The sequence below is a fragment of the Uloborus diversus genome, chromosome 4, assembly GCF_026930045.1.
Source record: "Uloborus diversus isolate 005 chromosome 4, Udiv.v.3.1, whole genome shotgun sequence".
Taxonomy (NCBI): domain Eukaryota; kingdom Metazoa; phylum Arthropoda; class Arachnida; order Araneae; family Uloboridae; genus Uloborus; species Uloborus diversus.
In genome coordinates, this window is record NC_072734.1 from 63,654,991 (window position 1) to 63,943,348 (window position 288,358).

Below are 288,358 nucleotides of genomic sequence, written 5' to 3' on the forward strand. Positions count from 1 at the left end.
CTTCAACTTGTATTCTCCTTAAGCAATCTTTTGGAGATAGATACAGTAGTCTCCGTTTAATGTAATTGCTTTTGGACTCAATGATTTTGTAACAAAAACCAACTGATAATGAATGAACGAAATAAACGAATGACGAAACTAAATAAGTTTATCAATTTAAATTAAACCACACCCACCGAGTTTCAAAGTAAAATGAAAAATACTCACAGAGCAATTTTTGACTGTTTAATTTTTAGAAGTTCATTTTTCATTTATCAATTGCAAGTTATCGGAGCGATGTTGTACTCTGTGTTTCAATGGATCCCTCTCAACATTAAGCCATTCGTCATCTGACTCGTCTGTTCCACCATGCGTCTGTATTAAAATTATAATCGGTTGAACTTCCAATCATGTTAATGTGGAAGTTGCATGTTCGTTACATTTGCCATTTGATAAAAAGTCCTTTTTTAGATATATTTTTAAATTTCTTTTTAAATAGCGATCCAAGCCCTTTTGTCTTATTATACCGAAAAGCAATTAAATTGTAATATTTTAACTGTTAAATAAAAGTTATCTGTTTTCATTTTCTCAGTTTTTATGGAATTATGCGTCGCCCGGTTTTGCACGGTCTACTTCGAAAATAAAAGTTATGTCAAGTGACGCATGTTCAACAATCAGGCTTTAAAAATAAATAAATAAATAAATAAATAAATAAATGTGGCAGATTGCAGAAAAATAACGAAACAGTAAACATAAAAAATCCTCCGATTACAGGAAGAGCTTTATGGAATTATGATAAGCTTTTTTAAAAAAAGTATAAAAATAAAGTAAGTGATATTGCAACGTTCTTTTTAAAATGTTAAGTTTTGGAAAAATGTATTTTTTTTTTCGTTTTAAGCTTGGAAGCGAAAAATTTCCTCCCTCTTTTAAAATATTTCTAGCGCTTCTACTGCTTTACGTGAGGAACAAAATTTCGTTTCATATTTTTGTCTTTTTTTAAAAAAACTCAAAATGCATATTTTTTACAATTTGCTTTCCTCCCTTTTGTTTCTCCTAAACATGTAATAAAACCAAATGGAAATAACATGAATAATAAGCGATGAAAATATTATTCCAATTAAATACTCCAAACAATTTCGAAAAGAATAAGCTATACCGAACGGACAGAACATGATTCGTACAGCAAAAAACTGCTTTGCAAATACTTCCCATTAAAAGTTATTTTGAAATGATTTTATCATCTTGATAAAATTTATTCAAACATATCTCTTCGCAAGCGGCATGTGTAACCATGGCAACGCAGAGAACGAGAAAAGAACTCGAACCGAATAGAAGTTTCAGGAGTTATTCAAAGAACTTTCTCTCGTTGGCTATTTATCCCTCAAATTCGATGAATCGCTAAAATACTTTGAGTCATACGATAATTGCTGAAATTTTCCCAATTCTCATTGAACATCATTTTTGAAGTCGGTGAAAAAAGATAATAAAATGATGTGAAACCATATGATTGTATTTTTCAGAACAAACACTCAAAATCAAGAATGAAACATTTATAATACCTTCGTACAAATACCTACTGTTGTTTTCAATGCGATGTATGATGTATGATGCAATTAGTGTTGTCGGTCTGCGGAGTCGGAACAAAAATGCTCAACTCCGGCTCCAAGAGTTTCTGAGCCTTCGACTCCGACTCCTTTACCCCAAATCAGTCTGACTCCGACTTCACAAGCACTGACTGAGTGGCGGTCCTTGAGGGAAAATGACTGATTCCGACTCCGGAGCAGGCCCGTCATTTGAGCGATCAGGGGTGCAATTCAAAGATAAAAATGTGCATTTTACCTGTAATTTGGTGCTTCGTTCCTATAAAATGTATCGATCTATAAAATCTATGGAGATATTGGTAAGTACCCTTGTCCCCCTCCCCGGAAAACTTTGAAATGACGGGTAGTATGGATGGTGTTTAAAGATGAAAAGTATTTTTTATTTTTTAGAGCTATACCCAACTGCAGTTTTGAAGTCGGTTCTGTTTTTTGAGCAATTACGATTGCTTATTGTTCTCACTTGACTGTTTTAATGTCCTTTGATTTCCTTTTCCCGCCAGCACCCTCTGCAGCATCACCGTCGACCGGCTCCTCACGATGCTGCTCCTCTAGCGAAAACCGTCTACAGGTTGCATCCATATGCTACACACACGCGCATACATACACAACTTCACACACACACACGCTCACACAAATACATACACCTACACACACATACACAAACACATACACATCACACACTCAAACACATACATACACACACGCATACATACAGACACCTACACACACATACACATACCCCTCTACACACAAACACACATACCCCCCCCCCACACACACACACACTCGTGATTGCGAAAAACATAATTTGGATTCAAGAGGTCAAAATTCAAATTAATTTTTTTTTTCAAAAATATTTTTATTTTCTTGATTCCCCCCCCCGGATATTAGAAACTTTTTTTTAAATGTATCAATTATTCACGTCACTCAAAAATAAATAAATAAATCTTCTTTATCTTTATCTTTACTAATAATAAAGCTGAAAGTCTCTCTGTCCGGAGGATGTCTGGATGTCTGGATATCTGTAGGATGTCTGTGACGCGCATAGCGCCTAAACCGTTCGGCCGATTTTCAAGAAATTTGGCACAAAGTTAGTATGTAGCATGGGGGTGTGCACCTCGAAGCGATGTTTCGAAAATTCGATGTGGTTCTTTTTTTATTCCAATTTTAAGAAAAAAACTATCATAAATAACGAAATTATCATAACGTGGAACCGTAACATGGGCACAAGCCAATTGGCGAGATACAAAATTATCATAACGTGGAACTGTAACTTCGGTACAAGCCAATTGGCGAGAAAATTCACCATACATTACTTGTAAATATACAAGCGAACCAAAAGACCTTTAATTTTTCTATTACGGGCGAAGCCGTGCGGGTGCCACTAGTTACTAATAATAAAGCAGAAAGTCTCTCCATCCGGAGGATGTCTGGATGTCTGTGACGCGCATAGCGCCTAAACCGTTCGGCCGATTTTCATGAAATTTGGCACAAAGTTAGTATGTAGCATGGGGGTGTGCACCTCGAAGCGATTTTTCGAAAATTCGATGTGGTTCTTTTTTTATTCCAATTTTAAGAAAAAAACTATCATAAATTACGAAATTATCATAACGTGGAACCGTAACATGGGCACAAGCCAATTGGCGAGATACGAAATTATCAGAACGTGGAACTGTAACGTCGGTACAAGCCAATTGGCGAGAAAATTCACCATACATTATTTGTAAATATACAAGCGAACCAAAAGACCTTTAATTTTTCTATTATGGGCGAAGCCGTCGGGTGCCACAAGTAAATACATAAAGCAAAATAAATAAATTAATCGTTCGTCGAGAAAAAACCAGCAAACTAAAAAAACCCTTAAAATTGCGAAAAAAAATAAATTTTAATTTTTTTTTTAAATTTTAAAATTTTTAAATGTTAGATCATACTGATGAAGTTTTATGAATAACTAAAAAGAAATTCTTTGTGGGTACACCAAAACTATGCAAGAGCAAGTGGGATAACCTACTATGCGCTGAGTCAAAAACTCTGAAATCATGCAACAATCAATCAATCAGTGAATCAGTTTTAATTGTTATTTGGAGCTAAACCTCAGTTGATGTTGCAGATAAATCTGTTTCATCTCCAAATAGGCATTCCTGATTGAGAAACAAATTCCAGAAATTATATTTGAAGAGTATTTTAGATGCTTGGGCTTGATTGCTTTTTCTCAGTAATCACGATATGGAGAATTTGTTTCCTTTCTCGATAAGAATAGAGAAAATGGATAATAGCCAAATGTGGCAACCGAAAACTGAACGCCAAAACTGAACTTGCTCATACCGCTGCTGTGAGCCTATCAGTGAATTTCTTTTATTTGCGTCATGCAAGAATCTTTCTCGAACGTTGCGATTGGCTCAAAATAGAGTCCGTGTTCGTACATCTGAAACCCCGTACTCACTTCTCTTAGCTCAGAAATTTCTAAATTTTGGTTATATGAACTTTAGACACCGAGTTGTAAATACGCATTAATCGCTCGGTCAGATCATATGAAAGCTACTATATTTTTGTAAGTACAATTAAGTTTTGCATCAAAATTATAATTAATAATAAATTAAATTGTTGTCATTTTAAAAATTTGCATTTCTTTTCAGCATTCTTGCTAATGAATTTATTATGTAATTTTTAGAGAGGTGTACACAAAATGGCGCGTACTGATTTCGTGGCAGACATATTGCTAATGAAGCGCTAGTGTACATGTAGAGCAGCTCTCTCTTCTCTGTTATTGATGAGAATTGGTGTCAAATGTTTTTTTTTTTAAACTTAAACATAATTATTTTTGTTTATTTATGTGATATCCAGTTTTTCTTGCAATGTTGATCTGTGACTTAGATTTAATATTCGTGATGTGGTACGTAGTTTTAGGTGTCTCGAAGGTATCACTAGCTGACTTAGTAGGTGTCAACCAGTAGGTGTAAAAGTAAACCAGCGTCATCTCTCATAATGTAAACATCATTACTTTCACTCTGCATATTAATGAATTAATGGCTGGGTGTCGATTCTAATTTATGGAGGGCCGATTAAATTCTTTTTTTTCTAAATTCAATCAGTTCTGAAATTAAATGATCGATATTAAATGGCGATATTAAATTAATCTTCTGGCTGGGTAATAGTTATTGCCCTTCCACATAAATTGATTTATCAATGATAAAAGATAATGTAATAAATAACAATTACATTTTATAAGATTTGATTTTTAATTTTTTAAGTGGAAATACAGCATTGTAAACGACAAGTTTCAAGAATGTTGTGGTACATGATTTGTATGCCTAGGAAAAGAATTGTGTTTTGATTACTTGTTTTTATTTGAAAATTGTATGCGAGCCGACCTCCTATGAAAAACATACTTGTTATTTTATTGTCTGGTGTCTAGTAGAGTCATTACTGTACAAATTCCTAATAACATTGTTCAGGTAGTTGCCATCGTAGCAGGTCAAGGGGATAATTCCCCTCTGGCTTTATGGAATCAATATTTACACTTCAGTGGCTAGGTTTTGTTGTCAATAAATTTTGCTTGAGTTTGCCCCTTTTATCTACTCCCCCCCCAAAGGAAAATTCGTGAGCCTTGAAAGAAAAAAAAATGTTGGGAATTTTTTTTAGAATTTTAAAATATGCAGATAAACCTTAGTGTAAATGTTTTTCAATAAGTTAAAGCTTATATCATTTTAGCAAATAATTGTCATTATTTAAAGCTTTAAATGACGTGAATTAATCAAACATGTTTAAAAAATATTTTAGGATTCTGCTACCAATGTAACTTGTGATTTATTATTTTTTGTTTGCAGGTTCATTCACTAGTCATTGTCATCCTTCATCACTCATCATGTCTCAGCAGTTCTGCCTCAAATGGAACAACCACACCACAAACATGTTGCAGGTCTTCGAGAGCCTGCTGAGCACGGAAGCCTTGGTGGACGTGACTCTCGCGTGTGACGGCCTGAGCCTCAAGGCCCACAAAATGGTGCTTTCCGCTTGCAGTCCCTTCTTCCAGAGTTTATTTTTAGAGAATCCCTGCAAGCACCCCATTGTGATAATGAAAGATATGCGCTACACGGACCTCAAAGCCATCATAGACTTCATGTACAGGGGCGAGGTGAACGTCTCGCATGACCAGCTGTCAGCGCTCCTCAAGACGGCAGAGACGTTAAAAGTGAAGGGGCTGGCGGAGGTGACGGGGGAAAGCCGACACGCGGCCGGCATCGTCCAGCAGGAGATCGTCAACAACAACACCCCCCAGGCGCCCCCCACAACCGCCGTGCCTCCCACGCTGCCCCCCTCCGCCGTAAGGACAGACACGCCGCCCTTGCAGGGTAAAAGAAAGCGGGGCCGCCCCCGGAAGCGGTCGCTCTCCGACTCCGCCCGCTCAGATGACGAGGGCGGCACCGGCCCCAAGATCAAGGAGTCCCACTCCCCGGAGATCGAAGAGCTCTCGGGGGACGCGTCCATGGAGGGCTCCAGTGATATTCGTTCGGGCAGCACTCCTTCCAACTCGCAATCTCAGGTGCAAGCCGCCGCTCACTCATCGAACTCTGTACATAATTTCAACTCCAAATCCCATCTGCAGGACCACGACGAAGATCAGATATCGTGCGACGACGATAATGACTTTGAAGTTGAGCCATCCAAGTTGATGGAACAAACTTTAACCACAGACAATGTAAGTGTCTGAAAGTAATTTCAGTATCGATTCACCGAGTGCATTATCGTTACTACTCATAACGAATTTCAAACCAATCTCGGTGATAATTATCGCTTCAAAATAATGTGACATTGTATGATTCGTTATTTATAATTTCAGTGATATAGCTTCTCTTAACCTTGTCATAAGATTTCTCATCAATTTTATGTATATTAATGTTCCTATACCTTTTATTATGCCGTGCTTGCTATGTTAACAGCTCCAATCCTCTTCTCGTTCATGTATATAAGTCAGAAGTACACTTTTTGTTAGTGTTAACTAAGTAATGTTGACACCATCAATTTCTATCATTTTTAACTGTAATGTAAATATTACAGGAAAAACAATTTTAATTCATAATATGCATAACTAGCGAGTTACTTTTAATTTCATCTGCATGCTTGTTATGGTAATTTTGAGGCATTACTTATCAACAAATGCATACCTACCAACCTTTACTGTAGTTTCCCTCTTTTCTGGGTTTCAAGATATTGTATTTTTTAAATCCGCTTTTTAAAGTAATTAAAATTGAAAATACACATTTTAAAAAATCTTAAGCTTTAGTTAGACCCCGATTGTAGATGAACGCTATTAGCAGAAATTTTGATATTTTTAAACTAATTTTTATAACCTTTTTTTGGCAAGTGACAATATTGAAAAAGGAGCAAATGCTTTTGTCATTGTGGTACTCCTTGTTTTTAGCTCGACATTTTAGCTGTTGGCCATGATATAAGATGTAAAATGTTTTTTTTACATGAAATATTTAAGGAGTAATTAGTTGGCAGACATTTTTATCTAGGCCTGGCTCCAATAATCAAGCCTCTTATTGGTTTGCTTAGTATTCGTTGGTATTGGTAGCTTAAATGTAACTCTGAAATTAATTTACTCTTAAAAAGCATTATATAGAACTTTGCTGTTAAAATTTTTAAAACAATGTTTCATGCTTCATTTAATAGCCCAGTGAATGAAGTATTTATTTTGTTATAGAAACAAACTGAACTTGTTGATTTTGATAAACTTATTAATATAAAGTTAATGCTTAATTCTTAGTTAAATTAAAATTTTTTACATAAGTTAACTGTAGTTCATGTGCTCGTTTTCATTAGTTTCCAATGAATTAGAAGTGAAACAAACTGCTATTTGTATGCCATAACTAACAATATTTTTATTACTTTGCTATTATCTGCAATATTTATATTTCTTATTTAAATTATTGTTGGCACTATTTATTGCAATGGCAACAAAAGGAAATTAGATAGAATAGTGAAAATGGTTTGATACTATGTGAATGTTTTTCTCATCTGTAAACGAAAAATATTAATCTGTTGTATAAACTGACGCATATTTATTTCAAGTGAAAAAGTTAAATCTTAATATCAATGTTCAACCTATTTTTTTTTCAACCTGAAATTTACTGATTTTGATATTAAATTGCTTAAGATCTGATGCGTAGCTGACATTTGCTGAGTAAAAAAAGTTCAATGCCATTAAATTGATTGTATGATTCCAATTTTTTTAGGTTCCTTCAAATAGTCAAAACAGTACAGGGCACATAACACTTCCATCTGTCAGTGGCTTAGAAATATCCAGGCGGTCTATGAGTAGTACGGATAGTGGTAGCCAAGCATTAGTTCCTGTTTCTTCAATACCATCAGACTCATTAGGTTCCAATCTTCAAGGACCAGACAGTCCGCAAGGTAATTATATGCAATTGAGTGCTTTAATTAATACTGAAGTGTAGTGTATGGTTTTATCATTAATGAACAAAGTAAATTGTTAGTATCTGATTTAAGAATACATGATATTTTTTCATAGGCTTGCACTTTTTTTTTTGCATTGAACCTGTTATTGCCACCCCTAAATAAATATGTTGGTGTAATTTTTCTGATTTTGAACTTTAAATACTGACTAATACTTGATATATTTCTGTAGAGTGACTTCTGATCCAAAGTTTAACTATTCAACTGTTTTAAGTACATTTGTTTTGAACAAAATGAAGAATACAACGTATTAGAAGAGAACAAAATTATATTCTCATTCATTCCTTGTAAAAAAGTGAGTTGTAATTTGAGAATTATCATGAGATTTTATCTTGCAAAACAATGAAATTTTAACATTTTTGTTGATTAATTTTTCAAGTATGGTCATAAGTAGTAAGGCAAGTCCAATATAAAGTAAGAATCATGCAATTGTGGTAAATTAAGAAAGTGAACATAATTTAAAATTATGATAAGACATTCTCAATCAGTATTAAAAGGGTAAATCTCAAGCCTCAATGTTGAACTTCGTAAGTAATTGCAAGTGTAGAAAGCTGTTCTCCAAAGTTTTCTAATTTAATATAATGATGAGGAAAGTTAATTGTGCATCTTATATTAATTCTTAAGATTCCACTTTAATGTTGTTCCTGCAGTAAGGTGTTTCATTCATTAAGAGAATGTTACTTTTTTCAGACATCAAGCCCCAAATTCTTTCATTCGACGATCCTCCCATTTCTCCCGTTGCGGGTCCCTCCCACAGTTCCGAAAGGTCTATGATGATGTACATGGACCAAGGAGTTGCCTCTCTGCCTGGGCCAAGCAATTATCAGGACAGTAGTGCACTCGTGCCACACGATTCACAACCTCAAGGTAACCCTTTCTATCCAACCCAGGACCCTTTTTCACTTCTCTCTTGTGTTGTGTATTTACATTGTGTGGAGAGATCACCGATTCAGATGAAAATGAAATTTGTTACAGCCTCAAATCTGCAGGCTGATAGTTTTGTTTTGGCATTTCTAAGATAGATTTTTTCATTGAATTGCTGGTCTCTTCACAATAGTTCAATAATATGATAAAGTAGGTTGCTTAATTTTCCCGACTCATTTTAGAGCCAAATGGGCAGCCTACTTTATGTGTTAATTTAGTTGTACTCTTAGATGTAGTTAGCTTTAAGTTAGGTTTAATTTAGCTTTTAAGTCTAGTTTGTAAGTTAGTCATGTAAGTTAAGTTAATGTTTTTTTTTTACTTAAAGGTAGCATTAAGTTAAAGCATTAAGTACCAATTTTGTATTGGTATATTAAATTTTGTTTAATTGTCATGTTATTGGGACCATTTAAACTGTTGCAGTGTTCATTATAAAAATGTTAAGTCGTTTAAACTGTCCGGCAATGAATTGTGCCATTATGACAGTATTATGTAAGTGATTTAACTTGCGTACAAATCAAATTGTCTGTTTGGCGTGTGCCTTACTTGTGGACATTAATAAATGGGCTCCATCGAAAACGATCCACCTGCCAGAAGTTGAAGCATCCAGCAAGTCAACTAACTCCAAGATGGGGAAAAGTTCCAGGACGAAGGACCAGAACCTGTGGCATCCAGCTGTTCTTGGATTCCCAAGTAAAACAAGTTTTTAAATTTTATGGTAAGTTAAAATATTTTTATTTTTAACTATGGTATGGTAAATTATTGAGTGCATTAATGTTTGTCGGGCCTTGGTAAGTATTATGAAGGCCCTTTTCTTCGAATTCGTCGACTTGACCGTACCTTGGCAGGAGTTTGAAAGAAAGAAAATTGTGGAGCTGTCTCTTCTGTGATAATATTGTAAAACTGAAGTATATTGTAATTTGTCAAAAGATGTAGCAATTTGTTGAAATATTTGTAAAAATAAATGTATCTGAATAGTATTATTGGTTGCAAGTCTTATTTAAAGATCAAACATTTTAATTTGATTTAAGTTCAACAACTAAAACTTGTCTGCATGCAAGCAAATTTTTTTGAACATAATGCTCAAGTTGCTAACTTTTCTGGCTTTTTTAACATGTCATAAATTAAGTGCCAAATTTAGAGTCTTAACTCTTGGTACCAGTTCAAAATTGCTTAAGTCAGCTGAATCTCAGTATTTTAAGATGTTAAGCGCTTGAGTTCCTGACATTTTTCTTGGTGAGAATTGACCACTGGATTTAGCATCACATAGTTATGGTCTAGTTTTTTGAGTTTATTTTCAGGTGAAGTTGGAGAAAGGTGTGAAGCTTTATTTTTTTAGGTAAGTTAAATTTGTATCTTTGAGTAATAAGATAGTTATAGTTTGAAATGAATTTGTATTTTACTTCATGTATGGCACCACAAAACTTAAGTGAAACTTGTTTGTAATGAAGAGCTCATAGTGTTGATATAAAGCATCCTTTTTATTCATTAGGTTGGAAATCATGAATAATGAAGCTTGTTCTGGTTAGTATATTTTAATGATTTGCAAAATGGTGTACAGCCTTTCTTTAGTTGAAGGGGGTTTTGTCTCGCCATGCGCGATCATGCAATGCAACAGTTTGAATGGTGACCTCCTTGTCCGTTAAAACTTAACGAAAAAAGGAAATACCAGAATATTGCTGTATTCTGATCGTTCTTAAGTGTGTGGTGTCATTAGTGAATGGTAGAACGCCAGAGTGTCTATTAATTGATAATTGAATTTTAGGCCCATTATGCAGGTTTAGTAAATCCTGAAGAGTAAAAGTAGAATTGCTGAATTTTTCCTTAGGTTTTTAACTTATGCTATTTGTTCCATTGTCAGTTAATAGGCACTTTGAATGTAGGATTAGTATGTGGTTTAGCTGCAAGTTCTCATTTTTTGTCATTTCTTCAGGTCGAAAAATGTTGTGGTGGAATCAGCGCATGAAAATGCAAAAATATCAAGGATCAGCTTTTCACCAGGCGAAATTCAAGCCGCCCCACTTTTCCCACAGCCTTTTTAAGGGTAGCCCGAAGCAGGCCATATGCCCCTTCTGCTTTAAAGTTTTCTACGACAAAAGTACCATGAACAGACACGTGTCCAAGAGGGTGTGTCTGGGCTTGCAGTTTCAGACTGGTGATGTTTGTGAAGATGTTCCTGCTTCTAATATAACTATATTGCCTGTTGCCAGAGATGCAGATGTTGTACCGGAAGACTTTCATGACTCAAGTGAAAACATTAAACTAGAAGAAGTCCTATCTAAGTCTTCAAAGGTACCCTGTCCATATTGTAAGAAACCCATGAAGGGTGAAAGAGGTGTGCGGAAACACTTGGATTTTTATGGCTGTCCTATGGCCCTAAATGCTAAAGGAGTCGACAATGACATTGACTGATGAACTTAAACATTATGGGATGTATTTGTTATGGGTACACAATTTTAAAACTTGTTATTGATTTTTGAGGCCAGTTTTAATGCTGCAATTTAATTTGTAAGATGGAGCTACTGACAATGTGTTTTTATAGTCCCAGTAACAAGGCAACAATTAAGTTTTAGTAGTACTGCACTGCTTTTGATTATTTAAAATTATCTAGTCTTGAATGTTTTAAAGAAATTATGTGTTATCATTTTAGTTTTATGTTTAGTATAGAAATAATATATTGAATTATTTGAGTTTTTATTATGCTCCTATTTTCTTTGGAGCAAGTCATAATTTTAAAGATTAGGTTCTAATGGTGGCTATAATTTTAGTGGTAGGTAGCTCCATCAGATTTATGTACATAGTTGTATGACAAGTGAATAAAATGATTTAAATCGGACAAAACTACTCAATTTAATGGAGTTCTTTAATTGAAGAAATAAAGATGCAGCCTGCTGTGAATTTCAAAGGTAGGAAATAGGTATGGAGCTACATGACTGTATTATGATGTTATAAATGGAAATTCCTTTAGTACAGCAGAGTGCCAATAGTCCAAAACAAGTAGTTAAACAAACAAAAGCAAAGATAGATGAATAAGCAACTTAAAGGTTTTAACTGACTACCAAACTGTGACTGAAATTTTTTAGTTGGGTAACTTTTTTAGGAGCAGATGTGCTAAAAAAAATTTGATTGGCCTTAAAGCTGCCATGTTGCAAAATCCTCTTTTGTAAAGCTATCTTGCTTTGATGCAGAAGTGAGTTTTCAGTCTTGACGGATATCAGCTCAAAATTAAATTAACTGTTGGAGAAATTTGGAAAGTTACATGATTTTTTTTTGTTACTAATTTGCATTGTGATAATATTAAAGCTAAATCGCCTGTCAATTTCTTTAGAAAATAACAATGTAAGTGCCGTAGTCGAATCTTTTCCTTTCATTTGAAAATTTTAATTGGGATGCTCTCCTTTTCTTTGAATTGCATCATTTACCCCTGTTTAGAAGTCGTATTTTTTAGTACTCTGCACTATAATTAAAAGGAATAATTAAAAAGCCTAACAGATTTTGAGTACAATTTCTTAAACAGAAAAGTCAAGTTGGATATGAATGCATAAGTTACCCTGTATATTGCTGTGCGAAGCAAAAAATATTTCCCATTCACAAAGACCATGAAACAATATGTTGTGAAGAACCATCTCGTGACAATATAAAGAATAAATACCTTTGTGCTGAAAAATTAAAATGTCAGTAATCCATAACGTTGGATTACTGACATTTTAACATCTCGTGACAGTTAATTTTCATTAAAAGTTTAGATAAGACTTTTGCAACTCCTTAAAAATTAAAAGATTACTTTTTTCACCAGCTTTATGCCAGAGATACCAAATAGTTATGAAAAAAAAAAAAAAATTTTAGTCCCGCCATACTATTTGTATTTCGGGAAAAATTATTAAAATTAACAGCTCTGCAGTTTGTTCCCATAAAATGATAGTGAAATCTTGCACTGCTGTTGATAAATCTCATCATTCAAGGGGGGGAAAAAATTCTATCCGAAATGCAATAAAGTTGTTCAGTGAACGACCTCAAGAACTGCTGTCTGCTAACAACTTTATTGCATTTCGGAATTATCGCTCTTTAACAAGCATAGTTTAATAATTTGTCCTAGAATATAAATAGCTTCGTCAAATTTACAGTTAAAAAAGACTTCCTTTTAAAAGGCACGTGAAATGTTCAATGACTTTTTGTCGAAGGATTACAAAAAACTTCGAAAAGCGTGAAACTATCGGAGCAAAAAATAACAGCACAGTATTAAGAAATATTAAATATGGCAGGTTTAAAAGAGAAGAACGTAAAGAAACTTTTCCGTACAAAAAAAAAAGTCATACGGCTATTAATTTAGCACTTAGGACAAACTTTGAATGGTGTTTTAATCACTCGCCTAATGAGGCAGTGAGACGCTGAAGGATGGAAGTGGATATTTTCAAGTTTTGATTTGAGTATAACTCGTTTGAAGCTACGGTCCTAGGTAGGCTTTTATGGGAACATGTTTTCGAAATCGTGCTGTATGCCCTCTTGCCTTACAACGGGATATTCACCTCTCTGTACTGGTTAGCTTAAATATAGTATTTGCTTTTGGCACTAAGATCCCTGTGCTTCTCACTGCCTCATGTTTTTAATTCATTTTTTTTTTCTTTGAAAAACCTTAAATTTGTCATAGGAAAATAAATTAGACGAACTCTCATAATGAAACTTTATTTAACGAGAACCCAGATTTTACGAAGAAATCAGAAATGGTTGATGCAATGTTAAGTTTACGAAAGCATAACTCGCTTTTAACGAGCAAACCCTGCTTAAAGCGAGCATAATTTTTAACTCTTTACTATAGACTTCATCTCAACTTAACCTTTTTAGTAACCTTTTTCAGCATTCCAAAGTCAAGCAAAATTTTTCTTAGTCATAAACCCAGAGAACAAGCGATGACTGCACTTTTTTTTTTATTTTTTAATTTGTGGAGTGTGAAGAAGTATTTTAAAATTTATAATTGTGTATTCCTTAGAAACAATGAAACGACATTTAGACAGTTGAAAATCATCCAACTTCTAAACTCTAAGAGAGATTAAAAAGAAGAAAAACACAATTAAGATGAATATTTTTATTCACGAAGAATTCGACAGTACTTTAATGAACGATTATTTTCATGGTTTCTGCATCAGGATATGAGCTAGTTAAAACAATTTTTTTGAGCGTAAATTCCTACTTTGATCAGCAAAGAATTTTTTATTTTGGCTATTTTTATGTAATCAAGTCGGTTATTTTTTTAAGTTACAGGACGGTGACCTACCTACCCGTAATAATTCTTTAAAAATATTAGGAATTTTGGGAAAAGCTTTGTTCAGCGATGAACTTTGAATCGATGACTCGTCTGCAAGTCAGCGTTAAGCAAGTCAAAGCAGGTATCCTAAATAAGCCTTAAAAATTATTTTTAACCCGTTTTTGGTAATTTATAATCGATTTTATCTTTTCCGAGACGGGAAGTAATCCCGCCGGGACGTCTGGCAACTCTAAAATAACATGAAAATTAGGTAAAATTAAGTACAGTCGGACCTACATATATCGAAATAGCGAATTGCCGGGAAAAAATTCGTTTTTTTTTTGAAACGATCTTATTTTATCATAAAAAGATGTCTTAAAACATTAAAATTAAAGCTAATTTTCGTGTATGAAACCCTATTTCTAATTTATACGAGCATCGGATTAAATGGAGGTTAAAAAAAAATTTACAGAAATTACAGTTTTGGCCTTCCTACATCTTCATTCTTCGGTAATCAACTTGATCCGCAACATCAGGTTTTTTTTTCTTTTGACAATGCAAATGAGAGAAAAGTAAACAAGAAAGACGATTAACCTATATTTCAAGGGTAATCCGAACAGTAAGAAACCCCACCCACAAACAACAAAATAAAGAAAAGAAAGAAAAAAGAAAATTAATTTGAATTCTGAAATTTTAAATTCAAATTATGTTTTTCGCAATCACGAACTGAGACAGGACCCTACTCATTGGAGTTATTGTTTCTAGAAACGGCTCCTGTCCCCCCCCCCCCAAGTCTGCTTCTCCTCCTGGGCTGTTACTTGTGCATAGTTGTGTGTTTGCGTAGACTTGTGTGTATGCACGTAGGCGTGTGAGTGGATGTGTGTGAACGTGCGTGTGTGTAGGACATGGACGCCTCCGACCAGGAGAAGCGGATAGCTCAAAAGCGGAGCAGCCGCAAGCAGAGGACGGTGGGCGATGGTGCTGCAAAGGCTTCTGGTCCAAGTTGAAAAAGGCACGGACACCAAAAACGGTCAAATGAGAACAATAAGCAATCGTGATTGCTCAATAATCAATCTACTTGAATGATTTTTACTGAAGCTAAAATAAGACTAGGAATGATAATCAACAGACAAAAGGGATAACTTGAAACTGATTTTACACTGTTACTTGTAACCTGCCCCAGATTCCTTATGAGTTTCGTAACAACCAACATAGTTTTGTCCCCTAACCTTCATCTTTCTTGAGATAAACAGTTTACAGTGGGAAAAAAAATCCACAAATGTCTCGAAATAAATTTCGATATGTAGAAACAATTTTTCTATAATGAACATAGAAGTTTGCTGTGATTTCAATATATAGAAAATTTTGATATGTGAAAGTTCGGTATATGGAGGTTCGACTGTATAAATGAGGCAGTGAGAAGCAAAGGGATGTTAGTGGACGTTTTCAAGTTATGGGTAAAAGTATGTAAAGATCCGGTTTTAGGTAGACTCTAAACTGAAAAATTGATCTCAATGATGTCTTATGTCTTGCCCAAAAACAGAAGATAGGTTCATCTGCCATCTGTACTTAGTATCTCCAGAATTATTGATTTTGGTGCTTTGTGTTTATTACTGCCTCAAATCACATTCTAATTACCTCGGATTCAAACAAATTGTATCTGATGCTGAAAAATCGGGGGTTTCTAGGGATATTAAATTTTAATAATTGGTGCAACTATATATTCGTCCGCATTGTAGAAGATGTACGCAAAAATGTTAATTAAAGTTAGAATGAATAAGTAATTCAAGAGAATCCACTGAGAAATTCTAAAGGGATGTTAGTGATAAGGCGGCTCGTGCACAAAAAAAGTGGGGATGTGACTCTTGAATTTTTTTTTTTTTTTGGCTGGTGTAAAATTTGGTTACGTTACTGGCTTTTGGTATGACTGATCAGTTAACTTCTAAAAAGAATTTGGGAAAACTGCGTCAAAAATTGGGACGGATGACTACCGCAGACGTTGCGCTTCTATTTTAAAGTTCCATTCTTGTGAGATACGATGAGAAAAGTTCATTAATTTGGAAAATTTTGGTTTTTATGTTCGTGAAATAAATCAATCCACCCTATCAAAAATATTTTTTTCAATCGATCATTAATTTTAAACTCTGAAAAGTGAGGGGGCAGTTGTGCCCCCCCCCCTGAACGAGCGGCTTATGGTCATGAGTATAATAACACGTTTAAAGTTCGGGTCTAGGTACTGTCTGATATTTTAATGCGAAACCTTACACGAATTTGCGCTTGCTTCAGGTCAGATTTTATCAAAACAGGGGTGATAGCAAGAAGGAAGTAACGAGCAAGCAGAAACTGAATGCATTGGGAAGAAAAAGTTATGGCAAATCAGTGGGTAGGGGGGGGGGCTATAAAGCTGCAGCCGCCCTCCGATCAGAGCTAAACTTTTCTTTTTATTCAAGAAGTAGCACTTGCAGGAAAAAAACTAAAATTTTTGTGATCCGGACCGAAGAGTAAAAAACTGTTGAGGGACGCAAAATTACCAAGTAAAAATAAGAAAAATATCGCAACCCAGTTTCTGAAAGGGGAAAAAAAAAACATGGAAAATTGTCTTTGAAAGTCATAACAACCCAATGATGTTCAAACATTATTCAAAACACTTCTTCATTAAAAAAAAAAACAAGGCAAGGGTGTTTGATCCGAAAATTTGAGCCGACAACACATTCTGAAACCGAAAAGTTATTAATAAAAACTAATAAAAAAAACCCCCTTTAAAATGCTTTTCCCTATGATTTTTGTATGCATATTAGAAGAGTTTTTAACGGGGGAAGTGGGGGGCATACACCCCCCCCCCCCAGAAATTAGAACTTCCTTGCTTTTCGTTTTTTTTTTCTTTTCCGTACATTGATGAATAAGATATTTCAAATGTCAAAATTTAATAACTTGATCTGTACTGAGAAAAGCAAATATTTTTTCTTTTTTTAAATTCAACAAGCATAACGGCCTTTTTATTTCCACAATAGTTGTTTTTATGTTTCTAAAGTATTGCTTTGATTCTGGAGGGGTAAGAAAAAGACGCTTTCTACTGCAAAATCCCCATTCCTACTTTCATTTAGCACTTTTCTTATACTTGGCGTGATTGTCACGGAGTAATCCGAGGCTTGATTTTGCCTTTATCTCAACATCTAGATCACTTAGAGACTTTGGGATTTCACTAAATGATTTGCTCAATCCTAAGGTACAACTTAACGCTGAAAAATTAAATTTCTGAAATAAAATTATTACTTCGGTTAGGATGCAAAACAGCAAATTTCATGTAATTTCCCCATTAAATGTTTAAACATAAAACCCATTGTTCGAAATTTTGTTGCCTTGCAACAGTAATGTTAATAGCAATCCTAATGAAAATTTTGAATCAAGGCTTCTCTCAAGCAAGCATGAAATGTATTCAATATCATTACTTTCTTAGGATTTTTACCCTCATCCAGAGCCGTGTCCAAGGGGAGGGTTTTAGGGGTTAAACCCCTCCCATTGGAGAAAAAATAAAAAAATAAATGAAGAATTGTGCATATTTGACTTAAAATTAGCTTCAATGTTCAAATTTGTGAACAGAACTTTTTTTTAAAAAGCATTCTCTTTGAAGTTGCCTGGTAACTTACGACACTGTCTTCTCTTAATCAACTAAAATCATATTTTGGAAAAACAGAGATGGAGGAACAGTTGAATGGGCTGTCAATACTTTGTTTAATATAGCTTCTCATAAGGGGTTTTGATCTGGGGCGTTTCACAAAAAGCGATAACTGTTGCCGCTCTGTAGATGCATAGTAATTGCGTTTGTTGATGTAATTTACATCTGCATCAAAACTCCTCCTATTTAGTTTGCTAAGCATTATCTTACAATATTAAAACCTGAAAACATATGTTATAAAAGAGTTTGTGAAATTTTCTCAGTACTTGTTGCAATAATGCACTGTAAACAGATAATAGGTTTGAATCTAAACAAGCAGTAAAATGGGTAAATACTGAGGTTTTCTTGCCCAACCAGAAATTTCCTTCTGGGAGGTGGGGTTCATAACAATCCTTACATGTACAATACCAGTGTTGCCAGATGGTCAAATCCAGATTTCCCCAATTCCCTTCCAACTTTTCCCCAAAATGTGATGTTTTCTCTCAAATTTCCCCAAATTCAAAAATTATTTTTCCATTAATATTTTCAAAAAATGAATTGACTTTCTCTGATATTTTTGTCTCTTGAAATTCCCCCCCCCCAAATAACCAAATTTTCTTATAAAATTCCCCAATTTTTTTTCCTTCCCATTTTTGCTCTTTTTTTTTTGTCTTCTTTATCTTTATCTTTTTTTATCTTTACTAATAATAAAGCTGAAAGCAGTGGCGTACCAAGACAGATGGGGGCCTGGGGCGCTACTCGAAATGGGGGCCTACCTGGTATTAAAACTGAAGTTTCTCAAACTATGTGTACGTACCATATATTACAGTAATTATTTTAAGTGGTACTTTTTTATACATATTTCAGTAGTGTTGGTTTGATTTCGGACACTATTGTAAATACCACAGTAAAACACATGGTTTTAAGTAAAATTAAGTAAATACTATATTTTTAATAAAATTGCGCTTTGTCAGAAAATATCAAACAGAAAAAAGCCCTAAAATTATATTGTATCTTAAAAATTTATTGCATCTGAACATCCAAGTACAGTGAACAGAAACGTTTAGGCATTCCAGATTTAATTAATTTTAGGATGAAAATTGGCTTTTACAGAAAAAAAAAACCCCTTTACTATTCCTTTGAGTAAGACACACCAGGGAACTATTTACCTGATAACATCACCTAATCTCAGAGAAAAATATTTTTAAAACATGCTTACCTAAATAAGGATGAAATTCACACGTTCAGTCTAAATAAAACTTTTCTGCTAGGTCTCACTCACAAAAAAAAAAAAAAAAAAACGCTCTTTATGTTCTTCAGACAAAAAAAACTCTGGTGTGACCCTATACTTGCCTGGCGCGTTTGATTGAAGTGTTGAAGTGGAGAAAACGCTCCGCGCGGCTTTGCTGGTAGAATTAAAAATATTTAATGTTCGACAGAAATTAAGACAAAAAATTTTTGCGTATGAAAGCACTTAACAAAATAAAAGCAAATGATTTTTATAGGTTTAGTTAATTTAAAAATTTGGGGCCCCCATTAAATTCGTGGCCCAAGCGCTCATGTGCCTTTGTACACTAGGACGGGTCACTATGAAAAAAAAGTCATATTTAACAAAATTTACGATATATACTCGCATATATAGGTAACTGATTAATATTTCTAATCATGATGTATATGACAGATCTACTGGAAAAAATAAGATACAATTTCGGGGCTTATGTCAAAGCGGGGCCTGTGGGACATAATTTGCCCTCTCTTTGTTTAGGCAAGAGTCACTGAGAAAATATTCATTATACATAAAAAGTCAACTTTTTATTTATCTAAACCATGACATAAGGCACGTCTGGCGAAAAAGAAAACAAATTAAAATTTTGGGGCCTATGTCAAAGCGGGGCCTGGGCATCATAAACCCTCCATTGATCCCGAAGAGGTATTGATTGTATCCCTGAACAAATATTTGGTCTTTAAAAAAATTATGATTTATTAAGTCAACTTGTTTAAGCATTCAAACCAAGATATGCGACAATATTGGTGAAAACCAAAAATTGAAATTTGGGGGCCTGTGTCAAAGCGGGGCCTGGGGCGGACCGCCCCCTCCGCCCCCCCTTCGGTACGCCACTGGCTGAAAGTCTGTCTGTCCGGATCTCTCTCTCTGTCAAGATCTCTGTGGCGCGCATAGCACCTAGACCGTTCCACCGATTTTCATGAAATTTGGCAAAGAATTAAGTTTGTAGCATGGGGGTATGCAACTTTAAGCAATTTTTCGAAAATTCGATTTTGTTCTTATTCTATTCCAATTTTAAGAACATTTTCCCGAGCAAAATTATCATAAGATGGACGACTAAATTACCAAGTTATCATAATGTGGAACCGTAACGTGGGCAAGTGAATTGGCGAGAAATTCATCATGCATTATTTGTAAATATACAGGGGAACCAAAATACCTTTTATTTTTCTACTACGGGCAAAGCCGTACGAGTGCCACTAGTCATAAATACAAGTGCCTGACCGAAAGATAAGAAATAACCAAATACTTTTTTTTCTACTCGCATTTACTACTCTGCTTCTGTATGTACATTTAAACTATGATTTTTGTGTATATGTATCCAAGAACACTTCATTACACTTATTTTTGCCTGTTTCATGTATCAACTAGTTACTCATGCTGAACTATTAATGCGAATTCCATAAAGTTGAGCAAAGCTAAACTAACGCTGTTTGATACAATATAACTACCAGATGTCAAGACGCGAATTTAAATACGAAAAAAAAAAATTTCCCAGGTTTTCCCCAAGAAAAAAAAATTTCCCCAAAAAATTCCCCTCAAAACCCATTTCCCCAAAATTTCCCCAGAGAGCACAAGATTTCCCCAAAATGGGGAAATTTTCCCCAATCTGGCAACATTGTACAATACAACCTCATTTATCCGGACTAGATAGGACCAAAGGCAATCCTAATAAACGAAAATCCTAATAATAATCAATAATATTCTTAAATATGCAGACTTATCTTTTATTGCACCAAAAAACAATGCTTTCTAACAAAACTATATCATACCATTTTTTCTCAATTACTTCATCAGTTATAATTCAGCTGCAAAGAGTATATCATATTGTTTGCTAAATTAGTACTATACTTTATTGTACGTCCTTTGCAGGAGTAGTATGCTTAATTGAAATGAAACCGAGTATTTGGCGCATTTAAACTTCTGTTCTTGAAATCATAATTTTAAATTATTATTTATGTAAATATATTTTTTCTACAAATTTGATCCGGATAAACAGGCGCTGGCTAAACGGGGTTCTACTGTGTGTAAAATACATTAATAGAATAGGTAGTATATTACTTAAAACCTGATCTTCTGTGAATTTGAACCATCCCCCCTCCCCTCCAAACTGCTAAGCCCCTCATTGTGACCTTAAACAGTGAAGAATTATTTGCACACTGAAGTATGTTTTCCTGACAATGCAACTAAGAATGAAAATAATTAACGCCAAAAGCAGGCCCGTCATTTGGGAGATCAGGGGGGTCAATTGCTACCCCTCTCCCTGGATTTTACAAACACAGGGATGTGCCATCCTAAACTCACTTTTAGAGCAATCTTGGGAGCAGGAAAATGGTGAGTTTGGAGAAGTAAAACGGTGAATTTGGAGCAGCCTGGAGCAATAAAATTGCAAATTTGGAGCAGCTTGCAGCAGCGAAAAGTTAAATTTTGCATCAATTTGTAGCAATTATGTATATTTCACGCACAGAAACATGTGTGACATGATAAAATGACTAGTATGTTGTGGCCATCACGAAACTTTCTTCTATATTTTTCTTTTTTTTCTGATCCCTCCCCATGCTTGACGAGGAAGCAATATTCCCAACAAAAACAAAATTACACATGCAAAAACTGGACGACCATGCCAATGTCTGAATTATTGCAAGAGCAAAGCAAAGAGCGAAAATTGAAAGTTATTTTAAAAGCCTTGCTTGAATTAATTACAAATATTTTATTTGTTAACAAACGCAAGATGGCAACAGTTAAAAATTTTAAATCATTGAGATAATATTTCCTATCATTTCCATACAATTAAAATCACGAGAAATACGCAGACGACAATCTATTACGATTTATCTTTCTTATTGTTGCATTAATAAAAATATTTTTATTCGCAAAAAAAAAAAAAAAAAAAAATCAACACCTCTTGGAGCGATCGGCGTCAAAATAGAACCAAAGCCTGTTTACATATGGATTCACATATATTCCAAATTTCAACCAGAACGTAGCATTACTTCTTGAGATAGGGCACTCAAAATGGAAAAAAAGAACGGGTGATTGCGCTACCCCCCTTTTAGCTGTTGACACAAAAATAAAATCAGTTCTTATACCCACTAAGGGCTACTTGCCGATAAATTTTTCTTTCATTCCGTTCATTATTTCTTGAGATACAGCAGTCACAATTGACGACAAAAAACGTTCTACAGCTCAATCCCCGTTTGAGTTATTGACACCAAAATTGAATCAGCACCTGTTCCTGTTAATACCAACATATGGACCAAATTTTGTTTGATTCCGCCAGTAACTTCCTGAGGAATAGCAAGCACGCGTAACTCGAAAAACGTCCCATTGCTCCACCCCCCTTGGAGGAATTCGCGCCAAAAACTAATGGGCACAAGTTCACATAGGGGCACATATGTGTACTAAATTTCGTTCGATTTCATGCGGTAGTTTTTGTTGTAGAGCGGCCACAAAAAACTGGTCACACACAGACGTGACACACATACATACACACACACACACACACATACATACATACACACACACACACAGACAGACAGACATTTTCCAAAAATGGTCGAAATGGACTCAGCACACCTCAAAACGTTCGAATCCGTCAAAATTCGAAATTCGAAAATTTGCACGAATCCAATACTTTCTTCTATATATTAGATATAGAAGAAAGTAATAAAAAAGGAGATTAAGGATGCAAAAAACCGTAACTCCAACACTCCAACTACTAATTGAAGCTCTCTCAATTACATTTATTTATTTGTTTATTTTTATTTTATTTTATATTTATTTATTTATTTATTTATTTTCTTTTTTGTCTAATATTTTTTACAAAAAACAAGCCATGTCCTGCTCTACTTTTTTCTCTTACACTGATTTAAATTTAGTTCACATATTTACTTTGCTTAATACATCACTGCTTTTATTCACATTTAAGTTTTGGTGTTTGGTATCTATTTTTAAATTTTGTTTGCTTTTATGTAGTTCATACATATATGTAAAAGACACAAGATATTTATACCATGGGCGGATTTATGGGGGGGCAGAGGGGGGCAATGCCCCCCAACTTTGGGAGGACTTTATGTAGTAACAACACATCTTCCAAATATTAAAAAAAAAATTATTATTTTTTTTTCTTTTTTGAATAGTTGAGAAAGGCATGGGTGGATTTAGAGGGGGGCATAGGGGCATTGCCCCCCCAGTTTTGGGAGGACTTTATATAGTAACAACACATCTTCCAAAATCTTAAAACAAAAAAATCATAACTTTTTCTTTTTTGAATACAAAATGTTTAATGAAAATGAAGAGAAAAGCGAATGTCCTTTTCTGTTGAGAGAAAAGAAAAAAAGGGGAGGGGGGGGAACGAACATTAAATAAAAATAGTACAGCTGTCACTGGGGTGTTGAAAATGTGTCAAAATTCACTATTTTGGACTGAAAAACCTTTTAGGCAAGTATATGAATGAACATATAGGCTAAACGAGCTATACATTAAGCTGCAACACTTATAATAATTGATGATTATTTTAACAAATTAGAACCTAAAGCAAAGGGGGAAAAACTCCCCCCCCCCCATTAGCGCTAACAGAACGATCTACTCGTTATTATTTGTGTCCACATTTCAAGTATATTTATGCATAATATTTATGTTCTTAGTAGATTAATTGGCCTTTTGAGAAATTCTAAAAAACAAAAAACATAGTTTTTTTTCCTTCTCTTAAAAAGAGAGAGAGAGAGAGAAAATAAACACTACCGCAAACTGAATAAATTTCAGTTATCTGAGTGATCTGATTAAGTGAATCTTTTTACTTAGAGGGAGAGTATAATTTTACTGAGTACAATTTTACTTACTTTATAAATATTGTTTAAAAAGTAAGGTAAGTCATAATCATCTAAGTCTAATTGAGTCAGATCTTGTCATTATTGAAATCCAAATACTTGAGTCATCAAAAGTTTTCGAAAAATTTACTGAAATTTTATAAAAGTCTATAAAAACCTAACAAAGATTGGTAAAATCGTAAAAATCCTTTAACCGTAAAAACTGACGAATTTTCGTAAAAATTACAAACAAATCAAGCAAAAATTTGCAGGTAAGAGTGAATTACAAACAGGGCCGAATTTGCCTATAAGGTAAACAAGCTATTGCTTAGGGCCCCTGCTTTGAAGTGGGTCTCTAACTCCCCCCCCCCAAAAAAATCATGATTCGTTCCTTAAAAAATGGAAATTGTTTGAAGAAACTAATTTCATTTTCAAGTGCTTGAAAACCTTGAATATTTGAAAAAGTGTGGCTACAAACCTTAAATTTTAAAATTTCGAGCAAATGGTAGAGGGGGAGGAACGCCAAAATATGTCAAATTCAGCTCCTTGCCACATCCTGCATCAAAAATGTAAAAATCATGGTTCTCACGTTTGTAACATATTATTTGAAATAAATTTTTGTGACTCACATGTTTCATACCTTGCTATTTATTCAATCCCAAATGCAAAATTTTGGAAATTCTTTTGGTGTTGCTTGCTTTTATCTTTCTTCTGCATATTGTCAATCTGTTTAGCCCAAAAATAAAATTACACTCTACTTCTATTCCTCTTTGTTTTCTGTCCCACTTGCAACTGAATAGAAGTTGTTGTAATGAGAAATCTATAGTTTTTTTTTTCTTTTAAATTTAAAATAGCTATTTCTCTCAAAGTTAGAACAGGACTAAAACTTTACACTCAAGTATTAAAATAGCAGAGACTGGAAAGTAGAAATGAAGTGCGTTAAATAATTTTATTTATTCTAGAGTCCTTGAAAATAATTAGATAAGTCTTTGAAAATCCTAAGCAAAGTGGGCTCCAATTACTTCTACTGCATATTATTAATCTGTTTAGTCAGGAAAAAAAATATACACTACCTCTATTCCTTTTCGTTTTCTGCACTACTTATATTTAAAAAAAAGTTGCTGTAATGAGAAATCTATAGTTTATTTTTTCTTTCACACTTAAAATGACTGTTTCTTACAAAATTTGAACCATACTGTATAATCTGGTTATCAATTTCTATGTCTACACAATTAACCTTTATAAGGCTTGAAAATGCAGAATTTTATATCCATTTTACAAAATTTTCTCCGGGGGAGAAATCCCCGGCCCTCTAAAATTGGAGCCCTGCATCACTCTCTTGATACCAGCTCCCTCTCTTTAGGTCAATTCAAAAAGGACTGCATGAAAACACGCATTAATGAAAACGACACACAAAAAAGTAAAGCATGGACTTATGCATCACAGGAAACAGACAAAAACATGAGAGTGGGGGGGGGGGGGCAATAAAATTGTTGCTAAAAAAAAAAAATCCTGCCCCCCCAGGAACTCAGTCCTAAATCCGCCTATGATTTATACATAAAACTCAAAAACATATTCAAAAAGGCTAAAAAAAGCAAAAAAGAATAGTTAAAATTTAAAAACTTTACCTCAACAAATTACAAGTGAGTTTTAAAGAGCTATTTATTAATCTTTTTTTTTTTTTTTTTTGGTACCTGTAAGTTATTTACTAACATTTGACCTTATACACATAGTCATATATGTTACATGCTGAGCTACTTGATTAACAAATCCGAAGATCAAGCAAAGGAAACCATTAAAACCTTTAATTTTTAACAATTTGATATTTAATCACAAAATTAATAATGAAATTCCAATGAAAAAAAATGCTTTTGAGAAATGATGTCATAAGAAAAGGAATTTTAAAATACATGTGAAAAAATAAAAATAAAAATTTTGAGGCAGGCTCAGAATATGGAAAGTAATGCTTGAGTCTCAGAAACTTTAAATGTCTGCATTTTCATCGCCAGAGCATTAGAATTCCCCGATTTTTGCTATCTTATGTGTCTCCAACCAAAATTAGTGATAAATTTTCTGTCCTAAAATCTTAAGAAACCCAAGATTAACTAGTATGTTGTGGCCATCACGAAACTTTCTTCTATATTTTTCCTTTTTCTGATCCCTCCCCATGCTTGACGAGGAAGCAATATTCCTAACAAAAACAAAATGACACATGCAAAAACTTGACGACCATCCCAATGTCTGAATTATTGTAAAAGCAAAGCAAAGAGCGAAAATTGAAAGTTACTTTAAAAGCCTTACTTGAATTAATTACAAATATTTTATTTATTAAAAAACATAAGATGGCAACAGTTAAAAATTTTAATTCATTGAGATAATATTTCCGATCATTTCCATACAATTAAAATCACGAGAAATACGCATACGACAATCTATTACGATTTATCTTTCTTATTGTTGCATTAATAAAACTATTTTTATTCGCCAAAAAAGAAAAAAAAAAAAAATCAACACCTCTTGGAGCGATTGGAGTCAAAATTGAACCAAAGCCTGTTTACGTATGGATTCACATATATTCCAAATTTCAAACAGAACGTAGCATTACTTCTTGAGATAGGGCACTCACAATGGAAAAAAAGAACGGGCGATTGCACTACCCCCTTTTTAGCTGTTGACACCAAAATAAAATCAGCTCTTATACCCACTAAGGGCTACTTGTCAAAAAATTTTTGTTTGATTCCGTTCGTTATTTCTTGAGATACAGCAGTCACAATTCACGACAAAAAAACATTCTATAACTCAACCCCCGTTTGAGCTATTGACACCAAAATTGAATCAGCACCTGCTCCAGTTAGGGGCAACATATGGACCAAATTTTGTTTGATTCCGCCAGTTACTTCCTGAGGAATAGCAATCACGCATAACTCAAAAAAGTCCCATTGCTCCACCCCCCTTGGAGGAATTCGCGCCAAAAACCAATGGGCACAAGTTCACATAGGGTCACATATGTGTACCAAATTTCGTTCAATTTCATGCGATAGTTTTTTCTGTAGAGCGGCCACAAAAAACTGGTCACACACAGACGTGACACACACACACACACATACATACACACACACAGACAGACAGACATTTTCCAAAAATAGTCGAAATGAACACAGCACACCTCAAAACATTCGAATCTGTCAAAATTTGAAATTCGAAAGTTTGCACGAATCCAATTCTTTCTTCTATATATTAGATATAGAAGAAAGTAAAAACTGGTGAACAATATTAATTTTTACACATGGCATTTGCTTAGATCAATTCGGATGCAACTAGATTTGACATTTTTGAGTGGGCGTGGCAAGAAACACAGACAAGTCCTCTTCTTCTGAAAACAAAAGATAAGAATGGTTGAAAATAATGGTCAATGCAAAATTTTTGAACTCAAAGGAAACGATCACATAATAAATTAAAACGATTGAATTTTTCAAAAGATTTTGAAATACGCAAAAAATCGGGGCTATATAAAAAAATCGTAAAAACGAGCTCCAAATGCCTAAACTTGAGTGATAATCTGAAAAAACTGCCAAATATGCTGAAAGAACTGCAACATTAAATGCAAAATCGCACTTTTGGCGTAAGTTTGTCCGATTTTGAAGCAGAAAAGTTCATTTAGCAGTCTTTTGGAGCAGTTTGTCACAACTGGCACATCACTGCAAACATGATGAATTTAAGCATTTTTGTACATATTTTGTTGTTTTTTCAGATAAAATGTATCGATCAAACGCTTTGCCCCTCCCCTTCAAAACAAAATATTTTGATGTGACAGGCCTGCAAAAACCCCTCCCTTTATGAAATCCCAGACACGGGCCTGCCCTCATCTATGCCCATAATCGATAACGATGACGGGCTAAGGAAAGATACATATTAAGATCTTTATCGCAAGTAACTTGTATGCTGTGAAACATAAAATAGTTGGGGAATCCTTTAATATTTAAATGGTTTTAATTAAATTAGCAATCAAATAAATCCTAGAGAGGAACAAAGATTATTTTTTAGTGCTAACTGCTTAAAGTTTTAGACACGTATATAGTTTTTCCCCTTTTAGTACGTAGTATTTATATTAAAATAAGGCGAGATTTTGTGATGGTGACATTATTCTATTTCTGAAATACATTTACACTAAAAAGAATAAAATAACAGATTTTTAAAAAAAAAATATTTAGCACTTTTCATAATGCACTCAAAAGGACAAAATAACCTTTCTGGGTCAGAAAGGACAATTTAAGTATTCCTGTAGTTTTCAAAAATTCCAAGAAAATGGCACCACAAATGAAGAAAAGTGTTGCTCAATTTCAAACCAAACTTTCCCATTTAAAAAAATATTCATGTTTCAACACTCAAATTTATAGTTGAAAGCTAGATAATAAGAAATTCTCTACATGACTTAAGCCGCACTTTTCTTCGTTTGTGGTGTCATTTTCTTGGAATAATTGAAAACTACAGGAATACTGAAACTGTCCTTTCTGACCCAGAAAAGTTATTTTATTCTTTTTGAGTGCATTATGAAAAGTGCTTAGTGTTTTTTTTTTAAATTCTGTTATTGATACTTATGGCTTAGACAGGTTTGAAGTGAAAGGTATTAGTTCTTGCATGATTTTGACTAATTACAGAAACTTGAAAATCTTGCAGGTGAATCATGAATTGTGGATCGTTTACAGAAGTTGGGGTTGGGGGGGGGGATTACACACTTCAGGTTTTTGGAAAAACGGGCAGCTAAAAGGAAATCTTTTGCAGCGTTAAAGGTGTTAAATAAGGAGTGAAAATTATAAACATTTTTTTTGTAAAATTTGAAAACATACAAATTTAAAATATTCTTATGTAAATTATTAAAATAAACCAATTGCTTGAAGTTTCAATCTTTTTAAGCAAAAAAAAAAAAAAAAAAAAAGGTATTCAGTGCATTGTACAAACCCATGGCAAGCTTTAGTTTAAAAAGAAAAACAAAAATGTAAATATAAATGATAAATAAATGGGATAGCTTCTGAGGAATTGCTTTTAAATTTTGATTTCTGATTTTTCTCTTTTTTTTTTGAAACAAATCATAAAAACCTTCCATCTAAATGGTGAAAAATATAAGAGCAACAACAGAACAAACAGAACAAAAGTTGAAGTAGAGAGGCAGAGATAGAGAGCAAGATTTAAACTATTGTAATGAAAAGTCACACTAGTAGTTTTTAAATGGTTAAAGGTAAAAAATGTGTGAAAGTTTAGAAGACATGACTTCTCTTCATGAGGCACGATTTTTCAAACAAAATAACCTGAAAAAAGTGACATACAGTGGCTCCCAAAAGTGTTCGTACACTTTGAAATTTTTTAGTAAAACCAAAATAACTCAAAACTGAATTCGAATATAAAGTCCAATATTTTTTCGCATCATTCCTATGCCATTCTAAATATAACCGATTGGTTTTTTTTTCAAAATATTGACGGATCTTCTTTTTGAAATAGGTCAGGAAACGAAGAGACAGAGAAATAACACGCCACAAAAGTCATCGTACACTTAAACATTTTCGAATAAATTCATGATTAAAATTATCATATGCCGCTTTATTAATATTTTTGCATTTTGTTGACCCTTATAAGTCATTTGGCTTTAATTTTTATTTTATTTATTCCATAATATATTGCTTATTATTACTGTAAAATGGCTGGTATTCGTAAAAAACAGCAAACGCCATTCAAAATTTGAATTTTTTTCCCACAGTAGTGGTAAATTGGTTTGAAATATCTCTAAATTAGTTAATTTATTTGTTTGTATAGTAAAGTGCTTGATAAAATGCTTTAAAGAAAGGAATCGGACCGAAGACAAGGTAAGAAAAGGTCAACCGGCAAAGTTGACAAAACGTGATCGTAGATTTAAAGTTAAAATATTCATGAAAAATACACATTTCAGTACTGTAAAAGTTTCTGCAGAGTTAAATAAAACATTTTACATTTAATTTTCACCTAAAATTGTTCGCTAAGTTATTTAGCTGGATTAAATGGGACCTTTTCCCGCAGAAATTTTCTTGGTCGTGCGAAAAACAGAAAGCTTACACTTTTCGTCCCAAAATCAATGATAAATAAGCTAAAAACAGTTTAGAATCATGTCTTACTTACAGATAAAAATTAATTTAACATTTTTGGTTAAATTGTTGTATAACTGTAAGTAGAAGAAAAAATTAGGAACTTAATCTTAAGAACTTAGTTGCATCAGTTAATCAGGACGGTGAAGGTGTTTTAATGTGAGGGTGCATATCAGCATCAGGACTTGGTAGTTTGTAATTTTTTGATGAAATAATGAATAATGCTGTTCCTTTAAATTATTCTAATTGGGAAATTATTCTAATTGGAGTGAGGTCTTAAGCGGGGTTCCTCAAGGATCAGTGTTAGGGCCTGTTTTGTTCATTGTCTTTATGAATGATATTCACAAAAATATTTCTGGGAACATGAATTGTTTTGCTGATGATGTCAAAGTTATGGGGACTGTAGAAAATGAAGAACAAGCAAATCAGCTGCAAGAGGATCTACATCATATTACGGAGTGGGCTGATAAATGGGGTATGGCTGTTAATGTTGGGAAATGTCAAGTGCTACATTTAGGGCATGGAAATAAGTGTACAAGTTATTATTTGCAAGGTTCAGTCATTAGTCAGGCAGACAAAGTTACTGATCTGGGGGTCCTAATAAGTCAGGATTTAAAGTTTAGCCAACAGTGCAGCATTGCTAGCAACAAAGCCAATAAGATGCTTGGGTTTATCAATAGATCTATTTCAAATAAATCTAAAGAAGTTCTTCTGCCCTTATATAGAAGTTTGGTAAGACCCTATTTGGAGTATGCTGTTCAGTTTTGGTCTCCTTATCTTAAGAAAGACATTAATGTATTGGAAAGGGTTCAAAGGCGGGCTACAAGGCTAATAAGTGGACTTTCCCACTTAGATTATGATTCCAGGCTTAGAAGGCTAAAAATGTACAGTCTTAGCAAAGAAGAGACCGAGGGGACATGATTCAGCTGTTTAAATTTATTAAAACGAAAGATGTTACGGGGCTAAAGTTTAGCACTGAAAACAGGACAAGGGGTCATTGTTTTAAGCTATTTAAATCTCAGGCTAACATGGATATTAGGAAAAATTATTATTTTAGCAGGGTAGTGGAACCTTGGAACAGCTTACCGGAAGAGGTGGTAATGAGCAAAGGAGTAGACAGTTTTAAGAGGGCCATTGATCTTCACTGGGGATTGTAAATTGACTAGGACCAGTCTAGCTGGGCCCAGAGCCTGTTGCTGGTCGTCACTTTTGTATTTGTATTTAAATATTTTAAAAACCAACTTCGAACTCTTAGCCAAAAATTTGGTTATTGGAAACAACTTTGTTTTTTTATCAAGATAACGATAAGAAACACACGGTTTTCAACGTTTGCGTCTAGTGCCTCGAAAATTGTCCTAAAATTTAGAAAATACCCCCTCAATCTCCAGATTGTAACTTAATGTAACGTATTTAGAGATATCTGGAGGCTAGATTACGAAAATAGGGCTTTAAAACGAAAATAGAGCTAGAAATAGTAATACTCGAAGTGTGATATAACACTTGCTCAGAAATTATGCTGAAAAAAGAAAGAAAAAGAATGAAATCTATTCCCAGATGTTTAACAGGTGTTATGAATACTGTATGATATTCTACTAAATAATAACTTAATCAAAAGTTAGATAAGTCAATAATATAGAGACATTTTATGAAGTGTACAAAGACTTTTGTGAGATAAAATTTCCGGCACATTTCGGTTTTTGATTTTTAAAAAATTAAGTTTTAATAATTTTTAAAAACTTTTCATGCAGTTTTGTTAAAAATCGATCGTAGATCTTATAATTAAATACCTATTTCGAAATAATAATTCTAACCAATGATTTGGGGCCTATTTCGTTGAAAGTCGTAGGTGTACGAGGACTTTTGGGAGCCATTGTAGGTATCAATCACACATACAAGACAAAAAAAAATCAAAATAATGAATTTTTTTACTGGGGCTGCAGACGTTTGTATTCAAGCAAATAAAAAATGCAAGGGCGAAAAATTAATATTTCAATGTAGGAAATCTTGGACAAACATTTTCCACAATATTTTTAAAAAAAATAAGTATGTAGAGAAGAAGTCAAAGGAAGAGGAGGGAGGGTTTCATTGGACCTAATCTGTTCATTTTACACCCCCAAGGGATTCTTAAAAGTGTGCTTTTGAGACATAGGTTTCGAAAAAAATCCATTGGAAATTCCAAGCCTTCTATTAAATAATCTAAAATTGAGCTTTTGAACTTCAATTTCGGAAAGTTGTCAGGGAGAGTGACGAACGTCATCAAACGTGCAAACCTGTTCACCCTCAGCTTCAATGAGATGACATTTGCCTCCGCAGCTCGGTTTTTCCCTATTCCAGACTATAATGAGGACAGACCTGCAGTCTATGAACTGGATGTGATAACAGGGTTCGTACGCTCCTTCAAAACTTCTCCAATACTCCTTCACTTAGGAAATTTTTTTGAAGGGCCCTTCAAACTCCTTCATTTTGGTTTTAACTCCTTCAAAACTCCTTCTTTTTTAGTTCAAGACTGCATAATCTTCCTCTATTACAGTAACTTATAATACTTTGATTGACAACTAACTTTGTCACAAGGGCGATTTTAATGTAGTAATTTCGTACATTTTTTTTTATTTTTATATAGATGTCATTTACCAATTGATCATAGTTAAGTCATAAAAGTTGAAGGTGAAAATAGTATTAGATGATGACGATGTTTCATAAGTGAAGTAAAACATGCTTAAATGGTGCTTGGCTATTTTTTCAAGTTTTATGATTATTGTTTTTCAATACACCACACTCTCAGCAGCAGAAGTCAGGTTGTTTAATTATTATTTAAATCTTTAAAACTACATAAGCAGATGTACCATATTAAGTGATTGTGTCAAAAAAATAATTGTTTAGTAAATAGCAATTATGATATTGTAAAAAGGGTCTTCCACAAGTGATGTCATGCCTTGAGGAGGAGACAGGTTCATTAAATTGTGACAAGGGGAAGAGAGAGGGTGACAAAATGTGACATCACACAGTTATTATTTGTAGAAAGTATAATGTGTGTGTGTGTGACAAGAGGAGGAGTTAGGTGAAGTGTGACACTCAGTGATAAAGGGGGAAGGGGGTCAAATATGCTGAAAAAAGTGTGACATCTATAATGAGACAGCCCATTAGTACTCCTTCAAAATCACATTTTACTCCTTCAAAACTCCTTCATTTTATTTCTGAAATTGAGTATGAACCCTGGATAACTAGGCTGTCGCTAAGTTGCATATAGTTTTGCCTTAGACCTGACCTTGGCTAGGTAACTTACTGCTTAGTACCCAAGCTTTACCTTCAATTTACGAGTTGAACTGCACCATGTCTGCGGACTCTTGCTGATGAGATAAATTTACTTTTTCTACGACTTTGTTGGCACTCTCAGCTTCAATGAGAGGGCATCTACGTCCAGTTCGGTTATTTCCTATTCCAGACTGATGAATCCATAATAAAGATGAAACTGCAGTCCCTGGCTGGCATTACCTGGCTGTCGGTATTTTGCACCATCGAAGAGGGTCTAAAAATGCATTCTTTAAACTTCAGTTTAAGTTTGAAATTTTTCTGGGGAAAGATTCCTCTATCTCACCCTTTCACATAACATCTTCAAAGATATCGTACAATTGCCCAGTTATGATTTCAATTTTGAAAACTCTCCTGAACCTTCCCTTTCCCATCATTAAAGATCATCTTTTGTTTTGAGGACTTTTATTCAGAGGAATTCTTCGGGAGAGTCAATTAACTCTTCTTATCCTAACAACATCAAAGTTCGTCTGCGTTTTTGGAGCTTATTTTCCAAAGAATTTAGGTGGAGATTTCTCCAATCTCATCTGTTCTCCTAACTAAGCAAAGATAGCCTTCAAATATGTGTTTAGGATGAAATATTTCCCAGTTATATTACTGTTTCCTGACCTACCTGTGTAGCCAGTAGTGGACCTAGGTTTTGCGGGGCCCTAATTAAATAACATTAATGATTGTATTAATTACATGGATGTCCATTGCACCATTGCAAGAGTGATGTCCCCCTCCCCTCTGAACAAGATTCCTAGAAAAAATAGAAAAAGATCCCTAGAAACAGACCTTCAAAGATTTCAATGACTCAGCCACGCCTATCGCCTGGTGGACACCTCTGTTAATCTTTACTAATAATAAAGCTGAAAGTCTGTCTGTCAGGATCTCTGTGACTCGCATAACGCCTAGACCGTTCAGCCGATTTTCATGAAATTTGGCACAAAGTTAGTTTGTAGCATAGGGGTGTGCTCCTTAAAGCGATTTTTCGAAAACTCGATGTGGTTCTTTTTCTATTCCAATTTTAAAAACCAAATTATCATAAGATGGATGAGTAAATTACGAAATTATCATAACATGGAACTGTAACATAGGCACAGGCCAACTGGCGAGAAAATTCACCATATATTATTTGTAAATATGCAGGCGAACCAAAAGGCATTTTAATTTTCTATTACGGGCAAAGCCGTGCGGGTACCACTAGTTATAAACAAAAGAAGTGTATTTTAATATAATTTAATCCTAATTATACCTAATTTAAATTAATGAAACACTTTTTTCTCGATACTATCCCCACATATACATTTAGGATTGATTTTGGAGAGGGGAGTGTCAGGAGAGTAATTCAAGGACCACCTTAAATAAAGTATAGAATATCCTCAGTTTGAGGGGCCTGGTGGTTTCTTTCCTGGGAAATATTTTTAAAAATAGATATAAAATTCCGCCTTATAAAGGATAATTTTAACTGCAAAACTGCTTTAAACTTGTAAAAAAAACTCTTGTTTTAAGTTTTTTTTAAAAAAATGCTGTGGATTTCTTTTTTTAACAGTATTTTTTCGAATACAAGTAGTGTGGAAAACAAAAAAGGTACAGCAATATTTTTTTACTCATGTTCAACAGACAAATAGTATGCAGTAGAAGTAAGATAAAAGCATGCAATAACATAAGAACTTCCAAAATACTGAATTTTGAATCAAATAACTAACAAGATATAAAACATATTAAACACAAAAAAGTATTGCAAGCAATACATTATAAACATGCCGGATATAATAAGGAGCTGAATTCGGCACAGTTTAGTCTTCCCCCCTTCCCTCTTATTTGCTAGAAGTTTTCAAATTCAAGTTTTTTTTAGTACATTTTCCTAAATGTTCAAGACTTTCAAGTACTTGAAAATGAAATGTATTTGTTTTTCTTCAGGTGTTTAATTTTTTTAAGAACAAATCATATAATACTAGGGGGCTATCACTCCCTGCTTGCTAAAGCTTGCCAATCCTCAGAACAGCTCACACAGTTCCTTCGGATTGCTTTACAATCCGAGCTTGCTCACCGCTCGCTTGCCGATACGCTTGCTCACCGGTCACCAAAATATTAGTCTAGCTTTATTTGTATTAAAAAAGTGTATTTTTTTTTTTCATATGAATCTCATAGCACTTATGATTTTCATACATTTAAAGTGGACAATTACTTTGACATGCAACTCGTGCATTAGATTATTATAAAGCATAAGTTTGCAATTCCAGTATCTTTTGAGAGAAGTATGCAAGGGAACATAACTAACATTTGTACTAAAATAAAAAAATTTTGAAAAAAAAAATCGAACCAACTTGAAAATTGCTCTAAAAAGGGAAAAATAATTTTTCTTTTAACCCATCAATAACACTGTTAAACATAATTTTTGAAGTTATCGCAAAAACAAAAAGTAAAATCCAGTGTAACCATGCTTCATTTATATATATTTTTTTTCAGAAAATCATCGAAAGTTAGAAACGAAACATTACATCCATTACATCGTTACTCAAATATGCTGTTATCAACGCATAAAGTATATGTGGTAGTGAAGAAACTGGGCCTGGTATAATTTATAGTTGTAGTTGGGGGGGGGGGGGGGGGGTAGTTATGGCTGTGAATGATGTTATCTACTGTTTTTGTGCCAACTTCAAAAATTATGTTTAAAAGTATTATTGAGGATGTTTAAAGAAAAATTATTTTTCACTTTTTAGAGCAACTTGAACTTGGTTCTATTTTTTTTTTCAAAATTTTTTTTACTTAATTCTTTTTAGTGTAAATATTTCAGAAAGAGTAAAAAGTTACCATCACGAAACTTCACCTTATTTTTTTCACAAAAATGCTCCTTACTTAAAAAAAAAAATTGAATTTTGTCATCTTGAATTCAAATTATGTTTTTCGCAATCACGAGTGTGTGTGTATATGTAAGCGTGTGTGTTTGTGTGTCGTGGGTATGTGTGTGTGTAGGCATGTGTGTTTGTGTCTGTGTGCAGGCATGAGTGTGTGGGTAGTTATGTGTATGTGTTTGTGTATGTGTGTAGGTGCGTGTATGTATGCGTGTAAGTGTAGGATATTGACGAAACCTGGAGACGGTTTTTGCTAGAGGTGCAGCATCATGAGGACCCGGTCGACAGGATGCTGTGGAGGATGGCGGTGGGAAAAATGATAGGACATCAAAAACAGTCAAATGAAAGCAATAAGCAATCGTGATTGCTCAAAAAAAAAAACTATAAGCACGCCTTAAACTTTAAGCAATTGGCACTAAAAATTTATCTTTGTTCCTCTCTGGAATTCATTTTTGTGTGAATTTAATAATGACTATTTGAATATTAAGTTTTCCCTAACTAATTAACTTTTCACTGCATGTAAGTTGCTTGTGAGGCAATCCTGTATCTCCTTACTTAGCCCAGATCATCTGCTACACTGTAAAAAAAATTCGGAAACGTTTCTGAGTATATCGTGCAGCTGCGGTTCATGAAATTTTCAAAAACGTTTCTGAGTATTTCGGAATTTTCTTTCTGTAATGTCCGGAAACGTGTCTGAGTATTTCGGAATCCTCTTTCTGTAATGTCCAGAAACGTGTCTGAGTATTTCGGAATCCTCTTTCTATAATTTCCAGAAATGTTTCTGAGTATTTTGGAATCCTCTTTCTGTAATTTTCAGAAACGTTTCTGAGTATTTCGGAATCCTCTTTCCGTAATTTCCAGAAATGTTTCTGAGTATTCTGTGCAGCTGTGGTTCATGAAAGTTTCGAAAACGTTTCCGAGTATTTCGGAATTCTCCAAACAATTTTCAAAAACGTTTCTGATAATTTCAAAATTCTTTTTCCGTTTTTTTTTCTAAAAAATAATTTTTTACTATAGTATTGCATGCCATATCAGTTTCAATTCTTTCATATCTAAGAGCAATGAAACAAGCAATTTTAGAATCATTCGTGGATTTTTTTTTTCTGAATTTCTAATGACAAATAGCATTGTTAACAGCATAACATATGCACAGTTATAAATTTTTGAAAATTTATGAAATAATATAGTAGTTTCATTCATAATCACAAAATCGTCGGGGGAGGGAAGGGGAGTACTTTCTCAAAAGTGGGATTGTTTGTTAAACAATATTAAACTTCAGTTTTTCTCTCAATATTTTCAAGACAAAATTATCAACATATTGTATTTTTAATGCAGAACTTAAAAACATATCTTGTATCAAACTTGATAGCTTTTATTTTCGGATAAAATTTGACAGAACTTACCTACACTTTGCGTTCCGAAATGCGTTCACATCAAGTCAATTTCTTTGACTAACAAAGTGTACCGAAAAGTACCAACAGAGAAATTGAATTTAAATATGACACCAAAGTCCCCCTGCTGGAACCATTTGGGTTTATTCTTCTGTTCTTGCCCTTTTCCAGTTCATCACAAATATAGATACTTAATCAAAATAGGTTACTGATTTTATTTTTAGAGTGTGCGCAAAATGCATTATATATTTTATTTATTAAAACATTGAACTCTAGTACATGATTATTCCATTTCATATATACGAGAGTCCCCCCCCCCACACCATAAGAGTGATGGTGCACCCATAAAATGATATAAAGCGCCCCCCCCCTTGAAAAAAGCAACCCCTTGAAAATGTCAATGGCACAGTCTGCGTGGTGAACGCCCCTCGTCTTCTCCCCATATGTGCATTGCATATTAATGACATAGTATTTAAAAAATGATCACTTTTAAAACGATGACATGAAATAATATTACTTTTTATTTCGGCATGTAAATGCAGCTGTTCCATTTTTGCCTCTGACTCATTCCTCCTGACTGTCCTACGTTAAACTAGTATATCCACGAAGGAAATGTTATTTTCGGAACAACTAATGTCAAGGAATTTTTTTATTGTTAACCACATTTAACAAAATGAATAAGCAGATGAATTAATTGCATAACTATGTTCTTACTAATAGATAACATGGTCATTTTCTAATGGTATAAATATTTTTAAATGAATGAATAAATTATAATAAAAAAAGATAAATTATACCGGCACATTTTTTGTGAAGCATATTACAATACTAGAAAATATTTGCATTACCATATTTCTAATGAATTAAACAATTGATTTTTTTTCTTTTTGAACCAAAATGTATGTACATCCAAGTATTTCGAAATAACTTTTCTGTGATTGCTTCTCAAATATAAATCTTACTTCTTTTGCGTAATTAATCAGTTTCAGTTGGTTACAACAAATAGTACACCGCGCACATAGGCATGTAGGATAACTTTAAATTAATTCGATAAACCCAAAAACAGTTACAATTGGAGCCTCATCAAATGCAAATCAACAAAAATATAAATGTATATAACAACATGTTTTAAAATATTCATTAATACTTACAAGTGAACATGAGCAGAAGAAAATCTAAGTACCTCCATTACAACTGAATAAGTAATCCAAAGGGTTTCGTTTCATTAAGTATAAACACGGGTGTTGAAACTATTCACGCTTGAACACACAATATATATCTAATTATGGTCGCATTGGAAATTGTAAAGAAGCCAATGGTTATTAACTAACTTAATAGCTGCGTACATCGTCTAAAAAATCAAGGGCAGTCCAAAATGCAAAGGCGTAAAATTAGTTTCGACACATTTTACTACTCTCTAGACATGAAATAACAAGCAATCCAATGCTAAACAGTTGCTGACTGCAGCAACCATAGATAAGAAAAAAAGAAGTTCTCGTTATTTCCGACTCATTGGCGCCTGTGTTGGAAGGATGAAATTGGTTTCGAAGTGTTGCATCATCACTTCCGCTTCTAGATATCTTGAAATAACAAAAAGCTTTCTGAATATTGAGGTGTTCGCTATTGGATGAAGGATTCCTACTATTTCGGAAACGTTTCCGATATATCTAGAAACGTTTCCGAAATTTGTTACAGTGTATTGGCATGATGATAACGATAAATATACTATTATATATATATATATATATATATATATATAGTTGAGGCAAACTGTGTTAGCTAGCACTGTGAAGGCTAAGCATATCCTAATCACTGTATTACTTCACTTCCAGGTTAGGTTTACCCCTCACTATAGAGCAATGACACTGAGGAAACTTGATGCTTGCTTCAGAGAAGCCTTCATTGAAAATTATCCCCACAATTACTATTTATAATATTGTTGTATGCACCAAATTTTTGAAACAAAGGGCTTTATATTTAATCATTTAATAGGGAAATTGCAAGAAATTTACTGATTTTTGACCATAACTTTTTTCTAAAGATCAAATATGGTCACTAGGTGAGGCACTGTAAGTGACAAAAAAAAACATACATACCGGATGAACTGATAACTGCCTCTTTTTTGAAGTCAGTTAATTACAAACATAATATAATCTTTGTTTCCTTTTCTTTACTGAATGCAAAAGAGATTGCAGTGAAAAAAACCCAACAATGTTTACACACTGTAAAGACTAAGCAGTTTAAAAACATTTCATGTTCACTCCTATGTTCAGTGTCAAAATATGTGTGTGTATATGTTTTAAAATGTAACAGTTGCAAAGAGCAAGCAACTTCTGGCATGCTCTGAAAGCAGTGATTTAGTAAAATAATATTAGAATGAGTGTTCTAAGAGTCAAAGAACCAAACCCAGTGGCACGACAGCTTATGAGTGCCAAGGCCTACCGTACCCATCTCACTCCTTCTGATCAAGGGCTCGGGGGTGCTAGGCAGATGTTCCGGTTAAGAGGTCATCCTAACGTTGAACCCTTAGGATTTAGTTCCCAAGCATGCTTCGTACTCATTTTATCAACTAACAGAAGGGATGAATGGCTGAATCAATCATGCCCCACCTGGAGATTGAACCGGAGCCTTAACCGTGGAAGCGCTACCACTGAGCCACTGGGCTTCTGAGCACTTGAATATAATTTATGAGTCTTTAGATGAAAGATCCAAACGCAGATCAATCAGAAATGCTGCCGATAGACTAAGGTGCATAAATGCACACCGTGTACTTCAAATCGAAAGAATTCCGCAAGTGTTTCCGAACATGTTTATGGATTAATCATGCACTTTACTGGAGAAAAAGAGTTGACCTAAGACTGATAATTATGAAACTGAAAAAAAATGTTATTGTAGCGAAAAAAAATAGTGATAATTATATAACACTAATATTTATGTCATACATTGGATACCACACTTATTTCATCTGATAGTAGTGTGCCTTATAAACTCAAATGTAAACAATTTCCTGTTAGATTAGCCTTCCTAATGACTATAAATAAAGCAAAGGGTCAAAATGATTTTGTGAAAACATATTAGCAGTAATATCAGGTTTCAGGATTCAATTTGTTGCTTAACTTTGTCACTGTAGTTCAGTTCTTATCATCAATGCATTGCAAAATTAAGTGACATGTTTTGCAATGAGATTGTCCAGTAATTTCATTTAGTCTATGTGGAATAACATAATACACTGAAGCACCGTTTATACGGATTTTTTATACGTTTTTAAATTGGTCTCTGGAGAGTCTAATATACATTAACTTATACCAATTATACATTTTTTCATTTTTATGCTTTTTTCATACAGTCCCTTCAAATACGTATAAACGGTGCTTCACTGTACATACAAAAATGTGGTTGGAAAAAAAAATTCAATATTTACAGGTTGCAGTTAGTAAAGCTTGACCATGAAAAGAAGGCTACTGACCTTGAAGCGAAACATCATTTGTAATAGGTAGAATCTGCCAGAAAGCACCGAATAGTAAGAGGCATGGTCTCCCTAATTCTATCTATTCCAGAATAATAACTAACAACCTATTACAAATGATGTTTTTGCATCAAGGTCATCCGCCTTTTTTTCGTGGTCAAGCTATAGTTGGACTGGTTTTTACTTCCTTTTACAAAAAAGGAAGTATTGTATTCGCGAAAAAATTTTCACTCAAAAATCGCCCTTAATTTCCATTTTGCTCACCCCCAAATGAATGTTGAGTTTTTTTTTCGATTCGACCACATGCGGAAAAGTGCCTAAGAATGTATAGACACGCGAAATATCCATTTTGACCATCACCGAGGTAATTACAACGACTTTTCTCGTGACGTCTGTATGTATGTGCGTATGTGTGTATGTGCGTATGTGCGTATGTGCGTATGTGCGTATGTATCTCGCATAACTCAAAAATGGTATGCCCTAGAAAGTTGAAATTTGGTACATAGACTCGTAGTGGGGTCTAGTTGTGCACCTCCCCTTTTGGTTGCTTTCGGATGTTCCTAAGGGGGTCTTTTGCACCTTTTTGGGGGGAAATCATTGTTAATTTCGATGTAAACTCAAGTGGCGTTATAATTTGTCGGACACTTGGCGATATATCGCCAGTCTTTTGGTCGCCAAGTTTTGTCGCCAACTTGGCGACAAATTTGGCGGAGTTTTTTTTTTTTTTTTGGTTTCAATTTGGCCATTGTTGGTGATATTTAGAGAATAAATATTGAATCACATTAAAATAGCGAATAATGGGGAAATGACATTAAATTGGAGTAAAAGGAAGTCATGTGATGCACACATCAGCTCGTTTGGTAAAGGAGTCAAAGTCGAAGGTTTAAAATTTCAAGAGACAGAGTCGGTAATTTTCCAGGGGCGGATGGGGCCGGCAGGCAGCTGGGTATTTGCCCGGTAGGCCGCCTCTGTTTGGGCCGCATTGAATTTTACAACAGAATATCAGAAAAAAAATTTCCTCCTTTTTTTTTTCTTCCTTTAAAAAGAAAAATATGTAAATATCTTTGGCAATATTATAATATTCCTGCACATTTCTCATCAACTTACAAGAAAATCGCTGCAAGAAAATTAATAGCTGCAAAATGAAAAAAATAAAAAAAACCTCTACAGACTCATATTGTAATAAGATATTTTTCTGTATGTCGGTAAATTCATTGGCCCATAAGATAATTTTGTAGCATAACTGTCCAGGAGCTTCTAAGGCCCTAACAGCTGCCGGTCGTTCGTAGGGAACAAGAAACATGTCAAGGTCGTCGCCTGGGAAGGCTGCCAATTTTAATTTAGTGATGAAAAAAAAAAGAAAAAGAAATAAAACGTTCTCCGTAGGAAAAAGGTGGAGTATTAAAAAACAACTCGTTTAGATCCAGTGACAAAAAGTTTTTCATTTTGGAAGAAAATGCGACGTTTGTTTGTATATCGAGCAATTAAACTTTTAAACATTAGTTAGGAACGTCTACGATTCTTTATCATAATTTACCTTACTGAAGGCCGCCTAAATGTATATTACGAACATTTGTTTTTAACGAAAAAGAGTATTCAGTACATAGTAAAAACCAGTGGTTGGAAAAACTACTTTTCTTTTGTAGCGAACTACAATTACAACTACTTTATTCCAAATGTAGTTAACTACAACTACAACTACTTTATTCCAAATGTAGTTAACTACAACTTCAACTACTTTTTTCAAAATGTAGCAGCTACATACTACTTTTAAAAAGTATAGTCACTACTTCGCTACTTTTAAAAAAATAAATAAATAAAAAGCATACACATACAAACCGATTGGGAATTGAACGAAACAAATCGAGAAGGGGTTTAGATTAATAAATTGGCTTATTTGAACAGATGGAATGTTACTAAGGATTATTTATTCTTTCTTTCCTTTACTGAGCCAATTTGTCAATCCCCAACATTTTTTTTTTAATGACAACCAGTAAAAACTGGATGTTATTTAAATACTCTAATTTTATAATAATTTGAGTAATATATTAACCCATAACAGGGGAGGTGAGATCTCATAGACCGCCGCTTTTCAGTCCGATTGAATAGTTTTTCCCAATAGCTTTTCGTTTTGTGACCTTGAACATCCCCTTGCTTATCAGTATCTTTTGGCATGTGCATCTGGTTTAAATTTCATCTCATTCTTTAGGAGCGGTCTGTGAGACCTCACCTTCCTTTCAGTGTTACAACTTTCGGCAGTAGTAGACACGGCTTTTAACGTTTGCACCGCTAATATGGATTTATTTATATGATCCACGTTATGCGGAAGAGATGTAAACTGTTTGAAATAAGGTTGCTATTTGTTTAAAATGTTCTTAAAAGGTACGCAATGAATGTTAAAGGGACAATGAGAGCTTAATTATTTCTGGAAATACGACGCAACATACTAATAGTTTAGGTGATGTCAAAATTTTTCAGTAAGGTGATATAATCAATTTTCCGGTGTTAAAATGTTCTTTGTGTGTTTAATTACTAAAATGAAATCATTAATAAATAACAGATTCATTTTTATTGCGAGTACTACGTTATTTACTGCAGCATGTGATTTTTCTAGAAAAAACGTAAGACTCTAGCAAAATGTCCCCGGAAAAGGTGTATTTCGATTAAAAATTCAAAAATATTTTTTTCCCTTGCTAATAAAAGCTCAAAGAACATGTAAGGCAAATTACAGGAATGTATCTTATACACACAGTTTTATAGAAAATTTTAAATAGAGCAGTCTCTGAGACCTCACGTCTTCTGTTACGTCCTACTTTTTCACCTCCCCTGTTACGGGTTAAACTACTTGCACATGCATTGACAGTTAGATTTGTTCATTAAAGTTATTCGTGTGATTAGATTTTGTGTTTATGCCTTCCAAGCAAGTTATCCCTAAAAAAGTACTACCCTCCCTTTGAAATGAGTAAAAATTTTACATTTGACCTTGAATTAAAGCCTTGTGCCATTATTTTAATTATCAAATTACAGCTATATACTGCCATGTGCAGGTAAACAGCAGTATCTGCAGAAATGAGTTTTCGAGATATTTCAAGAAACGGGTTTTGGATTCAGTACTAACAATAGGGAAATGTTGGAATTAGACGTCTTTCTCGCGCCTTTTTTTCAGTGAAAACCAAATAAGCGAGCTTGTATAATAAAGAATGTACAATAGAAGACAAAAATGTAAAACAATGAAAAATGAAAAATTTGCAGTTACCACCCTTTACCTGCACACGGCAGTATACTTAGCATATGAGACTATTATTTTAAGTACTTCTAACACCAAAATGTAAAACTAACTCATGAATGTAATTCAAATAGATCTGGGCCAAAATTTAAAGGTGAAAAGTCTTTTTTTTTTTTGACTACAAAAACAACTTTTAATGACATCTAATGAAATCAAAGGTCAAGATTAGAGGAAAAATAAAAGTGGTTTCAAACATTTTTCATGTGCAGCTTTTAGGGATATGAGCTTCAAAAACATTAAAAATGGTCAAGCACAGCCAACTCATGAATCTGTATGGATTGACCCAAAATGGAATTTAGGCTGAAATTTGAGAACAAAGACTAAGAAGCAAAATTAAAAAGATATTTTCAAAAACTAAGCAAGGTTTGTGTTTTGAGTTCAGCCATGATAAGTCTTTATCTGATGGATATAAATAAACGATTTAATGAATTAAATAAGCTGTTTTTGTCTATGTGCGCCTCAGGCCCGGATTAAGCGGGCGTGCAACGCGTGTCCCGCACATGGGCGCCAGGCTAAAGGGACGCCAAATTCAGAATTATCGTTCTAAATTTCTTTGCAGTTTTTTTCCTGAAGTTAAGCAACAAGCATTTAAGTATACATCAAGCAATTTAGAGGGGAACAAGCAATTAAATGTGTTATAATTTTTTCGCTGAAAAATTTAGGATCTTCCCATGAGAGAAAAAATTTATCAAAAAGCCTACAGTTGTCAGTTATAATGATAAAAACATGGGAGCAGTACAAAATTATAGACCAATATCTTGGAGATTACTTTGTTGTTCAAAAAGGAGGAAAGAATTATTGCAAGAAATTTTATTTTCATTTATTGGATCAAACTGTTTAAAACTCCTTTCTTTACAAAAAACAAAGGGGTAGAAAATCCTATTTGATGTTTCGATTATCTTTAGCAGATGAACTTATTGAACAGTATTGGACATCAGATCCCATTCCAAAAAGAGGCCGAAGAAGCTCGGAGGATAATCTTAATCGTTTGGTCGGGAGACACTTTCTTAGACAGATACCTTCCACTGATAGGAAAAGACAGCCATGTAGAGAATGTAAAGTTTGTTGTTCCAGAAGAGATGCAAACAATAAGAGATGTAGGAAGGAAACTCGGTACTACTGTCCAGATTGTGAAGTTGGTCTCTGCATCACATGCTTTGAAATTTATCATACAAGAAAAAAATACTAATGTTTAATAAAATTATGTGTAAGTATAACACAATTCTCTGTTTTAGTGTTTAAAACACATACTTTTAAATTTTCTTTGTAGACTGGAAAACCAACATTCAGTCTCAATAACCCTGAATCCTGAATGTTTGCCTCTCCTAAAAGATTAATTTTTTTAAAATTCAAGCAAAACAGAACTCCATTACTAGTCAAAAAAGAATACATATTTTGAAAAATAGGTTATTTTATGACCGTTTATAATAACATCCTTAAGGGGTTAATGGTATTTCAAAAAAAAAAGGGGGGGGGGGTTGGATGTCCGATGTGCTTTTTTGGCCAGTCTCAAAAATGAATGATCAAAAACCTGATTTTAGATCATGTTCAGCAAGGTTAGTGGGGACGGAGTTCAATGACATATCCCCTGGCACTTTTTTGAAATTGAAGTTTCAAAAATGCAATTTTAAACAATTTTCGATTGTGCAAGAGGGGGGAGGGGGTACTCCCCTAGAAATTTTTCAAGATTGAAGTCTCAAAAGTGTGACTTTAGGTTACCTTAGTAGTAGGGATGGAGTTCAGGAACTCTCTCCAGGGAAAATTTTTCAATTCCAAAACCACAATTTTTAACAATCTTCAATGAGGTGGGAGTTGGGAGGGGGAGGTCATCTAATTTAAAAAACTACAAATTGAAGTCCTAAAATCGGAATTGCAAGACTATCTTTGATGATCTTAGGGATGCAATCCGGTTTGGGACTATCCCCCAGAGTATTTTTGGAAAAGAATTGCGAAATACACTACGTCACTGTAAGCAAGGTTCATTGATTTAAGTCAGCCTGATATAAATCATGATGAAAGTTAAATGTTATTTGAATCATGTATTTGATTTAAAACTAATCTACTTATACCTTAAAAAATAGCTGCTGGCATGAAATGAAAATAACTAAAAAGTTTTTATTCATCTGTTGTTTGAAATACATTATGTTTATAACTGAGGCAGTGAGAAGCAAAGGGATGCAAATGGCAAAATTAAAAATTTGGAGATAACCAGTACAAATGGTAGTGAACCTCTCCTCTGTTTTGGGACAAGAAACAGTACTAGTGGTCCTGGTAAGTTCTGTTATACAGGATGACTTAAAAAAGGTTTCAGTGAAAGCCTACCTAGGACTGCATCTTTAAACGCGTTTTACTCAAAACTTGAAAATGTACACTTACCTACATCTCTTTGCTTCTCACTATTTCAAATGTAAAATAATTAATGTCTTCAAATTTTTGAAGATTAAAAAAATAAATAAATAGCAAAAACATAATTTAAATTAAAAATCCAATTTTTTGGATTAAAAAAGAAAAAAAAAATCAAACTCTGGTTGTTAGTCATATTTGATGACATTAGGATATGGTTTAGACTTAAGAGACTCTGCTCCGGAAGTTTTCCAATATTGAACTTCTGAAAACACTTTTTTAGGCTACCTGAAAGAATGCAATTAGGTTTAAGGACTCCTTCTCTCCCCCTGTTTGGAAACTTTCTTTTTGTTTGTTTATTTTAAATAAAAACGTGTGAAACCCTCTGGTAGCTTTGTTTTCCGAAAACACGTTTGACTGCTTTGTGGACTAAATATCTGACTGCTTGATATTGGAAATTTTTAGTTTCCTCCCTGATATATAAATTTTTGTTTGAAATCCATATTTTCCAGCACCCCAGAAAAAAACTTTTTGCATTTTTATTGACATGGTATTTTGCAGGGACCCCTGCAGTCATTTTTTAAATTTTACTTTAGCAGTGTAATTGAGAGAGAGAGAGATTCAATCAATAACCAAGTGTGACAAAACTTAAAATACTTCCTGCTTTTTTGTAAATAACATTATTGATAATAAATTTTCTTTTTCTTTTGAACTTTATTCAACAAATAAATATTCAAAATACATAAAACAAGTGCAAATTAGCAATTTTTTTTTTTTAAATATTTTTTTAAAATCAGTCTTCACTCCTCCCCCTCCCTCTTCTTCTCTTCTTCAAAAAAAAAAAAAAAAACACAGTTCCTGTAATTAGCTGTATAATGTTTCATTAAAGAATAACTGCCATTAATTTTAAATTTATCAAAATTATAGAAACTCATCAATTGTGTATAGTTAACATTATTTTCAATAAAACAAAACATTTATTACAAGTATAAACTCATTTATTGAAGATTTATGCTACACAATTTGTAACATTATTTGCTTGCACAAATGCAGAATTATTAGTTTCCTTCAGTGGCGTAGCTAAACCCGACTTTCGGGGGGGTTACTTCTCATATATATATATACAGTCGAACCTCGTTATCACGACACCTTTGGGACTGTCAACAAAGTGTCGTCGTAGCCGGAGCGACGTCATAACCGGAATATTTAAAAATTCATAATTAAACATTAGTTAACATTAAAATTAGATTTAATGAAAAAAATAGTAGTATCTATATATACATTTTAAATTAGATTTAACTAATGTAAATTTGAATTATTGGTAGATATAACAAAAATATTTTTTTCTTAAAAAAATCTTCACTTATTATTATTATTTTTTGTGTAACTAAAAACTTTTCTAACTAAATAACTTTTCAATAGCATTTTTAACACTCCTCTTTTCCACGAAAGTATCAGCAAGAAAGAAACTAATTCAAGACTCTCCACCTGCTTTGAATTCCTTTCTATTGTCCCTCTTGTCAAAGTATGAAACCTGTACCTTTCAGAACTTATCTACTCGCCCCCCACCATTCTTGAGGTGTCATGCCTGGTCAAACCTCTTGCAGAGTCCGAAGTTCCTACAACAAACATTTCCTGATGTTTTCATTATTTTACAGAAAATTTAACAATTGCAAAGAAATATTTGATCCAGTCGGCGCTGTTCGAAGTGTCGCCGTAACCGGAGGTGCACCAAAAAGACTGTCGTAAAATCCGGAGCTACTTAACGTTAAAATTATGTGGCATAGGTTCGGGACTTTGAAAAAGTGACGTGACATCCGGAGTGTCGTGAAATCCGGGTGTCGCGATAACGAGGTTTGACTGTATATATATATATATATATATATATATATATATATATATATATATATATATATATATATATATATATATATATATATATATATGTATATATATATATATATATATATATATATATATATATATATAATCGCTTGGAATTTTTTTCCTTTTCTTCTTTTTTTTTGCTTTCTCTTCTCTCTTCTTTTTCTCTTTTTTTTTGAGACTAACTTTTCGGGGGGGGGGGGGGTTTGTCCCCAAACCCCCCCCCCCTTAGCTACGCCCCTGGTTTCCTTTGCACTCATATCTAGAGATCAAATGTAAGAATCGTAGGTACAACACTGGGCCATCTTTCATCAACTCCAATTATTTGCAATTAATGTTACAGACCTAAATTACAAAAGAAAGATAAGAGTATCAATGCATTATATCAAAAATATGTAACACACAGGGCCATGCACAGAGATTTTGGGGCCCACCGCCATAGGCGGATTTAAGACTTAGTTCCTGGGGGGGCAGGATTTCTTTTTTTTTTAGCAACATTTTTATTGCCCCCACTCCCATGTTTTTGTCTGTTTCTAGTGATGCATAAGTCCATGCTTTACTTTTTTGTGTGTCGTTTTCATTAATGTGTCTTTTCATGCTATCTTTTTTGAATTGACCTTAAGAGAGGGAGCTGGTATCAAGAGAGTGACGCAGGGCTCCCTTTTAAGTGGGAAATAGAATATCTCCAATTTTAGGGGGCTGGGGGTTTCTCCCCCGGAGGAAATTTTGTAAAATGGATAGAAAATTCTGCATTTTGAAGCCTTATAAAGGTTAATTGGATAGACATAAAAATCGATAACTAGATTTTACAGTTGTACAGTATTGTTCAAACTTTGTAAGAAACAGCCATTTTATGTTTGAAAGAAAAAATAAACTATAGATTTCTCCTTACAACAACCTTTTTTTAATTATAAGTAGTGCAGAAAACAAAAAAAACAAAAACAAAAAAGAATAGAGGTAGTGTATCATTTTTTTTCCTGGCTAAACAGATTAACAATTTGCAGTAGAAGTAATTGGAGCCCACTTCGCTTAGGATTTTCAAAGACTTATCTAATTATTTTCAAGGATTCTAGAATAAATAAAATTATTTAACGCACTTCATTTGTACTATCCCGTCTCTGATATTTTAGTACTTGATTGTAAATTTTTACAGTCTTGTTCTAATTTTGTGAGAAATATCTATTTTAAATTTAAGAGAAAAAAGAAAACATAGATTTCTCATAACAACAACTTTTTTTCAGTTGCAAGTGAGGCAGAAAACGAAAAGAAATAGAAGTAGTGTGTAATTTTTTCCGTGCTAAACAGGTAGACAATATGCAGAAGAAGTAAGGTAAAAGCAATCAATACAAAAGAATTTCCAAAATACTGCATAATAAATAGCAAGATATGAAACATGTGAGTCACAAAAATTTATTTCAAATAATATGTTACAAACGTTTTACATTTTTAAAAAAAGGATGTGGCAAGGAGCTGAATTTGACATATTTTGGCATTCCTCCCCCTCTACCATTTGTTAGAAATTTTAAAATTTAAGTTATGTAGCCACACGTTCAAGGTTTTCAAGCACTTAAAAATGAAATTAGGTTTTTTAATCAATTTCCATTTTTTAAGGAACAAATCATTAATTTTTTTTTTTGAGAGTTAGGGACCCACTTCAAAGCAGAGGCCCTAAGCAATGGCTTGTTTATCTTATAGGCAAATTCGGCCCTGTTTGTAATTCACTCTTACCTGTAAATTTTTGCTTGATTTTTTTTGTAATTTTTACGAAAATTCGTCAGTTTTTACGGTTAAAGGATTTTTACGATTTTACCAATCTTTGTTAGGTTTTTATAGACTTTTATAAAATTTTAGTAAATTTTTCCAAAACTTTTACTTTTGATGACTCAGGTTTTTAGATTTCAATAATGACAAAGACTGACTCATTTAGACTTCGATGATTATGACTTACCTTACTTTTTAAACAGTATTTATAAAGTAAGTAAAATTGTACTCTCCCTCTAAGTAAAAAGATTCTTTTAATCAGAACACTCAGATAACTGAAATTTATTCAGTTTGCGATAGTATTTATTTTCTCTGAGAAGGAAAAAAAAAACTATTTTTTAGAATTTCTCAAAAGGCCAATTAATTTACTAAGAACATAAATATTATGCACAAATATACTTGAAATGCGGACACAAATCATAACGAGTACATCGTTCTGTTAGCGCGAATGGGGGGGGGGGGTCCCCTTTGCTTTAGGTTCTAATTTGTTAAAATAATCGTCAATTATTGTAAGTTTTGCAGCTTAATGTATAGCTTGTTTAGCCTATATTTTCATTCATATACTTGCCCAAGTGATTTTCAGTTCAAAATAGTGAATTTAGACACATTTTCAGCACCCCAGTGACAGCTGTGCTATTTGTATTTAATGTTCGTTTTTTTTCTTCCCCCTTTTCTTTTCTCCTATCAGAAAAGGACATTCGCTGTTCTCTTCATTTTCATTGAACTGTTCAAAAAAGAAAAAGTCATGATTTTTTTGTATTAAAATTTTGGAAGATGTGTTGTTACTATATAAAGTCTTCCCAAAACTGGGGGGCATTGCCCCTATGCCCCCCTATAAATCTACCCATGCCCTCCCAACATAAACTGTTCAAAAAAGAAAAAATAATATATTTTTTTTTAATTTTTGGAAGATGTGTTGTTACTACATAAAGTCCTCCCAAAACGGAGGGGGGACATTGCCCCCCTCTGCCCCCCCATAAATCTGCCCGTGCCCACCGCAAAATGACTTTTCAGGGATCCCCTCCATATTGTGTACTTCTATATTCTGAGCCTAGTTTTGAAAATATCTGGCCCGGGTGTCCCTTCTCCCCGCTGTGCACACCCCAGGTAACACATGAGCTTTTTATTGAGTAAATTATCAGATGTGACGTCATAAACCAGGGTTCGTACGGGTCATGGAAATCCTGGAAAGTTATGGGGGAAAAAATAAGCAAATTTCAGACCTGGGAAAAGTCATGGAAAATTGAGATTTTCATTCAAAGTCATAGGGATTTGTTTAAAGTCATGGGAAAATGTCCTGGGCAAAGAGAAAGTAACAGTAGCTAAAAGAGCGTCAGAAATCTTGAGTGATTTAACAGTATCTCACATAAAAGCTATTAAAACTGGTAAATTGAGCAATCCCCAAAACAAATCTCCCATTATAATGACTGACCCTTTGCTTGAAATCTCACTAATAATACTAAACACCTGTTCATCTTGACCCTGGCTTAATTTGGGTGGCCTATAAATGTTCCCTAAATGTAGTTTTTTGTCCTTATTGCTCATCAACTCCAGCCAAATCATATCAATCTCATTAGGTTTATCATTAATTAGCAATGCATTGCAAGTTAAAGTGTCTCTGACATAAAATAAAACCCCACCACCTGTTTTACCTATTCTATCTTGTCTAAACAAATTAAACCCAGCAATAGATAATAAATCATCATCACTTTCGGTAACCCATGTCTCGGTAACTCCAATAATATCCAACCTCTCATCTATTATTATGCTTTTCAATTCTTCCATCTTGTTCCTAATATGATTCAACGTTCTCAAAATAATGTGTTTTTTAATGAAGAATAATAGTTTTTTATTTATTTCCTTAAAAATTATGTATTATACTCATTTATACAGATAACAAGCATTTAAAAGCTTCGAAGAGGGGAAGTGGGAGGATCAATATATAAAATTGTTTTCTTGAAAACCCAAGTAGTTTATTAAATCTAGATGCTTCAATTTGTTTATTGAAATCTAATCAATTACAGGAAGCAATTTTCTGACATAGTTGTTATTCATAGAAATTAAAAGGAATTAAAAAAAGTAGTATTTTAAGTAATAAGCAATATCTTTACATTAACCTTAGATGAAGGCAGTAAAAGAATTTTCAGAAGTAGATATATTCATTAACAATAAAACAATCAATACTCAGTGCTGTCATATGTAACAATTACTTCGTAAGTAGAGGCACTTTTATAAAATATTTTCTTCACAAATTTTAATTTAATTTTAAAAAGCTTGTCGCGATGTTTTAAAGTTTGGAAAAAGGATGAACATTCAAACTAGATAAAAACTTAGTTTTAAGCAGCAATCATCGTTACAGAATTCAAAAACTATTTATTTGTATTAAAAATGTAACACTCACCTGCAATTGACTGCGGATGAGAAGATAACAAAATATTTGTCATCGGCGATAGCGATTTTTGGCTGCTACTTCATCTGCCATTGCTGCAAGATAAACAAATAAACAGTCAAATCTTCATAATCATTCGAATCCAACCACCGGATGTGTCACATGGTTAAAAACGTTCAAAGCGCTTCAGTTGAAGCCAGAGTCACTGCTTTTGATCGAAGCATTCGATGGAAAAGGGGAAAACGTTCAAAAAATGTTTCAGTTGAATCTGCCCCCAAACATGGTAGGATAGGAACCATTATGAAATCCTTCATAGATAATGCAAAACTTGATACTTTCGATGGAAAACCACGTTTTGAAGTAATAAGGGGTAACAGAATCACAATTTCATATTAACATTTGTAATTGTGTTTCTCAGCCTTAAATATAATGTATAAATTAAAAAGTGTCCACAACTATGGGACACCCTACTTTCTATTTTTCTAAATTAATTCAACACATGAGGCAGTGAGAAGCTAAGGGATTTAAGTGGACATTTTAAAGTTTAGAGTTTCATACATTTAAAGATAAAGTCCTAGGTAAGCTTTCATTGAAAAGCTTTTATAAATCAGGCTATATAAAAGCACCTACCAGGGCTACTAGTACTATCTCTTGCACTACGACAGAGGAGAGCTTCACCTACCATTTGTACTGATTATCTCAAAATTTTTAATTCTGCCATATACATCCCTTTGCTTCTTTCACTGCATCACATGATGTTTTTTCTAATAAATTACCCTGACTCTTCACCTAAGAATCTCTTCATTAGTTTTTTTACTGTGAATTGCATGCAATCATCAATTACTTGTGCCCAGGGCCGGATTAAGGCATGTGCACATGGCGCACAGGCTCAGGGCACAAACGTTTGGGGACACCAATTCTGTAGGTAAAGCTTATGTTGGACTCGTTGCATATCACACTTTTGCTTTTTAAAAGTTACATAGATAATTTTAACATTTGGGGCAAAGCTTGAAAACATCTAATATTATAATAGATAATTATTGTATGCTACATTACTTATACTTTTATAATGTATTGTGTAATATACTGTAATAAAAGGTGCCACCAATTTAGCACGTGGCTGTGTTTACACAAAGTATCGAAATATCTTTATCATAGAATTAGCGGACAGAGAGGGGGGGGGGCACCAAATAAATTTCGTGCCCAGTGTCTTCAAAAATCATAGTCGGGCCCTGCTTGTGCCGATATTTTTGGGACAGGGTGTAGTTTCGTATATGCAAAAATATTTGCTTATTAGTGATTGAAACAATCTTCTAAATGTGCTCTGTGTTTTACTAAAATATTTTTAGAACTAAAAATTAACAAGATTAAATGTACAATTTAAATTATTTTTCCACTTTGTATTTCCTGATTTCAGAATTTTTCTTAAAATTGTTTTTCCAGCAGGGGCGGACTGGGAAGGAAAATCGGCCCTGGTAACTGTCAAATCAACCGGCACTTGGGGGGGGGGGGGGGGGGTACTACAGGGAATCTGAAAAAAAGTGCATTCTAATGCGAGTAAAAACCGTAAATACGCATTGCAATACTAATTTTGTAGTTTTGCGATTACAATTTACAAACTTTTATTAATTATATCATTATATGCCTAACATTAAATGCCAAAAGAAAATTAATTCATTTGATGTTACGTCCCTTTCAAATGATTAAACATGAGAGGGAAAACATATTTCCAGAAAAGCAATGTTTCTCTCCCTCCTTTTTTTTTCTTTTTGGAACCATTTTAAAGTTTACAACTAAATTTAAAACATGATTAAAAAGCATTTTGAACAAAATGAAGAAAAAAATGTTAAAGGTATAGGTATCAAAGATTTTAAAATTATCATTTTTTTTTCCTTTATTCTCATTTAATAGATCAAGTCCGCCTCTGTTAAGACTTCTTGACCATTTGACTTTCAATGCAAACCCCCTAAATGACCGGCAAGGTGCAATGATGTCCCATATTACTTACGCTCTGCGCACAACCCGGGAAAAGGTTCCTATATACATGGTATTATTACTTATGTATCCAAAATAAATTGATATAACATGAAAAAAAAAGTTGAATTAGCATGCTCTTTAAGTTTTAATTTGCAATGAACTCGTGGCAAAAGCAGAAGTTTACAATATATGTGCTCACGATGTATGAACCGTAACTCCTATCAATGTGCAACATTTTCAAAGAGAATTTTTGCATCACATATTTTACCGAAATAAATAATTTTTCGACAGAAGTTAAATAAAACAAACTGAAGATTAAACTTCTTTTTTAAATTTATGCTACAACACGCTCAAATTTGAATAACCCAGCAAATGACATGTTTTAAATAGTATTAAGAACATATATCAATAATTTCTGCTGATCTGTAAGGAATCTGTTGAACGTCGAACATAAAATGACTTCGACTTTTAATTAGATGCTTAAATAGATAGATTATTTTTTGTACGCCTTCAGCTCTATATCAGAATTCCTGCTTTTTATAATAATGAGAAAAAAGCTTTTTATATTCAGTATATCAGGACTACAAGCTACAAGGCGGCTTTTTCAGAACAGAAGAGTAAGATTATAATAAGCTTAGTTCAATAAAAAAAAAGTTAAACATTGTAATAATTTTACATGAATGTTCACGGAATGGTTTACAACAATTAAAGTTAGCATTTTATTCAGTTTTGAATGGGTTTTGTCGTCAGGAAGACAGTGATGCAATTTGAAATTATATACAACACTCCGCTAAAACAAAGAAGTTGTCAACGCAAAATACAACATGGCTTATTGCTCTATGTTTGGATGAGAGATATTACCTGTTAGTATTACTGAGACCATTACTTGAGAATTTTTCGAGATTTTACGCTTCAAGTTATCCTAGTAATAAAACATACCAGTTACCCATGTGACGTTCTTTCCCTGATATGTGCTGTGCTTGCTAATCTTTTTTTTCTTCAAATTTTGTGCTTCGCTAATATTGTTTAATCTATTATATTTTTTATTACAAATTGCTCAATTTGTTTCAACTATTAATAGTTTTGTTTGTTTTTTCCTGTATCTATTTGGTCTCCTTATCTTAAGAAAGACATTAATGTATTGGAAAGGGTTCAAAGGCGGGCTACAAGGCTAATAAGTGGACTTTCCCACTTAGATTATGATTCCAGGCTTAGAAGGCTAAAAATGTACAGTCTTGAGCAAAGAAGAGACCGAAGGGACATGATTCAGCTGTTTAAATTTATTAAAACGAAAGATGTTACGGGGCTAAAGTTTAGCACTGAAAACAGGACAAGGGGTCATTGTTTTAAGCTATTTAAATCTCAGGCTAACATGGATATTAGGAAAAATTATTATTTTAGCAGGGTAGTGGAACCTTGGAACAGCTTACCGGAAGAGGTGGTAATGAGCAAAGGAGTAGACAGTTTTAAGAGGGCCATTGATCTTCACTGGGGATTGTAAATTGACTAGGACCAGTCTAGCTGGGCCCAGAGCCTGTTGCTGGTCGTCACTTTTGTATTTGTATTTGTATTTATATTTTTTATTAGAATAAAATTAAATAAAACGCTAGATATGAGATGACAGAATTTGAAAGGGTGCTATTCGACAAGTAAAACTAATTTTTTATGCAGGGACACTCCGAAGTTAAATTTTTGGGAGAGGGAAAATTCTGAATTTGCCGAATGGCATTTCTAATACGTCTGCACCAATACGTAAATCTAATGAAAAGGGACATTCGGACATTTTAAAATTGCAATTTTGCAATTATGTGTCGAAATTTTCCGAATCCTCGGACAAAATTTGCAGAAAAATTATTTTTTCGGGAGATCACAGCGACCTTCGTGACCTCTCATCGTGGCGCCCTTGGTTTAATAACATTCTTTTTTTGCATTATTTTATTATAGTATGTATCTGGAAAATATTTAATAATGCGCTTAATATCAAAACTCTTGTTATTAAACTTTTTTTTACTTTAAAAATTGCTCTTCTTTCCAGGTTATTTGCATTTAATAAAAAAAATAGAAAATCGCCCGTCAAGGTATGACAGGTAAAAACTGCTTCTACATTTGAACAAAGCCATTGCCTGTTTTTGATATGTTTTGATATTTGAAAGTTTGACCTAAACTCCAGTGGATAAACCCTAAACTCCAGTAGATGGCGTTCATAGTTGACGGCTTTTTCGTTTCTTCATTCTCCTGAAATGAGTCTTACCAATAAAACAGTTAAGTGACTGGACCGAGTTCAACTTTGTCATGATAAAGCCTTTCCCTGCATGTTAAACATTACCAAAACACATTATCAAATTATCATGCCGTGGCACGAGTTTCAGTGTTGAAACACGCGCGTTACTCGATCATCAACTAGTATATATATGAGGACATACATCAAAAGTACCAAAACAAAAATCAAGTTTGAGAGCTGTAATAAAATAGAAAATATTTTCAATTCTAATGACTATTTCTAAAAGCTTGGTTCGCACTAAAACAAAATAAGTATATGGTCTCTTGATTGCAACACTCAAATTATTAAAGTTAATTTAAGCAGTCAATACAATTTAAATTTAAAAATTGAGAGGGGAAGAAATATAAGGGTAGTACAGTAAAACTTATTCATACAGAGCTGTATACCACCTATTTCTTCTAAATTTTTAATTTTAATGTTATTGACTGCTTTAGAATTAACATGAACATGAAGATATTAAAATAAACTTAATTTTTGAGTGTCGCAATCAAGAAGGCATATACTTGTTTTATTTATACATTTAGTGCGAACCAAGGTTTTAAAATTGTCTTTAGAATTGAAAAAAAATTAATTTATTTTAAGATTTTTTCGTTTTACAATTTAATTGAGGTGTGACATTTTGAAATTTAAAAATACTTACTTGTTACCTATCCTTCCTAGAAAAAAAAATATGTATCGACTTCTGTTTTAATATAAATGTACACATAAAGAGAGAAATTTTTTTTACTATTAATCTTTTTTTCAACATTGCTGATTTGTATGCTATGTTTTTGGCAACAAAATAAGAAAAAGAAGCAAAACGCTGGGAGAAAGTAAACTGAAAAACAGTCTTTAAAAATTAGCAGATTTTTAACACATTGATTGAGTTTGATGTTTTAAGCATATTTAAAATATTGTATAGGAGGCAATAATATTTTGAAATTAAGTCAAAAATTTCTCTTTTGATTTTTCTCACTTTATTTCTAAAAAACCCTAATATTTTCTAAAGAAAAATTCGGCAGTCTTCGGACCTACAAATTGAATCTGCTTTATTTTTCTTCAAGAATGAGAAAAATTAATATTCAACAAATTTGTAATACATCGTTAAACTTGTAAAAACAAATGCCTTACTTGTTCTGCTAATGTCTTTAGCATCCGTCTTCGGCTCTCCTTCTAAATACAGCTCTTAATGTTTTTTTATATCATATCTTAAAATTGATTTGAAACCGTAACATGATGAATTAAAAAATGTCCTGGAAATCAAATAAAAAAAGTCAAAACTAGCGGAACAAAGTTAGTGTTGTGTGTTGTGAGCTAAAGAAGATATTCTTTACAGAATGATTCACAACATTCAAAAAAGACTTCGCCAAATTTATCAACAGTTGATGAGGGCATGGCTCCAATTCCATTGGAACAGTGTAACGTTTCCCCTCTAGGCTGGTGGTGTACACAAGCTCTGAGAGGGAAAGACGTTGACAACTTTATGACGTTTAATTGTAGAAAAAGGATATTTTAGCATTTCCGCTGTTTTGTATTGGTGTGTACTTCCCACAGCTCTGAGAGAGGGAGATTCTTAGATAAGATACAAGTACGGGTCACTACAAAAAAGAAAAAAAAACATTGTAATAAAAGTAAGCTATCTCGTGCTTCAGATGAATGGGAGGGATGGGAATAAGGCGATTTTTATTGCTTTTATGATTCAAGTGAACGGCAAAGTTGAAAATGTAAGTTACGAGACGATAGAATCACTCCACCCCACTCCATTCTTGTTGTTTCTTATTTACCGTTTTCTTTCTTGTTAAGAGGAACTTCCCTTCGATTTAACACCATTACTGAAAGAGAAAGTTTTTAAGTGCTCGATTGTACAAATGACTATTCATGAAAAGCGGCAGTGAAACAGCCCTGAAGCGAAGCACTGGAGACCACACACAGATGTGAAAGGCTTTAAATATTGAATCGGAGATTTTTCTGATTTCCGACACTAAAAAGAGGTTCTAGTATTATTAAAATAGTAAGCTGCATTTACTTTATAAAAATAAAACAAGTATCAGTGGGAAATTCTTAACCAGCTCTTTGCCGTACAGGAAGGACCAGGAACAAGCCACCGTGAGCTTAGCCAAGCTCCAGAGGAAATTACATGAAAACGCCTCCCCCCCCCTACACAACCTTTACTCAAATAGCAGCAAAGAACGATAGGGGATCAAAACACTCTTTAAAAAATACATAAAACTCTCTCTCTCTCTCTCTATGCATACAAACACACACACACATATATGTATGAAGATGTGTTATAAGGAGACCCTAGCCACAGAACTTTTCCTTCACGAAACTTTCCCTTCGTGAAAATTAACTCTAAACCGGGGCCGCTTGATTCCGCAGGACCGACGAGAGGCCATGTCAGCCTAGTCGTAAACTAGGGACCCGGCCCTAGAAAGGGTCTGGATCAAAATTGGAGTAGTACAAGCAGGACTCGCTTAAGATACCAGGGGGCCCGAGGCCATATGCTTTTTCGGGGCCCCTGTGTAGTCAACCCTTTTAATTTTAGCCATTGGCGAAAACAGTTTTAGATATTGTTTTTAAAAACATCAGCCATTTGGGGGCCCCTAAAAACTGGGGGGCCCTTGGCCACGGCCTAGTTGGCTTATTCAGTAATCAGGCCCTGAGTTGTTCAAGTTTGATAAGTTTTCTGCGGGAAGGGGGCCCATCAGTGACAAAACTGACAAAAAGGCCGCCTTGGCCCTCGGCGGCCCTGTGTTTCCAACAAGGCTGACATGGCCTCTAGTCGATCCCCATGAAAAGTTTTTCGTTTTACCACAATGCTCTAAAACTTTTTCCCGAGCTATCGGTATCCCTCTGTGGGGCCTTGGCGCAAAAACTTCGCACTTGCAACCTGATCTTTTCGGTGGCCCTCGGAGGAACCGGCCCTTCTGGCATTTGCCCAAATGCCCACATAGCCAGTCCGCCCCTGTTTTCCAGTGAGTGTTCGAAGGAAAAAAAAATGAATGAAAAACTGCTCTGAATGAAACTTACTGGCAGATAACATAAACAGGAATCCTAAGAGGTTTTTTGCATATGCTAATTCGGGGAAAGTTCGAAATAGTCATATTGGGCCACTGGTTGATGAGCACGGAATTTTAATTCAGAACGATAGTGATATTGCTAATGTTCTTAATAACTTTTTTTCGAGTGTTTTTAACGATAACTGTATCTCAACAGTTGACACCAACAAGACACAAGCTATAGTACAGCTTGAGGACTTAGTATTTTCCAGGGATGACGTTTTACTTCATTTGAAAAAAATTAAAGAGACTAAGGCTCCGGGACCTGATAATATTTATCCAAAAATTTTAGTTGAATGTGCGGAGGAATTAGCAGATGTAATCGTAAATATTTTCAATGCTTCTTATAACTCGGGGACAGTGCCAGAGGACTGGAAGCTAGCTAACATTACACCGCTCTTCAAGAAAGGGTCTAAAGGGAGTGCGGGAAATTATAGACCTGTGAGTCTAACTTTGGTGGTTTGCAAAATTTTTGAAACATTGATAAAAATTAAGATAGTAAATTTTCTAGAGACTAATAATCTATTCACTAGTTTTCAGTACGGTTTCAGGAAAGGTAAATCTTGTGCAACTAATTTAATACATTTCTATGACAAAATTACCATGGCTTTGGACAATAAGAAGCCTGTAGATGTTGTTTACATTGATTTTCAAAAAGTTTTCGATAAGGTACCGCATGTTGCTCTACTTAGCAAATTAACTGACATTGGAATAGGAGGGAAAACTTTCATTTGGGTAAAAAACTGGCTGACCAGAAGGAAACAAAGGGTAGTTGTAAGGGGAAATTATTCTAATTGGAGTGAGGTTTTAAGTGGGGTTCCTCAAGGATCAGTGTTAGGGCCTGTTTTGTTCATTGTTTTTATGAACGATATTCACAAAAATATTTCTGGGAACATGAATTGTTTTGCTGATGATGTCAAAGTTATGGGGACTGTAGAAAATGAAGTACAAGCAAAACAGCTGCAAGAGGATCGAGATCATATTACGGAGTGGGCTGAAAAATGGGGTATGGCTGTTAATGTTGGGAAATGTCAAGTGCTACATTTAGGGCATGGAAATAAGCGTACAAGTTATTATTTGCAAGGTTCAGTCATTAGTCAGGCAGACAAAGTTACTGATCTGGGGGTCTTAATAAGTCAGGATTTAAAGTTTAGCCAACAATTCAGCATTGCTAGTTACAAGGCCAATAAGATGCTTGGGTTTATCAATAGATCTATTTCAAACAAATCTAAAGAAGTTCTTCTGCCCTTATATAGAAGTTTGGTAAGACCTCATTTGGAGTATGCTGTTCAGTTTTGGTCTCCTTATCTTAAGAAAGACATTAATGCATTGGAAAGGGTTCAAAGGCGAGCTACAAGGCTAATAAAGGGACTTTCTCATTTAGACTACGATACCAGGCTTAGAAGGCTAAAAATGTATAGTCTTGAGCAAAGAAGAGACCGAGGGGACATGATTCAGCTGTTTAAATTTATTAAAATGAAAGATGTTACGGGGCTGAAGTTTAGCACTGAAAACAGGACAAGGGGTCATTGTTTTAAGCTATTTAAATCTCAGGCTAACATGGATGTTAGGAAAAATTATTATTTTAGCAGGGTAGTGGAACCTTGGAACAGTTTACCGGAAGAGGTGGTAATGAGCAAGGGAGTAGATAGTTTTAAGAGAGCCATTGATCTTCACTGGGGATTGTAAATTGACTAGGACCAGTCTAGCTGGGCCCAGAGCCTGTTACTGGTCGTCACTTTTGTATTTGTATTTGTATTTGAATCACTTAATAATATTTTGAATAATTGCAAGATCTTTTAATTTATTTTTGTAGTTTTAGAAAAGTTTTATTCATTATACAGTAAAAATATGAATTAAACGAACAACTTTCAGTCAAAATGTGTCCCAAATTAGCTGTACATTTTGTTGCTGCTCATTATAAATTAATCTAGCATCTATTTCATTAAGTATGATCTGTTTTTTTTTTTTTTTTTGTTACAACAAAGTTTGTTCAATTTTTGAATTTTAGTCAGTATTTGTTCAGTATTGGTCAGTATTTTATAAATTTTGGTCAGTAAAGTCAGTATTTTTGACTCTTCAAACAGTTTCACCCCCTGGTGCATTTGAATTCAACTGGTTTAATTTGGAGATGGCTCTGTATGACATTCGATCAAAGAGATTGACTTTGAGACAGGCACAACACGTCTACCAAATCCCCAAAAGTACTCTGCATAGAAGACTTCAAGGAAAGTCTGTCTCTCGAGCCTACATGAAACGGAGAAAATACGATCAGATTTAGTGAGAAAATGTTGAATGCTGAACAGCTATCGCCAACTTGTTGATTTCCAAGTCAAACTATGAAGTACAGTTCAGCTGATTCTGTTTCCTTTTGTTCTTTCTGACACTTTTTTTAACTGAATTTGTTTAAAAATGTATCCTTTTATATTTTTGAAGTTGTTCTTACAATAATGTTTTGTAAAAAAAATCTTGCTTAAACAATCTTCTTATTTGCTGTAACATTTAAGGCCTATTTTGAATGCAAGTTATCAAGGCAAAGACCCTGTTTAGTATGCTAAAAAATGTTCTTGTGCACATAGACTTGCTTTTTCAGGATTTAAGACAATTGTTGTGATGGTGCTTCAAATATGAGGGGGAAGTTTGGTGGAATTCAAAAGTTGGTTTTAGATTTACAGCCACAAGCAATATAAGTCCACTGCATAACTCACCACAAAATAGAGTTGTAAAAATGTCCCTCAAGACAAGTGACATATGAACCAGAAAATTTCTTAACCTATTTTTTTTTTCACTTTGAAAATGCCATGACTCATGTATTACTGATTTGTGTAATTTGTACGCACCAGAAAATATGTAAAATAACATTATCAAGGAAAAAAAATCTAAAAATTTTCTGAGAGAGGTTGGCAGATCCTCTTCACCTAGAGAGATTCCATGCTCCTAGAGCTCTAGTGACATTTGGCTCCCCCCCCCAGTAGGTTTCAAAAGTCAGCGCCCCTGGTCACTAAGACTAAAAATACCTGTGATTTATACTGCATCTTTTTACATACCTAATGGAAAGTATTGCAATTTTTGCAGTAATCATTCTTTGTGCAATGAGTATTTATTATTTTTATGAAATGGAAATTTGTGATAATGTGAAGGAATGAGAGGAATAATATTGTTAACACACAACAAAAATTGTGTTATGAATGGTCACAGTATCGAGTTTTAATGTACAAATTGATTGTTTATAGTTAAAGGTTTCTTAATTAAAAATTAATGTTCAAATTTTGTTTACTTGTAAATATATCTGGTTAATTAAATTTTGATTCAACCAACATGATTGGAAATTTATAAATCGTATCTTTCTTAAATTGCGTGGTAGGTATTTATTTGTTGACTTGCGCAACAACAGTACTCACTAAAGTACTCACTTTTCATCCATGCAAGGAACATGATCAACAACTGCAGTAAATGTTTAGAGTTTTCGAATAATTTAACCTTCTATCAGATGAATGAATAAATTATCTTATGCACCAATGGTGATTTCACATTGGCCATGGCAACCACAAAATACATTATTGTTATTCCTACTGCCTTGGCTTTACACCACCACAACAGCAACAGGGTTCCTGTTTCCATTTTACCTCATAGCTTAATTATCAAATCATAATGAAAGTAATGTTTAATCATAGCCTGAATTACTACCAATCAGCAAACAATCGGGTGTGTTCATCAAATTATGTAAAATTTATGACATATGCAGAAAGGCATCACCAGGTTTCATTTACTGGCGCTTGCTGTGAAGTCAGCATTAGGAGTGAATCCAGGATTAAAATTGCTCAGTAATTTTGACTCAAAATACGTAATTATTACAAAACATTTTCAGTTATAGAAATACAACATAATTTATAGAAATTTTGTGTTGTGTTTTATAAATTACAGTTATTAACTTGTTTAGATTTTAATGCTTTCCAAGTTTTGTGCAATCATTGCATTTTTTATATTGTTTATGCATTATAATTTAAAAATTACTATGAGAATTGTGTACTTTTTTGCAATATTAAAAGGAGAATAAATGTTAATTTATGGTCTAAAATATCAAAAATTTTTATAGTTTTGTTGATTTTTTGATGCATTTAATTATAATTAGACCAGGATTGCCAACCTTGGAGAAACAATTTGAGGAGCATCTGTTTTGATTTTGAAGAGCATTTTGAAATTTTGCTGAGCAGCTTGGTCTTTTGTATAAAAAAAACAATTTAAAAAATTCAACTTCTTATCTAAAATTGTTTTTGAGCTTTGATAAGCATTTTAAGCACTAGCATAAGAATAATTATTTTGAAATAAATAACACTTTAACCACTTTTTAACCCTATAACTTTAAACACTATGTCATGCTTTGAGAAAAGGGTTAATTTTCACATTTACGTGCCTAATAAGCTAGCAAAATATAATAAAAATAAAATTAGTTTTATTAAAATCTTTGGTAAGCCTGGTCAGAATAAAAACCAAATGGGAAATACGGAGCAAAATAACTTCTTTGTGGAGCTGCGGAGTTTCGCTATCTTTGCGGAACAGTTGGCAAGCCTGTTAGACGTTTTTCAAAATTCACTATGTTCTTAATGAATGCTTACTTAGTTCTTAGACATGGTGTTCTTTCAAATAATTTCAGTTCAACACAAAAATTTCAAAAATGACTGTTGTCAGGCCTGTTGATTGAAGGTTAGTAAGGAACTATTGACTAAATTAAAAAAAAAAATGTGTGCATGGTCAACCTAATATTACTTGCAGTTTTAATGGATGTTCATTGCCAGGTTTATGCTGTATGTTGACCAAAACAAGCAAAAAGAAAAAGTATTGAATATGCAACCTCTGTTACCTTTTCTACATTTTTGATTTGAAACTTTTTCAAAAAACAAAATAGTATGCTCTCCATACTAAAAAGTTCTTTTTAATATCATCAAGCTACTTATTGAGCATTTCATTGTGTAATCACCATATATTATTTTTAGAAATGAGTATGTTGCTGCTCTTTATTATGATAGAAATTACTTACATGTGCCTTCCTATTTTCCTATCTTGCTTCAATTGTGTATGATATCGAAATGTTTCCCTAGTTTAATAGTTAGGTACTCAGCTACTTGAAAAAGGAAAATCATTCATTATAAATTTTAACTAGCATTACAAACGTTTTAATTTAATATCATTAAATTATTTTAACACATCAAAGATATGTGGAAATTTGTATGATGCATTATCAGTTTTTTGTAAAAAAATATGATGTGGCACAAAAGTCATTATCATAACATTGTTTATCAATATTAACTTATTTTATCGAAAAACACAGTTAAGAATTTATTAGCTTTTATTTTTCTTAAAAAAAATAAATAAATACTGAATATTATAAGTTCCAAACATTAATTTTATTTGAACATAATTTTAAACTGTTATTTCCAAAACCCCAATTCAGAAATAAATTTGGGAGACTCACATGAGTTTTTGCATCATATTAACATCAGTTGAAACACAACTTTAATGAGCTATTTTTTAAGGTTAATTGATGTTGTTTTGTCTCGACATTTTTATGTGTATTGAGAATTTCTGATACTTTTAAAAACTTGAAAAAGAAACATATCAAATTTATTTAAAATCAATCACCAGTTTTAGTTCCCATACAGTGCTCATACATGCTGTACTTGAGATGTCAGTCAAAAACAAGCAGCTATTTATAATTAACTTCTCAATATAATCCATTGATTAGGCCCGGCAACAGGATTCTCAGGCTCCTGTGCAATTAAGAAGTCCAAGCCCCTAAATAGTAGCCCGGCTCATAGAAATGCAAAAACTAGAAAAATTGGTCAATAAAAGTTATCAGTTAAATTAATCTTTTAAAAACAACAGAAAATTGTAAAAAACCAACAACATAAGAACATAAAAACAGCCCTGAAATGCAAGCTCGAAAAAAACATAGGCTTAGTATCAAGTTGTTTACTGTTCTGTCAGGTTGAAACCTGTAAAACGCATGGGAAGGGGTAGAGAGTCACTGCTCCGCGGCATGGAGGCAGAGCCCGTGAGAATATGAGCGATCAGCACCAGGCAGGTACCTCGGTTCTTGGAAATTTCTCACAGCCATGCCACCATCCTCAATGTTTACAATTGGTTAAGAATGTACTTAAACTAATTATTCTGTGCACATTAAGCACGTCACGGTGATAAAAAGAGCAGTTGAACTTAATCTGTCATTTTAATTTTTAACAACAATTCCCGACCTCCACTGCCCGAGAAACTTCTCTTCTACAAATGCTAGGCTATGTACTGGACATTTCAAGGACATAAAGATATTACCAACTAATATTGAATTCTATCCCATGTGCAAGCACTGTCCCCATTCATAACTAACCCCAGATGATGTTTTTAATTGCGAGGTCATTATTCGCTCCCTCCTCCAACTTGGAGCACCACCAATTGAAATCCTCTATAGCCACCACCAGGCTCCAGAATTAACAGATCTTGTCATCATGCCTTTTGAGGCATCTAAATCTTTCTCAGTCTGCACTTCATTAGACACACACGACAACAACAACAACAATTTTTAACAAGGAACGTGCATTTTAATCACTGGGATGTATATTATTTCGTCAGCCTCTGTGAATCCGGGCCCCTGTCAGTCCCATGTCCCTATGCATTCTCCTCCCCCTGCCCCCCTGTCACCGGCCCTGCCATTGATATAATACACTTTCCTCGGAAGTTATTGACGTGGCCGAGGTTGTTTTGGATACTTTTGGATCAGTTTGATTCCACCGCACTATTCCACTAGACAAGACAACAACAATACATATATATTGCTTTCATTTATTTTTGTATGATTTATTTTGCTACTAAAGCTTTTAATAAATTCCAATTCCATTTTGTTATCTAGACATGCTTTATGTTTTGCAGTTGAACTATACTTGATTTTCTAATTGAATCTTTTTATTTAAGAATAGACCAAGTACTAATATTTTTTGATCATAAACTTCATTGCTTCTAAGGTAATTTTTGACACAATTTTTTTCCACGTACGAAGTCCGCTACATGATGAATTTCTTGAGCACTGGAGAATCCTTCACTCCAATGTATACTGTGAGACACTCCAAAGCCTATGCAGGTTCATTAAGAACAAAAGACCAGGCCTGTTCAAGAAGAGTGGTCCTGCTCAGCGATGAAGAGCGTCCGCACGTCTCCAGGGGTCACTCAAGTGGCACTGGCGAAGTTCAAGTGGGAGCATCTTGACCATCCACTCTACAGCCCGGACATGTCTCCCTGCGATTTCCATGTGTTTGATCCTTTGAAAAAGCATTTAAAAGGGAAGCGCTTTGACTCGTATGATGAACTCAAGGGAACTGTGAAGGACTGAGTCTCGTCATGGCTATAGAAATTCTGAGAACAAGAAATCTTTCGGTTAGTTAAATCAGTGGGATTGCGGTGCTCAGGCCTATGCTGCGTACTTTAACAAAGGCTTCAGTTACTTAGACCCTCAGCACTGTTTGGTATCTTTTCATTTGAGCACCCCTTATAGTTCTGGAATATGAAAAGATTAAAATGTAAAGAAAAACTAGTATGTTGTGGCTATCACGAAACTTTCTTCTATATCTTTCTTATAATTCTGATCCCTCACCATGCTTGACAAGGAAGCAATATTCCCAATAAAAACAAAATTAAACAACCAAAACTTTACGACCATCCCAATTCCCCATTTATCTCAAAAGCAAAGCAGAGAATGAAAATTAAAAATTGTTTTAAAATCCTTGCTTAAAATAATTACAAATATTTATTTGTTGACAAACACAAGATGGCAACAGTTAAAATTTTTAATCATCGCGGTTTTCTGATTATTTTCCAACAGTTAAAATCATGTGAAATACGCAGACGACAGTCTATTACAATTTATCTTTCTTATTGTTGCATTTATAAAGCTATTTTTATTCACAAAAAAAAAAAAAAAATCAGCCCCCCCCCCCCCTTCCATGGAGCGATTGGTGCCAAAATTGATCCAACGCCTATTTACAAATGGATTCACATTTATTCCTAATTTCATCCAGAACGTAGTATTACTTCTTGAGATATGGCACTCACTATGAAAAAAGGAACGTTCGATTGCGTCACCTCCTTTTCAGCTATTGACACCAAAATAGAATCAGCTCTTATACCCTCTAGGGGCTACTTGTAGATAAATTTTTGTTTGATTCTGTTCATTATTTCTTGATACAGTAGTCACAATTGACGACCAAAAACGTTCTACAGCTCAACCCTCATTTGAGCTATTGACACCAAAATTGAATCAGCACCTGTACATGTTAAGGGCAACATATGGACCAAATTTTGTTTAATTCTGCCAGCTACTTGCTGGGGAATAGCAGGCACTTATAACTCAAAAAACGTCCCATTGCTCCAGCCCCCTTGGAGGAATTCGCGCAAAAAACCAATGGGCACAAGTTCACATAGCGGCACATATGTGTACCAAATTTTCGTTCAATTTCATGCAGTAGTTTTTGCTGTAGAGCGGCCACAAAAAACTGGTCACACACAGACGTGACACACACACACAGACAGACATTTTCCAAAAACGGTCGAAATGAACTCAGCACACCTCAAAACGTTCAAATCCGTCAGAATTCAAAATTCGAAAATTTGCACGAATCCATTACTTTCTTCTATATATTAGATATAGCAAAAAGTAAAAATGGATAGAGGTCAACCAGTCAAATTTCAGTTTATCTGGCAGAGGTTCAAAGATTTTCATGAATTGCAATATTTAAGATATCACTTATTATGTTCCAATTTCAGAAAAGTATAATTAGGTAAACTGGAGTTTGATCAAAAAGTCTTCTTTTTTTTTTTTTTTTTTTTTTTTTGCTCCAGTGTTTGCATTTTAAAAAATACTCAATCCACAATACCTTTTCATTTGAACACCTCTTATAGTTCTGGATATGAGAAGGTTAAAATGTAAAAAAAGAGGGGACAGAGATGGGACAGGGGTCAACCAATTAAATTCCAGTTTACCTGGAAGGGGTTCAAAGATTTGCATGAATCTCAATATTTATTATATCAGTTATTATTTTCCAATTTCAGAAAAGTCAGGAAACTCACAGAAAAGTATAGTTAGTTAAACTGGAGTTAGATCAAAAAGTCTTCCATTTTTACTTCCTTTTACAAAAAAGGAAGTATTGTATTCACAAAAAAATTTTCACTCAAAAATCAACCTTAATTTCCATTTTGCTCACCCGCGAATGAATGTTGAGCTTTGTTTTCGACTCGACCACATGTGGATAAGTGCCTAAGAATGTATAGACATGCAAAATAACCATTTTGATGATTTCCGAGGTAATTACAATGAGTTCTCTCGTGACGTCTGTATGTACGTATGTGCTTATGTACGTACATGCGTATGTGCATATGTATATCGCATAACTCAAGAACGGAATGTCCTAGAAAGTTGAAATTTGGGTGAATAATGAGTGGGTTGAAAAATTAGGTGCGTATAAAAGTGCGTAGACTCCTAGTGGGGTCTAGTTGTGCACATCCCCTTTTGGTTACATTCGGGTGTTACTAGGGGTCTTTTGCCCCTTTTTGGGAGGAAATCATTGTTGATTTCGATGTAAACTCAGGTGATGTTATAATTTGGCGGACCCTTGGCGATATATCGCCAGTCTTTTGGTCGCTAACTCGGCAACAAATTTGGCGATTTATTTATTTTTTAAAAAAACTGGTTTCAATTTGGCCACTGTTGGTGGTATTTAGAGAGTAAACTATTGAAACACATTAAAACTGCCAATAATGAGAAAAAGGAGAAATTGGAGTAAAAAGAAGTCATGTGATGCACACATCAGCTCGTTTTTTCATGTTTCAATATTTGCATTTTTAAATACGCAATTCATTCTCTTACACCTTTCATAAATTCATTCTTTGCATCTTATGTGCAAGACATTTACACTAGTTCATTTTGTGTCCATTTTCCTGTTATCTTTGTCATTTAGTTTCTGTTAAAGTAATTTATATTTTAAGTTTGTGGATGAAGTGATTATTTATTTGTTACAATAAGTGAGAACATGTAATATGTAGAAAATTATTTTGTTTTGAAAAAAATCAGCAAAAACATTTTGATTTTCCTTTCTAATAAGCTTTATATTTAAAGAATAAGATTAGCTTATGTTTTGTAACATTTGCTGGCCTCTTTTTTATTATCTTTTCTTGACATCTTGTTCACATGTTTTTATGATCAAATTAACATTGAGTTTGATATTTAAAGGTGTAAACATTTTTATTGGTTTTGGCTATACCGCCTTGTCTACTATTTTTTCTAAAAGTGATTGAGGCATTTAATATTCTTTCAATTTCAATAGTTGCATTGAAATGCTCTGCAGAGCTTGGATAAAGTTAGAGCTAATGACTGGGGCCTCAATAATGTATACATATCAGTGTTTAAAACTAGAATATAAAAGTTAGGCATCATTAGCACCAAGCATTTTTGTTTAATTTGGCAAAGTGTTCTGCTTCGGCGTAATTTAAAAACAAATTCAAGTAGATTAAGCAAAGTTTTCTTCAGAATAAATAAAGCTAGTAAAAAATGACGACTAAAGGAAAAAGTACCATCATCAAATTATTATTTAAAAAAAAAAAAATTAAAGCAATTCGGTTGACACTTTTTGAAAAATTAAAGAAAGGTCTTCATCGCAGACACTTGGACTGCTCATGATAACGAAATTTCATACTATCCTTTTGATTCCATTAATTTTAATTGGTTAGAATGAATATAAAGTATTATAACCTAATAAACTGATATTTTTGACTGCATTAAATGTTATGAAGGGTTATATTACTATATACCTGCCAATTCTACTGTTTCTTCCAGGAGATTCCTGAATTTTGTTCATTTCTCTTGATTGTGTATAAAAGTTAGGAAGATTTGGTTGTACTAGAAGGATAATAAAAATTCCTTTCTTTTTTAACTATCAATGAAAAATCCGTCGTAAACATCTACAAGATTTTTTAATGACCTTTTGGATTTGTTCCCAGTACATGTTGGCAGGTATGGCACATGTTTATTTATTGACAAATGTATATAATTTGGTTATAAGATCACCTTATTTAGGATGTCCTTTTTGCAAAGTCCTGAGGGATGACCTTTACATCGAAGTCTGACTATATATGTATATACTGATTTTATGTTAGGCTCCCTTCACACAAGGCAAATTAGTTGAATCAACTTTCTAACTTGCCGTTGTTAGGAAGTGTAACCAGGTACAAACCTGGTGTAACCAGGTGTTGAGTTTATCAATAGATATATTTCAAACAAATCTGAGAAGGTTCTTCTGTGTTTATATCTGAGTTTAGTAAGACCTCATTTGGAGTATGCTGTTCAGTTTTGGTCGCCTTATCCGAGGAAAGATATTTCTGTATTGGAAAGGGTTCAAAGAAGGGTAACTAGATTAGTAAGGGGACTTTCAGATTTAGATTATGATACCAGACTTAATTGGCTTAATATGTATAACCTGGAGCAAAGGAGGGTCAGAGGGGACAGGATTCAATTGTTTAAATTTATCAAAATGAAAGATATTAATGAATTAAATTTTTGCACAGAAAGCAGGAAAAGGGGTCATTGTTTTAAGCTATTCAAATCTTAGGCTAACCTGGAAATGAGGAAAATTATTTCTTTAGTAGGGTTGTGGGCACTTGGAAAAGCTTACCCGAAGAGACGGTAATGAGCAAGGGTGGATAGCTTTAAGAGGGCCATTGATCTTCATAGGGGACTAATAAACTGACTAGGACCAGCCTAACTGGGCCCACAGTCTGTTGCTGGTCGTCACACTTGTATTTGTATTTATTGTATCTGAAAAGTGAAGTCATTCTTCTCATGACAGTCAACTGTGCCGCTACCATTCTCATCAGGATCAGTGTAATCAACTTTTTATTTGATTATACTCATTGGTACATTGCCATGCGATTGCTCGACACATGAGTAAACTAATCGAGAATCAACTCGGTTCAGTTTTAACAGCATTGTGGAGTAGCTGCTCGAATAAATTCAGCATGCTAGAAGAAAAGTTGATTCAACTAAGTTGTCCTGTGTGAAAACGAAAAACGCCTATCTACTATTTGACAGGCAACGTTTCTGAAAAGTTGATTCTGCTAATCCACTCGTGTCTAAGGGGTGTTAATCTTTCATCCTGCATTGTAATATTCTATACAATATCATAAATGATTGAAATCTTTTGATGCTGTGAAATAATAATGGGAGTGTTTAAAGACTCCCATCGTTCAAATGATTAAAACTTACCCTAAAGGGCAGGATCACTTTGAACCATTATAATAATTCCTTTTAAACGGTTTTATAATTATTATTTCCTGATTTTAGATAACTATACAATAGTAAAGAAGCTTTCTTTTTTCCAGTTTCATATTAATAGATGCAATAAAACCATTCAAATATGAGTAGAAAGTTAAAAATTGAGAAATACTTGATCAAAGTTACCCTGAGTATGACTAAGTGATCCTTTTATTTGAAAGAAATCTTTAAAGTAGAGGGCTGTTCTAATTTTTTTACCTGAAATGTATCCATATATATTGGGGTCAGTCAATAAATAACGAGGGCAGAGGCTATAAAACAGATTTTATTCGACATTTTTCAAAAATACCGACCAAAATTATTTAAACATTTATCCCTCTGGGAAATTAGTTGCATAATTCCGTGCCCATAAAAGTCTTTTGACTGCTGCAGGAACCAATTATGCACGCACTACTTTACATCATCGTCCGAATGAAATCGTTGTCTCTGAAGTGCCTTCTTGAGTTTCTCAAAGATGTGGGATCATATGGTGATAGATTTGGACTATAAAGGGGGGGGGGGGGGGGTGGCTAAGACTTTTCACTTAAATTTCCCCAAACATTCTTTTTTTGCATTGGCTGTGTGTGGTTCCGGTAACCTTTCGCATAATGTCATTCTGTTGCATAATAGTGCTAGACCACAGACAGCCAATGCAAATTTAGAACTTTTGCAGAAATTTAAGTGAGAAGTCTTGAGCCACCTCCATTATAGTCCAGATCTATCCCAATATGATCCCACATCTTTGGAAAATTCAAGATGGCACTTCGGGGACGATGATTTCATTCGGACGATGAAGTAAAGTAGTGCGCTTGCGTAATTGGTTCCAGTAGCAGCCAAAGGACTTTTATGAGCACAGAATTATGCGACTAATTTCCCAGTGGGATAAATGTTTAAACAATTTAGGTCAGTATTTTTGAGGAATGTCGAATCAAGTCTGTTTTACAGCTTCTGCCTCGTTATTTATAGACTGACCCTCATAGAGCGAGTTCTTAAATTTTATGCTATAATTTTCTTGTTTTCATTTATTTGTATTCCTTGCATTTTTGTTTGTATGATTTTCAATGGAAAAGGTAGTAAATATACTATAATAATATTAGCTACGTTGGTTGTATTTTATGTAATGTATTTATTGTGTGCAATAATAAAATATAAACTCGAATAAATGCAGTTTAAACTCCCATATCTGAAGTAATGTTTATGATGAGGTTTTAAGTGATATAAAGTTAAGGTGTAAGCAATTTTATGTGATTTTGAAACCTTCGTTTTGAAGTATTGATAGTTGGACGTATAATTATTCAGTCTGTTTGATTTTACTTTGACATTATTATTTAACTGAAGTAAACATGTTTGTTTGCTCAAACTCATTATCTTTTCCTCAATGCATTTGTATAAATTTCTTCACCCCACTTTCAAACCTGAATGGGAGGTTGTATTCTATTTATCAAGATTAGCTTAAATAGCTGTTCTTTGGGGAACTGGTACGTAAAGCAAACCACTTTGCCAATTTTGTATAAATCTGGCATAAATTTGGGAGGTCTCTCTTTTGTTGTTGCAAAAAAATGTAATTAAAATGAAAGGTTTTGAGTAGTAAATACATTCCTCTTTCAAAAGTTTTCTTTCACTTTATTCAGCTTAGGAATGTTATTTGAAGATTCTATGTCTACTTTTTTAAACCAATACTCTGTTGTTACATGATTTGAGTATTATATTGTAAAATAATTTTACTTTATTAAAAGTCATAAATATGATCAAGATGCATAAAGTTGTTGAGGAGAGACTTGGCCAGATTATCAAAAGATTGGTTCTAATGATTACTACTTCTTTAGGATTGAAGTAACTAAATTGTAGAAAGCTTTTTCAATTAAATAGAAAGTTTAGAATAAGTGCATTTCATTTTTTAAATGGTGCCAAAACTGAAGAAGCACTCACAGTTTTTGGTAATGTCCTTAACTCAATATCAGCTTGTAACATTTGGACGTAAAAAGTTTCAAGCATATCAGATAAAATTTCTAAACTGAAAGCCATATCAAATGAGCCATTGAGAACAAAAGTGGTGATGTCAATAAATCAAGATTTTGAGTAAATAAATGGTTTAGTAGCTACTTTTCCCCTTAAAACACTACTACTGTTCCGTTTTAGGATGACTGTCTATCCGCAAATGATTGAACCTAGACTTATACCACTTCCACGTAAAGCAGGATGAAGTTGAAACCGATTTCTCATAGCGTAATTACAAATTATAAAAAAATTAATTTTCAGCACTTTTGCTCTCAATGGCTCAAGTAGTAAGAATTAAATGAAAGATTGCTGTGAGAAATTCAATACCCTTGTCCCCCCTCAAGTATTATTTATGCGCAAACCTAGCAATTTTTCAATTTACTTATTCATTTATTAATTTTTTTAGCATCTCTAAAAGTCACATACGGATACTTTCTGGGTAAGAGCTTGGTGAATGTGATGGTGTTTAAAGGCAGACATTTAAAAATGTATCTCTATTTGTAAAAAAGCCTTCGAACACCTTTGCACCAAGAAAAATAGTAAAATTCGACATGGTGTATATATGTGCAAATAAAAGCAATTTTTAAACTCTTTTTTTCTTAATTGCTTTTATTTGTACATGTATACACATTGTCATATTTTACTCATATCTCTATTTTATATATGCAGGTAGTTATCAAAATAATAGAAACACTTGGAAAAAAAAATTGGGAATCGCTATTCGACTGTAAATGTTCTATTTTTAAAGGTGCCCTTCTATCTTTAATCACTCACACTGGTGACTCTATATGGTGATTGAGTTCTGTGGTCACTTTTGCTGCTGTTCGCTTTTTAGACATTACAATCCACTTCAATATCCGTCGGTTTATTGCACTGAGCTTCCCTTTCCTCCCACTATTTTGCTTTGCCGAGCTTGTCTTACCGCGATGTGTGTATGCTGTCATGATTTTAGATACTGTATTTCTAGATGCGCCCAAAAGTTGAAATGTTTCAGTTACACTTGCTTCAGCTAGACGCACTCCATCAATTTGGCTTCTTTAAAAAATTGAGAGGTCCGACATTTCATATGCTTGAAAAAAATCCCAGAACTTCCGTTAAACCAGCAAATAGTACCAGAATATGTACATTGCTATTTATTAAAAAAAAAAAAAAAAAAAAAACAGATATCTAATTTTATTCTTTATTACTTACAAAGCTCATTCAAAAATGTCACTTTTATTCTCAGGTGTTTCCATTATTTTGATAACTACCTGTACATGATCTATTTCACTTTTTATACCATTTCAATTTTTGGCATTCCCTTTTGTTTTGTTCAATTAAGTAAATAATATTTGAGTAAAATGTTTCATTTATTTGCAAGTGAGTTTTTAATCCTTTTATTTTTGTTTATATTATTATTATTGTTATTATTTTGCAACACAGGACAAGAAAAAATAGTTTTTTCCTTGAGAACCTGTTATTTACATTAATGCAATTTTAGCTCTACATTTTTGTCCTGATATAAATTTTTAACATTTGTATTATTATATTAAATTTATTAATTGTTAATTTGAGCACCAAAAAATAGTTTATCTGGGTGCTGGCTGCTTAGGATGGCCTTAGAGGCCAACTTAAGCATTAAGATTTTACTAATTTTTTTTCTTTTTCATTTTTTAGATTAAAACATGGAGAATAAAACAAGTTAAAGAAATTAGTAAGAACTATAGGTTCAAGATCCACCACTAAACCGTCAAATACACATTATGAAGCTGTTTGTCCTGCTAAACTGTGTTGGTGTTTTAGAACAGTGAAAATTATTTATACATTTCTGACAAAGTCATCAACGCAACAAAAAAGTCTCAACAAATGCAAGATGCATCCAAGAATTATGTAGCAAAATCACTATAACTATAAAATGAAGTGCCAAAATATAGTGTAAATTATTTCTTTCAATTATTTAACTGCAGAACTGACATAGTTAATATTCTTTTGAATCTTTACTGGTTTTTTAAACATAATTTCCTACTATAGGAAAATAAATACCTCAGTAATAAATCAATATTTATCTATTTGGATCAATTCATGTAGCTTATTAACATGTACTGACATAGGAGGCTGGTCCACCAAAAACGTGGGGGATCAAACGAAGTATAGTGATTAGAGGACGTGGCCCCTAAAGTTTTTTTTTTTTCTTTGTAGAATTGGACTAGATTACTGGCTTTTAATATTACTGATTTAATAACTTCTAAAATTGTGGAATATGGTATCAAAAAATCAGGATGGATGGCCACCATAGATTTTCTCATTCATTTCAAATTCCGTTCCTATGAAATTAGATGAGGAAAGCTTCATTTATTTGGAATTTTTAGTTTTTACTTTTACAAAAATAAAGCAATCCACCCTATAAGAAATCATTTATTGATTTTTAAACTCTGGAAAGTGAAAGGACAGTTGCCCCCCCTCCTCCCCCCATACGAGCCACCTATGTGTACTGATGCATAATTCACAGATTTGAGGCATTTAGTATCAAAACCAGCTCAATCTGATTTTCTTTTCTTTCATAGTTTGATAGATTATGGTCAATGCTCTTCAGACTCAAAGACTAAAATTTTAATAATAAATTAAAATTTCTGGTAGCTTGGGGCAAAGAGATGTGCAGATTTAAAATCATTAATTTATTTACAAAGTTTATCATATTCCGTTGCAAAATGAAAACTGATTTACCCGAACAAAACTTATTTATATATAGTGTATAAAAAAGGTATTTTTGTTTAAAAGTAAATGTTTCATAAAATGGTATATTTAATTTTGTAATTTTTAGACAGAATGTTGTTTCTTTTCCCTTTTAGTTCACTGTTTTCCTTCATGCTACATTTTTCTTTTCCTTTTTTTTTCTTTCTTTTTCTTTCCTGAAAATTATTTTAAAAAATCATTCCCCCACAGGTCACCAGCATCATTCTCATCTAGAGAATTCATCAAAAACTTCAACCACTTGCAACATCTGCCATCGTTCTTTCTTCCATAGCAGCAATTTGAAAAGACACATATCCACCATGCACTTCTCAGCCCGCAAGAGCTACATCTGCCACATCTGCAGCAAGAGATTTAGCTGGAAGACAAACTTGACCACACATTTGCGAACTTTTCACAGTCAACTGCAAACGTTTGTGTGATTTGTATTCTTTAACTATTCAAAAGGAAGTAGTTATGGGAGTGCTAAATTTTAGTTTAAATGCTCCAAATTTTTTCTGGACTCTTTGGTTTAAGAATCAAATGAGTTAAGTGTATGAAAAATTTACATTAAAGTTAGTCAGGTTTGCCAAAGAAATTGTGATACCTAATTTCAGGTTAATTTTAGTCAATGGGTTTCAGCTATTAAATTTAGTAAATATCCTGAGTGGTTTAAAATCAAAACCCTTTTTATGTTTTACTCCCTGGACTTCAAATTTAATGCAGTGTTAAACTTTTTCCATGAACTTATAATAGTATGTATGCTATTTGGGCTTTTTCATTTGTTATATATATATATTTTTTTGAATGTCAATAAATGTATTTTGTTGGAAATGATGAAAAGCTTTTTAAATATCACTATAATGATTTTCTTATGACATTCGTCAGAAAACAGAAGCAAGTTTTACATATGGGGTTGGCTGGGTTAAAAGATACATATATGTTTACCAGCCAAGAAATTATCTGCTCTTTGATCAATAATATTTTGATAATTTCTAGTGAATATATATATATCAGTGGCGTACCTAGCATCGGTGACACCCGTGGCAGTAATTTGTGGTGACACTCTCCTCCCCAGGAAAATTTTCAAATTTGTATTCTTAAAAATGCATTTTGGCTTTATATTTTTCAAAAACTATCAATTTCACTTTGGGTGTCACCCCCCAGATGGGTGACACCCAGGGTGGAACGTCCCCCCTCCATGGCCCCAGTAGCGATGCCACTGACATAACAGTCGAATCTCAATAACGCGAAGCTTTTTACTTAAATCTGCCTTTATCTCTTAAGTTTTCCTCGGGTCCCAAACTCTTGAGGCTGTTGTGGAAACTTCCCATAACTTGAGCTATCAATAACTCAAATGTTTTAGCTGGTCCCTTGGGACTTCGAGTTATCGAGAGTTGACTGTATATATTTTCTCTTAAACTAACATTGAAAATATTTTGCCATTCTTACTTATTGCAATTGTTAAAACTTGTGACATTTTCTCCCCTCGTAATTTGATACAGTAAACATGGCACTCAGCTCATCAAACAATTATAAAACATATTTTTTTGTGAAATGCCTGTATGTACATATATATATATACCACCGTGAGTGATATAATTACACCACTAGTGATATAATTACTTTACTGAAGGTATTTTTTACTTAAAAAATTAAATAACGTTTTTAGTTTGAACTATTACAGGATAATTTATATTTAGTTAAATGAAAAACTTGATCAGAACCTTAGAATTTATGTTTTTTTAAATTACACTTAAAATCGGTGATTTATTAATGTTTTTATTGTACGTAATTATCAGTCATATGTTATTTCACATCAGTCCCTTGAAAGAGACGTATAAACAATGTGTTACTGTACAATAGTGTACTTATCAACATCAAAAACTTAATTTTGCTTGCAAACTAATAAATATTAACTTGATTCAAAAGGTTTTTTTTTGTTCTGACTTTGAACCCAAAATCATACTACTTATTCTTTTATTACTGAATGAACAAATGTGTTCATCAGTCAGTGTCACGAATAGTTTGTTCTTTTTTCAAAATTATGTCTTTTCTAATTTGCATATGGATGAATACATTTTATAAAATTAAAGTCACGAAAGTTCTGAAAAGTGGAAAAAATGTGCTTAAACCATTCTTGTTTTTGATATTGTTTCATTATCAAGTTGTGAAAAGTTATTCAGTTTCTCATTTCCATACTCTAGTTCCATCTAAAAACTGAAGCTATTACAGTTTACAAATTGTGCAAGTGGTGTGTAATGGCGCAATTTAGCAGGAGGGGGGGGGGGGGAGGATTTTCCATTTATTCATTGAACAAAATATATGAGAAAAATTATATTATTAATTAATAATCTTCCTAAAATGTATTATCGAACTGATTTATTCTGACTGCTGTTTAATATATATTTAAAAATTCAAAAGAAATCCTCTCTCTCTCTCTCTCTCTTTTTTTTTTGTAAACTATGTTATTTTAAGGTGCATAAAATATTACTGTGTTTGAGACATAATCCCCCCCCCCAAAAAAAAAAAACACAGTGCAATTTTCTAGGAACAACTAAACTTATTGATTAAATGGCATAGATGAGTCTGATAAGTCATTTTAAATTTTACCAACCAATTTTTTATAAGTTAACTGTGTTTTGTAATATGAGTCCATTAATTTGTTATGTGTGTTTTTTGTGTATTTTAATTTTTTTATGTGTATGAATCAATTAATTTTCTACCAAACTTCTGTCATTTTTTTTTGTGTATTTTTGTTAAAAACTGAAGGACATGATTCTATTTAGTTTCTGGAAATCTGCATGCATTTATTTCTAGATTATTAAAGAAAAATATTCGTTTGTGATGGTTGTCTTGATAAAATCTGTTTCTTAATTGTGCAGTATTGCTTTTTTTTTTCTCTTCTGTTAAGGGGGAAAAAAGTGAATAATGTATGCACTATTTCCATGGGGGGGGGGGGGGGGGTAGTTAAAAAAAAAAAAAAAAAACTTATGTGAAATGAATATTTTGTTCTTTTCTTTCAGTTACTATGAAAAAGAATATAATTTTCATAACATGAAAAAAGATTTTGGCTTGAAAACAAATAAGTTGTATGTTAAGGTTTTTATAACAAATCTTGTCTTGTGATAGTAAACTGAAATATTAAATTATTAATCCAAAAACTTGCCTTTTTTCCACCAGAGTATAAAAATGTTGCCATATATATTTTAAAGTGCAATTGTTTGAATTATTTTGTTCTTGCATATTTCGTTAGTAAATAGTAATGACCTCGTAATTATTCTTGTGTTTTGAATGATATAAAATCTCTTCATTACAGATTCTAATAAAAAAATGTAAATAAAGAAGTTCTTTTATATTTTTACAATATTTAGGGGGGGGGGGAGTAAAGTAGTACTCAAAATTTTAAGTTAGTAGTGCATCTGACACCTTATATTTTCGAAAGCAGTTAAAACAAAATGGAAATTTTACTTGCTGGTAATTGTTATTATTGTAAAATGTTTTACATTATTTTTACATTCAAGCTTTGAATAAATACTCTAGTCATAGTAATCATTGTTGCCAAGTGTTTAAGGTATGAATTATAAGAATAATGATACAATTAAGCTGCTTTTTTGGTAAGAAGCAATATTAGCTCTTTGGAAATGAAGGGAGGCATGGAGTAAGCATGATGCTGTTACCTGTTTTTTTATTTTCTGAATTTATTTACTTTTATCGTTCTTGGGAATGAAAAGAAAAAACCTGATTACATGGTTAAATATGTACAATATGCATGGTGTTTTGCCAATAATTGAAAATACAAATGTTTCTTATAACCATTGTGCTCTAACTATTCAATACTTATCCTTAATTTTAAATTAATCTCCAGTTATTTTGTTATTTTTGGTGATGCACACTTCTGATTGTTAAATTTGGTACACACAAGGTTAAATCCTGTTATATTTGAGGTTTGTTTTCTAATGTATATTTGTAAAATTTACAAAATAGACAAAAAATTTATGCTACTGATTTTCCTAGGCATTTACTTTTTGTCTGTCTTGGTTTTTGCAGAATTCAATCAAAACTTAAGAATTCATGCTTGATTATTCAAGAGAAAATCAACTCATCCATATGCAAGTGTTTCAACTCGTTTTTTTTTTTTTGGACAATTTGAAATACATTATTTTGAAAAGTTGTTTATGATAAAGCTTTTTTTATAAAAAAAAGTCTATAAACTTTCGGGTTTTGGAATTCCTTTTTTATTTACATAAAAAAATTTGTTTTGTGAGGGACTAAAACTTAAATATTTTATTTAAATGTTCATCATTTTTCCTTATTTATTTATTTTTTAAGTGGCATTTTTATATTTTGTTTAATGTTGTGTTGTCTTTTAGAACAGAGATTGCCAAAGCTTATGGTGAAATTTTCGGAGAAACCCTATCACGCTCAACACATTACCCTGCTGATTTTTAATTGATTTTTCGTGTTTCACCTACATTCTGCTTGAGTAGCACATTGCTCAGAAAGAAGTTCTAAAAATATTTTATTAGCAGTGTTATAAAAGTGTACTGAAAGGCAAAGACTATCAATACACTTTCTACTGTGTTTGCCATAGAATTGGTTTGTGACTGTGTTTGCCACACAACTATGACTTTCTACTGTGTTTGCCACACAAGTGCCAGTTAAGACGATCCTATCTGAAAGAGGGGGGAAAAGGATAAAATTTGATGTGCTTGTTTTGTTCATTCTGAAGTGTTTTTTCTTCTAATTCGGCAAGCTGGCATCCATGCAAACTAATAGATACATTGTTTCCACCTTTAACACTAGAATTATGGTGGCTTTTGTATACCTAGAAGTACTGTAGAGGTCATCTTGACCTTAAGAGAAGAAATCTGCATAGTTCCATACATAATGTCATATATTTGTAAAAATTGATTAAAAATAAAGATATTTATAATAAATGCAGTTCATTTAAAGGATGCAGAGATTTGAAATGTACAATGAAGTAGGTTTAAGAAGTTTAAAATATCCGTACATAACCAGCGCTGTTTTGGTTGGATTTCAGAAACTAGCGGCTAATACATCTTTTTGTGTACAAAAACATTTTGAATGCTTCAAATTCCTGCAATGATATGTTCTAAGAGGCTTTTTTGAATTTCTGCTCTATTTCATCATTAGTAAATGTGTTTGCATTCCTTTTTTGCTCAAAATGGACAAAATGATGTGAAAATACAGAGAAGCAGTGATAAAAAAAAAATTTGCTTTGGGTCAAAATGACCCCTTGTGTAATTCTAGCGCTAAACTTGTGTTCGCCTTTTGATCGCTTCATTAGTTAAACTGTAGTAGCATCATGCATTTTTTGGTGCAGTCAATAAATTAGATTCAAAATTTTCTAATTTTTGTCATGTGCTTTTTTCCGTCAATAGCTCATAATCTGATTTAAAAAGGATATAGTTGCTCGATGGCTTTGTAAGGTTGACGACCACTGTTTTGAAAAATGCTGTATCTGAATGATAATAAAGTGCATGACTGAATAAAGTCCACCTTTTACCATTTATGTTCAAGTGATGTTGAAGTATATATATATATATATATATATATATATATATATCTGTTTTTGGAACACCACTTAATATTTTGTATTCCTTGCAGATTCACCCAAGGGTTCAGTCGTAGGCATGGTACGTAGAATGAAGCCCTCAAAAACCTTCTCCTCCTTAAGTAAGTCCTTGATATCTTCTCCTGTGATTTCTGATGATGCTTCGGGAAATACATGCCATCTGTGCAAGAAGCCTTTTTCCACCGCCGGAAGCTTGAGACGTCACATGGAATTGCATTTTACCCAAAGGAAGAGCTTTCAGTGCCAAATCTGTGGCAGGAGGTTTTCTTGGAAAACAGATTTGCAAAATCATCACAGGTTGAAGCACGAGTTTAACAGGTTTGCCGATATGTAGCACATGACTTTTTTAATTGCTTGCGTGTTGCAGAGAAATATGGTTGTGATATGTTTCGCTAAGTCGCAAATATGGATGGCGACATGTTTGTAACTAATGTTATCTATACAATAAAGCAATTCATTTTTAAATGAAAGTTGGTTTTATTGCAATGGTAAGCAACCCCTCGTTATATTGCGCATGTCGAGAGTCAACAAAAAGATGCAATTTTTGTAGGAAATGCGATGTAGTTATAGTGATTAAAAATAATGGTTCATCTAACTTGCAAATAAATATGTGTGCACCCGCGAAACATTATCTTTTTTTGAAATGACTTAGTGAAAACAACAAAGGGAAATTAGTTTAGCAATTGCTTTTATGAGGACAAAAAATAAATTTAAAATGTTTCAATTAATGTTGCCACAATTACAAATCTGAAATTGAGACTTCTTTAAATTGCATTCCATTCAATTCAGTTGAATAAAAAATATCTTTGCTTTCTTTATTGACTAAAAAAGAAGAAAAAGACTTTTCTCCTGAAACACAATATTAAAAAAAAAATATTTTTCTGGTCCCAAATTAAAAGTTTAAAAGCATTTTTTTTTGCCCTTGATTTTTTGGGAGATGTGTAATGTATCTGATTGAGCTATGTAAGGAGGAGGAACTGTTAGTTTTTTTAGGCAGTTCTCGTAAGCATGAATGTATATGAACTAAAAGTTTTTATATTAGAAGCATAGTTGAAAGAAAGCTTTTGTATATGTTTCCTTCGACCTATGTTTCATTTTAAGTTTTTTCAACCTTTCCATTTAAATATTTTACATGTTCAACAAAGAGAAATTGTCAGCCTAAACCAGTTCTTCTATCTCATCCTTTTTTTAAACAAGGTTTTGTGTCTGTAGAATTTAAACCTCAACTAAAAAATCATGATAGTTTTGTATATTGCCTTCTATTGTTCCTATGGTTAATGTTACATTTTAAACTTGTGTTTCATAAAAAAAAAGTGAGTTCCTTTTTATGCATGTCTTTTTTTTCTTCTTTCTTTGCTTTGAACTGGAAGCAGACTGACTTAAACATATTTCACATTTAACCATCAAATTTTTAACTTCACTGTTCAAATCTCTTGTTAAGCACTCCTTTTACTAAGTTAAATGAAAACGTAATGCTCAGAGCAAATATGTAGTGATATTATACTATATTATGTGTGTTTTTATGGGTAAAACCTGTTGTACAGATTCTAAGAGTCATATTTTGAAAAATATGTAAGAAAGTTTTTTTTTTAAACCTCCATTAGTGTTATTTACTTACTATAACTGTCTTTTGCTATGATATAAATATTGGACTACACATTAATTATTCAGCAAGAGTGTAGTCAGGGGTGTTCACAGAAATTTTGGGGACTGTCACAAATGACTTTTACGGACCCCCCTCCATATTGTTTACCTAACATTCCTACATATATTTCACCCTATTTAAAATATTTCGAGCCGCCTTCAAGCTTGGGGGCGGGCCAACAGGTGTCCCTTCTCCCCCCCCCTGTGCACGCCCCTGAGTGTAGTGAATAATATGTGCAATTGATTTAAAAAAATCATTTGTGCTAATTTTTTTCTACATGAAAGTATGAATCAATTTTATTGAAGTCCATTTTGAAATTTAAAAGTTTCATTTATTTTTATTATACATATTTTTTTAATCTCTTACATATGTATAAGTGTAATCCTTTTGTAATCTACCATTGTTTTGAAATAATTTTATACTTATCTCATTCATTCTCTTCTATGTGGTCTTCACTCTCCAAATGGCAACAAAAGTTTACTTTTCTGTAAGATGCCACTTTGCAAAATGGTATCACTATCTGTAAAAAATCTACCAGCTTTCAATATACAATGCAAAATTTAAAATGGTTACTTAATTTTTTGAATTTTAAATCATTAGTATTTTTACACACTTAGAGTAACTTTATGATGCAGGAATAACTTACTTAATCTTGTGAGTTAATTACAGAAACATACTGTATTTTACCCTTTCTTACTGAGTGAAACCTTATTTATGTTACAGAAAGAAGAATTTTGTTCTTAGAAAATTTTTAAACGTTAATAAAATATTTTTATTCTTTTCTAAAATTAGTGAAAACTAGTAAAAAGCTGAAAAGTAAAAATACCAGAACACATTTATTACTTAATATTTTCAAAACTAATGTTGGGGAAAAGAAAAGCAGTTTTTAACTAGAAAATCAATCTAGGAATTTACCCTTCAAAAAATTTCAGCTTGGTGTGGAAAATTTGAAAGATTTTTTTTGCCATTAAAAGTAATGATGTCTGCTTGAGAGAAGGGTTTCTTGGATTTTTTTTCATATGCTCAGTTGTCTAATTTTTTAGGATATTTGGACATTGCCTCTTCCTTGCCAGAAGCCTTGTCAATGTCTGACCGTCCAGTGTGCCCCATTTGCCGCAAACCATTTTGTAGCAAGCAGAACCTTAAACGCCACATGGAGCTTCACATGTATAAAAGAAAGCAATATGCATGTCACCTCTGTTCCAAATCATTTTCCTGGAAGACAGACTTGTCTTCTCATATTAAGGGTTATCACTGCTGACATGATTACATCTCTTCGACTGTTTTTGGATGGCAAAAATTTCATTTATGTTGTATTTAGAGAATTTTTTTTTTCACGAATTGTTTAGTCATTTTGATTGCTTAAAATATTTTAGCTGCCTTTTTTAATCATCCAACATTATCCTTTATCAACAGATATTAAAACTTGCCTGTTACAAACTTCTGTTGAAGTGTACTTTGAATGCAGTTTAGTGTAACTGTTGCTAACTTTGTAAATGACTGATGCATTTCAATTTGTATTATGCAAAATGTTGAAAAAGTAAAAATTTTGAAATTTAGGGACCTGCAAAATGATAGAATGAGTAGCAAAGGGGTACAAATGACAACAGAAGGATTTTGAGTATAACAAGTAGAAGTTTAGATCATATAGAAACATTATTTTTAACTCACACTATAAACTATCTCTTTTGAGGCAACTATCAAATGATAGATCTTTCTTCTATTATTTGATAGTTGTCTCAAAATTTTCATTTTTGTTGCTTGCACCCCTTTGCTTGTAAAGGCCTCAAATTTCTAAAATGTCTTTTTTTTTGTTGTTGACAACTGTAAATTATTATTTTTGCTCACGAAAACGTGTACAAAACCATTTTTTAGTAGTAAATATTACTATTAACTATACTTATAATTTTGAAGTTGAAAGTTTTTGTTCTTTAAAACTGGTTCTAAGATTGCATAATTCATTTTATATTTCTTTTGGTTCCTTCAGTAAGTTTTTTGATGTGGTAAGAAGAGTTTATAAGTTTTACTCCACTGTTTTGAATAATGTATCTTACTTTCTTGAATGTATATAAAAAATCTTTTCAGCTTTCATATGTTTCCTTTATAGTTTGATTTTCAACGTATATGTGTTATTACTGGCAAAATATATACTGTAATTAAAATTTAACATTTGTCAATTAAAAGTTAAATTATTTCTGGTGTTTTTTTTTTGAGGACAAGTTAAAAAATATATGGGTCATTCTTCAGAAAACATAACTTTTGAACGCAAATATTTTTCAATTTTGAAACCTTTTGTTTTCATTTTTTTTATTCCTACATGAAAGTGTAACCTACTAGAAGTAACCATAAACAGTGGCCCAGCTAAGTTTCAATTATTTTACTCATAAATAAAGAAAATAAAAAAATGCCTTGTTCACAAAAATAAAAAAAAGAAAAAAAACTTTTAATGTTTAAAAATTGAGGTCAATTTAATATCAAAGTAGTAATTTTGTTAGTTGTGCAAACAATCAGCTATTTTAATGATCAGTGGGAATATAATATTAAGCTCTCTTAATTAAAGTACGGCTTAATTAGTAATTTCAATTTGAGGATATATTAGCAATTTATAATTTTGGTAGAATGCATATTATTGTTGTATTTCCCCTCCATCAGTTATTTTCACCTCAGAAGTAAAGACATTGATAAGGTCTGTCAAGGCGGTGAGATTCACGGAGGTGAGGATCTTTCTTTAATATACACCATTATAGATACGTTTTCATGGAAAATTATTTTTTCTCCGTTCCTACAATCTGCACATGTTAAGCATTTGAAAACATTTTCACTTCTTTTTTTACATTAATTTACATCTTTGAAATTCAAGTTCACGGAGGTGAGAAGGTAGAATAACCACACTAAATTTTTAAAGCAAAATCTATCTTCTTGTTTTCGACAAAAATTTCACAACTTCAACTATGGCTGAAAATAAACAAGGGGCTCCCTTGTATCATGGAAGATAAAATTTGATGTCATTACTGCCATGTGTTAATGAGGAATGGCATTTTGTGTTTAAGTAACGGAGGTGAGAATTTATTGTGTGACATGAATCCTTGTCCTTCTAAAATGAACTAAAACAATATTAAAAAATTAAATGTACTTAAACAATTTGTATTTGAGACATTTGTGAAAGGAATAATAAATAATTAAGTCTATACTTTTAATTAAACAAGTTATCAAGCAACAAAAACAGTCACACAAGGTGTGTGACATGCCATGGAGGTGAGAATTCACATGTGTGACAGAAAAGTTACACTTTTTGAAGAATGACCCAACTACAAAAATAAGACAGTAAGCAAATTCAAAACAAAATATGCAAACTTTTAAACTTTTAAATTCCTAAAACTTAAATTTATTACTATTTCATTATGTTGAAAAACTTATGACGTATAAACTAAAGTTTTCCTTTAGGGGAGAGCATGGAGGAATAGGAAAGCTGAATTTATGCTGAAATACAATGAAAAACTGTTTCTAGTTTGTCCAGTAGATGTAGCAAATTAGGCAACCATTCATTTATTAGAAGTTTGAGTCTGAAACTGCTACCTCTTCTGGACAAGCTAGATTTTTTTTTTTTTTTCACATTTTGTTTTGGCATAGATGCAGATGTTCCATTCCTTCTGCTCTCCCATTTCCCCCCTATATATTTTGTAATGAAATGTATGTTTCTACTGTGCAATGAGTATATGATTCCTTAATACAAATACAAATAGGACGACCAGCAACAGGCTCTGGGCCCAGCTAGGCTGGTCCTAGTCAATTAAATAGTCCCCAATGAAGATCAATGGCCCTTTTAAAGCCATCCACTCCCTTGCTCATTACCACCTCTTCCGGTAAGCTATTCCAAGTGCCTACGACCCTGCTAAAGTAGTAGTTTTTCCTGATTTCCAAGTTAGCCTGATATTTAAATAGCTTAAAACAATGACCCCTTGTCCTGCTTTCCCCGCAAAAATTTAATCCATTTACATCTTTCATTTTGATAAATTTAAATAACTGAATCATGTCCCCTCTGACTCTCCTTTGCTCCAGGCTATACATGTTAAGCCTATTAAGTCTGGTATCATAATCTAAATCTGAGAGTCCCCTTACTAATTTAGTTACCCTTCTTTGAACCGTTTCCAATACAAAAATATCTTTCTTCAGGGCGGCGACCAAAATATATAAGGCAATAATAGATAAGGCGACCAAAACTGAACAGAAGACTCCAAATGAGGTCTTACTAAACTCCTATATAAAGGCAGAAGAACTTTCTTAGATTTGTTTGAAATAGATATAATACAAAATATTCCAAAAAGTTACTGTATTAATTTAAGATAAGAATATTTTTCTTTATTCTAAATAATTCTAAATTTTATTTTCGGTCAGAAATAAAAATTAGTTTCTGAAACAATGGAATTCAGTGATAAAAAGGATTTTTATATCCTTCAGATGTTTGAAGTGAACAAACACATGATATCCTTAACTTGTACATGATTTACTCCTTACTACATATACAAAGGCAAAATTGTCTTATTAGAAGACTTATTTAGTTGTGCATTTTAAACTTCTACTGTCAATAGATCCCCCCACCCCCATGAATTTGTTAATAGTAAATTAAAATACTTTCCAAACCACTTGCTGAACACTTGTTATATTAGAAAGCTTAATCTCACTTATGAAATTGTTTTCAGAAGTTCAAAATAATTTAATTAATAATTGTATCTTTGAGCCAAACATTTTGAAATAAATGCTGCTGAAATTTGTGAAATTGTACATCACTTTCTTTATCTCAAACTATAATTATTTAACATTTTAAATCAAAGGGTAAATTAATTTCTTTACAAAAACGGGGGTAAAGGATTAGTTGTGCATTGTTCATGATGTGATAAAAGCAGATTCTTTCAATATATATAAGGTGCCCCATGTGGGGGAGAGGGGGCAGTTAAATTCAGACATAGCATTTTCGAAAATCATTATACAACATTCAGTGTATGACTTTAATTACATTGATTTTACGACAAGAAAGCATATTAAATTCATGATTTCTTCATTTCAATAAGAGACATTGGATTCTGCTTTTGATCAGTTTTATTTATTTTTTTTAAATGTCTACTGTGCTGGCCAAATTTTTAGACTAAAGAGTTTTTTTTTTGTACACTATTTGTACTAAAATACTATTTATTTTACTGTTAAAGTACAGTACATACTGTACACTGATTATTACATTACTTTAGCATAATTTAATGTTTGCAGGTGGCAGCACTGTCTGCTTTGTTTATGTTTATCTACTTACCAGGAACATAACCTCAATCAGCTTAAACAGTTCACTAGTTCTTTTTATTAGTGTGTTCTGTTATATTTAAAGTTATTTTTAGGTAATTAGTGAGTATGTGTATGTGAGGATATATAATAGTGAGTATAAACAATTTTTTACCTCCTTTTTTAAAAAGTTAAGAAATAGTGTAAACCTTGTGAAAAGTATGCCAAAAAGACTTAAAATGCTCATCAAGAACAAGGGAATGCATACTAAATACTAGATAATTATTTCACTGTTCGTTAATGTGTCTATAGTTATGTAATCAATAAAGAATTTTCTTTTAAAAGTCTTAGTCTAATAGTTTGGCCAGCACTGTAGTTTAATGGTTTGGGAAAATGTTAATTATCTTTCCTGTCTAAGTTTTATACTCTTGTAAAATTCTTTCTTCTCTTTATTTTTCCCCCATTAAAAATTTATTGTTCATTTTTTTTTTAAATTTCAGGAACTGTGTCTAAATTCATTGTTCCTAGAAACCACCAAAATGAACATGGGAAGCTCTCCTGCCACATATGTAACAAAGTCTTTTCCAGGAAGCACAATCTTCGACGTCATACTGAACTACATTTCTTAAAACGCAAAAGTTTTTCCTGTAGCTTATGTGGCTGTCTCTTCTCATGGAAAACAACATTAGATACTCATGTCAGATCTGTCCATAATGAACAAGTGGAATTTCCATAGTAATGTATTTTTCTTTTATTTGTGCAACTATACACTAAGAGAAATTAAATGAGACAAAATTTCGTAGAGTAATGTTAAACTTAATGTGCGATTTTCAAGTTGATATTTTTAAAAAATGTAGTTTTTGTTGGTTTTTCTGTCTGATAGCTTAAATGTTGCCTATAGTTTAAGCAGACTAAAAAAGTATTTAAAACTTTTTTTTCTCTACCAGAGAATGTTGAAATACTGTATCAAATTTCAATATAAATTAATCAATTTTTGCATTTGTATGAAAGTTTACTTTTTTTATTAATCATGCTTTATGTTATGTATAAGTTTGATTTTAGTTTAAGGAAGAAAACATTTGTGGCAATGTATTCATAATTAAATTTTTTACTTACTACATATGGAAGTTAGGTATAATCATGTGAAACTTATTTAAGCTGTTTGAGTACTTTGCTGTTTTAATGACTTTGGCACTTTGGAACCTAGCTTCTTAATTTAGTGATTGTTAGACACATCACATTATGCTGAGAAATATGATGTAGAAATTTATGAATGTCGATATTTGTTTTTGAATATAACATTAAGAATAAAGAGATGTAGTAAGAAGATCACCTTTTAAATTATTTTATTGATTATTAAAATTAGTTATATTTTATTGCATTTTTCTGTATTGTTCAATCAACTGCCATAAATATTTTTATTTTAACGGACGAAATATCTATACTGCCAAACTAAACCATTGCATGTAGAGTTAAGTAATGTAAAAAATTGGGAACATCAGAAAATCTTTCTTAAGATTTAAAAAAGAAGAATTCTGCTAATTTTTCTTTAAGACCAGAATTTAGTAACTTGTATGTATGAAACTGATTTTGATTTATTGTCACAATATAGTTGAATTATTATGCTAATTTAGTTTATTAATTTTTGCTGAGTCAATCTCTGTTAGTATATTTAACTTCTGAATTTGCTATTTCATGTGTTTTATTCCACTATTAAAAGGCTTTTAAAATTCTAATTTTGTCAAGCTTGTAATACATTTTCATAATTTTATGATTTGAGACTTTTTAAATCTCGGACTTGTTTTTTGTAAAGTTAGAAAACATTTTTCTTCTTTGATATTTATAAATTATATTATGTATATTCATTTATACTTTATTTGCAGCATGAAATTACTTTAGCTTATATTTTGATTTCAGGGAATTTGTTCCATTTTATGCTACACAGATGTCAAAACTGAATTTAAAGAACTATCCTGTCATTTGTTTTATGTGATAAAATATTAGCCAGAAAGCAAAATCTTCAGTTGTATTTTGAGTTACATATCAAGGAAGCTAAGCATTTGTCTCATAGCTCTTGTCTCTCTTTGCAGGCAATGTTAGACATACTTGCATCAGTTCTGTTCACAAAAAATACTGATCTAAGGTTCTATGGTATTGTATATTATTATTCACATGATCTTAAATTAGAAAAGTTGAGACATTAAAAAAAAATTTGTTTAAAGCTATTTACTCATACGCAATGTAGAAAATGTCTTATTATTTTTTATGCTTTTCAAAATTGTACCCATTTATAACAATTATGTCCATTCAAGTCCTAGAAGATTTTCATTGCTTATTATTTTTTTTCCTTGAACACATTGATACAGTATTATCGAGTACTGGATTTATTAAAAATCCTGTAACAGGCCTGACTGATAAAAACCCTGCTACAAGAAAATTTAAATTTCATTTATATTTGAAGATGTCAGGTTCAACTATTAAAAAAGTAGATTTAAAATTAACATTTTTCATAAAAAATTTAATTTTGGTAATTATTTTTGTTGTTTAAACTTAGTGAACCAAAAGATAATTTTTTTTTCCTCAAGTGAAATCCTCGTGTTTCTTTCAATGTTGTACGTCCATTGTCATTTTAGTTAAGAATACTTGTTTTAAAGTGGTCTTTTAGTCTGTCTATTATGTCGCTTTAGAACATAATAAAACAATCTCATCAACATAAAGAAAACTTTAAATTTAATTATGAAATCAAGAACTTTTTTTGCATTGAGACTGATTTTCTGACCTTAACTAATAAGTTTTGTTTTATTGTTATTAATGTTATTTATGCCAATGTCACTGAGAAATAGGAGTTGTAGTCTAAAATGTCCTGTTAAAACTTAAAATTAACTTAAAAAGCCCTATCTGTACATAAAAGTTGCTCAATTTTTTTTTTGTCTTAAAGACCAGAATAAATCTTGCTCTGAAATGAATCAGTAACAAATGTAAACAAAGCATCTCTTTTTCTATGTGTATCTTTTAGTTGCACTGCTATTTTTTTTTTCATGTATTTTCCAGTAATAAGTTCCGTTAAATATTATCAGTCATAATTCGTTCAATCATAGTACTTCATTCAGAATTTTTACTTTAGACAAAGTATAATTATATATAAAAAGTGTTTAAAATTTTAATATGTAACGTAGGTGCTGGAAAAGGACATTATAAATTAATTTATATATGAGATTACTTTTTGTTTATAAATCATATTATTTTGTTTTAAATGTGATCAAGTTTAAAATATCGTTCAAACATGCATTTTAATTTTCAAATTTTTTTGCCTTTGGCATGAGTCATCATAAATTACATGCTAAGAATCATTTTTCAAACTCCTTCCTACCACTGTAAAGTGAAATCACTTTAAATGAAAATGAAAAATTGGTATGGAGTTTGATTTTTTTTTTCCTTTCAGCTGTGACTCTGAAAAATTAGAATAATTATTTGGATCTCAAAACAGTATCAAGTAGCAAATTTTTTAAGGATAATTGTCCACTAATGTTTTTAAATAACAATAAATTGATTAATCAGTTCATATTAACACTAGATCAGAATTTCTCAATCTTTTTTAATCTGCAAACCAGTAAAAATGTTTAAAAAAATATCTCAGACCCATGAGGTTTTTTTTTTTGGAAACAAAGTAATAATAGTAATAAGTAAATAAATAAATTAAATAAAAATCATCAGGCATTAAAGAATTGTTACATAAGTAAATTGCAACTTGTTTTTACTACAATTTATTTATTGTAACATTTAACTTTATAAATGAGAAATTATTATAATTCTTACAGATGAGTAAATATAACCTATCAGAAAATACTCCGAAATACAGTAGACCGTCGTTTTACATGGGGGGAGGGGGGTCGTTTCTCGGAAATGTCGTGTAAATCAAAACTGCGTAAATCAAAAATTAATATTAGTTTTATAAGAAGGGTTAGGTTTCATAGATTAAAACAGGGGTGCCCACTTATTTCAATACAATTGCACAAGGTGCATAAAGAACACATGAATTATCTTATTGTTTGTAAAAAAGAGATGGTTATGATAGTCTTTTTGCAGTCATGAATTATTATTGTCTGTAGTTTTTTATGGGGCATTAACACATCCATGATTCCTTGCTTCACTTCTATGATGGGATCTTTCTTTACTAACAAAACAGGTAGATCATTTGCTATTGTCAAAGAAGGCTCAAGAAATCAATTTTCAGGAATTTTCAATGTGAAAACTTTTGTTTGTGTGTCATCGATTGCGATATCCTCGTTGGTTTTGTTCTCCTTTGTCACTGCTTTAACCTCTTCTTCCAGTGAGCTCTGAATTGTGTGAATTAAATAATTTTACTTCTGGAAAGACCTCTGGAACCAATTGCAAAAAATGTCTCCAGTGGCCCAAACTCAATTGTTAGCATACCAAAATGCAGTTTAATGCATGTGAACTGCAATCTCAGGAGTTTGGATCGAAAAAACAGAAAATTTTATCTGTTTGCAATGCCGTATCCGTGTAAAATCAAAACTCATCCACATTAAACAAAATAAAGGTGTCAACAAATAAATCTTAAGCCGCATATAATCAAATCTGTGTAAAAAAAAGAAACCCAGCGTAAAATGAGGGCCTATTGTGTATGAAAAGTAATCCCAAAATTGATGTTAAAATACTGTAAAAAAATTATTGCTATAATTTAAAAAAAATATTGTTAACATTGTTGTGTTAAAATTTATTATCATAAAAATTAATGTGAAAAAATTGTTATGATTGAAAATCTCTTAGGATCAATCATATTTTCTTGCGGACAGGCGCTGGTTTCCCAGACCAGCGGTTGAATACCCTGAGCTTGGGGCTTTTTTAATAATCAAAAGCTTGAATTTAAAGGTAGTATCTCAAGGTGGAATAATTAGAGAATTAAATACAGTGAAACACGTTTAACACAACAAGGCTTGACATGAAAAATCTGTTCGCCAAGTGATATAGTGGTCCAAACAGTATACTGTGCAATTTAATACAATTCTTTTAACGCGAAATTTTTTCAAAATGAAAAAGTTATTTCAAACGCTTTCCACTGTAACTAATTTTTCTAATGAAAATTTTATTGTATTGTGTTTCTCGTACATGCTTTTCATCAAATATTACATGGAATTCTTATCACTGCCACTAATGTCATTGATTGCTATTATTACACATATTTAAATCAAACGCCCTTTCATGTAATTCATTACTGATTTTTAGGCTAGATAGAAGCCAAAAGGGAATTGTGAAATGTGAACTAATTATGGAATATTTATATCTACATTTTCAAAGAGCTTAGTTAATAAGTATATATATAAATGATTTTGTGTAATTCTTAGTGTAAAAATACTTTTTTATGATTAATGAGATAGTTTTTATACATGACTAACTGCATATAATTGTTAATATGTTTGCTCTAGAAAAATTAGCAGTAATGTTATAATACTTTACCAAACTTTATTTGTGGGGAAAAAAGAAAAAAAATCCACCAAACTCAATAAATAACCTTTGTATTTCAGCTGCAAGTTGTTTAGTTCAGCAGGATCAATGATTTTAATCGCTGATTTAGATAAAAACCAAAACTTAAAAGATAAAATGTGATTTATAGTTACATATTTATGCAATTGTTATAGTTTCATTGTTGAAGAATTTAGTTACGAATTTTATATTAAAAATGATTTTGTACTATTCCCTTTAGTGTAAATGGTAGTTTGTTTGTATTTAAAAAAAATAGTTTCATGTAATAGAACTTTAGAAAGCTTAGTAATGAAGGGAATAACATATTAATATAATATTTATAGTCGTGCTTAACCTACGGCACAGAAGTTGGATGTGGCCCGCGAAATCGATCAATATGGTCCCATGGGCGTAGCCAGACGTGGAGGGACAGTTGCCCCTCCCTGTACTCTTCTCTAATTCCCAGGCCTTTTACAAAATGTCACCAAAGATAATTTTAAATTACTATTTTAGGACTTCAATTTCAAAAAATTTCCAAGGGAGAGCCACATAACCACTTTTTCTACTCTCATCTGGCAAAAAATAGCATAAAATGTGTTTTTAGTGAAAGAGGTAGACTAGAATTTCAAGCAATTTCCGAGGTCCTCAGTAGGGAGAGGGGAGGGGGATTGGCAGATAAAACCACTATCTTGTTATGCCTATGCTTGACCCTATATAATGGCTACCCTATATAATAGTCTTAGCTACGTTCATGTATAGCCCTCTGTTGTGTTCAATGCTATGAATTGAAAAATATATTATGGATCTTTCCGAAACAGCAGATAATCTTTATTAGGTATCATGAATGATTGTTGAAAATAGGTTTTGAAAAAACAGATGAAAACTTTGTATCGATAAAATATGCATATAGTAATTATAGCAGCAGTGCTTCACTTGTAGTTTTCTTTCCTTTTCTGTGTTTTCCCATTTCATCTATATGAAAGATTTAAATATATTTTAATGTTATATTCGCTCTGGCCCGTAAGATTAATCTTAGTATGAGGTACCGCCCTTGGGTAAAAAAAGGTTGGGCACCGTTGTATTACTGCATACTTAGATACATGGTTCTTAGTAAATAAAATATGTAAATAAATAAAATTAAATTAAAAAATCCTCCTGATTCCATTATTATGCTGTGTATTCCTTTAAGATGTGAGAGTTGAGAATTTTAAATAGAAAAAGCATTAAAAATTATTCTTAAAAAATCCTTTAGTATTTTTACTATACAAAGAAAAATTGTACTTCAGTTATTTTTTATTAAATAATTAAAACTAATAAAAATATGTATGTACATATGATAGAATCAAAAAATTAAAATGGTAAAATAGAAATGAACTTTAAGTAATGTATTAATGTTTGAAAAATCTGTATTAACTTCAAGTGTCATCAACTACAAGTTTGAAAAAATGATGGAAAGTTTGAACAAGATATATATAGGGAGAGTGTGAACTAATAGTAGGAATTAAAAAAATAAAAATTGATTTTAAAAGCAGTTGTGTTGCACTTTGAGGTACAGTGTAACCTCGATTTAATGATTGTCAAGGGACTGGAAAAAGTTATTGTTAAATCAAGCATAACGTTAAATCGAGGAGCATAGACATTCAATGCAGTTGAATCCAGACTAGAGAAATGTATTTTTAAATTGGGGAAATCATTAAAATGGGTATCATTCCAAAAAATTAATTGAAAAGAAGAGCCATGTTAATATTTGTTTGCCAGCCTGTGAATTTTAATTGAAAAGACTAACCACTAGAAAGCTCTAAACACATGAATGTTGGTTACTTTTTTACTTGTTAATGCAAAAGTTTTCTGTAGAATAATTTTTAAAATTTAATTTTATTTCAAATGAAAGGTTTACTTTTTTGAATGTACTATTTTTAAGTATGAGTGTACATTTTTTTGAAATGGTTTTGTTTTGAACTTATTGCTGAATTCGAAGTTCTCAAACATTACTTGATAACTAATATTATATGTCATGCATATTTAGCTTAGATACAGCCTTTTGATAGTTACTGGTATTAAAATTTGAAATTCTATAACTTTTTTGAGATTGAGAATGTTCTGACATTTTTCTCTGTTTTTATTTGTTCTGAAAAATGCTTGCTTGTTTTGCAAAACATTTAGGGTATTGTAACTCTTTTTTTTTTGATAATTTGTTACAAATGAATTATTGTTATTTTCATATAATATACTTTTCCATATCAGGCTTTAGTATAAGAACCAGCTCAAATTATGTATTTAAAAAAACAAACTCTTAGTAATTAAAATCACTGATGTGCTTCAGCTACTCTGACAAATTTGTTAAATAACTTTTAGTTGAAGTTAAAAAAAAAAAAAAAAAAGAGTTACATTTAACAAAATAACAAGTTTGTTTTCAGAATATGAATTATTTCACCTCCAATTATGTTTATGTTATGGTTATTTCCAAAGCATTTCATAAAACATATCAGTTTAATTTAGAATCTATTAAGTTGTATAGAATTATTTTGCAACAGTATTTTTTAAATTTGTATAAATAATTTAACTATTATGAAAACTTTCCTCAATTTAATTAGACTATGTTTTGTAATATCTTTTCTAAACATTCTTGATTATATCCTACTTCCTGAGAACTGGTTAGTTGACGTAAACAAAATGGGTTACTGTTTTATCAGCAACAATTGCTCATTTAAGGGGGTTTTCTTATGGTTCAATTTATCGATCCCCAATGAAGACCAAGAACTTGCTTAAAACTGCCCATTGAAAATTACAGCTGCTTCTGGTAAACTATTGGAAATGCCTACAACCCTATTGAAATGTTACTTTTTCCCAATTTCAAGATTAGCTTGATTTTTGAAAAGCTTAAAGCAATGAGCCCCGGTTTTGCAATTTTGTTCAGAAATTTTATTTCATAAACATCCTAGTGCACTATAGCCTATCAAAGCTCTTGCACCATAAAACCCAATACACTTCCCACTGCAGGGTCCTACCACTGTTTGTGGTTCAACCAGTTGGATGTGACCCTGTAGACAGCTCTGATTTTTTAATCGAGACCAGAAGCGGAGCAATCCCTGATCCAGCATCTCCAGACGTATCGTTTCACATGAAGGACTTGTGACCACGAGCATACTTAATGTCTTCCAGTCACGATTAATGAAGACAGTGGATCTTCGACCGGTTAGGATCGACCCTGGGATCCTCCGGTCACAAGTGCCTTACCAATTAGGCCACCACGGCCCCTCAAACCCAATGCAGCTAACCAACCATAAACCTCCTCCAATTTAATAAATTTTAATAACTAGACCATGTTCCTTCTTGCTCTCCTTTGCTCAATAATGTACATGCTAAACATTTTAAGTTTAGAATCATAATCTGAATTAGAAAGTTTATTCAATAAACTCTTAGCTCTCCTTTTAACCCTTTCCTATAAATTGATATTTTTCTTAAGATAAGGAAACCAAAACTAAACAGCATATTCCAAATGAGATCTTTCCAAACTTCTGTACAAAGATAAAAGAAGTTTTTTAGAATTTTGTGAAATAGTTCTGTCAATAAAACCCAACATTCTATTGTGCTTGTTACTTACTATACTGCACTGCTGACTGAACTTCAAGTACTGATTGATTAAGACAGCCAGATCTGCACGTAAGGTAGATCTCTAAATTGTAGCTTGCATGCTTATTTCCATGACCTAAATGAAGTGCTTGACATTTTCTGTCATTGAACAACATACCCCACTTCACTGCCTCCTAGAAATATGTTCTAAATCCTCTTGAAACTTTTACAAAACAAAGCTTCCATTGAACAAGGTTCAGTTGGCAAAGTTTTTTTTGTTCATTTAAATTTTTATTGTGCTTCTGATATGGCTACCACTGACATGATATTTACCAAAACAGAAAACTTAATTTTTATTTTTTTAGAGAATACCAATGGTTTCCTTAAATTATGATTTTTAATATGAGTTTAGAAAAAATTCGTAAAAAGGAGAAAGATCTCGTACCTCCAAAACCTTTTATTCAATGGGGCATTATTTCCAATCTTTTCAGCACCAAACAAACATTAGTATTGACAAGTGCCAGATTGTGTTTATTTCTGCTATCAGTTCTTGTGAAATAGGGTATAAAGGTTTTTGAAATTATAAGCCCTCATTTTCACTGATAACATCAGAACATGTGTACAGCCAACTCCCCAAAATCTGAAATTGTTGAAAGTTGGTATAAGATTTCAAATGTATTTCTAGTGGGTTTTTGAACTGAAATTAAAACTTATAAATTTACTCAATAATTCTGTTAACTTTCATTTTGAACAATTCATATTTAAGATTTAGTTTTTATGAATATTACAGTACGATTTAATAATGAAAAACAGCTTGCCTTAATGTATTATTTTCTTTGCTGTAACCTTAAAACTCTTAACCTTTTTTATGTGTACTTTTTGTTATACTTGTTTTTAAACTGGTTTTTGAGATTTCAAATTCTAAAAACTACTTCATGATCATATTTAAATGGATATGTCTAGAGCTAAGCATCCATACAGACTCTATAAACAAAAACAACCCACTTCATAAAGAAAAGTGAATCTAGATAATCTGTAACTACTAGCTTTGCTATGATTTTGCTTAGTAGTCTCCATTGGAAGTTTTCAGTCATTAAAACAATTTTCGCCAAAAAGTCGATGAGACATTGGTCATAATTGATTCTTGTACTTAGCTTAATGGTTCAGCCAAAAATTTGGTGAAGTATGAAAACTGAGAAAATTTTTTAGCAAATGAAGGTCTGTGCAACAGTGAATATACAGTGAAACTTCGATAACTCGACATGCAGATAACTCTACTACCCTGATAACTCCACATTTTTCTTTTTTTTTTTTTAATGGTTGGCTTAGTGCTAATTTAAATGGGTGAAAACCTCAGAATTTTATGCTGTGGTTTCTTGGTCAGTCAATATTTTCCTGGTAAGCTCTTTTTGAGAATTTCATCTTTTATCCAGGGGAGTCAGCCACCATACTCTGCCTAGGAAGGGGTAGGATAGATGTACTTAAGGGAGTCCTCTAGAGATTAAGAAGGCACATGTTTTACAAACAAGTTTGGGCAGGACTTGATATCTTTCAGACCTGACTAACAAGAAGCTTTTTTATCGCTTTTCAAAAAGTATAGATTTATTCTTCATGAAGTATTCAGATATTTTTGATTTTATTATGTACTTCTCAAAAAAAAAATAAATAAATAAATAAATAAATAAATAAAAGATAAAAAATAAAGAAAGAAAGAAAGGAAAAGAAAATTCATTTGCTGGAACTATTTTTCATAATGTGAATGTTAAACACTAGTAAGTAAGTGACACAAAAGCTCTTTAAAGATTAAAATTATGGAACCTCAGTAAGTTGATATCCGCTTAAGTCAACATGTTTTCATGCTCCCTTGGGGGATCCAGTTATTGAGGTTCCACTGTATTCATAAGGCACCACAAGCAGTTTATTCTACAATTATGATTGAAAAATATTCTATATCCATTGCTATATATGGCTAAATAGTGTTCAGACTTCATCTTTAATTACTTCTTAATAAAGCAGAAGAAGGTACAGTAAAATACCTTTATAATGCCGACCTATATAGTGCAATTTTCTATAAACTGCACAACTTTTCAGAAGTAAGCAATAGGTTTTGAAGTTTAAAAAATCCCTCTGTTTTGCTTTGCAAACATACAAATTGTTAGGCAAATTAAATTTTGGAACAGATTTTCATCTTTCCATCTTAATTTAAAGCTTTTAAATGAAAATTAGTATTCATAGTAAGCAGAAAATACCAGATGGCTCATGAAGATGCAGCTGTTATGCAAACCATGAAGCTAGCAGAAGTGCAGGATATTTCACTTTCTTTTATATTTATTTGTGAATGACTAATTGTAATGTTAGTACTTTAATACTCATTGCAGATAAAGCTTATTCTGAGGTGCTTTTTTCTAGATATATATTCTGAATAGTTTCAAAATTTATGAAATGATTTATATAACGTAAAAGCTCTGGTCCCAAGGTGTGCGTTATAACAGTCTTCTACTGCATATTAAATAACAGTTTGATGTCATTAATACAGGAAAATGACTACAAGAAAAATTTTGGGTAAAATTTGATTCAATACTATATCACGTAAAAAAAACTCCAAATCTCGCTATATTCCATGTTTTTTGATACTTACCCTGTATGCAACAAAAAGAAGAAAAAGTGTATATTGCTTTTAATGTCAATCGTTACAAATTTGGAGAAAATCAATCACTCTTACGTTTATTTGTAATTGCTTAGCAAAAAATTCAACCACAAACAGTAAGATCAAGTAAAGTGCCTGATTTAAAACGAAAAACATTGGCTTTTCTTGGTCAGCAATGTGGAAAATTTAAAAAAATATATTAATGCAAACATGCCTTATATTTTAAAAAGTTATTTTAAGTTCAAAAATTGAAGTATCTATTTTCTCATATCCAAATATAAATAGTGATTTCCCCCAAGCATAGTGATAGTTTGGCAACTTATTATGTAAAAGATGTCTGATAATTTCTAAAATGAAGACCTATGATCAGAAAACTAAAATCCTTAAATCCATAAGAACTTTGGCTTCAAGTTATTCAGATTTCAGGGAATTGACTGTACTCGCATTTTAATATTCATAGTATTCAGAGATTCAGATAATAGAATGGTTGAGTTATAATTTCATGTTGTTGCTTTTCTCTTTATAGATTTTTATCTGGGAAAAAGTAACCTGTATGTTCTGCCGGACATGATGAATCCACTGGAGAAGGACATGTCACGTCGTCCCATGTGCCCAGTGTGTCACAAGTTTTTCTATGACGTCACAACCTTGAGACGTCACATGGAAATTCATGACTCTCGACGCCAAAAATATGTTTGTGAGTTTTGTTCTAAGGCCTTCTGTTGGAAGAATCATCTACAGTCGCATGTTCGCAAAGTGCATGTGCCAAAAGTGCCGCAACAGATGTCTTCTGGCTCCAACAAAGTGCCCATCATGTCATCAGCCCAAGTGCAAATGTCAGACAATTCCATGTCACCTCAAGTGCCTAAAACATCTTAACCTCTGGATACCAGGTAACCCTGTGATGATTTATGGGTTGGGTTAAGATTTTGGTGGTGACATTAAGGGTAAGAGATTGCTTTGAATTCTTATGATTCTAATTGATGTATTTTGTGTAAGTTTTAGAACATTTGTTCAAAATATGTACAAGAAATTACTCTGAAATTTTTAAGGTACAAGAAAAAGTCAGCTCCCGCAAAATTCCCATCATTAGCCTATGCAAGACTTTCGAGTTCTTACGTTTTTCTTGTAGCATTAGTGCAATTTTGAAGATGGATTTTCCCAAAGTTTAGATGCTTTTAATCTTTTTTTTTTTGGAATTTAAAAAATATTCTCTTTAAGTAGTATCAGTTTGTTTTTAGGCTGGATGGTAATGTCGATTCTTTAGGTTAAGAGTAAGAACAACTCTTTAGGTGAAATATGTATGGAAGTCCCCGAAAATCTGATAATCAGGGAGGATATTTTATGTTGTTCTTTTGCTGTATTAATTCAACAGTCACTTGTATTGAATTGGAAGACGGACTGTTTTTGGAAAACATGAGGCTTCCAATGTTAAGGGCATCTTTTATCGTTTGAAAATATATCAGTCTGATATCGTCATCAGTGAAATGTGCACTGATTATTAATGGATAATATTTGGCTCATAGTGTGCACTTTTTCATAGCTTTCTTCTGATAAAAAAATTGAATGTATTATCAAGGTCAATGGCTCTAAGTTTAGTCAGCTGTGTGTCATATCAAGAAAAAAAAGCAATAAACTGTTGACCGTTTGGATTTATCAATGGATGTGTAAGAAACAGTTAATTTTTTAAGTAAGGTCATTACACAGGAGTTTAGTAAGAGATCATTTGGAGTTTGATGTTCTGTTCCCTCTTTCCCTTAAAGGGTTTCAAAATGGGCTACTAAGTTAGTAAGTGAACTTTCTTAATTTTTGATTCTATACTTAAAAGGCTTAATATGTGTACTCTCTTCCAAAGGAGAGAATTAGACGGAGTTTCAAATTCCGTAAGAAATTAAAAAGGCAATAATAGTAGTAAGAATTGCAGATATGTGTTTCATTGCAAAAGAAATGTGAGCTTGTGGATGAGAGACATCCTGAAAAGCAGCATTGCTTTTGAATTTTTTTTTTAAAACTTAAAGCAGCCAAACATTATAGTTTTGTGCCTCAGTCATCTCCTTTTTTTTAGATTTGAAGCTGATGGGGGCTAAATGTGTTTGTTCAGAAGACACAACTGGAAGTCATTATTTAAAGCAATTTAAGTCTCAAGCTAAGCTTGATGTTAAGAAGAATTACTGCTTCAGTAGGGTTGAATTAGATTTTTGAAAATAGTCACTACTCGCAAGTGGGCCAAATAAGTTTAAGGAAGCTCTATTTGGAAAGGGGAATTCATTCATCAGTTAAAATCAGCCTGGTTGGGGAAAAAGCTAGTTGCCGGTTGTATTTTTTTTATTGAGAATTTTTATTTCTGTAGAATTTTTAATGCATTTTGACACATAGATTTAGGTAAATTCCATTGTCAAGGCTCACTGTAAAAACTCAGTGCACTGTTCTTGGTGTTAATCTATCTTCAGAATTGTACAAAGTGATTGTACAGTGATACTCTTCCATTTAATTTTCTTTTTTGTGAGTTCAAACTTATACTTCCATAATTTGCAAAAGTTTTGAAACCATTAAATTTTTTAATTGATGTAAAAAGACTTGACAGTCACTTGGATATGTTCAAATTGTTTAAGAACTCAGCATCTCTATGCAGGAAACATTTTAAAATGTACATCATTTTTCCTATCTTTTGAAAACTCTTTCCAATCTGGACTTTTCTTCAAGAAATCTCCAGAGAGGGTGTATTAAATTTCTTGAATATGCACCAAGATCATAGCTACTATTTAGTACACTGAAATCCTCTTATTGGTCAAATTTTTATCGGGAAAAATGTTATTGTAAAGGTATATAATAACATAAAATAAAGATTTTGCATGATAACTATTAGTTGGATAGATTACTCACAAGTTAAGTAAGATTCTTTGCACTTTGTATTCATAATTTAAATATGATAGGGGAACTCAGTTTAAAATTATTTAAGATTATCTGGGAAGCATTTTTGTGCATTTTATGGTGACTTTTATGCAGTGCTGTTTTAACACACCTAAAAATTTTAATTTTCAGTGTTATTGCTATTACTTTGCATGATACCTTTTAAAATAAACTTGAAACAACTTTTAACATAGATTACTAACGGATTACATCTCTATTGGTCATCCTGCCAGTATGTGTCGGTAGTAAATTGAAATGTATTGTGAAAGTTAATCTTAAAGAATTATGATTATTTTTAGATACTGTACCATTTGTTTCGATGAAAGGTAAAGTGAGATTTCAACTACGTAAAAGGACTTTGAATCTTTAAACATTTGCAACATAATTACAAACATATAATAAGCGTTCAACTTTTTTAAAATGAGACTATTTGTTTCTGCAAATCAATAGGACTATAACAATTGGGTTTTATGTAGTGTATGTGAGTGTATAGTTAATGAGATGTCAATGTTATGCATGATTTATGAAAAATTAAGTTAATTCCCGCAGAATATGGATTGTCCTACAGTTTTCATTTTTTTATTTTTGTATTTATATAACATTTATGTTGGTTACAATAGTTCGAGAGGTGAGAATGGTGTAATTCTTTTCTAAAAAAAGATTTATTTGAGGAAAGCCAGATTGGTAAGAGCCTAATGATGATTTCTTTTTTCAATGTGATTTGTTAGGAGAATGTGTGGCATCAAAATTCAGATTTGTATTATTTATTTATTATTTTATACCAGAAAATGATTTTAATCAATGATTTGTGTGCAATTCATTTTTTACTGTATTAAACTGAAAATTTTTATTATTTTTGATATGAAAGATGACTAAAAGGAGAGGGGCACAATTTTAAGGATAAAATTAATGTACATTAAAAAATATTCAATCAAAATAATCAGTTATGAGTACCTTTTTTTTAATTAAAAATCTCATCAACTGTTTCTTTAAATTTTCTTTAGTTATTCATTTTTTATATTGAACAGTATGTAATTAGATGCACAAAACCTAATTCTGAACATTGAATAAATTTTAAAGACTCAAAGTGCATTTAAAATGGCTACATCTAGCAGTTGTCACTTAACAAACATATTATCCCAAAGCAAGAAACATTTTGAGACCATATGTTACTTTTTTATCGGCCGAGTAAATGATAAATGTTTCATTAGGAGTGTAAGAATTTTTGATCCTGTTTTTATGCATCATTTACTTTTTGAACTTGTCATTTTAATGAAAGAGAAAGGCTTACAATTTTTAAGCTATCTCGTAAAATCATTGAAATTTGTCGTGAATTTTGAATTTAATTCAGCTTTTGTGCACATACTTTTAAATTGAATGGTCAATTAAAAAACTGTGTGATACAAGTGGCTATGTATACAGCTACCATATTTGAGCTCTACTAATAAGTTAAATTAATTATTTGAATAAAACTATTTTATTATGTTACATAATCATACATGATAGGACTAAGTTGAGCGTGTTAATCAAGAAATGGTATTCATGCAACAATAATGTCATAATTTTGTAAACAACAAACTGCTTTGCCTTTTAAGAGGTCAACTTTTTATTTCTTTTCCACATTGCCATTTAAAAACACTCAGAAAATTAGACCACTCATTTTTACCTTCTCTTTTTACATTTTCAAATAATTATACTGATGTGCTTGATTTTTTTTTCAAAAGTGCAATTATATACTGATTAAAAAAAAAATAAATTTGCAGACAATAATCGATAATAGCTAATTGAGATTGTTAACATAAAATTAAAATAGTTTTGTGCATTTATAACCACAAAAATTAAACTTTTTTTTTTAAATATCTGTTACTGTATAAAATTACTTATTCATACCTAAAGTTTTATTAACTAAAAAGGCAAATAATCCTAATTAAGTATTGAATTTCAGAAGGTAGACAGCATTCATTTATCATTATCATTATTATTTTTTAAAAATTACATTATGATGATTGTGAACTGTTAGAAATTTCTGTCTTTTTGAGTATTTTTTGTTAACTAATACTGGAAACCAAATAAGTTTTAACTTTATTTTGCTTCAATCCTTAGCTCAGTTTTAAGTTAATTTAAATGTTACGAAAAAGTATTACCTTTTACATCAAAGTATGAAATGTTACTATAAAAATGAAGGCTTTAAAAAATAAAAAAAAAAATTTGTACCAGTTTGTTTGTTTTTGAATATGTTTTCATATTCAGGCATCAATTCTGTCCCACCTACTTAGCATTATTTTATATTCTTACAAATTTGCATTTGTGATGTTTTTCTTTTGTGTTTTTATTTATTTTTATGTACAGGACTAAAAAAATAAATAAATAAATAAAATAAATCAACTGTTTAAATGCAAAAAGAAGGACTTTTGATCTTTTCATAAGATACATGCTCTCACTTTACAAATGTTGCTTTGCTCCCACTTTATTTGAAGTTTATATTATTTTAAAGTTGTGATTTCCCCACTTTTTTTTTGCATTGAATTTTGTACAATAAAGCTCTCAATATTAAAATTAATTTTCTGTTTTCTATTGAATGTGTATCATTTCAAAGAATATCATGCATTATGCAAAGCCAGTGTTTGAAAAGGAATAAAGGGAAAAATATTTCTAATTGAATAAAAAATAAAGTGTCATGAAATTTTTTATCGTATTGAGTTTGAGCATTAATACATACCTTTATAGGTGGGTTTGTTTACAAATATACACACATGATTTAGATAGCATCACTAGGCTTTATGTCTATGTTATATTTGCTGGATATTTTGCTGTTATATTTCCATCAACAGCATATATTCTATGTATATCTTACAGTAAGAAAAAGAATCCTGTATTTAATACTGGTTCAAACTGATTAGGGCATTCAAATTATATATTGGTATATATATTATATGTAATACATAGACAGTAAACTCTCGATTGTCTACATGAATGTACTTTCTCTCTCCTGTCGTTGTCCTCTCTTAGTGTGAATGTTGTTGTGCTGTGAATGGGGGGTTGCCTACCCCATAAACAGGTCCTTATAGCATGTGTGTGCTGTGGGAGTCGGACTTAACACCAAATTACGGCATAGTTGAAAAAGTGAAGCAGCACACCCTAAAATTACCAGGCTGGCTGGCACAAGACAACAACATTAACACAGTGACTGCCGTTTATTTAAATCCAGTTTGTTTTATGCAGTTTTGATTAAATGAAGCAAAAACATGTAAATAGTTATATATGCATGGAATAGTATAATATGCATGGAATTCTACATCAATTTAAATGAACTTGGTTAATTTTTTTAGTTAAACAAGATATATCATTAAATGCACATTGTTCACTCAAAATATTCATTTAAAGAATTTTATTGTATAACAGTATAAAAAAGCAATTAAAAAAAACTTAAATTTTGACTTGTCTGCTTAAAAAAATGTATCTGCTGTTGTTTGTTAACAACAGGTAGTAATTAATTTTAGACATTCTTTTTTCAATGTCATAAAACTACCTGTGCTTCTGAGAATTAGCAACTCATTACTCCAATGTTAACGCTCCAAAGCCTAAAGCTCTGTCCAATCCACACCATATCTCTATGTCTCACTGATTTTGCTTAACTTTTTCTGAGAAAAACATACCTAAAAGTGTGCAACACCCTGCCTCCGCCTCTTTTCACTATTTAAAAAAAAACGAAACCAAAAAAAAAACTCATTTTCCTAAAAGGTGACAAAGAAAAAAAGACTGCACTAATGCACCAAGTGTAGGACTGGGCAATATACCGTAATGTATCGATATATGTTCATTACCGCGGTAACAATATTCAGATTTAAATCTGTCTGATATATCATCTGACCGGACTTAACTAAGAACTAATTAAATAATGACTTAAAAATGCATATTTTTATTCATTATTCTTTGTGCTTAATGAGTGGATCATACCTGCCAACTCTTCCAGATTTCCCAGAAGTTTTATGGATTTTCATGTCTTTTTCACTTGTTATGGGTACGAGCAAAATTTTCCAGTATTTTCGTGCTTTGCAGAACAAAAAAATTTTATCATGCCAGTTTTGTCGCTAAGAATGCGCCAATGCAGCACCGGGCCATGTCTAAAGCTAGGGTCGCCATGAGAGAATTCATTTGCTTCATTCAGATAGAATCCAACGAGACACGCTTCTTCCATTGGATGAATGTCATTTCGGAAGCTTAAGCAGTTTTTACTAGCGTACGTACTAAGGAAATGTACGTAAGTTTCTGTATTTCAAAAGTAAAGCCTTTCAGTCCGTTGTTTTTCGCACATTTGATTTCAAGGTAATACCGTGCATTGTTGAGAGTTGACGTTGAAGTGGTATCAAAACTAGCGGGTTTATATCTTTTTCGTTCAAGATCCGATATTTCTTTTGATATGATTTATCAAACACAGGTTGTGGAATTGGGGTAGCATATATTAGGATTTCCGGTACTCTGAGAAACATTGATTGTTGTAGAAAACCGAGAATAAACTTGCATTTCTGAACTTGTATGGTTTTTGCAAATTATGTAAAGGAAGAAAATTTGAATGTGCAAATGATTTAAATATGGGTTCCCCCCCTTAAAAGTTTGCATGGCACCTCCCCTCCTAAAAATGTTATTTCAAGTACCCTTTGTAAAATTTCAACAATTTGGTCTTTGCTTGCCACCCCCCCCCCAAAAAAAAACAAGAGTCCCTACTTAAGAGACTAAACTACTTTTAAAATAAGTTCCCTGATAGTTTCATTGGCATAGTCAACTTCAAGACCCCCCCCCCCACCAAACGAGTACCCTGCTCTAGGCATTATTATTTGCCTAAATTGCTGGAACATTTAGTTTATCAAGATGTTCAATGACTTATCTGTATTGCAGATCTTATAATGTATGTGATGTAGCTGGGGTGCCAATTTCCCTCCACAAGTGTGGTGGCTTCCCTCAATTTTATCACCCCACCCCCAAACAAAAGAAATACGCCACCATCTTTTTAATGGATTAAAATCCTTCTGCAAAAAATTTAATGACATTGTCTGCGTTATGACCTCCCTTCCCCCTTGCAAGGGCTGTTATTATTCTCATATGTTGCTATTGCTATTATTCGCATAAATCCCCCACCTCCCTCAAATTAATCGCGTTTCCCCCAAAATGCACAACCTTTTATTGAAGAGGGATTGAGTTTTTAACTTCTTTTAAAATAACTTCTCTGATAATTTCACCGACTGCGATGGCACTCCTCAATTTTACCAAGTCCCCTTTTCCCTCAAGAATTGAAACCCACTAATAAAAAGGCTTAAATTCTGCTAAAGTAATTTCTCCAAACGTTTCTGTGGTATAATCTGCCTCATGATCCCTCCCCCCCCCCCCCCGACACAAACACATCAGATTCCTTGCTGTAGCTATATTATTAGAATAAATTGCTAAAATATTTATTCACCAATATGGCATGTGGCTTTTCTCTGTTGCAGATACTTAAGTAATAGGTTTTGCATCTCCCACACCTCCCAAAAAATGTTGAATTTAATGACCTAAATATATCGAAAACATCGATATTTTGAGAGCGATATATTGCGGCGTTAAAATTCTGATATCACTCAGCCCTAACCAAGTGTTTGTGGCAAATGGTTAATGACATCACTTGATGTCAATGGTTAATCACTTGATTGATTAAAGAGTGTGATTCAAATATCCATTGGTTTTTCAACCTTAAAAGCTAGATTTCAGTCTGTTTTTGAGGATTTGATTTATTAAAGGGGCTAATTCAATTACCTGGCGTTCACTGTAGTAGGTAAATCATTGTAGGTAAGAAGGACTTTATTAACAGCATAGGTGATTTTTTAAAAAGAAAATATATGTTAATCTGTAGGCATGACTGGTAGGCATACCTTTGTAACCCTTTCAACAAAATATTTTATTTTTCTACATTTCAATTCCATATAGTATCGTCATTAAAAAAGAGCTTTAGAAACCACAGATAATTCAGAGTTTACTGTATGTGCATGTGATTAATTTTTTTTTACAATGAAATTAGTAAATAATAACATGAAACTCATGCACATAGAATTTTAGAATTAAAACTAAATCTTCTATGTAAAGTGAATTTTTAAAATTTTTTTAAAGCCAATTAAAACATTTTATGATGTTTGACTGTAATTGTCTTCCACTGTGATAAGAATCGGCTCTCAGTAATATTTATATTCTTGCTTGAATTAGTATCATCATTATGCATTCTGTATTGTGAAAATATTATGCAGCATTGGCTTACAAAGAGCATTCTGTATATCATTTTGCTGGAAGAGTAAGCTGTAAAAGGGAATAAAATGGGCAAATTTTAGCAATACAACATTTTTTTTAAACATTAGGGTTTTACTTTAAAAACTTTTTCTTTCTGCTTTGCATTTCAATTCAAAGAATTATTTTGTGTACAGTTTAAAGTTGTTTTAATGTAGGTTATGTTTAATAATTCCAAAGAACCTGAGGTTCTAGTGCAGTCTATTTGTTAATAATTTCTTTTTGGTAAATACATGTTTCATAATCAGTATATCTCCTATGAAAATGAAAGAATGAATATTATTTTGTGAGAAAATGCTTTTTATACACATAATAGATAAGAGTAGAACCACTTAAAATGGTTTTGTCAAACTTTCATCTTTCCTGTAACTTTATGCAATTTTACCATTTTTTGTGTTTATCTGTTGATTCTGAGAAATTCTATGGCTTTTATACATAATAAATTTCTATACATTTTTGTGTGATATTGTGTGTTATTGACAGTTTTGGTTATTTAAACTAAATCCAATTTGAAAGTATATTAATATAAATAAATGCATTTTTTGGAATAGATTTTAAAGTTTTTTTTTTCTTTTTTTAGCTTGAAAGCTTTGATTAGATTATAAGAAACAAAGTTTGTAACTTGTACTTTCCACTATAAATGGAGGAGCAGTAATAAAATTTATTTTAGTTAATGCTGTTATATGAAATGATGCTTGATGAATCTTTTATTGAAGCCAAAGTGTTTTTATAAACTTAATAAACAAAATTCATTTTAGTAATTTTTGTTCTACCAAAAATAAGTGTTGATGAATCAAGTACTGTCTGTCCATTATGAAAAAAACCTCTCACTAAAATGTCCGTCTATTGCTATAGAAACGAGGTGCATCTCATTTTTCCAAGGGAATTTTAATGTTGGAAAAGCAAGTACAACTGCACAAAGACAAGAAAACGAGTGGTAAAATAGCGCTACCCCCTCCTGCTAACCCTTGCAGAAAGTGAATGAAATCTGTTTCTATGGCATTAGAGGGGTTTAGGCTTTATGACGAGACCTTTTCTTGTGAAGGACAGACGGTTATTCATCAAATTTTGTCATCATCAGATTTTTAATTCGTAACAAATTCTAAATTGGCATTTAAAATATTATCCATGATCTCAGCAATGAAAACAAAATATATTTCCTTACCTGCTATTGCCTGATGAGAGCCAATTAGCTCGAAATTCAGTTTCTCAGTTTTCTTTTTGTAGAATGGAATGTTACTCCATGTATTTGAAGTGTTTTAGTTTTACTGAGGATAGTTATTGGCTATTTCCTTCATTAATCAAATCAATCCATAAATCTCGTACTCTATGTCAAAGTTAATTTAGATAATATATTTATCAAAAATTAAGAAAAAGGATTAACAGCATTTATATATATATATATATATATATATACACTTTTCATATTCCGAATTTTCAAAATAAATTTTTAAATTACTTTTGAAAAGTCAGCCAATGTTTCTTGTAATCCTCTGAAACATCAAAAACTCTACTATACTATCTTCCTATGATAATTCTCACCGAAAAATAAATACATAAAATAAAAAAAATGTTTTTTAACACAAATTTTATTTTGCTTAAAATAATTTTCAAGGATTTGGAAATTCAGGAAGCCTTATCTGGCAAAATGATTTCTCTAGAGAGAAAGAAGCACACCAAATCATGAAGTAACCTTTTTTACTGTGAGTTAGGCTGTGATTAATTTATCAACATTAAATGGCAAAGAAATGAGATTTAAAAAAATGACTTTTAAGAGGTCTGTTTAGCATGGCATAACTTGCAAAATCACCAATGTACAAATTTTTGTATATCACGACAAAATTATTAATAAAGATCTCAAATCCGGAAACTGAATTGCAATATGGTAGGAATATATTTTGAGCTTTTATAAACTAACAAATATTACAATATATAAGAGTATATATACAATTGACTCTCTGTTTAACGACTTTCAATGGACCACAAAAAAATTGTCCTTAAGTAGAAAGTGTCCTTAAAATAATGCTTTTAAAACTACAGTAGACCATTCGGGACTGAAAAGTCGTCTTTAAATAGAGGGAAACATTAAATAGAGCGTCGTTAAACAGAGAGCCAACTGTATATGTATGCAGTGGAGCACCATGTATTAAGGTTCTCTTGTATGTATTGTTTACACTTAACAGTTTGTTCTATCTTAGTTCTGATTTAACTCAAATTATTATTAGTAATTTATATCCTTTTGTGTCGCATAACTTCTAAGAAAAAATAAATATGTTTTTTCTGAAAAGTAAGAACATAAGGAGCACCATAAAAAGAACAAAACTAACAAAAAAATGCACAGCATGTATTTGCAAGTCGTGCTCTTTTACAATATTGTTGTTTCTTACTCTCAGATCTTGCTTGCATGATTTGCTTTATGGATTTTTAAATTTTATTGCCCCACTTCAAGAATATTTTTTTAATATTGGTATGTTGGAAGAAAATGCATTAATCACTCTGATGTTTAATTTACAATGCTTTTCTTAATATGTGAATCAAAGGACTCATCAAGCAATGATTAAGCATGTGCATAAAATGTTATTATTGCTATTATTATTTTTTGAAAAAAGAAATTTTTTTAATGTTAACATTAGAAATGTCAGATAATCGGCAAATTTTCTGTGGATCAGCAATTGAGAATCCGAGTGTCATTTCCAAAAACGAACAAAAGAAAAAAAAAGTTTAAAATGTAGAAATTAACTAAAAGCACAGTGGATACAGATAATTTGCTTTGTGAAATAATTGTAACAGATTTACTTCAATAATTTTATTTTTATGTCATTTTTATGAAAAAATATGGTTGTTTTGCAGTATATTTTGAAATGATTATGTAAGTCAAAGAATTGAAATCCGTAAAATTCTAAAATCCACCCAACTTCTTAGCCCCGAGCTATAATACCCAGGACTATAATATGGTACTACATCAGAAGATTTTCAAAATGCTTATCTGTAAAATGCAATTCTCTATAACCTGCACATCTTTTCAGAAGTAAACAATAAATTGTGCAGTTAAGAAACTCCTATAGTATAGTAACAGCATTCTGTAACACATGTAACTTTTAAATACCTTTTCATCTTTACTCTTTAGTTCAGAATTTTTGAAGGAAAAATAAGTTGAAAGCATACTAAACTGCCTTTTTAATATAGCTAAGCTAATCATGAAACAAGCAAAATTACAAGATTATGGGTATGTTAGAAAAGAGCAACCGGTTAACCTGACTCATCGGTGACTAACTGGGAGTATTCTAATTACTTAATGGTTAGCCCATCGTACATGGAAAGTATTCAACTGACATTCACCCCACTTACCACCGACCTCATCAAACGTCATGAATCAACCGCCCGAGTCAACTGGTTGCTCTATTTGAACCTAACCTATATAATTACTCTTGATTGTGTAGCATATTTATTTCGGACTGATAATGAATATTATTAAGCTGCATAGTTTGCTTTAATTCTGACTGCATTTTTAAGTTTTTTCGATTCACAAATAGTGACCATCGCTTATTTGAATCATGTTCGTTTCAAAGTTTTGATTCAATAAAGTGGTTGATTCAATAAAGCAGAAATGTGTAATTATACACATTTTGTCCTTTTAGTGAAACATGGAATAGTATCGTCAAAAGTATGCCATTCACTCAAAATATTCATTCTTTGATTATTTAAATAAATAGTAAAACAACATAGAAAAGCAATTAAAAATTTAAAATTTTAACTTATCTGCTTGGAAAAATGTGTCTGCTGCTGATTGTTAAAAATGAGCAATAGTTAATTTAGTTTTATTGTTTTTCCAATGTCGTAAAACTATCAATAATATTCCTCAGAATTCTCTTCTTGTTGCTTCAATGCTAAAGCTATTGGTGACAACACCTCGAGCACAGATGTCCCATCGGTACCACGTCTCTGTTCGTCTCACCGGTTTTGTTTGACTTTTTCGAAGAAACTGCCACCAAAAGTGTACAACACCTTCCCTCCCCCTCCTTTCACTATTTAGCCCCCCCCCCCAAAAAAAAATTCTGATTTAACTGAAATAAGTCAAAGAAAAAAAAAGACTACTTTGATGCTCCAAGTGTTTGTGGGAAATGATTAGTCACATACGCTTTATTCATTTGGGTGGCGTGTTTGATTCGAATATCCGTCCATTTTTACTTGCTTTTACAAAAAAGGAAGTATTGTATTCGCGAAAAAATTTTCACTCAAAAATCGGCCTTAATTTCCATTTTGCTCACCCCCGAATGAATGTTGAGTTTATTTTTCAACCCGACCACACGTGGATATATGCCTAGGAACGTACAGACACCCAAAACACCCATTTTGACGATCCCCGAGTTAATTACAATGAGTTTTCTCGTGACGTCTGTATGTACGTATGTATGTGCCTATGTGTGTATGTATGTCGCATATCTCAAGAACGGAATGTCCTAGAAAGTTGAAATTTGGTACTTAGACTCCTAGTGGGGTCTAGTTGTGCACCTCCTTTTTTGGTTGCATTCGGATGCTCCAAAGGGGATCTTTTGTTCCTTTTTGGGGGGAAATCATTGTTAATTTCAATGCAAACTGAAGTGGTGTTATAATTTGGCGGACACTTGGTGATACATCGCCAGTCTTTTGGTCACCAAGTTTTGTCACCAGCTTGGCGACAAATTTGGCAATTTTTTTTTTATATTATTATTTTTTTTTAAATCTGGTTTTAATTTGGCTACTGTTGGTGATATTTAGAGAATTGAATCACATAAAACTGCCAATAATGAGAAAATGACATTAAATTGGAGTAAAAGGAAGTCATGTGATGCACACATCAGCTTGTTTAATTTTAAAGCTGGCTTTCATACTGTTTTTAAGAATTTGATTCATTAAAGTGGCTGGTTCAACTAACCATTGATTCATTTAACCGGCGCTCACTATAAATTGATAGGTTCTTAATATCCTTTTATAGATTGCAAAATGATCTATATGTTACCAAAATCTATAAAATGCAAAATCATTGGCCGCGTTTTGTGACTTTTTTGATCTACTTCTTGTATATAAAATTTGCATTTCAACGATTATATTTTAGCATTTGTAAAACATAGTAATACTTAAAACAAAATAAAAAATATCATCATAGGCAAAATGTGCTACATCGGTCGTAGAATAATACTTAAATTTTAAGTGAAACAAAATCTTTTAAATCGTAAAAACCTTTTGTTTATTTGTCTCTCTCATTCTTATGTTATATGCAAATTAATCTTTGAAATATTTATAACTGGTGCTCTACTGTATATACGTACATTGAAACCAAGAAAGAAGGGACACTTTTGTAAAGCCACCACTTTTGCAATTTTTTGGAAACCTTTTAATAATGACCAGGACAATTTTTTGCATTGTAAATAACTATGTTCTATGTTTAACATCAAGTTAATAAGAATCTTAATGAAGTCCTAATTTTCCCCTGCAAAAAGTAACCTCAGTAAAATCCTCCACCTCCTATGATCTTTCTCTGGAACTTTTACAAAAGTATTGCTTGAAAAGTTGACTTTTAAGATTGTACAACATCTAACCATGTAAGTAAATTCTTTTTTAATTACTATTTTAAGTTGTAGTTTAAAGTTTTGCTGTTGGTTGAGTAGTTCTTTAAAATCTTCGTTCTTCTTTCTATTTTTTTTAAATCTTTCTTCTTTTTACTTCTTTTTATTCTGCTTAAAATGTTTTACTGTAATGCTTGAATAAATACTATTATGATGAATAACAGGAAATATCCAGCATTGTGTTGCACAAATAAAACAGATGATGATGGCTTCAAGTCATACCATTTGGGCACTAATAGAAACGTCAATATTTTGATGATAAAACATTTATGATCTTGTCTTGAGTGAGATTCAGACTTATTGGATTTTGTTTTAGCAGCTTTCTCAAAATGAAGAACATTTTCCCAACATGACCTTTTTCTTCTTAAAATATGAGTATATGCTGTAACTGTTGAAATGTTTTGGATAAAAACTTAAATATCACTTTAATCAATTTACTTTTAGTAGAAATTTTTCTTGGAAAAAAAAAACCCTTAAAGGTGAATGTATTTGCAGGATTGAAATGAAGCTCCTCATTTACTTGGGCTCATTGGATTAAAAGTTGTACAAATGAAGCTTCTAAGAATGAGCCTAACAGTCATAATTTAAGTCAAGTCAAGGAAAATCAAGTCTGAGCCACATGAAAAGTTAATGAAAAGTAAAGAAAGAAAAGTTTTGTCTTTAACCTTAAAAAAAAATGTGCAATATTATACTGCAGGGATGCTCAACTTGCAAAAAATAAATAAAATTGGAAACAGTACATAATAACCTTTTTATTCCCAACTTGGGGGCTCTGCTCCCTGCTTGCTAAGGCTCACCAACCCCCGAAGATTTCTTCGCAATCTTATTTTATTTACAAAGATTTAAATTGTCAATTGGAAACAAACAGATTAAAAACGCATTATGAGCTCCCTTTGGAACAAAAAGCACCCCTTCCCCGGCTTTTAAAATAATTTCTGCCAACTTGCAGAGCTATAAGGGCTAGGAGGCTCCTGTCTTGAGCATTGCAAAACTGCAGTTGTGTACGTTTGAAAAGTCACTTTCATATTCGTGGTCCCTAGCAATATATTTTGCTCTTAAGCTCGCAGCTTAAATTGAGTTGAGCCTAAGATTTTCCGTTAAAATCTAAACCCTTAAAATTTGTGAATAAGCAAGAAGAATCAAACGAATCTAAAAGGCGTAACTATGGCAATGCCAAATAAAACATCAATAATATTAATCAAGATAGATTATTCGAACTTGAATTTTAAAAGCTTGTAACTTTCTTTCCTTTGGAGATAGAAGTTTAGTTTTCGACCATAGATCGTATTAGGTCTGGAGTAAAAAAAGCTGCTTTTTCCAGTGGTGTCAAAAAGAAAACTGCAGAACAATTCCTTCGCTTTTTACTGATAGATTTAATGAAGAAAGTAGTGCCTAAATTTTATCTAAACCTAAAACAGTTTGAACTAAAAATGCGAATAACTCGGACTGTGTTTAAGTTAGAGCATTAAAACAAGTTGCGTAGAATGTGGAAAATTCTACCCTTTCCAACAATATATAATATTAATATATGCAAGCAATTTTTCACCCCTATAATAAGCAATAATATGCAATTTGCGCAAAATTTAAGCTTAAAAAAATAATTACAAAAAAACTAAAAATCTTGAATCTAAAAAGACAAAACCCCAAGTGCAAACCACCGGGGCTTGAAGTAATTTTGTACAAAATTTCAAGGCTGTAGGTGCTATGGGGTGTCCTGGACATAGGCCCGCCACAGACTTCCTTCCAGAATCTCTTTGAAACCTTACTTTTATTTACTATAAAGAAAAACATTTGTTGGACAATCCAAATATTTTACATACTGAAAATCATAGAACTTTTGAAGATTCTTGACAAAAACTTCGTGTAGAAATTCTCTAAAGTTAACATCTGGTTCATTATGAAATTCAACGATCTTTTGTTTAGTTGAAATTTATGTTGACTGCTGAACGATCAGTAAGGTCTCATAAAGTCAGCAGTATCTTATAAAGCAATATTGGAACATCCAGACTTGCAATAAAGCAATGTGATCCGAGTGACTTGTAGTACTATTAATTCTGAGTGAGTGACCTTGGTTTGGTCTGCAGTGTAGTCAATTCAATGTCATGTCCCCTTTTAGCAGAATTTTTTTCTGCAGTCTGCGACACAGATTAAAAATAAAAAAATAGCCTGCAAGTTAAAGCAACATTAGATTAACCATAAAATCTAAATTAACACAGAGAAAAACTTAAAAATGAGATGTTAATACAAGTACATGCTACCTGTTGATTATATCCCCCAAAATACAGTACCAGGCTTCATTAACTGGAATTTGTTTTATTTTTCTTTGGGTTTTTCCCTTCCCCCAAGTAAGACAAAGTCTGTAGACTTTCAAAACAATGTGCGACGCCCTTTGCTATGTTGAGCTGTTTCTGCTATCGAGGTCATACCTAATGAGAAAAGGTGATCACTATCCCTTTGAAGGCCTTTTGCAGGGGTTATGCTAATTATTACTCGGAAGGGTTGCAAGATATGACTGCCAGACAAAAAACTATGTCAGAAGCTACATTGGGAACTAACTGACTCTAGTTGGATCTATCTTTTTTTTTTTTTTTTGGGGGGGGGGGGGGGTCCCAACTTGTTACATATTATTTATAAAGGCTTTTGATGTTTGTGAAGCATGGACTTAAAGTTAAAATGCAATAAAAATATTGCTTATCAACTTTCTTTTTCTTTTGAAATTTTGTGTTTTCCTTTGCAGGAACTTCTAGAAGATCTCTTGTGACTTATTCGACTGAGATAAGTAGTGGGACATCACATACACATGGTGGTTCTAAAGGATTCCGGCCACAATGTTCTGTGTGTGGTAAACATTTTTTTGACTCGAGCACTTTGAAGAGACACATGGAAATCCATGTTTTTGGAGAGAAGAATTACTGCTGTAACATTTGTGGTACCGAATTCTCCTGGAAGACAAACTTGTTTACTCATCTCAAAGTCAGTCATGCTTGTTTTAACAATTTTGAAAGGTTTTTCTGTAGGAAACGTTAATTTCTTTGACTATACCGTGACATATTACAATGTTACAATATCACGTGTATTTGCGATTTGATCTTTTGACACTTATTACTTGTACCATGGATGAATGTGGTAATGTTTCAAATGTGAATAAATCAGTTGAAGCTATTTATATGTTTTTTTTAATGAGTAAATTGATTTTCTTTTTTTTTTTAATGAGTAATCTTTCTTCTTTTCTGCCCTGTTTCTAATCATCATCTTCACATTTTGTACATCTCCAAAAGAAGCATTCCTAAGCCAACTGAAAAGTTTTTTTTCTTAATAAGAAAAGTAAATAAGAAAGTAAATTTCTTTTTTAGAGAAATATGATTGGTTATCGTTTCTTATTTCTATGAAACTGCTAGGTATGTTTTTGAGTCGAACATAATTTTTATTATGATAGGGAAAAAAATAGTTAAAGTAAATACACCAGTAGTAGCCAGTGCTTCAGTAGTGGCCGCTTCAAGGTTTATATTTGAAAAAATATTATTCTAGGTCTCCCAATGTATTCAAAAGTGCATCAAACGTGCAGGAGTTTTAATACATTGGGAAACCTGAAACCATATTTTTTCAAATATAAATCTTGAAGTGGCCACTACTGAATCACTATTAAATTAAGCACTGGTCACTACTGGTATGTTTACCTTATTTTATTTTGAAATGAACTTTAACATGTTGATTGAAGTATTTCAGCAGTTTGGCCTACCCACCCCAGGAGTGAAATTATATGCATAAAAGTTGGTGTAGCACATATTTCCTCCCCTCTCGTATTCATTGATGTTGCTCAAATGCCTGGATTAATGCAAATTTATTGCCTGCAAATAACGTTTTTGAATTTCAGAAATTGACAATGTAAAATCTTACATATTTTGGTGATATTAAATTTAATTTGTGAAGCAACTGATGTGATTTTTCTATTTTCAATGGTGTTCTGATGAATTTTCTTCACTTTTAGAAAGCAAATCCACATTTTAAGATATTGGAATCACGAAATTTAATTTTGTCTATTTGGTTTGAAGCCTTGAAAATAATTTATGTTTTCCCAGTTGTTCATCTTTGTTGAAATCCTGAAATTTATGAAAGAATTTACTGCTGTTTCACTTAGAGAGAGAAAAGAAAAGAAAAAAAAAGGCTTCAAGGATTAATATTTAGAAATAAATAGCTATCTTTTTTTCTGAGAATGTTCAGGTAAAATATTCAACAACTCTGTCGAAATAGCTGTTTTTTTTTAACCCTAAGAATATCTGTTGTAAAATATAATTCTTATTTTGACTTCACAGAATATAACTTAATGACTCTAACATTGGTAGGCATACATTTTTAAGGAAAATTGTTGGTACAAATTTGCTCATTGTTTATCAGTGCTTCACTTCCTGCACTAAAGAACTACGCTCCCTAATTCTGAAATTTTTGTTGCAAATTTCATTTTTAAAGCATAACTAGTGGCATTCACAAAAAATCATGTTTAGTATTTTTTGCTGATAAATGTTAATTATAAATTACACAGTCACAGGAGTATTTTTCTGTGAAATGTAACATCGTTTTTGTCTAACATGTATGCTGTAAAACTTAACTGTGCATAAAATTATGGGATAAAGGTGTATATTGTTTGCTTAATTATGATTATTAGTTTAGGATACTTTATTTATTCACATCTTTTTCTTGAATTAAAGCTCAGAGCCTTTTCCTTTTTTTCTTTTGTAAAGGAAAGTTCTTTTTTTTAAAAAATATGTAAGAGAATATTTGGATTTTCTTTAACGTTCTGTAATTTTCTGTATACAGTATAGGACCCCAAACCCATACTGTTCGGGATGCAACCTTTCCAGATTTTCAATTCCGACTCAAAAAATAGTAAAAACTCTCCTGCTGTGCCTGCCATATTTGTCGCATTTTTCCAGGTTTTGCTATTATTCCCACTATATTTCTTTTATTTTTTAATCAATATTAATGAAAGTGCACTTCATTATGATAAAACCAAAGTCGGAAATAATTTGCAATAGCGTATAATCTGCAGATGTTGCTTTTTATTATTATGCAATGTGCTAATCCATACAATAAATTAATCATATTTTTATTAACTATAATTTTGCACTCTTGTTCAATAGGATTTGTATTACATCTTTATTAGAAGAAAAAAAGAATCATCATTAATCAAAAGTGAATGCAAATACAAATACAAATACAAAAGTGATGACCAGCAACAGGCTCTGGGCCCAGCTAGACTGGTCCTAGTCAATTTACAATACCCAGTGAAGATCAATGGCCCTCGTAAAACTATCTACTCCCTTGCTCATTACCACCTCTTCCGGTAAACTGTTCCAAGGTTCCACTACCCTGCTAAAATAATAATTCTTCCTAACATCCATATTAGCCTGAGATTTAAATAGCTTAAAACAATGATCCTTTGTCCTGTTTTCAGTGCTAAACTTCAGCCCCGTAACATCTTTCATTTTAATAAATTTAAACGACTGAATCATGTCCCCTTGGTCTCTTCTTTGCTCAAGACTGTACATTTTTAGCCTTCTAAGCCTGGAATCATAGTCTAAGTGAAAGTCCATTTATTAGCCTTGTAGCTCACCTTTGAACCCTTTCCAATACATTAATGTCTTTCTTAAGATAAGGAGACCAAAACTGAACAGCATACTCCAAATGAGGTATTACCAAACTTCTATATAAGGGCAGAAGAACTTCTTTAGATTTGTTTGAAATAGATCTATTGATAAACCCAAGCATCTTATTGGCCTTGTTACTAGCAATGCTGCACTGTTGGCTAAACTTTAAATCCTGACTTATTAAGACCCCCAGATCAGTAACTTTGTCTGCCTGACTAATGACTGAACCTTGCAAATAATAACTTGTACACTTATTTCCATGCCCTAAATGTAGCACTTGACATTTCCCAACATTAACAGCCATACCCCATTTATCAGCTCACTTTGTAATATGATCTATATCCTCTTGCAGCTGTTTTGTTTGTTCTTCATTTTCTACAGTCCCCATAACTTTGACATCATCAGTAAAACAATTCATGTTCCCAGAAATATTTTTGTGAATATCGTTCATAAAAACAATGAACAAAACAGGCCCTAAAAATGATCCTTGAGGAACCCCGCTTAAAACCTCACTCCAGTTAGAATAATTTCCCCTTACAACTACCCTTTGTTTCCTTCCGATCAACCAGTTTTTTAACCAAATGAAAGTTTTCCCTCCTATTCCTATATCAGCTAATTTGCTAAGTAGAGCTACATGCGGTACCTTATCGAAAGCTTTTTGAAAATCAATGTAAACAACATCTACAGGCTTCTTATTGTCCAAAGCCAAGGTTACTTTGTCATAGAAATGTAATAAATTAGTTGCGCTAGATTTACCTTTCCTGAAACCGTACTGAAAACTTGTCAATAGATTATAAGTCTCTAGAAAATTTACTATCTTAATTTTTATCAATGTTTCAAAAATTTTGCAAACCACCGAAGTTAGACTCACAGGTCTATAATTTCCCGCACTCCCTTTAGTCCCTTTCTTGAAGAGCAGTGTAATGTTAGCCAGCTTCCAGTCCTCTGGCATTGTCCCCGAGTTATAAGAAGCATTGAAAATATTTACGATTACATCTGCTAATTCCTCCGCACATTCAACTAAAATTTTTGGATAAATATTATCAGTTCCCGGAGCCTTAGTCTCTTTAATTTTTTTCAAATGAAGTAAAACGTCATCCCTGGAAAATACGAAGTCCTCAAGCTGTACTATAGCTTGTATCTTGTTGGTGTCAACTGTTGAGATACAGTTATCGTTAAAAACACTCGAAAAAAGTTATTAAGAACATTAGCAATATCACTATCGTCCTGAATTAAAATTCCGTGCTCATCAACCAGTGGCCCAATATGACTATTTCAAACTTTCCCCGAATTAGCGTATGCAAAAAACTTCTTGGGATTCCTGTTTATGTTATCTGTCTTTGCTCCAACTCTCTTTTCTGAATCCGTACCAAATACTTAAATTTACTCCTTGCCTTACAATAATGGAGCCTATCTGCACTGTGACCAGTTTCTCTAAACCTATGAAAAGCAGCTTGCTTGTAATTTAGAGCATCTTTAGTTTCTCTGGAGAACCACATTGGCCAAATTTTAGTGTTGACACCCTTTCTCCTAAAAGAAACATGATCCCCAACCGTTTTCGCTAGCTTTTCCTTAAACTCTGCCCACTGAAGACTCACATCGCTATTGTCCAATCCAGAAGAAAAAACTGCTTTCAAACTCTGCCTAAGTGCCACAAAATCAGTATTTCTGAAATTGGGCACAAACCTAACATTCTCTACTTTGTGCGTATCAAATTTAATCCCAAACCTAATACTGTTGTGGTCACTGTCTCCAATGTGTTCCCCTACACATAAGCCCTGAGCAGAACCTTCCATATCACTGAAAAATAGATCCAAAATCACGTCCTGTCGAGTACCCTGAGCTACAATTTGATCTAAAAAACAGTCACCAATTACTTTCAAAAATTCCTCTTCTCTGCTATTACTATGGTAAAAATTATTCCAATCAATTCCTGGAAAATTAAAATCTCCCATTATAATTACTGACCCCTTGCTTGAAATGTCACTAATAATACTAAACATCTGTTCATCTTGACCCTGGCTTAAGTTGAATGGCCTATAAATGTTCCCTAAACGTAGTTTATTGCCTTTATTGCTCATCAACTCCAGCCAAATCATATCAATCTCATATGTTTATCATTAATTACCAATTCATTGCAAGTTAAAGTGTCTCTGACATAAAATAAAAGCCCACCACCTCTTTTACCTACTCTATCCTGTCTAAACAAATTATACCCAGCAATAGATAATAAATCATCATCACTTTCGGTAGCCCATGTCTCGGTAACTCCAATAATATCCAACCTCTCGTCTATTGTTATGCTTTTCAATTCTTCCATCTTGTTCCTAATACTACGAGCATTTGTATAAAAAACCTTAAGTAAGCCCATCTTACCTTTATTTAATGCTGCGCGATTATTTGAATCCCAACTGTTAAAATCTTTTCTCTTACTAGCCACCCTATTTCCATTTCTACTAAAATCCCAATAGTTAGTACCCATTTGAATTCTGCTCCTTAAAGCATGCCCCCCATTCCAACTTAGTTTTTTGATTCTGACTCCTCTAAAACCAAACCACTAACCATTTTGACCTCGGTAGAGCTCAGATTCAGGCCATCCCTAGCAATCCAATCGCGTTTACATTTACTCCACACATCAATAAACCTGATACTACGCTTGATGCAAATTTCCTTGAGTACCAGGTTCATACACCTAGCCCGTTGGTTTAACCAACTCCTATGCACTCCATATCTGGGATGCAAACCAACCACTTGGACATTTGCCGAACAGTTGGTTGCTTTGTCCAACAGGGAATCCCATTCCTTAGTAAACTCATTGTTGTTACTATGGCCTACATCGTTAGTTCCCTCCCAAAGTAACAAGTACATCCTCTTTATTAAATACCCCCTTCTTTTCAGCAACCCTGTTTACATCTCTTACCCCAGCCCCTGACAAACAACATCTAGCCACCTTACGTCTAACTCTGCCTATTGAGTTTCCCACCTCACGCACCATTGAATCTCCCAAAATTATACCCTTTGTTTCCCAGTCTGTTGCCTCAGCTATTAACTTTCCCCTTTACTTCTGGAATATTCCCACTATCTAGCACACAGCTAATGCCCACCTCCTTTTTACTAACTTCCTCCTTTACCTTTGGAATATTCCCACTATCTAACACACAGCTGATGCCCACCTCCTTTTTACTAACTTCCCCCTTTCCCTCTGGAGTGTTTACCCCATCTACACTCCTACAGTCTAATGCTAACTCACCCTCCAAAGTAAGCATCCTAACTCTGATTTCTGAGAGTTCAACACAGTTAGTGCAAATGAAATCCTTCTCAGACTCATCCTTCCCCTTAAACAAGCAGAACATCTGACATAGGTCACAAGAAATCCACTTGTCCCCTTTACCACTTTTAACCTCCTTCATTATGCATATAACCCCCATTCTAGCTCAAAATGATACACTCAAAAGTCAATACAAAGATGCAAAATTGAAGAAATAAAAACCGTTATAATTCTTTACTTGTGTTTAGAGAATTGGAATGTTTAAAGATTGCTGCATAAGCAAAGCACTTATTTATGCATAACATGAGGCATGGAAAAGAAAAAAAACTGAACTGAAAGCTCTGTGTTTTTAACAAATAATTGCTTATTTTGAACTTTCTAAGTAGAAAAAATATAATTACTAAAAAGTTCATAACTTTTTTATATTTAAATGAAAACATTCCAAATTTCGGGATTTCAAAATTGGGGTCCTATGCTGTAAAGCAACTTTGTCTTCAACTTAGATGTACATTTTAAAGTTATTTTAAACATTGTTAAGCTAGTTTCAGGGTTCTTGATAGAGCACATGACCCTGAGAATCGCACACTTTTAAAAGAAATCTCGCTCAAAAAATGTTTTGATGCTGGACTTGCTTGCCATTTTGTCACACCTCTTAAATTGAATCATAAATTTTTTTAAAAAATCTCTCTTAATGTTAAAAAATCTCACCCTAGTTTCAACAGAGTATAAGCTTTTCTCAGCCGCATTTTTTGCTCTAATGAGAACCCTGGCTGATTGTATTATTTCAAAGAATTATAATGGTCTCCATTATCCTAAATAAGCACCATATGAGTAATGCTTTTTTCATGCCAGCTTGATAACCAGAAAATATATTATTGTTTTCCGTTACTATACCCTGCAATGAGATCTTCCCTTTTCTATTTTATGTCATATCATTGCAGTGTAATATATGAGTTACGATCTACTGAAGCAGGCCCATCATTCAAATACAAATACAAATACAAATGTGACGACCAGCAACAGTCTCTGGACCCAGCTAGGCTGGTCCTAGTCAATTAATTTGTCCCCAATGAAGATCAATGACCATCTTAAAGCTATCCACTCCCTTGCTCATTACCGCCTCTTCCGGTAAGCTATTCCAAGTGCCCACGACCCTGCTAAAGTAGTAGTTTTTCCTGATTTCCAAGTTAGCCTGAGATTTAAATAGCTTAAAACAATGACCCCTTGTCCTGCTTTCCCCGCAAAAATTTAATCCATTTACATCTTTCATTTTGATAAATTTAAATAACTGAATCATGTCCCCTCTGACTCTCCTTTGCTCCAGGCTATACATGTTGAGCCTATTAAGTCTGGTATCATAATCTAAATCTGAGAGTCCCCTTACTAATTTAGTTACCCTTCTTTGAACCCTTTCCAATACAAAAATATCTTTCTTCAGATAAGGCGACCAAAACTGAACAGCATACTCCAAATGAGGTCTTACTAAACTCCTATATAAAGGCAGAAGAACTTTCTTAGATTTGTTTGAAACAGATCTATTGATAAACCCAAGCATTTTGTTGGCTTTGTTACTAGCAATACTGCACTGTTGACTAAACTTGAAGTCCTGATTAATAAAGATACCCAGATCCATAGCATTTTCTGCCTGATTTATGACTGAACCCTGTAAACGATATCTCATACGTTTATTTCCATGACCTAAATGTAGCACTTGACATTTTCCTACATTAACTGCCATACCCCATTTATCCGCCCACTTAGTAATATGATCTAAATCCTCTTGCAGCTGTTTTACTTGTTCTTCATTTTCGACAATCCCCATAACTTTTACATCGTCAGCAAAACAATTCATGCTTCCAGAAATATTTTCATTGATGTCATTCATAAATATAATAAACAAAAGAGGCCCTAACACTGATCCCTGAGGAACTCCACTTAAAACATCACTCCAATTAGAATGATTTCCTCTCACAACTACTCTTTGCTTCCTACCAGTAAGCCAATTTCTAACCCAAAGTAAAGTTTTTCCTCCTATTCCTATGTCAGCTAACTTGCTGAGAAGAGCAACATGAGGTACCTTGTCAAAAGCTTTTTGAAAATCAATATAAACAACATCCACACATTTTTTGTTATCTAAAGCTGAGGTAACCTTGTCGTAGAAATGCAATAAATTAGTGGTACAGGATTTACCTTTCCTGAAACCATACTGCAAACTAGTCAACAGACTATTAGTCTCTAAGAACTTCATGATCTTAATTTTGATCAAAGTTTCGAAAATCTTACAAATCACCGAAGTCAAACTTACAGGTCTATAATTCCCAGCAATACCCTTAGACCCCTTCTTGAAGAGTGGCGTTATGTTAGCCAGCTTTCAGTCCTCTGGCACCGTCCCCGAGTTATAAGAAGCATTGAAAATATTCAAAATAACATCGACTAATTCCTCTGCACATTCAACTAAAATTTTTGGATAAATATTATCTGGTCCCGGAGCTTTAGTTGCTTTAATCTTTTTCAAATGAAATAAAACCTCCTCCCTGGAAAATACAAAATCTTCAAGCTGTTTAATAGATCATTAAAGAGGGCCCCATGTTTTTTAAAAAGTAATGTTATTACAAAAAGTGAGTGTGGTTTTTGTTGTTTTCTAATCAAATTTTTATGTAGAAGTACCCTTTGCCCCCCCCCCACACAAGAAAAATTCGAAAAGACAGGCTTGCTCTGAGTGCTATCAACTTTAATTAATGGAATGAATAATAGTCAATCAGCTAGCATGAGTTGTTGTTAAATTATGTAGAACCAATGATGTATGCAGAAGGACTGACAATATTTTTTTTTTAAATTGAGACAGTTGGTGTGAAATTAGCATATCTTGACGTGCCCTAATGAGACCTTTAGTATCAAAACCTGCTCAATCCATGACATTTTAAAAGTTTTACTCTATCTTTCTTTTTTTGAAATTTGATTCTTAGTCGATACCACCAAGCTACAAAGCGAAGTGGAATGCATCCAACACAATTAACAGCCTGTCGTCAAAAACAGGTTTTATTTCAAACCTAGCTCAATCATGGTTTTTTTTCAATAAATCTTCTGTACATTTTATGGGAATAGTTTGAACTGCTTTTGATAGTAAACGCTTTATTTATAAACATATCTTCAGCGCCATGCTAAACTAACGAATGTAAAAAATCACGTCATTCAAATTCGATATTTGCCATAGTACGTAAAAAGTGCTACTGGTTCTAACTACTTCAGACAATAGTTTTTTACTCTTAAAGTAATCAAAAAACTTAAAACATTGAAAGTAACTAACCGCGTCAGGTGGAAAAAATTTATATTCAGTGTTTTGATTCTCCTGAAAAGTACCAATTTCCACATTCATTAATGTAGCATGGTGCTGATAATATATTTTCTTTATGACACATATTTTTACACATTGTAACAAAAAGGTAGTGGGAATATAGTATTGATAGTCATGTTCTTTTATACTGAATTTTGCATTTCCCTGTAGTATTTGAAAATTAAATTTTACAAATACAATAGTAAGTTTAAATTTTATATATTTGATTGATGATTCCTAGCTATGTCAAATATTTTTTGTTTAATATGTATTTAGTACTTGTTAGGTTATATTTTAGAATGTACAAGTAGAACTTTTAGTTAACTTTTATGCTGAGCTCTGCCATATTTTGAAATTTGATAACTTTTAAGAATAATTAATCAGCTTATTATTGTTTAATCTTTCCTATAGTTGTATTTTAAATTTATTCAAAATTGAATTTTTTTTGAAATAGTTGATCAAAAATCAGTAAATATAGCTGTTTTGTAAGTGTTTTAAGTATTTTTAAATGTTGTTATTGGATTGCTGTTTGTTGATTTTTTTGACATTTTTATATTAAACCGAAGCTAGGGAAGTCTTTTCAGAACCATTTAATTATATTTTGATGAATTTATTTTTATTTGGATGACATTATTTCTTTGTTTTGCATGTCGCAAGAAGCATGTCTTGTATAAAATGTTCACAAAAAGTACAAAAGTTTATATTTGGATGGCTAATGTTGTTTCCTTACTGGTTTTGTTCAGTATTATGTAAGATTCATCTTATTTGTATTGATTTTCATTATTAACTTGTAAATTAATATTTTTTTCTGCTGTAGAATTCTTCTGGTGATTTAGTTTTTCCAATGTTGTTATTTATTCAAGCAATCCAAAAATAATATTTATTATTAACCTTAAAGTGATTCAGATGCATTGAAATACGCAGTAAAAAGTTTTTTTTTTTTTTTTTTAGTCAAATGTATAAAATAACCTTTCTTTTAAAATTATTCATTTTCTTAAATAATTAGGTTCCTTTTTTTTTCCTTTTTTTCTTGTCTTCTTTTTCCTTTTTGTGCCAATTTTTCATGTACAAAAGTTTTATTCTTATTTTCATGCCAGTTAACTAATTATAGCTTTTGCCTTGCGATTTTCTTGAAATTAATTTGAATTTTAAGGATAAAAGTATGAGGGTTTTTTTTAAAAATCCTTTTTGTATAAAGTACAGCAATGAACATCTTTTGTTGAGACTTATATTACTTAAAATTTTGATGGATACATGAACTACTTATATTTAATTGCAAAAATTATTGCTATGAAAAGGTTTAAGACATAAAATTTTCTGAGTCAAGTAGTTGTATATTTACTTCTTTGTGGCTTTAGACTTTTTTGTTACATTTTGCAAATAATAATTCCCCCTCCCCCCACAAATATTATGATTTTTATGAAAGAATTTTCATAAAAATTTTAATTTATTTTATATACGGAGTCTTTGAAAATCAAGAAGGCTTTAAAAATGAAATTTAAGAATGGTTTAATTGTTATTATGTTTAAAAAAAAAAAAAACATAACCTTTACTTTCTAAGGTCTTTACTAGTTCCTTAAAAGATTTAATGTGGTAGCAACTTAGTATAAAATGCATAGTATACTTTGAGACTGATCATATTTTTTACTCATAGCTTTATCATAAAATTTTTCATTATTTCTCAGTTCATTCTGATTGTTATTCAGGACTTGAAACTAATTTAAAAATAATTACTTTACAATTTTTGAGATGTTATTTTAATTGCATCTGAATCGCTTTTACCATGTGACATGATTTTGCTTCCTAGTACATTTGTCAAATTGTTTTCTTAAAATATAATTAATTAATTTAAAACTGTGTAAGAATTTCTCATTTATGTCTGATAGTTTCAAACTGACTTGGTGGTTAAATGTCATGATTAAGCATCAAGCTTTGTTACTCTTAATTTGAATGCAGTTTTAATTCAGTGGTAGGTTTCAAGAAAGCACAGAATATTGCTTTCATGCAGCTTTTTTTTTTTTTTTTTTTTTTTTTATTGTTGATTCACTTATGAGCTCAATTGTACTGTTAAGCAAATTTGGGTTTAATTTTTTTTTTTTTTTTTGTCAACTTAATTTTAATGATGATGGTTCAGAATTATTAGCTTTTGCATTAAGACAATGAAGATAATTTGCATCAGAAAATTTTGAGGAAGACAATTAGAATTAAAAAAGCAATTGGGGGAGGGGAGAAAAATCATTTAGTTTTCTGTACATGCAATTACATAAAATAGAAAACTCAATATGTAAAATAGATCAGCGTAAAAAAAACTTTGAAAATCATGCAGCTGTAGGCTTATACTTTATGAACTCTGGAAAATAGAAGTTAATGATTATATAATGTGTAAAAGAATTCATGATATAACAGAATCAAAATCTTTATTATTTCATAAATTATTATAAAGATACATATTTACAAGCATATACAGATGGATTTAGATACACTTTTGTTGTATGAAAGTATCTTCAGAGTGGGGGCTTCATTTAGTATTTAAAAAGAACAAAGTGAATAAAATAAATTTCTTTTAAAAACTATTTTTTTTTTTAAATTTTTTTATTGCAAATTGTTTTTAAAAGTGTAAAGATAAAAGTGACTTATTACTTTGAGTTTCTGAGCAATATTCCATCTTTTTTTCATTGCAAATAAGTGTTATATTTAAGATATCAATGTGCCTTTTCAACAAATGAGGTGGAGATGGAACTTAAAGAACCAACTAGGAATTGTTTCGCATACCATTTAAACTTTTATAAATAGAAAATAATAATGTAAAAACTGACCTAAAATGCAAAATATATTGCATCAATATTTTTCAGAGTTACAAACCATTTCATTCCCTTTTCAATTCAAAATTTTTTTAAATTCAGGATGCAAGCAGCACTCAATCAATTGTGATTGCTGAATGAATGAATCCTTAAGTTTAATACTTTCTCTAATTGAAAAAGGGTTTCTTGTGTCCCCCAACACATGAAGGTAGTATAATTTTGAAATTTCTAAGGATGAGCCCAGCTTCTGATTTTTGACGGATATTTGAAAGTGTCAAGTCATATGATTAATTTTGGGGCACAAATAGGGATTTGTCACTTTCCCTCAGTAATTTCTTAAGATTGTAAGGCTATCTTTGGTTGCTTTAAGGGGTGTCATGCCCCCTGACCCACCACCAGGATCAGTGCTTTGTGATATGATTGCTATTGTTCTCTTTACTCATATTTTTCCTCCTTAATTTATTGTCTGTTAAATGGAGAAGTCCTTTAATAGGAACTTATTGTTTGTTAATAGTTTTTACCAGAAAATTTTAAAATGATTCTTTCCAACTATTTTAGACTCTTGAATGCTGGATCAGCTCTTTGTAAATAGGCTTAATTTTTAACAAAAAAAAGTTCAGAAGCCTTACACCCATTCCTTATAATTTGTATTCATTCATAAATAGTCTAAAGTTCTGTCTAATTTAAAAATTCATCAAAAAAAAAAAAAAAAAAAAAAAAAAAAAATCTGAAGCTGAGTATCCATGAACTTGCATGCAAACTAAGTCTTGCTTGCAAACATAACTTTCTGATTTTTCCCTATGGAAATTGTGCAAAAATCATTCTAAACAGATAATTAATCTACTCTGACCCTCAGCTTGAAAGAGAGTCCTATCAAAATGTACTAGGAAGAAAAATCAGTACTTTTCTCTGTAATATATACCGTTTTTAAAACCTGGTTCTCTTCTTCAGTGAGCAAGCTAGTGCTGTCTTCTGCGTGGAAACATAGGTATGGCTTGTCCAGAAGGTCATCCCCATCCGTCCTGTTTGCGTCTGACTCAGATCTGGGCATGAACGCCCAACGTCCCACATGTCCCGTGTGCCACAAAGGCTTCTACAACTCAGGCACCCTCAACAGGCACATAGAAATTCACTTCTTGAAGAGGAAGAACTACAAATGTGACATGTGTGATAAGAGGTTCTCTTGGAAGAATGCTCTCAACGCTCATCTTCGCAAGGACCATAATGTGGACATATGAGGAGGGTTTGCTTTTTTTTTTCTATGTTTCGATTTAGACATCGTCTTAATATTTGTTTCTACAACTCAGGCAATGATCTCGGTGATATTCAGCTGTAGAAAGACGCGTGAGAAAGTGGGATGTGATTAAACTTATGACAAGGCCTTTTGTAGCTGCATAATGTTTGAAAAATGTGACAGTAATTTATTTGAAATGCAAATTCCAAATGTATTTATAAATTTTATGGAATTAGTTTTAAATGTTTCTGCTATACAAAATATTAACTCAGGACAAAACTGGAGCAGCAGCTACAGAAATATGTTTTTATATTAAATCAAAATAAAGTTGATGCATTTTCATGATATCTGGCAATGAAAGCTTTCATTACATGGTTTAAACCTTTGTTTTCAATTTTATCAAAGTGCAATATGAAAACTTACACATAAGTTGTTTAAGTATTATGTATTTTTTCTAGATGCTTCGTAAAAGGAACAACTCAGTACTTTTGTGCCAAAAAAGCAAAATACATATATCAAAAAAGTATAAATTTGTAAAAACAGTTACAGACATGTGTTTCTGAATTTCAATGCATTCGTTTTTCAATGAAAAAAAAATTAGCTTATGGATGTAGTTGTGTGACTGTCTTTGTTGGATATTTGTACATCCGTAAGGTCACATATGTTTGCTTTGAAAAAAATTTTCTTTGTTTTTTTAAGATGCCTGTCTTTAATTTTTAATTTTTTCCCCAAATATTTTGCTTTTGAATATTGTTGCATACATTATATTCGTTATAAATGCTTGAAGAAAATATTCAATAGCAAAATAACCAATGAGTCAAATTGTAAGGGGGGAGGAACCGTTTCACTCAGCAATTCTTTTGCTCCAACTGTGAACATATATTGCTGTTTTGTGCCTTATTGCAGCATGTAATTTTATAACATTTCAAGCAAATTAAGTCTTTTTTTTTTTTTTTTTTTTTTTTAGTACGTTCAAAGTTACAATCACACTTTTAGGATTGCAGTATATCAATTATACTTAGTTTTAGTTTATAGCATCTGAATTTTTTGTTCATAAGCACTCAGTATTTTTTTTTTCTGACTATCTAAAATTTTTGAGCAACAATGCCTGCTGTCTTTTTATTTGAAAATGTCAGCCATGGTTGACAATTATTCAAATAATTCTTAGGACAACCTAAAATAAAAGCACATGTACTGTAATTTTTGTGTCCTAAACCAAATCAGCGTTTGATACCATTCTGTTCTTAGAGTTTTCTGACATGTGCTTGCAACAACTCATTCATTTGTCTGACATCAGTCAATTTCTTTGTATTTGGCTTTCTTTTTTCTTTTCTTTTTGGAACTTTTATATTGAATACAGGAGGTTTTAATTCACCCACATTTAGTCAACTGAGTGTGAGTTTTTACTGCAGTAAATGATAAAATTGGCTTGTACAGTTAAAATGAATGAGATAAATTAAAAAAATGAAACAGTTAAAATCATGACAATTAAATAAAAATTTTAATGCTATGTGCAATTTGGGAAATTATTTTCTGTTCTTTTGTTCAGTCATTATTATTATTATTATTATTTTTCAATTTTTATTCATTATTATTGCTATTATATTTGATATACTATCTTCAAAAGCCTATTTGTTTATTTGTTAACTCTTTGATCTGAAATTTTTTGAGCTAGTACATTTCAAGTTTCTAAAGTATCTCAGTATTAATATTTCTATGTTGCATTATAAATATTAATATGCCACTAAAAAAGGGGGTGTGAATTAAGATATTGTATTACACTGTAAATAAAATTTCCCTAAAATATAACAAACAATAGTAATATTTCAGACTTGTTGTATTCCTCATTGTGTGTTGGTTTGGTGCTACAAGATAAAAGTTTTTAGGCTAAGGTCATTTCTTTCCATTGGAAAAATAATTATGATGTGCAAATTCATATTTTACTTGAATGAAACAAAATGCTGCATTGCAACACGTCTTTTCTACTTAAAAAACTGCATACCGATCATACTACAGGGGAAAAAGCACCTCTCATAATATGTTAGCATTATATGAAACATTTTAAGAGTCAAGTGGCAATAAAGGTATATCTTTTCTTTGCAGGAAGATACTTTAAATATGTACTTCTTTTTGATGGAAATCTGTGTGGCTGTACATTTCTAAGGCATTCTGAATTAGTATTTTTGCATTTTTTATTTGTTGCCTTTATTTCCATTCTTACAGTTCATTTATATTTCCATAATATACTTCATTATAATGGGACAGGGAGAAATTTAATGAACTATTGTGGATACATATTAATTTTTAAATATTTCTTTGAAGCTAAAGTTTGCACTCGAATGCATAATGGGTTGACCTAGTAAGTTTATCACACAATGGTTGACGTCAGTTAATGTTCACTTGTTCTGACAAATTCTCGCAGTTAAGGCATGGTTACTTAAGCAGACAAGAGCTCCGATTTTTGCTCCTGACTTTTGATTGGTGTAAATGCCGTAATGCCATGTAGTCTCACCAACCAGCCTTGAGTTGCCTTTTAAACTAGGCACAACTGGTGAAACCATTAGAATAACTTCTGATACTTCTTCTGCATTGAACCCAGCTTGTGTAAACCGGATGTCTCATTCAAAGGTGGCCGAATTGAAACATTTCAGGCATAAACAACTTGATTTTTGAGGAAGCTGTTCTACTTTAGATGATTCTCTTTAAAAAATGAGTACAAATGAAGTACCTAGAAGCAAAAGGGTGTAAGTGCCAAAAGCAAAAATTTGGAGTTAACTGCCGCAAATGGTTGCAGAAGCCTCTCATCTCTTTTGGTGCAAGAGCTGGTAATAGTAGCCATGGCCCGTGCTGCTATGCAGCATGACAAAAATTTTTTTTTAATGTAAGCCTACCTACTGTGTCAAAACTCTAAAAAGTTCACTTACATCCTTTTGGTTCCTATTGCTTGAAATGTTAAGCGAAGAAAAAGTGTCATTATTTACTCTCATGGTAAATGAGTAGGCTTTTCTTTAAATTTTTCTTTGAGGTGGTGAAATTACGTTTAATAAACTATAAATTGGGATCTCACCTGGCAAAAATTTTTTTCAAATGAACTGAAAACTCCTGAATGTTGTTTTGTGATGTTTGAAGCAGTTATTTGAAAATGTCATATTACTGAAAACAAGCGTTAAAGAGACTGTCCTCTTTTAAAACAGTACAAAGCTCAAATGCTAGTAAACAGCTTTGCAATATTATCTTTCACCACGTGCAGAAAACTTGAAATTTTTTGAAGCAATCAAGGATATATTCAAATTGTTAATGACAAAGCTCTCTTTGCCAATTTTTGTTGTTGATGTTCACCCTGTGACAAGAATGTTTTGTTTTCAGCCAATCCAATGTGCAATACAATGCATTTTTCTGCAAATCAGGAATTTCTCAGTGGAAAACATATAGATAAAAATATTATGTCGGGAAAACTGTGTTTTGTTAAAATTACAATGTTAGTTGCTAAATCAATTTGTTTAAACTATTTCTAGTTAATCAATAAATCAATTGCATAGTACTAATGTATGAAGTATTTCAGAAGAAATTTGTTAATCTGCTTAAAAGTTAATTCTGTGGTTGCTCAAATTACTTCTGTTGTTTATTAAACTGTGATTAGATACTTTATATATTCTTAAATAAAGTATCAATAAATTATCTTTTAAAGAATCTTCATATAGCAGTGTATTTTATTTAAATGTGTGATATGGTGGGCTAATTTTCCTTACATTTTCTCAATATAAAGTGTATTTTAGGCCTATAAACATGTTTTGTTTTTAATTAGATATGTATTATCTGATATTTAGGAGGTTTTCAATGAGATTGACATTTAAGTTCATTTAAAAGCTCTTTATCAAACACCAAAATATTTGATTAGTCAGAAAAATACATATTTTTGTAGATAAAGGCATTAAATATTTTTAGGTCTTATTTTCTCTTCATTTGGTACTATATATAGGTTCTTTGCAAAAGATTGTGTCTCTCATATACTCTTGCATCCACTATAGCTATGAAATTTATAGTGACGGCCTTCAAGTCATTGCTTTTTTCCTACTGTGTCAGTTTTACTTGCATAGGACTGTAGTATGACATACAGTGGAACCTCGATAACTCAACATCCCATGGGAACATGAAAAAAAAAGTCAACTTAAATAGGAGGTCGACTTACTGAGGTTCCATAATTTTACTTCCTAAAGAGTTAAAAGTATTACTTACTTACCATTGCTTGACATTCACATACTATTAATTCCAGTAAATGAATTTTCTTTTTTTTTCTTTTGAAAAGTACATTATAAAATCCCTAATATTATTTGAATACCTACGTCATAGGGAATAAATCTCTAATTTTTGAAAAAGATAACTTCTCAACTCTGTTGAAAATAAAAAGTCCTGCTCACACTTGCTTGAAAAACATATCATGGTGCCTTCTTTCTCTAGAGGACTCCCCTAAGTACGTTTATACAAATACAAATACAAATGTGACAACCAGCAACAGGCTCTGGGCCCAGCTAGGCTGGTTCTGGTCAGTAAATTAGTCCTCAATGAAGATCAATGGCCCTCTTTATAGCCCTCTTAGCTATTCCAAGTGCCCACGACCCTACTAAAGTAGTAGTTTTTTCTAATTTCCAAGTTAGCCTGAGATTTAAATAGCTTAAAGCAATGACCCCTCGTCCTGCTTTCCCCTCAAAAATTTATTCCATTTACATCTTTCATTTTGGTAAATTTAAATAACTGAATCATGTCCCCTCTAACTCTCCCTTTTTCTCGCTTATCCTACTCTTTCCCAGCCTTTTAGAATTGCACTAACAGCAGAATGTGATGGCTGACTCCCCTGAATAAAAGATGGAATTCTCTGAAAAAGCTCTCCAGAAAAAGATTGACTGACCAAGGAACCACAGTGTTAAATTCTGAGAAAAGATCAATATGGAAGAATGTTGGTAGCAAAAGGTGGACTAGAATAGCAGTTGGATGTCGATTTAGAGGGGTTCCGGCAAACAGGGCCCAATTAATCTCAGAAATTAGGGGAAGCTCAGCCTTACTTTGGGGCCCCCCACTTTTCGTTTGGGGAAATGTTTCAAAACATTCTATGCACTACAACACTGACTAATGCTAAGTGGGCCAGCAAAATTCAGAGTTAAGTTTATTCCACCTTACCAACTGACAGAAATTTTCTTAATTATGTATGCTGCACTTGAACTTCAGCAAATTTGGGTAGTAACATTTTTAATCATATTTGATGCTTCACAAAGGAAATTAAATATCATAAAAGTATATTGTAACAGAGTTGAATCAAATCCCACATTTGAAAATATAGCTTGTAGCTACATTTAATCAAATCTGCCCACTTTCAGTACTTTAATTCTTTCAAACATTTTTGTTTAGCAAGTTCAACTGTTTGTAATATCTTTACAAAACACAGTTAAAAGGAAAAACTGGAATTGTTAAGCAGTTTTAGAGATATTTGGGGCCCCTAAATAGTCTGAGGGAGAAGCTCAAGCTTCCTGAGCCTTTTGGGTAATCAGGCCTGCTTACAATTGTGTGTCAAGTTTGAGAGGTTTTCACCCATTGCAATTAGCATTGGGCAAACCATTAAAAACAAATGTCGAGTTACCAGGGTAGTCGAATTATAGAGGCATCGAGTTACCCAAGTTTCACTGTATTTGACTCGGAATTGTATTTGTTATTTCTAATTTGAAGACACATTATGGGCATGAAGTTCCTCTTGGGATCCTTAGTTTTCCTCTTTAATTTTGGACTATTTTGCTTTTCTTGCAAAAGTACAATGTTAATGCTATTAAAATAAATAAATGATTAAGAGACTTCAAGCAAATAATATACATTTTAAAGGATAAAATATTGTCCTCCCAAAAATATTTTAAATTAATTTTTATCTTCATGTTACTTTTTATTAATGAAAAAATAGACGTAATATTTATTCATTTTTGTTTTAGTGTTCTAACAATGTAATTGTGTTTTACATGCTACAATGAAAGACAGAAACCTGGTAAATGTCAACATTTGCCAGTGAATGTTAACATTCGCATAGCAAAGACATCGGTGAGACACTGAATGTTTCTGGTGACTCCTCTATAAACATTCATAGTTTCCCATTTCTATCTTTTATGGTAACAATATATTATTTGAATTTTTCTACTTCGGTTATGTGACTGTCTTGTCCATACCTTTTTTATTTATAGCTTCAGTGCTCTTTTTAGTTGATAGAATCGAATTGATAATCCATGGAAAAAACAGTAAAAACCTTCCTTTCAAAAATAAATTTATTCTAATATTTGCCAAAGTGACAAAAATAGATGCACTTTATTTATGGGGATCAGATATATCTAGTTTCATTTTGTTCAACAGAGTTTGATTAACATAAAGTGTAGTGTTCTCGTTGGGTTTTTTATTTTCAATTAAAGTGACAAAATATCTGGAGCAGCACTAACTTTATACTCGCCTCTTCAGTTTGGGGAATAGCCAGAGATCACAGGGGTACCAAAAGCTGTCTGCATCTTTCAAATGGTATTCACTTGACTGTGGAAGCAGTAGCACTGCTCCAGTTGTTTTGTCCTTTTACTTCAAATTTAAAAAATCTGACAAGGGCACTACACTTTACATCATTCAAACTCTGCTTGCCAATGTCTGATGGTATTGACAGATAGGGAAATATTTATTAATGTGCAGAAAAGTTCAAAGTCTGCTCATGCAAGCATATTTGATTCATATCCATCTGGGGAAACGAAAAATGAGTAAAAATTCATACTTTTCTAACAGCCCTTGCATATATTTGCAGTTTCATCACTAACAAAATCCAATGGACATATAAAAATTTTGTTCATATTTTCTTTATTAAGAGCTGTTGAAAAATGTGTAGTTGAGCTTAAAAACTAAATATGATTCTTAAAAGAACAAATATGGTAGCATCTTTTTTTTATTGCCTTGGTTTTTTAAGGTTCCTCTTTTTCTGTGTGTAGCACAATGCACTCTTATTTCTTCGATTAAATCATTTTTATCTGAAATTTTTTTACAATGCCCTAAGAAGATTTTTACTTTGTACTCGAGATATTTATTCAATCATCTTTTTGGCATTGTCTAACTATTCTAAACTTTCAATAGATATCTGGCACATTTTAGCTTTTTCTAAAAGTGAATTTACATTACAACTATGTCTTCAATGGCAGTGCAAGAATCTTGTAATGTTCTCCCTTACATAATTTGTTTTGTACAATTTTCTGCTTCATGCTTGAAACCTGTATAATTTTTCTTTGTATTCAATTCTGCCTGGTGAATGTACTCGTACCACCTGAAAAATATTTGTACAGTGATGTCCTTGAGAAAGTGGATAATCATTTTTCTTTTAAAGAAGAAATCAAATACACAGGCTTCACAGTCTCAATAGAAGATAAGTACTGATAATGCATGTATTACCTTTTTATTATGTATTCCTATTATTTTTGCTCCATCTAACCTATTTTGGCAATACTTTTATTTATCTGTAACAAGAAATTTTCATTTGGTTATGATGTTATAATCTATAATATTCTGTTATTTATGCGTTCTCTGGTAGTGAGGATGGACTGAAAACACATACAGATTTGATACATGTATATGAGGCAGTGAAAAAATAAAGGGATGTAAGTGGCAAAATTAAAAATTTGGAGATAATCAGTATGAATTTGGTAGGTGAACCTCTGCTCTGTCTTGGGGCAAGAAATAGTACTAGTAGTCCTGGTAGGTACGATTATACAGCATGATTTCAAAAAAATTTTCAATGAAAACCTACCTAGGACCTTATCTTTAAACCCGTTTTACTCAAAACTTGAAAATGTCCACTTCCATCCCTTTGCTTCCCACTACCTCATATGCTCACATTTTTATCCATTTGTTTCATTGATTTTTTTTTTAACTTTATTTTTTTTAGTTGAAATATTCAACCCTTCTCTATCCCCCCTTTTTTTTCATGTTTTGTTATTTTTAAACTGGTCAATGTTTTTTTTGCTGTAAGCATGTTTTGTTGTACTTTGACAAAATTAAAAATTATTTGCTCAATGTTGATGCTGATTATTTTATTTCAATGTTTAAATTTTTGTTCTAAAATTTTAAAATTTTACTAAGGTTTAAACAAAGTAGTTTTGTTTCTTGTTCATAAAACTAGTCTACTTTTATATTATTATAAATTTTTATGTGGGAATGGATTTTTTTTTCATGTGTGTCGTAACCTACATAAAAAGGAAATTATTGATGCACTGTAAGTAAAATTCAATAAAACATCTGCATGAAAAGAATCTTTAAAATTATTTATTTTAAAATTGTGGAATTTTCATTGATGATTGATTATTTTTAATTATTTTTGCTAAAAACATTTGTAAAAGAAATTATATTTTAATGATAAATTTTGTTTAAAGTTGCAAAAAGTCCTATTCCTCTGCATAAGTATGAATTATTTATTTATTTTTTTTTCCAATTGTTATTTATGATGCACCAGTTAATATATTTCATTGCATAACATATTTTCCTAACATTATTATTATTATTGTCATGTTTTTTTTTTTATCAATCCAGTTAAAAATTTGAAACTCCCAGAAAACTTTTGTTTTTTAAACCAGTCTAAATCTTATGCTTCATTTGTGAATATGATTCAAAATACTTGCATTTAAACAATTTTATTTTTAGGAAAATTAGGCAATAAGTAGATAAATATTTGATTGTTTATCAGTAAAAACAAATTTTTAACTGCAAATATTTAAATGTATCACTCTCGGTTACTGAAGCTGTTTCAATGTATTATTCGGAAAAAATATGGAAATGAAATATTTTGCTTGAATAATATTTCAACATTTATAGCAGGAGAAATGTGTCCGTTTTCCTCTTAATTTGATGATGCATTAAGTACTCACAAGATATTTTAATATTTCATACTGTATTATTCACTAAATGTATTGATTTATAAATTCCAGTTAATGCTACCTTTTATTATGTACTTAAACTTTAAGTTTAATATTTGAAATATTAAATTAGACTTGATAGATATATTTTCTTATAAGCTGATGCTAATGTAAAATGTGCTTAATTTAAATTGTTTTGATTGTGTGGAGAATTTTTTAAAATTTTGTTTTAAGATTCATTAATAACAATATTCAAGCAACTGTTTTATACATCAATGAATGCAACAGTTAAAGGTCTTATTTGTTTCAGTGATTGTGAAATGTTTTCCATTATTTGAAAGTATAGTGACCTTGCCTTTACATGCTTACTAAAATAACATTAAAAAAGTGTATATGTGAAAAATCTCGTAAGCAAATGCAAGATTGAAATATGCTGCTAACCAGGCCCAGATCTGCGTACCTGCAGTGTGTTTGTGTGTGTGTGTGTGTGTGTGTGGAGGGGGGGGCATGTGTTTTAAGGAATCCAATGGCCCAAAAAATTAAAAAATTGAAAAAAAAAAAGCATTAAGACTTATTAACTTTGCAAATATACATTGCTGGTCTCTGGGAAGGATTTTGTTGCAGAGGGGCCCAAAATGTATCAATCTGGATCTGCTGCTAACTTATGTACTACTGGAAAGAATCAACAAGATGAGTTTAAAAACACAAATGCGACTTTTGTTTATTTGTTTTACAAGAGTGCAAAGAAAATATGAATGATTATAATTTTTCAAAATATATAAATAAATAAAAAAAACTGGAATAATTCATATTAGAAATCACTGCCTCATCCCTCAATTTAAACTGGAAATAAAACTGCGTAGAGCTTTCAGCAACCCTTTTAAGAACTTTATACTAGTTGGGAAACATACTATTTCGCCTTCATTGTTACATATTATCCTCAACTTTACTTAAAATACAGCTATAATGCATAAAGCACACATATTGTTATTTTCTTATATCTCTGATAGAGGAACCAAAGAAAGTCATCATTTGAATTGTGAGAGAAGTAGAAGAAATGGTGTTAAAGTGTACGACCACTGTACTCTTGTTTTTCTGGATTTTTTTTTATAAATAAAGCACCAATTTTTTTGCATTTAGTTAAAACTCATTTAGTTAAAAAAAAAAAAAAATTCTCGAATTTAAAACAAACAGGGTAAAAGATAGTTTACATTAAGTAGATCATACCATTTTTTTGAAATTTTCTTTAAAAATAACCGAGCTGCATCGATTTTCGAAAAATTAAAATAATGTATAGATTTGTTTCATTTTTTTAAACAATGAATTGCTGCATTCACTGATGAATAATGCTATAATGCTGTATGTTTCATTTATTAATCTTTTTAATTCTGAATTTAATTGAGTATAAACTAGAACTAAAATGAGGCATTGATAGAAATATTTTGAAGCATTTTAATGTTTGTGTCTTGATATTTTGTATATTTTAAATTGATCAAATATTTATATGTCTCTGTTAAATTCTTTATTACCATTCAATATTTCTGGTTAAAATATTTAAAAAAGAAAAACAAAAACTAAGTGTAGGATAGACAGACCAGTGAATGGACACTCCCAGTGAGAAACAGCTCTTTTTTCCCCTTTTTTTTCAAAGTAAGGCTTTAAAAGTTACTTCGTAGATGAATTAGCAGTAAAAACTTCCTTTTGTTATTTCCAAAAAAAAAAGAAGGCTAGAAAATGCTTTGTTTTTCTACTAGTTTGGTGTGCTCATTCACTGGGTGGTACACTTTTATTTTTCACTAGCGGTACCAGCACGGCTTTGCTCGTAGTAGAAAATTAAAAGTTCATTTGGTCGCCTGCATATTTACAAATAATGGATCTCACCAATATGCTATGTTAATTTGCTCCTCCATGTTATAGTAATTTACTCGTCCCTGTTATGGTAATTTACTCGTCCATGTTATGGTAATTTGCTCGTCCATGTTATGGTAATTCGCTCGATCGAACAGTCTAGGCGCTATGTGCATAGCACACATCTAGACATCGAGAGCCACAGACATTCTGTTTTGTTATTAGTAAAGATTTCAACCCCCAGAAAATCTGATGCAGAGCCATAAAAGCTCTCCCATTTTTTAAAAATAAATTATATATATATCAGTCAAAATATTGTTACTGTAATGTGCCAAATGTTTTTTTTTTTCTACAATGTAGTTAATTTTTGCAACTGAAATTACAGTAAGTGCTCATTCACTGGTCAGTCTACTCCATTTATAGTCTTAGATTTGGGATGTTAAAATTGCATTAATGAGTTTTTGTTGTTTGCTTTATTTCATGAAACTGTCAAAGTTCTCAGAATGTAACGCTTAAGCAATCATTTGGAATTCAAAATTGTGTGGTGGTTTTAGGAAGCTTTCTTGAATTATCTGGAGTTGTTATTATAAAATTCTGCTCTTGATCCATTTCCATCTTTTGACATTTAGTGCTTATTTGATTATTGAATCTTTTGCATTTTAATGCATCTATAACTCATTTCTGCTTAACATATCGCTACTTAAAACACTTCTTAGTTTTCAATAACATGTTTTTTTATTCAAATTTCCTTTATTTCGTTTTCATTAAAATGCTGTTTAAATTGAAATTGAAAATATATGTATATAATTTTATTATTATTACCACTTGATTTTGATGGTACTTTTTAAAATTGTTGGTAAAAATTATATGAAGGTGCCTTATTAGAAATATCTGTATTGTTTATTTTAAAGAGTTAAATAAGATCAGATTAAAATGATATGCATATCCTTATCAAGAGGTAATGTACAGGTTTCACTTTAATTACTTATATCCCAAAGTAAACAACTTTTTGCATTGATAAATGGGGTTATTATAACCCACATACACAAAAAAGCAATTAAGTTTAGGTGTAATTTATTCAATTTTAAATTGTAAACAGCTTAAAGTAATTTATTAACACATTCGCTGTCGATACATTGAACCTTTGGTGGAAAGTTGGTAAAGGGCAGGGACCTGGGCACCACAGTTTAGAGGCCCCAAAATAGGGTAAATTTCTTTCTTTTTTCCCTCTTTTGGAAACAAAACCACTTTTAAAATCAAAAAACTTTCTTGTGAGAGGGGCACCAAACTTTTACCAGAACCTGGAGTTCACTTTGACTTGATTGGCACCTGGTAAAGGGTACCTGATCTGGCTCGGGACCCACAATGAAAGTGTTATGGAATTAAAATTTTGAGCATTTAGTTTGAAACAGGGACAGTCATGTTCTTATGATGGTGTCCAAATGAATTATGCATGTAGGTGTTACATTTTGATGGCTTTGGAATTTTTTTAAACTTTGTGTAGCTGCTGTTTCTGTGCTAATAAAGATAGTTTCACAAATAAGTGGTTTGTCTTTTTTTGTTCCAGATCATCGGAATTGGACTCCCACTTCTGCAGTGCTTTTATTTTCTCCCAACTCAAACGCGGGTGAATTCTCTTGCTCATTTTGTTCGAAGACTTTCAAGTCAAATCAACTTCTCAAGCAACATCTGAACCTCCACTCCTCAAATTTGCTCTTTTGTGATTATTGTAGCGCATCCTTCAAGTGGAGGTCTTCCAAGTGGAGCCATGTGCGCCGCTGCCATCCGGATGAAATTTCGAATGCAGGAAAGAAACCCTCGATATGCCGAATATATCCTTGTTGAGTATGGACTTTGGATTTCTTGATAAGATTCACTGTTGGAGCAGCCCACAGGATTGTAGTGTAATTGTAATTTGGTAGACTTCTGTGATCATATTTCATAATCTTCAAAGTAATCTTTTACCTGCAGCATTTATAAAAACTTCGAATCTCAGATTGAATAGCCATTTTTGTAACTCTTACAAGCTTTTGTGGCTTCTGTCATAAATATGTAATAAAAACATTTATTTTGATTATGACTGTTTTTTAGCAATAGTATGCGGTGTTTTTTTTAGTCAATTTTTTCTACTTGAATTTATATTATTCTTAATTTATTATTTAAAAATAAAAAATATTATTTCTCTTATTCAGCATTTATGCAACATTTTTTGAACCAAAGCATTGTTGATTTGCCATTACGTACACCTTTACCATTTGTGACAGGCTAAAAATTTTACAGCTCAATCTAGCTCTGAATTTAAAAGCAAATAATGGAATGAAAACGCTCATATTGACTTTTATAGTTAAGAGATGAAAACAAACTTGACAGTAGTACCTGAAGCACATATCTAGGTCAGGAAAGCATTTTAAATAACTCTCTTCCAAGTCTTCCATTGAAAAACAGAGATGCCCTATAGCAGAATTAGTTTGCATTGAATAAGTTTCTTTTCTAGTAATATTATTGCTTAAACACTTTTTTAATAGAATTCGACTTGATTGCTTTTATAATTGTTAGAAAATGTCTCTGTTTTGTTTTCTGCATGCTATTGTAAAAAAAAAAAAAAGTTATTTCATGCAACAAATAACTGGCAAACATCACAGCCTGTAATTTAAATACTTAGTGCAAAACCTGTTTTTTTTTTGTAATGTTTATACAATAGTCATGATTGTCTAGTTGATACTTTATTGGTACTTGATATTTATTATTGCTTTTTAGGAATACATTTGAATTTAAGTATAATCTGTATCAAATTCTTTCTAGTCTTAAAGTTTTAAAAGTAAGTGTTTACTTTAGTGTGATTTATAAAATAAAAAAACATTGTAAAAATGCACAATTAACAAAACAAATAGTAGCTTGTGCTTCTGGATTAAAAAAAACAATTCTGTCAATGCAAAAAGATTGAGCTGATGTATAAAAACATATTTTTTAAGTATATTTGCAAAGTATCATTTTATCCATAAGCTCATTTGCTTTGCATTGAATAAACAGTTCCTTATAACCTTGAAATGTATGTCTGCAGTTTGTATTGAGTTTTGAATTTTTTCGTTTTTTATTTTTTATTAACAAAGATTTGGTTTATTGAATTCATCCACTTTTGATAGAATTTGCTACATTTAGAATTGGTTAAATTTGTGGTTATTCAAGTCTTATGTCTAGGAGTATTGAATAAACAAAACTGTGTTTTCACAATTGAATTAAGAATTTTATTTTCCTTTTTCTAATAATTTGTATTTTTATTTTATTATTGCTACTCAATTTTCCTTTAAATTTGTGAATTTATTTCAGCTTTTTTTTCTTTTTGTTTTTCACATCAGATATGATTTTTAAGGGATTTTTGTACTAGTACTTTCAAGTTACCATCTCTTTATAGATTTTTCTCTAAATTCTTAATTTTATGTTGCAAATTTTTTAAGCCGATTCAAGTCTTATTTAGTAATGCTTCCTCTAGCAGTGTAATAGTTAGTTAATTAACATATGCTAGTTTTTATTATGTTAGTGATAATCTATTTGTTTCAATCAAACCGTATGTACATATTCAGACACCACATTTTTTTTTTCTTCTTTATTGAAATTGGTTTATTTCGAAATGGTTATTACACATTTCAATTTTATTTGATAGTAATAAAGAAAGTTTCTTCCTAAGAATTTCTGAAAGTGTTTTCGAACTTCAAAATTGAATCCAAGCAATATTATAATTAACTTTAATTTATTGTTATTCATCAAAGCAGTTTTAATTATTCAACTGTGATTGTGTTTTTTGTATGTTTTGTTTCTCTTCTTCACTAAATCGTGCTTGTTGAAATTAATCTTTATTAGGAAGTTTTCGATTCAGAAGCAAAATAGTAGAACCTTATCCAAATTATTGATAAACAACTTAATTTAAAAAAATAATAGTAACAGTTATTTTAAATAAGCATTTATTTTTAACTTTTTTTATTTTGTTACAAATGAAGTTATGCTTTGTTTTTCCTAGTCAAAATGCTTTGAGAAGCAAACATCTTTATTTCTATTTTATTTTAACTTTCATTTTCGCTGCATACTAGTCGATTCACATTTTAAATGTTGTAATTACGTTTTATCAATCATCGATTTATTTTTACAAATTGAAATAAATTAATAATTTTTCCATTCTTTTTCTTGTGTTTTTCTCGCAAACATAGAGTGAAAAGTCATATTATTTTGGATATTTGTGTGTAAAGCATTGTCCTGTGTCATTATCTGCTATTATTTTTAATGGAAACTTATTCCAAAATACTCATGTAGTTATGTATTTTATAAAGTGTCAGTGTCATCTTTCATGTTACATTTTGTTTTGAGAAATCATACTTTATTATATTTACTTTAGTTTTATTGTTATTTTTATAATACAAGTCAAAAATTGGGGTTAAATCACTGTGGCTGTTACTTTATTTTCAGCCTAAGATTTTATCCCCGGACAGTTTTAATGATTCATTTTTTAAGAATTTTTATATAAGTACCATTACCTTTGAACGTAAGTGGCTTCTTCTGGGAAGATTACTTTTTAATAAGTAAGTGAAAGATTATTTTAGGACATCTTTTTAAGATAACTATTAAATTAAAAAAAATGTAATGTGTATTAAATTTATAAAAAAAATGTTTCTGAATACATTTTTGAATGTATTCAAAAATGTAAAATTCAGGTTGATTGTTAAAATGTTTAGGGTTACATAGTCTTGCAAGTTTCTGAATACCAAAAGGGAAAAAAATGTTGTGATATTAAAATACACTGTCTAATTTGTACAACATTTTAAGTTTAGTTTGTATGTTTATTTTATTTTGCTTTAGATAAATCTATACCTCAGATCTAGAAGGACGTAAGTCACTTTATGGTAATTTCAAAGGAGAGAGAAATAACTTTTTTCTGGATCATGCAAAGGATGTGACACACACTCATTTAACCCGGTTCAGAAATTGAAAAGGATTTTTTTTACAAATTACGTTCACTAGGCTCGATGCAAAATAGGCTTCTACATACACTGCTCTAATAAACGGAAAATTGTAATTTTTTGGGCTTACGTCAGTCTGACTTTGCGGTACAGAAATGTGCTAGCTCTGTATTTAGTTGAATGTTCATGTTTACTAACTTTTGAAAAAGCAAATTCCTTGAAATTATCATAAAGTAATTAAATTTTATTTTACTAAAGCATTAGTGGTAGTTTTTCTTTATTATAGTACATATAACGTGCTGTCATTTTGAAATAATTTAGTGTCATTTTCATTGTAGCTCTTCTTTACTGTTATTTGAAATAGTTGTGGTTAGATAGGTTTTATTTTTAATATAACAGTTTGTGCTAGAAAATGATGTTTTGTGTAGCATAACTACTGTTTGACCACCAATGAGATGGAAAGGTGAATATCCGGTTTGCAGACGGAAGTGAATATATCTATTAGTTTACATTACAGATAGATGTTATCCCCTGAACTAAGCAGTCACGTTGAAATGAACGATACAAGCACTGAAAATTCGAACTTTCTGTACTCATTCAGATAAAATCGTATTTACTGGCCGCTTGCCAATTCCACGTAAAACGTGGTCAGACAGCACCAGTTTCTTTTTTAGATATGTTAGTTTCAGTGACAGGATATGTTTTAGAATCTAATGCTGTACTTGTAGCTCATCTTACCTCCACGCGCACAATTTATTTTGTTTATTATCTTCAGTATTTTGCTTAAATACACTTCTATGTAGTTAAAAGTCACTGATTGCTCAGAATCAATGATCCGTCCTTATTTTCATGTGTCACTATTTATAGTCGTTATTCATAGTACTGAGTAAAGGGGTGTTGGAGAATTTTCATTAAGTAATCTTACAAGTCAAAGTTTTGTTCTGTGCACTAAATGCATTCTACTTTTAAAGTTTCATTCGGTAGGTCTTTGAGTAAAAATATTTCATGCCTGTTTAATACAAAATACTACTGTAAGAATATAAATTTTTGCTTATAATAATTAAAAAAAAAATGAGTTCAGAAAAAGAGAAAATGCTGTTAGTTTTTATTCATCAAAGTAAAAAAAAAGAACTATATACTCACCAAAAAAAAAAGAAAATATAATAATGAACTGTAACAGTGGGCCATATGTTAATTATCTTAGTTTTTGCATTGCTGGCAACTAGTGAAGTGTTGTTAAGGGTGATATAAGCATATCCTTTTTTTTAGGTAATTTACTTAGCCAAATTCTCTACACTTTCAACATAAATTCTGACAGACTCTGATTATTATTTTTTTATGCCCTTATGTGTATCAAATGTTTAATAAAAATAGAAAAATTTTGGACTTAAACGTTTTTTAAATGCTTTATTGTAAATATAGTTTTTGGTATTTCTAAGTCTAGAGTTAGACAAATCCTTAGTTATGAAGATAATTATAAAATATGCATACCTTCTTTTTTTTATGTTTTCAAGCTGTTGCTTATATATTTAATGGTTCAGCCAATTCTGTCACACATTCACACTATATGGGGAGGGGGAGTTTTTTTCCTTTTTAGCTTTTTCAAGATTATTTTTACTTTTAGTTGCTTTTTTTTAAAGCTGCTACCAGCTTTGATTATTGAGTGTTTTCAAACATTCTTTTAAGAGCTGGCAGATAACATAAACAGGAATCCCAAGAGGTTTTTTGCATACGCTAATTGGGGGAAAGTTCGAAATAGTCATATTGGGCCACTGGTTGATGAGCACGGAATTTTAATTCAGGACGATAGTGATATTGCTAATGTTCTTAATAAGTTTTTTTCGAGTGTTTTTAACGATAACTGTATCTCAACAGTTGACACCAACAAGACACAAGCTATAGTACAGCTTGAGGACTTTGTATTTTCCAGGGATGACGTTTTACTTCATTTGAAAATAATTAAAGAGACTAAGGCTCCGGGGCCAGATAATATTTATCCGAAAATTTTAGTTGAATGTGCAGAGGAATTAGCAGATGTAATCGCAAACATTTTCAATGCTTCTTATAATTCGGGGACAGTGCCAGAGGACTGGAAGCTGGCTAACATTACACCGCTCTTCAAGAAAGGGTCTAAAGGGAGTGCGGGAAATTATAGACCTGTGAGTCCAACTTCGGTGATTTGCAAAATTTTTGAAACATTGATGAAAATTAAGATAGTAAATTTTCTAGAGGCTAGTAATCTATTGACTAGTTTTCAGTACGGTTTCAGGAAAGGTAAATCTTGTGCAACTAATTTATTACATTTCTATGACAAAATTACCATGGCTTTGGACAATAAGAAGCCTGTAGATGTTGTTTACATTGATTTTCAAAAAGCTTTTGATAAGGTACCACATGTTGCTCTACTTAGCAAATTAGCTGATATAGGAATAGGAGGGAAAACTTTCATTTGGGTAAAAAACTGGCTGACCGGAAGGAAACAAAGGGTAGTTGTAAGGGGAAATTATTCTAATTGGAGTGAGGTCTTAAGCGGGGTTCCTCAAGGATCAGTGTTAGGGCCTGTTTTGTTCATTGTCTTTATGAACGATATTCACAAAAATATTTCTGGGAACATGAATTGTTTTACTGATGATGTCAAAGTTATGGGGACTGTAGAAAATGAAGAACAAACAAAACAGCTGCAAGAGGATATAGATCATATTACAAAGTGAGCTGATAAATGGGGTATGGCTGTTAATGTTGGGAAATGTCAAGTGCTACATTTAGGGCATGGAAATAAGTGTACAAGTTATTATTTGCAAGGTTCAGTCATTAGTCAGGCAGACAAAGTTACTGATCTGGGGGTCTTAATAAGTCAGGATTTAAAGTTTAGCCAACAGTGCAGCATTGCTAGCAACAAAGCCAATAAGATGCTTGGGTTTATCAATAGATCTATTTCAAATAAATCTAAAGAAGTTCTTCTGCCCTTATATAGAAGTTTGGTAAGACCCCATTTGGAGTATGCTGTTCAATTTTGGTCTCCTTATCTTAAGAAAGACATTAATATATTGGAAAGGGTTCAAAAGCGGGCTACAAGGCTGATAAGTGGACTTTCCTACTTAGATTATGATTCCAGGCTTAGAAGGCTAAAAATGTACAGTCGTGAGCAAAGAAGAGACCGAGGGGACATGATTCAGCTGTTTAAATTTATTAAAATGAAAGATGCTACAGGGCTAAAGTTTAGCACTGAAAACAGGATAATGGGTCATTGTTTTAAGCTATTTAAATCTCAGACTAACATGGATATTAGGAAAAATTATTATTTTAGCAGGGTAGTGGAACCTTGGAACAGCTTACCGGAAGAGGTGGTAATGAGCAAAGGAGTAGACAGTTTTAAGAGGGCCATTGATCTTCACTGGGGATTGTAAACTGACGAGGACCAGTCTAGCTGGGCCCAGAGCCTGTTGCTGGTCATCACTTTTGTATTTGTATTTGTATATTTGAATCAGCTTTGCTGTTTTCTTTACACATTTTATCTTCCAAATCGTTACTCTTTTTGATCTTACGGAAGGTATTTCATATTTTGGAGATTAACCACTTTTCAGTTTGACCTATATTTTAGGGACCCAGTCTCTTTTACTACTTTGCCTGTATCATCTCTGATTTTAATAAAAATTTATATAGATGCAATAGTACTTGTCCAATAAAGCTACTTTCAAAAGTCTTCTTTGTTGTAGATTAGTCTAAAAGGATTAAGATTAGTTTTGAGATTAGTCCCTTTTCCATCTTGTAATTTTAAAATAAAAGTATTGAATGAAACATTGTGAAATTTTTTTTGACAAATTTGTGTGCAGAAATTCATGAAATCCTTAATGGGTTAAATGTGTAGCATATTTTTGTTGAGGGAATGTTTGTTGTTAGTAAAACTCCATTTGCTGTTAAAGCAAGATTTAAAATCAATCTACAGCACAAATGCATTACTGATAGTGAAACACTGAAATAATTCTGTGTAAAAGCATGCAAATATTATGGTAGAGAAAATTTTACTACCCTCTGTGTGTCTAAGGAAAATGCAGGATAGGCTGTCAGATGCTTAATTTTAACATTTTTGGCTTAGTAATTTAGTGAGGGAAAAAAGCTGCATTTTGGTATTAAAACACTTACAAAAGAAAATTGCTTAGAATGTTAAGGGCTTAAACTGTTCATTATTAAATTTCTAACTATTTTTCTTATTTATTATTTTATTTTATTTATTCATTTTGTTATTCATATTATCTTAGTTTTACATGCAGCTAAATTTTATAAATAAGTTAAGATATATCTAGTTGATCTACAATAGAGTAGACTTTTTTATTCCTTATTAATAAGAATTATTTATTTTGACATTCTATGTCCTTGATGTGTATTGGTTTATGCAGTGTAATTTCTTAAGATTAATTTGTTTATAATAACAAAAACCTCCCTTCTTTTTGTTTTCTCCCTCCCAGAGCTCTTCTGTTTTGTGTGCAATAAACGCTTTTCCCGAGCTAAAAGCCTCCGGAGACATGTCCAAGTGGTCCACGATCCAAATCCTAGAGTCTTTGCCTGCTTGTGGTGTCAGAGGAGTTACAATCGAAAAGACAACCTTAAGCAGCACCAAAATCTCTGTCACTGGGATAGAGTGAATAATCACTCTTCTTTGTGAAGGATGCTCTGCGAGCTAAGTTTTATATGTTTTTTTAGCTTCAAATTATTTTCAAGTAAAATATACCAATGTCTTTTGAACACTTCTCGCCCTGCATTAGTGATTATGTGGTACTTTTCTGTTGTCAGGATCAGTTTTAGATGTCGCCAAATATCCAGGATTTGATTTTTTAAAATGAAGCAGAAATATAATCCGCAAAATATTTTTGAACCAGTATAATTGAAGAAAGTTTAAAAGAAAATCCCGGTGAATCTCTCGGTGAATTTAGCAAAATATCTGTCGACGAGTCAGACTCCGATAACAGAAAAGTATCCACTATGTTTTTCATTTGATAGCTGTTCCCCTAATATCAGTTCCTTTATTTTGAATTTTCCCAGGGGGGGGGGATCAGAAGATACGTACTCAATACAGCTTTGCCGAAAATCAATAAAAGCTACGCTCACTTCCAGGCGATGCATTAATTTCTAAAAGCCAGAATGGGGGGGGGGGGGTAATTGTCCCCTCCTGCCCCCCCCCCAAATGATAAGCCTGCCTGATGTAAATCTTTCTTCAGCTTCTTATTAATCTGTTCAAAACAGTGTTGATATTTTTCTATCTTGGACAAATTTTCGTCAAGTGTATGATGCTAAACTCACTAATAGGTTCGCATGAAATTGCTATCATTATGATTTCTGCAGATGGGATTTATTTTGATGCAGATCACTATTTTTGGGGAAAAATAACCCTTCCCATAGGCCTTAATATGAGTGACTTCCCTGATTTTGTGTATTGATTGAGAGAGATCAGCCAAACTGAGCATATAGTTGATAAGGGTTAGACAACTATTGTAACAACCACCTCAATCTCTTTGTTTCTCAAAGCAGCAACTACCATGTTGAGACTGATACTTTTGAATTTGGAAATTATTTTTTGTTTCAAATTTTACACAAATTAGCTATTTTTAAAATCAATCCCGGTAACAAAAAAGTACCACATTTTTTGTTATGGTATATTTTATTCAACACTAGTGGCATAACGTAACCAGGATTTGTTCATAAATCAAGAGTGACAAGCTTTGTCGTTCATGGTGATTAATATTTTTAAAATTGTATCCTGATGAAGATGCTTTCATTTATTTAAATGTCATTTCCGCTAAATTTTTTTAGTTTAGAAAACTATATTTTTGTATAACATTCTTAAGTCATATGTTAGAGGGGTAATGGAATATGTATTCTGCTACATATGGTGGTTGTTTGATCCAAGAAAGAAAATTTGTCGAAGCTCTAAATTAGATTCAAGTCATACCTTCTCTGAAGGCTAAATTAAAAGTAGCCTGAACTCCCTAAATAAATAAATAAATAAATAAACTCATAAGAAGGCATTGAACTAAAAATAATGATGTATGATTCTTTTCAGACTTTAAGTCAAAGTTCATTATTTAAGATTATATTCATTACCAGGCCCGTGCCAAGTTGTCGTGCAAATGTCTTTTGAGCGCCTCTAAGCGGTAGCGTTCGGGAAAAATATAGTCAACACCTGGAGTGAAGTTTTGTAGACAAATATAGTATGGGAAGAAAACGTTTGGCATTTAATTTATTAAAGAAACAATGTGTAACTATTTAATTTTTAAATACAGTGTGCATTTTTACTTCCTATCTCGAACTTATTTCGAGCACAGTAGCTCCTCTGATATGCTAATGCGTTTTGGAAAGATAAAATATTTTGAATATCAAAGTGAATGCCGCTCTAAATGTTTCTCTAATCTCTAATTGATGAATACTTTAATGCCTGTCAAAATATGACAGCAGGGTGATGATTATGTTTCTAAATTGAAGTATAATACTGTAGAGGATATTCTGCTTAAAATCTAAAACTGAAATCTTTTCCGGCAAAACCAATAATTCTAAGTACGTACTTAATTGATAAAAAGGCATGGAATTTAATATTTAAAACAAGTACTCTGTTCAAGGTTCTTTTTTAAATTTAATACACAAATAGTTGAAGAAAAGAGTAGTGTGGGGAGAATCGAATAATTACGGTCATATTGTTACTTTTTAGATATAAAAGCTTAACCTTAATTATTGCCTACAATATATAAATACAGTCAGCTCTCAATAGCTCGAAATCCCAAGGGACTGGCTAAAATGTTCGAGTTATTGGTAGTTCGAGTGAAGGGAAGTTTCCACAACAGAGACTCAAGAGTTTGGAACCCAATGAAAGCTTCGAGGTAAAGGAATATTTGAGTTATAAAATTCGATCGTATAATTTTACCGCCACCATTAGATATAATGAAAAGTTCAATTTTATTTTTTTGATTGGAACTTCTTTCCTCTCCATTTCGATCATTTTTGATTGGTAGAGCTCGACGCCTTTTTGGCTCTGGCGCCGTCGTGGGCTGCACAACCTTGCACATAGGGACGACGCGGCCCTGTTCATTACATTCTGTTATCATATTCAACATTTATCAATTTACTACTGATTGAAAGTTTTTTTTAAGTAGAGAAGTGTACTTTTGTGCTGAAACAGTTAAGTCTCAAGATCAACATTAGAAGCACAAAATAGCAATGAAAATGGCTGACACATATGTTTAGATTACAACTTTGATGAAAATCATGCATCCTAACCAGGTTGCAGAGTCAGATTGAAATTAAACCACTCTCTCTTCGAGTCCAGGATTTGTTCAATCTTCCACTGTGACTACAACCCCTTTACCCCAAAATCAGCCTGACTCCAACTCTGACTCTGTACTTCTGACAAAGTTGCAAACTCGGAAGAAAAAAGGCCTAACTCCAACTCTTTGAGTTTCGACTCCCAACTCCAACTCCATAAACCTTCAACTCAAAATCAGTTAAACTCCGCAGCTGTGGTTATAACTACCTTGATAAGAAAGCTTTATAATGTTTAAGATTTTAATAATGGTGTAGTGATGATTAAAAATAGAAAAATGTTAGAGTTTCTATGAATTTTCTGTGGTTTATACTGTACTTATAGTGTTACGTATATCAGCTTTTCTTTACTGTGCATGAAATCAAAATATTTTGTTTTCTTTTCAAAAAATGGTTTAATATGTGTTATCCTTTGGTTTATTGTTGTTTAACACCCCATTTTTATCATTGTTTTTGAAATTGTATAAATATAATTTGTATGCTTCGCTCAAGAAAAATTTTGGGATTCAACACTTGGCTTATTTTTCATCATACTTTTGTTTTAGACTCTGTGCAATTTCCTTATTTCTTTTTTTCCTGCATGAAAGTTGTTCTGGAGTCTTCCAGAAATTTTATTGTTTATTGTATTGTTTCTCCTACTGTATAAAAAATTGGTTTGTTTTTCTTTATTGTATAATCTATATAGGCAAGTTTATTTAAAAATATTAATCAATTTTATCGCTGTTTAACTATTAAGATTTTTTATGCTGCAATAATCTTTGAAAAGTGATAATTTATTTTATCCTCCTTACTTTTTCTTTCTGTTATAAAATTCTACAATTGCAATTTCTTTGACTTATATTTTCAGTATCTTTTGTATGTTTAGAAAAGTTTGGTAAATTTGAGCCAAATTTCTTCAAACCTTTTCGGAAAATCTTTCTTGCTTGTTAACTGATTTTATGGTGAAATTTCATAAAAGCTTATAAGAAACTAGCTGCCTTTGTGACCAAACAGTTCACCAGTCTTTATAATCTTACATGAGTTCTTCTCTGTTTGTTTTGGGTAATTGAAAAATCAAATTCAAAACATTAATTAAAATATGCATTTTCTGTATGGGGAGGAAATTTCAAGGAAACAAAATCACTGGGAAACTAGATGAAAGTGTGGAAAGGGATAGAGGACACAGGTCTCAAAAAAGTAGAATAAGGTAATGAAATATAATACTTTTGCGGGGAATATTTTCACAGTTCCCTGCTTCATGCGTAAGCAAAGCATTTTAAAATACAGTTGAACTTCCATATATTGAACTTTCTACATATCAAAATTTTCTATTTATCAAAATCCCAGAAAATTTCTATGTTCATTACATAGAAAAACTATTTCTATATATAAAAAAAATCTCTTTATATCGCGCAATTTTTTTTCGAGACATTCATAGATTTTTTTTTTTAACTTTAGACTGTTTGGCTCATGAAAAATGAAGGTTAGGGGAGAAAATTATGTCACTAAAGGTTGCTATGAAACTCATAAGGAATCTGGGGTTGAGGGGTGCGTAGATAGGTCATTGTTTCGTTCTGGAGTTCTTACATTTCCTCAAGTTTATTTCAAATCTTATTTGTAACCAGTAACATTAAAAAATCAGTTCGAAGTTATCCCTTTTGTCTGTTGATTATTATTTCTAGTCTTTTTAGCTGCAGTAAACATCATTCAAGTTAAGAATGATTTTTTACTCTTTCTCATCAATCTGCATTGTCAAAATGGAAATCCCCTAATGTTGCGGATCAAGTTGAATTGCCAAAGAATGAAGATGTATGAAGGCGCAAAAATATAATTTCTGTTATTTTTTTAATTATTAACTTTCATTTAATCTGATGCTTGTATGAATTAGAATTTGGGTTTCATGCACGAAAATTAGCTTTAATTTTAATGTTTTAGGAGATTTTTAGGATAAAATAAGATTGTTTCTAGATATCGAAATTTCTATGTATAGAATTTTTTTCCGGCAATTTGCTATTTCGATATATGGAGGTTCGACTGTAATTCCATTGTTGGGGTCATACATCAGCAAATCATTTTAAAGATGTGAATTGTTGTGTTAAACAGTATATGTTTATGTAGTAAATACAAGTTTGTATAATGGACAGACATGCAAACAGACTTTCAAGTTTACTTGTAAAATAGGTTGTTACTTAGCTTCTAATTTTTTCTGTTTAAAAACCTTTTGGAACAGGTGGAAATTTTTTTACAGACTAGTGTCTGTGTAACGTTATAATTATGTATTTTTTAATCAAGAACCTTATTAGTTATTATTCTTGAAGTTATTTAAATTTGCTGTATTGAATAACTATATAGAGCAAAGATGTAGAAAATAGTATTAAAACTACCCTTTTTGATAATATTAGCATTTGATTAAAACATATTTTGTGTTACATTGGATGGATAAAAATATCGACACTGGATGTTAAACCGATAAAACGATTTAATAAACCAAAAATATTCATTACTTTCAATACAATTTAAAAATAATAAGCATCTCCCTGCTTGCACTAAAATTCAATTTTAGCATGTTTACATCCCCCCTCCTCCCCCACTTAGCTGAAATGTCAAGAATTTGTAGCATTTTATACCTTGGAAAACTAACAAAGATACACTTTAGTATCTATACTAACTACTGATTCAAACTTGCATTTCTGAGCTTAATGTTGTATATAATATAGGAATTGCTTTTTGAAAGATTAAACTAGCAATTTATTACAGAAGTTGTTAATGTGGAATTAATGAATCAATAAGTATATTCAAATTCGATGAACTGAGAATTTTTGATGAGTTCTTTCGTTGTTTAGATTACAAATTATTTGTTTTATTAGTTAAAAATAATTGTATTTATAGTTTAAAATGCCACTATGTGGTTGTTAATATATTATGAGTATAACATACTCAAGGTGTTAGTAATTCTAATTTTTTAAAGCTGGGGATGCCGTTGCAATATCCTTTTGATTTTATACTAGTATTCAAAGAAGTTTATCATTCAAAAGGGCAATGATAGCTTGAAAATCTTGTTTTGTGTTTCTGTTCTTTACGTTTCCAGTAACTAAAAATAAGAGCTTACTATTTTCCATTTACTAATGCAGTAGTAAAGATGTGTAAAGGAAATATTGTGCATGATTGTTCTTGTTCTGATTTTTAAAAAAAACCTGCCTTAATGTCTTTTACATTAATATGTATGTTTTTAATGCAGTTTGTTGGAATTTCAAGAGATATTTACAGGCACTAAAAATGTTTCTCTTTATTGTTTCATTTGGAATAGCTTTACTTGTAAATGCAAGCTATCATTTTGTGTAAATCAATCATATTGGATTAATTTAGAGCCATTTTGTTATCTAGTTCGCTACTTTCAGGTTGGTCATGAGTTATAGAAGATTAATTTAAATTTAAAAAAATATCACATATGAGTATCAGTTTAAATATGGCTGGGTAGTGCTTTTTTAGTCGCTTACGTTTTTGTATTAGAAGCTGAACAACATCAAATTATATCTGTTTTGTTGTTTTTGCTTTTTCATAAGCATTGAGTTTTATCCAGACTATTTGCTTTTTTGTCCCCCACCATTTAATTTTATAAATAAGGGTTGCAATTATGCACTGTCCATTCAACTATTGAATTAATCTCTCACAGACTATAGCATTCACCCTATTTTTTACATGTATAGGATTCAGATAGCGCCTTTGTGTGCAAAAGTTTTCTTTTTTGATTCAATATCCACATGGTTTTTTTCCCTTTGTTCCTCTCTTTTCTTTCATGCTGAATTCGCTCCTATTATAATTCATTTATTAACGCTATAAACTAGTGCTGTAGCTAGCTTGACACCTTCAATTTCACTATAAAAATATAATTAACTAGTGTCGCAATACTTTTTTTAACTATGTGGAGATCATTTTAATGTAGAATAATCAAACAAAGCATTCTAGTAGTGCTCTTTTGCAAACATAACTACAAAGTTGATCAATTTTTAACACACATTGTAGTATAAGGACTAGTCTGTAACCAGCTATATGTTACAAATTTTTAAAGTAATTAATTTTCATAAGATCTAAAAAACAAACTATATAAAAAACCAGCCATACACATTACACATTACACATTATTACCTCAGGTTTAATCCCTTACTGAATTAAAAATAAATGCTGATTTATTACCAAATCAGTATTAGATTAGTTACGGCACTTATAAATCGTCACCAAGGAATTCCTGAATGTGAATGCTAAATTAAAAAATTACGTATAAGCGTAGGCTGAAAAGCTTCAAAATAAAATGAAAAGCTGAGGAGCAGATATATATATATATATATATATAGTATATATATAGTATATATATATATATATATATATATATATATATATATATATATATATATATATACACACACACACACATATATATATATATATATATATATATATATATATATATATATATATATATATATATATATATACACACACATATATATATATATATATATATTTATTTAGGCCCATTTTTTTGTATCTATAATTTCTTCTTGTTCTATTCAGGCAATATGTTTCTATTTTAAGTTCAATAGGTTTATGCAGAATGTGAAAAACGAAAGAAACTTAAACGAATTCAGAAATAATCTGCACACTTCCTCAAGGATCTATGATGGGTGTCTGAGCGTCGCTCTGCTTCTGCTACCAGAAATCATGGGCGTATTTATGGGGTGGCAGAGGGGGGGCAATGCCCCCCAGCTTTGGAAGGACTTTATGTAGTAACAACATATCTTCCAAAAAATTTTTTGAACAATCATGACAATCTATGACAAAGTTACCATGGCTTTGGACAATAAGAAGCCTGTAGATGTTATTTACATTGATTTTCAAAAAGCTTTCGATAAGGTACCGCATGTTGCTCTACTTAGCAAATTAGCTGATATAGGAATAGGAGGGAAAACTTTCATTTGGGTAAAAAACTGGCTGACCGGAAGGAAACAAAGGGTAGTTGTAAGGGGAAATTACTCTAATTGGAGTGAGGTTTTAAGCGGGGTTCCTCAAGGATCAGTGTTAGGGCCTGTTTTTGTTCATTGTTTTTATGAACGATATTCACAAAAATATTTCTGGGAACATGAATTGTTTTGCTGATGATGTCAAAGTTATGAGGACTGTAGAAAATGAAGAACAAGCAAAACAGCTGCAAGAGGATCTAGACCATATTACGGAGTGGGCTGATAAATGGGGTAATGGCTGTTAATGTTGGGGAAATGTCAAGTGCTACATTTAGGGCATGGAAATAAGTGTACAAGTTATTATTTGCAAGGTTCAGTCATTAGTCAGGCAGACAAAGTTACTGATCTGGGGGTCTTAATAAGTCAGGATTTAAAGTTTAGCCAACAGTGCAGCATTGTTAGTAACAAGGCCAATAAGATGCTTGGGTTTCTCAATAGATCTATTTCCAGGGCCGATCCTAGGGTGTCGGCCGCCCCGTGTGCAAAGACCTAATGTGCCGCCCCTCAAGAGTAATTCGCCATATTTTGACTAATCTTAAACGTCTATATAAACCTTTCTTTAAATTTCTATGCCAAGTTCGAATTTTTAAAAAAAGCGGGGGGGGGGGGGGGGGACAGAAGAATGATCTTATAAAAAGGAAGAAATTTTTTATAATAAGAAACTACTTAGGTACAATTTATATCTTTGAAAAAAGTAATAGATACCAAAATTTACTAGTCGTAAAAAACGCATTTTATAGTCTTTCTTTGGTGACATCAGAGAAGGTACGGAGGAATTGGGAAGCGTGGGTGGAGGTGTCAGGGGTTCAGAGGAGGAGGATTGCTCTAAGAAAATTATTGAAAATGGCGTATGAAAAATATTTTTAGTTAATCTTTAGTTGTGTTTGGTTGCAAGGATAAAAGATTCAAGTATATTCAAGGTGCATGGAGAAATTTCCGAAATTGACGTCAAATATCGCAATTTTAGGAACTTTTTCGAGACTTTAGGTGAAAGTAATGTTGCAGTTCTTTAATAAAATTCTTCCAAAATCGAAATCAATTTGATGCTTATTTTTTTAAGACCGTAGCTAAGGGTACGTTAGACCGTATCTTAGTAAAATAAAATCGGCGTTCTTCCCGAAAAATCTCCGAAGCTGAAATTTGAAACCCCGCAATTTTGGGTTACCTTTGATGACGTTGCAAGAGGGAAATCGACTCCCATCGAAAGATTTCGAAATATAAGTTAAAAACGCAAATTTTAGGCCGTCTTTGGTGACGGTAAGTGATCTGGCGGCTATCCTCCGATAATTTCTCGGCACTATTTTTTCAAAAATCCATTTTTGGCTATATTTGAAAACAATAGGGGAAACGTGAAAATATTCCGAACCAAAAATATTTTTCGGAATTGAAAGGCTATTTTTGGGAAGGAAGGATTTTGAAGCTCTTTAGCGGATATTTCTAAAATCGCAATTTTATATTATCTTTGGTGACTTTAACAAAACTGGGAAGCTCTACGGATCTTTCGGGTATTTTTTCAACATTAATATCTGAAAAATATAACTACAGACTTTTGTCCACCTCACGTCGACGATTGATGTATATGCCTTAGCGCAGTGAAAAGTTACAAAGCCTGGCAGTTCTCCTCCGGAGTTCTTTAGAAATATAAGTCCCAAAATCGTATTTTAATCATTGTTTGATAACGATGGGATTAAGAGCGGGCGAGGGTTCAGTGTGTCCTCACGAACTGTGTTTTTGAAACTGAAGTCAATTTCAGGCTAGTTTAGGCAGGAAGCTGTCGCTCCACGGAACCGTCTGATTGCGTTGGAGAAAAGGGGGATTCGGGGTCTTTTTCCCAAAAGTTCTTGGAACTGATGTTTGAAAAAACGCAATTTTAGTTTGTTTTTCTATACGTTAAGTGAGAGGGGGTGGAATTAGGGACTTCTCTATAGACGCTAATTGAGACTGTCTTTGATAGTAATGTTTGCGAATGGGTTTCGGGGTCTCCCATTGCAAAAATTTTTAAAAATGCCAAAGCAATTTTATATGACGTTTGATGATAGAAAGGGCTGTCGTCTGAAAACACGTTTTGGATTTTGGAGCCAACATTTTTAGGCTATGTTTGATCAAGTTAAGGTGGAGGAGGGGAATCAGAAACTGAATTAGGTCCTTAAGATCGATGGTTCAACCAGCGAAATTTTCCGAAAGTCAAGTCCTAGAAACCCAATTTTTAAGCCTTCTTTAGTTTCGTCAAGGAGGTCATGGCATCTTTTTGGATCTTCGTTTTGGAACTACATTTAAATTTACTTCCCGGGGCAAGGGCCCTGTCCTTCTACCTGATCTGAAACCGGGCAGTTCATTCAAGATTTTAATCAGAAAAATTGTCGTAAAGGGGGAAAGTACAACATTTTAGTTCGTCATTCATATACGTTACTCTCAAGGGAGTGGCAATTTTCCACTTTCTCTCCACGCATCCACGATTGTTAAACACAGAGTTTGTTACAAAGTTTGTTGTTTGAAATGCTTACGAGTGTATCTAATCAGTATAGCTTTTTTTTAATAAATAAAACATGTCTTCATTGTTTAGGTCTATAAAAGCATGGGGGGTAAATATTAGTGGCCGCCCTCGGTGCTCCTTTTAGACGGCACCACTTCACGCTTCAGAAGGGGGCCTTTCCCCCTCCCCTGTATCCATGCCTGATTACCGGTTCTGTCACAAACTTTGCAACCAAATGAAGCATGTGTGTTAAGAGTAGATATTAATGGACAATGAACCAACACAATGTTCCCTAACATTCTATTTTTCTTAAACTATGCAATGCTATCGGGAAATCGACACATACCTTGACAATTGAACATTTAAAAATCAGCATATTTATTCTGCTTATTATAAGTTATCTTGTGAGAAATTCTTGAGGAATTTTGCTTGATTATAAGAACTATATGATGCGGTCTGCGGCCGCCCCTTGCTTTGGCCGCCCTTGTGCGGCGCACACTCTGCACACCTGCTAGGATCGGCCCTGTCTATTTCAAACAAATCTAAAGAAGTTCTTCTGCCGTTATATAGAAGTTTGGTAAGACCCCATTTGGAGTATGCTGTTCAGTTTTGGTCTCCTTATCTTAAGAAAGACATTAATGTATTGGAAAGGGTTCAAAGGCGGGCTACAAGGCTAATAAGTGGACTTTCCCACTTAGATTATGATTCCAGGCTTAGAAGGCTAAAAATGTACAGTCTTGAGCAAAGAAGAGACCGAGGGGACATGATTCAGCTGTTTAAATTTATTAAAACGAAAGATGTTACGGGGCTGAAGTTAAGCACTGAAAACAGGACAATGGGTCATTGTTTTAAGCTATTTAAATCTCAGGCTAACATGGATATTAGGAGAAATTATTATTATAGCAGGGTAGTGAAACCTTGGAACAGTTTACCGGAAGAGGTGGTAATGAGCAAGGGAGTAGATAGTTTTAAGAGGGCCATTGATCTTCACTGGGGATTGTAAATTTACTAAGACCAGTCTAGCTGGGCCCAGAGCCTGTTGCTGGTCGTCACTTTTGTATTGGTATTATTATTATTATCATTATTATTTTTGAATAGTTCAGAAGGACATGGGTGGATTTATAGTAGAAAAGGGGGGCATAGAGGGCAATGCCCCCCAGTTTTGGGAGGATTTCATATAGTAACAACACGTTTCCTAAATTTTTTTTTTTTTTTTGAATTGTTCAATGAAAATGAAGAGATTAACGAATGTCCTTTTCTGATTGGAGAAGAGAAAAAAAAATAAGAACATGAAATACAAATAGTACAGCTGTCACTGGTGCTGAAAATATGCCTAAATTCACTATTTGACGGAAGACCATTTGAGCAAGTATATAAATGGAAATATAGGCTAAACGAGCTATGCATTCAGCTGCAACACTTATAATAATTGACGATTATTTTTACAAATTAGAACCTAAAACAAAGGGAACCCCCCATCCGTATTTGCAGTACAGAACAATCTACTTGTTATAATTTGTTTTCTTTCTTTTCAGAATGTTTATTTTCAATTTGTGTGATTTCAAAAACTAGATATTTTGTGTTGTTACAGCCAAAATATTTAAATGAACCTTCTGGATTCACATGTTTAGATTGTTAAAATTGTAAAATCCTTTAACTGTAAAAACTGACGAATTTTCGTTAAAATTACAAAAATCTGCAGGTAAGTGTGAATTACATACAGGGCCAGATTTGCCTATAAGGTAAACAAGCTATAGCTCAGGGCCACAACTTTGATGTGAGCCCATAACTCAAAATTTCATGATTCACTCCTTAAAAAAAGGAAAGTGCTTGAAAAAACTAATTTTATTTTGAAGAGTTTGAAAGCTTTGAATATTTACAAACGTGAGGCTACAAACCTTAAATTTTAAAATTTCTAACAAATGGTAGGGGGAGGAATGCCAAAATATGTCAAATTCAGTTCCTTACTACATCCTGCATAAAAAAGGAAAAATCACAGTTCTTACGTTTGTAACATATTACTTGAAATAAATTTTTCCGACTCACATGTTTCATATCTTGCTATTTATTTAATCCCAAATGCAGTATTTTGGAAATTCTTTTTTATTGATTGTTTTTATGTTACTTCTACTGCATATTGTTAATCTGTTTAACCCAGAAAAAAAAATGATACCTCCATTCCTTTTCGTTTTCTGCACTGCTTATAATTTAAAAAAAAAAGGTTATTGTAATGAGAATTCTATAGCTTATTTTTTCTTTCAAACTTAAAATAGCTGTTATTTTACAAAATTTGAAAAATACTGTACAACTGTATAATCTGGTACTCAGTTTCAGAGACTGGAAAGTGCAAATGAGGTGTCTTAAATTATTAAATGTTCTAAAATCCTTGAAAAGAATTGGAGCAGTATAACCTACTAGGGCTCTTGTGCCAAAACACCCAATCTAACCAACCAAACTTTGAAAATAATAGATAAGTCTTTGAAACTCCTACCCAAAGTGTGCTTCAATTTTATTTCTTATCAAGTGTATAAATTATGAATTGTTCAAATAAGTAGTATGTTGTAAAAAAGCAGTCGAAAACGACCCGGCGTTCTCTTAAATTCCGTATTAAAGAACATGAAAATTATGTCAAGATGCAAGATTTAAAACGTGCCTCGATTGCACAACACTGTTGGTCTTTCAATCATTTTTTCGATTTTTCTTCTGCCAAGGTTATTCATGGGTGTTCCTCGATTTATGATTTAGATTTTTAGGAATCCTATTACATTTGAAGAAATTCTGATTCAATAGTTAATGATTTATCGAGTACTCCCCCTTTCCCCAGTGTTTGGAAATCTTATGTTTAAAAAACTTTTTTCTGTTTGTGACGTTTTTCCGCACTATAGGTGTCGCTGTTGTTCTGTGACGCATATGTTTCCGGTTTCCATGCCTATTTACTTTGCTGCCTTCCATTTTCTGTTCATTCATCGTCCAATTTACATTGTGTGGACTTTTAGTTCTTTTTAGCACTGATGAAGGGGCTTGCATTTGACAGCCCCGAAACTGACTCTTTTATACTACCGTTTGCTGACTCTTTTATACTACTTTATTTGTACTTTATACACGTTGTTGTCATTTTTACTCAAGTAGTATGTTACTCTTATGTTACTTATTTTCTAAATTTGTACACTATTTCTTTTAAAATATTAACTTACATCACAAAGCACATTTAAATCATAAAACTTAAAAATATAAATATATATATTTGTCTATTTTTTCCCCGAGATTTTTTGTCTGTCCAGTTAACACTTATAAGGCTTTAAAATGCAGAATTTTCTATCCATTTTACAAAATTTCCTCCAGGGGAGAAACCCCCGGATCCCCTAAAATTGGAGATCTTCTATATCCTACTTAAAAGGGAGCCTTGCGTCACTCTCTTGATACCAGTCACCCCTCTTAAGGTCAATTCAAGAAGGACAGCATATAAAAACACATTAATTAAAACGACACACAAAAAAGTAAAGCATGGTCTTATGCATCACAGGAAAAGAAACCAAAACATGTGGGGGGGGGGGGGTTAAAAATGTTGCTGAAAAAAGATTCTGCCCCCCCCCTCCCCCCCAGGAACTCAGTCCTAAATCCGCCTATGCCAGAAATGCATACATCATTTTAAAATAAAGCAGAAAACTATAATTTTTAGAACTAGTGTCTCTACTGTGGATCATGTTCTAAACTACTTTCAGAAATACAGATTTAAATATTTAATTTAGTAAACAGATATAAGAAAACTTTTACAAGCCTATAGGCAGGCATGAAGATTAGGTCGAGCATCAGATAGTATAGAGGGGCCGTGAAAAAAGGAGGTCATAATGTCCTCGTTTTGCAGATTTTAATTTCATGATATTGGGAAGCGAAAACCTGCTGACTCCTATTTGTGTCCAAATATTACACTTATTATGCCCCCCCCCATTTGTGTGCTTACATAGGAGTACTAATTAACTACATTAAAACTAGAAGTTAGACCCACCCTTGTGCTTGATACTTCATTCTTAAAATTCTCCATGGAAGAATACTTTTGAGTACCCACCTTCTGCATGTAATTCCATAACATTGGAGTAGTGATACCAAATTATAAATCTCCTCCCAGCAATTCTTTTTTTTTTTCTAAGATTTGTTTTAATTTTTATTATTTTTGTAATATTATTTATTTATTTATTTGTGGGGAATATTTTCTCAAAAAAAAAAAAAAAAAATCTCTGTATGAGTAAGCATTTTTCTAGTGCTGGTATTGCCTGACCCTCTAGCTACGGCTCTGATCTTTCATAGTTGTAAATTTTTATGAAAAAATATTTATTTTGTTACTTTTTGAACAAAAAACAAATTATTTTTATACACATGCTAATGCTCAAACTTTGCTTCATTGTGAAAAAAATACTAAAGATGCTTCACACTTTTTAGTGATTATTTAATGACACTGCTGGGTTCCTTATTAAGTTTGAAAAATGTTGAGAAATGTGACTCAAAAACTTTTTTTTTTTTGAGTAATTTTTGAGTTTTATAACTATGTTTTACATTTTCAATTCATTATGTATCCACATATTGAAAGTTACTTTTAATTTGCTTTTTTATGTTTAGAATTTATCCTAATTTATGTACAGAATATATATTTTATTTAATTCTTCGGATTCAGTTTTTGTGTAACAAGGTGATGGCTTGCAATATTTATTTCAATACTGGGTCTGTGCAATATAACTATATAACATTCTCAGAAGATATCATGTTTTGTATATAAAATTATAAAATAAAATAAATATTCTAAATTTATCTGGATGGCATCCTTTTCATTCATTTATTTATTATTTTCATAAAATTGTTTGTCTTCAAGAAAGAAAAGTGACATAATTTTCCAAAGTAGCATGATTTCATTAGTTTAGCATGAGTTTATATATACACATGCATAAATACATTTTTTATTTTTGTAAATACATTAAAAAAAATTTTTAGTGTTTGATCCTAAATGTATAAAAACTGAAATAATTTGTTGCAAAGCTAAAATATATCTTTGCTAGTTACAATCTTTATACAGAGTGGCAGTTAAGGAGACAAATTTTTAAATTAGTTTCATGCAACTATTGTGACATCATATTGATAAACACATACAACATTAATTTTGGTATTCATTTCAAGTCATGCAAAATTGGCTCTAATATGTGTAACGTCTGGCATGGTTTGATGCAGTTCATATTTTTACCAATATTTCTGATTCGCAATCATTATTACCTGTTTTTTCTTTGGTTTTATATAGGATGGAGCTTTAATGTAAGTGCTTTAAATTTTTAGTTTACTTATTTATTAGTTTCATAAGTTTTTTTTTTTTTTGAAGAAAAACAGTTTGAAGTTTTGAAGAGTCATTTATCATTTTGAGCCAAAAAAGGCAGCTGTAAAAATTGCTTGAGTAAGATGACTTATCTTTCTATCAGTGATGTTCCCATCATTTTTTCTGGAGGTATACTCCCGGTAATCCGTTACGCACAATTTGTGCATGTGATCATATACATAGTATGTTATAATATGAAAATTTATGAATCTTGAGGGTATACGCTATATGTCTAAAAAATGTTTGAGAGTATATGGCGTATATGGAGTGGGGGGATTCCACCTATGGGAATGCCACTGCTTTTTCCTGTTAAGTTATTCCACTATTAGGAGGAAGCTACTTTATCTTACATCCACATTTGTGGAAAAGATAAAATCTTTGTCAAACACTCAAAAATTAAATTTTAATTTTCCTACAAAGCTAACATGTATTTGTACTCATTTATCAGTTGAATATATTTCAGATTTTTTTTTGTATGCATATGCATATAAATAACAGTCATATTTTTTTAATGCTTTGCTATTTAAAGTAAAATTTCATGGAATTGAATCATTTTTTACTTTTCGAATATAATCTTGACTTCCGCATGTTTTTTTTTTTGGAAATAATGACCCTTTAAATGTCAAAAGATTACTGTATGGAGTCATTCAAAAAAAAAAAAAAAAAAGGAAGATTTTTAAAATTCATGTTAACATTCTTCCCTTGACACTGCTAATGGTAGTAATTTCTCCTGAAGCTGGGCTGCTATTTTGTGTGCTTTTATTTGCATCAACTTATGTTACCCTTTTCTATGATGCATACAAAGTGAACTTTTTAATTAACTGGATGCTATTATGCAAATAAAAGTTCCTTTAAAATTTGCAACCCTTTTAAATAATACTTGCAAGATTTGTTGAGAACTATTTGAAAGCATTAATTTGACTTTTAGTTAGTTTTTTATTTGAAGTCAAGAAACAAGCTAATGTTCGTTTAGGTTAAATTCTGTTACAGCAAAATTTAAACCATTAAGCACGATTGTTGTTTGGAAGCTCTACATCCCTGCAAAATTAAACTTGTCTGTTGGTTTGCTGTTTTTTCTACTGATGTAATTTATTGCATTGTTGAAAATTTAAAATAAAATAAAAATAGATAAATAAAATGAAATTTAAAAAGGTTATGGAGCTCTGGATAATATTTGTTTGAGGAACACAAACATATTTGCTTATTACTTTCACTGAATATTTTGGTATGAATGCTTTCTGAACCAAATTTTGGTGATTCAGTAGGTTGGAGTTTAACCATACTGCCTTGGACTTTGCCTGAAGCCATGGGGAGGGATGTACTTTTTATCGTAAACGAAGTTAATTTTCATTCCTTTACTAGTCCCCTGCATTTATATATTAAGTAATCTTTGCAAACATTTAAGGCTTAATAGAGTTTTTTCTTTGTTACAGATTCTTCTGAAAATTTTCAATGCGTGCCCAATATGCAAAACGTCAATTCATGCCCAATATGCAAAAGAGTTTTTTCATACAAAAAGAATCTGAAGAGACATATGATTGTTCATTAGCCTGTTCGACAAGTATTTTTCTGTTCCGTGTGTTCCAAAAGTTTCGCGTATAAACATGACATGTTCAAACACTGTAAAAATGTACATTTTTCAGGATGATCAATGTAATTAATTCATTTTCCAAGATTTTATTGTTTTGAAAATACTATATATTGGGACCTGGGAAAAATAGTGGCACTGCTTTAAAAGCTGATAATTTTGCTGACAGATCAAAGATTTTTTTTTTATTATTATTATTTTAGGAATGTTATTAAGTATTGTGCAGAAAAGTTTTATTAAATTTTAGATTATTACTTTCAAACTTATTCATAACTTATTGCTTTGCAATATTATTAGTTTTTTTCTATCCCCAAGTTGTCTGCTTGTGCAATTTATAAAATCTGGTTGTTGCATGAATGGAGCTGTTAAATTATCAAGTTAGTATTGTTGATGCCAATTTTATCAATATGATTGCAATGTCTTTTTTAAATGGCAACAATGCAGGAGAAATAAATTGTGTTCAAATTTGCAACATGTTTATCTTTTGTAATAGTGCAGCATGTATTCGGAAAGAAATTATGAAAAGGAACTACTCTCTAAGTAGAGCATCAGTTATTTTTCTCTGTGCATATTGAAAATCCAAGATCCTTTTGAACCACATCTTGGTGATTCAATCAGCGCTATTTGAAGTGTATAAGCTAACTATGGTAAAACCTACACAAGGCCTTTTGAAGCGATGTATTCTTGTACTTTCTGTCAAAAATGTACTTCAGTTTCATTTTTTTTTAAAGTGCCATACATTTGTATTATTTATATACATCTTTTCAATGTTATCAAACTCATTTTGTTTTTTTTTCCAGATATTTCTAAAAACAAACGTAACATCTGCCCAATATGCAAAAGACATTTTTCATTCAGAAGTAATCTGACGAGACATATGGTTCTTCATGCACCTACCCGCCAAGTATTTTGCTGTTCTGTGTGTCCCAAACGTTTTGCGTATAAATATGACATGACAAAACACTTTAGAAAAGAACATTTGTTTTCTGATTAATAAATGTAAGCTGTTATAGGAATACAACGCAGGGAATCATTTGTTTTCAAAGTTCTATTTTTTTCGAAACTATTACATTTTGCAGCTTCATAGAAACAATGGTGCAACTTCAAGGGTTAATGATGTTGCATATTTAGGAAACCAGGAGTTACAAATTAAGGAGGTTTTTTTTTAAACAGTAATATCAGTTAAAAATTAATATCAGTAACTATAGTTAAGAGGTTGAGAGGTTTTAAATCATTACCTATAACTTCTCCATAACTTATTATTTTAGAAAAAAAAGAAAGAAAGAAAGAAATCTGTCCTAAAACTCTGTTTTTGAGTTTTGCATTTTGTAAAAAATTATTTTTGTTGGATCAGACTTGTAAACTCAGATCATTTTTATTGATCGAACTGGGATAACCGTCCCCCTGAAAGACAGTGTTGCATCTCCTCAACTGCTATGGAGCACCTCCAAAAAAGAACCAAAACTCCTCAAATTCCCCCTCTGAAAACTGTAAAGCCAGTCTATGCCATGATCCCCCCCCCCCCTGCTTGAGTACCTCTGGTTGAGGCCAGTTGGCAGCAAGAGTTGTCATGCACCAAGTGCAAGACGTGGGGAGGGGGGAGAAGTTAGATATAGCTAAAAACATGGAGTGCAGCCTTGGCCACATCTTTGGCCTTTTCTGTATAATAAAGAGTGTCCTCGCAGTCATTGGAGTCGATTTGGAAGAGGGTCGAGGCAACAAATTTGCAATCAAAGATTCGGATTCAGCCGTGTTCTAGGCCAGTGCCTACATTCTGTTTAGGTTCTGGATTTATCAGGCAGGACCTTCACTCCTTTCATGTGCCCTGTCCATGATCTGCTAACAGTTGTGGTAATCTCCCCGTCGAGGTTTAGTTTAGGAAGGCACCATTTTTTCCGCGGAGCTTTTGGTTTGCAACAACATTTGCATCAGAACGTGTTATGTCAGGGAAGTGGTATCGATATTTCTTGGCAAGGGAGTCTGCTTGTTCATTCCCTTCATTGTTGGCGGCAGTATTTGCTCAATGACTTTGAGAAAACTGCACTGCAAATTAATACTGGATTTGTAAAATGTTCATTTGTTATAATAATGCAACATGTATTTAGTAAGAAATTACAACGAAGAACTGCCATGGTATGCAGAGCAAGAGGCTTTTTCTTTTGAGGGTTTATTAAATCCATATTTAGATTACCCCTACAATGCCAAGGCAGTTGAAAAACTGTGGAAATATGTTCGTACTTTGCCATAAGACATACTAAATTTGAAATTGTCGACATTAAGAGCAATTTTTTCGGAAGCAGTGGTTGCTTGCAATGGCATGTCCAGCCTTAAGAAGAATCTTGACCTTTATTAAAGATTGATAAATTGACTTCGACCGGGCCCCAAAGGCTAGTTGAGGCCAGAGCCTATAGCTGATCGTCACTTTTGTATTTTTAATGCATAGAACAAACTCTGCTATTGCTAGGACAAGTGACCCCAGGAGCATGTGAAAAACGTTTGTAGAATGTACAATTTAAACTTTGTCAGAATGCAGTTTTGTTATTAGCATCAAACATATTTGTTTGTGTACTAAGGTTACAGCTGACGTGTTGTAGCTGGTGAAATTCCACAGAACTTTAATGTAAAGCATAAAATCATCTTCATTCATCCTTCACTTGTGCAATATAATTTTTTAAAAACTCTCAAAACTTTTTATTCTTTTTTCTACGAAAAGGACCTAGGTTTGCAAGGATCCTTGAAACCCAGATTGAGTAAGTCTCAGATAGAACTTTCTGTACTATTTTGGAAAATATAGTGTTTTGAAAATGAAGAAACCATTTGATGTGTCCCTGTATTTAACCACCTTAACTTTTTCTTCTTTTTTTCATGGCATTACAACTCCAAGATAAGTTTCTTATATATTTTGGTCAAATATATTTGCTATTCTTCTCACTTTATTCTCACGTGATAATTTAGATTAGATTTTAAATATACTCTGCTTAGTGATTTTAACTTTACAGAGTTTTTTTTTTTTTAAACATAGCTCATTTTCTCGGTTTTAGTGCACAATTGTTGTACCAAAATTGATGAATTAAATAGTTTAGTGCATGATCGTTTTAAGTGACATCTGTGAAAAAGAAAATTGTTGCTAAGACACTAACTAAGCTAGTCATTTCTTTGTGTTATTTTAAGTTCATTTGTTGAAAAAAAAATTGCAGCTTTGCCTTTAAGATCACTGTTTCTTTGTTTCATATTGCTCCTGTAATACTGGTGCAGTTAAAGAAAAAGAAAAATAGTGGGTTATCCAAAATATTAGGTGTCCAAACACCTCAATTCCTGAATGTTTTGGACAATCCTTCGCTTCACTGTAGTTATATTAGTAGTAATAAGCTTAATAAAGTACTCTTTAAGAAAAAATACTTCCTTCTTCAAATTCAAAGTTTTCTAGTATTTAAAAACATTTTTTTGAGTTTGTTGTTTTTTATTCATGTGAAAATATTTTACAAAACTGACTGTAATACATGCTAGAGAAAAGAGAATAAATATTTATTTTACACTCTTTTATAAAAATTTATTTTTTTTCTACTTTCATCCTAAAATGTTACTTAGAAGAATTTGAATATTATTTAAAGTGATGGACAAAATATGAAAAAAAGCCATTTGATATGTAATTGTGCAATTTTACGAAATTGCTGCAATTTTTAATACTTATTGCAGTATACATCACAGTAAACATATTTAATTAAAAAAAAACAAGCAAGGTTTGCTTAAAGTGAACCTGTAAAGCGAAGGAATACTTTGATCACTTGTGCTGCTGCCAGAATTATCTTTCTAGGGGGGAGGGGGGCAGTCCTTTCAGAAGTATAGAGGCCATACTGGGATCAGCAATTTGTCTTAAAACTAAAGTTTGTGAGGGATTCCCCCCCCCCCACACACACATATAAAATTAAAACCCCTCCTTTTATGAAAATCTGGACACGGGCCTGTAATATATACAAAGTCTAACAGTAAGGAAAACAATGAGAGAAGGGCCATGGCCACCCTGAGAAAGTTTCAAAAATAGTTAAAAAACCGTTTTTAGAGCTAAATATAAAAAAATCCTTATTATTCCTTGAAGTCTAACAAGGATATAAAAACAATGCCGGGGAGCCATAAAACCACACTGCGGAAGTTTCAAGTATAGTTTTTTATACCCTCTTTCCTAGCTTAAATTGAAAAAAAAAACTTCATTTAAAATCTACTACTTGTGTCGCCTATTGAAAATTTCTTAAAAAATGCTCTCGTTAAAGGTAGGCTATATTAATGTTTGTAAAATTAAAAAAATTTTCCTAAGCATTGTATTTTTCCAAATGGCCCCCTCCGAGAATTCTGTCTGTATCCGCACCTGCCTTCCTCCCTTTCCCTTATAAATGTTTCATATGGTATGAAAAAATCTGGTTCCGGCAAACTGCTCAAGGATTCCCACAAGGATCTGTTTTAAGTCCTGGCTTAGTCATCCTTATGATAAATGCCTTTATTTGTACCATCTCAAATGCTTGACCGTATGTACAGGTTCTCCTGTATGTTGATGTTCCTCATCGTTTGAAATACTGGCCCTGACTTTCAGAAAACTGAAAATACAAAAATGCTGCCCCGGACATTTTATTAAACTGTACTTTTTACTCTGAGTACCAAACACCACCAAATTAGTCTAAGGCAAGTGTCTTCAAATATCCAACTGCGCTAATTATTTAGATATTGCTCCGGATACAAAATTAAATTGGAATCAACCAGTCTCAAACATCATCAAAAATGCTACTGGATGGCTTTCTTTACTAAAGAGACTCACTGAAATATAATGGGATATTTCAAAAAATGTCTTTGATTTTAACTTTCAACTTGGTCATTCAAACGATTTTTGACTATGTTGCTGAGGTTTTGATTACTGCCTCTTTTAGTACTTTGTTTATACTTGATGTTGCTCAAAATAATGCCCTCAGACTCATTACTTGGGGATCTTTCTCAACAATTATCCGTGCTACATAATTTCAGACCGGCATTGCTTGTTTATATGATAGAGGCTTTTGGGCTAAATATCATCCTTCTGCTATTTTATAGCTTTTAAAGTATTTGTAGATAGTCCTTTCTCTGTTAAATTTTATTGTTTAAACCTAGGATGTGAAAATGCACTACCTGCCGGCACTCATAGACATAAAGTCGACTTTAATGTGTTAGTTTAACTACTTGGTAGCTTAAGTATTTTGTGAGGATTTCTTTTTTGAAATGATTTTAATTTTATTCATTTAGTATAAATTATTTTTAAAAAAATTAACGTTAAAAAAATATAAAATTTATACTTATTTAATTAAATGTTTTTAACTTAAAAGCAGGGGGTCCGTATGTTAGTTTTTCCTAATTAACCAGGGTGGTTGGATGGTTTCCATTAAAAATCTGAGCTAATAAATGCATTTCTATGAAAATAAACACACTAACAACTGAACTTTTAGAACATGATTCATGCATATCACTAATTAGTTCAACATTTAAGGGCTCTGTTTCAGAAAATAAGTTTTACAAAGTTGTGTAAGTTTTATCTGTCCTAATTATTGTTATTGTTTATTTATTTATTTTGAAGATGTAGATTGAAGAAGAACACGTATCCAACTGTTCACTTATTGCTTATTTTGAGTAATATCAGTATTTGACTGATACATTACAACCATGAAAATCTGGAAATTTCTAAAAACTGGAAGTGTTCAAGTATTTTTTTTCTTTTTTTTTTTAAATCTAAGGCAATGAAGTTACAATTGTGATTTTTGTTAATTGTTGCTTCTATTCTGAAATAATAATCATAAACTTGTGTTTTTTAGGTTCTTGTATTCAAATAACATTCAATACGTTTAAATGAGCTTTAATTTTCACACACTCAACAATTTTGAATGTATGCACAGGCCCGTGCTGGGCCTCTGAAGACGGCGGTATAAGAACTAGTTGGGGGGCGCTAGTATAGTGCCTAGAAAGAGTAGTGTGCCGATCAACGGAGAAAAAGTGAGATCATATCTGAGGAAAATCCAGATGGCGCTGCACTCGAGGAGTACCTTATGCTTCTCAATCAGACTCGTTTTAAATCAGTGATTGCATGCTGATTTCGCAGTTTAAAAGCCCCGTTTTTCGGATTGAACTTATTTCAGCGCAAAAGACAAATTCTGTAATAAGTGCTATTTGTTCATGGGTGTTCATTTATTTTTTGAAGCATATAAAATTACCTTCTTTTAATCTTTGTTAATTTTTTAATAAAGTATTTTGGCAGATTTGGGGAAATTGTCAGAATTGCCTCAGTTTCAAAAAAGGTTTTCCCTGAGGAATCAAAACTTCCTCACCATTTTTAATGTGCTTAAAATGCATTTCAATAAAATGTTTTTCGAAATGCAGAGCACAAATTGAGTAATATTTATCAAAAACTTTATCTAACCCGGGAATTAACGAGTTCCACTTCTTTAGTTTTTCTTCATCTGCTGGAGCTTTAAAAAGCCAAACTTTTTCCTTGCATGTTTTGTACCCATTTTTGCACCCTGGTACGAGACAAGATGAAACTTTACTTCTTCTAATGTTTAACTTTGATGCCGCCATTAAAAGTCTTAAACGCTGTTTCATGAAACATTCATGCAACAAAGGTAAAAAAGAGAAACATGGAACTAAATTGTAACATAATCCCACGTCTACTAATGTAAACATTACGAAATTGAACGTGCACTCTGACCGCACTGCCCTCTAGCGGTTTTCATAAAATTTGTCTTCAAGAATCGCGGGGGAAAAGCACCGGTTGGCACACTACTCTTTCTAGGCACTAAAGCGCTAGTATTTTCAGATAAATGTTCACAGATCTGGTGGGCATTTTTTTTTCAGGAAGAAAGATATTGCTTCTGGGGAAAGTTGTTGTTCTTACCTGGTCTCTTTTTTGGGTTGACCTTAAGAGGGGGAATAATAATATGAGAGTGGTGAAATGGCTCCTCTATAAGTGAGGGGTAGAATAAATGGTGCACGGATTTAGAAAATAGGTAATCAGATAGCAACATAATGCTAGTGCCCATTTGGATAGTTCATTATTTAAGCATTTCATAAGAAATAAATTGAAACACACTTTGCTTAAGAGTTTCAAAGACTTATCTAATTATTCTGAAGGACTCGAGAGCAATGAAAAAGGATTTAAGGACTTCATTTGCACTTTACAGTGTCTGATATTTTAGTACTTGGTTGTATAGTTTTACAGTATTGTTTTAACCTTATAAGAAACAGCTATTTTAAAATTAAATGAAAGAATAAGCTATAGATTTCTAATTGCAACTTTTTTTTTTAATTACAAGTAGTGCAGGCTAGAAAATTAAAAGGAACAGAGGTTGTGTATTTTTTGTTCATACTAACTGAACAGATTAACAACATGCAGAAGTGAAATAAAAGCAAGCAATACAAAAGAATTTACAAAATACTGCATTCGGCTGGGGTTCTCCAACTGGTTGCCGCAGAAGGATGCTGCTAGGGGTACCATGAAGTGTCCATAGTATCAATATAAATGTATATGATATACACAGGGTGCCATAAGAACAATTTAATTCTTCAAAGGGTGCAGCGATTTGGAAAAGTTTAAGAACCCTTGGTATTCGGGATCAAGGGCGCCCATATAGGGGTGCAGGGGAGGGCTCAAGCCCCCCCCCCCCCCCCCCCCCCCCCCCCCCCCCCGTGCACCCCTATATGGGCGCCTTTGAAATTAGAACTTCCTTACTTTTAGTACTTTTTTCTTTGTAAAAATGTAAAAACATTTCTTCTCCAGCCATTAATGAATAAGTTATCAAAAATGTCAAATTTTAATGACTCTAATCTGTCCTGAAATCAGTTACCACGGGGGAAATATCCAGCTAAACCACGGGGAAAATATTTGAGCCCCCCTTGAAACTTTGCATATGGGCGCCCATGTTCGGGATTAAATAAATAGCAAGGTATGAAAACATGTGCTTCACAAAAAGTTTTTCCCCAAGTAATGTGTAACAGAAACGTGATAACCTTGATTTTTAAATTTTTGATGCAGGATGTAGCAATTAGATGAATTTGACATATTTTCTTATTCCCCCCATTCGATAGAAGTTTTAAAATTTAAGGTTTGTAGCCAAACTTTTCCAAATTTTCAAGGTTTTCAAACATTTTAAAATGAGATTTATCTTTTCTACTTGCTATTTTTAGGATCATGCAATTTTTCTTGAGTTGGGAACCCCCAACAAAGCAGGGGCCCTAAACTAAACCTTGTTTAACTAATAGGTTAATTCAGCCCAGTTTTTTTAATATAAGAGTACTGATGACAGAGCATTTTTATAAGCATGATAATATGCAACATAATCACAAAGTAATAAGTGACCACAATTTGAAAACATATTCGAAAAATAACTTTTTAAACTCTGATTCATTAAGTCTGGACTGTACTTTAACTTGGGTATACAATATAAAATATAAAAAAACAAAAAGAAATAAAAAAAAAACAAAGAAAGTTATTAGCATTAGCTAATTACATTTAAAAAAAAGATCAACGAACTGGGAAATAACGACCCCCTTTTTTACATTTCCATGGAACGTAACCCCTGCATAAAACGAGTGTGTACTGTATAGTATTTGCTTTTTAAAAGATTTTTTTTTAAAAAATTTTTAAAGAATGAAATGTAAAAAAAATTAACTATAATGCAGCAAAAGCTTAATTTATAGCGCCCTCTCTCTCATAACTGGCGCGCAGGGAGATTGCCCCTCTTTACTCGGCGTCCAGGGAGAAAATTTCTTTTTGGTGCCGCCCCCCCCCCCCCCCTTCCTCTCCTTTTTCAAAAAGAATGGTAGAAAAAGTGCCGACCATTAAGACAGGATATTAAATCTAATACTGAATATTACATATATTGTATAATTATTCAAAAAAAAAAAAAAAAACATTTAAAAAAGAATAAAATTTAAGAAATAATAATTAATTGTTATTTAGAAAAAGTTTAGTTTATGGTGCCCTCTCAGATCTCAGCGCATGGTGCCATTGCCCCTTTGACCTCCCCCCCTCTTCGGTCCTTAGACCGTTCTCTCAATGATCTAAGCTTCGGTCGGCTAGTGGCACCAGGGTGCCGAATTGTCTGAAGGCGGCATTATTATAGCTAATCCCTATTGCTCTTAGAAAACTTTTCAAACTAAGTGACCATGACCATTGCTTTTTTCCCCCCTTCACTTCATCAATGCTTCTTATCAACTATTATTAAGGAACATTTAAACAGAAAATAGAAACCATCTGGTTACTCCAGGGAAAAGGCAGGGGGGGAAAAGGAGGGATGATCATCAGGTGTAAACAGAGATGAATGACAGAGGGTAATTTACTGTTTTTTATTGAGACTGGAAGACCAGAAAACCAGTATCTTGATGCAGACACTTAGTTTTCCTCCTTTGACTATATTCTACTTGAATGGTGCAAGGTTTTAATATTTAATTTGTTGCTTTTGCTGAGTTTTTGTACTTTATGTTTATTCTTTTTTTTTAACTACATATTTTGTTTCGAACTAGTTTCAATAGAATTTTACATTCGTTGAGGAAAAGGCACCGTAGAAGGGGACGCACACCGGGATTCGTCCCGGTGTGCCAGCATGGCCCTGTTCATACATCTGAAATTCTGTAATTCCCACTTTTTCCAGACAGTTCAGCTTTTGCTGTAGTGTTTCTACTATTTTTGATCTTTTCAAATGTTATTTTCACAGCTTGTTTCAATTTTATATTGCATAATTATTTTCAATTTTTGAAGCAACTTTCCGAAAAAAAATTTCTTTAGTAATATCTTTGGGAGGTCACTGTGACTTCCCCAAAATGTCTTTATCCGGTAGATTTAGAGACAACATTACAAGTCTTTTAAAATTATGCCGAATGTCTAATGGGTTAGAAGAAGGAATGTGCATACTTTTGGTCTTTTTACAGCTAGGTTGAATTTTGTATGTCATAATTATTTTGAATTTTTGAAGCAATTTTTGAAAAAAAATCTTTTTTTTTTAGTAATCAGAGGCACCCTGATGGGAGGTCAATGTGACCTTCCAAAAATGTCTTTATCTGATAGATTTAGAGACTATTTTATAAGTTTTTAAAAATTATGTCTAATGTGTTAGATGCAAGAATGTGCATACTTATATTGTATCATTTGGGAAAATTTGACGTTTCTTTTGGTGAATTTAGAATGTCTCCCTTTACAAAAATTTCAGCTTGGGTTGCCCCTGTTAGTATCACCTCTAAAATCTGGGAATAATCCTTCCCAACTTGTCTGGATTTTCAAGGTTGTGCTGTATTTATGAAAATACAGTATTCATAGTAATAAATAATTTTGTGTGAATGTTTCTGGAGACTTAGTTTTAAAATATGAATCTATTTATATGTTTGTATTTACATCTCTTAGTTCTGTAATTTAATGAAATGCATATTTAAATGGCCATATTCTTTCTGCAACAAAAGTTTCTTTTGACTAAACATTACTGAAATTACATTGAAGGCAATTCTGAAGGAAGACAATTGAGGCAGTGAGAAGCAAAGGGATGTAAGTGCCAAAATAAAAATTTGGAGATGACTAGTGTAAATAGTAGGAAAACCCCTCTTCTGCTCTGGGGCAAGAGATGGTACTCATAGCCATGGTAGATGTTGATACACTGCTCAATTTCAAAAAAAAAAAAAAAAATCAATGAAAGCCTACCTAGGATCTGAACTTTAAACACATTTTACTCAGAACTTTAAAAAGTCGACCTACATGCCTTTGCTTCTGATAACCTCAATTGTGAAAGCGAGCTGAACATAAAAATGTATGAGAACATGAATTGTTATGACAACAGGTTGTGAACTTAGTGAACTCTATTTGTAGTTGAATCAGGGGTGTTTATTATCCGAACATTTCAAAAAATTTTGGGTTGCGGTTTCCAAATATTTTTGGCTGACAACACATCCTAAAACCGAAAAATTATTTTTAAAAAAACTTAATTTTTTTTAATGATTTCAATGATTTTTGTATGCATTTTCGAAGAGTTTTTACGGGGAGGGGGGGGGGGGTCGAGCTTCCTCACAGTTTCAGAAAATTTCGCTGTCTTCAAAACATTTTACTTGAGTCCACTATCACCCCTGAATTAAAGTGAATCTAGATGTAATCTAGTTGAATCGTCACTCGTCAGTGATGTTCCTATTAATTGTTCTTAGGGTATATACTCCCAGTAACCCATTATGTACAATATGTGTATGCGATCATCTGCATAATATGTTTTAAAAATATTTGAGAGTGTATGGCGTATATGAAGTATATCTTATGGTAATAGCCCTGTGCATGGTTCAACAAAAGTAGTAGTCATTCTTGCCTGCTGTAGTTATTGAATGTTGGGATTATGAAAACTGCATAGTTAAACTATGAGAGAACTTCAGCAAACCTTTTTTTTATATGAGTGTGACCACAAATTGATGTGGAAGGATGTTCTGCAGTGCTAAATTTGCATGCAAACAAGCAGAACAAAAAGGCAGTTGCTTTTTTTTTTTGCAACTAAGCTTGTGAGCTTAAGTAAAAATACAATAATCACAGGTTGCCTGCATTCAGTAAGTAAGCTCTTCAGTTGCTGCATTTATTCATAACAAACTTGGATATATAGCTTAAAGCTTTCAAATTTAATATTGCATTTCCAAATTCTTTGTCTGTTTCCTTAGAAACTGATATAAGTTGTTTTAGCTGCCAATGAAATGAAATCATGAAAGGGGGGGGGGGGCTTGCTTATTAAATTTTTTGTGTGAGCAAGTTTATGTTGTCAAATTTAATTCTGTTCTCTTTCATTCTTTAATACAAAATGCTTCTGCTGCTTTTCTTTTCACATGTTATCAGTTTTTTATTTCTAGTGCTAATGGATTATTCCTATTTTCACTTGTGTAGAAGCTTGTTTTATTACTTTTAGTACTTATAACATAAAAGTATAAACATATAAAAAGTATAGAACATTTATCGTGCTTTCAATTGATTAATCAAAAAAATCTTAATCAGATAATGTTGGTAAATATGAAAATTAATTGATTTCTTTTGATTTACTACTTTTCATGTTTTCTCAGGAAAGGTTAATTATTATAAACCATGATTACACATTTCTTCATCAGTGGTTTTATCTTTAGTTATTTAAATCTTTCACACATCAGTGAAAACTCTGTCATTTTGATTGTCTCATGTATCCACTTGAAAAATTGCAAAGATTGCTTTTCTTTTAAGAAAAAATGCTTTAACATTTAGTATGTACGAATTTAAAGCTTTTATGCAGCTACTAAATATTAGTTTAATAGTTAAGTCTTTTTATTAATACAGTGATGGGATTTAGCTAGAATGTTGTACTGTTTGTTAAAATTTCACCACCTCTTCTAAATGATAGTTAAAATAACAAATTATTTGAAAAAATGAAATCATACACAAAATTAAATTGAATAAAAATGAATTTTTACACATTATAATTAAAACTGCTGAGATAAAACTTTTTATGCATTTTGATTCAAAGTTTGTTTTAAACATGCATGTCTATTTTACTAATTAACTTCACATATACGTGTTTGGTTTTTGAATTAATGTAATTTGTTCAGCTCATTTGCAAACAGTTTTCTGTGTGGATAGTACTTTCAACAACAACAAACCACTGTTCTTCACTTAAAAATTGTGTTAAGTATTAAAATTGTACATATTTTTTTATTGTAAGACATGATGTTCCATGAAATATCAGGCATATACTTTTTTGCCAAAAAATACCTTTAGCCCTGAAAAGTAAGTAGTAGGCATTATTTATACATATTTAAGCTCTTTTTTATAAAGCTCTTTTTTTGTGTTACCTTTTGCATTTCAAATTTAAATTTTCTTCACTTAATTTGTTTAAATATTTTGCGTAAAAACAATGAAAATGAATGAAGATACTGTATACCACGAAGCTATTTGTAAAAGCTCTAATGTTGGTAATAATTAAACACTAAACTAAATCATGGGGGAATATGTATTGTATAATGTAATATTTTTTTAACTGAAATCACAATTTTCTGAAAGAGCTCATAATAAAGTGACGACTAGCAACAGATTGTACTAGACTGGCTACTAGTTCTCCTAGGCCCATTTAGGCTTGTCCTTGTGAAAATATTGACTATAACACCTAAGCTTTTGGCTTTTTTTTTTTTTTAAAGACTGAGAGGAAAAAAAAACATTTTTTTTTTTTTGCAGTTTGCAGTTTGGAACTATGATGGCACTTTTTAAAATTTTCTGAACAGAATAACCCGTAAAAGAAGGAAAGGAGAACCCTGTTTTACTGATTTATTGCTTTGAATTTATCATTTCTTTTTACTTCTCCAATTTTTATCTAAAAAAAAATTATTGTTTTTGTTTTGTGTTTAATGACCCAAGACCCTATATAGATTACCTATGCTGCTAAAAACAAAATCTATTTCAAGATATTTAGGTTGTAAGGCATTGTAATAATCGAAGTAGCGCATCATTAAGTACTTTAAATTAAATATTAATGTCAATAAGATATGCTACTTGAACATAAAAATGTTTCAAGATAATAAATGGTGAGTTAATGATAAGGTCACTATTTGAAGATCTCTTAATTAATTTTAAATTTAACATAAAATGAATATAATTTAACTATAACCACATTTTAAAAATGAAAACACTCTTGACCATGGCAAATAGCATTGAGTTCAGTAGAAAATTCTTGATAGTCAAAATTGGAACAGTTTCATATTTTTAACTAGCAACATAGTACACCAAAATCTATTTTTAGTATAAATATACTTCAATTGAAAATAGAGTTTTTAGTTTGTTGAACTTGGAGAAAATAGGTAATGAATTAAATTAGTTGAACAAGTAAACTTGAATAAATTTATCCAACCTGCAGTATTGGCAGAGCCCGATTAAGATTACTGGGGCTTATAGGCCCAGGTGGTTTTTTTGGTGCCTCTGTAGTCAAATCTTATGCAAATTTGGCCATTGGCTGTTTCAATTTTAGACTTTTGGGGACCCTTAAAAAGCATGGGCCCTAGGCCTCTGCCTAGTTCTCCCATTCAGTGAAAAGGTCCTATCAGTGGACTGAGACAAAAGGCTAAGCTTAGTTTAAGCTAAGTACCAAATTGTTGCAGTCAATTCCTAATTTTAATGCAGTTTCTTAGTATAAAGCCAAATTTGTATGGTCAGTTTGAGAAATTGTCACTAGAAATTTAGAATAAATTCAGTGTATTCAATGAACAGTTTCAGATATTGAAACGTTATTTTGTTGTTGTTGTCAGTTGGGAGACCTTTGCAACATTTATATGGCGAGAAAATTTAAGACATAAGAAAGCCGCTTCTGAGAAATGAAGCCCTCAAATGGAGAGGAATCCAACATTTACCTCGATTGATTGTGGTACCACCTCCACAACTTAGTCCCAGTTCTGAACAGGAAAGAAAGATCCGAGCAATTTTGCACCTGTGGTAATAGCTGGTGACTGACCACTGGATTTTTGGACTTACAAATTTAATGAGCACATACTCCACATGTACTCAATTAGTATTTGGCAGCATCATAGTCCAAGTCCGAAACCTTTCGATTCAGAATCCATTGCCTTATGTCTCATCCATAGCCTACATTATCACAAGTATTCTAAGAACAAAGAAAAAAATGGGTGTAGCAGTTCTTCATTACAGGAATTTTATTGCTTTTACCCTGCATTTGTGTACTGAATAAGAAAAATCTAGAATTACTCCCTTGAGACCATTGGACAAGGATTAAATAATATGACACTACTTTTGTTTCACAAAGCAATGACTTCACTGGGATTACAATCTGGGACTTTCCCGCTCCAAGCTCAATTTATTATTAATTGGTCACAAGCCCAAGATAGATTTCAATCCCATCACTGTATTAAAACCTTAATAGTTAACTTCTTAATATCACTATTGTATATATTCCTCTTATGTTTAATATAATTTTACTTTTTACTCAAGTAAATGGCTTGTGATTCAGTGTCTGCTTTCAGAAATGAATCTGTTTTGTTCAACCTAGATTACAACTGATTATATTCATTCATCAACAGATGGTCAAGTCGCTAACGTGGAAGAGTTTTTACGGAAATACAACAGCTACCTTCAGCAACGACTTCCATCCACCATGGCACTCTCTCCAGCTATGGAAAATGTGTGTCCCATTTGCCTGAAGACGTACTCCACGAAACACAGCATGAAGAGACACTTACTCATGCACAAGCCGTTCAATCGAAGGTTTCAGTGCACCGTGTGCCAAAAACTCTTCAACTGGCCTGGAAACCTCAAGACGCATATGCAGACAGTGCACATGCAGCTGTCTGCTAACAGCAGACCCAACAAGCTGCCAATAAACCTCACTTCTAAGTTGAACCCTAATGAAGAACAAAATTGTTTAGTCCACAAGTGATAAAAAGCATCTCATTACAGTAACGTGTTAATTATTTTGGTAACGTATTTTGTGTGTTTTTAGGAACCTCTTAATTGTATAGTCATTTTTTTATAGCTAAAAAGAAAAAATATTTTCAACTTAGGTTGCGTGTACTAGATTTTCATTCTTTGAAATAGTCTTAGGAAGATTACTTTTTAAAATTAAATGCATGAAACAAAATTCAGGAATCATTTTTAATAATGATAATAAAAATTTTAAAAAATGCATGAATTTCTGCTGGCGAAATAATTTAGATTAAATCAGGACGTAAGGATAAAGTGGGTATAAGGAAGTGATTACAAAATGAAAGCAAAATTATCCTTTACTACAGGAAAAATCTCAAATGAATGGAGGTTTTACCACGCTGTTGTGTCACCTCGAGCACAAATGTAAGAAGCAATACTGGCCAAGGTTGAGGCGTAAAAGTATCATACACTGTTCTATGTCCTCTCATTCCACATTTATTGTAAAGGTGCCATTATTTAGATCAAAGACGTAGGCCATTTAACTTACCATCCAAAGGGATCTTAGATATGCTTGATCTATGGCAAATGAGGGAATTGAACCGTCCAGAGAAGGTGGTAATGTGGAAGAGGAAGTTCCTCGACACCTCAACTGTGTGTGACAGAGCATTTTTCTGTTAAAAAAATGGCTCCTAGGTGCCCTGTTAGGCGAGTTAACACATGAGTCTGAAGCACGCCACGCACATACAGTCAGGCTGGATCTTTCCTGAGGGACTCCCATCTGGTTAGTCATTGAAATGATAGAAGCAAGGGGCCCTTGGGGGTTATGTCAGGGGGGATATTAGGGGTGACCATGTTTTGTATACAATAGTACCTCATGATATCACTCCAGTTGTGGTTGTGATGTGCAGCTGAAGACCACAGGCACTATGTATAAGGGCATTCACAGTGGGGTCTCCACAAGTGTACATTATTGTCATCATTGCCCGAAATGAATTTGGATACTTCGTTAAAGACTATCTGGACACTGCACCAAAAAGAGAAGCCCCAGTCCTGCTTTTGCCATAGCATATGATACCATTACATGATCACCCCGAATGTCAATCTACAAAACCAAACCAACCTTCCAGTATGTTTGTGCCATGTTTCAGTCACGTGTCTTAGCCTTTATCGCAAGGCTTACCATGAGTCATTTTCTAACAAGACAGGTCAGCCATACAGAGCAAGTGTGTCAGAGAACTTAATCTTCCTCATTATCTCCTCCTCTAGCCTGTTCGATCTCCTGAGTTGCCAAAGACGGATCCCATCTAGGATTGCATGGGATGTTAAGTTGGACAGCCTAGGAGTTTTTCTGAATCAGTGGCATGTTTACTGTAACTGTGATACAAAATGAAATAAAACATTATGCAAGACTTATCTTCAATGCTCCCCTGTATCCTTCTTTACATTCACGCTAGAGGTGGCTTTACAGGGTACTAAAACCTCCATTCAGTTAGGATTTTTTGAGTAATAATTATTTTGCTTTCATTTTGTAATCACTTTCTTATATCAGTGTTGTCCTTGGGCAGGTGAAATTTCATTTCATTCGAACAACTCTGTTGATTTTTTTGTTATAGAGTGTATATTAAGTAAAAAGAGACCTCATTTTGGTGACTGTGCGACAAAAATTAATAAGAATGAGTGAAAGTATTGTATTGTCAATTATTTTTGAATATTGTAAGGGATAGACTATTTTTTGCATGAGCTACATGTGTTATGCTAAACTTTTTAAAATTGTAATAGTATTAAATGTCATTCAAGCAGACCTGAATCAAAAGTTTTTGAACACTAAAATGAAATCAGTGAATTGTTTCGGTACTGTCGGACAAAATTAGATATTCATGTTGCCTATGAAGATGAGCATCAGCTTTACAATATATTAGACCTATCACATGTTGCAGCTGTCTTCTATGTAACTTCCTTTGGGCTTTGTTTTTGTATTTTTACTTCATCTTCTCGATTTTGAACTTAAGAGCTTTAGATATAAGTATATATAATAAGGAATACTTTTATGGTTTTGATTTTTTTTTATTTTTATAGTTTTCACAAAAAAAAAAGATCAAATGTACAAAAACCAAACTTTTCAGTGGCATAATGGCATGCATTGAATAATTGTGATACATATCACTTTTCAAAATCAAAGTATTGTATAAAGTAAATACACAAAATAATATTTTGTGGGTATGCTTTCATATAAATTTCTGTCAGCCTACACTCTGGGAAAATATTTTCACAACTCATAGCAATAACCTTTTAAGTGAAAAAGTATGAATATTTCCTTAGCCAGCAGTCAGAATATGATGAATGTGTAAATTGTTTTATAGGTAGAAAGTTAAACCATTTGAAGTTAGGAATAATTTAGTTTTTATCCTAGAATATATTTCTCATTATGCATGTTGATTTCATGCAAAGTTGTGATATTTTTCTCTTGAGTTTTCTTAAAAACAACATTCAGTCGAACTTCGGTAATTCAAACAATCTACTAAGATGAACTGCATTTGAAACCCCCATCCCAATGGGTTTTATATTTCATCATTAAAAAGGGAAGTATCATGAAATTTGCTGTTTTTTACCCTTACCCTCTTTCTAAAGAACAATTATGGTCAAGCAAAAGTATGGGACTTAAGGTGGCGCCATGGGAAGTAATCATCCCAATGCTATGAGCATTAAATATCCCAACAGTTTGTTGTTTATTGTTTTCCGGATAAGACAGACAAAGTATGAGAAGACAAATTGATTTCAAAAGTCCCTTTGTGTTCGTTTCAATGAGGTTCAATTGTACTTCTTTTAAAGTTTTTTTTCTTTTAAAAGTTTTTTACTTTTGCTAAACTGATAATATTATGTTTAAATCATTGTCAATTATTTTTCCACGGGAGATTAAAAACAAAGATTAACTATTTTATTCCAGAAACCTCAGTTCAGACAAAAGTTTCTATCTGTATGTTCATTCTTTTTTTATCAGAATTTGTAAATGAAGTTGGCATTACTAAGTGTTAGAGTGAAAACCATAAAATTTTGATATTGATCTATAAATTTATAATTTCATTTGCTAAGATTTTTAAAATCATCATGTATGTTGGATGCTTTTGTGAAAAGATTCGTTAAGTAAATTTACTGCACGCCCTTTGGACAGTTGGTCATGCATATTACTACTTATATTACAAGCATTTTTTTAAGCCTGTAGTACCAGAGTTTTAATACTAAGCATTTTAACTTGAAATTTCAGTTTCTAGAAACTTATGCAAATTTTAAGTTTTCTTTTAAAAATACCCTGCAATAGGAATAGTGCAGTGACTTCGACAGCAGACCGGAAGGTGTCACAATATTACTCTATTTTTTATTGGAGTTGTTGCATTATGGTGTGCTGTTATTCAATAAAAACTCAAATATGATAATTTTGTATGGTCAGAACAAACTTCTTTTCAAACAATTACTCTTTAAGCAGAAATTTAAATATTAAAATTTTAAGGGGGTCATCTGACACTTAATATTTGTTATAGAAGTTTTAGATTTTTTGAACGAATTTTGGTTTTATATAGCAAGGTTCATTTTTCGTCATTCTATGGTTTGATTTCATTATTGTCAAATGTCAAAGTAAACATTAATGAATATCAAAGTGGTGATGTGTAATCTTTGTTTTTTCAAATAGATGTAAAATGAAAGATTGGAAAGCATTTTGTAGAAAGCGAATTTTTTGAATAAATTGTGATTTTAATAATTTCAAAAAATGAGAATGTCTGGATTTCTTTTCATTTAAATCAATTTGTCTTATTTTCTGAACGAAAGTTGAAGATATCTTGTACAATATATTGACTCTTCAATATTTTTAGTAAAACGGAATGTATGGCTTGGCTAACTAATCATTTTGTCAGTGCTTTTACTTGAGAAGATTGTTTTTCAACTTTAAGAGTGTAGAAATTTTTGGTAGAAGCTACCAAGTTTGTGTAGAAAATATCTCTGCAATTATCAGTTTTGCAGTGGTTTACTTGTACTTTATTACATACGTAGTCATTGAGTTTATCCTGAAAAACTGGTTAGTTTTTAGGAAATTTTGACAAAACATAAGTCATAACTGTGTTATCTTATCTAATTACTCTGAGTTTATGTATACTGTACAATATATATGCAGGACAGCTTAAACAACTCTCAACAGTTCCACACCTTTTTATAAAATTAAGCTAAGCAGAGTATTTGATAGAGAATCTTAAGGTGCCAATATTCATGTTTAAATTTAAATTTTTAATAAATAGTATTGCAGGAAGCGAACTCTAGAATAAAAAAAAATGTAAATAAAATTAAATGTGTTGTTGAAATTATGTTTTAAATAAAACTGTTTTCACAACAAAATGTTCTTTAAATGCAAAATCTTTAACTTTTTTTCCTATCTTATGTTTAGTTTTGTTTTTTGAACAATCACAAATTGCTTATTGCTCTTACATGACTGTTGTTGATGTTCCTTTGCTTTTATTTTTTTATGTTTATAATGCAAACTCCTCTGGTCTCCTGATGTTACCAGCAGACTCCTGCTTTTAAGCTGAAACACCTGCTCTCACATATCAGTTTATTATTTTTGATTTTTTATAATTTCCCGATTTTTAATATTTTAAAAAAATAGCAGTTAAAATTTATTATTATTTTTGATTTTAGCTTAATGTTGATCTTTGGGTAAAATTTTTGACGACCTAACTTATTGTTTTGCAATCGTTCAATGCGATATCTTACTTGTAAGTTGTTGAGAATAATGCAGAGTTGAGATCTGAGAGTCACTGATTGCTGCAATTGATCAAATTTAATATATTGTGATATTTCCTCTTCATTTGTGCTGTGAAATCGACAGTAAAATAGGTAGACTGCAACCATTTTTAATTTTTTTTTAACCTTAAATTTTTCATTCCCTATTACTTTCTGAGCCATCCAGAAAAGCGCAAAAAAAAAAAGGGGGGAGGGATTGGTGCGCAATTTTAGATGAATTAGACACCTGAATTGCAAGAAAATTTATTTTCTAACTAATATTCTTTGGTATAAAATTATTTTAATAAATCTTAAAAATTAAAATAATTATCATGATTTTCGACTAGGATCTCGGATTTTTAAACTGAATGTTCTTAATTTCTATGTCGTATAAGGGAAACTTATGTTTGGGCAGCATCAGGTAGTTGATTTCAGGATTGAGGTTTCAATCCTGATACATCCTAAAAATATTTTCATTATTTTGGAGATCAAAAATAATTTTACCCTATACTACTTTAAGTCAACTTATTTTAAGCTTTAGAAGTATATTATTATCCCCCCCCCCCCTAAACTTGGTGTAACATTTTGCTTTTTAAACTTTCCAGTGTTGACACGAATGTAGAAATAAACAGCATACCAATTCAGTGGAAATCAGCATTGAGTCTACAAAATCATGTTCAACTAAAATCTTTTTAATTATAAAATGGAAGATTGTAGGGAAAGAAGAGATGTGTACAATTTGATTTTTAAGATTTAGAATGTTTGAAATTTTGTATTAAAAATATAACCACATATTCAATTACAATATTTTAAATTGCAATTACTTTTTTCCTCTATTTCCCACAAAGGACAATTTTTATTTAAAATATCAAATGTGCAAATATGCTTTTAAAGCTGCTTCATATATCTGCATCAGTGTTTGAGATTACAACCTCATGCATCTAGTAAATATTTTAAGTATTTTGAAACTTAGAAGTTATTTTAACCAGAGCTAATTGAAATTGGCCTAATATTTATTCTTATAAATATTTATTTTGTTAATTTTATTATCGTTACTATGAAATTATTAGTTGTAATAATTTGTAAATTTATCTTGTGTAAAAAAGTAGATTTAAATATGATTTTATTCTATTTTTTGTATGTATATATTTAATAAATCAAATTATTTCTGTTTTAATAAAAAGTAAATTAAGTTGTTAGATCACTGGATTTCAGTGAGTATATTGCGTAGCACATCTATCAACCTTTCTGCCATTGTCATTATTGTACTTCTTTTTTTTTTGTCATTGTTGGAGTAAAACATATTAAATTTGTTTTCAAATTTTTGTTGGATGTGAAAATATTGAAAAAAGTACAATTAACTTGGCATACATGACAAAGTACAGTACTTTTAGTAAATTATTGTAAGAAAAGTGGATTGGTCCTTATTCAAAGTGAATATATATATAATGTAAGGTGCTATTGCTATCGCAACACGTTGTATGTTTAGTTTTACGGTAATTTCTTGTGGCAAATTTCTAACTTGTTTGCTTTTCTTCTGCCCCCGGCTTCCATACTCACATCATACCTGTGGCATTGCACTTCACATGAATGCTAATTCAACATGAGAGCAAATTCTTTCACGCATACTCTTGCTCATATTTGATTTTCCATCATTTTAGCTTTAGCACAATGACTTTTCATGGTGCCAGTCAAACACAGAACTTTTAAGGTGCTATTGAGCTCGTTTTGTGAGACTTAACGCCACTTTCGAACATTGCTCGGGTCAAGCAACTACTTGGAAATTGTAATTGTTTGCATAGCTTATTCTAATATGTATTTGCTATACGTTTCAGTTTGATAGCATGATTCTTTTAATGTATTACAGTTTTTGTAAGCAGTTACTTGGTTGTCAAGTTAACTAATAGAAATGCTGATTCTTATGAACACTATCTCATTAATTTAATTATTTTTTGTAAACATCTGCTAAAACCTGTTTTAATGAAAAAATGTACAATTCTACATAACCAAAAGTTTATTATCGAATTAAGTAAAATGCTTCAATTTTATTTTTGGATTATTATCATGTTCATAGTGTCATAGTGTTCCACAAACAATCAATGTGCATCATGCTGAAACTTACCGTCAACTAGGGTAACTTCGGCTTTTACTGGTAGCATTAGCCCTAAAAACAATAAGTCTACTGCTCTCCTACATAGTGTGATCTAAAAACAACCTACTCTCTTTTTTGGAGAGTGATAGAATAAAATAGGCATGCTAATATGCTTTAAACCTTAAATTTCATCAAAATAGGATCCATTTAACTCAATACAGTAGGCCTTCGTTTAATACGTGGGTTACGTTCTACAAAAATGCTGCATAAATCAAAATCGCATATATAAAGACTAAAAATTAGTGTTAAAATAGGAGTAAGGCTCCTGAGATAAAAAAAATAATCTGCATTTTAGTGGTATATAAACTGAATGTGTAATTATTTCAAAACATATGCCCGATATGCATAATAAAAACATTTATATACTTACTGTTTATAAAAATAGCTGGTTATAAGTCTGTTAACAGTAAGTAATTATTTTTTGCTGCCCTTTTTGTTGGGCACTAACCCATTTCTCATTTTTCGCTTCACTTCCGTAACAGGATCCTCCTTCCTTAACAAATTAAAAAGATCATTTACCATTGTCAAGGAAAGTCTCAAATCTTTCAATGTGAAAGTTTTTGATTGTGTGATCAATAGTATCCTCAATGGTTTTGTCCTTCTTTATCCCTTCTAAAAGCTCTGACTTGTATCCAGAACTATTTCTTTTTAGAAGTACTGTGAAACTCCAATTTTACTTTTGTCAAGAGACTGGGTTAAAAAAAACGTAAAATACGGAAAATCCGTAGCAGAAAAACTGATGATAGACCCAATGAAAAAAGTAAGTTAAATGCAGGGAAAAGGTAGAGTCAGTGGACATAAAATCGGGGTTTCACTGTATTTTTTTTTGGGGGGGGGGGAGGGCAATGTTATTCGCAAACGTCAAGGCTACCCCAGTTTTTTTCCTTTCTTTTTTTTTTTAATAGCTGAACTTGATTTTGTTATTGATTTCTCCACAGGCAGTTTCACTTGCGACTTCTGCAATGCTTCGTTCACCTTGAAGTCCAACATGATGCGCCATATCAGGACCAAGCATGTGAGTGAGACTCGTTACTCCTGTCCAGTGTGCGAGAAAGGATGGAGACGTCCAGATGCATACAAGCACCACATGTTCGTAACACATGGAGTGGTTCTGTGATCTGACATAATGGAATGGCTCTTTGAAAGTGATGAAATTTCTGCTTAAATGCTTTGACAGACTCTTTCCAGGCATGTAACTACTGAGTCTGTTCTTCTAGTGATTTTGAGCTTATTTAAAATTATCTCTGTGTATTACACATTATTCATTAATTTATGACTTTAAAGTCTGTGCACATCCAAAATCTCTGACTCAATCAGGCCAAATGAACCAGCAAATTTCAAGCTGTCCTTCTTACGTTACAATTAGTTTGTATCTGGTCCCTTTTAAATACAATAATAATAATAATAATAATAATAATAATAATAAAATGTTTATTTTTTTAAAGCTGTAACTTTTAACTGCTTTATTAACTGCTGTTTTATTTTGATGCTTTGTTCTGCAGTTTGTTTTTTTAAAAATGTTGTCAATTTTTTTTCTGTTGTGTAACATAATTGTGGTACAAAATCATTTTATTCAATTATTCTCATAACTTACTACTTTAATCATTACAATATATTAGGGATTTAATTGTCCATTTATCCTCTTGTGGGACCTTTAGAATTTTGTGCTTTAATCCTGAAGAAATTTTATTCTGAGTCTCTTTTTTTTTTGGCCTAGATTTTGACAGAAAAATTTAAAATTGCTTCTATTTGTGTACTATACAAGGTCTGTTCTGAAAGTAGTAGGACTGATCGTTTCCCAGGCGAACAGGCAGATATAAAATGATCTGCGTACGCAGGATCAGTAGAGGGGGGTATTTAGAAAGCTGCTAAAAATCGGAGTCTGCTGTCAGACATTGAAGAGAGCTGGTCGCTTGTATTGTGAACCCCTGTCGAAACGTCTCTTCACAGAGAATCATGGAGCGTTTATTGGAGCACAGGGATAAGTTTTGTGTAAAGCTTGGTAAAACCGGAAAAGATAACCATGACATGATAAGGGGGCTTATGGGGATGCTGCCATGGGTACCTCAAGTGTTTTTGAGTGGCACAAGTAATTCCGAGATGGTAGGGAAAGAGTGGAAGACAACAACCGCTTCGGACATCCTTCTACCAGTATGACCGACTCAAATGTTTCGTGAGTGAAAAATTTACTGAATAGTTATTGTAGATTGAGTATCAGAATTATTTCTAATTACTTGTGCATCCCTCAAACCCAAGTTTTTGAAGTCATAACAGAAAACTTACCCACGAGGAAAGTGTGCGTTCCATGTAGTGGAGTATCTGGTCCAGACACCGTGTTAATGCTACCTCAGGCCCCCGACTTGGCCCCACCAGACTTTTTTCTATTTCCGAGATTAAAACTGATGCTCAGGGGGAAGCATCACGGCTTGGTAGAAGCTGTTCAACAGACCGCGGCGAGGAAACTAAACAGCATTCTGGTCCAGGCATACAAAAACTAGAAAATTCATTGGCAACTGTGTATATGTGGTAGGATGCTACATTGTAAAATTCAAAAATTCAAAGCGTTTGTACTATATTCATGAATTTTTTTTTTTAACAAGTCTTACTGCTTTCAGAACAGACCCTGTATGCTATGAGCCAAATATTTCTGGTACCATGTGCTTTCCATTGTTTTAAAAACGGTTTGAAAAAGAATTACAACTTGGGGGGAAATGTTGTTTTATCTCATGTGTTTTTCATTAAACACATTTATTTTACTGTTTTAACTATTCAAAATAAAATTTTATGAAATTTTTGAAATATTTTTTCAAAGCCAATATTTATCAAATCATCACTCTTTATTTTATGTAAACTTGAAAATTCAAATTTTCATTCAGTAGCCAGGGAACAGAAGATACTTTAAGTTTAGTAGGGATTATTTAAAATATGTTATAGTAAAAATATTACCTTATTATGAATTTATTTATATAATTGGTGAAATAGAAAGGAATAATCTGTTTTTCACATTGAAAAAATGAAATTTAAAAAGTGAACTAGAATAGTGTTAATCTATCTTTCCTATAAAAAAAAATCCAGTTTATGTTGGATCTCAACCAAATTTGGCATGGAGGTACTTGAGCACCTGAGAAGGAACGTAGGGGGATTTTCAAACATCAAAAAAGTACCGAACCATTCAAATTTCAATTTTAGGACCTGAAAATGGCATTAAATGCCCCCTTTTTTTTGCCCGAAATAATTATCTGATCTGTTCGATTTTAGCTGCATTCGAATGCCCGCAAAAATACCATTTTAGAAGATTTTTTTTTCCTCTGGAAATGAAACCATCAAGTCCCTAAAATCAGCAACAGAAAAATTATACACATTTTTAAGTGAAGAAAAATCAACTTTAAATTGGAAATTTATTGCCCTCCGCTCAGGGGGGGGGGGGAATGGGGTCACACCTGTTGGCCCAGGCCCGAGCCTGAAGGGGGCCCAATATTTTTAAAACTAGGCATGAAATATAGGGGGAAACAATATGGAGGAGGGCCCGGAAAAGTCATTTGTGTTGGGGCCTGAAATCTCTGTGCACGCCCCTTCCTCCGCTAGCTTAGTTTTAATTAGCATGAATAAAATAATCCAGAAGAAAAATCTGTGGCCATTTTTTTCTCAAGTGTGAACAAATGAAGTTCTTTCTTTTGCTTTTTGGTTTTACTGTATTCAAGAGATTAAAAAAAATAAAAAATTCCCCTCCTAATTTTTCCGCAATTAGTCATTAAATTTTACATAATTTCTTTTTTTTTTTTCAAACCATGAGTCACTTGATGAAACTTTTATTTTGGATGTGGACCGTGCAAAGCCGTGTGAGATATCTAGTGAATAAATAAATGCGATAAATGTTTGACATAAAATGTAACTATTGTATCTTAATTACGGATAATGTTTGTTGTTGGTGTGGAGAATTAAGGTTAGTTGAAAGCTAATCTGGAATAGACCTCCTGATTTAATCTTGACACTTTGATAGTTTATGCTTTACATGACTTAAATTATCGTATTGTTGTGTGTTTATGTGTGCCTTTTTCTTCACTTGTATAATGGATGTTGGAAACAATATTTTGTTGTGTTCAAAGCAGTATCTTTATCTAATGAAATAGAAAATCTTTACATGATACACTAATAAGTTACCTACTAATAAAAGTTTCCTCGACTACTCATTAAGGATGTTTTATGTGAAATATTTCTCAGCAATATTCAGCAGCACATTATCCAAATAACAACAAATAAAGTTATTGTGCTGCAGCATTTGAAGTAATCCTCACCAACTGTTTAAAAACTGTAAAAATTAACTAAATTTATTAAATTATATTGTGCTAAAAATGTACCTTATAAAGTAATGTTCTCAAAATAAGTTTTTATTTTCATTTATGTGTTATTTTCTTGGGGGAATGTAGCTAGTTTACAATGTAATAAGTTTCAAATCAGTGATCTGAAATTCCCCAAACCCTGGATTTTACTATTAGCTTAAAAAAATTTTTAAATATAAAGCATATCTTATTGGAAAAAAGATAAAATATATAACCTATGCAATGCTGAGAATTACTAGTTCTTAAAATCCTTCTTCACTGTGCCTTCCTATTCTCTGTCTAAAGGAAAGATTTTCAAAAGAAAATAGGAACCTATTTTTATAAGTTTTCACTCTGTGCCACTATATATGATTTTTTTAAGGAATAATATGCTTAAACATATTGCTGAAAGTTTCTTGAGACATATCTATACATTAAATGAAAATCAGCTTTCAAAATCGTGGTTAGATTTTAGACTGTAGGTTTTAATGTGTTTCTTATACAAAGAGCTATTTATTACCTAAATATCCTTGCAGATCATGTGCAGCTTTAGGGTTTTCTTTCTTATTGAAGGTGACATATTTATCATCTGTGTGGACACAAACCAATTAATATTGCTTGAACGGCATTTTAACGTCAGTTTGTAATGATAGCTTGGGAACTTTGCATAGTAATAGGTGTGAACATGTTAGATATCCACTTTGTAGGGCAAACTAATTTATTTTCTTCAGAAAAATTTGAAATCTGTGTATCTTTGAAGCACTAGTGAACAGGTTTGGAAGATTTTTCTTGCCCAAGTAAATGTGCTACGTAATTTTAGCAAAAAGAAGCAGAAGAAGATATTGATTCTTTTCTGTTGGCCGGTATGCATATTTTGGTGTAATCATATTTTATTTTACTTTATTCTTTTTACTAATCCAATGTATTTTCTAGTAGGGTAATGTGGGTTAATTTGAAATGGCAAAATATTTTCGCAGCTTGCAGCGCCATCTATCAAGCAACATTTTAACTATGTTCTTAAATCTATAGTTGATTCCAGTCAAAAAACAATTAACTCTAAAGATCAAGGTATGTAATAATACAAGTCTTTTCTAAAATTTGATACACATATTGTAATATTTTGTGGTTTGTCAAAAATAGTCTCATTATTTAAAAAAAAATTAAAATTTTAAATATTAATTAATATTTATTTATATCTAATACTAATATTAAGCAGGCTTTGATTTTAAATGTTTAATGCACTTTGTCAGGTTAATATATTCATTCATTTCTTAAATCACTCAAGTATTCAGTATTTAGCTCATTGATTTACATTCTTTCATTTACTTATCTTACTCATTCACTATTTTGTTTACTCATTTATGTTTGCTGAAACATTCATTAATTTATTTATTCAATTATTGTTTCATTATTTTTTCATTCATTCCTTCATTCATTTATTATTCATTCCTTTGATGAAAAAAAGTTTTATTAACATAATTTCAATTAAAAAAATATTTTATCTTTCAGTTTGTTCCAATCTTGGAGCAAAGTGTTTTTTCTTTTTCTTTTTTTTTTTTTTCTTTTTTTTTTTTTTTTGAAGGTACAATTTTACTGCCAAAACTGAAAAAAATGTTCCAATGCAAGTTTTATTATAAACTACATTGTTCTTTCTTTGTTTACTTTAAATTTCAACTATTTTACTTGTCCTTCCATTCCCTTACTGTGTCGTTATATTTGCTGATTATGTGTGGTTTTTTTTTATTTTTATTGTTTATATTTCTCTCTCTCTCTTGGTTCTCCTTAAATATTGTTTGCATTACATGTAAGAGTTTAAAATATGTTTTTAAGAATCGTTTCTGGGGAACTAATATTTTGATTCCCATAGATGTTCTTTGAAAATTTAAATTTTAAATCATTTTTCTTAAAAAAGAGCATTTAATATGATGTTAAAAATGCAAATTCACATTTATTTTTGCACTGGATTTTTTTTTGTGCCGCTGAGTTTAGTTTATATGTGACAATGATTGTTTTAGTTCCATGTAAAAGCATTCACTAAACAACAGGATTTCACTAAAAGAACAGGAATCACAGTATTTAGTCATATATGATTACTATAACTCAAAACTAGGGAACTGCATCACATTAGTTTTGTTTTTGTTCTAAGATACAGATATAATTTTCCTGTCTTGTTTTCCTTATCCAAAACCTTCATCGAATTTTCAAATGAGTCAAGTCTACTTTGATTTTATCAAAATAGGGCTGGAAACCCAGAAGTAAAAGGATACAGATTCAAAATGTGAAATAACGTAATCAGCAGTTCTCTAGAAGTAGCATTGCAAAAGAGAGGTAGCAAGTGTGAGTGGAAAGTGCCCATCCTCAACCAATCGCCTCTTTTTAGAATGGATTCTATCCCGAGTGCTAGTCTTTGCTTTCCAGAACGGACAGTAAATCTACAAATTTAGTTCAAACAAGGAAACTTAAGGGTTAAGAAAAAATTGTATTAGAAGTATTAAAAGACTACATTTTCAGTTGGAAAACATTTTTCTTATATTCATCATATATATTAATTAAATAGCTGTCATAATTTGAAGTCAGGGTAAATTTCAGCTGCATTTTACACCATAAGTGATGAACTAACAAGTTAAATTTTTCTCCAAGGAAAGGTAAAAGTCTGTTATATTTCAAATTTGTTTTTTATTCTATTATTTGTGCGACATATTTGGTTTGTGGTGAACTATGTTGAAAGATTGTTTTACTTTCTGTTCTTTTTGTTCAATAATTTTAAGCTTATTTTTTGTTGAAATAGTAACCAGAATTCTTATCTGGTGGGTTTTTATCCTTTTGTGTATATATACATATAAGACGGCAATACAAAGCAAAGGGATGTAAGTGGTAAAATTAAAAATTTGGAGATAACAAGTACAAATGGTTGGAGCACCTCTCCTCACCTTGTCTTGGGGCAAGAGAGTGTATTGGTAGTCTTGGTAGTTGCTGCTATAAAGCTTGATTTAGAAAAACTTTTCAATGAAAGCCTACCTAGGAGCTTATCTTTAAATGTGTTTTACTCAAAACTTGAAAATGTCCACTTACATCCCTTTGATTCTCACTGCCTCATGTATTCAATGGCGGATTTACAGGTACCATTTTGTCTGTTGCAGAACTGTGTAAAACTTTAATCATGTGCATTTTTTCTTCTGGGTTCCTGTGATCAAGGCGGGGGCTTTCACAATTATGACATGGTAAATCCGCCGCAGCATATTTATACTATTGAGCATTTCATTTATAAATTTAACTAATTGTTTTCACTAATGAAGTAGAATTTATTTAAGGTCTTATGAGGCAGTGAGAAGCAAAGGGATGTAAGTGGACTTTTTTATGTTTTGTATAAAGCATGTGCAATGTTACAACACTGGGTAAGCTTTCTCTGAAAAGTTTTCAAAATCGTGTTGTATAGCAGCACTTACCAGAGCTACCAATACCAGCTCTCAAAACAGAGGAGAATTTCCCCTATCATTTCTACTACCTAGTTATCTTCAAATTTTTAATTTTTATACTTGCACCCTCTTTGTTTCTAGGTGCTTCACATAAGCATTGTTTGAGACTAAGACTTCCGGGAAAAGATATGTATTGATCCTCATGAAAAACTCCCTTCTGGTTATACACCATTCTTTTAAATTCATATTAATGTGCAAAAGAAAAAAAATGTTTTGTACTGTAATTATTATTATTATTATTTTCATAGATTCAAGTTAACTGAAAAATAAAATCATTAAACATGTAACTTTCATTCATCTTTTGACTCACCTTAATCTTAATGGAGTATACTTTGATCTTAATTCCTTAGAATTCTAGGATATAATTTTTAGTTTTTAGGTTAGAATTTCAGGTTTTTTAGTAATCTTAGTTTAGAATTTTAACATAATTGTCTTTTTTTTTTGTCATTTGTTTATTCATAAAATAAACAAGATTTTCTTCATAAACATTTATTTTTTGTTAGTTTATCTTTATTGTATTTAGCACTTTTGTTTGAAATTTGACCTTATAGTGAGTGTTACTTAGCTATAATTTTTAATTATATAATACAGATGACATATTGTTTATACCACTTTTCTATTGTCACATCCAAATAATTTTATGGAATCAATTGTTACAAGTAAGGTATGACTCCCTCTTTAGCAAAAATAAATTTGAAAAAAAAAATTTTCAAATATTTTTAAGCTACTAATTTCTAATATCAGTAGAGAAAATCGAAACATAATTCATTATTTTCTCAAAAACTATTTTAATAATTGGAGATAAGTGACTAATTTGATGTCTTACATAGAAAATATAATATTTTGAAATTTTTCTCTTCATTACAATCAAGGTTGGCATGTTTTTGTCAAAGGCTGAAAAAACCATGGAGACAATGGGTAAAAGTTTTCCTAGTAAAAATACCGTTTTCTGCTTTTTTGCCAAATTGGCTAAAATGGTTAGCTTTATTAACTGGCAAGTCATCAAATTTTTATCAATTTTTACTTTAAAGTATTTTTTTACAAAGAATATTTAATGCATCATTGAAACAGGAGTCTGAATATTAAGTTTATACTCTTTTAGTAAAATGCTATTTTGGTGAATAGTATGAATGTAGAATAAAGGGAGAGTAAATAACAGCAAAATAACTCACTGGCATTGTTTTAAAGGTTTGGCCGGCAAAATGGTTGACCCTAATTACAATAAGCTAGAACACTCAGTTAAGTACACTAAGTTAGTTAGGTGTAGAGCCAATTCAGATAAGCAGAAATTTGTTTATTTAGATAATTGCTAGTTGGACCTAAAGCCTTTTGCAATTCATTTTTACTTCATGTTTATATTATTTTACCAGAATTAAAGAAAAATAATTTAGGGATTTTTATTTTTAATTTATTAAATTAAATAACAAACATAACATGCTTTTTATTATATTGATAATAGCATTAAAGAATAACAAAATATTAATTCAATCACAGGTTTATTGTAACAGTTCTGATCCTTAAAACATATGCTGTTGAACAGATACCCTAGCAACCTACAGGTAATTATCAAAATAATGGGAACACTGAGACAAGTGTGGTGTTGGGAATCGCTACTCTGCCGTAAATGTTCTGTTAATAAAGGTGCCTTCTGACTGTAATGACTCACACTGGTGAATCCAGATTGTGATTGGATTCTCTGGTCACTTTTGCTTCTATTGTTCACTTTTTAGACATTTCAATCCGTTTCAATACCCGTCGGTTTCTTTCACTGAGCTTCTCTTTCCGCCCTCCATTTTGCTTTGTCGAGCTTGTCTTACCGTACTCTGTGTGTGCTGTCATGACTTTAGATACTGTACCTCTAGAAATGCCAAAAAGTTGAGATGTTTCAGCTACACTTGCTCCAGGTAGATGCGCTCCAACAATTTGGCCTCTTTTAAAATTTGAGGGGTCCGACATTTCACACGCTTGAAAAAATCCAAGACTTAGAACTTCAATTAAGCCACCATATACTACCAGAATATGCACATTGCTATTTATATTAAAAAAAAAAAAAAAAAAAAAAAAAAAAAAAAAAAAACGAAATCTAGTTTTATTCTTTATTACTTACGAAGCACATTCAAAAATGTCACTTGTTTACAGGTGTTTCCATTATTTTGCTAACTACCTGTATATAAATATAACCTTATCTTCCCCTCTCACTCATAACTTCATTTACATTGGAAAATCAACTGATTGCAGCTTGAACAGTTGGGGCTCTGTAATTTAATACTACACACCTATTTTTCTGTAAACATTTCTCAATAAGCCCTCGTAACATAAAAATGTCCCCCATTTAATTTCAACATTCATCAATATTTTTGCTTTAATTTTAGACTTGAGTTTCATATGTTCTCAAAAATTTACAAAGAGAAAAATTGCTTTTGAAAATTGATTTCAATGTGAATTATGCTATGTTGACAATTTTAATTCATGTGGAAGTGTTGATTTGGTTTCTCTGGACTTTCTATCAAGATTACTTCTGCAAGATTTATGCTTGTTTATGAGAACAATCACTGCAAGATTTATGCTTGTTTATGAGAACAATAATAATGCTCCATAAGAAGCTATTTAACATAAGCTTCTAAAACACATTTGAACCTTCTTCATATCTTTTTTTTTTAATATTTCAAAATTACTTCCGAAAGAAAGTTAGAATTTTTTTCCATTGTAATAAATTTACTTTGTCTTACCTCACTTTTTATATTTGCATTTTTTAAATCTAATATTTATTTTTTGTATGACACATGGTTTAAATATCTATTACTATATTATGCATATAATGCTAATCTTTTCTAAACCAGGTGACTATTACTGTAATGATTTCTATTATAAGAAGCTATCAAAAATTTCTTTTTTTTTCCTTGTGTGAAATGTCTTCTTGTGTCTTACATTATCTGCTGAATAGTGCATGTTTTAAAAATAATTACCCACATATATTCCCTTGGGATGAAAGCAGCTGTGGAAACTAGATGTTTACTGTCTGATCACGGATTGTATGGAAAGACAAACATCTGTTTTACAGCCGAAAATGGACAAATCTATTATTTTTTAGCGATGCCAACTTTTGCAGAAGCAGAGTCTCATTCAAAGGAGCGGAATACCAACATCAATTTTTTACTTTTTCCCCTCATTCAGATAGATTCATCGTATCTGGACGTTTGAAAATTCCATTCAATCCTTGGTTGAACAGTTGGTAGAGTTTTGTGTGTTTTCCGTGATGTTCAGGCATTAACTCGAAAGTTGTTCACCATCAAGTGCTCTTACTGATTTTGGCACTAATCTCGAGAAGAAAAATGAAAAATGTAGTGTCACAGTGCATGCGAAGTCTTGTGTTTTACCAGCATTTTAAGAGACTTTGTCTCACCTGTAATTTTAAGTTCCAGTGCTTTAAAATATTTTACTAATAATTGTACATTCGACAATGTAAACAGCATTTTTTACAAGTCAAAGTTTTTACAGGCTGTTATAGCCATGAAAATGATGAATTAAATATTTTTATGCGAAATTGCTTCTGGAAAAATAGATAACATTATTAATGGAATGCAACTTTGTACGAATATTTAAATATGTATTATATACCGACGTAACTATCTATTAAAGCTGAGGGAACCCACCAGACTCTAAAACTCATAAATATTGGACCTGAATGTGATGGGGTATCTAGGAGGTAGGATTTGGAGATATATCCCACACAAAAGCTCAGAAATTTTCCTTTTTTGATCATAGAAAAGGTTTAAAACTTATCATATCCCCCTCCAAAATGTTTTATTCTGTATTTAACTTGGAAAGTCGAATTGAGATACCTTAAAAAAGCAATATAACTCATTTAAACCCTACTTAGTCTGTAGCAAAAATGTAGAAAATTATCTTTAGATAACGTTTGTGGCATCAAAAAGTTCAACTAACAGTAAAATGAGATCCCTATTCTATTGTGATGTTGAAATACATCCACTCTTGACATGATTTACAAAACAGATTTTCTTTTTTTAATTGTCTTATTACAAAGCGAAAGTAAACTTTCCTCTTTAATATAACGTTGGCTACTAATAAATTTTAAATTTATCTTGGCAGCTGTTTCACTAAACGAAGTTCTAAAAAATGGTCAACAAAGCATAGTTCTTTTTTAGGTGCTTTTAACTTGTATTCAAAAAAAAAAAAAACATTCTAATTTATTTTTCTCTTCCAGAGTTAGAGTTTGTGCAGCTTATAAAGAGCCCTAGAAATTGTGACTGGGCTTTGTACCATGGCTACCGTTTCTTCAAAGCTGCTATAGGGAACCACAACAAAATCTTTTGGCAGTGTTGTGGACAATATCGATACAAATGCAAAGTGCGTCTTCATACTTTGGGTGACATGGTATGCAGAGTGCGCGGTGCTCACTACCACCCTCCCGATGACCTCAATTTCTGGAGTGAGACGGAGCTGTAGGACAAACGTTCCCTTATGTGATTAATTTTGTTTTTGTTGGAAATGAACTGAAGCAATTTGAATATTAAGAAGTAAATGTCATTCTTTGTGCAGAAACAATTTATGAAAGTAAAATGTTGTACATCAAAGTATACAGGTTTCCCGCTGGTCCATGTAATAAGTAAAGTTCTTAATTTCAAATTGCATTTTAAAATTATTTTTACAGTATACTTTATATTTTATTTCTTCTGAAAATGCTCCAGAAGTCAAAAGCAAATAGGAATGGTTAATTTTTCTCCCTTTTTTCCCTTAACGTTTGTCTGTTGCTCTCTCTCTCTTTTTTCAATTTAAAAATGGTTTCTCTTTTTTGTTTAAATTTGAAGTTTTACTTGAAATAAGCCCCATCTTTGAAAATGTTTCAAATTGATTACTTGATTAAAGTTTTCTTTTTTTTTTTAAGTTGATGTCCGTTAAATGTTTGTTTATTATATCTGTCCTTTTTCTGTTTTCTTTTGTTTTCTTTCCAAGATTGATCATGCATTTCTTTTGATGAAATTTCAATTCATTTCTGAGAAAAATGACCTTCAATTTTATGCTACTCATTTGTTTGATAATTGCACGCCTGACAACTTTCATGTATTAGGTTTTAAAAATATGTTAATGTGCTTTTCTGCCCAATTCTGTCATTTAATTTGGCTATAGTTTATGTTTATATATAATATTCTATTTTGTTTCCAACTCTTCAAGGAACCGAGTATAAATTACAAAAATATTTGAAGTGTGAATATCTTACCATTTTCCAAGATGCATGGAAATAAATTCTTGTTTGGATATTATAATAGTGTTAAAAATAAGGTAATTTAATGTGTCTTATTTTGTTTGGAATAGAAAGCTCTGAATATATTATATGCACATGTTTGAATGTTATAAGAAACTCAATTTCAAGTGCAAAAAACTTTTGAACTTCTGAGGTTGAGCAGCATTCATAAACAAGCCTTGATTATTACTGGCTTAGTGTACAAGAACTCAAAACTTTTTTTGGCATTGAGAAAGGTATCACTCATAACCCCATTATTTGTGTAATATACTTTGCTAATATTAATCAATATACTTTGCGATGATGCTGTACAACATTATTGTTCTCATAAAGGCTTTGAATCTGAAAAATTAAATTTTAAAAATATATATTTGCAATATGACACCGTTTATACATCTGTCAAAAGACTGATGTCAGCATATGAGTAAGAGGACATGTAATTTAATCAAACAATTTTTGTTTTTTAACATTATCCGACTGATATAAATTTAAGAAAAAGTAATTTTATTAAAGGTTTAAATTTACAGTATTAGAATAGCATCTCAGTTTCAATGTAAACTATAGTAAAAAAATCAAGCACAATTTCAACTAGTTGCTTCTCTTTCCTTATTATTATTATTATTGTTAGGGATGCGTCAAATATTTGGTTGGTATTATTCATACTGCCTATCCTTCCTCAAAATACTTGAATATTCAGCAAACAAATAGTAAATAAATTTAAATATTCGGCAGTTGGTAAGCAAACAAAATTTTTAACACAATGAATGAAAGTTGTAGTGTAGTACCATAGTACAAAATTAATCCAATTGTTACTTACTAATATTATCATATTCAAAGTAATTTTAAGTCCTTATCCTTTGCACTTCAAGGTAAAAATGTTCTGTCAGTGTTTGAGTTTAACTCCTCAATTTCAATTTTGATTAAATTATTTATCAATTATTGAATAGATTAAGATAGCAGAAAATCTCTTTAATGTATTGTAGTTCATAATATTTTAAGGAAATTAGGCTTTGTATTTGTATGTAAGTAAAATGCAAAATTCTTGATTTTTAACATGTTACCATGAATATAAGAGTCATCAAATCATACATCAAGAAAAAATTGATTTGCAATTTATGCAGAATTGCAGATAAACATAAGCCATGTACTATATTAATATGCTTTTGTTTTTACGTTTGGAATGATTTTTATCATATTTTAATTATTTTAAAGTATGCAAATTGGGAGACATAAGGGGTGACCGTCCCCAAAAATATGTATATATATATTTTTTTGTTGCCAAAAGAATGTAAATGTAATGCATATTGGTTTCAAACCACTTTTTCTTGTGACAAATCACCCAATCTCCAAGATGAGTTCCAACTAGGACCGTATACAAGTTCAGTTTGACATTTAAATGTTGTTTATATTTAAAAATTTCCAAAAAATATTGTTCCAAAACTAAAATGTTTTTCATATGTATATTAATTGCATGAAACGCTTTCATGGTAGATAACCCAACGACTTGAACATTAGCACAAATAGCGCAAAGCTTTGCATGCAAGTTTTAAAACCCACCCCAAAATTATTTTCTGGTTACGGCCCTGGTTCCAATGAATATTTTTTTACAACTACAGCACAGGCTGCAGCTTTTATTTACCATTTTGGAACTATTTCTTCCCTTTGCTAGACAAAATTTCATTGCCTCACGTTTATTTTGGTGAATTATGAAGTCATTCTTACCATTAGTTTAAAAAAGCATTTTGAAATGGTAACTTTAGTGATAATCACCTTAATTGTGTATTGTTACCATGGACACTTTGTGGGCTACTTTGCCTTTTAATGGGGCACCCAGTTTGGCAACTCTTGCAATACAATTAAAATTGTTTATTCAAATCTGTGGTATTCAGTTAGAATTTTAACCAAATATTTGGAATTCAACAAAATATGGTATTTGGTGTATCTTTAATTGTTATTCTTTCTTTCTTTCTTTTTTTTTGCATTGTCGTATATTTCTAGAGTGAAACTAAGATATCTTTTTTTCTCTAATTCTACTTTTGTTAATTCTGTACATTGTCAGATTTTTTTTAATCTCATTTTTTTGAATGAGTGCTCTCCTTTTTTGAGCCATATTTTAGGTTTTTAGAAGCAGAAATAATATTAATTTCGGGAAATATGAATAGACTTTTGAGACTACTAAAAAATTAACAATTTTTTTTTTCTGTTACGTTAATTTAGGTTTTAATCACATTTCCATGTATATATTGTACAGAGATTCTACATTTATCTTAACCTTCTTAATTTGTTTTTATTTATTTTATACATTTATTTATTTACATTTTTGTGCTTTGTCACTCAACTGTTTTGAATTATTGCCATTTTTTGCCATTTTATACAATGTTCCTGTTTTGCAGTTTTATTTCCATGAGTGATTTTGCTAACTTTTTATTTATTTTTCTTTCGAAGATGTAGACAGTATATTGGATGATAAAGTGACAGCTCATGTTTTGGTATAAAAATGCATAATGACTTAATTTGAAAATGTATTGAAGTGGATAAATAAGGATTATGATTTTTTATAGACTTTATTATTTACATTTATGTAGTTATTTATATTCCCATCCAAAATTTGCTTATCGTGGATTATTTTCTACATCGCATTTTGTATTGGGCTGTAATTTTGAACATGCTTAATGTGTTTGTAATGTTCTTTTCTTTAAAGTAAATTTTACTTCTTTCATTTGGTTGATATTGTAAGTTAATTTATGTGTTTGTAACAACTTTGCTGAATTTACCGTAACAATGCGTAAGTTTCAAAAATAAAAGCGAGAGAAGCTTGTATGAATTTTATGATTTTTGTCCATTTATTGCTTTCTACTAATATTAAATTACAGAAATAGTACATTTTTTCAAAAGTTACGCAACAATCTTTTGATACAATTAAGAAAGTACAGAAAAGGAAGGGACTTTTTTCATTTACCTCTAATTGTTCTAAAACTGATAACTAATGCAGATATGAAAAATAATAAAGTTTTTTTTATATAACTTTTTAGTGCATAAATGCAAATAAAACTTCAATCTACTTTTTTTTTTTCAAAAAAGAATTTTTTTTTTAAATCTATGAAAGAAACTATTTAATAAACCATCACTGTTAGGTAATGGAGTAATAAAAGAAAATAGGTCGCTCGGAGTAATAAAAGAATCAAAGTATATAAAAAAATCATAATTTGTAGCAAGTTCAAATGGATAAATCTAAAAAAGTAATGCAGTTGGCTCCATTATGGGTGAGTAAAAATACAAACAATGTGTATGCATGTACAAATAAAATCATTTTAGAAGAGTTTAAATTAACTCTTTTTAAATGATTTTATTTGTACATGTTTCATGTACATGTACTCATTCACATTGTTCATATTTTTACTTATTTCATTGTACAAAGTTTTTGACTGCTTCTTTTACATATCCATTATGGATGTTAAATTTTTCATTTAAAATAAAATGCCCTGTAATGTAGTTATTCCAATTGCAGGTTACAATGAGAAGAGTTGAGTGTTACACAAAGTTTAAATAACCAGAAGGGCAATAAGAGTAGGTGTTATGGCCAGAACCTGTAACCGTACGTATAGTTATCATAAAAAAATCTTATTATTACAATTATAGTTAATAAATTAGCATTGTTTAGTGGCAACTGATACATTAAATATAACACTTTTAGAGTAAAAATTGCAGAACTACTTTTAAGAGATTTCCTCTATCAGCATGCCACAGTTTTAACTGAAAAACTACTTTTTACCAGGACATTAACAACTTTTAATGCAGTGGGAAGTAGCCACTAAATTCAACACACATTAAGTGCCCATGCTTAATTATTTGACTGTCCTTGGTTGGGTAATATCTTTCTAAAACCAAAGGAAGTGTTGGTGCATCAATGTTTAAATGCAAAAAGAGTACTGCCTTTGCACCCCTCCCCCACCAAAAAAAAAGGTAGGACTAAAAGTTAAATAATTTCAATAGCCTAAAAGATTTAATTTTTTTTTTTACTTATCTTGGTTTAAAAGATCTTTCAGTGTAGCTTTAATTGATAAGAATGACATGAATTGGACCACTGCATAGTCGTAACGTATTAAGGAGATAAGAAAAGTAAGGGTAGTGGCGCGTCAAACACGGGTGGCTTTTGCATAGTCTCAAGGTTCACCTATGTTTCAAAATAACGAGTTGTTGGAGCAAGCACTGAACATTCTAACTAGAATGTATGAAAATATTTGAGAAAATATGGGCTGGACTATATAATCAGTTTAATAATTAATTTTTTCTTCGCTTCATACAAATTCCCAATAAAAATTTAAAAAAAAAATGAAATTTTAAGAACCAGTGATGAGATCAAAGTAGCAATCACTATTGAGATTTGTAACTTTGATTCTGAGGTTTAGCTCTTGAATTTCTCTTTTCTTTAATCAAAATGTTTACAATCTTAGTGCAAACACAGTCTTTATGAAAAACCTTAGAAATTATTTTATATATCTTACTCTTATAATAGCTTTACTGATATGATGGCAAAATTATGTAGCTTGTTTATTTTATGAAATAATTTTGAAATTTTACTCATTCACATTTGTCTGTGAAATGAATTCGAGGACTTGGTGGTCTTTGCTGGAATGTCTGCAATAATAAAAAATAAGTTGTATGTGCTTTTGAGGTCTCGTATATGTTTGAGGGTCGTGCCTCTTAAAGCGTTTTTGCTTGATCTATACTGTCAACAATCAATAGAATTTAGACATCATTGAGCAAATAATTAGTATTCCCATCATTAATAATCCCATGAACACTTTGATAATTCAAATCAACTTTCATTGTCTTATGCTTGCAACTCACATGCAATCAATTCTCAATAAAAAAATTTGATGATTTTTGAATATTAAAAATTTTATTCCATTGATTTGTTTACATATTTTGTAATGTTACATCGCAAACATATTTTCATGCTTTTAAGAGAAATTATTTTTTTATGTTAAAAAAAGTTATTAGACCTAGTACAGGGTTCGTACGCTCCTTCAATACTCCTTCATTTAGGAAGTTTCTTTGAAGGGTCCTTCAAACTCCTTCATTTTGGTTTTAACTCCTTCTTTTTTAGTTCAAGACTACATTATCTTCCTCTAGGACAGTCATTTAAAATATTTCGATCAACAACTGTTAACTCAGTCATGAATATAAAGGGGGAGGGGGTGGGGACTGCGTCGCTCGCAGTTAAGAAAGAAAACTAAACACACTGATTGCACGGAAATAGACAATAATTTTTCGCATCCCAGAAACGAAAACAATTTTCTTCATAATTTAGTTTTCATGTAAGATATTTCATTTGTCAAGTGATTGTGTTAATGTGGGTGTTTGTGTTAAAAAAACCAGTTGTTTAGTACAAGGTTTTCAAACTTTTTCGACTTGCTTTGCCGCACCCTTTGAAGGATTAGAATTTTCTTACGACACCCTAGACCATCTATAGGTTAAGTACACCAAATAAGACCATCCTATGGTTATAAACCTAATATATCACTCTTTTATAAATGAATTGCTCCAGCTTTTGCATCTTCATCAGATGACTCATAAAAACTAGGCAAGAAAATAAAACCATGTGAAAAAATTTCAATTATGCTTTTCAGTAGTTTTAGCAAAACTAGGGAAAATACCAATAAGCAAAACTCTAGGTAAAGTTTAATTCACTTTGAGTTCAACACAAAAGTGCCTAGAAGTACTGCCAAATTAAAACAAACTGAAATTGTCATTAATAACAATATATATTGAATCACATTTAATAACCTGAAAAACATTACCAAAAATTCCATAATTACTTCCATGCAAAGTAGAAAATCTTCATATTCAGGGCTACTCATAATTCATTATTTTCTATTCTTTGGCACTCATATGCACAATTCGTCAATATATATGTAGCATTATGATCATATACTCCAACTGATAATTCGGTGTTGTATTATAACGTCACTGGAGGACTAAGAAAGTTGACCACTTTTAATAACCGTCAACAATCTACTTTTCTAGGTTTTCAAAAAAGGGAAAAAATTAATGGTACAAAGCGACATTTATCTTTGTGAATTCATCAACGACATAAATTACGCTACAAGATTAATAATAAACTTTTATGAACTAGTAACTCTAACAGTGAATCAAAATTAAATCAGGTAGTTTTTACATGTCTCTTCTGTAATTACTTTTGCTACAATTTCGTCTGGTTAAGAAAAACTGCCTATTGATAACGCTTTACCGCCAGTTAGGCTTTCTGATGACGATAAAGTCGCAAGCTAGAGAATTTTTACTGTGCTTTTTCAAAAAAGTGTGAATGACCTAATTGCTCAATATGACACTATTTGGTAAACCCACCTAGCATATAAATTGATAAGATGGACACTTTGTGGCTCCCCTCACTTCCTCCTACAGATTCCAGGTTGAGTACCTCTGGTTAAGTAAATGGCAGTTTGGGTATGGTAAAGGGGGTCACCCACAAGTGCTGTCATGCCTTGGGGGGAAGACATGAAATGGTGACAAGGGGAAGAGAGGGGATGGCAAAAAGTGACATCACAGTTATTATTGCAATTTGTTTATGAAATATATGACTTGTAACAAGGGGAAGAGTAAGGTGTGGTGTGAAAATTTGTGACAAAGGAGGAAAATGGTTGGTCAAATATGTTGAAAAAAAAAAGTGTGACATTGTTTATGGACAGCCCAAAAGTGCTCCTTCAAAATCTAATTTTACTCCTTCAAAATTCCTCAAAACTCCTTCATTTCATTTCTGAAATTGAGTACCAGTGGCGTAGCTAGACCCGACTTTCGGGGGGGGTTACTTCTATATATATATATATATATATATATATATATATATATATATATATATATATATATATATATATATATACGTATATAATATATATATATATATATATATATATATATATATATATATATATATATATATATATATATATATATATAATGTATAATCGCATGGAATTTTTTCCTTTTCTTCTTTTTTTTTCTTTCTCTTCTCTCTTCTTTTTCTCTTTTTTTTTGAGACTAACTTTTCGGGGGGGGGGGGGTTTGTCCCCAAAACCCCCCCCTTAGCTACGCCCCTGTTGAGTACTATTCTTAAAAGCTAGGTTTTTTACCTACTTTAGTTCATGCCTAATGATTTTTTTTTTCTTCAACTTTTAGCCAGTTTTGTTTCTTTGAGGTTTCTGCTTACGTTTTTATTTTTTATGGACAATATATATATGCAGTATATATGTAGTCAGGGCTGTCCAAAGAGCTGATGGTGCCCGGGGCAAAAGTTTCCTGGCGCTCCACTCCCCTTATACACACAGAAAAATCAAGTTAGTTATAACATCAGTGCATAATACTTACTTGAATTTTTTACATATTGATCAAGAGAACAATCAAAGGACTATGCATAATACAAATTAAAACACAAGCAATGAATCTGTTTTTAATATTTGTGAAACATTAATGCCCCTAAAACTTTTCAAAAAATGGAAATGTTAAAAATTGAAAGATTTATCTAGTAAAATGTTATCCCAGTAGATAAAAAACAAACAATTAAAAGTGAATTGGTTATTCATATTGATCAAACTAAGAGCACAAATAAATAATTTGCTGATTATAAATAGAAAATGTATTTATTGAAGTAAATTACATCAGAATTAAATTTCGATCTGGACTCATCCAATGATTCTTTTCAAGAATTTTTGTGCCGCCCCTCAATTTGTGGCGCCCGGGGCGATTGCCCCGCTCGCCCCCCCCCCTTTGGGGCGGCCCTGTATGTAGTATGTTTATTCTGTAGATTCAGCCATTTGCACAAATGATTAGATAAAATGTAAACAGAAAATTCAAACAGGTTGCTTAATAAAACAAAAAACAGTTCAAAAAGGTTGTTTAATAAATGGTTTTCAAAAACTAAACAGAAAAGAATAAAACTTTTTCCATGGGCACAGTAAAGTATTGCTAAAAAAGAATTCTGATAAACTTGTAATTCAAATTAACCTTAAAATAAAAACTAAAGTGTAAGACTTGATTCTTTCTTTTGCATATTTAACAATTCTCATGTTATTTCCATTTATTTCCATCCTTAATTCTTACTCAACACTTAATTGTACATTTCACTGTAGATTGTATACATATTGAAATTTGGCATTATTTAGACATTTTCTGATTCAAGAGTTTACAGAACCACCACACCCTGTATTGATGTGTCAAAAGTTTGTATGCAAAATATGCACTGAAATGAAATAAAATTATTTAGTTAGAAATCATTTTGTTTTATATTTGGTTGTTATGCCAGGATTGTTCTAAAATAAAATGAAATTATTCAGTTACTTGTAATTTTGTTTTATATTTGGTAGAACCTGAAATGCTTTTCTATTCTTTAATTTGAAATCCAAGCTCTTGTATCTTTTTTTTTTTTTTTTTTAATTGAATGGCTCTTTGCAATGGCAGTTATTGTTTAGAAAGATTAAGCTTGTAAAATGGACTAGCAGCATTTTATTATTATTTTGCCTTGTTGGGAAGTTGAAGCTTAATTTTTTTTCTGTTCAAAATTAAAAATGAATATTTTAAAATAGGATGTATCACATTTAAAATACAGCTTATAAGGTAGTGTAAAAAATATTAATCTGTGTGCTTTACCAGTGAAACTCTTATTGAAGTTGTTATTTTCAAAAATCTACATCTCATGTTAACATTTCAGTATTTTCAAAGATCTAGATTTTATGTTAACATTTCAATGTTTACAAAGGACTACATCCCTTATTAACATTTCAAGATCAACACTCATGTGCACATTTTATTTATAATGATGTTGCACAGATATCTAACATCATGGCTGTGATAGTATCTTTATTTCAGAAATGTTTGATAAAATTACTTTTGGGCAAACTCTTTTTCCTTTACCCACCTTGCAGTTCTTGACGAGATATCTTGTCCATTTAAGATGTAATTCTGGAACTGTTCAACCACGAAGAAATTAGTTCATTAGTTGTAGCATTAGTATAAATAAATTGTATATTGAGTATTTCTTAGCAACAGAATAAATACCATTCCTATTTTGATCACTGTTACATTGTATAGTGTAATGAAGTGAAAATATTTTCTCATTGACATCATTTTTAGAGACATAAAATAGAAAAGATTTATCTTACTATTTTACACTAAGTTGAATTATATTGTATCGTAGATGTTGTATTATTTAGACGTTGAATGTATCCATGCTATATTTATTGTTTCTATTGAAACAATTTATTCTAGAGAATATTTTTGTACTGTAGATTTCTATTCACATTTTCAAAAACTATTGGAAAATTAATTTCTAAGTAAATTTAAAGTTTTGTTAATGATTAGTAATCTAATGCTGTTTTTTTTTTTTTTTTTTTTTTCTCCTTTCTTTTTTTGTGATATTTTCTATTTAGCATTTTATATTAAATCTTAAGTTAATGTAGTATATTTAAAGTCATATTACTTTTTTTTTTCTGTCTTAGTCTAAGATATTGAAATTGTTGGAAATAGATGTAGAATCATATTTTGTGAATTGATAGGTAGTTAGTAGCTTTTTTTAAGCAAAATAATTCTGTCAACTAAAACAGCCCCTCATGATTTGGTAATTGCCTACTATTTCGGTTCAAATTTTAGCTTATTTAATAGTTTCTGTTTGGTCTACTTCAAGTATTGTTAGTTTAAAGGAAAGCTTTTGTTTCTTAATTTCTTGAAACTGTACAGTTAAAAGAAAAAATGAAAGGACCCCTTTCAACCTTTCCTTTTCAAAAAATGTTCTAAGTCATTGATAATCTTTCTATTTTAAATTTTCCCCTCTTTTCAAAAATGCTTTTTTTCCCAACAATTTCATATACTTTTAGAAGTTATACTAAAAGAGATCCATAAATATATATTTTTTTAGGAAATCATATTCGATATTTAATTATATTTACAATTGATATGGTTCTAAAAGAATTGACTTACATTATTTACCCTTTTAAAATCAATATTTGTCAAATTTTTGAGCTAATTTTCCCTTTTTTTAGAAGTTTTTTTTAAAGCTTTTACACTTTCTACTATCTGAGAGCTAACTATTCCTGATATATTTTTTACCATTGTTAGAGTTAGCATTAATACATAATTAATAAAGTCATAAACTGTTACTAATATATTGTGTATCACAGCATTTTTACTTAATCATTCTAGATTTAGATGAATTACAAAAAAATTGTTGAAATAATTTTCCTTCAAAAGACTAGTAATACTATCATCATTTATATATTTTTATCTGTCCCTTTTTAGAAATTTTTATTTGCAAAATGTTACTTATATTATTTTCTCAACCTGATATTACTGTTGCTCTGAAAATAGGTGTAAAATACATACTATGCTGCCATGGGAAGGTAAAGGGCATTATCTGCATTTTTTTTTTTTTTTTTTTCCATTTTTGTCCTCTATTGTATGTTAGCTTTATAGTACAAACATGCTTTTTTGGTTTCTGCTGAAAATATGGCGTGGAAGAAAGACAACTTCCAGCATTTCCTTATTGTTTGTATTTGGAATCCAAAATGCCTTTCTTCAAATATCTCCAAAAACTCATTTCTGCAGATACTGTCAGGGGGGACAGGGATACCTTCCCAGGGCAGTATGCTCTCTCATGCTGATTGCACACTGAATGCCAAATGTGGAAAAATAATTTAAAATAATTTTTTTTTTGGGGGGGGGGGGAAACAGACTTTAAGAACTAGAAAAATACATTTTTGAAACATTTAAAGACTCCCTATTTCATTTATTTTGTTGCATAGCATTATTATATAGGGGTGAAAGATTTCAGCAATTTCACATTGGCATCCCAGTGTCATTCCAATAGCCAAATAGCTAGTTAGTTTCACAAGCCAAATACAGAATCGCCAACATATTTTATAAAATGAAAAGAAGAATAACCTTGGCATCAAAATGCAGTGTTTGGTCTTCTGCAGTGCCAATAGCCAAATAGATAGTTCCACTTACCAAATACAGGATTGCCAACATATTTTATGCAATGAAAAGTAGAATAAGCATGCCATCAGAGTGCAGTATTTAGCCTTCTGCAGTCTCTTTTGAAATAACAATTTTCAAATAGCAATCCATTGTTCAAAGATTCCCTGAATGACTGTTTCTGTTGATTGGATAGCTGGTGTGCCCCATTGGGAGGTCTTGGGAAGTCACTTTTGACCTCTTAAAATTATCTTTATTCACAACTTTTTCCGAAAATTTGGCAAATTTGGAAACAGCATTGAAACATTGCAATTGTTTTATTACTAATTTTTTTTTAATTTAAATAATGACTTATGTCTCTTCTTATTAGATGTATTGCCTCTTGTTTTATCATTCGTTAAAATTCGGATTTTCAAATTTTCTCCTTCCAAAAATGTAAGTTTGGGCAATAGCTGGTAATAGCTATAGCAATTTTATTGCAGCAGTTATATTTCATTACCATCATCATGACAATTGGTGTGCAATCAACATAATGATAATCAGCCAAACCCAGCATATATTTCTTCTAATTTTCATGTAAATCAATTCATGTTGTTACTAATGTATCAGGAATGTTAACAGTTTAAAATGCATTATGTAAACATTTATCAAGTGATAATTTTTCTGCTTGACTTTATTTGAAAAAAAAAATTGGATCTTTGTAGAACACATTTTAACCTGAGCTTAGTGGATGAACATGTTAAGTGACATTTATGACAAAATGATTCTTTTTGGCTAGATAATACAAATAAAAATACAAACGTGATGACTAGCAAAAGGTTTTGGGCCCAGCTTAGTCTTAGTCAGTTTATGAGTCGCCAGTGAAGATCAATGGACCTCATAAAGCTATCTACCCCCTTGCTCATTACCGCCTCTTCTGATAAGCTGTTCCAAGTGCCCACAACCCTAAAGTAATAATTTTTCCTAATTTCCAGGATAACCCGGGATTTGAATAGCTTAAAACAATGACAAACATTTTGTCCTGCTTTCCATGCAAAAATTTAGCCCACTAACATCTTTTATTTTGATACATTTAAACTACTGAATCATGTCCCCTCTGACTCTCCTTTACTTCACACTATACATATTAAGACGTTTAAGTCAGGCATCATAATCTAAACCTGAAAGTCTGCTCACTAGTCTATTAGCCTTTGAACCCTTTTCAATAAAGAAATAACTTTCTTCAGATAAAGAGATCAAAACTGAACATCATACTTTAAATAATGTCTTACCAAACTTCTATATAAAGGCAGAAGAACCCTATAGATGTTTGAAATGGATCGATTGGTAAGCGCAAGCATTATGTTAGCTTTGTTACTTGAGCTGCACTGTTACTAAACTTGAAGTCCTAACACAGAATATATCTCCTTTTCTTTAGATTTCAAATCAAGCTATAGTCAAATTTCAAATTAAATTATAAATTCTTAACATCTTTTTAAGTGTACTAATTGTTCTTGCTTTCGCCTTCCAAAAATTTTTTTGCTAACATTTCAAAAATTTCAGTAATTCCATTTACCTTGCCTAGTCAAGAGTGCAGAATTCAATTATTGTGACACAATTCCCTATCTTAAACACATGGTGCTTTGTGTTGTGGAATGATGAATCTTTTCGTTTGATTGGCCACCTGCCTACATTGTGAAATCAAAAGATAGAATGCTTTGCAAATGCATCTACCTTCATAGGGATTTTCCCTCTTTCTTTGTTTATCTTGTTATTCAGCCAGATAACTGTTTGCTTAAGTTCTATACTTTGATTTAGGCAGTATGATGTATAGTTAAACTCTGTTGGCAAACAGTTTTGAAACCTATTTTAAATTGTAACTTAACTGACTGATTGTCTTGTCCTTTCGTAGCAATATTTTGATGTCATTTTTTAAAGAGGTTCCATTTGTCATAAGATTTTTAATGACAAGTGTTTTTCGGTTAATTTGTTTTTATATCAGATTTTAATCATCTAAGTATTCGCCAAGGTCATTTTGTAAATGTTTATTGAGAGGCAAATGAGCAAGGTATAAAAAAAAGTTTTCTGTGAGACAAAATCCACTCAGACTGACAAAGCTGCGTTAAGAATCACTGACTCAGCAGCAAAGTTAAGGGCAAAAATGCAAAATTAGCAGCTAGAACCTTTTTATTTCATCACTACAATATTATACTGAGAAAAAAACTTGAAGCAAAGAAAAAGAGTGAACCGAAAACCGTGAAACCTATCTTTCTAAACTCTATTATTTGTCTCTTGTAATATATTTATATTGTCACTGCCAATATACATATTCTGCCCTTATATGTCACAACACATTCTGCCAATAAGCTCTGCAATTCTATTTTATGCTCTACTTTAAGCTATGCAGTGTTCAGTTAGTTTGAATTCCTATTAGTTGACCTTGTAATTTTATAGTTGTTTCAAAATTTTCTACAACACAAAAAAGCATCACTGGGCTTCATTTAATAAAAATCGCTTGCTTTGCAAAGTTTTATCAACTGTTGCAGCATTTTTCTTATTGTTTGTATGCAATTTATTATCTTCTCTCTCATTGCAGATATAATGAAAAATTTTCGTTTCCATTTGGTGTCTTCCAACGTGGTGTCTCTGAAAGCTTTCCGCTGTCAAGTCTGCTTCAAGGAATTCACCACGGCCTACTCACTTCGCAGGCACCAAGCCATCCACAATCCTAACTTCGAGCCCTTCGAATGCAGCATTTGCTCCTCCCACTTCAACTGGAAGGACAACTTACGGGCCCACATGATGTGTGTTCACGGCAAAAGGTTTGATGGAGATCCCAGATGAATGTCTGTAATGACTTCTTCCTGTAGGAACTGAATTTGAAAAATTCTTCAAGTAGGAAATCTTTGTAAAAAAGCAGTCGAAAACTTTGTACTACGGAATGAGTAAAACGGCAACAACATGTATAAAATACAAATAAAGTATTAAAATAGAGTTAAAAACTTAGCAAACAGCTGTTTCGTTGCTGTCAAATGCAAGCCCCTTCATCAGTGCATAAAAAAAGAACTAAAAGCCCACACAATGTGGGCCAAACGAAAAATGGAAGGAAGCAAAGTAAATAGACATGGAAACCAGAAACACTGCGTCACAGAGCAGCAACAACACCTATAGTGCGGAACAACATCACAAACAGAAAAAAGTTTTTAAAGATAAGAATCTTATCTTTACTTTACTTATTTACTTTGCTTCCTTCCATTTTTCATTCATTTGTCGTTCGGTTCACATTGTGTGGGCATTTCGTTCTTCTTTTATGCACTGATGAAGGAGCTTGCATTTGATAGCCCCGAAACAGCTGCTTGCTGAGTTTTAAACTGTATTTTAATACTATATTTGTACTTTTTACACGTTGTTGTCATTTTACTTATAGGAAATCTTTGTTCGAAGAAATTTCAGAATGCTAAATGTTACAAAGCAATCTATCAATTTAATTTAAACATTTTAAATTAAGGCAGTGTCAACGGTAAAATCAAAGAAGTGGAATTGGAAAATGTTCAAACTTGTATTAGTTGATGAAACTTCTCAGGCATGTAAAATTTTTAAAATTGTGATTCAGTGAAATTCTGGTGGGACCTCCGATGTCTAAGAATATTTTCCGTTATATGGATGAATATGGTGAAGACTTGTAACAAAATAAGGTAAAATAGTTGTCGCCTATATTAGGTATTATAATTGCTTTGATTCTTCACTTAATGTTTATGTGAGTTGAATAAAAGTTATACCTGATGAAAACTGGATTTCCTTTCCTAAAAAAGGAATGTTTCGAATTGAAAAAGATATGCACTGAAGCTGTTTGTGCATTATACAACTTCACTTTTTCTTTAATTGTTCAGTTCAGTCATTTTCTTACTATTTCAAAAGAAAAATGAGGAGGGGGGATTGTGATGAAACTTTTGTAGTGTGTAAAGGTTAAAAACAGGATGTTATTATTTTATCAGACAGTTGTGATACATATATTTTTGTATTTGTAATTTTCCATTTTTTAACGTGTACAAGATTTTTGTTTTATCTAGAATCCTTTAAAAGGTTTAAGATTTGGTTAATTGTTATACTGATGATCAAGGTACTTTTTTTTTTTTTTAGTTGATGGTTTTATTGTTTCATTTCACTTTTGCAATACTACTTAGAAGAAAGCAATATTTTCAAGTAAAATTATGTACACTATTCTTTTAATTAAATAATAAATGATTTTCATTGCTTCACTATATTTTTCTCTTTGTCATCAATGAAGGAATTAAAACTCTGATCTGTTTCATGCACCTATATCTTAGAAAATATTAACAATTTTGGAGTTCCATTTCTGACTGACCGTATCAATTTCATATGTTGACTGATAATATGTCTTTATTCCCATTAAATAACATTAAGTTCAACAAATATTTTATAATTTTTAATACTCTCAATTTTCTGCCCTCTTGACTCTCCTTTGCCTGAAACTGTAACATAAATGTTGAAAATGGAGTCATATTCTAAATCTGAAAGTTCACTTTTCTGACGTAGACTTCCTTTGAACCTCTTCCAATATGGTAAAATGTCTTTTTTTAAGGAAAGAGACTAAAACTGACCCAGCTTATTCCAAATAAGTTTTGTAGAAACTACTGTAAAATGGCAAAAAAACTTCCTCCTTTGTAAAATCAATTTATTGAATAATCTAAGCATGCTGCGCTGTACAAATAATCAAACTTCAAATCTAAATCTACCACCTACAACTTGATCTCAAATCCATCATCTAAACGTTGGAGGTTACTAATTTTTACTGTTAGAATCAGAAGATACTGATTGCTGCAAAGAAAAAAAAACACTAACAAATTCGTAGAGGTGTGCCAGCAAACAAGGTGCACATTTTTTAATGTGCGCTTATGAAGCCTATTTCTCTTCTGGCTCCTTCCACACACAGGTGCGCGCTTAAATATTTGTCATACGATATTTGCATCTTCGTCTTGTAGCTGTGGTTTTACATTTTCTTCATTTCTTTAAGTGAGATTTGACAATATATGCCAATTCTCTTAATTTTGAATACTAGTGTAACTGAGGAAATACCCGTTCCCTTTCCTACTGCTTTGATTTTTTCACCAGGATTTTCCTTTTCTTTTTTTTCTCTGCTGCTGATGTGGATATGAGAAATTAAAGTTGAGGAAAGCAAAGTGTTTTAGATTGTTATTAAAAATACAAGCACAGAGGCAGAATATTTTCGCTTTTTTCAAACACAAAATTGGACTGTAAACTATACAATCTAATGTTTAGTAAAATAAAGCATTTACGATTCCTAACCCATTTTAATATTATCCACAAAAACTTATTTTTTTTTTACTTCAGGTAATTGTTTTTTTTTTTTTTTTTTTTTTTTTTTAACGTAAACATCATTATTGTGATCAGTAGTGAGGAAAGAAACCAGGTTTCAGGTAAGTTTATTTTAGCTCATTACCCAAGTGTATGGATTAGGTAAAGATTTGTGTGTTTTTTCTCCAAGCACCTAGCATGTTTCTTCTCAAGATTAAACTATTATACTTGAAATTTATTTTTTGAGTTAAGTACTTTATGTTTAGCACTGCATTAATTTTCCTGCAACTTAACTTTCCTGAATTTTTGAAGTACAATCTGAATACTTCAGAAGATACTGTTGCATTTGTGTGTTTTCAAAACTATTTTTTCCTTTTCTTTTTGAGTGTGAATTGCATGTAACAATAATAAGTAATTTATTTTGTGTGTTTTTTTTTGATGATAAAACTTTTAATGCACGTTTGACTACATGCTGCACCTGATTTATTTACACGTTTTTTGTTTTTTTTTGTAAAAAAAATATAATAAAGTAGGGGAAATGTATTGTGCGTATTAATAACAGTACCACCAACAAGCGTGAATTCAACAAAAATATTTTCAACAGGAAATAAAAGCACTTAAATGATTTCCAAGCTTAGTGGCCAGGGACCAGACAATATTTATCCAAAAATTTTTGTTGAATGTGCAGAGGAACTAGCAGAAGTAATTGTAAATATTTTCAATGCTTCTTATAACTCGGGGACAATGCCAGAGGATTGGAAGCTGGCTAAGATTACACCGCTCTTAAAGAAAGGATCTAAAGGGAGTGCGGGAAATTATAGGCCTGTGTGTCTAACTTCGGTGGTTTGCAACATTTTTGAAACATTGATAAAAATAAGGTTGTAAATTTTTTAGAGACTAATAATCTATTGACTAGTTTTCAGTACCGTTTCCGGAAAGGTAAATTTTTTGCAACTAATTTTTTACATTTCTATGACAAAGTTACTATGGCTTTAGACAATACGAAGCCTGTAGATGTTGTTTACATTATTTTCAAAAAGCTTTTGATAAGCCGCATGTTGCTCTACTTAGCAAATCAGCGGATAGAAGGGAAAATTTTCATTTGAGTAAAAAACTGGCTGACCGGAAAGAAACAAAGGGTAGTTGTAAGGGGAAATTATTCTAAATGGAGTGAGGTTTTAAGCGGGGGTCCTCAGGGATCAATGTTAGGGCCTGTTTTGTTCATTGTTTTTATGAACGATATTCATAAAAATATTTCTGTTAACATGAATTGTTTTGCTAATGATGTCAAAGTTATGGGGATTGTAGAAAATGAAGAACCTGCAAATCAGGTGCAAGAGGATCTAGATCAGTGATTCCCAACCTGGGGGAGATCGCCCCCAAAGGGGCGATCGAACTCTTCTAGGGGGCGATAAATTTCTGGGGGGCGATAGGGGGGCGACCGGTATTCGGATACCTGGTAATGAGAAATTCTTGACCTTTCAAAAACTATATTTATTAAAACAAATCGGTACACAATTCAGAAATATCTTTCAGAATACCTATGTTGTGTCATTCCGAACCAAGCATATGACACGCCAAATCAAAGAAAGTCGCTCCAAGAAAATAAGGCATATATGATTTACAGCTCAATCAAATCTGTTCGGATAAAAAAAAATCCCAAAAGCGAAAAATAATATCTTTTATTTTATTGCCGTTTTCACGAGGAAGAAAAAAAATCTTGTAGGCACTGTATGACCGTTGGCGCCAGCATATATTTAACGCCTGAAAGTGGATGGATATGTGTAGGAATGGATTTTTGCACTTACTTATCAGTTGTCATTCAGAATCTTGTAATCAGCGCATAAACCTCCTTACGTAGTTTCTATTGTTTGATTTAATTTAGTGAATTTCTGTTTAATTGTGCATGTGTCGTAGTGTGAAAACTCGATATGAATTCGAAAAAGAAGTGCCGGCAGTATTCAGCAGAGTATTTAACATTTGGTTTTGTCACGTGACCCACCGCAAAGTGTGCAGTTTCCGCATTGTCTTTTGTGCGATAAAACATTTTCTAGCAATGAAGTGATGAAGCCCTCGTGAATGAAAGAGCATTTGTCAAGAGTACATGGTGACAAAGTGAGTAAGCCTCTTAGTTATTTTCACTAAGCCTCTTACTTATTCAAAACAAAAGCGGATAAACGGCCAAAGGTGGGTGAATTACATAGAAGATAAGCAACAGATTTTGACAAAGGGCTTCTTGCTTCTTAGGAAGTGTCTCTTTTGATAGCAAAATGTGGTAAGCCTCATACGATAGGTGAATCTCTTGTTCTACCGGCTGCCAAAAAAATAGTTAAAATTTTGCTTGGTAACGGCTCCAGTAAAAAGATAAGTCAATCTCTCCTCCTGAGTAACAACACAGTTTCCAGGAGAATAGATGAAATGGCTGCTGACTTTGAGTGCAAACTCATAAATGTTCTGAAACAAAGTAAATTTGCACTACAGATTGATGAATCAACTGTGACAGATAACAGAACTATTTTATTAGCTTACGTGAGGTTTATTAATGAGCTGAAAGAGATAACTGATGAAATGTTGTTCGCCAGAACTTTGATTACTGATACAAAGGGATCGTCGATTTTTAAAGTGGTGAAGGATTATTTTGAAGAAAAAGAAATTCCACTAACAAATGTAAGTGCTTGCGCAGCAGATGGTGCCCCTGCTATGGCGGGTCGTCATATTGGGTTTTTTGCACACCTTAAAAAAGAAGTGCCAGAAGTGATTACCATCCATTGTGTTATTCATCGTCAACACTTGGCTGCAAAAAAATTGAGTGGTGTTTTACAGGAAATTTACAGGAAACCTTACAATTAATCATTACTGGTATTAACAAGATCAAAATTAATTCTCTCAATGATCGCCTGTTTCGAGAGCTTTGCCATGAAAGCGATGAAAGATTCGAACGCTTGCTTTTACATATGTCTGTGAAATGGCTTTCCAAAGGAAACTGTTTGTGCCGTTTCTTTGAATTATTCGACTCTGTAGCTAAGTTTCTCGACTTGCATGATCCGGCTTTAAGTGAGAATTTGAAACAGCGCAAATTGGAACTTGCGTATCTCAGATATTTTTGAAAAAATGAACGAAGTCAACATTAAGCTTCAAGGAAACAAGATGAGCCTCATCAAGGCCAGAAGCATAATTTCAGCATTCATCACCAAATTCAAAATCCACAAGGCAAATATTGGCCGTAAAGAACTTATCCTGTTTCCGACTCTAAAAAAAAGTTTAATCGTGGATGATGAACTTAGAAGAAAAATTATTAATTTTTATTGATCACCTTGATCAGTTAAAAAAGAACATGGAATCAAGGTTTGCAGATTTGATCATCTTACAAATTCCTGACTGGATTTTAGACCCATTTAGGATGAAATGGAAATGTGTGGAAAAATGTGGATGAACTGGAAAACTCTTTGCAGACAGAGTTAATGGATTTGAAATTTGATTGTTTATCAAAAATTACTTTCAAGCATTACGGTTATGAACTTGCTTGGGTGAAGCTTATGGGTAGTTACCCACAACTTTGGAAAAAAGTTGAACAGCTCCTCATCTCATTCCCCTCAACATATTTAATTGAAAGAGTATTTAGCTCTGTAGTGCAGCTTTTCACGAAGTTAAGAAATAGATTGGACATCTGCCTCAAAGGGGACCTCAGATTAAATCTCACTAATATAAAACCAGACATCAAAGCTTTAACGGAGTTCCATGAAGCACAAGGCAGCCATTAAAAAGGTAAAAAAGAACATATCTTAACAGTTAAAATTTAATTTTATCCGGATTTCAATTTTAAAAAAAAAGCATGTTACTGAAAAATGTAGTATTTTTATTTTTGCTAAGTATGTAAATGACGTTGGTTAATTAAAGCACTTCAAATTACGTTTTTCTTTTTTTTTTTTGGGAGGGGGGGTTAAAAATAAAAAAATCAGTTTCAAAGCTAATTATTGCTTTATCATGCACTTTTTGAAGCTTCAAACTAAAATTAGGCATTCAGTAACATTAATCTTCACTAAAACCAGCGCCATCTAATTTGTGTTTTTAAGGGAAGAAGGTGGGGGGGGGGATAGGTGTAATTTAACTTCGAAAAGGGGCAATGGGCCAAAAAAGGTTGGGAACCACTGATCTAGATCATATTATGGAGTGGGCTGATAAATAGGGTATCTCTGTTAATGTTAGGAAATGTCAAGTGCTACATTTAGGGCATGGAAATCAGTATACAAGTTATTAATTACAGGGTTCAGTCATTAGTCAGGCAGAAAAAGTTACTGATCTGGGCATCTTAATAAGTCAGGATTTAAAGTTTAGTCAACACACACACGCAGTGCAGCATAGCTAGTAACAAAGTCAATAAGATGCTTGGGTTTATCAATAGATCTATTTCAAACAAATCTAAAGAAGTTCTTCTGCCCTTACGTAGAAGTTTGGTAAGACCCTATTTGGAGTATTCTGTTCAGTTTTGGTCTCCTTATCTTAAGAAAGATATTGTATTGGAAAGGGTTCAAAGGCGGGCTACAAGCCTAATAAACGGACTTTCTCATTTAGACTACAATTCCAGGCTTAGATCTTCACTTGGGATTGTAAATTGACTAGGACCAGCCTAGATGGGCCCAGAGCCTGTTGCTGGTTGTCACTTTTGTTTTTGTTTATTGTGTTTCTTACTTGACAACAATAAAAAGTGGATTTGGGGTATTATTTAGTTTTCTCATTGTTTATTGTCTAGATTCTTCATTAAAATATACAATTTTGTTGTGAATGCAGAAAGAACAAGAGCCTGGCATGAGAGATAATGCGCAGGTAAATTGATAGCTCAGAATATAAAAAAAAGAAAGATCAAAGTTTCACTTCTAACTTCTATCGTGTGTTTTTACAACACACATTTTTTTTTTTTTTTCAACTACTAAGGGAAGACGCAAGAGCTCAGTTGTTCTGTATGGTTTTTGCTAGCTTTCATTATTTCCTTTAAATTAAAGAATTTGTTTTTTTTTTCTTCCTGACCTTCTCATTATGCTGCTTCTAGCTAACATTTCTTCAATAGTTTTGAAGGAAAAAATTGCCTTTACAAGTCACCGTGTCATGTTTAAAGGAAGTCAGGAACTAATGCTGACATTTCCTCCCCCTTGAGTAATCTGGTTCAAAGCAATGTGCTAGTTAATAGTCTGGTAATGATCAGGAATCTGTACATGATATATATATGTTTCAAAGTTGCACCACTGGAGTAGAATAAATATCGAATCTAAATCAAAGAGTTATGAGGGTAACAGTAGTTTTTGTGGGAAATCTTCAATTGCTATATGTTAACAATTATTATAATATTGTTTAAAATCGTTTTAAACAAACATTCTCAAATTATCAAACTCCAAAAAACACTGTTGGCAGTATTTTAAACAGCAGCATAGTAAATGCATTCAAAATCAAGCAACAAAAAGCAATTTTATTTCAATTAGAAACAGATATTTTATTGCAATTACCGTAAATGCTAACTTTTTGGAAAGAATGTCATTTATTATACATATTCTGCCCAAAATGTACACTTAAAGAAAAACGAGCTGATGTTGTAGATATATTATGTTTTTATAGCATTTTGAGATGTATTTTAACTGAGTTTTCAGTAAGTATATATTTTTGCCACCTTTACTGCCTCAAACTCTCTCTCTCTCTTTTTTTTTTATAATAACTACATTTTGTAAATTCTCATAATATTTAAATTATTTTTTTTTTTTTTAGAATCGACATTGAAAGACTTCATGGCTTGCTCACAGAATACATTAATGTGTCCCCTTTGCCATCGTTTTATCTTCAATGAGACCAGCCTCAAACGTCATTTGGAACTTCATCGTTTAGCCCAGAAAGAGGGCTATCAGTGTGATGTGTGTGGATGTGTATATTCCAGCAAGTACTATATAAAAGAGCACAAGAGAACCGTTCATAATGTGGTTGAGTAGAAGGCAATATCATTATTTTTTTCTGAACATTCTACTGATTCTCTTGACAAATTCAACCGAACTTTTTACACTACCCATAGTATTTTGTGCCCACTAAGAGGAGGGTGTACTTCTGTTATCTGTGATCTTGGAGAATCTATCAAACTTTTACCAAAACTCTAGCCTCTTGTGATCTGTTATTTCATTTGGTAGCTAACATTTTTAAATTGAGCCTGAAATTATACATATAGATGGTGATGTTTTCTGCTTGCAGAACACAAATGAGGGTACAACTGTTATTTTATTTTCTATTTTAGTCTGAGGTAGAATTAAACTATATTTTAGTTTTAAATTGTCTTTTTGGGTCATCTGTAGTGCTTGATCTGTTTCATTTGAGAAACACACTTATTGCCATAGCAGGAATGAGATTTTTCCACTTCCTTTTCTTTTGCATATTTTTCAATTTTTTTTCCTTTCCTTTTTTTTTTCAAATGTAGTTTTAACACTTCGTAAAAAGTCCTTGATTTTTTCCTCCCAGCCGGAGGTTTAAGGCATGTTTAAACAATGTTCTTGCAAATCTTGAAAACACTTGAAATTTATATCTCAGTAAATATGTATTGATTAAAAGCTAAAATCGCTCGGAATTTTTTCTTAACTTCGAGGAAAAGTTTATGATGGGAAGATGATCAAAAAGAAAATTAGGTATTAAAATGAGTGAAACATTTTTTTTTTTGAAGCTAAGATCAATTATTTTGTCACTTAAACTGTATGGGAATAAGGTGATATTGCTCAAAAGTATCATTAATCTCATCTACATAAAAAATCATTCATAACCATACACACTAATGAATAATTTTAATTTTATTCATTAATATGTTACACCTTAGTCTATTAATTTTATTTCATTTCAAGAAAGTTTATTTTATCTGTGACTCTTATGAATTAGGAACCTAAAATTGCTTTCAAAACCATGTGATGTGTATTTGACAGGAATATTTTTCTTTTAAATTTCATTTAGAAAAAAACTGTTTGATCTTTCCAATAATTTTTATTTTCTTTCATTTATAAGTGGTGAAATACCTCCCCCCCCCCAGGATCTCCCTTCCACTACATCGCTGATAACAACAGTTTGATATACAGTGTCTTTGGGGGAGAGGGAACTCTTACACTTAAAAGCAGTTTTTTTTTTTTGAGCAATCACGATTGCTTATTGTTCTCATTTGACTGTTTTGAATTCCTATGATTTTATTTTCCCACCACCGTCGCGTTGACCGGCCTCACGATGCTGCTCCTCTTGCGAAAACCGTCTCCAGGTTGTTTCCATATCCTACACACACACTCATGCCTACACACAGACACAAACACATATGCCTACATATACACACACACACAAACGCCTACACACACAGCACTGCATACACAACCCGCACACACATGCATATATACCAGGGTTGGCAAAAACCCGTTTTTTTTTAAAAAAGCCCATGGACCCAGGGTTTTTTTAAATAAAACCCAAAAAACCTAACTAAAGTTGGTTTTTTTTTATAGAAATGTGGGTTTTTTTGTCTTTTTTTAGGGAAAATGTGAGGTACTTGTTGCATATTGTAGCATAAGTATATGGACAAAGTGCAAAAATTGTCTTCGGGTAAAAAAAGCTGGAAAACTAGTTAAAATTCAGCATTTTCTGAAGAAAAGTATAAAAAACCCAAGAATGGTGAAGTGTCAGATTTTTTAATTTTCATTATTACCAACAATTAAGACAAAGTTACTTCTCGAGTGATAAAATCTATTGTTCGATTTTAATTACTACATTTTTTTTTTGCATTTTACTTTATTGTATTTGATTTTGTTATGCAAAACTACTGTAGAACCTCAAGTATTTTAAATTCCTTTTTATTGAATTCCAGCTTTATCAAGACATTTCTTTGAATTTTATGTTGCCTGCTTTTCTATTTCTGTGTACAGAGCAAGAAACATTAAACTTTTCCGTAAGATAATGAAAATAGTGTACCTGTTCTGTTTTCTGTCGACCGTTTAAAAAATCTGTTTATTTCTAAAAAAATATACCTTGTGTTTATTCGAGATTTGTGACGTGTTGGTTAGAAAATAATTCACATGAAAGCCTTTTAACTAGATTAGTTTCCTCTGTACAATCTACAAATATTGAGAAAATCAGACGTGACAGAACTTGGTCAAGATAATTTGAGTTATTTATTGACCAGTTAAAAAAAATATTAAATACATACATTTAAAATCGTTTAAGTATTTTTTTAATGCCGGTAAGAGTTAAAAAATACTATTAAAGTTCAAAATTCACTTTTTATGTTCATTGTTTGTGGTGAAGAACAAATAAAAAAGAAGTGTAAATTGTGAAAGTTTTTAAATTAATTAATTTTTTTTTTAACTTCTCAGAAAATTGAAAAAAAAAAAAAAAAACCAAAAGTGGGCTAAATAATGAGTTTTTTTAAATGGGTTTTTTCAAAAAAACCCATTGGGTCCAATTCGGCCAACCCTGATATATACACACACACACACGCACCTACACACATGTGCCTACACAAACACACACACGCATTGAATTCAAGATGCCAAAAATTCAAGTTAATATATATATATATATATATATATATTAAGGGGTTGGGAGGGGGTTAAAAGTTCTAGAAACACTCAAGATTTTTTTACCAGAGTGAAAACCTTTTTGTAAAGAGTAAATTACTTGCAAAGCACTAGTTTGATTTTCAACCTTTTGAATGTTTGACATTTTCAATTTAAATACTGACAAAACATTGAATGAATACTTTGTCAATTCCAATTGCTTCCCCCCTTATTTTTCATCATGCTAATTTTTATTCTCATACACAGTGCTTGAAAACATGCTTAAAGAGGTGTTTAAAAGCATCCTGTCTATATAAACATAAGATAAAGAAATCAAAAAGTCAGGTTGCATGCTTTTGTTAAACTTGATAAAAGTGACTCTGTTCCGGTATCGCACTGCTGATTATGTATCCATGGATCCTTACTTTGTACCAGGAGCGATGTGCTGATATGATAGCATTGACTCCATTGGCAGAAAAATCAGTGTACATTTGTAAAACAGGAACAACTGTTAGCATTTCTCCCTTTCAACCAATTTCTTCAATCAAAACAAAGTTCAAGAATTAAAATATTAACTATTTCGTTTCTTGATATGGAAGTAAAACATTAGAAGATCTAAGTAATATAGCGATGATGCATCCCTTGTTTAATTGACTGATATCTGACCCAACCCCGCTGGGGCAGCTAAGAAAAAGGTTTTTGGATAAAAGTTGGACAGGGATGTGCAAGTCAGTACTCAGTACTTTTTCCCAGTGCCTAACTAAACTCTTGGGAGCTTGTGATAGCGTGTGGTGTCATTTTTGTGAGGAGAAATTCCAGTATTACACCAACTGTGACAGTGACAAAATATTTGTTGCTTCCTTTCTGCACATGTCCTTAGATATGTACAGTTTAATTCTTATGCCAGAGTACTTATTCACTGGGTGTCATTTGAAAATGGGTCATTAAAAATTATTCACCCAGAAGGTCATGATTTGTTTTTTATACTGTAATGCAGGCAGGGGCGGCATTTCAGCATTTCATTCGGGGGTCGAGTTCTATAAATATGACTTACCTTAGTATGGAACAAAACACTTATGGCTCACCTCAATTAATTATGATATGGGGGGGGGGGGGGAGATCGCATAGTTAAAAGAGCCTCCAGAAAATATATTTGTTGATGTAAAATATTTTTTTTCAAAAATAGTATGTATTTTTAAAGGGTATCTATGATATCATACTATGCATTGAGCAGCTGAAATGTGTTTTTAGCAGAAGAAAGTGATGAACACTCATTAAATAGACACACTTCAAATATGAGCATAACAAATCAAAGTAAAATACCAAGACATTTTCTTGTGAAAATCGAGCAACCACGCCACTGCACGGGCCTCTCATAACAATCGTTGCACAGAGCACACAAGAACGAGATATTTACCCTATATGAGGAAATTACGTTTTTAGTTAAAATTAACCGAGATTCTTCAGTTTTTTCTGTTCTGAACGATAAAGGCTTGATGAATTTATAATAATTTAAAAAACGGAAACATTTGCTCATGTCTGAAAATGTGTCGAGTTTCATCAGCAATTACGAAGAACTAGCAAGATAGGTTTTCTTGAACATTGATTTGCGATATACGTCAATTGAATTTGCTCATTTTTTATCATTTCTCTCAAAAAATTGGGGGTGCAATCGCCCCCTCTCGACCCCCCTATTTGCCGCCCCTGAATGCAGGGATGCGCACGGGGGGGGGGGGGGGTGATAGCACAGACAGCTGCATTGAAATTTTGGGGGGGGGGTGTTAAATAGCATTCTTCTCTTTTTAGGAGACTCTCATTCTGGAGGGAGGTACTTTGTAGCATTTAAGGAGAGTGAGCCATTGCTCTAAGGGGGATGATCACCCGTGTGCAATGTAAAAATGAGCAGAAGATTTTGATCTGTTTGCATTAAGCTAAGACAGCAGCAGGCATCATAGCATCGTTTTTTGTGTCACTGACAATGTGAAATTAACGGTAGTCTTGCTGACTATTTCGAAAAACAATTATTCATATACAAGAACATTCACGCCTGCCACCTAGGTCTATATTTGGGCAAAAACTTTGCTGCTGCATAAATAGATGCCATGTCAATTATGGACCGATTATGTGTTTCAACTGTTCACCAGATGAATTACGGTCTGAACTGCGGTCTTCCTGCTGGTATTTCGAGGACTTCACTGCAAATCTCATGGGGCACCTTGGTCTAACAGCGAGAATTGCTTTCAGGTATGTAGCATTTTATACAATTTTTTGGCTTTATGTATTATTACTTTTAGCAAGATATTTTACATATTTGGTCAGACAAGGGCAAAAAGGGTGGTTATGTGGTTTTCACCCGGAAGTTTTTTGAAATTGAAATCCTAAAATTGAAAGTTTTAATTCTCTTTAGTTATATAGAAGTTTGGTAAGACCTCATTTGGAGTATGCTGTTCAGTTTTGGTCTCCTTATCTTAAGAAAGATATTAATGTATTGGAACGGGTTCAAAGGCGGGCTACAAGGCTAATAAATGGACTTTCTCATTTAGACTATGATTCCAGGCTTAGAAGGCTAAAAATGTACAGTCTTGAGCAAAGAAGAGACCAAGGGGACATGATTCAGCTGTTTAAATTTGTTAAATGAATGATGTTACGGGGCTGAAGTTTAGCACTGAAAACAGGACAAGGGATCATTGTTTTAAGCTATTTAAATCTCAGGATAACATGGATATTAGGAAAAATTATTACTATAGCAGGGTAGTGGAACCTTGGAACAGCTTACTGGAAGAGGTGGTAATGAGCACGGGAGTAGATAGTTTTAAGAGGGCCATTGATCTTCACTGGGGATTGTGAATTGAATAGGACCAGTCTAGCTGGGCCCAGAGCCTGTTGCTGGTCGTCACTTTTGTATTTGTAATATTTGGAAAAAGTGTGGGAGTCAGAGGTTCTCTTTTAGGAAAAGGCAGTTGCTGCTCCCTGCCCCCTTTTAGAAACACCCATTGATTGAACCAAATGTTTGATTGATTTAGCTCATCTCTACAGATATCCTGTCCTTTATTGTGTTGCATTATCAGTATGCTCAAATACTTATTACCTAAAAGTAATTTTTGAATTAAGGTAATACAGTGGAAGCCAGTTAATTGAATCAGTGGTTAATGGAATCAACCGTTTTAATGAATCAAATACTCAAAAACAGAATAAAATTCAGCTTTATTGAATTTGCCGCTTTATTGAATCAGCCGCTTTATGGAATCAAAACTGTTTAGAACAAATGTGATTCATATAAGCGGCAGCCACTGTACTAAAATTGGTGCAGGGATTTCATCCCTTCTATCAGAAGTCATCGACTGCCATTAATTTAATTACTATACGTTAATATCAGTTTGATTCCTCGTCAAAAACTTGTACTGCCATCTGATGATAGAACGACAAGTTAACTTCTATTTTATTATAGTTGATTCAAAATTGACAAAAAAAATATTGACTGAAATGTTTTGTAAAATTATTTTTCGAATACGAAAGTAGTCATTTAGGAAATTTGGATAGAGGAGATTTTTATAATTCATTGCAAAATTAATGTAAAATAATGACACATAATGACTGGAAGCCCATTTAGCATTAGGGTGTAGGCCAGTTGTAGAGGGTATAAATGTTCCAGAGATTCAGGGGGAAGTTTCAAATGAGGAGTTAGATTGGGAAACTAAGGGTGTAATTTTGGGGGACTCTATGGTAAGGGAGGTGGGTAACACAGTTGGGAGAGTAAAGCGTAAGGTGGCTAGGTGTTGTTTACCAGGGGCTCGGGTAAAAGACGTTAATATGGTTGCTGAAAAGAAGGGAGTATTGAATAAGGAGGACACGGTTACTTTGTGGGTGGGAACAAATGATGTAGGCCACAGTAAAAATGAGGAGTTTTCTAGGGAATGGGAATCCCTGTTGGATAAAGCAACCAGATTTTCGACGAATGTCCAAGTGGCTGGTTTGCTTCCCAGGTATGGAGTGCATAGGAGATGGCTAAATCAACGTGCGAGGTGTATGAACTTGCTACTGAAGTCAATTTGCGAAAAGCGCAGTATCAGGTTCATTGATGTATGGAGTCATTGTAAACGGGATTGGATTGCTAGGGATGGCCTGCATCTGAGCTCTACAGGGGTCAAAATGGTTAGTGGATTAATTTTAGTGGCTTCAGAGTCAAAAAACTAAGTTGGAATGGGGGGCATGGTTCAAGCATCAGGTATCGAGAGAATGAAATTTTTTTGGGTATTGCTAGAAATGGAAATAATGTGTCGAACAAGAGTAGTAATGTTAACAATTGTAATTTAGGACATTTCAGGGTGTTAAATAAAAGCAACTTAGGCATGCTTAAAGTTTTCTATACCAATGCTCGCAGTATTAGGAACAAGATGGATGAATTGAAAAGCATAGTTATGGATGAGAAGTTGGATGTTATTGGAATTACAGAGACATGGGCTACCGAATCTGATGCAGAGTTATTACATATTGCTGGGTATAATTTGTTCAGACAGGATAGAGTAGGTAAAAGAGGTGGTGGGGTTTTATTTTATGTTAGAGACAATTATATTTGCAATGAATTAGTCATAAATGATAAGCCTACTGATATTGATATGGTTTGGCTGGAGTTGATGAGCAGTAAGGGCAAAAAGCTACGTTTTGGAAACATTTATAGGCCACCTAATTCAAAGCAGGGACAAGATGAACAGATGTACCGTATTATTAGTGACATGTCCAGTAAGGGATCCGTTATCATAATGGGGGATTTCAATTTTCCGGGTATTGATTGGAATAATTTTTATCCTGGTAATGGCAAAGAAGAGGAAATTTTAAAAGTAATTGCTGACTGTTTCTTACATCAAGTTGTAACTCAGGGAACTCGAGAGGAGGCGATTTTGGATCTAGTTTTTTGTGACATAGGTAGTTTTGTTCAGGGGTTGTGTGTAGGGGAGCATATTGGAGATAGTGATCATAACAGCATTAGGTTCCGGGTTAAATTTGAAGTGTGCAAAGATGATAATTTTAGGTTTGTGTCCAATTTCAGAAACACTGATCTTGTTGCACTTAGGCAGAGCTTGAAAGAGGTTTTTTCGTCAGGATTGGAAAATAGCGACGTAAATCAGCAGTGGACGGAATTTAAGGATAAACTTGCTAAAACGGTTGGGGACTATGTTCCATTTAGGAGAAAAGGTGTTAGTATCAAAATTTGGCCCATGTGGTTCTCCAGGGAGACTAAAGAAGCTCTTAATTATAAGCAAGCCACTTTTCATCAGTTTAAAGAAACTGGTCAGAGTGCGGAGAGGCTCCAGTATGGTAAGGCAAGGCGAAAGTTTAAGTATTTGGTACGAATTCAGAAAAGGGAATTGGAGCAAAGGCTGGCAGATGACATTGATGGGAACCCTAAGAGGTTTTTTGCTTACGCTAATTCTGGGAAAGCTTGAAACAGTCAAATTGGGCCTTTGGTTGATGAGTATGGAAATTTAATCCAAAACGATAGGGATATTGCAAATGTTCTAAATAACTTTTTTTCCAGTGTGTTTAACAATAACTGTATCTCAACAGTTGACACTAACAAGACACAAGCTATTATACAGCTTGAGGATTTTGTATTTTCCGGGGAGGAGGTTTTATTTCATTTGAAAAAGATTAAAGCAACTAAAGCTCCGGGACCAGATAATATTTATCCAAAAATTTTAGTTGAATGTGCAGAGGAATTAGTGGATGTTATTTTGAATATTTTCAATGCTTCTTATAACTCAGGACGGTGCCAGATTACTGGAAGCTGGCTAACATAACGCCACTCTTCAAGAAGGGGTCTAAAGGTATTGCTGGGAATTATAGACCTGTAAGTTTGACTTCAGTGATTTGTAAGATTTTCGAAACTTTGATCAAAATTAAGATCATGAAGTTCTTAGAGACTAATAGTCTGTGGACTAGTTTGCAGTATGGTTTCAGGAACATGGGCAGATTTATGGGGGGTCAGAGGGGGGCAATGCCCCCCCCCCCAGTTTTGGGAGGACTTTATATAATAACAACACATCTTCCAAAAATTAAAAAAAAAATCATTATTTTTTCGTTTTTGAATAGTTCAGAAGACTATGGGTGGATTTATGGGGGGGAGGGGGCAAAGGGGACAATGTCCCCCAGTTTTGGCAGGAGTTTATATAGTAACAACTTATCTTCCAAAATCTTATAACAAAAAAAATCATGATTTTTTCTTTTTTGAATAGGAAATTAAAGTTTATTTTTTCTTTTAAACTTAAAATAGCCGTTTCTTACAAAGTTTGCACAATACTGTACAGCTGTATAATCTACTACTCAACTTCAGAGACTGGAAAGTGCAAATTATTGATAGGTTCTAAAATCCCTGAAAAGAATTGGCGCAGTATAGTCTACAAGGGCTCTTGATCCAAAAACCCAATCTAACCAACCAAACCTTGAAAATAATTAGACAAGTCTTTGAAACTCCTAAGCAAAGTGTGCTTCAATTTTATTTCTTATCAAGTGTATAAATTATGAATTGTTCAAATGGGTAGAATGTTACTCTCTTGATACTTATTCTCTAAATCTGTGCACCATTTCTTTTAAAGTATTAACTTGCATCACAAAGCTCTTTTAAAGCGTTGTTTTGCTGACGATGTAAAAGTTATGGAGAATGTCGAAAATGAAGAACAAGTAAAACAGCTGCAAGAGGATTTAGATCATATTACTAAGTGGGCAGATAAATGGGGTATGGCAGTTAATGTAGGAAAATGTCAAGTGCTACATTTAGGTCATGGAAATAAACGTATGAGATATCGTTTACAGGGTTCAGTCATAAATCAGGCAGAAAATGTTATGAATCTGGGTATCTTTATTAATCAGGACTTCAAGTTTAGTCAACAGTGCAGTATTGCTAGTAACAAAGCCAACAAAATGCTTGGGTTTATCAATAGATCTGTTTCAAACAAATCTAAGAAAGTTCTTCTGCCTTTATATAGGAGTTTAGTAAGACCTCATTTGGAGTATGCTGTTCAGTTTTGGTCGCCTTATCTGAAGAAAGATATTTTTGTATTGGAAAGGGTTCAAAGAAGGGTAACTAAATTATTAAGGGGACTCTCAGATTTAGATTATGATACCAGATTTAATAGTCTTAACATGTATAGCCTGGAGCAAAGGAGAGTCAGAGGGGACATGATTCAGTTATTTAAATTTATCAAAATGAAAGATGTAAATGGGTTAAATTTTTGCGGGGAAAGCAGGACAAGGGGTCATTGTTTTAAGATATTTAAATCTCAGGCTAACTTGGAAATCAGGAAAAACTACTACTTTAGCAGGGTCGTGGGCACTTGGAATAGCTTACCAGAAGAGGCGGTAATGAGCAAGGGAGTGGATAGCTTTAAGAGGGCCATTGATCTTCATTGGGGACTAATTAATTGATTAGGACCAGCCTAGCTGGGCCCAGAGCCTGTTGCTGGTCGTCACATTTGTATTTGTATTGTATAATCTATATTTATAAAACAAGGAAAACATATGTATGTGTGTATATACGTGTGTATGTTTCTTTTACACAGGGCCTGACTATTGAATAGGCCATCTGGCCATCCATGGCTATTTCCCCCGCTCTTTAGGGGCCCCAAATGGCTAAAATTAATGCAGTGACTAAAATTGTAAGGCTTACCAACTATATTGGGGCCCCAAAACAGCGTTTAGCTTAGGGCCCACAGGCATACTAATCGGGCTCTGCCTATACAAATCCACAGTTTACGCTGGACCTCAACCTAATTTGGCAGAGGTACTTGGGCACCCGGAGAAGGAACTTAGGGGATTTTTAAACTCCAAAAACGTACCGAACTATTTGGATTTTAATTTTAGGACTGGAAAATGGCGTTTTCATTTATATGAAGGCAAAAAAAGGAGAGTAAAATATCCATAGAAACCTCTAATTTTCTGCATCAGATAAAATTTGTTCCTATGTTCCGAGGTAGTTAGAACGTAAATTATAACTTTTCTTGCCTAGTTTTGTGCTAAACTGTAGGTAAGTGTTCAATTAGAAATCTATTGTTGATAACGGTCATTGTTGAACAATACTTTTATTGAAATTTGTAGCGTGAAGAAAATCATTAAGAAGAAAGATATGTTGTCATTTTTTTCGTTCGAATGTGAACAAATAAAATTCCGGTTTTTGTTTTGAAGCTTTTCCTGAAATCAGGGGATTTAAAATTTTCCCTTTTTGGTTATTTTCCACAATCTGTCAAGGAATTTTACATTTTTTTTTTTTTTTGTTCAAGAAGTGTGCAGGTAAAGAACAGTAAGTGCATTCTGCCAATTACCTGCAAAATGTAGCGACAAAAGCAGTTACTGCCGTTTACCAGACCACGGGAGAAAGTTTTCGTTCTTCCGTGGGCAGGTAAAGAGCAGTGTGTACATACTGCCGACTTCCCGCAAAATGTTGCTAAAAAAGCAGTTACTGCTAATTACCACTGATAAAAAAATGCTTTTTTTCTGCGGCAGCCAAATAAAAATGTTTGTACCATAAAACTATAGTAATAAAGATTTCAAAAATGAAAAAAAATGAAAATCGAAAAATCTGCAGTTACTGCCGTTTACCTGCACACGGCAGTATAATTGATGAAATAAAGCTTGTAATCCAAATTTTATTGTGTGTGTGGGGGGGGGGGATTAACAAAATTTAAAAGTAATGAAAACGGAAAATGAACTTTATTTTCCCCTTTTCACTTTCTTGTACAAATAGCAGCAAGTATAGAAATAAATCATTAAAATGAAAACAATTACATTTTAGATTGTTTGTAAGCTAGAAGTAAAACAATGGCACAGCTATGAAAAATATTAAACGTTGTAAAATAAGCACAAAAAGAATTTATTTCCTGACAATTTAAAATTTTCTTACTACATTAATTAAAAAATATTAATAACACTAAAAGTAAAATGCAGCGGAAATATAAAAAGAAATAAGTTTTACTAAAAAGCATAGCCTTTAATAATGTTAATATCATAAAAAATATAAAGTTTGAAATTTTTCCCGAAAGTAAAAATGAATAAATAAGTAAGCAAAATGTCAAATTTGCAAAACTTCGCAGACCCGTGTTTTAAAGTCGCGAGAAACTCTCTTTTTAATACAGAAAAGATGTGAGCAGTGACAATCCACTGCGGTGGAGTTTTTAAATCCACAAGCTCACATTTTTTTAAAAGGAAAAAGGGGTTCCTTATAATTCCGAAACACGCTTTAGCAAATTTTTGTCTTTTTGTATTTCTTTATTTATTCATTTTCATTTTTGCCAGGATCATTAATAATATTACGTAACAATTTATACCTACTTTCCTTTATTTATTTTTAGCTGTGCCCCGCAGTATCACGCGCGTTAATAAGACAACCAAGGGCGCCCATAAAGGGGGGCAAGATGGGGGGGGCTCGAGCCCCCCCCCCCCCCCTTTGAAATTAGAACTTTCTTGCTTTTAGTACTTTTTTCTTTGCAAAAATGTAAAAACATTTCTTCTCCAGCCATCAATGAATAAGTTATTAAATATGTCAAATTTTAATGACTCTAATCTGCCCTGAAATCGGTTTCCACGTGGAAAATATCCAGCTAAACCACGGGAAAAATATTTGAGCCCCCCTTGCAACTTTGCATATGGGCGCCCATGAAGACAACTATGTATGAAAAAACTATTTTAAGTGTGTCTCGCTATGATATAAAAATTACACACCCATGTCCATCGATGTTTTCCGTTAAATAAGAAAACCGAAAATAAAAATCAATTAAAAACCATTGAAAAACCCCTTGATTTAAAAATTTATTTGATTTTAGCGGTTACTTCAATAAAAAAAGACGCTGAAACTCTTCCCTTCCGTAGTCGGATTCGACCTCGAGGTAGCTGGAGCACTGGCCGAATGCCCAACTGACTGAGCTATCCACGCATATGATATTGCAACTATTGCTGCAATAAATAATTAATAATGCACCATAAAATATTATCGATTTAATTTCGGTTTATTGCTGCTTCACTCCTATTAGTCATAGCATGATGTTATATAACCTGTAGCCTTCCTCAATAAATTGGACTATTCAACACAAAAAGAATTTTTCAATTCGAACCAGTAGCTCCTGAGATTAGTGCATTCAAACTAGCAAACTCTACAGCTTTATATTATTAGTGTAGATGATATTTACATTTCTGAAAGTTATGCTTTTCAGTAAAACTTATTTATTCATTTATATTTCTACCGTGTGTGTCTTCTATCTTCTATCTATCTATACATATAATAAAATAAGATGTTTGTGTGTGTGTGTGTGTGTGTGTTTGTGGCGCGCATCCCAGGAAAACGGTAAGGCCTGGAAAGATGAAATTTGGTATACTGGTGCAGTTTTTGCTGAAAAAGTACACCTCGGGCTTCGATTTTTGATATTTTTATTTAAAAAAAAGTTATTTAATGTTTTATGCGTTTTTTTTTGCACTTTTTAGTACTTTTTACCTCACTGACCCCGAACCAATCGCACCACACAAATATTTTTTGTACTATAATGTAGGAAATTTAGTTTTAAATATGATGATTGAAAAAATTTTGAAGATATTGCAATTTTTGTATTTTTTATAAATTTTTTAAAAAACCTTTATTTTGCATTTTTTTCTGGGTTTAGTTTTTTTCGAAACTCATCCTGCAGAAAGTATTGAGCTCTCGTGACCTAACTGAAATCGTTTGCTTTCTCTTCACTTTTTTTTTTCCCTTTAACTTTCAGAGATTTCATACCTTTATTTTTCTAACTTTTTTTTCTGGACGTTTTGCTATATTTATTTTTGGTTAAATATTTGTGCGCATTTTAATTCAATAAAAGCGGTGGTTTTTTTTTTTTTTTTTTTTTTAAATCTTTTGCAAGCGCTGCTTTTTGCACACTACGGAGAACACATGGCCTTTTTTTTGCGTGTAGTTTTAAGTAAATAATTAAAACCCGCGGTTTTTTTTGCATGATTTTTGTAGGGATTGGTGGTTAGGTTTGGTAGATAGAGAGATGATATTAAGTGGGCAAAAAATGTTTTTTTTTTACAAAGAAAAGGATTGTTAATTACTATCAGAGATAGATATGCATGGAATCGTATAGATAGATAGATAGAGAGAAAGAAGGGTGGACAAATATAGAGGTGGATACAGTAGATAGACAGTAAGAAATAGAGGAACTTCAACGGGGGATCAATAGCCGCCCCCCCCCCCCACACACACAAACACATACCATGACTTTGAAAAAACAATGCTTTCACATAAAAGTTGAAGTGCTTTTTGTTATTTTCCGACAAAATTTGCATGAAGAGTATGCCCTTTGTGCCTCCCCCCCCCCCCCCCCTTTAAAAATATTCCAAAGGACATATAACTGGAGATAGATCTAGAAAATACTTTATTCAACACAAAATTTATTTAAGCAGCCGCCGATGGTGGCAACCTTTGCGTAAAAAGGCGGATGATAATATTGATGTATAAAGAAAAAGATTGATTAATACCATCGACAAAATTTTTTAAGCAGCCGCCGAAGAAGCCAACATTGGCGTAAAAAGGCGAATGATAATATTGATATATAAAGAAAAACATTGATTAATACCGTCGCTAAATTGTCTAAGCAGTCGCCGAAGGTGGCAACCCTGGCGCAAAAAGGCGATTGCGTAAAAAGGGCGGACCAGCTGGTCGCCGCAGGCGGCTAGTTAATAATATTAATTTTGGATAGTGTAATGAAAATTTTTTTAATTCTCATGAAAGAAATTATTGTTGTGTTATGGGTTTTTGTTAATCATTTTACAACGTTTGATATTTTTCATCGCAGGGTCACCCCAGAGCAGAATACTACTAAATTTGCGACATACATCGCAGAACAGATGCCTGAGTTGCAGAACAATTCTGTTCAAATGTGAGAAGGAAACTCATACAAATTTTCTGCAGAAATTCTGGATTTCTGCAGATTTTCTGCAAGTATTTTCCGACTCAAGACAGAATTTTGCACAAATTCTGCAAATTTCTTTAAATTAGAAAAAAAATCTAAAATTCTCGCAAATTACGATAATTCGGCGGAATGCTCAGGGAAAATGTTGAATTCGATAAGTCATCTGCCAGGAACTTGAAGAAATCTGCAGAATTTGTGCAAAATTCTATCTTGAGTTGGAACATATTTGTAGAAAATCTGCAGTTTCTGCAGATCTTCTGTAGAAATGTCATATTTGAAAAGATTTTGATTTTTTGAGCGTTTTTGGTTCCCCTTTTAAGAATTTTTTCCCAATTGATATTCACCCACTGCAATTTCCTCCATAAACCTATGTTTTGGAAACATACAAAAATTGAAACACGTCCGTCGCCGAAAATTTCGTTTCTTGTTTGAGATTTCAATCCTTTTTAACTGAAAATATTTCAGTTGCTTAGAAAGTTTTGAAGTGTTTTATTATATGCTACCCTAACTCGACTCATTTTGATTAGTAATTTATTTATTTGATTTAATCACTCCTTCACGCCATGTAAAATTTAAAAAAAATAAATAAATAAAAAATATACGTGATTTGACACCTAGGTTCGGAATTTTATAGAATTTTGTAAATAAAATAAATACAGGGTTCATACTTTATTTAGATGAAAAAATTCTATGACTTTTTCATGACTTCATAAAACATTTTCATGACCTTGTTATATGAAGAGAATAGTAATATTTAATATCAAATTTTTGGAAATGAGCATTAGCAAAAGTTCTACGTGAATGCCACTCACTACCTCATTTAAGCACAATTGAAAAAATATCAGTGTGCGCCTAAAAAACTAAGCTATTCTCATTTGTCTTCATCGTATAAATTTTAGTAAAGTAAAAATATAGTGAATGTACTATAATGATGCTTAAATGTCTTACTTTTTTTTTTTAATGAACGGGTAGAATGATAATGAATGGGACAAAGGTTGAATGAGTCATTACTAAGTTCCAATAAATTTGCTTCAAAAGTTGCCTTTTAGTGTCAACGGTGCATTTAATCATCCACATAATTTTGACAGTATTTTGGTTCTTTGGACAAAAGTCGCATTCTTTAGTAAATTCATGTTTCTAAACCAGATTTTTTTTTTTTTTTTTAACCCATTCAGTAGTAAATAAGTCTTCTGATTCAAATGTATTTGTTTACTTATTTGAATTTTCAAATGCATCCAGAAATTCCAGAACATTGCATTTGATTCCTGACATTGAATGTAGTAGTGAGTTGCAAGGATAAGTTTTGCAGGCTGTATGTTGAGCACTACTGTTTTAGAGTATAAGAATTCCCCTACTTCTATATTCTATTGCTTGACTAAAGAGCTTTATTTTCTAAAACCGTCAGCCACATTACGATAAACCTAATAAATTTAATAAAAAATTTTACGAGTGATGGAAACAAACTCGGATGCAATTGAATTGCGTCTTTTGAGTGGGCGTGGCAAAATCAAGAACGTGCAAGTTCGCTACTACAGAAAATAAAATATAAAAAACGGACCCGACAGACGTTGCTCTGTTCAAAATTTGTAAATTGAAAAGTTAAAAAATGTCAATAAACTATCAAGTGTTTGAACCGTTTTGTTGAAAAAAATAAGCAAAAAGAAAACGATATAAGCTGCTTGGTCTCAGAATGCGTGTGTTTATTACAACTTGATTTACCTAATGCCCACTTGAGCAGTTGTTTTATTAACTATCTTTTTTCCCGTACTTGATGGCTTGTTCCTTACGCCATACTCAAAGGATAAAAGGCAAATTCAGCTCTTAGATACATTCTGCATAAAAAATAAAAATCATGCTTCTCATGTTTCTATAACATATTGTTTGAGATACATTTTTGTTACAAACATACATGTTGCTAATTATTTAACCCCAAGTTCAGAATTTAAAAAATTCTTTTATTATCCGTTTATTCGTAGCACGCATAAACGAATCATAGACCAAAAAAGAGGAAAATCACTTGTAGATACGAATGAAATCATTAAATTTCATCAAAAGGAATGAATTTAAAAAAAAAAACAATGGGAAAATTATTTTGAAACGAAAGTGGGCTCAAATGTTTCTCTAGCAAGGTTTAAATAAAATGCGTTCATAAGTTATATTTTAACCATTTAATGTATTCAGTAGCTTAAATTATTCCTCTAATACATAGGTAAAAAAAAAAAAAAAATCTTGAAATGGCAAAAATTTTATGCCTGCGTGGAGCGTTTATTGTGCGGGGGAGGAAGGGTGGGAACATAAATTACCGCCCGGGTGACACCCATGCAAGGAAATGATGTAATTTTTTATGTATAGTTTTTATCTACAGTAATAATTTATAGAAGCAAACATCACTGATTAGCATAGACCCTGATTAACACATATAGGCAAACTAGACCCAGACCCAGGGCCCTCCAAAGTTTAGGGCCTCTACTTATTTTCAAATGTACAATATTCATTTATAGATTTTGCATACATTATTACTGAAAGCAAAATAAATACTGAAATATTTGAAAAAGCTGTTATACATAGAAATATCTGAAAGGGATACAGGGCAAGGATTGCTAATAAAGTACATATTGAAGAAACAAAGATGAGTTTCGTATTTTCGGGAGTATGCGCCGCACCCGGCGTAAGGTCCGCATTGTAGTTTTCATTAAACAAATAAAATATATTTATACAAATACAAAAGTGACGACCAGCAACAGGCTCTGAGCACAGCTAGGCTGATCCTAGTCAATTTACAATCCCCAGTGAAGATCAATGGCCCTCTTAAAACTATCTACTCCCTTGCTCATTACCACCTCTTCCGGTAAGCTGTTCCAAGGTTCCACTACCCTGCTAAAATAATAATTTTTCCTAATATCCATGTTAGAGTGAGATTTAAATAACTTAAAACAATGACCACTTGTCCTGTTTTCAGTGCTAAACTTTAGCCCCGTATCATCTTTCATTTTAATAAATTTAAACAACTGAATCATGTCCCCTCGGTCTCTTCTTTGCTCAAGACTATTTATACTGTATGCGCCACTGCTGAAGTTAAACAATTTAAAAGCCAAATTGTTTTTATTGGTTGTCTTTTGAAGAAAACTGAGACGCAATCGAAACGGATTAAAAATTCTACATTTTTTTCTTATTATTATATTAACTCAATATAATTACTTATAGTTTAGTATCCTAAATCCACCAACTAAGGACTTAGCCGAATATGAGATCGTTGCTGAAAATTCTGGCATTGCAGATGGAAAAACATTGAACGACTACCGTAATGGGTGTTTGAGAAAGAGTTATAAATTTTCACTGAAATAATTATCGTATATAACCGGGACCGCCGCGAATGTTTGAGAGAAGGGGTAAAAATCTTGTGGGCCTGGGCCAAACCGGTTAAACGCTATCTTAACTAACGCTAAGCGATTGGAAATTTCTTTCATCCAGTATAGCACCGTGTGGATTTCTTGTGTTCTTTAAGTTGCGTATCGGCCAAATTTTGCAAAAATTATCACATATTCCACTTGATGCTTTTAATCCCGTAAGCGTTCATTATGCTTTGTATTTTTTATTTTTTTTTTAATTTGAATTTCGTTTTTCCTTACCTTTTTCTCTTTGCCTTATTTGTGAGATATTTTTACTTTAAGACAAAATGACTAGAGAAATAGATTGAGATAAATTGATTTAAATTCAGAGTAAATGGATTGAATTCTTTTAAATGTTGTATATATTTCTAGACCCTCCTTTATTTATTTTTCTCTTATGAGGATACGCTAAGTCACTAAATTTATGCTTTAATGAAATTGTAAACGATGTATTCGTATTTAAGAACTGACTTGTTAAATCTTTGTTGGTTTATATCAGAATACGTCTTAATATAAAGTTAATGAAAATCTTTTAAAATGTATGAATGAAATATAATTTTGGCTATTGACTATTTTTAAAATTTCGAGCAACTCACTCTCGTTCAAATTATCTGTCAGTACATTACAATTTATAATATCAACTTTAATATTGCTTTATTTATTAGAGATCGATGTTGATTTTTGTAACTACACCAAAAAAGAGAAGGAAAGGGCTGGGCGATATCGGAAATTTAATAACGCGATATATCGCTCTTCTAATATCGATATTTTCGATATATCGATATATTTAGGCTTTTAAATTCAACATTTTGTGGGGGGGGGGGGGGGGGGGTGAAAAGCATGTAAATGCAATGCCTAGTGTTCGCAACAGATCAAAGCCATCGGCAATCTTGGTGAATAAATATTTCAGCAATTTATTCTAATAATAGCTACAGAAAGGTTGTTCATGTGTGTGCGGGGGGGGGGGGGGGGGGGGGTCATGAGGCAGATTATATTATTGAAACTTTTAGTGGAATTACTTTAGAAGAATTTAAGACTTTTTATTAGTGGATCGCAATTTTTGGGGAAAAATGCGGGCTTGATAAAATTGAAGGGTACTATGGCAGTTGGGGGAATGGTTACCCCTAGGTTGCGTTCGACGAGCACGACCGAGAGCGACCGGTTAGTTAATCACCAGGGCCGGAATAAGCCAGCGCGGGGCCCGTAGCAAATAATTACAAGGGGCCCTCGTTTTCGAATGATATAGTAAACAATATAGCACTTCTTCGTGGAGACGGGAGGTGTATACATAACATGCATGAATACATAAATGTGGATATAGTTTTAGAGCTTTACGATAGTAATGATCCCCTTCTATTGCCCCTCGTCTTCCCGTTACTACATGTTTTTAAATTTTAATTCCAAAAACGCAATTTTCGGACGATATAAAGAGAGGGGGGGGGGGTCCGGGGGTTACCCCCGGAAAATTTTCGATATTTCAATTCTAAAAACTCAATTCTAACGACCCCTGATCATATTAGAAAGAAGATTCGGAGGCCATTATTGGGAGAAACTGAAGTCAAAGAACGCGATTGCATCCTATCTTAGGTAAGATCAAAGGAAAAATTTGGGTTCCCAGCGACTCTCCAGGCAGTTTTTTAAAATTGAAGTTTTAAATAAAACTGTAGATTATCCTTAATGATGTTGTAGAGAGAAGAAAAAGTGGTGTTCAAGGAGGTCCCATTGGAAAATTTTTGAATTTATTATTTGTTATTAATCTAAAAACACAATTATAAGCAAAAATTCTCGAAAGTATATACTTTGAAATGGTATTTTTTTTTACGTTCTTTGGGGCGGAGTTCGCGAAAGCCATCCCCTGGAAATTTCTCGAATGTAAAATTGTGAAAACGTGAAAGATAGTAGACCATCGCGGGTTACGTTTCGGTATGGGATGGGGTTCAGGCACTCTCCGTGGCAACACGGAAAAATTTCGAAGTTTAAGTCTTAAAAACTACATTTTAGACCATTGTTAACAATGTTGGAGGGGGAGAGGTACACTCCCGTTGAAATTTTTCGAAATTATAGTCCAAAATACGCATTTGTAGGCCACCTTATTAGACGACGTTATAGGACGGGATCGGGATTACACCCATGGAAATTTTTCGAAACTGAAGTTCCAGAAAGCTGTTTTAGCGGGTTTTCGATTATGTTAAACAATTTTCTTCCTGATTTTTTCTGAATTTTAAGTTCGAATAACAAAGTTTTCGGCTACCTTTGGTGATGCAAAAGAAAGGGCTTAGGTTCGGGGCATGGGTGGCAGCTTTTTAGTTCCCTCCCACTCAGAGGAAAAAGAATTAAAAAACGATATTTAAAGTCTTTCTTCTACACATAATTATTTTAGTTCATCAAAAAATAATATTCTCTTAACAATTCATTATTTCGCTCTGCATAAGTGTGAAGTCTCAGAATCTTTTTCTTCTATCATGATCTCTTAATTTTGCTCATTGTTGTTTACAGTGTCTGATATACGGACTCGTGTCACGGACGGAAAATTTTGAGGGTGATAAATTGACATGAAGTAACCAAAAAGAGTTTAGGATGACTAATAATTACCTTTTCAGGACTCCAATTTCGAAAACTTTAAGAAGAAAGCCACTTTTAAACTATTTCTGGATGGTAACCCTTTCCCCTCTCTTGTCTAACATCACCAAATAGGGTCTTAAAATGTGGTTCTAGGATTTTTGCTTTAAGAATTTCAGCATCCTCCTTCTCCTGCTATCAACAAAAATTGCTTAAATTTGAGTTTTTAGAGCCTAAATTCCAAAAAAATTCCAGAGAAAGCCCTTAAACCATCTCGATTTCCAAATTTCAAAAAAAAATTACTAAGGAGAATACGCACCTACTTCCCTAGCTTCTCAACATTCGGGGGAAAAGGCTCCGAAGCATCACTCTTTACCTAAAGTTAGAACTAAAGGTAGCCTGCGTCTTGAAGATTTCAGTTTTTAACTTTTTGTGAAGCAAACCCGTATCCCCCCCCCCCCCGATAACGTCTCCAGTGATAACCTAAAATCACGGTTTGAAACTTGAAACCAGAATTCTTTCTGGAGGAGTTCAGACCCTCATCCCTTTCTATAAACTTCCTACATAGCTTGATATTTTGTTTTCAGCTATACCATGGGTCGATCCCTCAAACCCTTTCCTCCCAAAGATAGCCTGAAATTGACTTAATTTTGAGCACAATTTCAGGGAAGAAACCCTTCCCCTTTTCTCTATTGTTATGAAACAACCGAAACTTACTTTTTTTTTTTTTTTTTTTTTTTTTTTTTTAGGCTTGAATAGCTGAAAGTTTTTAAGACTTCAATTGGGAGAAATTTCTGGAAAGCAATCTATCGAAAAAATAAGATTTTTAATTTACCTGAGCATTCAGAAAAGCTAAATCTAAATAAAAAGAGAAAGATAGAGAGAAATTTAAACGGGTTAAAGTACGGAAAGTAGTTTCTTTTTTCCTTTTTTTCTGGAATTTTTTCTCATGGCGCGAGGCCCGTAGCATTTGCTACTTCTGCTCTATGGCTAATCCGGCCCTGTTAATCACGTGACAACTAATGATCGCGTGCTCCAATCAGTCAATCAACTGCTTAGAATGGTAACCGGTGAGGTAACCGGTTGATCATAGAACGCTGCGGTTTGTAACCGGTTACTTACCGGTCGACCGGTAATGTTTATCGAACGCAACCCTAGTTACATTATCTGCATACCAAGATCTGCAACAGAGAAACGCCATCGGACATCTTGATAAGTAAATATTCCATCGATTTATTCGAATAATAATAATAGCTAAAGCAGGCATGCCCTTGGGGGGGGGGGGGGGGTCATGATGCTGAGTATACCTTTAAAATTATCAGAGAAGGTTTTTTTTTTTTAATAAAGAGTTAAGTCTCTTCAATAGAAGATCGCGTTTTGCGGGAAGCGCGATGAAATTGAGGGTGCCATCGCAGTTGGGGGTTGAGGAGCAATTATAGCTGTATCATCTGTTTATTAACATCTACAATAGAGAAAAGCCATCGAACATCTTGGAGGGTAATTATTTCAGCAATTTCTGCGAATAATAATAGCAAAAGAAGGGGCCCTTGTAGCGGGAGTGGGGGGGGGGGGGGGTCATGAGGCAGACAATGCCATTGAAATTTTTAGATAAGTTTTTTATAAGGATTTTAATCTCTGTAATAGATGGTGGCATTTTCTTTGTTTGTGAGGGTGATAAAATTGATGGGAGCCACCGCACTTGGGAGGGAAATAGGCACACCTAGCTACATCATATGCATAATAAGATCTGAAACAGAGAAAAGTCATCGAGCATCTTGATATGCAAATATTCCAGCAATTTAGTCGAACAATAATAGCTAGAACAGGGTACCCATTTGGGGGCGGGGGTCTTGAAGTTGACTATACCATTGAATTTATGAGAGAACTTACACTCCTGTTTGTGAAAATTGCAACACCACGGAGGATTTACACGAGTGAGCTGAAAATTGCAGGAAATGTAAAGTAGGGCATGATATGCAAATGATTAGAATTGCAGACCGGTAGCGCATGCGTATGCTAAGCAGCGCCCTCTGAACGGCGGATCGAACCGAATATAAATAGACGGCTGTAGCGAGGCGTGTATGATTATCGGTGGTTATATGCTAGAGTAAACGTTAACTGAAATCTTTACTATGCCTCTTCGACGAAAGAAAGCGAAATTTGAGCAAATTTCGGAGTTTGAACGGGGCAAAATCGTCGGCTTTCGTAAAGCTGGATTATCTTATCGTGCAGTAGCAGCTCGTGTGCAGCGTAACAGCAGCACAATCATGCGTGTTTGAAAGCAGTGGACGGACGAGGGTCGGACAGCTCGGAAATCCGGGGGAGTGAACCCCGAAAATGTGACGTCAGCTTGCGATGACAGACATCTGGTGCGTATGGCGCTGACGAACCGCACAGCTTCTTCTAGACAAATGGTAGCACGATGGTCAACAGCTATAGGTGTTTTATTGTGTGCTTCATCAATTCGGAGGCGTCTGCTGCAGCGTGGGCCGCGGCCACGCTACTACTACAATCCTACTTTGATTCGCAGCAGGTACAGCTTCTTCCTTGGCCTGCATATTCCAGGATATGTCACCGATTGAACATGTGTGGGATTCCGTTGGGCGGCGTCTCGCTCGTGATCCTCGTCCTGTTGCTTCAACAGACGAACTTTGATTGCGCTTGCAAACAATATAGAATACTCTTCCGCAGGCACATATTCAAACTTTGTTTCATTCCATGCCGAGTCGTGTAGCTGCTCTTATTGCGGCGCGTGGTGTCAACACAAAATACTTTCTTTTTATTGTTTCTTTGGTTTGAAAATGTAATCATTTATTTGTACCATTACCACTCAACTGTGTATTAAATTTCATTCAACTATGATGCTTCTTTCATAGTGTTGCAATTTTCACAAACGGGAGTGTATATTAAAAGGATTTTAGTCTCTTAAATATTCTTGGGGTTTTTTTTGGAGGGGGGGGGGGCTGTTCGGTAAAATTAAAACTGAGGGGGACATCGCACTTATTGGGGGTTGACAGCCCTAGAATTATTATCTATATATTAAGATCGGCAATAGAAAAGGCCTACGGAATTCTCCAAAAGTTAATATTCCAGCAATTTATTATATAAATAGCTGAAGCTGGGGTGCCCATTTGAGGGGGGACGGCATGAGGCTGACTATATCACTGAAATCACTGACTGTATCACTGAGAAGTTATTTTTAAAGGATTTTAGATTCTTCAATTCAATAGAGGAGCCCGTTTCTTTTTTTTGGGGGGGGGGGAGACGCTCGGTAAAATTGAGATGTCGTCGTACTTGGGGGGATGGGCTTCCCTAACTATATAATTTGTATATCGAGATCAGCAATGCAGAAAAGCCATCGGACATTTTGAAAGGACATTAAAGTAATTTATCTCAATAATAATTGCTAAAGCAGGGATGCCCATAGAGCGGGAGGGGGGGGGGCGGCATGAGGCAGACTATAAAGCTGAAATTATCAGAGATGTTATTTTAAAAGGATTTTAGTCTCTTTAATAGAGGATCCTGCTATTTTTGGGGTGGGGGAATTGAGGAAGGCAACGCACTTGGGGATAATTGGCACCCCTAGCTATATCATCTACGTATTAAGGCCTGCAATAGAGAAAAGTCATCGGAAATCTTGATCGGGTAAATATTTCAGCAATTTGTTCTAACACTAACAGCTGAAGTAAGGGCGCTCATGCATGGGGAGGGGGGTCATGAGACAGACTTTACCACTGAAATTTTTGATGAAGTTATTTGAAGTGAGGGACAAAAGTTCGCGTTTCTTTTCGGGGGGAGGGGGTTAAAATTGAAGCTGCCTTTTTTTTTTTTTTTTTTTTTGAGGGAGAGGGGAGACTTGGACCTCCCCCTATATCTATGCATATCAGGATCTGCAATTGATAAAAGCTTTCGGACATCTTGATAAGTGATGTTACAGTAATTGTTTCTAATAATATTCGCTACAGCGACCTTCCTCCCGGTCATGTGGTGAGGGGGATCGCAGCACAGACCAAATTGTTGAAATTTTTACTAAGGGTGCTTGAAAATTTCAAATCTTTATGAAACAGACCTCATTATCGGGGAATCACATTATAAGAGGGGAGGGAGGTGCCGTGTAAACTTTCGAGGGATGGTACCACCCTCCACCTATATTTAAATCATCTGCACATTAAAATTTTCTTCTTTTGCATCATTTGCAAAAACCATACAAGTGCAGAAACAAGTTTATTTTCTGTTTTCTACAAAAACCGATGTTTCCCACATAACCAGAAATCCTAATAAATGCTACCCTAATTCCGCAACCTATGTTCAATAAGTCTTATCAAATAAAATATCGGATCTTGAACGAACAAGATATAATAACTCCGCTAGTTCCGATACCATTTCGAAAGAAAACGCACTCGGCATTTCCTTGAAAGCAAACTTGCAATCGTCGAAATCGAAAGGCATGCAAACACGACTTTACTTCTCGAACTCCGTAACTAACCCACAATGTCGGGAGCTCGCAGATGTACTTAAGTCTTTTTTTTTTTTAAAGCTGAACACTTTTGATAGTTGATGTCTTCAATTTTCGTAAAAATTTCAGGATGTGTTAGTGGTACTATGATAAGAAAAAGTGAAGTTTTTTTTTCTCGAAAACTGATTTGTTTGTCCTTGAGTAGGGGTCAAAGTTTAAAAGCGTGAAAAAAAAAAAAAAAAAAAAAGCTAAACATATGATTGCTTTGCTTCAAAAGCAATGAGTGAACCAAGCCAATTCTTTAAAATGTGGATACTACTTCATACTAGGTACATGCTAGCATAAAAACTTTGGTGGCTCACTCATGGCTTTGAGGGCAATGGTCAATTGAAAATGCTACTTTTAAAACTTGTTTTGCCTTGTTTATGCCCGGATAGCTGCTAAAGCCGTGAGTAACCCTCGGAAATAAGTATATGATTAACTACTCACCACAGTATAGTACTAGGAAAAATATAAAATAGCTTTCGCTTCTCTTGACTTTAGTAGTTAAACGGTCTCAAAGTCGATGTTTTTTTTTTTTTAATGCCCAAGTTTAAAGGTCAATAACTTTAATCGCGACTGGTCAACAACTTTGGGACACAGCTGTAGTTATAGTCCGAGTGGTGTAGTTTAAGGTCCTGGTTAGAAAACCATGGCAACTAATAAACTTTTTTAATTACGTGGTCTCAAAATTGATAATTTGAAACAAAAAGAATCACAGTTTTATGTTAATTACTCTATAACGCCTGAGTCAATAACTTTGAGCAAGAGCTGTAATTATGCTCTACGTAAGGTAGTTTTAGACTCATGTCAGAAAACCATGAGATCTAATCATCTTACTTAATTAAACGGTCTCAAAAATGATGATTTCAGTATAAAAGAGCGTTTTGTCACGAGTTAATATGGGTGCTACTCAAAATCTTATGGGCTCAAACTCACAAAATTACTAGAACGGATCAACAGCCAAATGTACTTTGCGCTCCGAAAATTTCATGCTTCCATTGTTATAAAATTTTCTGTAATCTTGACCACAACATGGCAATTCTTCTCACAAAGCTGATCCGCCATGTTGGAGATCCTAGATACTCAAGATTCGGATCTCGGAAGCTCAAAATTTGCATAGGTTAGCTTCAATGACATCTCTACACCTCTATAAAATTTCATTCTATACGGGGATGATCGAGCAGGGACAATTTGAGAAATTAGGTCAGTACGTGGAATCACTCTGATATAACATTATGCACATTTCACCTGCATTTTTTGTTTTTGTCATATTAACCTGATTATTATTTTTTTTTTGACATTATATTTCTATTTTTACTTTTGAGCCTTATTAAATAAATTCGTTTATTTATAAAAGTTTATTAAAAAGTAATGTACATGCAAGTTCTACTGTATGAACTCAATCTCTTTTACCCAATTGCAATCCTCTTCCTTAAATATAGAATTGATTTATAATCATTACTAGAGGACCCGACAGACGTTGTTCTGATTGCTCACAGTGAACAATCACCAAACGCGATAACTCGCCGACAACCACTCAAACACGCACTCCTATATGACAGAACACACGTTTTGCGTGAACCTCCCAGTACTTTACTTTAAAATATATCAAGGGACTAAAAATCGTTCAATCGTTGCTTTTAAGAGAAAGGAAGACTTCACTCTCTCTACGTTTTATCTATTCTCAATTGACATATTACAGTAGGAAGTTTTATTACAAAAAGCAGAACTGACTTTCTTATTGTCCTTTGCCAACGGGTTAAATATTTATTTCAGTTCTCGCTCAACAATAGGTTAAAATAAATATTAATCATTTGGGAGATATAACCATCCAATGTTTAAATTAATTAATTAATTAATTAACAAAAACGTTTCCAATTCGATCAATCGAGCTTCGAAATCATGCTCGCCACAACTTAATTGCGCCCAAAAAATTTGATCAAAATCGGTCCAGCCGTTTAACAGCCTTATGGTGACAAACGTCCGCACAGAAAATTTTTATATATTAAAATAGGCAAGCTGTTTTCTTTCGGTACCGATTTCTCCTCTGTTTGTGAACCGATTTCTTTCATTCTTTTTTTTTTTTTTTTTTTTGTTCAGTAGCTATTGCCGAGTTATAGTGTCATCAATAAAAATTTTTGAAATCGAACGCTAATTAACGGAGATATTAATTAAAAACGCATTTTCGTCCTAAATGGCCCTTTCTACGCGAACGGATGGTCCATTTTTTTCGAATTTGATATGATTGGAAAGATCTTTAAAAAATACTCCTAACGAAGAAATTGTCAGGGCGCCCAAAGTCCAATAACCTAAATCCACTAGAAAAAAGTTATAAGCGTTTTTTAATTAACGAAACTCAAAAATTTTATCTCTTTTCCATTGTTGAAATTCATTGTTGGAAGCGTGAAACATTAAGTTTTGATTCAGTTTTTATTTGCTGTCACCACAAACAGGCCTCAAGGGGAAACTTTTGTTAAAATTGGCGTATTATTACGACGGACGTCCAGTGCTTTCGCATGGACATTTATATGTTGCCGTGAGTAGAATTTGTTCATTCGACTATTGGAAATTTTATATTTAACGGCAAAGGTCATGCCTGCTTTTGAAAAGAATATTGCTTATACAGAAGTTCCAATATCACGACCAAACCAATTTCTCAATGGGGTTGTTTCCTTCAGCCAAAAGTACTACTTTTAGTCACTGAAATTGATAGGATAGGCGAAAGAAATAACGTTATTTTTTATTAATATTTTTAAATGTTCGATTTTGGAAATAAGGAGTGGCCTTTATGACGTTACAAGTGATGTACTTTGGCGCACTACTTCATTGTCGCTCTAAATGTTTATGCTTTGCTGTCAACCGCGTTTCTAGGTTATGATAATTTACGATGTGCGTTAATGGCATCAGTGAATGGCATTTCATCGCTTTTGATGCAATGTACAGAAGCGTAAAAAAATGAATTTCAATCTGCGCTCCGATAAGAATAATTGTTAAAAAATATTAATTTTTTAAATTATTTAAAAAATGCTTAAAACCCATGGTTTTAATCATGCTCTTTCAAAAAAAATTTTTTTTTTTAATTTCAGAAACGACACCATTTCCGAAACATCCCCTTTCATCCATCTTTTTTGAGATTAACAGACAAAAAGTAAAATTGGAATAAATTATTACTGTTTGGTATTGTGTGTATGTATAAAAATTGTATGTTTAACGATATACAGTAAACATGAGTTAGAAATAAAAATGTTGGAAATAGTTGAATTCATACTAGTTTTCTCAAATATTCATTTATGAATATGGTCGAATTTCTACCACTGGGAGAACACTAGTAAAAATTATTCCAGATTGTATCGTTAAATTTGATACCTAAAGAGGAATGTCTGGAATTTCGAATCCATATCCCTAACACCTAAAAACTGCGAAAATCTCCCGATTTATCCCTCTACCTCCTAATTTTCTCCACAGATAGAAACTGTAGAAGAAGTTAGCAATATTTATTTTTAGTGAGAGGGAAAAGCGACAATCTTATTTTAAATTAATGTCCTTTTTCAGATCAGCGGTTCCTCCATTCCTCGCATCATTCGTTCGCTGAAAACGTATGACGATTCTTTTTCCACTAAAATTACTAATCTCGAAGAAAGTAAAAAATCAAAAATGTAGTTTTGAAAGGATAAATTACATTAACTTTTAAATGTTGCCCGGAAATAAAAGGCTAAAATTTCTTGTTAGGGGCTATATTGTACATTCGACAAGATTGGAAGAACTATAATATCACCTACGCTTAAGTAATAAATGTAGTTTGTGACAGAAGGTAATGAGCTCCCCCCCCCCCTCAAGCGATGCCGGATCTAAGATCTTTTCGAGAAGGGCAGATCTTAAAACTACTGCCCTCACTCATCTCCCCCCCACCCCCCAAAAAAAAACAGAAATAGGATGAATTTGCCGATCCTCAACCCCCGCCCCCAAGACCTCTCGAGGCAAGGACCCAACTTGACCCCCCACCCCCCTCCCAATCCAGCACTGCCGCCAAACTTTTTTTTTTAAATTCTACTTTAGCTAAAATGCGTACCACACTTTACCTTAAGTTCCAAGCGTATTCCATGTTGTAATGAGAACCCTTATCGGAGTAACGACCACTGACCCTCAGTCAAAGCCCCCGCCCCCCTCGCCGTAGGAAAAAAAGAATTGAATTATAATCCGTAAGATAAAAGAAAAAACGAAAATTCCACTCCCTTAGAATAAAATATTATTTGATTGAAATTCGCAGTTAGTGCAAGACAAAAATCTCACTAAAAAAGAATTGAAACAAAATACACATTGCTAACAGAATAAAATGAAAATTGCGCACCCCCTCGCAGAAGAATGAATTTAGTTTATATGCACTACCATAAGATCAAAATGTGAAACTTTTTGTAGTTGATTGTTGCCAGAATTATCGCTAAGTGAGAAACGCATAATACTCATATTCTATTATCTAAAAAGCTAGAAACAAACTTCATGTTCTGCAGGAAAAAAAGCTGTTTCGATAGTTGTAAAATGTTGTGAAATTTGATTTGGAAAATTACTTTTTAAAATACTAATTCGAAGGGGGGGGGGGGGAACCCTGCTTCAAAGTACTCTCCTCCGGAGGGTCCGAAGTAATTTTTCACCAAATTTCAAAGCTGAAAGTATTATGGGGTCTCCTGGCATCACTGTGAACAGTCGACAGACATTGTCTCATTTATGTGATGCACCGTGCATTACAATTAAGCCAGGACCGTCGCCATAGGGGGGGGGTGAGGGGGGTGTCTCACCCTCCCAGTGATTTCATCCAGTCGGCAAAATCAGTTCATAAGTCGGCATTTTCAATGTTTCGGAATTTCCAAGTTTTAATTGACAGAAGTTTAAAAAAAAAGTTAGCATATTCATGCAAAGTTATACATCTAACCTTTCCATACTTTGCGCAAGAGAAAATAATGAATAGGATCTCCGTTTACATTCATTTTCACTTTTGCTCGCACTATGCCGATTGCTTAGTTTGCGACTGCTCATTTTGCCGAGACAATAATCGTCCACTCATAAAATTCAGCTAGAGTCGGCATTTTTGCTTTTTCAGTTGATTCTGTATTCTATATCTTTGAGTAAAATAGTATGTAGCTTGACCATGTGCACGTTTTTCACCTTTTATTGAAACAGAAAAAACCAAAAAACATGTATATTTTGCTTACTGACGACTATTCATCTGAAAGCCCACCTGAAAGACATAATCGATTCGCCGACTGCTAATTGCACAGTATTCTCAATTTACCGACATTTACTTGAACAAAGTACTATTTGGCCGACACTGTATCCAGGGACACGCCGAACTTAAATTCTTGGGGAAAATTCTCCATTTTCCGAATGATAAAATACGGATATGCAATGCACACGTGAGAAGGGACATTCAGAAATTTTAAAAAATGCAATAATGTCTTAAAATTTGCCGAATAATCAGACAAATTTGGCAGAATAAGGACTTTTATGGAATTCACTGGGACCTCCCAATGGGCGCCGCCTTCCTGTACTCAGTCGGCAATTTCAGCTACAATCAGCAATTTTTACTTTTAGAGTGAATTCTAAGTTCACTACATCTTTGATAAAACTTAAATGGAAGTGTGCACATTTTTACATTTTATCATTTTAACAAAACTTACAATGCAAATCATGAGTTCTAATAAGTGTTCATACTGTAAATTTTAAAAAGATAATTCAATCTTAAAATATCACTTAGAAATATCTGGGAAGTTGTGTATCACACATGAAGATTACCTGTGAGCAACCGAGATAAAAGATTCAAATATTTTTTTCAAAATAGTTATTCAATAAACTATATAGAAACCCACGGAAAGTCTCAGTTTAAAAACACAACTACATTAATAAACATGATAACTTTGGACAGTGCACAGTGGACATATTTATAAAATTGAATCAAATTCAATTCAAAAAATTCACAGCAAAGTGAAGAAATACATAGGGTGTCGAAATGATAAAAAAAAATTAAAATAGAGAGAAAGATTTTATTACAACACAAAGTCCCATTGGTATGTATTTTAAGTGTTTGATTTTGAAACGAACTTCTGAATACACATTCAGCACCATTTCCCCCTTTTTCTAGGCGACGGGTAAAAACCAAAATAGTATTCTACTTGCAGGGGTTATGCCTATTTGTCGACCACACAAGTTTATTGTGTAACTAAAGCAAGACATTTGTCCGCCATTTGTAACAATCAGAAATGCCGTCGTGGAGACGACGTGGCGTAATCGCGTGTAGGGGTGACATTAGAAACGTCAGACCTTCCTTCAGGGGTCTTTTCTGTTAAAAACCTTTCTCTGGAATCTGGAACTAGGAGCTCGAGGGAAAATTAGAGAAGAGTTGGATCAACTGTTGTTGTGTGCTTGGGACGGTCTGTCCGGCCCCTGCTGTGTGAACTTTCCGCCTGAAGAAGGAAAAAGAAGGTTATTGGCGTTGGAGCCTTGAAAAGATACAAGTGCATTGAGTTTGCCCGGCTCCCGAGTTTGGCAGAAGACTTGAGTGACTATCCTGCATAGTTATTTTATTCATTATGAATTCCGAAAAAAAAAAAAAAAACTAGTTAAAGTTTTGAACTTCATTCGCATGTGAATGAACAATAATTCTCATTGTGGCAAGTAAGGAAAAATCTGAGAAAGCATTTTACTTGAAGTTGAGAAAAGAAACGCTTATTGAAATGCAGCAGAAAAGGTATGATTATTTTAACTAATACTTTCAAAGCATTATTTTAATCTTTCCCCGTATATATATATATATATATATATAATATATATATATATATATATATATATATATATATATATATATAAATATATATATATATATATATATATATATATATATATGTATATATATATATATATATATATATATATATATATATATATATATATATATATATATATATATATATATATATATCTTCCGTTAAATATTGAAAAATAAGACTTCTAAATAAGTTGCTGGGATGAAAAAATCCGTGTGAAAAGTTTCAAGAAAGAAAAGAAAAAGAAGGGGGAGGGGGGGGGAACAAAGTTGTTTTTTTTTGCTGTAAAATTTCAGAAGAAAATGCAATCTTAAAATATTATTTAGGAACATTCAAACATGTACATCATTAAAATTACCATTTACCAAACCAAAGAAAGCTGAAATACGTTTCAAACATTTTTTTAACCAAGTAAATAAACATGATAGCTTCCTAGGGCACACCCGTACAAAAATAAAGAAAATATGTTTCAAATAGACAGAGGAAAAGATTCAAAATCCTGTCTAGAAAAGTCACACCAGTAACTCTAATGAGTGTTTAAAAAGTGAGTTATAAAAAATTAACTTAAAATGAAAGTTATCAAGAGATTCGGGATTTCTGATATTTAAATAAAGCAAAAAAAAGTTATCTTATTAGGTATCACTAAAAAATACCACCTGTATTCAAAATGTTTAACGTTTAACCCTACCTCAATTTAAAATATAAAAGCTTTAAATTATCTCAGTATGTAAGTTCAAAATGTTAACAGATTGTTTTAAGGTTGCATAATTTTGTACTTTAAACAAATAAAAACATTAGAGTGAAAATTGGAAATTTTGTCGTGAAAAAACTAAAACAGCTAAAATGTTTTTTAAAAGGAAAATCTGTAGGAGGATCTCCTACCTTTTTTTCTTTTAATAAATAAAATGATTTAGGGAAGTAGCTTAGGGGGGAGGGACGGAGGAATCGCAGAACCAACCATTTCCTTTTATCTTATGGTAATGAAATGTAGTCTAAGTTGGGTTTTTAAAAATTTACTGCAGGAGGGCCTTATGACATCAACGAAGATCGCCTGAAACTTCTTTCTTCGGCATTCAATTTCAGAAAGTTGTCGAGAGAGAGAGCTTCTGAACATCGTTTACCACAAATAACCTACAATGGCTCTTTTAAGACCTCAATTTTCAAAAAATTTTCGAGCGAAATCACTTCGTATTACCTTCTCCTAACATCACCAATAGTCGTTTAACGTTTAAAACTATATGTTTAGAACTACAATTCAAAAAACGCCTGGGGAAACTTTCCGATTCTCCTTTCTTGAATCCTGTGGTAAAGCAAAGATTCTGTTTCAGAAGAGGCCCAGGTTCTTAGGGGATTATCACATTAATTATTTTTCATTGAATTGCTAAATTGCTTTCATTATAGATAATGCTAATTATTTATATCTGCTTATTATTAATTTATAGTTGTTTAAAACACCAATACATTCCTATTCGTTAAGTCTGGGCATTTTAAAAAGTGATAAATAACCTCAAAATTTAAGCATGAGTTATGTTCTTATCTAGAGAACAGAAATGCTGACATGTTTTCTCCTACAGTATTTCTAAATATGGTGTTTGGGAGCTGACCCTGCTAAGAACATTGTAAAGGCTATGTTTTGCTAAGTTGGATGAGGGAGAGGAGTGGAAGGTCTTACCTAAAATTGTTTAAAACTTAAGACCCGAAAACTGCATTTTTGAAAACATTACGGTACTGCTTGGGAATTGGGGGCTCGCCCTCGAAAATCTTCCGAAATTAAAAGCCGGAAAACAAGGTTTTAGGTTCTCTTTGATCTCAAAGAAGGGTTATGCCCTCATCCCCTCTCCCTGGGCGCTGGGGCCCTCTCCTGGCTACGCCGCTACCCAAATCCATCAAAGTTGTCTAGAGATTTTTTTTTTCAAGACTTACGTTCTTAAAATTTTACCGGGGGGCTGCCCCCGAGCATCATCGCAGGTCGCGTAAAAATACATTTTTCGAACATCATTCGCAGAAAATTTCCGGGGAGAGTCAATGAAATCCACTCTTTCCCACAACACTAAAAATACGTCATTCCCCTCTCCTTTCTTTAATATCACCAATGGTGATCTATGATGGCCTTTCTGGAACTTTAATTTCATGAAATCGCCTAGGGAGTGCCCCTGAGCTCCAGCGGAACCAAACATGACTTACTATCACCTGTTTAAGTCTTCAGTTTCGAAAAATTTCCTGAGCCTGCTCTCCCCCTAACATCGTCAAAGACTGTCTAAAGTTTCATTTTTAAAATCTTCAAGGGCAGAAACCTCCGAACAGCACTTTTTCTAGCCTAACATTAACTAGCATGATATAACTCATTTTGCAAACTATTCTCCCATACAAAGCGATTCTTCTGATGTGCATACTTAAAATCCCTAATTGTGCGCCATGGAAATGTTCAATCAGAATCAAAGTACTCAAAGATATCAAAACGAATCATTACCATGATTGTCCCCCCTTGCCCCAAAAAATTATATACAACATAATTAATTCACCATTATATTAAAAAACTTTTTGAGTAGAAAATGTTCTTATGTGTTAAATTTTAAATGGATAAATTACGTTTTCTTTTTCTTTTTTTCGAATTTCCTCAGAATGTCTCCTCCAAAATTCCTTGTAATTCCTCATTGCCGTTTTCTCTAGCTAATCTGCCACTGTCCACTGGACATTTGTAAATACCTACCCTCAGTGCCGGATTTAAGGGGAGGAGGAGACGGGGGTTGCCAAGGGCGCCGACTTCTAGGAGGCGGCAAATTCACACTATTTTTATGTTTTATTCGTTGAAATTCAATTTTAAAACTTGAAAGATGGATAGGGGCGGCAGTTTCGATATTTGTCCTGCCTCGGAAAAAATGTAGATCGGTTATTGCCTACCCTCTCCCCTAAAGTATCCTTAAATAGCCTTAAACTGTGTTTTTAAAACTTTAATTTCGAAAAACCTTCGAAGGAGGGCTTCGAACCCCCTATCCTTTTCCTTCGCGTCAATAAAGATGGCATTTTTCAAAATTTCTATGGAAGAACTCCCGAAAATCACCTTTTGTAGAAAAAAAAAAAGCCCCATATTGACTCCAGCGAAAAAGATGAGAATGAATCCACGATCCTCTTGCTTCTTATATAAACCAAAGCTTAAAATCATGTTTTTAGTATGCCAATTTCGAAAATTTTCCGGAGGACAGCAGTCTATCTTGACTTTAATCGAAATTATGCATCCCCTTAGTATCATTGAAGCACTGAAGCTTGTCTACAACTGCATGTTTCAGACTGCAATATGAAACGAATTCTGGTCAGAGGCAATGAATTTATATATATATATATATATATATATATATATATATATATATATATATATATATATATATATATATATCGAGTCGGCAAAATCAGTTTCAACACCCCCCCCCCCCAAACGAATGTACCTGGCGACGGCCCTGAATTAAGCTTTTGCTGTTATAACTAGTGATGTGCCGGATCGTTAAAAAAGTAGATCCACGGATACGGATCCGGATCATTAGTGTCAAGATCCGCGGATACGGACCTTAATTTTTTTTAAAACCCAATTCAACTATCCAAGTAAAATTTGTTACGAAAGGTATTCCCGTCAGTATAATGACACTGTTTCCTCAAAAAATGTCATTTACGGCGCAAATGTAATCAAGACTATAATTTACTCTTTAAAGAAATCTTTTAAAATTGAGGGAGAGTTGGAAGAAATGGGTCAGCGCTGAATTAATGCTTAAATAGAATGAAAAATTATTTCTAGCTTGCGCGGTAGATGTAGGATACAGGAGCAAGAGTGTAAAGCTACTATTTTATTTCAGCATAAATGCAGCGCTGGTACATTTCACCCAACTTACTCCGACCGACAAAACAACAGAGTCAGGAACACCTTTACAAACACAGGGTGGCGACAGATCAGGGAAAAGTCAGGGAACTTTATTGATCAGGGAAATATCAGGGAATTTCGAAAAAAATAATAAAAATTCAGGGGAAATTGATCAAATGAAGAATTTTTTTTTTTTTTTTTGCTTTGTAAAATTAAATGCCCTTTTTTCCTATGCATTTTCCACCATTTATTTGTTTAAAAAAGTAAAATTAGTGGGTGCGATTATACACTGACACATGTTTATGCATTTTTTTCCCTTAAGGTCAAAGTATTGAATCTTAAGTTATTAACCACAGGATGACCTTCCTAAGCTTCTGTTTCAGTAAAGTTCTTTATTTTACGTAGTTTGAATTTTTCTGCCAGGCGTTCCATGCTACGTAAAATAAACAACTCTACAGGCAAAGAGGAAGCCGCCATTAAAGACTTTGCTCCATTGCCTTTATTCATTGTCTTGAAATAGCTAACGTACTGTAATCACGATTTCAAGAAAAAATCTTTTTTTTTTTTAATTGATACTGCTAAGAGCTTAAAAGGTATTTTACTTGGCGTTTTCAATTTAATTGCTAAAATTGAATGTTAAATGAAAGTCAACTTTGTTTTTTGCCATCTTATTATTCGCTGTCGCTTTAGATTATACGAAGGGGGTTTTTTTTCGACTTTAAAATTCTTTTATTTTAAAACCAAGTTATATACTTTAAATTTTGAAATTAATTATTGTTCTTTTACATATCAATGTTGATTGTTACAAAAGATTTTTTGACTAATAATAAGATCATTTAAAATTGAGTTGTGTACATAAGTAAATATTTTTACTATTTTTTAATAGTTAAAATGCTGTATTCCTTCATTAAATAACCTAAGTTCTTGATTAGAGAATAGCTCAATATGACTGGTTGTTTAAAGGTTCCAATTTGTTTATATAAATATGTCCATTATTTACGTAAGTAAAATAATACTAAGTAATGCATTACTTCTATACTTTCACAATTACTTGTTATTCTCGCAGCAACAATTATGCTGCTTGAAAATTCAGTTGAAAATTATTTCCAAATGAACTTTTTCAGTTTTATCATGATTAGATATGTCTTTAAGAGTGGTTTTAATAATTTCTTAGAATTCTTATGTTAACAGGTTACTGGAAGTGAAGTATTTGTTTTAGATTTCCTATAATATTTCTCCTGAGATAATTTACTATACTATTTTTACTTTAAAAAAAAAAAAAAGCTTATTTTCAAAATATATTTTTTTTTAATTAACAGCTTAAAATGTTTTAAACACTGCATTTTACTTAACATGCAATGGTTTTCAGGTAGGGTAAAGGAAGAAAACCATTATCCATGGTAACGTAAATCAGGGAAATTCAGTGAATTTAATCAGGGAAAAGTCAGGGAACTTTTTTTCGCCATTCCTGTCGCCACCCTGAAACAGTAAATAGACAATTTAGTCTCTCTCTCTCTCTCTCTTTTTTTTTTGATGGGTGCCGAGAAGACAAAAATGAAGAATAATAGAAACAACAGAAACTCCAAATCAATAACAAAAAGTAAAAACAAAAAATTTCCCAGAAGGCCGACCTCATATTAAGATAACTGGCAGCAGATACAATTTTAAATTATTGAGCCTTTTCTCCTTATCTTCCGACTTTGAAGTCGCTACGAATCACGCGTATAAAAGCTTAGAATTGCATTTAAAATTATTTTTAAGAGAATATAGCTCCTACTGTACATAACTTGGAAATTCCAAACAAATATCAAACGCAGGAAACTTCGTTCTTTCAGTTAGGGCCAATATTTTTAACGTACGGGTAAATATCTCCGGTAATTAAAGTTCTACAAAAACGAGGCCAAGCTAAGAACACTTTCGATCAAGTCACGTTTTGAGCGAAAAAAGAACTATCAAAATCGATTCATCTGTTTAGTAGCTACGATACCACACATTGACACACAGATACACACTTTTAAAACTTATTACCCCTTCCTTTTTGCGACGGGGGGTATAAATTGGCTTCGGAAATGATACCTTATAATTTAAATAGGGAGTAAAACCTAATTTAAAAGAATTTACGAATCTTTAATTCAAATATTTAAGAATTTTTAGAATAGAAAAGATCCGATTAAGATCCGTCAAAAAAGTAACAGATACGGATACAGATCTTTATTTTCCCTCGGATATCCACGGATACGGATATCCGGAACATCACTAGTTATAACATAATGGAGCAGCAGCAATGATAAAATATATTCAATATATATATACTTATATGTCATTGTCCGAAACAGTAACAAACGTTTCTTTTTTAATTGTGAGAGTTTCTTTATTTTTCCCATTCCCCCTCTCACTGCCGGATCCAATAGGAACTAGCCTCTTGACCAGGCAGAATCTTGTGTAGACGGCAAGATCAAGTGCGGTACCAAAGGTCAGATCCAGAAGGGGTGTATGTTACATATCATGCAAAGGACATCAATCCCTCCCAGGCCAAGAGAAACTTCTAGTTGCTCCCAATCTCACATCAAAATGTTTCCTTTTGCAACCCCCTCCCCACCACCTTACCTTTTTTAATTACGTATTATTAAAGTTATACATTTTTTAGCGCAATGAAGTTTAAGTTTTAACGTAAAACAGAAGTAATAGAGCGAATATGACTCCCAAAATTGGTGAGGTGACATCTTGACAAATTTGGTGCTTCGAATGAGGTGTGGAATCCAGAGTCAGTTTTGCGATAGTTGCCGAGGATCTCTAAAATCTTACGTTTAACTACGGAGGAGAATTCTATGGGAAATCACTGTAAAACAGTCTTTTCAGTATCGGCCCTCCACTAACTGGGAAGTTTGAATACAGTAAACTCTCTATTATCCTTGCTGTAGGGTGCCACTGTAACCGCGAATTTCGCAGATAATCAGCAAAGTATTATAGGAGGGGTAAAAAGCTATACCAATGTGTGCAGTAGCTTTATAAAAACCAATAACATTTAAAGTAAAGTACTCTCATACATTTAAAGTATAGCTAAAAAGGACAACAGAGTATGGAAAAAAAATTGGGAAAGCTAAAGAAGCCAACAAATCGTGCGAACAGATTAGCCAAAACAGATCGTTAGGTTACACAAAAAACGTATCGGAGAGGGGCATTTTTTCGAACAAAACTGGTGTGGTTACCCGTTTATGCGCGGAACTGGTGTAGATCTAATAATCATTAAGAGTTGTGTAGATCTAAAAACCAGATTTCAACTAGTAGTGTTGATCTAAAAATCAGGTTTCGACTAGTCAAGTTTCGGTAACCTTGAAAGATGTGATGTCATAGGAAGAAGGGGGGGGGGGGGAGAAGGAGATAGCGAAACAGGAATGTCTCTCTAGAAATAGATCTTTCTCTTGTTAAGCAGACTAAATTCAGTTAATCATTGCCTTTTTTTTTTTTTTTTTTTTTTTTTTTTTTTTTTTTTTTTTTACGCGGATAATCGGAAGTTTACTGAGTTAAAAATGTCTCGCACCTTATAGTACAGTAAAATTAGGCCAAAAAATGGCCAAGCCCAAACATCCAAAAAAAAAAGTGAAACCTGTTGCAAATTACTTCTTACCCTTCCAGCAAGAAGGGGTAAAAAGTCCCAGCACTTTGCGCGTCGGGTTTTGGGGGGAAGGGGGGGGAGACGAAATAATCCTCTATTTAAATAAAAATAATTTCTATTACTTAAAAAAAATTCTGAAACCTCGCAGAAACCACTCTATAATAGTAAAACAATAAACTCTCACATAAAAAAATTCTAATTAACCGGGGTGTACAGGCGGGGGGGGGGGGGGGTCCATGGAGCAGCTTTGCGTCATTGGAATTTTTAAGGCAGTTTTTTCAAGGAGTATTTCTTTCTTTATTGAGAACTTTTATTCTTGATGGGCACTCCGTCACACTTAAGGGGTGCGCCATCGCTTTGAGGGGGGGGGACCCTGAATTTACATTCCAAAATCACAGTGAGTGCACATTTGCAGTGAAGTTCACGAAAAAATTTCCCTGACTTAAACTTTTCCGAAGTACACAATGCCTCACAATGATATGGTAATGTCAGAATGATAATTCTAAAAGATCTAAGCGAGCTCAGTAACCAAATTATTTGTGACTGGAGTTATTAAACTGTTTAGAGCGCTGGAAAAAAAAATCCTGTGCAGCATAAAAAAAGTCCAAATTGACCAAAGTTTCCCTACTTCTTCTTGATTAACTTACTTCAACTTTTCTACAATCTTTTGCCATCACCGTAAGGGTGGGACAAACCGGAATTGCCAATAGTGAGACGAGCAATGCTGCAATTCTGCACCCTCTAAGTCGGTGGGGGTTCTCATTTGCAAACACCAAGCTACCTCTCTTTTACGCAGCTGGTTATGTGAATTATGCTAAATATGCGGACATATACTTGCAACTCTATCTGAAACTTTTGAGTACATTATGCGATTAAAAAAAATTTGATCACATCAAACATCAGCTATCCATCGATCTAACGCAGTGACAAATTCAGGTGGTCTAGAACCTGTAGTGATTCAACGATAGAACAAGTCTTGATGAGAGCAATGAGCAATACATCAATAGAATGCTAAATATTTACACCTTTTTGTCTCTCAGTTTGGAAATCTCAATCCGTTTCTAAAGCCCCAGAAGTTTCTTCCCTCTCAAGTTGGTATGGGTATTGCTCGCTGATGATAAGGTGAGTTGCGATAAGACCTTTAACGTTCGGGTAGTAACATCAAAGGATGTTGAAGGCAAACAATTTTGTGGCATTTCTTTGTAAAGGAGGTAAGCAGTTATGTCTTTAGCTTCTGTTACGAGAGTAGTTACTATCTGTAAAGATGTGTAAGCCCAAACCATCTTTTACACCGAATGGTATGAACAGTAAAGATGGAATAACAAATTGCTAAAAACTTCTGGTACGAGTTATGCGCTGATCCTCCATCAGCATTCGATGAATCTGGTTTCAGAAGGAAAGAAATCCTGTATCGTTAAAGTACTATTATCTGAAGCAAAAGGTTCATCCAAAATCACAGAACGAACAGCTGGTGTCATATATGAGGCAGTGAGAAGCAAAGGGATATAAGTGGACATTTTCAAGTTTTGAATAAAACGCGTTTAAAGATAAGATCCTAGGTAGACTTTCATTGATTTTTTTTTCTAAATCATGCTGTATAGAAGCAACTACCAGGTCTACTAGGACCATTTCTTGCCCCAAGATATAGGAGAGGTTCACCAACCATTTGTACTGGTTATCTCCAAATTTTTAATTTTGCCCTTTGCTTCTCACTGCCTCATATGTAATAGAAGGAAGATATTTTTGAACATATTTTTGGTAATGATATGTAAGTTTCAAGGAAATATGCCAGCAATGCAGCGTGTAGGTCACTTGTAAGTATGGGAAAGATAGTGTCATTTTTGATGGGTGTAAAGAAAGCACCACAGAAATATAAATGAAGTCCTATTACAACAGCCAAGCCTTCTGCTCTAGAAGGCTTGGCTTCTAGCAGCTTTCTGCGTCTCAAATCTTGTGCTTGCTCTGAGGGGTTCATTGGATGTAGTGAATGTTTGAAAAGTCTGAAAGTAGACTGAAGTGCTCAATTATATGCACAAACTGTGTTAGACATAGCTGCAACAATAACGATTTTGCTAAGGATCTAGATTCCAAAAAACATCTTGACAACGAAGACTTTTTGTTACAAGCTTAGGAGAAATCATTTGAAAGCAAAAAACAGTTCAGCGTTATTTTTCTGGCCATTTAATCAAATGTGCACCATCAGAGGGGGTGGGGGGGGGAGGATAATATTTTAGTACATAATTTCGTTTTGGGACGTGAGCTACTGTTCTTATGGGGTGGACAGTCCTGATTTATGCATTTTAGATTTGCATGAAATACTTCTACTTGAAATAAAAGGTGGGGGGAGGGGGGGAGGATTTATTTTATTTGGCAGAGGGGGGGTGTTGTAGCTTTGAGAGGAGGTGCACTATCGCTCTTGGAAAATGGACACATTTGATTTCTAACAATTTTCTTAGCATAAAATAATGTTTCCATATGAAATGTATGAAGGGGGTTCGGGGGTAACATAATATTCTCACTTTAAATTTATTCTAAAAATTCTGAAAAAATACTCAAAACTGCAATTTTTAGATGCCCCCCATTCCAAAACCCGACGCACAATGGGGTGGGACTTTTTACCTGTTCTTATTGGGAGGGTAATAAACAATTTGCACCAGGTTTAGCTTTTTTTTTTTTTTTTTGGATGTTTGGGTCCGACCCCTATTTTTACTGTACTATTACTGTAGACATTTTTATGTTGTATTTTTGTTCCTTTTGCATATTCTATTTAGTATTTTTAGTGTGATTTTCGATTTTAGACGCCAACTAAAACATTTTGTTCCATAACTTTGTCAATACAACACCATTCTTTATATTTACTAACTTTGATACTGAGTTATGTAGGTTAAGGTACCGCCCCTCTCCCCCCAAAGTAAATAAATAACTGAATGAAAAAAAAATTTTTTTTGCATACCCCCTTCTGGTTTCATGTTTTTCTCCCTCGTTTCCGTGCAATTCGATGAACAGCATCCCGTGCCGTCTTGCGCCTGAAAGTCTGAACCAGTACTTCTGCACTAGACTGAATCATGCAAAAAAACAAAATAATAATAATAATAATAATAATTAAAAGTAAACATTTGGGGGGGGGGAGGGGAAATTCGAAATTTCAAGCTGATAAAAAAGTTGCCCCTATAGCAAATTATGTACCACGAAAAAATATATCCAAACAAAAAATATTTAAGTATCCCGCAAGGGGCCTAAAATTTATACATTTTGGCAAAAAAATAGATTTTGTTTTTCTATGTACCTATTCCTTTCTTTTTTTTTAAATCAAGGATAAATTTAGAGAAAATTTCATGTTAAAAAATATAAACAATAAAGTAGGTAATTTATGTTAAATTGACTCTATTCTTCCAAGAAGCATGAGAACAAAAGCTAAGAAGTTTTTGCTCTCATGCAATGTTTAAGTCAATGTACAATACTCGAAAAAGTATAGATTTTGTTCAAGTTTACGTTAGTTTTTTCATTTTAAAGATATTTTTTTTTTATTATTATTCATTTACAAATGTTGATTTTAAGTCTTGCTGATAAATTTAAAAACTCGATATTTTCTTAAAATGTATCTTGGATTGTTATTATTTTGTTTTTAAAATCAATTTTTTTTTTTTTTTTTTGAAGAAGAAGAAGATTGATTTTTACGCAATGTAGTTTGGGAAACTAAATTTTTTTTTAAATTTGTATAAATGTTTTCGTTGCACATGTGGGGCTATAGGGACACAAAATTTCGAATGTAAGTTTTTTAAAAAATTCACTTCGAACTAGTGCGCAAGAACTGGCACAAGTACTACTTTTTTTAGACACAAGTCGACACGGGTTGCCGTTGTTCAAGCTAAATGAACCTTTTTTACAATGCGGTCGGGTTTTTTTTTTCTGAAAGAGCATGCTTTAAAAACATAGGGTTTAACCATTTTTAAAATAATTTGACAAAATTTAATGCTTTTTAAGAATTATTTGAATTGGTCCGCAGATTCAATTTTAGTTTTTTACGCTTCTGCACATAACATCACAAGTGATGAAATACCATTCACTGATGGCATTTGCGCAGAGCGCAATATTTAATTTGCTTCTTTACTCACGTGTACTGGCAACGATATGATTGATAACAAGCGTAGAGTGCAATATTTAAGTCGCTTCTTGATTATCATATTGTGGAAACGCGATAGACAGCAAGCGTAAGCATTCAGCGCGCCAAAGTGCATCACTTGTGACGTCATAAAGACCACGCCTTGTTTGAAAAATCAGACATATTAAAAAAATTAATAAAAAATTAAACCTTTTGAAAATAAAAGATTTTCCTCGCTCCTTTTTTTTTTTTTTTTTGCTCATTTTATCAACTTTAGTGACGAAAAATAGTACTTTTGACCAGTGCTGTGGAGTCGGAGTCGATAGAAAACATTTCGACTCCGACTCCGGGCTTTTTTTTTTTCTTTAATTTTCACTAACTCTCCTTGCTTTTTTTAAAAACTGACTACTAATTGGTTCGATTACAGCCGTGTGCAGGTAAAGGGCAGTAACTGCAAATTTTTCATTTTTCATTTTTTTCGCACTTTTGTCATCTATTGTACGTTATCTTTATTGTACAAGCTCGCTTAATTGGTTTCCGCTGAAAAAAAAGTGCGAAAAAGACGCCTAATTCCAACATTTCCCTATTGTTAGTATTTAATCGAAAACGCGTTTCTTCAAATATCTCGAAAACTTATTTCTGCAGATACTGCCGTTTACCTGCACACGGCAGATTACATGTTTAAAAGCCTACTAATAAGAAAATAACTGTCATCAGCAGCCAACAGTCTCGATTGTTTATCGAATTTTTTTTAATAGCCAGCTACGCTGTTCCCAAGTTTGCCTGTTATTTAACATTCTTGAACTAATAACAACTGTCAGCAAACGGTTTTGTTACCTAACATTTTATGGTTATCACTTTTAAACAAAAATAATAACCTTTTTTTTTTACTTCGATCTCAGTTATAAAATTGTATAAGGGACGGATCCCTTGAGTAAGTCGGGGCCCGCAGCTCGGGAGGAAACGTAGGGTGTTCAGAAATTCAAATAAGTGTTGGCATGCGAAAGTGCAAATACAAAATATATGATAAAATATGTTTTTTTTTTCAATCCAGAGACATTATCTACAAGCTTGATTCTCACTAAAAAGTATGAAATGAAATAAGTATATGATTTCTTGGTAACAACACTGAATAATTGCAGTTAATCTTAAAATCTTCATATTAAAGTTAATTCTAAAGCAGCTAATAAAATTAAAATTAAAAATTGAGCAAAGAAGAATTATAGGAATAAAATAATAGTTTAAGAAACCAAAAAAAACACGCTTTCGTAGCAAAATGAACTAAAAAGTGAAAAATAATCTTTGGATGATAGTAGTTGACCAATCACTTAATTTTTATGTAATACAAAAAAGCGTGGGGTGCTGTCTATTTACATTTTTGTTTGGACATTATGTGGAAGAAATTCAAGAAAACTGATAAGAAGCCCCCCACGCTTTTTTGTATTCCATTAAAATTAAGTGATTGGTCAACAACTATCATCCAAAGATTATTTTTCACTTTTTAGTTCATTTTGCTACGAAAACGTGTTTTTTGTTTTTTAAACTATTATTTTATTTTTCTGTTTTTTAGCCTTTTGTTGGAGAATTATCAGGCAAAGGTTTTTTTTTTTTTTTTAATCCCGTGCGGTATATGAAAATTTGAATCTGATTGGGACTTAATTCACGAAATTATTTATGAAACGAGTGCGAGGTAATATCTCAAAGTTAAGACAAGGGCACCCCGATGGGAAGCTACTGTGAGTCATCGATGTATGTTTGCGGAAATCATATTTATATTACTTTGAAAATTTGAGATGCATTTGAATAAAAGTTTTGTTCAACAATGGTCTCATCAGCAATAAATTTCCAATTGAAGGCTCACCTAAATTTTGGCCTGAAATTAGTTAAAAACAGTTATATTTCATGTTCTAATTACCTTGGAACATTGAAACAAATTTTGTCTGATGCAGAAAAATTAAAGGTTTTGTAGATATTTTTAAATAATTTTTGCGAGTATTTTTTAATGTATTTTTTAAAATTTTTCCTTTTTCACATTGTCGGATTTATGCCAAAATATTGATTAAAATTGGAGGAAACTCACAATTAAAAGAGTTAATTAATTAATTTGATTATAGAATATTGCATTGTCATCGGGTCTGAGGTCGCATGCCAAACTTCAAAAGAATCCGATTGCAGGAAGTGGGCGAAATTTGAGCTGCAAGATTCCATTACAAGATACATACATACATACATACATACATACATACAGGCGAAGCTAATAAAAGCGTGTTAAAAATAAAAGCTATTTGTGTGTACACAGCTGCATACCGCCGCATTTTCTGTAAAATTGGCTCCATGCGTTTATGTACCCCATATCTCCCCGCAATACAAGAATAGTGCCCTATTTTCGTTAAAATTTTATAGATGAAATATAATTTCAGAATTGTTGGGGATTGTTTTTAGAACTAAAGCATGAATATTTTTTATTAACTCTAAAATTAACTTGGAGTGTCACCCACCAGATGGGTCTCAGCCAGGGCGGACCTCCCCTACTCAAGAATTTTTTTTTTCAACTTTGCAAGAAAAGCGGCCCCCCCCCCCCTCTAGAATTACAACTTTCAAAAATGAAAAACACGATTTGATCAACATCTATGTGTTAAACATTAATGAGGAGCAAATTAAACCTTTTCAATTTTTTAAACAATGGGATGATTATGTGATCCCAATTTTAAAATCATAATTAGTGGAAAAATTTGATTTCCAAATTTAATTTCTGACGTTGTATGCTACAATGAAATACAACGCTTAAATTTCCTAAAAAGGAATTAATATTTCAATCTCTGTATAGAAATTTTCCCCCTTCTCATGAGGGGGGAGGGTAAATTTAAAAAAAAAGCCGGAGTCGGAGTCTGGCGTTTTGAAATCCCGGAGTCGGTCATTTTCCTTTCGACTCCGCAGCCCTGCTTTTGACTGATGGAAAAAACCCCATTGTTTTTATATGAAGAGAAACAAAATGAAAGGGCTATGCGATGAAAAACATCGATTTTTTTTTTTTTTTTTTGGTTTGACATTAGCATATACTTAGGTGTTATATATTAATGTAATTCTTAAAATCTATTAAGGGCGGTCTGCGTAGACGAAAATTCGTACAATCCGGGTACTTGGGCCAAGGTGGACATTTTCTTTGGAAATGCCTAATCTACTTTTGCAGCCATACTCTTCAAGTCTAAAACTTGTCTCAATTGGATCTTAAGTATAACAGAAAAGAGAAAAATGTTTTGTAGCGTAAAATATTGTTTATTTAATTGATAGAAACATAGACCATAAACAGCCAGTAAAAATACACTACAATTAATTTTATTTACATTACATGTATTTCATCTTCGCGGCTTTCGGATCAGAGGCATTCGGATTACGGAGATTCGGGTTCTACTGTAACTTCATTTAGTTTTGTCTCAAAGTAGGGTTGGGCTTCAAAAAAAAAATTAGTATATCGATGAAATTTAATTAAAAATGGTGCTGTTTAGTTTTTACCGCAAATCATTCAAAAGAGAGTGACGCATTTGTGTTAAGCATGACCGCCATGTTTCAAAAAACAATGCAAAGATTTAAAGAAAAGTTAATATTTGATATTCAGAATTAATATCGATCTATTTTTGATGCCAATCTCTCAAACTGGTGGTACAATGGACCCCCCCCCCCCCCCACGTTAAGCATGATTGCTGTTTTAAAAAGTAATACAAACAAATATACGAGTAAGTTTTTTTACTGATTGATACCCATGGAAACTTTGCAACAATTGCACCAAAACGGTGGCGAATTTAATATTATTTTTTTTTTAACATTACACAAATGATTATATATACACATATATATATACATGTGTGTGTGTGTGTGTGTGTGTGTGTGTGTGTGAGTACTATATATATTTTTTTCATTCCGCTGATATATATAACATATACGCGTGAATATTAACTCATTGTCCCCCCCCTTCCCCCGTGCTAAGCCGTGCGGGAACTGCAAATATTTAATATATGCTTTCTCTAATTACTTCATTATGTGATGAGGTTAAAGGATATTAAATTCATTTAGGTTCTCCTAAAATTTAAGGGCACAGAGCCTTAACCCTAGAGTCCCCTGTAGCAATCAGGCTCTAAGTGTGCATGATTATTTTTCTATTTATTCGCATTCGTTAGTATAATCTTTCCAGTCTTGCGAAAATGGCCTAGAACTATGTGAATTCTTCTTTCCAGCCAGAAAACCGAAAAATCTAGATCGATGCAACTATCGATTTGGCCTTTACCGATTTATCGATCGAAGCGGCCGGAAAAGGAATACTACCTTTTGCAACACAGTTCCTATATATGGATTCTATATATGTCCTGGCATTGAAGAAAACGAGCTCAAAGTACTCGGTAATGAACGAACTTTTTTGTAAATGACGATGACGAAGCTCTGCAGGATTTTGGAGGTAAATTATTAAGTTAGCATTTTACTTTATGGCGTACAAAGCAAGGATTGATCTGTATGCAATAATGTTAACCTTTAAGCAGTTTGGAAGAAATGTTTGGAGAAATTTTCACCTTAGGGTTTGGTGAGACTCACTAAAAAAAATAATTAAGAGTGATTTGAAACCATATTACATTACATTTGCATTATTAAGCACTTTTATTATACTTGTCCTGTTTGTCACGGAGTAATCTGAGGCTTGATTTTGCTTATATTTCAGCAACTAGATCACTTAGAGAGTTCCGGTTTCACTAAATGATTTGCTTAATTTAAGGTACAACTTCACGCTGAAAAATTAAAATTCTGAAATAAAATTATTATTTCGGTTTGGATGAAAAATAGCAAATTTCATGTAATTTTCCCATTATATGTTTAAACATGGCCCCACTGAATGCGCTGGCGCTTACAGTGGACCATGGTTTAAATATAAAACCCATTGTTACAAATTTTGTTGCCTTGCAACAGTAATAATAAAAACAATCATAATGAAAATTTTGAATCAAGGCTAATCTGAAGCAAGGATGAAATTAGCAAGCATAAATCCTAGAGAGGAACAAGGATTAAATTTTAGTTCCAACTGCTTAAAGTTATAGACACGTATATAGTTTTTTCCCCTTTGAGTACCGAGCATTTATACGAAAAAAAAAGGTGACGTTTCGTGGTGGTAAAATTATTCTATTTCTGAAATACATTTACACTAAAAAGAATAAAATAACAGATTTTTTAAAAAAATACTAAGCACTTTTCATATCGCACTCAAAAGGAAAAAATAACCTTTCTGGGTCAGAAAGGACAATTTAAGCATTTCTGTTGTTTTCGAAAATTCAAAGAAAATGACAACACAAACGAAGAAAAGTGCGGTTCTAGTCATTTCAAACCAAACTTTCCCCAATAAGAAAAATATGCATGTTTGAACACTCAAATTTATGATTGAAAGCTAGATAATGATAAGAGAAATTCTCTTCATGACTTGAGCCGCACTTTTCTTCGTTTGTGGTGTCATTTTCTTGGAATTTTCGAAAACTACAGGAATGCTTAAATTGTCCTTTCTGACCCAGAAAGGTTATTTTGTCCTTTTGAGTGCGATATGAAAAGTTCTTAGTATTTTTTTAAAAATTCTGTTATTTTTACTATAAAAAACGAAGGTTCTAGATCAGCGGTCGGAACTATTGGACCGCGGTCCATATCCACCAGCGGACCAAAATTGGTAAAAATTTGGACTTCCAAAACTATTTTTAAAGTAAAACTTACCCAAGTAAATTACTTTAGAATATTCTTCTATAAATAATAATATCTGCGGGTTCAACTCTCTCCATTTTTTACTTTTTCTATATCTAATACTAACAATACCCGCACAGCGATGCCTGTGCTAAAAATTTAAAGAAAATCCGTTGAATTAAAGAAAAACAAATTACATCAAAATTACATTTGCAGTAGCTTTCAAATGTAAACAACTCCATTATTCATCGAAAAATTCGCCAAGCGACTTTCTAATTAAAAAGAAAATCAATTAACATACGCACAATGAATTTAAAATAAAGTATAACAGTAAAATATTCATAAGCAACAAAGGCAACTTCCTCCAAAATGTTTAAAAAGAAAGTAATTGAAAAATTGTTTGGAAAATAGACCTAGTGTTATATTTGAAAATTGTCTGGAAACTGGACCTAGTGTTATAGCAATTTCTCGAAAGAGAAGCCTTAAAAATTGGCTCAATTAGAATCGCATATATTTCCGGTTCTAATTAATTGAGAAAAATGGAACAAACATCATCTTGTTGGGGAAGGAAAACCCTTTCCAACGATATATAATGTTTGGGGTGGGGGATTTTTTACCCCCTAATTAGACGAAGTTTAGTTTAATTAGTTAATTTGAAAAAAAAACTAATTTGAAATTTAGAATTTCGACTTCGAGGTGCACGGGCCCGGGGTACGTTCGATTTTTTGTGCCAAGTTTCAGGGCTGTAGGTGCTATGTGGTCTTCTCGCCATCTGGTACAAACAAAGAAATACCGTCACCTTTATATATATAAGACCAGCCGCCTGCGGCGACCAGCTGGTTCGCCTTTTTACGCTATTCGCCTTTAAATGCAAGCAGCCGCCTACGTCGGCTGTTTGGCTTACTTGTCATTCACCATTTTACGCCAAGTTTGCACCGTTTAACAAAATTGGCGGCGGTATGAATCAATCTATATTTATCTATATCAATATTAATTTGAATAAAATATTTTCTACATCTATCTCCCGGTACCATCGTTTGGAATTTTCCCAAAGGAGGGGGAGGGAGCAAAGGGTGTACTCTCAATGCAAATTTTGTCGGAAAATAACAAAAGCATTTCCATTTTCATGTGAAAGCATTATCTTTTCAAAATCGTGGAGGGGGGTGGGACTATTGACCCCAGTTGAAGTTCCTTAAATGGCGGACCTGTCTATGTCTTGCTGTCCATCGACCAAAACGACCTCGATGGACAGCAAGAGATAGACATACGATATTTATCTATCTGTAGATTTATGCATATCTACCTTTGATGGTAATTAACAATTTTTTTTTCAATGAAAAAAGTATTAATTCATAAAAACATTTTTTGTGTGTGCACTCAATATCTATCTATATATCTACCTATTCGATCCATCTCTAAACTTTCCGGTTAGCAAAATGTCCGGGGGGGGGGGAAACAAATGAAATCCCTGAAAGGAAGGGGGAAAAAGCAATTTAATTTAGTAAGATCACGTGGGCGCGTTACGTCATATTCGAAGCCATCACAGCAGACAGCAGATCTTCGGTGAAGCGAGAGCTCATATCTTCGTTCTGTATTAAAAAAATTGTTTTAAAAAAAACTATTGCGTTTTTCTGAAAACTTTTTTTTCCTGAAGAGGGTGAAATGTTCTCGCTATCACATATTTGAATTTTAGAAAAGAAGCTTTTATGCACTTTGAGGATGAGTTTCGAAAAAAAATAACGCAGGAAACCATGCAAAAATCAAGGTTTTTTCAAAACATAAATAATGCAAAAATTGATCTATCTTCAAAATGTTTTCTTTCGTCATATTTAAAATTAAATTTCTCACACTATAGTACAAAAAATATTTGTCTGGCGCGATTGGTTCGGGTTCTGTGAAGTAATAAGTACTAAAAAGTGCTAAAAATCACATGAAACATTAAATAACTTTTCAATCTAATTAAAATATCAAAAATCGAATCCCGAGGTGCACACCGTCGGTAAAAGCTGACTGTATACCAAATTTCTTCTTTCTAGGCCTTACCGTTTTCCCGGGATGCGCGCAACACACACACATACACACACACACAAACAAACATCTTATTTTATTATATTTATAGATAGAAGAAGATAAGATATAGAAAAAAGTATTGGATTCGTGCAAATTTTCGAATTTTGACGGATTTGAACGTTTTGAGGTGTGCTGGGTCCATTTCGACCATTTTTGGAAAATGTCTGTCTGTATGTCTGTGTGTATGTCCGTATGTGTGTGACTAGTTTTTTTTTTTTTTGGCCTCTCTACAGCAAAAACTACCTTATGAAATCGAACGAAATTTGGTACACGTATTTGCCCCTGTGTGAACTTGTGCCCATTCGTTTTTGGCGCGAATTCCTCCAAGGGGGTGGAGCAATGGAACGTTTCTTGAGTTATGCGTGCCTGCCATTACCCAGAAAGTAACTGACGGAATCAAACAAAATTTGGTCCATATATTGCCCCTAACAGGAACAGGTGCTGATTCACTTTTGGTGTCAATATCTCAAACGGGGGTTGAACTGTAGAACGTTTTCGGTCGTCAGTTGTGACTACTGTATCTCAAGAAATAATGAACGGAATCAAACAAAAAGTTATCGACAAGTAACCCTTAGAGCAGGGATTCCTAACCTGTGGGTTGCGACCCCCAAGGGGGTAGCGAAGCATTTTTTAGGGGATCGCGACATTATCCACCTATACTTAAGAATACATGATTGCATAGTTGAAAAATTAAAATAAAGAGCGAAAAAATAGCATCATTTAAGAGTAGCATCAATACTTGAGTGCAATGGCAAATCCAGGAGAAGGGCTATGGGGCTACAGCAACCCCTCCCTCCTCTCATGCCATAGTACCTGATTTCATAACATCCCCTGAGATTCATGAAACACGCCGCCAGCTCAGTCAATTCCAGCCGAGGACTGCAGTTTCGTGCTTATTAGCACTCATCAGCCCGGCATAGGAGTAACTGAGCTGGAGATGGAAAACCTCTTAAGGAAGCCAAGAGTGCCAAAGAAACTGGTAGCTAATACAGAATTAGCACTGACCAGACGAGTGACCGAAGCAATGGTTCGGTTCAACTCGAATATTGAAGGCAAGGCAGGTATATTCAGTTAGGTTCTGTAGGTGTATTTCATGTATTTCTGCCTTAGCCCTGGCTATAGGGCGGTAACTTACTGAATATCCCCTGAGATTATCATAAGCTTTGGTTTAGGACTTTAGGGTCTTCAATTTCTACAAATATCCACGACAAAGTCCCGAATTCTCTCCCTCTAACATTACCCAAAATCGTCTAAAATTTCGTTTTTGGAACTTCAATTTTGAATAATTTCTGTGAGAGATTTTCTAAGTCCAAACTCTTATCCTGAAAAGTGTCCTGCAGTTGAGTTATTAAAATTTAATTTTAGAAATATTCTAGCTACCCATGTTTTTAAGCATTCTCTTCAAAAAAAAAAAACTTAAAATTTCAGAAACTACCCCCTTTACCGAAATATCCCCTTTTATCTATTTATTTTGAGATTAACAGACAAAAAGTAAAATTGGAATAAATTACTACTGTTTGGTATTGTTTATACATATAAAAATTGTACGTTTCCCCGATATGCATTAAACATGTGTAAGGGTTGAAATAAAAATGTTGGAAATAGTTAAATTCATTCAAGTTTTGGGTCATTCCATAGTGACTAACGTAACATTCGCAGCTGATTTTCAAACTCTTTTTACGTACACCGGGAGTAAAAATAAATGTGTTTTGGTTTAATATGAAGATTTAAAATGTACAAGGTGATTATTTTTCATTTCTACCAAGAATTTGAAGCAAAATAAGCGCTGGCAGGTGTTTTTTCTCCAAAAAAGGCATCGTGACTAACGTAACATTTTTGCAACCCTGAGAAACAATGCTTATGTTACGAGGCAAATTTTTCTGAAATTTAGGCAGCCATTAAAAATTGGCCGATATATTTGTAAGAGGCAAACAATCAATTTTTAAAAATGTACTACAGATTCGTTACAGAGGAATCTTTTTTGGCCCTAAATGGTACTTTTCCGAAAAACTGTGTGTGACTAACGTAACCATCGAATAACAAGCAATGAATGCATATAAAAAACTTTTTATAATTAATTTCTTGCTCTTATATTAATTTTACACTTTTTAGGAACCTTCCTTGTGTTGTATTACGGTTCTTTCTTTACTTTTTTTCTATATTAGTGTAAGAAATTGAATGGAAGGATTCAGTTCAATTAACTCAATTTGAATGTGAGAAAAAAATTAAGAAAATAAAAAAAACTGCTTTTACAAACAGAATAACATTATTCTTGGGCTAATTAAATCCTAAATATCTCTCTTGTAAAAATTAACTTTATGCAAGTTGATAGTTTCACCGATATCTGGTATTCTGCTGATGTACTAGTTATCGTTATAAGAAACTCCGTAGTACTTTTCAATGACATATTATTTTTTAAGGTTTACTGATTCATCGAACGAATAGTGTTGTGCATCCTTTTGAATTAAAATGTAATATTGAAAAAAAAAATATATTCGAACGTTTTTGCAGAATGCATTTTAATTCCAGATATCACCACAAATGTTTGAATTTCTAAATGATCATTCTTGCATTTTCTGAAATGTATGACAGCAGCGCTTATTGTCACTGTATCATGTAACATCTTCAAATGTTTTCCAACGAGCAGCCATTACTTCATTTTAGTAATAGGTGGATATGTATTTTCTAAAAAATAGAGACATTCTCCTTTGTTAAGATTGTATTTCTATTATCTTAATTCTTAAGCTTGGATTCTTGTGTTAAATGCACATTCAGCAGAGTACTCATTTTGCTTTACTCATCTTTGTTCTTTTTAAATAATTCTTTAAATTAGAAGTATCTTTATAAAGACCTTTAAAAAAGTATTTTTCTAAGTAAACAGAAGGTCTACAATGTAATATTACTGACATTTTTCACCCTTTATATTTTCAGTCAATATAGAATGCCGACATATTCAAAATTGTTCATGAAAATGAACATTAAATTAAATAAAATTTAATTATATGCAGTCATTTTTAAAATGTTACATTAGTCACATGCAAACTGTTACGTTAGTCACACCTCAAATGTTACGTTAGTCACACTAATTATTTTATATCTACTGATACTAAAATAAATATTTTGCACTTTTTAAGTAGATATGACACAGATGTAAGAAAATAAAAAGTGCTGTTTGGTTTAATCATATGGTTTAGTTTTTAAGCAGAAAATAGTACATTTTCGTGACTAACGTAACGCAAATATTTTCAGTGAAATAATCAAACTAATTAAAATACTTATCTTATAATGTGTGCAAAAAGAACAGTCAATTTTATCGGGCCAACATCTAATCATTTAGAATAAACATAGTTTTTTTTAAATTTTGCAAAAATTTTTATATTACACAAAAAAACGTAGACGCATGTTTTTTGCACATGCTAAGCCTTTTCTACAACCTCGCACGTTTAGAGCCAGAAGAAAAACACCGAATGAAATTTTTGCAAACTGTTGCTGGATTTATGTACTAGAAAGTATGCTTAATGAAATGATAGGTCACAATTAAGGCTTTGTGGAAAAAAAATTTCTGAGGTTGAGGTTGACATTTCTATGGAATGACCCTTTTCTCAAATATTCATTTATGATTATGGTCGAATTTTGATCACTGTGGAAACACTAGTTATTATTATTTGTTCAAATTTGAACGGGAAGTTGTTACAATCAAAAAATGTGGCATTTAATTGAGGATCGACCATCGACCGGTCGTAGATATGCACCAGAAGCGGGTAACATCTTCGAAAAATAAAGATAAATAAAACTTTTTCCTAGCTAGGTGGCCTTCCTAAGAAAAGAAGGAGGCAATTTTTAGGAGGCGGCCACCTTGATAGGGGAAGATTCCTATTATCTTTGTTTTCCGAGCAAAAATAACTTTTTTCTTTCCTGCTTTTTAAAAACTTTTACAAGAAAATTAAATTAGAAGCATATGCTCTCTTAAAATTTGAAAGAAAAAAAAACTTTCTATTTCTGGAGGGCATAGCTACCCCTATAAAACTCCCCGTAAAACCGCCACTGAGTGTTGCTGTGCTATTTGAAAATGTATTTTATTTGCGATATCAATTCCATTCATTATCATTCTGAAAGTTTATTTAGTATTTTTACTTGAATTCTATATGTTTGAAGTTGACAAGACTTAGATAAAATTAATGGCCTTTATATTACAAATCTTCATGTCTTGACTGGCATTAATTAATCAGAAGAAAGCAAGATTGTTACATCGTACATCTGTATATAGGTTTCGTACAAATAAAAAAACTTCTTCAGGATTTTTGTGCTTTGGTTAATTCGTAGGAGAAATGGGTCAGGTGTTATCCCGCCTCCCCCCAAGCTTTGAACCTTATTCATGTATAATTTCGCAATAACTCTTCATTAACGACAATGAATGATTTTAAGTGTTAAATTAAGAAATGTATTCATTATTCTTAATCAGGGATGATTGTGTACTCAAGTAAAATTTTCTGAAGACGGTGAAACTTTTGGAAACTATGAGGAAGCTCGACCCTTTCCCCAGGGCAGCGCCGTCCCTATGTGCAAGGTCGTACGTCGCGCGAGGGCGTCAGAGTCAAAAAGGCGCCGAGCTTTGTTGGGGTATGGGGCAAAACTTATGACGTTGAGGGTAAAACTTGAATTTCTTTTAAAAAGAAATCTTTGAATAAAAAATTTTCAATAGTTACAGCTAATTGATCCGCCCCCCCCCCCCTCCCCGTCTTATTTCTTTTCTTTTTCTCATAGCATTTTCCATTTTTCTAGTTCGTCTGAAATTAAGCAAGTCTTCAAAATGCTACTCCTGTGAATCTGCCCTCCCCCCTCTCCCTCGCCAAAAGCATTACGGAGCATCTCAAATTTCGTTTCCAGGTCTTCAGTTTCGCAAAATTGTAAGGGAAAGCCCCCGAATACCTAACAACATTGAAACTGCGTTCGACAATTACCTAAAATTGCGGTTTTGGAGCTTCAATTTTGAACGATCGTCAGCCCTAATGTTACCAAATACGGTCTTACAATCGCATTTTTTAGAAATAAATTTCAAAAAATATTCGGGCAAGTTCCTCCGAGCCGCTTTCCTTTAATATTATAAAAAATAGGTTTTTTAAACATGACTTAAGAAAATTTAAGTGGAATAGCCTTTGAACCTCTCCTCCCATTATCATAGAATATTGCTCAAGTTTTTAGGACTTAAATTTTGAAAAAAAATTCCAAAGGAGAGCTCTACATCCCTTTCTTGTAAAAATTTTCAAAGTTGTCTATAATTGCGTTTTTGGATGTTAAATTTCGAAAAATAAGAGGGGAGAAGAAAGATTTTTTTTTCTGTCTATTTTTCAAAAAAAAAAAAAAAAAAAACGATCGGTGAGAGTTCCAGAGTTCTATCGCTTATTCTAACGTCATTAAATATGGCCTATAATCGCGTTTCAAGATTTCAACTTCAACAAATTTCCGTGGAGCCCCTCGCACCTTTTCCCCCCATAGCACCACCACAGACCGTCTAAAAATGCGTTTTTAAAACACGTTTCAAAAATTTTCCGTGAAGAAACCCCGGTCCCATCTTTTTAAAGGGGAATTTTTTCTCACTGTGGCCCCCTAAAACTATTTTCTTGTTGCACCATGCTCCTGTTGTCATGTTTTGACGGACGTAAAAGTTTTATCAATTATTCATCACTTAAAGATTAATTTCAAAGATTATATCCTAAGCGGCGTTTTAACTTGATATTTAAAATATTTTATTTTTCCGAAACGCACTATTAGCATATCAGAAGAGCTGCTGAACCGGAAATAGTTTCGAGGTACGAAGTAAAAATGTACACTAAATTCCAAATTTAAACATTCTCACAGTATTTTTTAAATAAATCAAATGCCAAACGCATTCTTTTCCATTTTATATTTATCTACAAAACCTCACTTCAGGTGTTTACTATATTTTTCTCGAACGCCAGTGCATAAGGGCGCTCAAAAGACATTTGCACGACGGCGCCAATCAGGCTTGGCGCGAGCCTGCCCCTCCCCCCGGTAAAAACTCAAATATGCATACAAAAATCATTAAAAAAAAAAGCATTTTAAAAGTTCCTTTTTTTTAAAAATTATTTTTCAGTTTCAGCATGTTGTCAGCCCAAAATTTTCGGAAATTTCGAATCACAAACATCTTAGTCTTCATTTTTTATTTCTGGCCCGCCGCTCCTGTGTCGTGCATTAGAAAATTCGAGATTTCGAGCGGTAGCATTTTATCCTGGTACTTTCAGTTTTTGTTACATTTTCGAAAGGAAAGCATTCTAGCTATTGATTTTGCTTTTAGTGCAGATCCAACTTTTTATTTCTAAAGGGACCATATTCAGGGGCGCCCCGATGGGAGGTCAGTCGGTCACCATGACCCTCTAAAAATTCCCTTATTCGACAAATTTTGTCTGACGATTTGGCAAAATTGTCATCAGTCGGCAAAATTTGGAGTTCTATTTGTCAAATTGAGAAATTCTACCCTCCCAAAAATCTAAGTTCGAAGCGCCCCTGAGGCCATTACAAAAATATGAGCTCACAAATCAGAAAGGAGGATCAAAAGTAGTAATCGACCACAAAAAGGATAGTAATTTTTCAACATTCAAGTTACCAAAGCGCAATTTTAATCTGTGTTAGTTCTCAAAAAGGGGGAAGGGGGTGTTCATGACCTCCCATGGGTCCGCGCTTGTTTCCACTTTTGTTTTCACATTCAAAACTCTCTACCTACTGTTGCAAAGTCGGCGTTGAATGAGCGTGGCATTTGGAATCTGAATTTGCGTTCGTATTTCCTAAAGCTTCCCATTTCGGGTATCACATGTTGCGCAAGGCTCGATGCATGCATTATTTTTCCCATTTTCATGTTTAGTAGAGGGATGGAAAAAAAAAAATAGAATCCAGATCGAGTGAAAATGAGTTCCTCGTGAAACATTCGTTTTTCCTTTCGGAGTGGTTTTCTCCGAATTTTGCGATTTCGTCGCAACCGAGATATCCGAACAGGAAACTAGCGTTCTTTTTTTTCGGGGAAGAGCACGTTCCGAACTTTCCTCGTCACTCCCGGGTGTTGTGCAATGGCAGACTCGTTCGCGGGCTGGCCTAAAAACCGACGACTGGGAAAAAACCGGCTACAGCGAAATTTTTCCTTCTTTTTCTGGAGCGCTTGGCAGCTGCCCGTACATCGTGACGTCAGAGGAGTGCCTCCCGCGTCTTTTCCATATCCTGTTTGGGTTGTTTCCTTTTTTTGTTCTTTTTCATTTTCCTCTCTCCTTCTCTCGTTCTTGGTTTGTTCTTTTTTTCTTTTTCCGCTTTCGTCTTTCCCGAAGATTTCTTCTTCTTTTTTTTTTTAATTCTAGGCGTTTGCCTCGGAGTTGCCGTCAGGTCCTGGCGTCGGTAAGTATGGGAACTTTCGTCGTTGTTATTGCGGGATAATCTGTACTATTTTTGTGCCCGTATGCGATGGGGTTCGAGCTATTGCCTGCGTAATGCCCTGATTGAGCATTGGAAGCATATCACAAACTGATGTGTCGGAATACGGAGCCTCGTTGGGCAGGTGGTGAATCATTGCATCACGATGGTTGCCATCCACTTTGGCATGTTTCGAAACGGCACGTTTTTAAACTATGCGGTTTCCTCAAGGCGGTTACACTTGTTCCTAAGCAAAGATATTAGCTGAGACTCTTGAAGGTTTACCGCTGTCAAATTTTACTGTGAAGTTTGAACAGGATTTGTCAGCTAAGCTGTAAATATTTGATTGTTTGTTTTTCGGTTATTTTCATGCATTTTGAAATACCTCCAGCAGTAGCGCAGGAAAGGGGGCGGTCCCCGGTTTACTCGTCCCTTGAAGTTCAAAATTAAATTCCGATGATGGAAATTTATTTATTTATTTATTTATTTATTTTTTTTTTTTGAAAGATGATTTTCATCAGCTAATCAGTCATCTCTATTTGTGATTTAAAGCAAATTCTCGCTGCTTCTATCAGGGGCGGATACAGAAAACTATTTTAGGGTAGGGGGGGAGTCATGCTGAAGAATAACGACCCCCGTGAACGAACTTGCGGTTTTAGGTACGAAAAATTTCAGAAACTGCTTGCGGGTAAATAAAAAGCACCAAATCGGCCAGAAATAAGACACCTAACTGGGGATAAACGTTGCAAATTGATTTCATGAAGAATGAGATGAAGCAGTTCAAATATTTACTTTTAAAAATAACGAAATGTTAAGATACTGTAATCGTCTACATTGTATGCATAAAGTGGATAAACACAAGGTAGACGAATACTGTTCTCGACGGTTTGGGGGGGGGGATCATGACCCCCATGACCCTCCCTTTGTCTATTTGCATTTTCAAGTTTCAAAGTTGGTTATTTTTAGCCTGGATACAGGGACACACCCCCTCGCGGATTTTCCTGCTACGCCACTGACTTCGTGTATTTGGTTAGAATATAAAAGCATTCTGTTATGTTTTAGTAATTGTATGTAACAAAGTTTTTTTCTTCTTTTTTTTTTCAAATTCATTTACTTATTTTTTTAGGCATAATTTAAAAGTTTGTTATATTACAGTGGATTCTGATTTTTTTCAACCCATGATTCTGTAATCATTAAATTTCTTTTTTAATAGTTATTCAAATTTGAATATGAGGCTCCGAAAAAAAAAATGAACATTTATTTGAATTTTATGTTTTCTACAGTTAATTTTTTTTTAATAATGACATTGTGGAATATTTTTTTCTAATAGATTATTAGGGAAACTTGACTAGATCATAACATAACTCATGATAAATGTTGTTAAATATTCCTTATCTCTAATGGACTTTCTCAAAAGTTTTCATCACTGAGTTTTACAAGTTTTAAAATTATTGCTTTTAAGGGATAAAGGGTTAAAATTGACATTATGATCCCTATTCTATATTGGTGAAAGTTTAAAAATTATTTCTTCATGCTATTATATTTGAAAGTAATTCTTGTTTTGAAATTTAACATTCTGTTTGTTAATGAATTTTACAGTTATTGAAAAGGAGAGTGGAATTTTCACTTTTTCTAACAGTTCTAAGGTAGAAAAACAAAAACAGTCCAGGGGAGAAAGGAAGGGGGGAAATCCACACTTGCTGTTCATTCATTTGAGGTCATAATTACTGATGTAACACATGATTAAAACATTTGAAACATAAAAACATTTTTAAAAAGCATTGATTGCAAGCTCTAACTTTTCATTTAAAATATATTTTTTATCATGGCTTGTTTAAGCAAAACAATTGATTTACTAATATCTAAAGAATAAATACATAAACTAAAAGTTATTGCTTGTGCTAAATGATGTTTCGTAAACAGATGTACTAAGTAAAACAAATAATTATGTTCTGAAAATTTTGACATTTCTCCTTTTCTTTTACATAGTTTTTGTTCCTAAATTGGAATGTAAAATAAATAAATGAACAACAAAAAGGGGGGAACAATTCTCCCCTCTTGCTCCACCCCCCACCCGAATTGCCACTGTCCTGATGGCAAAATGGAAGGAGGCAAAAAGGGGGGCTAGATGAAAAACCCAAATTTGTTGAATGATTTAAAAAATATATAGAAATTAAGACCAGGGAGCACTTGTCAACATCACCTGGGGCGGCAAAACTGCTAGAGCCATCCCTAGTTTTATATCATGGTAAGACAGTAGTGGTGTGTACCTTTGAAAAATACTTATTAGAATCTCCCATGTTATTTGAATCCCAGACTTATTTTG

The 288,358-nt window shown here is 32.6% G+C and overlaps 1 protein-coding gene across 8 annotated transcripts; it reads left to right on the forward strand.

Moving 5' to 3' along the window:
• The first annotated feature begins 4,012 nt into the window (after positions 1 to 4,012).
• LOC129221316 (protein tramtrack, beta isoform-like) lies at positions 4,013 to 219,057 on the forward strand. 8 transcript variants are annotated; one of them, XM_054855782.1, is made up of 5 exons: positions 4,013 to 4,131; positions 5,408 to 6,279; positions 7,820 to 7,997; positions 8,751 to 8,927; positions 218,795 to 219,057. In XM_054855782.1, the coding sequence occupies exons 2-5, from the start codon at positions 5,446 to 5,448 to the stop codon at positions 219,040 to 219,042; spliced, it is 1,437 nt and encodes a 478-aa protein (XP_054711757.1). In that variant the 5' UTR covers positions 4,013 to 4,131; positions 5,408 to 5,445; the 3' UTR covers positions 219,043 to 219,057. The 8 variants fall into 8 exon arrangements, with proteins under 8 accessions (XP_054711757.1, XP_054711756.1, XP_054711752.1 ...); XM_054855781.1 differs by lacking the exon at positions 218,795 to 219,057 and adding an exon at positions 144,747 to 145,149; XM_054855777.1 differs by lacking the exon at positions 218,795 to 219,057 and adding an exon at positions 132,143 to 132,444.
• Positions 219,058 to 288,358: the final 69,301 nt, after the last annotated feature.

Excerpts from the sequence above, each read along its gene's own strand:
- LOC129221316 (XM_054855775.1), top strand. The coding sequence starts at position 5,446 with ATGTCTCAGCAGTTCTGCCTCAAATGGAACAACCACACCACAAACATG. Across the intron at positions 6,280-7,819 it reads AAACTTTAACCACAGACAAT|GTTCCTTCAAATAGTCAAAA; the intron begins GTAAGTGTCTGA and ends CAATTTTTTTAG. Across the intron at positions 7,998-8,750 it reads AGGACCAGACAGTCCGCAAG|ACATCAAGCCCCAAATTCTT; the intron begins GTAATTATATGC and ends TACTTTTTTCAG.